Source organism: Drosophila kikkawai, chromosome 3R (genome assembly GCF_030179895.1).
Source record: "Drosophila kikkawai strain 14028-0561.14 chromosome 3R, DkikHiC1v2, whole genome shotgun sequence".
NCBI lineage: Eukaryota > Metazoa > Arthropoda > Insecta > Diptera > Drosophilidae > Drosophila > Drosophila kikkawai.
The window spans coordinates 26,245,413-26,519,475 of record NC_091731.1 but is presented as its reverse complement, the minus strand read 5'-3'; the positions used below and the strand labels follow the sequence as shown (position 1 = coordinate 26,519,475).

Below are 274,063 nucleotides of genomic sequence, written 5' to 3'. Positions count from 1 at the left end.
TATAAAAATAATATTTTTCTTGTTTAATTTTTCAACAACTCGAATTTTTCATTCGTTTTTCCTTCGTCTCAACAACTCATCACACCAACTGTTGTCCTTCGTCCGCTCCTTTTTCGGGATCCTTTCAAACACATGTTGTCCATTTAATTTCAGTTTTGTTTTCTCCTCTACTGATGACAATTTCTGTTCTAGTTCTCGTTTCCATTACTCTGTCGTTCAGATTGTTATCTTAATGACTATATACCTTTTGGCCGAGGGAGCCACCAACTGTTTAGAGGGAAATATTTCATTTAATTTCGAAGCATTTTCGTATTTTATTTCAACAACTGTTCCCGTCCGAAATCCTTTTGTTTGGCACACATTTTCCACTTGGCCAGCCAGCCAGCCAGCCAGCCAGGGTTCTTGAAAAGGAAAATTCTCAAGTGCCTTGGTTTTTGCTGGGGTTTTTCTTATCCGCTCCATGGGATTTTTTGTCGGGATTGGATTATCAATAGGTTTAATGTAATAATTTGTTTCTAATTTGTGGTTTCTAACAGAAGGCAGGTAGTGCGAGTCAGGGATTTTTCGAGTGCTTCTGGCTACCACATGGAAGAGATCAGAAAACGTATAGGTTCTCCAGTTCATGGCTTAATCTGGGACTCATAGATTAACTCTGAGCAGAAATATTCATGGGTATTTTTGTTCTGGTGACCTGTCTGAGTTTTCCAGGCGCCTTATATCCTGGTGTCGACAATTAAACCCGACACTGAGCCACATTTATATGGAGCAAAAGTTCCATTGTTTGGCCCTTGGGGCCACACACATGCAGGAACCCATTCCGCTCCAAGGTGTCGGGGCAGTGGCGTCATCCATTGACACACACGTATACCCAACCCCTCCTGGTGGGTCCCCTTCCCTAGTTTACCCAAAGGGGAAGCGCTTCTTCTGAAAGTTCCGAAGGGGGAGAAAGCTGTTGGAGTCGCAGTCCCCCTTCATTTCTCGTCCTCTATCACTCACTGGGTTCCTCACTCACGCATTCATTCATTGCTTTTCGCTTAGGTTTTTATGCACGGTACTCACGGAAGGAAGGGTATATTGTATGGACATTGATTTACGTTTAGAAATATTATTAAGCAACCAGCTTCGACTTTCGTATTTCAATATATACTTAACCAACAAAAAATCTTCTTAGAATAAAGGAAATTGGAACAATATGAACAATAATAGTCACAAAACTTTCGCTCCCTAGTATCTGAAAAAAAGTTACAAAAATTAATGGGTATCTTATAGTCAAAATGTTTTTTTTTTATGCATTCTCACTTGTTGTTACTGTTTTAATTTTTCCTCCCGTATTCCCCTTGGAGCGGCAACAACTCGACGCACTTTTCCAGTGCGTTTTGACAAACGACTGACATTCATCAGTGTCAGGGCAGCCATCCCCTCGTTCCCCTGGAGCAGCGCCATCCCCGGCCGCCCCGCCCAGCTCCGTCGCATTGCGGAGCCCCAAACAAATCAAAGGCGCATTCCAGCCGCACTCCTCATTCGCTCTCTCTCTCTCTCTGACGAGTGCGAGTGTCTGTCAGAGCATCTGGAGCGCATTAATCGACACATTTTGTACGAGTTGATCAGGCTAAAGGGGCGGTGTGGGGGAGTGGAGGGGAGCCGCTCGGGGGAGACACTAAAAAAACCAACGCACATCCTGTACAAATGCTTTGAAGCCGCCTCAGAAAAAAAAAAGAAACCAAAACCGAAACAAAAAATTATAAAACATTGCCGCATGAGCCGCACAAGCAACTTTTATTATAAACAAACGGGGGCAGTCCCTCCAGTCTCTCGCCGCCCCTCTGGCCAGCCCCAACACCGACTTGGAGCGGCAGTAAATTTTTGCATGACAAATTGCCGATAAGATCAGCGGCAAGCAGCCAGCGACAACGGCATCACTTCCACCAACCCAAAAAGCACAAAAAGTTACTCGAGATGAGGCTGAGGCTGCCTCAAGAGTTCTTTGATACTCTTTCAGGTCTTAGATATCCTATGTGCTCTATCATTAATTTGATTAAATAATGTAAGCCGTTCCCTAATCATTTTATAATATTTTTAACAAGATTTTATGGATGCTTACTTTTGGTGAAATATTGTTTTAAGACCCTTACTTATACTCTGAACTAAGTTTTTAAGTTATCAGATCTTAAATAAGATTGATTTCACTTCGATCAGTTTTTATAAGATGAATAGGATAGGAATAGGATTTCCCTATATGTAATATGCTGCTGTTGTTGAGCTTATTTTCTAAGTAAATATTTATGGCTAGTATGGATAGTTATTTATACCAATTTAGATACCCTTTGCAAGGGTAATAAAATTATTGAAGAGCCAGAAAAACTCTCGGCGAGTGTGACGAACGATGAGTGCAAGTCGCCGCTGCCTTCACTTCTTCACTTCGCTGTCTATCTTATTCCCCCAAAAACCCCATCCTTTTATTTTGTTTTCCCTGCGAGGGCTTTGTCGTGACGTCGTGTGCTGTGTGGGGGCTTTTGAAGCCGGTGTTTCCCCTGACGTTGTTGTTATTATTGTTGATTTTGTTGCTCAATGCAAGCAATTTTGCAGCAGCTTGTTGAAGCACAGTGGTATGGAATCAATAAGTTTGTGATCCTATTGAATATGGGAAAGAATTTCATATGAAAAGTGCAGCAAATACATTATTTATTGTAAAATGCAGTATGACTTCAAAATTAATATCTTAGTTACTTGTATAATCTATATCTTTACCTTAAGTCTATCTAGTAAACTCATTCTTTTATTAAGATAAACCACTGTGCTGCAAGTACCGCCTATCAGAAAGCTGAGGAGCTACGTAACCATTTTATGCCCTGGGCAGGCGATGCAAAAGAAGGGAGCCCGACTCCGAAGACAAGACGCAACCCAAGCGAGTCGCGATTCGCAATTCCTTTTAACGATCGCTCATTTAACGCGTTTTGCTGTGCATCGTGGTTTTTGATGAAGACATTGAGACCCCTCCGCTGGGCCCCCTCTCAACGTATGCAGTCAGGCAGGCAGGCAAATTGAGACATTAAAAACGCCAGTTTCGCTCGTTTCTTCGGGCTTCGTGATGATCTTCGTGTGGCCAGGAAATTTCACGGCACCGGGAGGGCAGAGAGAGAGAGGGATCTTTGGGGAACGGAAGAAGGATGGCATAAACGAAGGGAAATTTAATTAAGGGCGTTTGCATTTCATTTGTTTTCATCGAAGCGAGATCTGCCAGGAGGAGATCCAACCAGTACCAGCTGCATCTTATCAGTGGACAGAGGCAGTTGCATCATCCAGGGCCACCGCGGCATCATACTCATCAGTGTGGTCATCAATATGCTATCAATGTTTACGCATACACTTAAAATGCATATTGAGTTACGCCACCCTCCATTACACAGGAAGAAAAAAAGGGGAGAATGGAAGTTAAACTAAAAGAGATTTTAGAAATACGCAGTATCTTTTAACCCAAGAAGAATGACTTTAAGAATATTCTTCAAAGAAGGATCTTAACTGAATATTTATTAATTTTAAACAGATATCTAAGTTAAAGGATGCTGTATTTTTTCGGGTGTATTCCTGATGAACTTCCCTGCTTGTTAGCCGCCCGCAGATCTCGCCTTGGTCCTCCCTTTTCACAGGGCTAGACATTAACAAATGATATTTGATTATGAGACAAATTGTATGATGCGCCGCCAATGTCTCTCTTTCTCCTTCTCTTTCTCCCTTGATATGTACCTTTCTCTCTCTTCTAATATCTCCCCCTCCCTGCCGCTCCCTTATCAGTCGAGTAGCTGCTCATCCTCGAGACGATTCCCAGCCTCCTGGGGATCATCAGACGCTGGATGTTTGCTTTTAATTAGGCAGCGTGAAATGCGGCGTTCGCGGGGATAGAGGGTCGCTGCCGCCGCGTTAACGAGAATTTATGGGAAATTATTTTTTGTTGTTAATTTTTAATATTTCCCTGATACGAGCCAGCGCTTTTCCATCTTTTGTTTGTCGAAGTTTTCGGGTTTCGGCTTTCGACTTTCAGTTCCCTCTTGGGTTGTTTGTTATCGCATTAGGGCGTCGACGGGGGCGTGCTGCTCGGCATTGTTTGGCTTTGCAATTAAATCAATTAACGGTGGCCCGGGTCAAATGATTGCAACTTGCAACTTGTTCTCGTTGCGGTTAAGTGTGGGTTTGTGCAATTGAATTGATATTAATGCTGGATTAATATCGCAATAAATCACAAATTAAGTGTAATGCGCACGCAGAGACAATAAAGTACTATCATTTCACAGACGATATGATAGAGCGCGAATTTATGGTTTAAATTGAAGAGTTTGAGGTCTTAAATATTTATTGAAGAAATGCAAGAAGCAAAGGGATGGACTTTTGGGCTACCTATAATATATTATTAAGATTTCTCAAGATCTCCCTTAAATTGTAACTGGCAATGTAAACAAACATTAGCATCTGTAAAACTATCTAGAAAATGAACAATTTCCTGGAACTTATTTACGCTTTAATAGATCCTGCAAACTGCCAATTCCCTTTAGTCAACCTTTAAAATCAAACCCCAGAACAGCGCGACTAACTCGAATTTGGCTAACCGTAGAAGCATATGGCACCCGGGTTCTTTTTGACCAGAGACTTGACCTTGTCACCTATGGAGAGGCCGGTGGAAAACCGTAACCAAATCCGCAACCAACTACCCAGCTGACAGGCACACCATATGATATCATACTGCCGAAACCGTCGATAATTTGTTTATGCTCGGTCATCCCAGCAACCAGCGACCATAGATGTGAGTTCCAGAGCCCAGCAGGTCGAGATTGAGATATATCTATGCCCAATTCAAGGCTGCAGTTTAGCAGCCGTGGCCCAAGGTCGTAAATGTGCAAGGGCAATACAAATTGGCAACTAACTGGGCTCGGGGAAACCATGGGGACTGGCTCATACTGTGCTAAGGTCGGATGGATTTACGATCTTTGCTACGTCATAAACCATTTTGCTTCTTTCGACAAGGCCAAGCGGCTACAATAACACCGAGCATAAAAATCAATTACGACACGTTTGTCTCTCAACTTTGACATGACCATTGAGGCCATAGAGAGATGTCTTCTTGTTGCTTGCCCTTTCTTTTCCCTGCAGTCCCTTCGTCTTCAACAGAAAATGTTCATCTCCGACGCTGACTCCGACTCTGACACTGAGGATTTTATGACAACTCATCATAGCGTGACATGCCTCGGTATATAGCCATGGCCCTGGCATAAAGTCCGTCTATAATTAGTCATTAAAGCGTGCATTGTGATCGGTTTCGGGGAGAAAGATCTCTTGCTTTCCGTTCCATCGAAGGAGATCTTGTGTGATTAGAGCGGATTGTAGATCCAGAAATCGAGTTGTGACAGCCAAGAATTTTAAAGTCATTTTGAAACACCGAAAGAAATAAAATAAACAAGGCATTTAGAATTAACTAAATTATTTGTGGGCTCAATTGTTTCCCTAAGATTTCCCCAAAAGTTAAACCTTTTAAATATTTTAAAATAATATAAAATGTATTAAGATATTTTAGAAATATTTTCACTCTGTGTGAGCATGCTTTTCTCGTGTCATGTGCTGCAATGAGGGCCAAGTTGGGGTTGGGCTCATGTTGAGGTTGTGTTGCGTGCTGAAGATTGCCTTGAAAATTCTTCACGCTACCATTATCTCGGCATCGACAAGTTCACAACTCAATTGGCGTTAGTTCTCTTCTCGGACGGTTTAGCCATGCTTGATTAAGTTACCAAACTCCGCTTGAGCTCTGTTTCGCCACGGTTCCTGTTTTATTCCTCTTGGCCAATATCCTGGCGAGCGGGGTCAGAGACTCAAATTTGCTGCTAATGACGTCGGTCGACCGTCGATAATTGAGTGTGAACATTTTCCCAGGTACCCGCGCGGTCAAGGACACCTAAAGGAGCCGAGTATTTCCGAATTCCCAAAAATTTCCCGCTGTTAGTCCGGCCTCAAACTCTCAGGAAAGTTGTTAAAAATCATTCTCTGGGTTTCTCACTCGCTAATTCGTTGCGGTAACAAGGTCAAAACGGAACCGACCCGCCCGCAACTGCTGTTGGCTGCACTCGAGAACTTAATTTCATAAATCCTGCGTCATAAAGTTATATTTAAACATTTTCGAACATCAAACTAAATCCCTGGGATCCCCTGGTCCCAGTGGGAGCCAAATGTTTATAGCTAATGCCACTTCCATCGGTGCCACAGCAGCAGCCCCCAAAGGGGTGTAATTACGAGCCATAAAAAGCAACCTAGCCGACCGTTGACTGAAGCATGCTTTTGGCATTTTGCGCCTCGACTGCGTCAAAATTTTCCAAATATTCTGACACGGACATGGAGCGAACATGAAGACTAAGTGGGATACACTGAAGAATAACAACTTACCTGGCAAGGAACTTTAAGAAACGTTTTTTATTTGTTACTCCTGGAAAATGTACACTTATAAATGTTTAAAAATCGCTTTCTTCAAAATACAAAATGCTTTCTAGCTTGAAATTTTCCTCAAAAAGCAATTCTCTTTATGGGTTAAATCTAATACTTTTGGTCAAGTGTACAATGGCCTCTCTAGCTCACCTTGCAACTGGTTGCCCCCTTAGCTTCTGGGTTGCTTTAATCAAATTATGCTACTGTAGTGAACAGCGGTGGCCTTGCAAGCGGCATTTTCCGCTTTTCGAGGACCCAACACATTCTCGCTGGCGCGGACATCAATTTTAATTATTTGCAGGCCCAGGTTTTGCATTTCACACGGAGCAGGTTAAGGCTGTGGTTAGCGAGCTTTTCCGCGGTTTTCCTTTCCAGGTTACGCAACATCAGCGAAATTTGTCGCAGGAGATTCCATAGAAAGGCCAAGATTTCCCAGGGAACCGAGCTGCCTTCTAAGGGTGCCGCCGCCTTATAAATAGTTTTGAGGTAACACAATTGTTTGTTTGTTTCGCAGTCAAGCATAAACATTTTGTGACAAACAATCAAACAATCGGACCGAGAATCGGCAACAATTTCTCCTTTGATGTTGGATCGGGTCTTCTGCTGATTTCTGGCGAAAAACTTCAACCTCAGAGAAGCCGCCACCGCCGTCGCCTTCGCCTTTGCCTCCGCTATCGATGTGACTTGGTTTCATGTTTAATTGTGCCAATTGCACAATGAAGTTTTAGCCGTCTTCTGTCCCTTTGTGCACTGGCCTGTGAAAATGTCCTTTGAGGTTTAGTTTGCTCGGTCGCCGTACCTGTTTGGCCTCAGATAAACGCCGCCCTTGGCCGAGATAGTGGGACGATGACAATGTCTCAATCGGAGCTGTGTCGGTGCTGTCTTTGACCCCTGAGCTCTGTATTGAGTCTAGTTGAGTTGTCTGGCGGCAGGTTAAAGGATTACCTGCTTATGTGTGGACCGGGACACCGGCTGGCTCCCAAGTCAGCATTTTTCCCGACCATCATTTGTCAGGGGCCCAAGCAGGCGAGCTGCCAAGTCGCCTATCACCTCCGCTGTGGTGACACCATAATTTCTCGGCTAACTCTGAATTGTGGCCTTAATTGTTTGACTGACTTGTGGAAATGGGAAACAGAATCAATGCAAGTTGCCCGGCGATTGTTTATTGGCCTTTGAGCCGGCCGACAAAGCCGATCGGGTCGATGAAAACTGCCGTTTAATGGGCTACTTTAGGGTCCACAAAGGATTACGGATGGAGCGAAGGAGCTGGAGAGGAGCACAAGGTTTCGATAAGGTCCCCTAATGAGAAGCGGCACCACCTTCTTCAGGTGACGGGACAAAATTCAGGTGATAAGCAGGCTCGAGCCGAGACACAATTAGGCGACGATTTCAGGTGGAAAATCAGTCGCATATAATTCATGGATTATTTTGTCTTTCATTTAGTCAAGGAAATGAGGGGAAAAGTGATTGGATTAATGGCTCTTTGCCAAGATTGGAGAGAATTAGTGGAATTGGAAAATTACGATGGCTTTGTGTGATTGTATTTATTACAAAAACTCTATAATTTAGTCAGGTTAAAGATGCAACAGAAGACAATTTGAAAAATACAATAAAGGGAGAAGGACTCTTCTTAAGTACTAGTACTAAGTGAATAAAGAATACTAATTTTAATGTCAATTAAGAGCTACAGTTCCATTTCACTTAACGCAATTAACCCAGCAGGAAAATGGAATGACACTTCCCCTGCAGACTTTCCCTTTCATATTTCGCACCCTGCCCTCTTTTCGAGAGAAACACTTTGTGCGATACTGTCTCAATTTGACACTTTGCAACTTTATTTCCCCCCTTTAGATCCACATCCACCTTGCACCCCTTTTTGGCAGTGCACACGCCATTTGCTAGTACAATGTAAAGTGCCGTTGGAAAAATGTTCGAAATTTAATTAAACTACGCTACTTGAAGAGTGTGTTTGCCTTGGCACTCGGAAAAGCCCGTTTTCTGTTGCCCCACTCCCGTCCCCTTGTCCGCCTTTCCAGCTGTCAGTTAAACCGCCCCCGTGCCTGCCCCCTTGGCCCCACCTCGGCAGCTGTTAAGTGAGCGTTGCCAATTTCTGCATGCGTCACTCAAAAAGGCAGCAACACCAGCGGAACCAGCCAACTCTTTCATTTTTTTCGAGCTCCCCCTCTGCCAGCCAATTTGCCGCGCTTTTGTTGTCCAATGCGACAGAAGTGGCAATTTCTAATTAAATTATTCAGTTTTTTCTGGCCCCGCCAGCAGCGAGAAAGAGAGACGTTTGTCGGGGCGGGTCTTCGCCGCGGGTGGTCCAACTTGCATCCGAGAGATACAGTCCAGCTGTTTGCCAAGTTTCCTTATTTTAATTTGGCGCTGTTCAAATTTTTATGAAATTGCTTCGTGAATATTTATCCCGATTGCCTTCTTTTTTTTTTGTTTGAATTTCTCAAGTTTTTCGTGTGGACATGCATTGTTCAAGCTTTTCTTTGGAGAAAATATTTTAAAGTAAACTTTTTGCTAATATTAAAGTTTTTACTAGTAAAAGAGTAATTAAACAATTTTAAAAGATATATTTTAAATGCTTTAAAGGAAGAAAGATACTAAAGATGGTCTCCATATTTTCTTACATCAAAAAAAGGCAGTAAGTTGGAAAGGAAACTATCATTATATCCTAATTAGATTGAAATATTTAACGATTTCCACCGCAAGCCGTTTACGGTGAAAATAAACTAAAGAAACTTTTCTTATCGCATTGCCAAAAGGGGGAAAAATCCGAGGAAAAGAAAGGAAAATTAAATTGGAAGAGGGGGAAAACGGAGATCGGATGGAGGCTAAGGGTAGAAATGGCAAAATAAAATTGCAGACGCAGTTGGAAATTGAACAACAAAAATGCATTTAGAAAATATGAAAAGAAGAGAAAGGGAAAAGGAGGCGGCAGCTCCGAAGGGGAGGCAGAATCCCAGCCGAGAAATGGCAGATAGACAGGCGAACACTGGGTGGAAAAGTGTGAGGGAAACTGCTGCCAGTTGTCAGATGTTGAAGGCCCAAAAAGTGTTTTCCACTTCTACTGGCTGCCGCTGTTGCTGCTGTTGTCTCGCCTTGGTGCGAATATTTCCGTTTCCGCATTTGCCAAATATGTTTGCCTTGGTCCTGCCACGCCCGTGCTCTCCCCGCCCCTCCGATGGGACACAACAAACACTCGCACTTTCAAACTTCCTTCTCTGGATTCGAGCCGCAAACTTTTATGGCCATGCATTGCACATAAATGAAATTTTTTTTTTTTTTGCCCTGGGTCCTTGTAAAATGTTGCCAAAGTGTCTTGCAAATGGTCATGTCGAAGTCCTAGAGCTGAGACGAGGGGCGGTGTTCGAGAGCGGTCTCTAATGTTAGTTGCAGTTGAGCCGAAGGGTCAGCGGTCAATGGGAGTGAGTGAAATCAAAGCTTTTGTCAGGCGAAAACAAGGAGACGGGGCTGGAAAAGGTTCGGAGTGTTGTAGAGTTTATAAAAGTAAGGAAGCAGGGATGTGTTGGTAGTAAGGGCTCTTAATTTTTATTAAGAGGTGAAGGACTTTAATATATTGTCTTTCTTAAACTATCTCTAATAGAAGAAGTTTAGCTAGCGCAAATTGCCCCTTAGATCAAACGTCAACTTCAATAAAACTGGCAAACTTCAAATGATTGCTTTTATGGCAAAGTGCACTCCAAGGTGCGCGCTAATCCATCCGATTGATTGGAAAACTTGGCTGATGTCATCACATATATCTCCCATGGCCATCGAGGTTCGCCCAGTCAATTACACCTATAGCTGGCACCTTAACTTCCTCTTTCTCTGCTTATATCCTCCTCTTTTCCCTCGACGAGTGCACTTCAATTACACGCCTACTCGACCTTATAAATCTTTAACACTTCCTTTTCCCGGCCAGGCTAAGAAAAGGTGGTGGGCTCCACCTCCGGCCACTTTCCCCACCAACTCGACTTGCTGCTCCATTGAGGCTTAATCGTTTAATTGCCTGGCATAATTACGAAATGCAGCTCATCATCAGATTTCAGCTTGATTCCTTTCCACTCCCTTTTTTTCCTGCTTCTCCATTTCTCAGGCTTCTCCTTCTCCTTTTCCTGGTCATTTCTCCACTTTTTCCTCCATTTCGAGGCAAAGTTGCTCGGATTGCAAATTGACCCCACAACTCCCACTTAAACTCCCCCTTTCGACCGTCTATTGCCACACCCCCCGAAAAAGTCATTGAGCTAAATTGTCCTGCCGCCTGTGGGCTTCACTTTGTGATAGAAAAGCAGGAGCTGCGGGAAAGGGGACTCCGAGGTTCATAACTCACGTCGATCGGGGAAAAGGGGAGTAGAGGCAGAGCTTATCTAACTGCAGCAACTATAATTTGCTTTCAATTGATTTTGTTGGCACTTTTTTCTCTCCAGCACATTTCTCTTCATTGATTTTCTTCGTTTTTCCCTCGGACATTTTCATAAATCGTTGTCATCCCCCGAAGTTTCCTGTATTTTTTTTTTCTCAGGGTGGGGCCCTGACACTTGTTACAGTGTGGCTCTTGGCCTGTGGCCATTCCACACCAGATTTCCCGGTCCGGACAAATGTGCATTAACGCCTTTGACCTGCATTTCCCAGCGCTCCTCTTGGGGGTTGGTTTTTCCTTCGCTGGCGGGGGAGTGATTGAATTTTGGTTGTTTTCGCCAATATCCTTTTGCCTTGTAATGCACAGCTGACAGCTGCTTTTTCTTCATTAGCCAAGTCAACCCCTCGGCCTAGCCCATCTCCATCCTCCATCCCCATACCCTACCCTTGGAACCCCATTTTCTTTTGCCCGCCCAACGTCTTTTGTTATTCTGGTCGGTGGTGATTTTGAGGCGACCTTTTAAATTAGTTTACATGGCTGCTTGTAATGGGTTTTTCTTTTTTTTTCGGTACTGCTTCACTTGCTTGGAAGGCAAACTCTGCTCGCCTTGCTGTAATTTCATATGTTGCAGCCACAGGCGGTCCGCTCCGTTCGCGGGTGGAAAAGGGGGTTGGGACCCAGGCCGATGAACTGTGAATAGTTTTGTGGGCCAAATGGCCAGTTGGTGTCGAATTTCCTTACGGGTAAAGGTGAGGGCTGTTGTCTCCTGGATGCTGAATAATTTTGTTATGATTCGTACTCATTACATGCCCCGCAGTCATAAGGCTGCTAATGAGGGATCAACATCCGTAGTTTTGGTTCTCTCACATTTCAATCGATACCTGTGATTATTGTCTCTAATTAGCGGTTACTAAGGTCAAGAAGTTTTGGTAACCATGGCTTAATATTTAAGTTTTACCTTGTGCTGAAGTCAAAGGTAGTATTAACCCTTTTCTGCTTGCCTTTAAGCAAATATTTAAAGTGATGAGAATTTTCGAAATTAATCCCTCCATAGGGAACTGAACAATTCCCAATAGATTACGCATTCAGCCAACTCTGGCTGTAAGCTGGCACTTTCTGGATTTCTTTCCAACCAAGTTCGCCATAAATACCAACTACTTACAGGACATAAAACACACCTTTGTGTGTGTGCCAGGCTGCCTGACCCCGAACAATTTATGGCCGCCACGATAGCTGGGAAAACACAAAAGGAGAGCTGCACGGGGGCCGAGTGGCGAGTGTAATTATCAACGGCATTAACACCTTTAATTACGGCCAACTGCAGCATGGAATGTGGGCCAAAAAGGACTGGGGCCTAACAATGGCTCGGGGAAATGGAAGAAGGAAAAGTGGGAGTTGGTTGGCGCTTGGAAGCTGGCTGAAAGTGGAACAGCCCAGTATGCAAATACCTCCCACACACACATATTTTCGCCCGCCTCCCACTCGCATTAAGGTCGCAGATCAAACAAAACAATAAGGAAGCCCAACACCGCAACCCATAGGGATATTAGAATAATGCAACACAACCTTATCAAGGATATGCATGCAAATGCAGAGTTGGCACAAGAAAGGCAGCGCCAAAGAAAAACCATTGGCAAATATGCTGAAAACTGGACACAGTTGGAGAGAGATTTCTGGCCTGGTCGAAGAATCCCCTCGACTGCCCCACAAAGGTGACACAGTTGGGCGCTGATTTATGAGCCACATATATCTGCAATATATAGGGAACACACAACTATATAATATAGGTAAGTGTGTGCGTCTATACCTAAGGAAATGCAGAGAGAAAATATGACTAAAACTGCGTATTTCCCATGAAATTCAATAAGTTTATGTAAAAAAAATATATTTTTAAATAATTACATCAAAGTTTTAGTATAATTTAGTATATTTAGGTTTTAAAATCAAGGAATATACAAATGGAGGCTAAAATTAACAATGAACCCAAGGCAACCTATCAAAAATAAATGTATAAAATTCAATCGAAAATATATGAAAACCCTTTTTCTGTAATAAATAAACTTGTTTACAATGTAAATGTATCCTTTTTTCTGCCAGTGTGCTTATGCTGCGTGTGTTTTTCGCTTTTTGGTGACTTTGCATATTCCACTTGGGCGGAAATTTATTAGAAGAGGTCGAAAAACTGTAAAGTCATGTGCCGAAGGACGTGCAGGACACACTTGCACACCTCCAGTAGGCAACCTGCCCCCACATCCTGCCCCGTCGTGCCGCGTATATCCTCCCACTCTTTGTATCTTCCTGCCACTCATGCATATGCAAATTGCACTGGCTGGCCATGTGACCCAGTTTGATTGTGGGCGTGTGGCCTCCGCCCCCGGAAAGGCCCCCACTGCCACCCCCAATTCGTGCCTCGTTTTGTTTGCGTATTTTCCCCATTTTCCGCATTTTTTTTTTTTCCTTGTCGCAGGAGCCTGCCGTTTCCCATTGTCGATTGTTTTTGCCTGTTGATGTTTTTGCATGACAAACAAAAATTATAATTGCACTTGAAATTGGCACAGGGGCTTTGTTATCTCCCACGGGGAATTGTGCGAAATCATTGGAGTTATTATTTCAGAGTTTCATTTTCATATATGGCTTAAACATGTAGAACATGCAGAACCTTGAACTATATAGATAGGGAAAACACTTCGTCAAGGTCAAAAAGTTAACGATAAGATTGAGAGGCTTTCGTTTGCTTTAGTTGCTGATATGCTGGAGTTGTAATCTTAAGGTGACAATTTTGATGACGAACTTCACTTTGGCAGTGAAGATACTGTTATGACTATGGATAATGTTCCTCACAATTCTTAGCAATTTAAAATAATAATAACAAGATTTAACGCAAAATATAAATATTTTGTTTAGGCCTAATGAAGAGGTTGCCATAAATGTCAAATAAATTCCTGCATTGCCCTCGCACAACAGCTGTAAAATAAGAAACAAAATTTTAATTATGAAGGGGATGCTGGATCCTCATTTTCAGCTCAATTCAATAGAACCATCAGCCGGACCTCAGGTTCTGTGCCCGAAAAATGAACCCAAGTCCAGTCTGCGAATATTTATGCAGATGGTTTTCGCTTACTTCATTTTTTCAGCACAGTTTTTCATCTATACACACGTGTGCGTGTACATATATGTGTTTTGTGTTGTGTTTCTTTTTCCATTTTTAGGCCGTATCACTTTGACAAACATGCAGATTATCCCCGAATTATTAATTATTGTATCTGCAAACACGAGCTGCGTCAGCTGTCCCTTGCTTCTCTACATGGTTTTCGGGGAGCGGCCATAAAAGAGCATTTTGAGTTTCGAATTTTTGGCAAAAGGCAAGCAGGTTGACTAATTGGTAAGCCACAAGAGATTTGTTTACGCTCGCAAAATATATATATTGCATATGGTATTAACGAGTTGAATTTTTTATAAAATAAAATGTTTTAGGAAGTATCTATAGATGAAATTTCGTCTCTGAAATAAATTTAATCCTGCGATTATGCTCTTAAAATATTTTTAAAGCAAAAAAATAGTAATCCTTTTCAGCTTGTTACGCATTTCTTAAGTTTTCAGGCATAAAGGATACTTTTGGTTACCATTGTACTCACGAAATGCTTTTCAGCACTCGCACTTTCATCCGAATGATAAATCTTAGCTTATGAGATTTTGGGAATCTTTTGGCAAAATGTTTGTTTTGCTTTATGAATTTTGTATCTGTGAGATAGAAAGATACTTTTAAGCTGCTCCACTTTTGTATCTTCGGTCTTGGCAATTTCTCAAGAATGTTGAGCGGCCATAAGATACTTTTTGTGGCTTCTGACTGAGGAAACTTCTTCGAGTTTTGCAGAATGTGCGTGTGGTCGTCATTTTTCCTAGAGTCCCCTCCACCCCCTCGTCCAATTTTCCCTCCCATCGGCCAATCACTTAATGCTCCTTTAATTTGCGTTGCCTTTGGCCGCTTTTGGCCCCAATGAGCCGCTAATGTGTTTCGGTTTGGTCCCCGGCACAAAAAGGCAAACATATCACTTGACGCGCCTAATGAGTTGTGGAAGGGCGGGGGGGCTTCTCCACCACAAGACTGGAGACGGAGAGAGGTACTGTGGCAGATATTACCGTTAGCGACTTTGACTAAGTTGCGGCTACAAACACTCGCTGCGGCTGCCGTCGACAACTAACAATTTATAAAGAATTTCCCTCCTTTTTTGTGTACAACTTGCGGGTGCACTGTTAATAATTAATAAACAAATTATATTAAGAATAAGTATGATTAAATAAATAATTTATGAAACGGCAATAGATAATAAAAAATGGAATTGGTTTTGAATTATTTTGGTAAATAAGCAAAATCAATTAAATCAGAGGAAATATCTATTTTAACCATAAATTGTGTGGGTAAAATATGCATTTAAAGCATAATTTATATTGCATATACGTTTTTTATGGGACTTCGATTAAAAATAAATTATAAATACCAAAAAACACTTTAAATTAAGTTTTCTTAAACAATGTTTAACTAAATTATTGTCAATATTTTCAGTGTAGACAAGCAGAGAGATGTGCCCCCTTTTGCACCACCCCCAGCTGCTCTCCTCCCCCCATCCTTTTTGTTCTTTCTTCCCATCTTTCTTTCAGCATCTCCGTTTTCAACAACTGGCACAATGGAATTGCATTGAAAACAAACAGGCAAGAATGTTTATAAACAAAACATACAAGGAATGCAGTGGGCGGTGGGCGGGGCTGGGGCCAAAGTAGCGCAGAAGGTGAAAGTACAGCGTAAACAGTAAGCAGAGGTGCGAAAAAAATTCGTAAACAAAAATTGCATCCCAACAGATAAATGTAAAAAAAAAATGAACACACACAAAGCCAGCAACATTTAAATAAAGAGCTAGCAACATGTTGCCAAGTGCCCCTGCAACATCAACAAACAACAAGAGAGCCAGAGAGAGCAATTACACACAAAGAGAGTGTACTTGCGGGAGAGAGAGCCAGTGTTCATTTTCGAAATTCGAATTTCGAAGTGAGAGCAGTGTTTTTATTGTGTGTGTCTGTGTGATATGAAAAATAACATTGAATTTTCATGCCGGCTGCTGTTGTTGTTGCTGTAACTTTACATGCAGCAGGAAAAACAGCAGCAAAAGAAGGAAAATACTGAAAAGCACCGCCTGCCGACCCCCGCTTTTTTTGCCCACCCCCGCCCGCCAGACATTGACCTTGATCATATTGCGGCTTGCGCTAGTTGTTGTTGTTCTTGGTTTTTGGTTGATTGAATGGCAAAAAAGTTGTTCTTTTTTTGCATCTGTTAGATAGCAATACCAATATCTTCTAGGTACATCTATTGTTTACCTTAGTATGCTTAATATTAGGCTGTTGCATTTAATATGCCGGTGAAGGTAATATGATATCTCTTAATAAAAATTAAATTAGTCTGTTCTTTTCCGGGAAAGACACTTGCGATATCTGTTTTGTAAGGCAATTAATTAGTCATCGTTTTTAGCAATTATACTGCATCTGCAGTTTTAATTTTTATGTGTAGGTGAATGACTCTTTTCCGACAAAAATGCAAAAGAAATAAATAACAAATGTGTATACATATGAAAAATATATTTATGTTTTATTATAATATTTATTGTATTGCACGATTAAAAGCCCAAATTTTATATAGCCAGCTGGTAAAAAAACAAGACGGGCTTAACCAAAATACTCCTAATTAAGATTATATCATCTTAAAAAGAAATTTGGGCATTCCCCATAATCTTAAGAAAATATTCTTTTCCTACTTATTGAACTTCAAAAATAATTCCTGTATTATATTTAATTTTTACTTGTGTCAAAAGTAGGCTATCAGAATCTTTGTGAGTTAGGAAAAAAAAGGATTGCGAGCGCACAAAAAAATTGTATTCGGCTAAATCCAAGTGCCTTTGATCTCTCAAAAACTTCCAACAAAATGATCGATTACTTTTAAATAAATAAACAAGTATTTTATATCACAACAAAACCCCATAAAAAATTTAAAAATAAATTGTCGTAAACTGGAGAAAATTGAGAGCACAAAACTCTATATGTTAAGAATGTGTAGACATGAATAATTTCGCATAAACATGAGTTCAACGACAGCAATTAACTGCTATGTTGACAATAATTGAACATTCTTTGAGCCAAAGAATTATATTGCCTAGCAACATACATAAAATACTTAAAAATTCGGGTAAAATTTTAGTCAGCTATAATTTTATTATATTTTTGAATGCTTTTTTTTAGGTAAATTTAGCAGCGACATCAACAAACTCCAGTGCCAAAGAATTATTAGCGACTGCAACGGCTAGAATACCGATTAGAGGACGTGCCAGAACAAGTTCATTCCATTTATTCGCTCTCGTGCGTTTGAATACTCTCTCGGAAAACCCCGGGTGGGAGTTCTTTTTCTCCGGAAACAGTGCCGAACGCTCTCTCGTGTATCTTCGGGAACCGGCAGCCGAAGTTGCTGCTGCAGATACAGATAGTGCCTGTTTCCGCCGTCAACTACAGCTCGAAACGTTTTGAAATTCAGTTTCTGACTCGCAGTCGCCGATATCGGACGTGAGCGTCTCGCGTGTTTGTCTGTGGAATCGAACAAAAAATTCTGAACGGAATACGAGACTTTTTCAAGACTGAGCATGTGAATCGCCAAGATATATGAGCAAATTATATTCGAAAATACAACAAAAATCATAATCACTTCGCGCGCCGTGCAAAGCCCCCACAAATGTTTTGAAAAACAAAACCATATAAATTCAGTGTTCAGTGTCAACAAAAAATAATAAAAGTTATCAGCAAGCAAAAAAGGAAATTAATAAGCAATAATTTCTTGCAAATAATTGGCCCGATTAGTTAGCAAAACAGACAGAAATAAATCACATTTTATTCACGAACCTCCATTGGACTACGCATAAAAAAAGAAAAGCGGGTAAGGAAAAGCTGAGAACGAAAATCAAGTGTGGATTATGCCGCAAAGAAATTGAAAAGTTTTACGCAGCGGATTACTCAGAGATTCGAGCTGAGTTGAGCTTCCGTAGGCGAGTGAAAATCTGCTTAGCGGAGATCAACGGAATTCCCTTTGATTGGGGAATTATCAATGAAACTTTAAAAAATATATGCCTTAAAATGCGTTTTCTAATCTTCAAAGTGCGGTGACTAATTGAAACCAACCGAAAAGAAAAACTTCCAGAGGAAGTTGGGCAATAAAAAGCAAAGATTTATGGGGGGAAGTTGGGCAGACGCGCCGGAGAATTATTCAAATAAGCAAGTGAAGGATTGTATCTGATTCCAAACAAAATTCCCAGAAAGTGTGCGATGTATCTCTCTATCTATCGGGCAGATCCATTGTTTATCCAGATAGAGTTACGCCCAAGTGATGAGTGATTCCTGTGGAAATTATCTGTCTTCGGAACTCTCGTGGCGACCCGGGCAGCTCCAAGAGAGTGTGTAAACAAATCATCTCCAGGGGCTTCGGGGCTTCGCTGGGGCTGCGGCTTCTACTCCGCTTCAAAGCGAAGAAACCGACAAAAAGAGCCCCAAGAATTGTTCGGAGAGAAGAACAGAGAGACCCCTAATTATAACCAAATACTAGTTGAGGCGACACCTTTGTTTACCTGCATTTTTCCGCGCTGTGTTGTGTTTTTTCATTTCGTAAATTTGTTTAAATTATTAGCAACGGGCGACGACGAGCAACAAGTGCACCGCAGCGAAGTTCATTATTTTTCCCCGATTCCCTTTCGAGTAAATCCTTTGGTAAATAAGAGAATCCCCCGCCTGTCCGCGGCGCAGCTCATAAATTCACGCAAAATAAAATTTATGCTTCGGCCGGAGTTGCCCCCGACTCCCCGAGACTCCAAGAAGTTGGTCGAAGATCTCGTGGCAGATCGCAATCGCGATAAGATCGGGTCTTAAATGAGTTGTTAAACGGGAATCGTGGCCGCCATGGATATAAATAATAATAACAACTCAATCTGGAGTGGCGTGGGTAGCTCGAAAAGTCCCCGGACAAGTGAACTCGTTGCGGTCACAGAAGCAGAGGTTCTTGAATCGAAATCGGTTTGGTCGTGTGAACCTTTTTACCTGTTTGGCAAATTGAATTTTAATTCGGAATTGAGTTGTACACATGTCGGCCCTTTTCCACAGGATTTCCGCTGGCTGTTAGCCTTTTTTCGAATGAAATCCCTTGGCTAATTAGTATGCCAAGCGTGTGCCCATGAAATTTATAAGCCAGCTCGGTTTTAGCCATAGTTGAAACATAAATTTCAGGAATAAGTGTCGTCTGTGCACAGAAAGAAAATAAATGATCTATCAGTATATAATTTTATTAGGTAAAGAAGCTAGTGTATTGAAGAAAAACCCAGATTAAGTATAGGCAGGACGTTCATTTGAAGACTTTTCACCTTCAAATAAAATTAATCTTTGAGTACATCAATATTTTCCTCTGTGCCTTGGGTCTCCATCAAAGAACTCGCCTCATTGAAACGACCAACTTATGGCATACGCCTAAGCTACTTACAAGGTAAACTCCGCGCAAGCCTCCAACAGAAAGTATCTTATGCAAATAGGTCTATATGGCGAAAAAAATTGGACGAAGAATATTAAGCAGTAAGAAATTGTAAACACAAAGCAAAATATTTGTTATACGCTTGTAAATTTATCGCCGGCCTGGGCAAAGGAAAGCGTGGGACAAGCGAAAGCAAAAGGAAAAGCTGCAGGAGCTCGGGGAAATTCGGGAGGCTGTTTTTCACGCTCAGCTGCCCGGCGGCCCAAGAGGAGCTGGCAAAGAGGAGAACAAAAAAAAAAAAACTTATCGCAGCACTCGCAGGACATGAATTTCCCCCTCTTCCTGCCTCTTTGAGCCTTAATGCTGAGTGACATTGATGTGACATGCCGTCATCTTGCCCTCTCCCTCTGGCGCGTTCTTTGCTTTATTTAAAAGTTTTTTCTTTGGTTTTTTTCTTATGCTTAACGCCTCGGGGGCGTGGCAAGTTTTGTTTGGTTAGTGGAGCACACACACCTTGTACAAAACAACGGGCCTCAGGACTCTTGGCCCTGGCAAATAATAAATGATATGTAAACTAAGTCAAAAGTTGCCGTAGGTTTGGGTAAATCACAACTTAGGGGCTTATGGGGAAAAGTGGGGGCTAGCCGAGCCCAGATTCGAGTAATTTGTGCGTGCGGAGCAATGCTCGAAGGCATTTGCTAAAGATTAAAGATGAAAAACTAGGGAAAGTGGGCTTTAATGTAATCTAAAATATTTCCCAGAAGAAATTTTTTGAGATAAATAACAGTTTAAAGGCCAACATAGTAAGAATGTGACTTCCTAAAATCAGTTCCCACAAAAGGTAATTAAAATTGGGTTAAAATATACCATTCTTAAATTAAGGAAGACACATTTGGATTCAGTTCCCAAAAGTAATTATTACCTCGTTTTAGTTTTACGAACCAGATAGCCGGTAGTTATCTTAGAGACATAAACCCTTGAAATAAGATTTTGCAACCATTATTTCCAAGGATAATTCCAACTGTCTGCCACATTTGTTCCACTTACGAGTCCGACAATCCCCCGTCGTGATATCAATACCCAAGCTATAATGTCTCAATATGCGAGCACTGAAAGTAGAAAGAAGAACATAAAACCAAGAGACTGTAGAAAAGAGAGACTGAAATTCCTACCTGAGCTGAGTTTTTCCAAACTACGACGCACCCATATCAATTTCCTCTATGCGACCCAAAACGAATTAAAATTACACATTGACTGGCGGTCAGAGGTATTCAGGAGGGATTTCGGAGATCCTTTGCTTAGAATCCGAAGGTCTGTCGCCAATGCCGGGAGAACATTTATCATTGTAGCTAATAAATGTGTTTCCCTTACCTGACCGACACGAACCCAGTTCCAATTGAGTCATTTCCATGGCCTGACCATGCAACGCGTAGCAACCCCCGACCGGAGGCCTGACTTTTGGGCTGTGTCCACCTAATTTTACTTTCTTTCCTTTTTTTTTTTACAATTTCCCAATCAAACAATTCAATTATGGAAGTGTATAAATTTCAGCCAGCTGTTCTTGTACTTGAACCGCAATTGTCTTTTGTCAAGTACTGCAAGAAGTTCTCCCGAAATAAATCAGCGTCGAGTTGAAAGTGCGGAAAGTGAAAGGAAGATAGGGAAAAATTTCACTTTTGTATGTCTTTGGGGGGGGGGGGGAGAATGGAAAACCCTTTAATTGGCTTGAAGTGTTTGAGTTATGGCTGGGCTGGCCTAAAGTTAGGATTATGCGAGGGGCTGAGGCTGTGGATTCTAAAACCAATTCAAGGCCAGGCAGCTGTCCCCGGAGTGTGCCCAGCTTTAAGGCAATTATCCAAGTGTGCCCAGCTTTAAGACAATTATCTAAGTGCTTTTGGGCCTGCCTTTGATTGCGGATCCATCCGTTCTTATCGAAACGAGTTGCCCACGCTAATTGCCCCCGAACTGCTCCACCTGATTCGGTTAGGACTTTGATTTCCATTACGCTTCCTTTCGGCCCTGTCCATAACATTTCCGTTTTACGCTTCAGTTAAGTCTGCTCCTTGGATGAAAGCGAGACGGAGGCCAGAGAAGGGATAAGGAGGGCGGCAGCAGCCGACTTAATCTCAAAACAAATCGATTTCGTTGACTGTCTGTCTTGGGTTTGGGTTTCCTCGGCCCTTCTTGGGTCTTTTTCAACACGATTTATTTCATTATTCTCGACCGTTTCTTTTTTTTTTTTAAGTTTTTGTCTGCTCAAGTTAATCACCCAGGCCAGACAATTCAATCGATTTTCAAGAGACCGAGGTCGAAATAAAGACAAGTCCAAAACTAAAGCTTTAAGTTCGGTGCGCGCATTTTCTGGAAACCCAATCGTGGCTTTGGAGATTTCTTTCCGCCTTTATTTTGGCTTTACTTTTATTTCCCTCCGATTTCTTTGTTATTTATTAGTTTGGTCTGCGCTGGACTTCAATTCAATTCAATTTTCTTTACAACATTTCATCTTTGACATGTTTTGTGTGTCCCTCCGACTGTCTGTCTGTGTGTCATTGTGTCCACATCCGAGAGTCCCCACTCGCTCTCGTCTCTCGTCGCTCGCCTCTGTCCTCCGGCTTCCTCCTCCGAGCCGGCCCAGGCCGTTGTCGTCTTCGTTTTTAATATCTTTTAATCTCCAATGTCAACAGCGGCTTACATTTGATTGCAAGACAACACACACAGATACTGCACATTGTGTATATATTTTATGTGAGATCTTATCAGGCTGCCGGGCGAGTCTCAAGTCTCGAGACTCGGCTCTCCGCCGCTCCTCTCCAGAACTGTCAGCTAATTAAACGAAGCCAACTGGCAACATATGTTGAGAATGGGAATCCAGCCTCGAAATCAGAATCAGAATCACAATCCCGATCCCGATTCCAACCTTGGACTTGGACTACCCCACACAGCAGCAGATGGGGAATTCTTGAGCTGTCAGAGTGGCTGAGAGACAAGTCCCACAAGCGGCAGCCAAATGTTTAAGTTTCGATTAAACTCTCCGGATTCATTCCTACCTACGGCGGCTCGTAATATATCGGGTTGCCTCGCAGGACCATCAATCATCCTTCCTAACTCAATTGAACCCCGAAACCCTATCGCCCGAAAAGGTTTCACCAAGTCAACTGTTTTTTCTCAATTATTTTGTCAGCATATGTGTGAAGAAAAAACACAACCGCAGTCAGAAAAAAAAGGATAATAATAATAAAAGTATTGAAAATAGAAAATAAGGAGCACACACACACACACTCCACGCGCGGAAAAAAAACTCGGGGTAAAACAATTGCCAGTGAGTCGACAGAAATCAGGGTGCGCAGGGATAAAAATAGGAATAGGAAAAAACGGAACGAAGCCGTGGCGAGCAAAGTAAATAAAAATAAATAGCAAAAAATGGAAACGCATTAAGCAAAATCAATAAAAATTAACATTGGGTCTAGGGGGTGGTTAGGTGACGCCCAGGGGGAGAGACATATATATATTTTTTTCATTTTTTGGTTGGGCGACAGGCGTGCCATGCAGGGCAATGGCCAGGATCAAGCTAATTACGTATAGGGAACCCAGTGTATGTTACGTGCCAGGACATCCATGTGGGAGATAATTAGCACACAAAAGGAACCCAAGGACACATGCTGGGCACAGAGAGTATAGTACTTTTAAACTCAACTAACCAGAGAACCTTTCCTTTCTTTTTGCAGCTCAAAGGCCGCCGATGAAGGCTGTCCAGATGACAGCGATCGGGCAGCGAATTTGACACGCACCCAAAACTTCAAAGCGACTCGAAACCGTAGCGGGGAAACCCCATAGATAATCCCACGAAATTCGAAGAGCGAGGATCCCCCGACAAGCCCAAGTCACGCGAATTCAATGTGGAAAATGCTGGATATGATGGACCTCTCCGAAGCCGAGCTCTTCATGTTCGACTGCGACGATTGCTCGGGCATGCCCCTGGCCCCGCCGCCCCAGTTCCTCATCCCGCCGCCACCCAGACCGCCAGCCCTGGCGGAATATACGGTGGTGCCCCAGGACTGTAATGAGGAGGCACTGGCCCAGCAGCAGTGGGACAGCGATGTCTGCCAGGCAATGCCGGTAAGTTGAAATCTCAGTTTAAGTGTTGAAAAGAAATTGGAAAATCTGGTGGAGTTCTGAACAAATCTGGCCTTACCTTGGAATTTTCTGTAGAGTATTCCGTCCAATTCTAGGTGACACCTTCTTCCCCTTCCCCTTAGGGCTGCTGAGCTTAGGCTGATTATAATTTTGAGGGCGTTGCAAATGGGATTTTCCAACCCAACCCCATGATGACGGGTGGATGATTATACAACCCTCTCCGCAATGCCATAATGAGGCCTGCATTTTGGCACAGCTGTTGGGATTTTCCCTCTGTGTGTTCCCGAAACGAGTTGCAAGTGATTTGGCTTTTTGTGAGAGGTGTCAGAAATTTCTGTTGCCTTATTGAATTATGTGCTATATGCATATTACAATAACAACAGCCTCCTTGTTGTAGTTCAAGTGGTGGGTAGTGGCGGAGGGCGTGGCGTTATGTTAACAAATGTTAACAGTTGAGTAGGCACTCGGAAAATCAACTGCAGGATCCGATTTGATTTATTGACAAGTCAAAATTGCGGCATTTGATTGAAAATCTGTTCGATTTGCGAACCAGAAGGATAATTGAAGGACTATCAAGCCTGTGCAGAAATGGGAACTTTAAAAACACTTGAGTTTACAGCTCAGTTTAGGCAAAAATCAAGCTATAACCCAACCACTTTAGGGTCCTTTAAATTCAAGTTTGCCACCCAAGCAAAGAGGAGACTCGATGAAAAATTACCAACAGGCCACGCCCACTCGCACACACATCGCCCACAATTCGGGTGCTGGAAGGAACCGCAAGGAATCACTTTAAAGCAAAGTGAAACAAATTTCTTTTCGTTTCAAGTCCTTTTGGCCTCCAGTTGCCCGAGCAACAGCTGTTGCTCCTTGGAGCTGGACCTCATCGTTATGATGATGATGATGATCATCACGATGGCGATGACCATCCCCTCTTTGGGCAGAGAGGAAACACAGTCACAGAAATTACAATAACAATGAAAAGTTAAGCGGCAGCAACACGAAAAGGACAACAACTGTAGTGGCAACAAAAAGCATTTTTCGGCCGACAGTCCTTCGGCAACATATGGCCCCGGAATCAACCCTCAACTTTAAAAGGTTGTCAGCGGTTACAAAAAGAAACAAAAAAAAAAAAAGAGAAACAGAAACAGAAAATGACAGAAGAAAAAATAGATATTTATATATATAATTTGTTGTGTGGCACGAACGAAGGACAGATAATTTTTCATGCGGAAAAACTGTAACTCGGCACTCGTCTAATCTGGGGCAAGTGTTTGTTTAGGCGCTGAGGCGATGTCCGGGGTTCTGGTAAAACAAAGATCAAATTCCACATATCAACACCGCAGCAGCGGTCATTGGTTAAATTTCACGTGCCCCACAACAACCCCAACTCTGTCTGCAGCTCCAACTCCAACTCCGAGACGAGTCGAGTCGAGTGTTTTCCACTTAATTTTCAACATGAAAAATTTAAATAAATATAACCCAAAACGAAACGCAACGAAATGGGAGAAAAAAATAAAAGACGAAGTGTATCTATATAAACCGGATCTGTGTGTGGTCCCCTCATATCATCTAGTCTCAGCGCAGACCCGTGTGTGGGCACTTGAGGCTGTCTCCGTTGATTTATGCTGACAAATCAAATGTTAATGTTAACATGCAGTTTATGTCGGAAACTGTATCTCACGGCCCTCGTCCAGAGATTATTTTGGATATTAGATTGAAAGGGAATTTACCAAAGACCTCTACGCAGAAATGCAATTCCATATAAATCGCAGGTAAACGCATTAAAATCTCGACGAAATCAGCTTAAAATCAATTTGAGCATCCGAATCAATTTAATGGATTAGCGTTCAAGGAATAAAATTCAATGGCAGAAAGCTCTCTCGCCCATCAAATTGATAAGTTTAACGGGAATTGTGCCAATTTGGGGAGTGCGGCGCGTGTGCCTTTGCGTTCGCGCTGGCGTGTGGGTGTAATTGTCAACTGCCAGAAGGAAAAGGAAAAACGGAAAAAGCCAAAACGAGAGGCAGGCAGACGACGAGAGGAAAAACCTTTAAAAGGCGAGCGGAAGTGGCATCCTCGCCAGACAAGCGAAATTAAATTTCATGTGAGCGAAGGAGCAAAAATACTTGACAAGCAGCTCCTGATTCGCTCCAATGGGCGTGGCAGCAAATAATCCTTTTTCCAGCTTTCGCTTCCTACTCCCTAGAAATGTCTCAACTTTTCCTTTAAGCAGACGACGAGAAACTGTTGAAGATGATGATATATGTATGTGGGGGGATCCGAGAGGGATGCCGGCGGGGCAAAGGACATCCAGACTTGGGTGTGTAGCAAATAGCATGACATTGATATCAAATGTCGTGAGAATGCGAAATTCCTTAGCCACTTCCTCTTTCCCTGTCTCTCTCTCTCTATATATAAATGTATGTGTATATATAGCGAATTGTTGTTGCCTTTGGCTTTTGTTGTAGTCTGCTTTTGGGCGCTTTGGCTTTTGGTTTTCCCGACATGGGTGGGCCGGGAGGTCCAGTGGGTGGTGTTGGCATAGAATGACAAGGCTGTTGTTGCTGTTGCTGTTTAGTGTTGATGTTGTTTACAGTTGACATAGCCAGACACAGCTGCAGACAGTCGCAGAAATCAGAAGGCAAGAGGGAGAGTGAGCGGGAGGACAATGAAAAATGTTTGGGTATGCGGACCCAACAAAAAAATTCAATTTTCATGCGAGGAAATGTATTTAAAAAGTATCTAGAAATATTCTTTTGCTTAAATAAATGTAAGCCAGAAAAATGCATTCTCTTTCACTTCATCTTAATCTCGGCTTGAAAATTCTTTACTCACAAATATTTAGCTTACATTTTAAGCTCGCACAATTTTCATTTAGTTGTTTCAGTTGCATTCCCCACTCTCTGTTGCACTTTTCCATTCCCCCATTATCGGCGCCATCTTAGCCACATCGGCCCAACAAGTTTCGCAACTCATTACGCCCTCCCGAGCATCTTATGGGAATGGGGCTCAATCACGAGCTGTTTCCAAACAATTGCACCGCCAAGTGGTTACAAAAACAGGGCGCAAAAATCGACGAGAAGGGGAGGCCGAAGGATATATCCAGCAGGTCGATTGCAGATATGCACGTGCAAGGCAATCGAAGTTCTGCGGCGGCGGGGGCTTTGGGGTGTTAAAAAAAAGGCGCCAGCCACACATGCATCGCATGTTCGGAAAAACTTTTGCCATGTTATCAAAGCAGCCAAGTTCTGGTCATTGTTGTTGCTGCTGCTGCTCTGTTGCAAAATAGTTTTCCTCCTGCAAGTGGCACGTGCTTGTTGCTAGCTTTTCCTTTTGTCGTGTTTTGATGGCGGGTAAACTTTTGTGTTTTTCTCATCAGGCACGAAAATGAAAACGCGCTCGTCGTCGTTGACTTTCCGAGAGAGAGAGGAAAAGAGAGAAAAGTTGTTAACTTTAAAGTTTCTGCAGCGGTGAGTAGAACTTTTCCCCCCCTTTCTCTCCCTCTCTTGGAACACATTTTGACGACTGATTTTGATGACTTGCCAAACGGTCCAACTCCCATTTCCCGCTCTACAATGTTGTTAGAGTTTTTTATGCACTTTGGCAACACTTAAAAATTGGGTCAAAGGCAAACGGCAAACATTTCACTTTATGGCCTACTCAAGCCGCATGCTGCCGCCCTTGAGCCTGGCGATTTTTCATGATTAAAAAGTTGCCACAAAAGCCGGAAAAACACTCGCCAGCACACACGCATAAAAGTAAACAACATTTTGCAGCTCCGGCTGCGTTAATCTCACTTTGCCTTATTCCAGCTTTTTATTATTATTATTCTTTTTTGGGGGGTGTAAACTTTATGCCATTATTTAGCATTCCCCTCGAAGCCCCCGCCGACTAATGGCTTTTGTTGTCTGCGACTTGAAGGAGGGCTTAATTATTTTATCGACCAAGTTGCTCTCTAGATGCACAAGAAAAAGTATTTGAGATCTCCTGGAAGTGCACTGGCACTCACAAGTATAGATTCGCCCGGGGATGTGATACAAAAATAACAAAGGCAAACATGAATTCAAAATTTATCTCATTTTCTCCCTGCGCCCACTGTGTGCATTTCCCTGTACCTATGCCTAGACATAAATCGTTCAAAGTGTTATCGTTATCTCTTGTTTGCATTGCCTACTCCTTTTTTTTTCCTACTTTCCTTTATTTAATTTAATTTATGGAATGCCCGGGGGCAAAGGGAGTGTGTATGTTGTTAAATACTTGGAAAGAGAGGGTTTGCTTGACGAGAAGCCTTCAATCATACCGGTGGCACTGCTTATCTGGGCAAACAGGGGGCAGCTCTACTTCTGTGGCTATCGATAATGCCGACCCTGTTTGCTTTCAACTTGGACTTTTTGTGTAGTTTTGTGTTTTATCTTCGGCTTAATCCGTGAGGCAGCTGGAAGCGTTTCGGTGGCAATCGACAACTGTCGCAATGCGTACAGTTATTGGCCCCAACCACTCCCCACTCGTTTATATTTGCCTGGCCCCAAAATGAGCATTACAAATAGGTAAACGCTCACCGAGTCCACACAGTAACACATGTATTTTAGATTTATCGATTATCAACGCACATACACGCCGTCGCACACAATGCAGTTCAAAGTTGACTGGGAAATGTGTGAAGCGTACGAAATGAAAGAGGGAAATGTTGCCAGGGCGAGACAAAAGGAAATTGTTTCGTTTTTCTTTTCACGAAGAAAAAAAACTTGAATGACGCAAGTGTGATTTCTATAAATTCAATTGGGAATATGTGCGGGAAAAGAGGGGGGAAACTTGTGTTATTTGTAGGGGGAAATATCTCTTTTTTTTAAATAGAAATGGAATGTTTAGAGTTATCATAAAAGTAAGAATTTATTTTATATATTTATATAATACTTAAAACCTGTTACAAAGAAACCTTTGGTGACATATAAGCTTTGTTATTTCTTTCCACATTTTTCCCCTGAGCTTGTAGGGGCCCTTGGCCATTCCCCCAAGTCATGCCACTGCTCTACATTCAGACGAAATCGAATGATCAGAGCTCCGAGAAGAAAAGACAGAGGGAAAACTCGCGTCAGGTCTCATTAATCAAATTGATTACGAGCATTGGAGCAGCATTATTGTTTTTGTTTGCCCGGGATTCCCCGCCTCCAGATTTTCAGCTTTTGGCGTTGCACTGAGCACACACGCCTGCCGCACATAATTGTTTAATTTATTATTATTTGTATTTGACTGCGTCGATTTGTCTTCGAATGGGTTTCCAAATACAAATTTCTTAATTTTCGGTGTGTTGTCGGGGTGCCGTGATAAGCGATCCAAATGGGAGCATTTCCCCCCCCCCGATTCGATAATTTAAACAATTTCGCCATTTGGAGGAGAGGGATGTCAATATTTTTATGGCTTATCTATGAAAATGTGCGCTCTTCGGGGACTGTTTGTTTGCACTCTCAATCTGCTGCTGCTCTCAATGAAATATTAATAATATTTATACTCGCTGCAAGCGCATGATTAATTACCCGGGGTAGATAAGCATTTGGATGGCTTTGTGAGGGCACTCGGCTTCCGCATTTTGGCGCAAACTGTGCCACTCGTATTTGTGTTTGAGCTGCGCAAATAAATCGAAATCGAAATTGAAAAGTTGGAAAAATGCTTTTAATAAATTAGTAAATGCACAAAATGCATTACGAATTAAAGTGTAACCTACATACAAACAATGACTGCCAGTTAAATACACACGCACACCAGCACCAGCACAGTTGCTGGCGAAATTATTTGCACAGCTGTCAAAGTTTGACCCCAATTTCTGTGTTTGGCGAAGCTGCCTGTGCTTCTCCGAGTCTCTCACTCTCCGAAAAATATTTTCCATGTTTTTGAGTGATTTATGCTGCGGCGTGTGTGTGTGTGTCAAGCGACAGGTGCATTTGTGGAGTAGTTTTCCCCGACTTCTTCTGCTGGTTGTTTTGGATTTTCAAGTTCGACTTGCGAGTCAAACGTTCCATAAAAATGAAATAAAAATAAGTAATAAATAAAAAGACTTTATTAAAAATATTCGAGATTTAGGCAAGCTTATCTAGTTTTTGACAGTGACAGGTGAGAGGCGGAAGTGCGATAGGAAAAGTTGTCAGTCAAAACCGAATGGTAGAGTCTTTCCCAATGAAACATTTAAAACAATATTTTTTTTAACATTTCAAAGGCTTTAAGTGAGTTCATTTTGCAGTTATGAATACTAGAAAACAGTCTTTATTAGGGATAAAGCAGTTACCAAGGATTTCCTTCCCCCTTTGCTCACTTTTCTTATCAACTGATTTTTTCCTATTTATCCCCGACTTCATCATTTATTTCGTAACTTTTTTTGCATGCCCAAGCATAAATTCAAAGGCAATTTGCCGGGCCTTATCCCCACTCAGCTGACCTTAATTTCCTGGCCCAGGTCGAAGGAAAAATTCAACAAAAAAAAAAAGTAAAAAAAGGTGAAACGCCTACACTTCCAACTTCCTCGAGATGGAGGGAAACCAAGTAACCGAAAGGTTAACAGCCCAAGTCGCGTGCTCTGCGCTTTTGTTTGCATTTCGTTAGGCATATTTACCAAAATATTTTCCTCCTTCGGCTTGGTTTTCCGCTTTGTTTATATGCAAAATGGCTTTGTGTTTGAGTTGAGCGTTGATTTACTCACATTTAACTTTTACTTTTCCCCGACTAAATCCCATCTCTCTCTCTATATCTTTGCAGATCTTGGATGCCAGCCTGTACAGCAGTCAGTCGCTGGCCACATCGGCCATGATAGCCGTGTTCGCGCTGCTCTTGGTCTTGATTGTTCTCATCTCGTCGCTGTTCGTTTGGAAGTAAGTACACTGAAAGGAATTACTTAAAAAGGGGGTATAACTTATGACAACTATAAAAATCAATCTTAAAAGCTAGGAGAAGTTCAAATTGAAGGAAGCTAAGAATATTTACAACTAGAAGGTACACTTTAAATTCTGAAAAAAGTTAGCTGATGTTTTTTTCAGTGCTCAGTGCAAAGATCCCCGCAATGACTCAATTACTTGGCTTGGCCCACACACACAGACGATATTCCCTCTGGAAATCGCCCCCTTTAATCGCCTTGTGTGGCTTTGTCTTGACTATTATCGCGGCTTGTCCCCTTCTGGCAACTATATTTTCTTTTTGTTTTTCTTTTCCTTTTGCCGCAGTGGAAGCTGCAGTCTTTTGAGGCTTTAAAGGAGGCGTCAACCACGGCCTGCAACATGTTGCATGCGGCGTGTTGTTGCTCTTTTGCCCCTATGATTTATGTGGCTCCAAACCGCTGGAAAAGAAGTTTCCAGTGGTAGATGGCTGAGATGCGATAAAGAGGCGGAGTTGCTGCATTTCATAGAAATTTTTTAGCGGCAGCAGGGCAAAGTTTTGGTAACATTTTCCACTGTTGATGGCTTAAAGAAAAGCTTAACTCTAGCATATAAAAATGATTATAGCATAGATTTAAAATTCAGCTAAATAATTCAACTGCCAAGCACCAGCTAAAAAAAACGTAATAAACTTGGTCAGCTCAGAGGATAATAAATTCACAGAATCCAGGTGAACAGGTAAAAAAAAGCGGAGGGCAAAAGTGTTGGGCCGCAAAAATGTTCGCGCCATATAAAAAATGCAAGCGATGCATAAACATTATAAAACTATATCAAAAATGTATGTAAACACGCGAGAAAAAATTCCACACACAAAAAAAGAGAAGAAAAGCAACCCAAAGAAGTAAAAACCCATTTGCCAAAGCTGTCGAAGGGGGACAGAGCGACAGGAAAGACAGAGAGGGAGGAGGAAAAACGCATTGCTAGCCAAACGAAAATTAATGTAGTCTACTTTTGAGCGGAGCCACACTGACCTATATGGCAATGCGAGTGTGTTAGTGGGTTTGGTTGCACTTAAAACCGAAACTAAATTAAATTGAAATTTTAAATAAATGTTGCTGCAGCGGCGGCTACAAGGAAAAAAGCACGTGAGAAATGGCTGAAGCACACACACCCTCACACAAATCAACTTTTAGTTGGTGAAAAAAAAAAACAGTAAAGATATAAAACAATTTACTTTTACGGTCCCCGCAAAATAAAGCAAGAACACACAACCGCACACGAACACTCGGAAAAAAAACTCAGTCAGATTGCGAAACGAAATGAAATCTGCTACAGAAATAAACCACAAAGGCGGAGCAGCAAAAAACGAGGGCGAATGAAACAAGCCCTGGACATTGTTTGCATGTAATGCAGTGTGGATACCAAGCCAGGAAAAGCTGGAAAAGCTGGCAAAGATTTTTGCACGCACAGCAGAGTGAAAGCAGGGGGGGCAGGGGGATGAAATCCAAGCTAGATAATGGTTATAGGCAAGGCCAAAGCTTTACACTCAGCCCGACACTGTTTTTTCTTTCTTCCCTCATGCCTGCCCGCAGCTTTAATGGGTTAAAGCTGCACCAAGGACGAGAGGCTTTTTCTGGGCTAGGATTTTTAGAGGCCGGAAAACTTCACCCATTCCCCTGCGCTCATTAACATCAACAAGTGTTGAAGTAACATGCTCTCCCCAACACACAGGCACAGGCACAGTCCCTTCCCGAAATCGATTTTCCTTTCAACAACAACAGAAAACTTGGACCGAACGGAAATATTCATGGGTCTTTGGGAAAAAGGGACGGAGATGCTACAAGCGATTTTCATACATATTCATTAAAGTTTGCTGACCGCACGCACGCACAGTGGGTGGAAGGCGAGTGGGAAATGGGAAATGGGGGCGGGAGTTGGGGCAAAAGAACAACACTGAACACCGAATGCTGTTGTTGTGCTTCATCATTTTTGAGGTTATGGCAAGCCAAACAAAGCCAACAAAAAACACAGGGACAAACGGGCATCTTTATTACATAGTTATCTATGCATATGTGTGTGCGTCAGTATGCTTTAAGTGTCTGACCTCCCCCCAGAGCCGTAGCTGTGTATATGTGTGCGTGCCATTTTTGTGGCATTTATGATGTGGCACATTATTTTTGCTTTTATGTGCTGCGTGTCCTGGACCCCAGAGTGAGAAAGCAAAGTGAAGGACGAGGCCCACACACAAACGCAACACACAACTATGAAAACACATAAATAAAATAGCAACTAATTTTATTTATATTTCTGTTCGAGCCTCGAACAAATCAAATAATCATAATGCCACCTCAAGGGCATCGGGCACAAGCACTGCGAGAAAAAGTCAGTGTTCATGTACATCCGTTTTGGGGGCTTTTAAATTCTTTATAAATAATTAATTAAATAGCTCCGGCGACTGCATGCCTCGAACCGATTATCGTATAAAATTCAAACCATAAATTGCATTTATTATGATGCATTCTGTCTTTTTTCGTTTCTCTTTTTTTTGTTTTTGCATTTTGTTTCGGTTTCTCCCCCATTTCCGCTCGTAATTACCTTAATTATTTTAATAAACCGCCAGAGTGTTTTCAACACACACTCACTTTGGCGCAAATGTTTGCATATTGGAACTTTATTAATTACACGAATGGCGAGTGTCGTCCCCAAAACCATATGCAACATGTGTGCGTGTGGCAGAGTAAAAAATCTGAAGCGCTTGTTATTAAAATTGTTAACATTGTCGCCAGTTAATAATATTTCAATAAATGTTCATGCTTAATTTGTGTGCAATTATAACGAGTCCTGGGATATTTTACAAAATTTACAAATTTAAGGCTGCTGCGGAGTCAAGGCCTTGTCGGCCCGGGCTCATTCATATTAAATGAGGAGGGGAAACCCCGGCAACCGGGGAAAGTAAAAGTTACAGCAGCATTAGCATTGTTGACTGCTAAATAAATAAAATCAATTTTATCTGACTGAGGCCGTGCGCCTCCCCCGCCGTCTGTTTGACTTCCTCTGGAGTTCCGGGATGTGTGCCATAACAATCACAATTTCAGCTTATTAAAGCCCAGAAGCGAGCGCTGCTGCTCATCATCATCATTACGTTCTGTCGTCTTGGCAATTTGGCTTTCCTTTTTTTAATCAAATGCAACCCCGTACCAGGAATCCCCCCAGTTGCCATGTGACTCACGCTGTCAACAGCTGTGTGTCCCGTCCTCCGCCCCAGCTCTTGGTAACTTGATGCCCAGTCGGTTCTTGGTCTGTGGCTTTGTCTCTGCGGTTTGTTTGCTTGTTGCCGCCGGCTGGTCAACTGCAGCGAAATTATGCAATGGTCATTCGTGAAGGGGTTTAGGGGGCTAGCCGGCTGACCACCAAAGTGGCGGTGTCGGTTTTGTGGCCTAAGTAAGCAGTCAAATAGCATTTACTTTGACTGCACTTCAAACGAAATTATTGGCTGGCAAAATGTGTTTATTAATAAGAGAGTAGGCAAGGGAAAAGGCAAGAAATTAGTAGAGTTTAAAATAAAAATAAAATACAGCAAGCTTTAAAAATGGTTTTCTTCTGATCACTTCTTTCCTTTGCTTGTTTAGTTACCTTGTTACAATATCTTCTCAAGATATTTCCATATCAAAGTCTTAACACGCCTGCCCTCTTTCCCTTTTCCCATTTTGCTATACCTGGGGAATATCCATAGTACTTTTCATTCTTTTCGTATGGTTTCATTTCTTTTGTAGTTTTGCTTTTTTACGTGCCGGGCTTTACTCCTTGCAACCCCCAAAAGTGTGAGTCTGAGTGTGTGTGTAGCTGGAACTTTAGTTCAGAGTTCATAAATAAAAGATTCACTTCTTGCCAGCCCCCCAACAACTACTCGTCTAACATTGTTGCCCCTTTGGTTGCCAGCTACTTTTTATTGTAAATTGCTTATGCCAAAGGAAAAGCCCCGTGTCTTCGTCTGTTTCTGCCCCCAAAGGTATTTCGCATTTGGCTTAAGCTCCCTGCCTCTCGGCCTCTTCAACCCCTTTTTGCATACGTATATCCAGCATACAAATGGTTTACTTTCTTGCCAAATTGTACGACACTCTGGGGGCCCAGCCTTTATGGCCGTCCGGCCATAACGCTTAGAAATCAAACAAGGCTCTCAAAGGGTTAAGCATACATACAGCACACATGCCGCCCCCAGCTCCCTGCCCATTCTTGATTTCGTTTTTACGCCTCGTAAGTGAAATGAAATGAAATGAAGCACACGCTCGCTTCCATGCCATTCCATTTCATTCCGAGGCGGAGTCAAGGGCCAAAGACACAAGTCGAGTGCGGAGAGCGGAGTGCACAGTGCTCTGGCTTGTGGCATGCCACATTATTTAATTTACTTTTAAGAATATTTTACCAGGCAGGCGCCAGGCCGCCCTCTTGGCCAACTCCTCCTGGCCTTGCTCTCGCCAGAAAGTCAACAAGCTGCTCTTCAGCAGGCTAACATGAAATGCGAGAGGCCTGATTGTGTGTGTGTGTGTGTTTGCTGTCTATTATATCCTGCAGGGAATCAAAGATGTTACACAGTATGAGGTACAGTTTGTGGCTTTAAGAATGCCAGGATTATTAGGATTTTAGAATTTAAGTTTCCTTCTCAGTATAGACTTTCTTAAGTCATCTTCTTAATCCCTTAGAAACTTAAAACATAACGTATTTTTTAGATTGAAATATAGGTCACACCATATTCGTATATTGTCAGCAATTCTCGTTTGGCCTCCGGGCAAATACTCCTTAAAGTAGGCAAGCATTTTTAATGTCCTCCCACAATCGGATTCCGCAAGCGGCAGTTAGCTCTCTTCCACGTGTGCTCTTCGGTATGCTTGTGTGTGTTTTGTGTGCCGAGAGTTTTTACGAGCGACTTCCGCCGGTCTGACATCGCAACATGTTTACCTACAAGACATTACAAGGATGTCGGGCTCATCCTTGCCCTGTTACGTGGCGTCAATTTAATTTCACATTTTTCATTATGCTTATGGTGGGTGGCAATGGCATACCCAAGGCTGTCTGTCGGTTTGTCTGTTTTCTTTGCCAGGGGCAACACTTAATTATGTTCATTATTTTCATGGCACGCGGTTGTCGCTTCTTGGGAATCCCGCCTGTTCTCCCGCTCGTCATCATTCTGACATGCTTGACGCTTTGTGCTCATTTAAATTGAATTTTGGGGGAGTCCTGGCTGTGTGTGTTGCCTGTTTCTGGCCTGGCTGCTTTGGCATTCTTTATTAATCAAATTGTTTTTGTGGGGCCACTTTCCGGGGGGGAGGTGGGGAAATGGGATGGAGCTCTTGGTCCTTGGCTTGTTTACCTGACATTTATCAAGGTTGCCGCTGGTCTGCCTGCGCTGCTACTCCCGCACTCTTGGTCATTACAAATCGATTTATCTTTGGCGTGGCCAAGAACTTATGGCTCTATTAGCCGGAAGGCGGTAGGCGGTAGGCGGGGCTGGGATGCTAAATGTCTGCCAAAGCCGTGCAACATCACCATCATCATCATTCTTCTTTAGCTATCCCTGAAACAATTACTAATCGCCTTCTTCTCTTTTCTTGCAGAAACAAACGGAAGGTGCAGAACCTGCTGCCCTGCAAGACGCCCACCCGCGGCCCCCTGAATGGAGCCATGCCTCTGGGCGGCGGCACTCTGGGATCGACGCATCATCATCACCATCACGGGATGTACGAGGATCCCGATGCGCATCTGGGTCACCACAGGCCGCTGGTAATGCACCGGCATCATCATCACCAGCAGCTGCCGCATCATCATCACCACTATCAGCAGCATCACTCCGAGGTTAGTATCTCCGCAGACATATATCCTTCCTGGCTAGAGAACAATACCTGGCACAATATTCCCACCCTCACTCAACTGCCAAACATTACGACAATCGCTGTCAAAACATTGCCCAGTCATTGTCTCGCGCTCGGGTTTCTGCGCACTGTTTTTGATCCTGTCACATGCAATTCAATTGTAAGACGAGACCACATTTCCTTCTCCGCGAGGATATCCCCTTCTGCATATTATTCATTTATGTCTACTGCTCTTTATGCCCATTGTACGCCTCAATTTACACTTGAACTTGACGTGGCAGATATACACTCGTTCGACGTACATATTCATAAGATATGGGCGTGTGTTGGTGCGGAATATCCTGTGTGTCGCCTACCCCCAGTCAGCTTAATTTCAGGTCCTTTTGTGTGCCTAAATATTTTACGACTCTGACGCCTCGAAGGCTTTTTCTGACCCAAAACGTGTTTTCTTTATGACGCGCTCCCCTCGGTTTTATTTCATTTTTTCATATTTTATGTTCAAGTCTTGCGCTTTTGTCGGCGCAAGTCTCCCTATCCCATTATTTTCGGGGAGTGTGTGTTTATTTTATTGTCTGATAAACAGCTCCTTTAGGGAAGCCTTTTCTGAGGTTAAATATGAACTGGCGGCTCAAAATAAATCCCTGTTCCAATCGCTATTTAGCCTACTTTTAAATATTCTCGTTACATTTCCAATTATTCGAATATTTCGTTCCGTTTTAAATGGAAATAAGAAACAACCCCTTTGACTTTTACTTTTAAAACTTTAACTGGGGCATTTCAACTTCCTTGTTTTTTTTCTTTGCATTTATTATTCATTTCTTGTGGCATTTTTAGCGTTTTTTTATTTATTTTTTTTGCCTTTGTCAGCTTTGTTCTGTTTCAACAACTGCTTACTGCTGCTTGGCTGCCTTCTGCTCCTTGCCCCTTTTTCTGCTGCCTCCTTGTCCTGTCACATTTCAAAGTCCTGCCCGAGGCTACGAGGCGGCTGTAAAGCGGCTTACTTAGGAAAACCTTTTCCTTTCCCGCAGGAGGGTTGCAATTGCACACAGAGCGCAAAACTGTCTTGTACTTTTTCTTTTTAACTTAATGCCCAACTTTATTGCTTTAAAGGAATTTGAAATTTGAGACAATAATAGAAATCCTTTTTAAAAATAGACTCAGAAGCTTAAAATTATTCTTAGAATATAATATTTGCCTCATATTTTTTTCTCTGTGCATTCAAGAAAGCGAAAGTAACATCAACCCTTTTATCCTCCCGCTTCCATAAATTTTTATGTTCCTTTAATCATAACTAACTGAATGTTTCTCTCCTTTTTTTCCTTACAGCTGCTCCAAGGCAAAAGCATTCACTACCCCAGCGGCTATCCCATGACGCGGTCGCCACCGTTCTTGGTCAGCTCTTCACCTGGACCCGATCCCTATCGCTCGAACGACAATGTCTACGAGGAGCTGGGCCCTGGACGCGTTGACTCCGATGGCGAATCAGAGCCCCCACTCCACTCCGACGATGACTTCGCCGAGGACGAGCTCTCCCTGCCGGGCGAGTGCAGTTTCCAGAAAGAGAATACTCTTCCAGCTGGCCCAGGTGCCACGCCCTATCACGAGAGGGCGGCGGGTAGTAGCGTCAACGGAACAGGTGCATCAGGCGGTGCAGTGCCAGCGAGTAGCGTTGCAGGCGCCACGTCATTAGTAACTCAGGAGCGGCACAGTGTCCTGAGCAGTGGCTCCTCGACGGGCCAGGATGCCTCTACGGCCACGGCTTCGTCGGCCAGCAACAATAATCACGAAATGGCTTCGGGCTCCGTTGCCGCCTCAGCTAGACGCACTCCCCGTACGCGACAGCCTAGGTGTTCGCAGGATCAGGATCTCAACAACAGCACCTCCACGGCGGAGATCGCTGACCTGGCTCCCCTGTACGATAATCGCAGTAATCTAATGGCTCTCGGCTACATGGCTCGGTCGACGGCCCCGCAGTTCTACAACACCCTGGAGCACGAGGTGGAGCGTCGCAACCGGATTAATGCCCAACTCAGCAAGGCGCCCACCCAGCCGCTCTCCACGATCTACAGGGAACGTATCCGGTATCCCAATGCCACCCAGCAGTACCCGTCGAGTGCGGCCAGTGGTCTGATGGCGGCTACGATGCGAGCGCGAACCCAACCGCGGATGCTTGACCGGCGACTGGCACCTCATCAGCACCAGCACCACCGCATCCATGCCGCTCCCCTGACTCAGGAGCCGGCCTATGGCTATGCGGAGCCGATGTACAATGCCAACTACTACTACGAGAGTGCCGGAGCGGCCAGGCCCTATGCCTCCACCCTGCTGCCCGCGACGGGAGAGTACAGACATCCGTATGGGGACTCCAGCTTCGGCTCCGATTCCGGATACAGCCACCACACGCCTGCCAGTTCGATTGGACGCCAGGACTACGACCTCGCTGAGCCCCAAATGCAAGCACCATCGCAGCCCAGCAAGCCCAGCAAACTGAGTTCAGCCCTGAATTTCAGTTGGAACCGCAACTCGTCGAGGGCCAAGGCCCTGCCGGGTGGAGCTGTGTCCAAGGCATCGGGAAACAGCAGCAACAGCAGCGCCGAGGCCACCAGTCCCAACAACAACAGCAGCGCCTGCTCCACCGTCACGTCGCAGTTGGAGAACAACAATGCGGCGGCCAGTCTCTCACCAGCGTAGATAGAGTAGTAGATTATGTCCTCCCAGCAGATCCTTGTAAATAGGGAAGCCCCTGTACAGTTAGTCATAGCGCGTAAGCTAAGCATACTGAATATTAAAACTGTCCTGCGTGTACATCGTCAAAGCAATAGCTATTTAACCGACTATAGATATGCTTAACTCGAAGCAGAGAGCCCAAAGTTACTGGATAGGTTTACGACTATCGAAGAGGGTTGCCGTTGCCATACCACCAAGTTTTCGCTCTGTTTCAAAAGCAAAAACTTGACGCAAAGCAAAGAACTTATAGCTCCTAAGTGTTTTTCCAATGTGATTGCCAAATTCTACAATATAATGCTAAACATAAATTAGGTCTACGAACATTATTTATAATGTATCATTAAGTTTACGCCTGTAATGTATTCCTAAGTTAAACATTAGTTTTGTTTGTTATTTTAGTTTTTAAGTGAAGCATTGAAAGAGGAAAACTGCTAAAGAACATGAAAAATGGTTTGGCAGGAAGGTCAACCGAAAATATACCAAAATATCATAAAAAGAATCAAGAAAACAATGAATTGGATTTTTATTTTTTGCTGAATTTAAATTTTTTTTATTTTGGGGCTTCTTTAAATGGGAAATTATTTTTATTTCCTTAAATTAGTGTTTATTTAAATAATGAAATTTGTTGTGTGTACATTTTTGATTGCATACTCTTAGGAGTGACCATTAATTTTTGTATTTGGTGTTTCAAAAATGTTGCATTCTTTTTGGAGTCACTCCAAATGTTAACTAACAGAGCCTGTTTAAAAACCAGTATTTTAACGTTACATTGCTCTCAAGAATTTTTATTTTAAATGGTTTATATTAACTTATTTGTTAACTTAAATCATTTCTAAATATAAATTGCCGTATGTATTGCATTTAAGCCTTTGAACAAACGACTACCAAAGGCTCTAACAAGACTGTTTACATATAAAAGAAGAAAAACATATTTTACTTAATACCGAAACAATAATACACTGTAAAGAATTAAATACTAGTCGATAGAGCGTTGTAAACTATATCTTGATGATAAATCCAAGCAAGAAGCGGAAACGAAAATCAGAGAAACACCCATTAGGTATATCGAGTGAACCAGTCTAGCAGGGCGCCCTTGTCAATGAACCCCCGTGCTATAGAAAACACTTCCTAGGTTGTATGAGATTTGTAAATAGCGGAAGGGGAGCGCTATCTGCTCCCCCTGCAGTAAAAATATATCCAATGATAGCCCCCTCTCCACCCCTTTTCCCCCCGGCGATGTGTGTGAGGAAGCGAAATGTTAAATTTTCTTATATGAGCACAATGCAATGTATCCTATAAACCGTAGTCTATACATACATACATATTCATACATAGAGTACATATAGCTTAGACGTGAGCCCCAGGACGATATGCTTGTATTGATAAGATCCCTAGCCACCTAGAGGATTATCCTTTATAACGTAGATTAACTTCTTCAGCCGTCGTCATATGATATGAGATATAATTGCTTTAGATCAAGTTCAAGTCGTTGTGATTTTCGGAAAACCCCCCTTAAAAAGCGAGGTCTATATCAGCAATGCAAGGCCCATATAGATATTGGTGTGGCAAGAGACCCAGTTAAATTAATGCAGTAGCACAATCATCGAGCGAGTGAAAACAGAAAGAAAATCAGCAGCTTACAAGGACTAATCCTAAACATTAACTAGATATATATCAACCTATTCTTTCTAAAGCCAAATACAGTTAGGAGATAGTACTTCATCCCGAATCTATACTTTCTCGAAATAGTTAGCTTAATTTCTTTGCCATTCTTTATTTGAATCTTACATATCAACGATCGTATTTATGTAATATAGCACACCTGGTTTCTAATACTATCAATATCAGTACAAAAACTATATTAAAGACAACAACATTTTATCCTAAACTAAACCCTTCAACGCAAACCAAACTCGATAAGAACTTTTTCTCCATCGCAAGTTGTACATACGGACAAGTCAATAAGAAACTTTTGCTGTAGTTCTTCCACGAAATAACATTAAACAATTAATGTAAAATGTTAAAAGAAAAACAATCTAGAACCTTGTGTTAGGCATCAAAATGAATTCAATTGAATTGTGTGTAAATAAACTGTTTTCCTGTTAATTTATTGATAACTTTTGGACCGCATATCAAGCCAATGACTCTATGTAAGGATCTTTCGTATACCGACTAAATAATTTTCTACAACTGCTTAGACTTTGTACGGAATACGTGAGGGATGTTTTCATTTATACATACATATATGCCTAGACGGAAAACGAAAACAAAAATGGAGCGATTTAATCGAATTTATAATGTTTAATGGCAGTTAATCGAAGTAAACAGACAAACAGTCGCCCCAGAGGGAAAACCCCAAGCATCAATATGAATATCAATTAAATTAACAAAACGATTAGCAATTAATTATGCCCCAAGAACTAGTTAGTTTATACATTTTTTGTAAAACCAATTTAACAATTAGTTTCACCTTTTTCTATAAGCAGATATGGATAATAATTAAAAGAATGAGAACGAAAAAAAGCAACTCAACATTATGAAATATGAAAGAAAAGTGTGTGCTTTATTTAATGTAACTATGTGGAGTATTTTATTTATAAGGATTGTTTGATTGCACCTGCAGCAGTAAAAGGTAGAGCAGCTCCATCAGGTCCATTATCTCGCTGCCACCTCTCTAGGGCAGGCCAGTTAAACGTTGCTGCCTCGCCCGATGATCCACCACCTCTTCGAGATACTAAAGCCGGATCCCAAGAAGCCACCGGCCTAGAGAAAGCAACCACCCAAAAACAAAAATGAAAGACCTATTTTAAAGACGAGACACAGAGGCACACTTACCACTTACTCACAGGAAGGCGAGGAAAGAGTAGAGCAGTTACAACCAACGACTGGCAAAATTTAGATTTTCATAAAAATGTTCATAATTTCTTTTGGGATATTTTTACGTCAGAGCTGATTAACTAAAATACCCAATAGAATCTCGAAAATTCCACTTGTTATCTTTTGTTGGAAAACACACGCAAATCAAGCCAAGGCTTAAATCTGCTGCAAATTAAATATGCGCGCGTGTTGGCCACAATGAAAGGGAGTGTAAGTGTGTGAGCCGAGTTTGCTTTAGCGCTTGTGCATGCAGTTAATGTGCTTATTTTAAAATTTAAATTGGCTTGCGCAGTGCGCACTTGCGTAAGGACTCCTCGTTCTGCCGCCCACAAGGACTACGTACGAGGCAAGGACGAAAGATTCTGGGGGGAAAAAGAAGGCGCTTACAGCATGTGTGTGCACTCTGCCACAGTCTTCGCTTTAATAGAAAGTTTGCGCTGCTCTTTCCTTTGCTTTTCTTGGGGTTTTGCATAGGGCTCATGGTGTAATTAACAGTCACTTGCAGTGGCAGATGTGTGAGTGAGTAAAGGATATGCCTGCATTAAGATAAACAACTTAATTATTTTACCAGTTTGAATGGGTTGCACTTCTGCTGCGGTTCCTGGCTGCAGCTGAAAAGGGAAAGGGAGAAAGGAGCCGCCGCTTGACAAGCATGTTTGCTGTTAATTGAAGGCTTCAAGGCTTCACCGGGGTAATTAAATACATTGGAGAAAGTGCGCGTTGAGTGCCAGCAGAGATTTATAATAAGCTCTAACGCAGGAATCACTAAAAGCAAAGCGACGCAAGTTATTAAGTTAAAAGCAGACTTGAAGGTTGAATTCTATTGTAAGGCTCCACCACGTGTCCCATTTAAGCAAAGCCCACACAATGGACATAAATAGATACATTTTTATAAGCTTAGCTTGAAAAAATTAATTGAAACCGGAATCAAGTGCCAAATATGAACCAGACAAATCAGGTTCAAGTTCATCTTCAACTGTCTGATAGTACTGACCTAGACAATGTGTACTAAATATAGAAGTGGCCCTAATATAGAATATTAAAATTATTAAAAATTTAAACAAAAGTCAAGCCTCTTTCCAGAATATCTTTTGTTTTCAAAGAGTCATGAAAGTTGTATTATTTTCTATTCTAAAAAACATTTAACTAACATTTCACTATTGAATGCAAACGCAATTAGTGTGTTCGCCTACAAACCTCAGCCTCAACTCTATCTTGTGTTAATCAAAAGTTTCAGAGCTACCAAGCAAACTCCAAAAGTTCTACTGCCAGTTGGGCCGGAGAGCGTTTTGTCATTCATTACAAAATTTCACACATGGCCCAATTAAATTATTTAGCCTCACACACACACACACTCTTATACAGAATAGTTTTAATTAAATAATAGATACAAGCTACCTTCGCTGGCAGGTTTTAGATGTGGGTGTGCCACCTCTTCACCAGCTGCTCTTGCATTTTTCTCCCCATTTTGGTAGTCAACTTTTGGCACTTTGAAAAGTTTGCCAGGCGGAACGGCTCCCGAGACAAAAGCCTATGGCCGAATAACGTTAAATGTGTGTCAACTATACCGGAAAATGTCTTCATTTCTCGCTCCTCTCTCCCTCGCTTACCTACTATATCCAACTCTTTCCCGGGGAGCTTGTGAGACATTTAAAATTAATGTGCTATGGAGGCGTTTGAGAGCTTACAAGACACGTCGAAGACAAGTCGAGGACACGGAGCCGTTAACATAATCGCTGGAGCTTAGCGCACACATATCCCCACCCAGGACATGGCGCTACTCAACACTGTTCGAAGTGGCTTGGAGCCTAGTATCTTATCTCTGGGCATGTTTCATTCAAATGCTGAAAGTTTTCTTGTGAAAACTTAAAGTAGGCCAGCTTGTGCATATTTGTTTTTCTGCGCTGTGTTTTCGATATTGTGGGTCAGTGTTGAACAGTGACCGGAAACTCGGGCGAGTACCGTTGATCTGGACAGTGTTTGCCAAGCACTTGAGAGGCGATAGAAATGTAGCGAAGGTCTTATCGGTTATCTATCAGTCGCAGACACATGATATACAATATGCATTTGCGTTGCGTTTTTCCCCAATGCTTTTTGCAATTGCAGTGGGCAAGGAGAGCCCTTAAGTCAGTTTACTAAAAAAGCCACAAATCATGGGACTTCATTGGAACAGGAAGGCCCTACAGATACTGAGAGGATATTTTGTGGATTTTGAAATTATTATTTAATTTAATTATTATTAAATATTTAACAAATTTTAATTTTTAATCTTAAATAATTTGTTTAACTAATACAAATTATAACAGAAAAATCCAAAAGGCTATGCTTAACTATAATCGATTTAAAATTCAGTCTCCTTCTAAAGCATAAAAACTTCGGCTTTTCAAGGTTCAGTCTCTGTCTTGTTATATAATTATTACGAATTATTTTAACATAATTTGTTTCTTCATTTCAGATAAGCTAAAGTGAAATATATGAAATTCTCAGGGGCACTTCATAGATAAAGTCATACGGTTCGGATAAAAAGAAAAGAGTATTCTTATCATTTCCAACCTGTGCATATTGACCAACCCTGGACAGCAATATTTATCATCATGTGAACACCGCACTCCCTCATTAGATATAATTTGATCGATTATTGCCTTATGTCGCATAATTATACACTTGATGAGCAACCGTGGCCTGTTGGCCACCTCAGTTCTTGATCTGAGGCCGTGTCACAAGCAACCCGTTTGGAATAATGGCACCAAAAATCCCGACACTAGGCCTGCTCTGCCTGTTGGCTTGTCTTTTAGGAAGTCAGACCGCCCAGGCCCAAGATGACGTTTTCCAGGCTTGCAATGAGACCAACAGCATCCCAGTGGATATAGATCTGGTGAGTATAAATCCACTGTTATGCTCAAGGATTAACTGAACAATTTTCCTCTCAGTTCTCTGGCATCTGGTGGGAGGTGGCCAGACAGCCTGCCGGAATTGATTTCTGCACCGAGGTGAATGTTACGGTGGTTGATCCCGACAATGATGTAGTCCGGATCGATACCACCTACGGAGTGTCGCCCGATTATCCGTGGGTGAATCAAACCATGAATGCCACCATCACCGTTAATAACTCTACGGATGGCTACAACTTCACCTACTGGAATCCACCCAGCTACACTCCCTACACAGTGTTTAAGATCCTTTACACCGACTACACCGATGTGACCTTCATTTGTGGCTACACAAATCAGACTGATAACTCGACATCGTTTGGCATTATCCTCACCAGGGATCGTACACCCACCACCGATACTCTCAATAAGCTGGAAAGTAATGCCAGTAGCCAATTTGTGAACTTCTTAAACGGCACCATGGCAGTGATAACTCAGGGTGAAACGTGAGTAATGCTTAGATAAGTATAGGAAAAGAGAGTCTGATGAATATTTTGAAATTCCCATAGATACTATAAGTTTATTACAATTATAAAAAAATAATTATGCACCCATAAAGTACATTTCTATATTTCTCCAGTTATCAGCAAATAGGAAAACAAATAAAAATATATATATGGAAAGATTATTATCTTATTTAGCGTTATGTTTTTCTTATGACTATAGTTTCCTTCATTTCAGTTGCTATGCCGCCGGAGCCAATCCATCCACAATCATCTCTTTGCTATTGATTGCCGTGGCCTTCGTTCTTGGACTCTGTGCTGATCGTCTGATAATTTAATTCATTCTTCGAAAGGAACAACACACAACCTTTTTCAGGAATACTAATAACAAAAAATCTTGTAAAATTAAAATAAATTTCCTATTGATTTTTGTAATTTTTGCAGTAATAAATAAATGCTTACATTTATATTTTCTCTCTCTCTCTCTCTATCCCCACACTATCAAGGTCTGATAAATAAAATTAAAAAATATATATATAAATATTCTTTACTTTGTTTTTCTCTTCAGCAAATGTATCTTAATCTTTTCTTGGGCTTACGTTTCCCTTTGTTTAAAACATTGATTGCAATTAATACTAAAAATAATGTTTCTTTATCATTTATCGAGCTTGTTTCGAATATTGTGCTGCCTTTTCTTACTTTCAGTGTGGCTTTCAATAGTGACTCAGTGTCTGGCAGTGATAAAGCAATTTAATCCAGAATTGTAGAACGTTTTGTTTTGTTCCTATATGTATATTCTTCTATAGGAAGATAGATCACCAAGAGCCTTAGATAAAACGTAATGTGGAAGATTTCAATTAATTTTATATTTTCCCCTTGTATCTAGAAAACTAGTGATAACAAAATTTACCCTGTTTATTACTTTGCTGAGGGCAAAGAATGAGTAATGGGAAAAGGTACAAGTACAGGTGAGAGGAAAACATTCGTACTTGTTTTATAAAAGAACAAAAGCCATAATGACATATTACGCCCGTAATTGAATTATAATTATCTCATGAAAATCGGTTTAAAAGTCTGGTGCATTATATATATTTTGAAATAATTATATTGTTACAAAATTAAGTACAACTTCTAAAATTTCGGACTGGTTTTATCAAAACCCTGACCTATCTTTCTAAGAATCTTTGCCAAGTTTAATTTAATTGCAGAGATAGTGGTAAAAATTAAATGTCAAAATCGAAGCACAGATAAGAAGTCGCCAAATCCTTGCCAAATTATTTTTGGCCAAAATAGTCATTTCCTGGAAAAGGCCTCTGCAGGTAAGACAATGTTTGTGTGTGACCGGGGGGGAGTTTTCAATTGCAAAAGAACAAGAGGCGAGTCCACCAACAGAGTGAACTGATTGCTAAAGCCAGAGAGATTAGTCATGCTGGACGATAACAGACGTCAGATATACGTAAATCACTGACAGAACCCAGCGCCTCCACATGTGCAGGCATCGATAATGGCTGCGAAAATACAGAGAAAAAGATACGCGCCTATAAAAGGCAGTGGCGGATGGGGATCGAGTTCAGTTGAACGACGCATTCGCAGCGAACCAAACTCGTAGACCCAGAACCGTGCAGCGGGAAGAAATCAAATTAAAAAATCTCCGAAAAAAAAAAAAAATCAGTGACATCATGTGCAAAAGTGTGATGATTTGTTTGGCCATCTTGGCTTCAGCTTCAGCTGTTCTGGCCCAAACCGGCAATCAGCCAAAGTCCTGTGTTGATGCCACCGGACTAGATTTCAATAATACACAAGTGAGTGAATGTAAATTTGTATAAAAAATACTAAACCTAAAAGGAATACAGTTACAACTTTTGCAGTTAAATGCAATTACCATTTTTTGGATGAGTGTTTATTTTAAATAGTTATTGTTTTAAATGTTTTCTTGAAAATGTTTAGCAATATATTTGGTTTATTATTTCTTTCACTTCTTCAACCCGGAATAATAACTCTTCTCCGCTCTTTAGTTCGCTGGCTATTGGCAAGAGGTGGCCCGCAATCCAGCCTCGAATGTGTCCTGCATTGATGTGAATATTGGCTTCTGGAACAACACCAACATGCTAGTGAATGTCAGCCACTCGGCCAACACTCAGTCCCTGTACCAGAATGTCTACGAGAAGGCCAACATCAGTCTGTCCGGAAAAACTTCCTACAACGTCAGCTTCACAGACGGCCAGAGGGAGAGCTTTGTGACCATCAAGCTGCTGGAACTGGTCTCCGACACTTACCTGTTGGGTTGCAGCTACACGGATGCCAGCAACGTCTCGACCAGCGCTGGCTTCATTTTGGCCAGGGCCAACTACTCGTCCTCCCTCATTCCGCAGGTCAATGCCAATGCCTCCGTGAACTACAGCAACTTTGTGAACGGAACCGTCCACAATGTCACGCATATTGGGTACGTCTTAGCCAGGAATGCCATTCTAGTCCCTTACTAACTGTGATTTTGAACTCTTACAGTTGCTATGCCAGCTCTGCGGCACAGAACCTGCCACTGATCACTGGCTTCCTGGCCCTTGCTCTGCTGCTGATCAAGGCCTAGAAAACGAACACGAAGAAGAGAAGATGCCAATTCCTGTGTGTCTTAGCCCACCCGACAGGAAATAGCCGAAACCAAAACACTTGCCTAAGTTATTGCGTCAGTATCTTTATTTAGTTTTTAGTTGGCTTTGCATTCCCCGCCCTGAAAAACGAGCCAAGGCAATGGCGATGATGTCAAATAAAAATAAACCAAAGTGGGTGAGGACCCATAAAAAAGCCCCCAATTTTCGATAAAGGCTTACTCAGACAGAATCATGTGTCTCAATGCGCTGGTGCAATCAGTGCTTTAATTTGTCGGCAACTTGTACAAGGTATGCGTGATAAGATAGGGGTAAACGATAAAAAAATATACTACTCCGCCACCAGTTAACACACACACACACTGCTCTTGTCTATTTCCATCAGTGCTAATATCCAACAAGCGACTCATAAATCAATCAATGGCCGCGTGTTCACAGGCAAAAAAAAAAAGAAATATTTGATACGTTCTGCCACTGATTAATTAATTGATTGACAAATCACTTCAGTTCGCCAATCGACGTAGGTATTATAAATGTTAATTACTCTGCTTGGAGCTAAGGTGCACTCCCTGATTGCCCCGATTTCAATGGGTTTATCTCTCTCGTTTATAAGTTCTAATGATGGTCATTATGCGATAAGGAATAGCACGAATGGGTTATAAGAAAATGATTTAAAAGCGGTGGCACCACCATTATTGGTAATATAAAGCTGTAAAAACATTAAATTTTATTAGAGGAAATTCAAGATAAAAGGTGTTTTCTATTCCATAAAAGCAACTCAAATACTCCATTGAGTTTAGTACAAACTTGTGTAGCTCTTATGTAGAAACGTTCTGATAACAAACCTTCCATTGTCAAAGGCAGAACAGATAGGGATAGAAACGAACCAACTGATGCCCTTAAAATAATCATATCTTATTTATAAAGGAAAACTTTTTGAGTTTTATTAATATGGCATGACACTAGTAAACAATTATAAATGATTCCCAGACAAATTTGATAAGATAGGAAATTAAGGGGGAAAATATACAAAAGTACTTCCTGATCGCGGACATTTTATTGATAATGATGTCGGCGCCAAATAGATAAAACAACCTTACCACTAAGTTGAAGTTAGACCATGATTATATTACAACATTTATGCTTATCAATTTTTATTGAGGAAGTTTTACAGAAAGATTAATTTAAGACCGTTTTTGTTATCAACAAATACTCTTACAAGTTTGGGAAATATATCTATGAATGAATTAAAAACTTTTTAGGTTTAATTTTCTTATAAACAAAAATTCCCAACCATCATTCTGGATATAAAGAGTTTATTTGAATGCACTGTATTCCGAAAATAGAGATACTCACTCAAAGGGAATTCAATCTATTCATGGCAAAACAATTTTATCTTGCACTTGCCCCTCTCATATCGCTTTTAGTCAGATGTCAGAAGAGTTGTCACCTTCAAGGAGAACAGAAAACAGAAAAAACTACAGGCAGACACTTAATTGTCAGAGCAGGGAAAAGCAAGTCACGAAGCCGGGGGAAGGCAACTCAGTTAACGCACACACTCGATGCTGTGATTTGTTTACCACCCCGCTTCCGAAAAGAAAACACTCGGAGTGCTGGCCAAGTCTCTCGAATCAGATACAAAATCCTCGGGAGCTTCGTCCTCTTACACACTTATCGGGCTTCGGGCTTCTGGCTGGCTGCTGCTGCTGATTTCTTGTTTATTTATTCGGCTTCAACCCAATCAACCCACCCTCACACATCCAGATACCGATGCAAACAAACCCACACGAATGTAAACACAGGGCCACTAAATCACTGAACACTCTCGGCTTTGGCATTTACACCACCAGCCCACCCACCAAGCCTGTCGCCCACTTGAAGGACGCCTGCTCCTGCGATTTCTTTTGTTGCGCTGCTTGACCCGCGGCTCCTGTCCCCTGACCTCCTCTTTCAGGGGTTTGTTTATGTTTATTTGTTGGCACAATTTGGTTACATTGTTTGCTTACAATCTACTCATTGTTTGCAGGGTTCGTTGTTGTTCTTCAAATCAAGTTTACATCGATTAAGTAGCTGTAAAATCTGTTGCCAGGACAACATAAAGGAAGCTCAACCAAAAAGTTGCGGGCTAAAGGGATCTACGAAATTTGCGTAAAACTTTATCTACCTATGAAGCTGAAAAATATTCAGACGTGTGAAATACACCATCAGTTCTGTATTTTAGATTCTGACTATATTCTGGCCTTAATCAAAATCATTTAAACTGCGATTTCCTTATCAAACCAGGGGTCTTTTTATGTATTACCCATTACAGCATTTCCCTAGTTAACCAAATACATTTCAAGCCAAAACATAATAATCTTTCACCTCAGTGGGCAAAGGATTTCATGAATATCTTTGCATGAATATTCGCCCACAAACACAGCCAGACAATAATTATACGCTCTCAACTAGCTAATCATCTAACGTTCCTTATCCAGGACCAAGCTCAGACCAAAGCCGACCGCAACAAAGTCCAGGACTGAGGGCTTTTGGTCAAATGCCAGACAAACAAAGGACGCCTCCAATCAATGCTAATAGCAATCGTCCTGCAATATACTCAAAGTGCTTAGGAAACCGAAAGCCAAGAACCACACGCCCAAGCTCAGAGCGGGAACATGGACGGCCTTTGGGCGAGATGCCATGGAGCTGAGCAGACAAAACTATTAATTAATTTCCCAGTCACTGCAGGCCATCGACTTCAGGACCCTGCCGCATGCCGTTGACATTTCAGTCAAAAGCAAAGCCAATACAATTTGGCCAACGGATTCCAATCTCCTCGGAGGTGCGACGGGCTAATGATTTTACCAAATGGTGTGAGACAAGTTTTTACCCATGTATAGGTACAGACATATCTTTATTCGGTGTCGAGAGGGAAATGAACATTTTCTAAGCCCAAGTCTGGGTCCTTCAAGCTGTAGATGTGTAATTGTTTAGGGGTGGCGGCACTGAAGACCGATGTTATCATATAAATTGAAGTCTTAGCCAAGTTTGCGGCACTCGAGTCTCAAGCACTTCTCAGTGGCAATCGTCACTCAAGTGTTGCTACTCTTAAGCTACTCAGGCACACTGGAAGTTAGTATTAACTATTATTAAAATTTAAGTATATGTATACCTGATGCTATAAAATAAGAGTTTAACTATTGATACAGTAAAAAATGATGAACTAATAAATTTTAAAATTATAGAAACACATACATACATTTCTCTCAGTGCCTCATCTTCCTGAAAACCTAAATTTATGCTGATCTCTGGCCCTTCGCCTAAGCGTTTTCGCATTTGCATAGATTTCCCAAAACTTGGCAACAAAAACATGATTTGATTTCCAGCCGGCATCGGATAATACTTCTCAATATGCGTATATATGTACATGCATGTGTTTATGCGGTGCCACAGGTGGGGGTAATTGAATGGAGGTCCTCAGTCATTTACATTCAATTAACAGTTGTAGGCCAAAGCGAATTGCCATCTATGAGATACTTGTACGGCTTGTCTGGACATTATTACTCGACCGCCCATAAATATTCATGGACAACAGCAGTGGCTTAGTCGGGAGGGATTCAAGAAATTCCACCAGTTGGTTTGTTATCTACGTATTTCTTCAAAATAGAAATGATCGTATCTTAAGTCATAATGATTATACTAATAATTCATAAAGATAAACAGTCTGCGACTGATATTATTACTGTCATAGTACGAAAAAGATAACAAAAACTTTTCCAAATAATAAACAATATTTGTAAACAGACGTAAATTAATTAAAAAAGTTGATTCATTCATAACGTGAGCTATCATAAAGATATATACATAAGAACTTTGATGATTTTTGCCCCCTTTGAACGCTGCTCCCTTGCTCTTCACATTTCTGCATAATTTATGCCGCATTAACTTCGCCCTTTGTGTAATGGAACTATGTCTTGTCTTTAGTTGACTTTAGGCTAATGCATAAGATAATTACACTTCCAGGGAAAGTGTCTTGCGGATTAGAATTTCATTAGGTTATAGTAGAACCTTAATATAGGAAATATGAAAGGGAACGAGCTTAGTGCCGGCTGCCAGGTAAGATAAAGCTTTAAATTTAAACCAATTAAAGTTCTCTTAATTCCCATTATTTTACATTAATTCAAAAAGGCTTTTCCCGATGCCACTAAAACTCACCTACCCTCTTAATGGATAATGATTCCCTCGTCTTGAGTGTACTTTCGGCAGACATTAACCTTTCCCTACATACATTACACAACTTTTCCATAAACTGCAAACGTGTGAATCCCCTTTTGACAGCTCGTCACATCTGCAATTAAAGCAATTAATTAAGGCCCAACTCTGGCCCCCAAAGCCGCAAAACTCGAACTGTAAAAGAAAACGAACTGGAGAAGAGCGCACACCTTCCTTCCATCCATCCTAGAGCCATTATTTTAAATGCCAATTACAGGTGGAGCAGGAGCAATGCGGGGGAGTGGGTATAGGAAGAGTGTTGGCGCAAATTGCTGCAAATCCATTGCGGATGGCTAACCTTCGCTGTCGATTTCCCCATCCATTCCATCTCTATGTGAGTGGGTTTCCTGTTGTTGGCACAGGCATTATTCGTAACGAGCGACATGATCATAAAAATAAACGCAAAATATAACACAAAATGCAAACACAATAATGGCCTGGGAGTGCCTTAGTTTTTATTTTTACACCTGTTTACAAACAAAGCAACAGCGAAAGCGAACGAACACAGGACGACCGAATTTGACTGCGCCAGCACGCACACAATTAAATTTCCGGTACAACACCTACACGGGAATCCCCTGAAAAACCCTCGAAGCCCCCCCTTAAAATACACTTTGATTTCCGTGCGAGTTTGCGCCAGTGTGTGTTTGTGCAGCGTGTTTGAGCCATTAAAATTACGCCTAACGGAGTTGCAAACACACCCAAACAAGCACAACCAAACACACATTACAGTGAAACTAAAATGTGAAGAAAGTATTTTATATATTTATTATATTAAAGAGGTAAAAAGGACTTGACTAGATCGACTCAGCTTTGACGCTGATTCAGATCAACTTCTGACAACCCTGAAAGAGTTTAATACAGAAGCTTTTGGCTAAGATATTTTCAATATTTCAGTTTACACCATCTAACTTATACCTTTTTAAACTAATAGACTAGATTTCTCAGTGCACAAATAGCAGAAGTAAAAATGTGCAAGGCTCACGCGGCGTATGAGTATTTTTCTGACTCACTCTAACTTCTCTGACACGTTTCATTTGAAATCCATGGCACGTTTGCTCCAACAGCAGGACCAGAACCCGCACCCGGAGACACGGAGCAATTTTCAATATTCCCGACGCCCGCCCATGCTACCACCAGCCGCTCGGCTGGTGGGCGTGGCAGGTGGCGGAAATAATGCGGCGGCAGCGTCGGTGACGACAATGCCTGAGTTGCTGTCAAAATTGGCAAAAATCGGCAATGCTGCCGCTGACGCCGCTAACTAAAAATCAAAGGCGCCTTTGCCTACTTCGATTCCTTGGAGGGCAGCTACGTGTGGGAGCCATAATATTTTCTGTTCCTGCACAAACACAGGCACGCACTCTGGCAGCAAACTTAGACATACAGTCGCACACGTTGCGTATACGTAATATTTGCTCGGGATTATTACAGCCAGGCACTTGAGACGCGCACACGTCGCGCCTCCAATAAAAATTTATATATGTTTATGTATGTGCCTGCATTTAATAATAAAATTTCGTTTAATTTCGAGTTTTGAATTTCATTTTTATGATTCCTTTCGCTTTTTTCATCTCCTCGGCTGCTTATTTATTTTTTTCCGCCAGGTGTTGGCCGTAACGTGATAAAATTTTAATTATATTTGCTGAGGAGGAGAGATTTGATATATATTTGGTTTTCCTTTTTGCATTGTTGCCGAGTAGCTACTCATTGTAATTTGAGTTTTAATGGATTTTGTTTCTGAATTGGGAAATAAGAAGAAGAATCGAGTGTTTAGCGTGATTACCAGTGTGGAATAAAGAATAAGAAATATTAATCATAGAGATAGAAAAGTGAATTTCAAAGGTTTATGGTTAGTGTCTCAGCAACTAGATCAGTTGGCACTTTCTTAAAGTAAAATGTTGACACAATAGGTATTCAAAAGTGTTAATTAGAAAAGGCTTGGGTTAACATTCGTCATTTCCGTATCTTACGATAACTACAGCTTCGGGGGAATTTCTACTTTTTTTAAGCGCTGACATCCGGCAACATATCATATCAAATGTTAGAGAGGTCTCAGATAACTCTATAAGCAATCGGCAAAATTCCCCGAAATGGGTTAGATGAATCACCACAGAGTAGAAGAAATATGTATACATACATATATAATAATTCTCTTCAAGTACTTTTAAATTAGATCCACTTCATGGCCAGCGTCAGCTGACCTTTCTGTGTATGCACTTGAGGGCTTATAAATTTCATTAGGGAAAAGCGAAAACATTCTGACATTGATGTCGGCTTAGTCCGTCTAAGAACTCCACCGGACAGTCGACTGTCTGCCTTCCTCTGTGTATTTGCTTGTCTTCCCTTGGCTTTTGCCTAATGGACGCCTGCCAACAGCTGGCAGGACACTTCGGGCAACTCAAAATCATCCAACTCCTGCTGCCGCCAGTGGTAACATTGTATTCGAGTCAGGTGCGTGGTGAATTTTGCTGCAACAGTCATTATAATAATGCCACAACGAAGTGTGCTCGGAAATAATAATCAACTTGGCCGGGAGTGTGAGGGGAAAGAGAGCGGAATAATGGCTGGATGGAGAGGCAGGGAGCACAGCTGCTGGCACTTGATGGTTTCATGTAGGTTGTAGACCAGCCAAGGCACTTAAAATTTCATTTAAATATGGACTCCTCGTTGAATGTGCAATCGTGCATTGTTGCACTTCTGCTGGTCGTGTTGCAGTCGCAATAATCGCCTCAAATAATAACTTTAAGTGCATAATTTTATAAAGTTCTAGCCAAAGCTAGTTATAGTTATTCTTGGTTCAGAAACTACGTGAGAACGTTTAGCACTTGGCTTAGTGAAAGCAATTTAGAAATTGTGCCAAGGAAATGCACCTTTGAAACTCTTTTTCTTATTCTGCTGAAATTTTAAAGAAAGACTAAAAAGAGTATCTCTAAAGCAGTTTAAATAGCTTTTCAGATCTATGACCGATCCCTTCATCAAGCACACCTTAAAGCCTTTAAATAAATGTATACGGATAAGGGACTTGGCAACCCATTCTCATATCCAAAAAACGTGAAACCTAAATCAACTTTGGATAGATTCAGTGTCTGAAATCCGCTTGTATTCTGTCTGTTGCCATAACATTCGATTAGTCCTGCCGCCTGTTTCGAGTTACTGATTTGGGGCTTTCCTAGCATGTTTCCCATTTGCGTTTAATTGATTTTGTGCAAATGGTGCAATACGACTAGCAAAAGTCGCCCCCTCTCTTCAGAGCTTTTCACGCAGTCGTTATGCAAACGCATTTAGCGCTAATTGTTCGCATATATAAAGTATCCTTTTTCTATCGTTTGCATAACAAATCGGTAACGGAAAAGGCAAATGAGTAAGTGGTAAATACTGGATGCCAGACAGTTTATCTGTACATTCTGACACGCATGGCACAAATGGCCGGCTCTGATTAAAAACAGATTTGTTCAGATTGGTTTTGTAACAACCTTTCCATGCAGACAATTCAAATTGTCAGAGTTACAAGCGTCAGACTTTGCAATTCAAATTTTTGCGATTAGTGAATATGTTTTGAAAAGGGGTTTTTCGATTTTCTATAAACATTTTAGCTCAGTAATTATGAAATCAGAATGCATTATATCATAGGTAATTCATTTGCTATTTTTCAGTTTAAAAATATTCTTGCCTCGAAGAGGCCTAAGTCAATCAAACTTTTTAATTTTCATTTACATTAAAATTATGCTGGCATTTATTTGCCTTGCCTTGCCATTTGTTGATGTCGCTTGGCTCTTTCCATAAAAAAGAAAACATTTGCATATAACAATTTTTCTCACTTCACTTTCCGAAAAAGTTTACTTCCCTTTCATTTGCATAACTCAACATCTAGACAAATATACAACTGGGGACTCTGGAAACTGGAAACTGGGAGCAGAGTGATAACATTAAAAGGAAAAGTCACGGAGAGCAAATATGAATCATCCGCCATGTGTGGCAAATGCGTTGAAACAAGCATTTCAAGTGTGAAAGTAAAAAATAATCTGCAAATATTTACATACAAAAATTAAAAGAAAAGTTTGGAAGATAAAAATTAATGGGGCTCTGAAATAAAGTGCCAAGAGTTCAACCCAATGAGAAATAGAATGTGATTCCAGCGTTCTTAGAATGTAATTTATATATGTATATTATTATTTATTTTTGGTGTACAATTTAATTTAAATAACAGAAGATAATGAATTAAAAATTAAGAAATTATTAATTTAAGATATAATAAACCGCAAGTAAGTAAAATGTATATACTAACATTTTTACCCTTTATTATAAACTTTATTTAATGATTTCATTTAACCGGTTGGATCAATACCAAATACACGGATCAATACCAAATACACGTGTTAAAATCTTGGCGATATCGTCAATTGTTAGCCCATTTAGCACTTTTTTTGTGAGATTAAATATTAGCTTATTCCCATTAGATTGTAAAAAATAAAAATATTTGCTATAAAGTCTAGGCTAAGGAAAAAGAAAAATAATTACAAACTCTATTATGAGTAATTGTTATTCATTCACAGATTTCCCTCCTTCTTTGTTCTTTAAAGAATCTTTTGTTATACGTATGAGTGTTCCTTTGAGCCACTTGGCTAATAAATAATTCAAGTGCTAACAAACCTGGCGATATCGTCAATTGTTACACCTCAGATGAACAGACTTTTTGGCACATTTTTCCAGCGTCTAATCAAGATATTATCCAATTAACAGGTCCGAGATAATTGAGGTGGCGTCAAATGTGATACGAGCAGGGAATTGAACAATCAAACAAGGGGGTTTGAACTAGATATGTTTTATTACAGCCCAAAACACACACCCAGCGGCCGGAGAGCGAGTAAGTCGAGCGAGGCGCGAGATCCCGGGCGGCAGCCACCAGTCACAATGTCAATTGAGGCTCTGATGTGTAAGGCAAACAAGAGACGAGCAATCTACAGTCCGCGATCTGCGATCTCCGGATCGTTATCAGTGGGATGAGCTCAGCCGGTGCTATCATTCGACAGTTGCGATTTGTGGCGCACAGACGTGCGATTAACTAAATCATCTAACCAGACCCTTCAACCTAACACCAACTCCTTATCCATGTACCCGCAACTGGAGACGGAGGCTGAGGCCCTGGAGAAAGCCACGGCGCGGGCCCTTCTGCCGGGGGCCATCAGCAAGCCGGCGAGTGAAGCTGGCAAGGCTCCGACCGCCAGCAAGTGGAAACGCCGCCTGCACCGCCATGTCCCGGTCTTCCAATGGCTGCCACTGTACTCCACCGAATGGGGAATCGATGACTTCATCGCCGGCATCACCCTTGGCCTCACCATCATTCCGGAGAGCATGGCCTGCGCCCTGCTGGCCGGTCTGCCGGCTCGCTATGGTCTCTGTTCGGCATTCATTGGACCCCTGATTTACCTGGTGTTCGGGTCCATCGACAAGGTCATCATCGGTCCCACCAGCCTGGTGGCCCTAGTCAGTGTACAATTCACGGTGGGGCGACCCATAGAATTCGCCTTCCTGCTCACCTTTCTCAGTGGAATTGTGCAGATCATCATGGGAACGCTGCGAATGGGTAAGTCAAGATACACTGCAGGAAATAAGCGTGACTAAGATCGGCTTCGGTGTAATTTACTTACATCAGGAAAAGATAAGTAGAAGTGGCATGGAATAATTATTAATCATTACAATATAAATTATATAAATTCAAGATAATCAATATTTATATTCCATTAACAGTTTTATCAGGAGAACTAGCTGTTTTTTTTCTGAAGAACTCGATTGCTTCATAAAAAGAATTACTAGGAAGTAATAAGATAAATTATATGATACAACAGTCTTCAACATTAACCACAAAGTGTTATAATATTGAATATAAATAGAAATTTCCACAAAGAAGATTTGCGGCAAATTCTCTTAGTGTCCAGCTTTCACATATCAGCTGGGCTTCGTGTGATCTCATTGCTAAATTGACTCAAGTGCGACATGTGTTACTTCCCCCATGAACTTGGACTCGGGCGGTGCCAATTGGATTGAAATAGATCCGCTTTAGAGCTCGCTTTAAGCACCTAATTGAGTGTGCTGCGTGATAACTGTTATGCGGTTTGACCGCGATTAGCACCATTTGCCTCAATTAGCACTTCTTCGGAGGAGATTCGGTGTTGTGGTTTTGTATGCGGAACTGGACTAGATCTCAGATAACATTGATTGTGGGGGAGGTTTGGGAGTGCAAAGGCAGGTGTCATTGAAGTGACTGGAATATTGGCACCTATGTTTATGTTTACCTTGGGGCAGTAATTGATAAGTAAATGGACGTATGGATGGAGTTTGAAGCTATTATTATTATTATGAATCGCTTTTGAACAGCTCATATTTAAAACTAATACATTTTCTTCCAGGTTTCATCTTTGAGTTTATATCCATGCCAGTAATCAAGGCCTTCTCCTCGGCCACAGCCATTTTGGTAATTGAATCTCAGTTAAAAGTACTCTTGGGCATCAAGTACTTAGTGGCTGGTCTCATGAACTCCGTTGGAATGCTGAGTTCTCGAATTGATGAATCAAATATGGCGGATCTTACGGTTGGCGTTTGTGCCATTGTTTTCCTGCTGTTACTGGAGGTAAGCTTTCAATTAATCCCTCAAATTATTATTATTTAATCTCACATCTTTTGTAGTTGTTGGAACGCGTGGCTCACAATGAAAACAGAAACAAAGTTCTGAGAATCTGCTGTCGCTACTTGTCCACCTCCAGAAACACCCTGATAGTGCTTATTGCCGGCATTGTCTCCTATATTTGGATACACAACAGTGGTCAGGTTCCTTATGCCCTCAGCAAAAATGCCTTGGCCACTCTGCCGAATTTCACAGTGCCCAGCCTGGATATTGTTACTTCGGAGCGGAGCTATAGTTTCTGGGAGGTATTGAAGGAACTGAATATGGGCATTATTGTAATTCCCATAGTTGGAATACTCACGAATATATCCATTGGAAAACTGAGTGAGTATGGTGGTGAAACAGAAATTAAAACACCAACTTTAATAACTCTCTATCATTTTTTAGCCCCCAAGGGTTTGGTGGACACAAATCAGGAACTGCTTACCGTGGGGCTCTGCAACATGTTCGGCTCCTGTGTCCAGGCAATGCCATCCTCGGGAGCCTTTACTCGGTATGCCATCAGCACTGCCTGTGGCCTCAAGACGCCCATGGCCAATCTGTATTTGGGTGAGTTTCAATGGAAAAACTCAATAAGCCTTAAAAAAGAAATTCATAATTAAAAAAGGGTTTCATTGACATACATTTAATCCTGAATCCTCGAAATTAAATATTTAATTTTCTTTCCTTGCAGGCATCATCGTGCTGCTGGCCCTGAGCTACCTGAGTCCGTACTTCAACTACATCCCGGAGGCCACGCTGGCAGCCATCCTGATATGCTCCATATTCACGCTGCTGGACTTCAAGCTGCCACTGCGGCTGTGGCGCGACTCGAAGCGCGATTTTGCCACCTGGTTGCTGTGCTTCTGCGTGTCCGTGCTGTTCGGCGTGGAGGTGGGCCTGTTTGTGAGCATCGTGGTGACCGCCCTACACCTGCTGTTCCTGTGGGCCCGACCCGAGATCCGGGTTAAGATCGAGCAGCTGGAGGAGATGCAGTATATCCGGGTGACGCCAGGCAACGGAATCTACTTCCCAGCCATCAACTACCTGAGGGAGCGAGTCCTCAAGGCCTGCACGCAGGCGGACTTCAAGATCACGGTGGTGATCGATGGACAGCGCATCAGCGGGATGGACTACACCGCTGCCCAGGGCATTTCCAAGCTGTCCAGCGATCTGTGCCGCCAGGCAGACGCCTCCAGCTCGACCCTGCTAATCCTGTTCAGATTCCCGGAGCACCTGCAGCGGTTGATCGACCACACAGACAACCTGGTGTTTTGCGAGAGCGAGGGCAAGGTGAAGGAGTTCCTCACCCAGGAGTCGCTGCGCAATGGCTACATCAACCTGAAGGAGCACATAAGGGCCTCCATCGATCTGGGCTATAAAATCGACATCGATTAGGGACAGCCTCGCCCCCTAGTTAGCTGTTTGTGTTATTTATTTAAGTTTAGTTCGAGAAATTGTCGTCGATGGATGGAAATGGAAGTGGAAGTGGAAGTGAAGGAAAAGTGGAACAAATGCCTTGATGGCAGCAATTTATAAAATCACCCTGCACCCGCGCACCCAATCCCCAAGCCCAACTGACCTCTCGGAGCAAGGGCGAGGGCGCGGGAGACAGCAGGATGCGGTGCCTCTGGCGACGCCGTCAATGATTGCCAAGCTAATGGATTTCTGTTTACTTTTTCACTTAGAACGGGGCGCCAAGGAGGAGAAGCGGCAGCAGCAGCAGCAGCTGGAGCATAAGAAAAAAACAACGTTTTGAAAAATAGCGCAAAAGAAATTAGAGGAAAAGCGAAAGCGCACAGCTAACTTCTCTAACCAAAAAGAAGGAAAAAAGAACAAGGTGCGCTATAGAAAAAGGACGAAAACACAGCTAAAAAGAAACTGCAAGAAATTAAACTAAAATCCAAGCGTAAAGTGGATCAAACGCAGTAAAAACAAGCCCAGGCAAAATTAAGTTAGTTCAGGTCGAAAATGGGATACTCTTTTATTGAGAAAATTTTAAATATTTGAAAGCACAACCTCAACCAGAGTGAAATAAGTTAAGTACAAATTAAAGCGAATAAAATGAATACATTGAATAAAATAATTATATTAAAATGTTTTATAAATATTTCTTAAAAATTAATTGTGTGGTGAAATATTGTACAGTGACGCAATTTCACGTTTCAGTTTATAACAAATTTATTTATCTAATTAAATGTCTGTAATTTCGTAGGCTCTAATTTGAAAGGCTCTAATGAACTAAATGTTAAAATTCTCCCTTGACGTAGTTTCTGTATTAATTATCACTTGTAGAGCATTAAAACAAATGCAATAAGATCCAGAGTTGAGGCGAGTTAATTACAGAAGGTTAAGAGAAAGAGAACGGGAACGAAGGAGAGAGAGATGGAAGAAAGCTAGTTAGACAGAGCAACTAGAAGCAGAGCAAGTCAGGCCCTTAAGTAGATTTCAAGCACTCGAGGCGGTGTAAATGAAATGCGGTGCTTCCCCCTCCAGAGTCTTAGCTGTTGTTGATTGCATTGGCAAACGAAGTGAGCAGATTTAATGAAATTTAAAACGCTGTCCGGAACTTGTCCGAGGGCTCAGGGCCAGAGCGGCTGGCGAGTGCGGTTGGCCGAATGCAGATTTGCAAGGTGGCCGAGTCCGGGAGCAGGTGCAAATACAAATCCAGGCCAATGCAAATTTCCCGGCAAACGGCTCGGACTGTTAATTATTTCAATGGACTTTATTTGCCAAGCTTTTCAGCTTGGCTTCCGATTTTCTGCATTCTTGGGCTAATGAGAATTTCGGCCTTCGGCATAAGAATTCCAGGGGAGTTATAATTAATACGGTAATCAACCAACCGATGGTTAAATCACTTAATGGCCCAAACCAATGACCGCAAGAACGTTAATATCCCGACCACGTTCGTTCGTTCATGTGCAATAACCGCAAAAGCCGAATATCATTCAAATTGCGGTTCATGCAATCAAATTTTCACCCACAAAAAAAAATATATGCACAAATTGTCAAAAACGCAAACATGTTCAGTATCATCCACTCGCGGCCATGGTAGTCAAAGGAATACTGTTGACACAACCAGGCCGATATCATCACTACTCCCCATGACAAACAAATACAAAGCCAAAACAAGCTAAACCACATTTGTTCTGCTTCCCTGTTTTTCTGCCTGTTTATTGCTAAATGTGCAATAATTTCTATTTTTTTTTTCTCCCATATTTTTCAATGCAAAATGGCAAACCAGATACAAATTTGGTGGTGGAGAGGGATAATGGTAGAGCAGTCTAATAATATTTATTTTCACATGCGGTTGGCAGCACGAAAATCATTTGCTTTGTGCCTACTTTAGCCAGTCAGGTTTTGTTAAATAAAAATAATTATCTTTGTCCAATTAAAGAGCAGAAACGTTAAAGAAAAAATGTATTCTTTGTATGGACGTTTATGTTTGCTTTAATAAACAAAACAATTGTTTACAAATGAAGAAATATCAAAGTTTTTGTAAGTTCAGAAATTGCATTTAGAAATGCATACATAACAGAACAAGTAGGAAAGTGTGATCGACTGCAAGATACCCGGTATCCAAAGCTATGTGATCCTTATTAATATAAAGCAAAGATTATATTTTTAGGACAGACTGAAAGTATGCACTTTTTAAAATAAAAAAAGCGTGATTATTGTGCATTTCAGGCCTGACTTGCCACCAATTACAAGTATATACTTTGTGTTTAGTAAAATCTTTAAAATCCAAAAATAATCATAATAACTTATCGATTTTCCTAATCAATATAAATGGGATATATAATAACTGCCTTGCTATGCAAGCATCTTTTTCTTGAATGCCAGTGTAATCAATATTTTGTGTACATATTTTTTTTTAGATGCCAATTCCAAAGCATTCACATCCAAAGAGGAAACAGACACCCAGCAAAAAATACAAATTAAATTTTCATATGAATTATTTTGCTGGTCACGTAACAACAGGAGTTGGGGCAGTTAGGATAGGATATGAGAACTGGCAGAAGGAAGAGGGTGTCAGGCGGGAATTGCCCATTGATACGTATTATGTGACTGACCAAAGTACAGGCCGAATTTCATTTCCTCAGCCTCCTGCCAACACTCCTGCCCTTTTTGGCCATCTCTCCTCCCCCGCTTTACCACCAGCAGCAACTTAATTGCTCCGCCTACGTCAATGCGACAAAACGGCAAAAGACATAATTAATAGCAGCGGAGGGCAGGGGGCCCCCCCAAGTCTCCCGCTTATCGATTTTCGGCCCAAAAAGGAGCACTGCCAACGGCAAAGGACTCGACTGCGACTCACTCAACTCGCTGGCAATTGGCCTTTGGCCATAAAGCGTTTTAATATGCGCTAAAGTAGTCAAAGCTGAAGCGGGGTAGCGGGCCAGCGGGGAAATGCGAAGTAAACAGCCTCGTGTTTGCTCGCTTAAATTGTTTAAAATGTCAACTTGATTGCGCCTAATTAAATGCCCCAAATCCTTAAGGACAACACAGAGACTCACAGCGCAAATTCCGTGGGCACAACGAGGCAGGGCAAACAAAAACTTTCATAACAAGTACAATGAAAATAATTAACAATCGAGAACGATGTCAATGAGACGGGGGATTAGGGGAAATAGCTCAGGGGTAATTGTCCGTCTGGCATTGGTTTCACTGATTCTTCATTTGTTAAAAGGAAAAGCATGGCTAGAAGGGTTTGTTCGCTTAAGTGCCTTGCCACAGGATCCAATCAGACATTTAATTTCAATTACATGTCGATTTCTTTCGCAGGCAACCAAGGAGTTTACCTATTTGATTGATTTCAACTCAAGTTACACAAATTATTGGTTCTTTAAACGTAGTTGAGAGTTTTCTTCAATTGTCTTGGCTTTGTATGTATTAATTTAGGATGCAAAAAAGTATTTTAATAAATTTACATCATCTAAAATAACTTAATTAAAAGGCGTTACTTTTATATTTTATTTTTTTATTAGCTTCCAGGCAAAGCTCAACACCAAACTAAAACCAAATACACATACAAAAACACACACGCATTCATCAATCAGAGTGGCAATCAAAATGTTTGCCAAATGTGAACAAGCTGAAAGCACTTGAGTTGGGCTGAACAGCTGCCACATTATGAGTCAAGACCTTTCAGATACGAATTGCAACAGCTTGAAGCGATTGCACTTGACTCGAAGGCTCAGTTTCAAGTTGGAGTCATTAAAATCATTCAAAACAAAAGTGGGGCAATCAAAATGTGGCCTAAGATAAAAGTTAATACCAGTAACAGTTGCACTAACACTTACAGTTACTCACTCGGCTGTTTGAACGTTAAGTATGTACACATGTGTATCTCAAAGATACTCAGAGGCTTGAAAGGCTTTATGACTGCAGCCACCCGCCGCCATCTGCCATAAATTCATGCTCCTTTATTCGGCCTTCTTTATAGGCCACCTCTGCCACCATTATTTTCTTTGTGGTTCGGCTTAAAGCAGCCAAAGTTAAGCGAACATCAAAAGCCAACTAATTTGGCTGTAAAAATAACATTAAATCACATTCAAGAGCAACGAATAAAGACGGAATCCGTATATATATGAGTATATACAGATAGTGGAAAATCGAATTGGGCGAGCACATGCCCACATGTCGGGGTTGCGCCGAGGTAACCGCCAAGGTAAGGGCACTCCCCTTTTCGCTTTCGCCCCATCACGATTTGGTCTTTAAGCTTATGTTGCACTTGACTGAGTTTTATGCTTTGATGCTCAATGATTTTATTATTAAAAGCAACTTGCCCTGGGCCAAGGATTCCCCTCACATTGCTTGTCTCCCTTTCGGTTATTCCCCCTTATGACTATTCTTTAAATACTCTGTAATCTTTTAAGAGTATATTATATTTAGGGAAAAGTATTTGAAAACATAAGAGGTTTTGAAAGATTTTAGGAACTAAAAACCCTAAAGAAAGTTTGTATAATAATAGAGCAAGTTTTTAATTATAAATAATAATATTATGGTTAAAAAGAATGGTGATAATATATTTTTAAGATTTTATTAAAGCCAAATTATCCTCTAGACACCAACCTGGGGTATTTCACAGTCGTTACTCTATCCCAAGACATCCTTTCTCATTTTGGGGTTGTATCAGCCACCCTTGGTCTAGACACTGGAAATTGCCAACGGCTTTTCCGGCTGCTGCTGCTGCTGCAGCTTCACCTTGGGAGTCGCTTAGCTGTCTAAATATGTCACTTGAATTTGATGACGGCCACTTGCGTAGCAAAAAAAGAAGGAAAGAAAAGAAGCTGGAAAACTGTTGCCTGTTTTCCACCCGCCCATTACACCCCCCTTCACACATGCGATTAAGTTTCTCCCCTTGCCGGCGTACGTTGTGTTTTCTTAAAATATTAGTTGCCTTTTCTTTTCCCCAGCGTTTTTTTCTTTTTTTTTTTTTTTTTTGGTTCTCTCGGCTATGGGGAAATTGTTTTGCTGCTTTTTATTGTCATCTTTGTTATTTGTTATGGCTACCCCCCGTTGCCGCAGCTCCCCAGTTTCCGTATCTGTATCTGTTATTTGCTCAGACTCAGTTACAGCAACCTCGGGCTATAGTCGCACATACTCGCATTCGAGGGGACCAACAGCCAGTTGTCATGAATAATGAAAAAGCAACGTGAATATATTTCCTTCGGTAGTTTGGCAGTGCCAAGGGAGAGCAAGGGAAGAGTGGGAAATGAGTGCACTATGGAGTGTACTTCACCCTGAGGAAACTCGATAGGAAAGAAGTAGCTGCAGAAGTTTCCCCATTCCCCAAGCATAATTAAATAATAACTTTGGAGAAGGAAGAGTGCAAAAAATAAGGCTGGATATTTGTGGGATTTGCCTTTAAACAATAATATAATAATAATAAAATCTTACCATAACCAGATATTCTTTAAGTAACTATTATGTCCGGTTTCTCTCACTGTTCTACTCTGCAGGTTACCAATTGCTAATTCACTCAAAAGAGATAAGAGTAGCTAAAGTTCTTTGTCTACTGCCAACTCATCTCCATCCACAAACAAACACATCCTTCAATGGAATTCCCAAAAGCTTCCCAATCCACTTGTTTCGATTTTTTATCTGCTTTTTTCTAGAGACTCAAGACATGTTCCGTTTGTCCTTTCGATGGGTTCGATGCTGTTTGCATTCGAAATTCCTTTGGCCAGTCGTTGGGAAAATAGAAATCAGCAAAGCAAATAAACCCTCAATAAAGCAGCAGCCAAAAGTGTCAATCGATTGGGATTCTATAACCAAGAGGGGAGGACTGGGCAACTAGATAAATCTCGATGCTAATTAAAAGAGAGCTGCGTAAACTTTAAATGAACTGCCAGCCGGAAATGGCAAATGACAGTCAATGTCAGATGAATGCAAAAATAAACAAAAAGCACGGAATATTTTCCGCTTAATGAAAAACTTGGCCCAACGCAACGAAAAGTTCAATTCGGGCAAATGTCAGCACAGACAGCAAAGGCAACAGCAGCAGGAGCAGCAGTTGGAGGCCCCCCAAACCCTCAAATGAAAAGTTTTTCCCCACCCAAAGGCAAGGCGATGAGAGGAGAGCGAAGGACTGCAATTTTAGCCTCAAACCGAAGACAACCAAAATGAGTCCCGGATGTGGTGCAAACAAGGAAAACAAAAATGCTAAACCAACAGAATATTACAACAAAACCGAGCGAAAGATGTTGCTTGTTTGGCCCCCTGTTCAAACCGCAATACAGATAAAGGCCAAATTACTTTCTGGCCAAGAAGCTGCTGCCGCCACGGACCGCAACTTGAAAGCCATCGGACAAACAAGAAGCCCCAAAAACCAAGGGTCGCCTGCTTGTACTTTTTCACGAACGCCTCCTCCTGAGTTTATGGGCGGCGATCCTTTGGGGAAAACTTCTTTGCCAGCTGAAAAGCCGACCCTGGGGATCGGAAAAGCGGAAAAGTCTGACGCCGATGGCTCTAGTGTGTGTGATTCATAAAGATCCTCGTTGAAGTTGACTATATGCCATGGGGGAATCAGAGTGACTGGCACACACGAGACAGAAAAGTTTACCTAAAGTTAAAGCGTAGACAAGGAGTATTAGCTGAGCATAAAAATGGGGTTCTAACCTTTCTGGCATCAAAATGACTTTAAAAATATATTTATCAGAATTTTTAAATTTATTTCCTACATATGGGCAGTAAAATCTGTTAAATGACTTCACTTCCAAGTCGGTTTCTGCAGCAGTTGTGAGGTTTACTTAAAATTAGTTTAAGGTTTACAAAAACCTCAAAAGTTTAAGCCACACGTAAACCACTTTTAATCACTTTAAGAATCGAAAGTTTTTTCATCCGATTCGATAAGAAAAGTTTTTCCTTGCAGCTTAACCTGAGCTAAAAACTTCACCTGCAATAATCATTTGCTGCTGGCCATATAAAGCAGACATTAAAGTCACCTTACAATCCTGGTCGACCCGCTGGTGACCACAAAAACTGGCACACAACCGACAGAACCGAATTCCAGCAGTTCTCTATTGCAAAAAGCCGTAACCAGACAATGTTCGTAGATGCGAGGACAAGAAACTTTCCCATCAGCCAACTCCGGGTGCGCCTCCCATCCGAGATTCCTGTTTCGGGCACAAATTGTAGTCGCAGAGCTCGGTGACAACCACAAAAATAAGTGTTTACAGCATTGATTACAAGGAATGGGCGGTGGCTGAGGCCGTGCCACTAACATCACCAGCAGGAAGTGCAGCGTTTGATGTTGATTAGAACCGCAGCAAGCCAGAGCCATTTTTGCATTTCTTAAGATTGGCCTCAGGGCAGTCTACACTGGGATTAATAGAAAATACCTTAAAATAAAGTTTAAAAAATAAGTTGTAGTTCCCTAACAAGTTTTGATTGATTTTTCCATTTTAAAATTGATGTTTCTTTAATTTTTGGTTCTGTTTATTCAAAAAGAGTACCCTTAAGTTTTCCCCAGTGCACTCCCACAGTTCTGCAGCTCTATGGCACTCAGTTAGCGTGTCAGTAGTGTCAGGGGGATTGACCAAGTCTGGCCAGGGAGGATGCGGGGCTCCTCTGGCTGGTTTTGCGGGAATTGGTTTAGGTGTCAACTCTGCGGCCGCACACAATTGACAAACAGTGAAACCCTTTTTGTGGCACTTCCGTTGCGTTTTGTTTGCTAGTTTACAACCCGCCCGCCCAATGCCTCCCACCAGCTCGTCCCTTGGCGATGTCCTTGTGCTCCTGCTGCTGCTGGCTGGCTGCCTGCCTGCCTGTTGTGACAAAAGTTTATACCCCAAGCATTTGAACTGCATTTCATTACGGCGACGAGCCGTGCAACGGGAACTGCTTCTGGACTTGGTAGGAGCTCCGGAGGAGAAAGGAGCCGGGCAGAGTGCAGTGAAGCTGGCAAATGCAAATGGTGTTGGCGCCATATTGAAAGCTCGGCAAAACTCTACTACAACTACTACCACTGCTACCCTCGAATTCGCATTTTGCCCCCTCAATTTCCATTGCCCGCATTTGTAGCCGCAACGTCAGTCTTTTGCGGTCGCCGGGGGGAAGAGAGGATTCCGAGGGGTTGGTGTAACCCCCAACGAAGCGTATAAGTGGCCCTTATCCCAGCTGGATGCTGGGGCAGGACACCCTCCTGGGCTGTATATTGTATTGGCAAATATTCTCATGACAATAGGAATTTTTATTGAATTTATGCAAAAAATTGCAAATTTCATTTGCCACTAACAAAGAGCGAGTTGTGCTTGTGGTTGTGTGTAGTGGATGGAGATGGAAAAAGGAAAACAATTTTCCATATTTTTGCAGTTTCCAGCATGTTGTTTTTGTGCGTGTGTGCGTGTCCAAATTTTGTGTTTATGAAAAGTGGATGCAGTTCTTATGACAAAAACATCAAATTAAATGCAGGAAGTGAATTCGTTATTTGATTGAAATCTGAAATCCGAATCTAGTTTCCCTTTGTTTATGAATGCGCTTCATTGTCTCCCCCATAAAATGTACAACATGTGATTGTGATTTTCAATATTTATGCGCCTAAAAAAACATTGATGAAGGTGAATAAAGTGCATGAAATTCCATTTAGAATTCGCTTCGTAATTTCTCCAAGAAATTTGCTATATATTTTTGATCCTTTGGGGTTCTGTTAAATTGGGAGGCAATTGATATTGCATACTGGGACTCGACTTCGTTATTGAGGCGGGCCAGAGCTCCGGCTTTATACAGCCAGGCCTTCAAGTGATGCGGGTCTAGTGTTAAGAGCACATAGTCTAGGTCCATAATTGCCAACTTGAAGTCCCTCTTCCTTTTAAGGTTCAGGCTTAGTTTGAAAATAATTAAGTTTATCACAATATCCTTACTTGATTTTGGCCAAGGCTCGGTTACAATAAAGTACTGGCGAGTCGACCACATACTGAATACCCTTTGAATAATAATATATAGCCTTTTCATAGTTGGTACGGCGAAATTCCTCATTGCCAAATCTAAAATTAAATAAGAAAACGTAAAGGAATATAAGAAAAAACGTTAAAAAATCCTTCAAGACCTGCGAAAACTTTCTGCTACACGCTCACGATCAGCTCGAGCCTCTTCGCGGTCCTGCTGAGTGACGTCAATCTGGCGCATAAAGGTTATCTGGTTCATGTTGGAGGTCTTGGTCATCTTCTTGAAGGGCCGCGAGGATTTCTTGCGTATGTCCCTGGCAGAAACCACAAAACTGGTTTCTGTAACGCCTATTGATGGGTCCACCTCGGGTTTCTTTTCCTCTTTGCCCTTGGTGCTAGAGAAAGGAAAAAGGTTCCTTTAGCCTTAAATATCTGAAAGGACCCTTAAAAAAAAGCCTACTCCATTTTATTGACATTCAGCATGTCATCCAGCTGTTTCATTACATCCATGACTACAGATCGCTGTGTCAGGAAGCCCTCGTCAGAGTTCATTTTTTATGTATATTTTATATTTTTGGTTACTGTTGCTCAATAAGTGATCTGCTTGTTGGATATTCAGTGTGAGAATGCCAAGTCAGGATTAGTACTTGTCGTTTTTTTCATAGCCAACTAACTGGGCTCATCTTTCTGAGAAGGCAATTATAATTACGTTCAGTCTAATGCCTCTTGACTTCACTTCGCCGGTTGTGTGCAACATGTGTGCTGCAGAAAAAACCCCTTTTCGGAAATTAGACAGACAAGCCAGCCAACTGACATCTGGCTCGTTAGCCCAGGACGAGCATGTGGTTTTTGGGATTAGCTCAATTAAAATTTTGTGGCATTAAAATTGTCTTGCAGACAGCAGTTGCATGACTCCGTGTAGCATATAAAATTCTATGAAAACATCATTCCCCCCGAAAACTCCTGCCGCACACATTTTCATCTTTATTTGCGCCTGAAATTATTTAATTGAGTTTGTTTGAAAATTTCTTTTAAATTAAGAAAGTTTTTGCACGTGACGTTTTTTTTTCTTTAACTTCTCGTGGTGATTCACAACTTTATTTGTCGCTGGGCAAAAGGGGTGTGGGTTAGGCAGGATGAGGGTCGGATAGGGCAGCACGTGCTACCCAGTTGGCAAAGTTTGTGAATTTTTTTTTTTATATTTCGGTTTTTGTGTCACAGCAAATGATAATAATCACATAAAATCACACATATGCAAGCGAAGAGTTGAAAAACTGGTCAAAAGTTGAAGCAATTTAATGTAGTTTTTTACACAAATAAATTACAGTTTTATTTTGCAGAGAAAATTAAAATAAACATTAATAGAAGACTTAAAGCTCTTGAATTTAACATCATGGTCTTTAAGTATTCTTTCGTTTCCATATAAAATTAACACTCGGGGTTAAAGCTTAATTTTCCTTTCATTACTTTTTATGATCTCATCGCCTGGACGCATATTATTTTCCATTTTCTATTAAATGTGGTGCACGTCTTGCTGAATTTGCTCATTAATATTGGTTAGGAGTCGCTGCAACTTTCGCACTTTCTCGCCCCTGGTGGTCAGTGGCAAAGAACCCACAGTTCGACTTGCAGCATATCTTAACCCATTAAATGTCGCACTTTAAAGAGCAAAAATATGCGGATGTGATAATTTATTTTTAATTTAACAGAGTTTATAATATTAAAATACAAAATACAAATAGAAAATTAATTTAAAACTTTTACAAGCAAATAAGAAATTTAAATAAATTAATTTTAATTTTATAATTTCAACATAAACATATATATAACCCATATCAGGTACCAGCAAATTCGTTATATAAATTCCTTTCATATTACTTTCCAAACTCCCTGTTCGATTTTCCAACCCTGATCCGCATTGGGTTAACCGGAAGAGGGACTGCGCGCGGACCAAATGTGCGAACATTGCAAAAGCTTGGCATAGTTACAGGCGTTGCCGGTGCCGTGATGCTGTCACGCCGACATTGATGACTGCGTTGACAAGTTGCTCTGACAGCTGGACAGGACCCCTGGCAACAACAACAGCCGAACGAGAGGCAGGAGGACAAGGACGTGCGAACGTCCTCCCTGGAGAAATGTGTCAAGCGCGGTGACTTGAGCTGCATAACCAAGCAGGAAATGCCAGCTCGATGACTGAGAGGAACTATCTCAGGCTTAGCACTAAACTAAACGTCATTGTTTCGAACTTTAAACTTTGCCTGCACGCTCGCCAAGATTCCTTTCACTCGCTGCCAGAACTATTTAAAGTTCTGGTCCAAGTTGGCTTGGGTTTGTATGGACCTTTCGTTGAGTTGGAAGCATCCAAGACCGCTGACTGCCTCAAGCTCTGAGACTTTTCAGCTCGCCTTTTCACCTTTTTAAGCGACCAGGAGTATACAACGAAAGATACTATGTATATATTGTTGGTGTAAAGAAGACAAATTTCAAGAAAAAGTATCCTTTTGGGGATACTCTTTGAATAAGATTTTACTACGATTTTTTAGGAGTTCAAAATGAATAGATGTTAGGTTATCTTAGCTCGGTGCATTATAAAGATATATCAATCTTTATAAAGACATAATTTTATTGTACTTGCAGTATAAAGCATCGACCATTTTGGTCCTTCGAGCCGGATACCTTAGTAAGTAATGATTAAATTATCTGCTTCCTTGAGTATTGTATCGTTATATCAGTTTCAGTTTTTAAAGATTATATATTTTAAAGGATTTAATTTTACCAAATTCAGTCACAGTATTTACAAAATATTTCCCATGTTCTGATTTTTTATTAAGCTGCTTTTTATAAGGCTCATTCAGCTCGATTCCAATCGATTTACGCAGTCGAAATGCCCTTTAACCTCTCACTTTTTCGGGGTGTTTCCCCAAAAGGGCCTGGATGCCAGTCAAGAGTTCAACTCCAGCGATGGGCGGCATGAAGCCAAAGACAAGCAAAAGATTATACATTGCCCAGCCGGCGGGCATGCTTTGTAACAGAGCTGAACCAACAAAAAAAAAAGTGAGAGAAAGAGGAGCCGCTGCCTGTGTGAGACACAGGAGCGATGGAGGAGCGGGGCGCCAGGAACGTGCAGAAATAAATTGCATAAACGTTAGCGCGAGCGCGGTAAAAAAAAAGCAAAAGGCAAACATGTTTAAAATGTTGTTATTCACACACAGCGAACAGAACAGGAAAGTGGGGAATCCTTCTGCCGCTGCCAAAGCCCGAAAGGAACTTCAACAACGTCCTTGCCCCTCCCCTTCTACCGAAACTGACACAAAGATTTGCCTGCGCCCTTTTGCAACATTGTTTGTGGGCCTTGTTTCTTGATTTTTTACTTACTCTCCTTTTGTACTCGCTATCTACCTTTTGCCGTGTTTTATTTACCTTGTTAACCTTTTCATGTTGACAAACTGCGGAAATGTCTGTATGTGTACGCGGGCAACCGAGCGATATGAAAAGTGGAAATCTGTGGAAATTTGTTACAAGTGAAAAGTGTCTTAGTGGGTCTTTGGCTGAGATATAACGAGAAATATTGAAAAATATTTATATTTTGCTTGTGGGCCAAAGCCACGAATTACTCTTTTTGTTCGCATCAAAGTTTAATATCAACTTAAATTATTTTTATTTCGTAATTTTTATTAAATTTCAAACACAATCAAAGCCGCAGAGTTTTATTAAAAAACGGAAAAGCAATTTGAATAAACATACATATTTAATATGCAACAAACAACACACAAACAACCAAATTTGTATTCATTTTTTGCCTTACATACATATATTTTTTAATAAGTTTATCAGCCAAAATTGAGCGAGTCAAAGGCAGGCGCATATTATCCTTATCAAGTATACGCCATGTGTTACCCGCAGCAGAAGAAGGCACGAGGAGAAACCAAATTAAATGCTAAATTAAAAAATAAGATCAAAAGGATTTTGGCAAGCCTGCGTAGGCAGCGAGTAAGAGAGTAATACGTCCCTTTTTTTTTTTTTTGTTCTCCCTGTTCGCCAAATTTTAATATTGCGCCGTAGAATTTGCATTTGATATTTGCATGTTGAGTGTGCGGTGCGATGGCGTCCTTTATTGTGTGTGTTCCACAGAACAGGATAAGCGTATTAACATGCAGGGCATATTAAGGAAAACTGCAGCAGCACGGCACACACCGGAGTCCGGGGACAAAACAGGACAAAACCAATAATGCGCATATTAGACTTGATGCTGATGTGACGGCCCCTTGCACGAGGCTCCCTTAAAGCCTTCTTTTTCCTGTTGATACCCTATCGAGGATTATACTTGGTGAAATCATATACTGGAGAACATATAATACATTTTAGATATTGTTTAACAGAAAAGTTTTTTAAAATTATAATTGAATATCCAAAAGAGTCCTGATATATATAGTAAAACCTTTGGTATAGTTTTAAAGGGTATTTCATCTTCCAATCCCCAAGCTTTGACTTATTTCAAGCCTCGCCTTGTCCCGTCGAAACGGAGGTTGTTGCAGCCATTGTTTCTTTCGAATTGACCGCAGTGAGCCCATGTTGGTTGCATTTTGTTTGTGTGCAGAGCTGAGCTGCATCCTGATGGGGGCAACAGCAGTCCAAAATGAGAAGGGAGATGAGGAAATCCTTTTTCCCGGACGATGGCCGGTACTTCGTCTAAGCCAAAAACGTGCACAGTCTCTGGCAATCAACTTTAATAACATCACAGAATGTCAATAAATCCACAAAATGGTTGAGCCATCCTTGCAATCCCCGCCCTTGGCTGCTTTCCGCATGCTATGGCATCCTTTCAGCAGATGATGATGATGATGATGATGATGCTCTGCTCCTGTCGGGACTTTTGCTGATGTCCAGCAAGAGTATCATTAACAAAGGAAACTGCGTGCTGCAGCTGACCGAAAAGAAAGGCCACAGCGACGGCCCAGTAGTGCCTCCCTTCATCCATCGTCCTACGGACAATCTCTCTTAACCGGATGGAAGCAACTCGAGCTGCTTATTGGATAGTCTCCCCATACGAGAACATGCTCTGGCAGCAATTGATAGGCCAAACAACCTTTTCGTTCTCACTTTCAAGTTATTGCTCACAGGAGCTTTAAATCCTGGATACACAAGCCTGTTTCTAACATCGCAGACGTTGATAATTAGAAAGAAGTGTGTAGGGTTTATTTTAAACTAAAGCTTTAGTTCCTTCTTACAGTTAGAGAGTCGAACTTGCTTTAAAAACCTTTTCATTTAGCAAAAAACATATTGCAAAATCCACTTTATCGCCAATATTCCAGACCAAATCGCAGACAACAAATCAAAAGCTTGCGCATTGATTTGACAACTTCAATTTACAATTAAATATTTAATGAATTATTTCAACTTATCGGCGCTGCAGCACTGCCTCCCAGTCCCCGTATTTTGATGGCTGTAAATGTGCGGGTATTTGCAGGAACACACGCTGACCATAATATATGGTTAAATCTGTGTTTTATTTATCCACACACACACAATTGACACTCGGCGCGACCCTAAGCACATTTATCATCCAACAATAATCCCCCGATGGGTGGGTATCAGTTCCCCATCCCCACCACACCTTCGATGCCATTTCTCCTTGCCATCAGCTTAAAGCGACAAAATTGTTTATGATTATCATTTGGCGAATATTTATGGACAACGGTGGCAGCAGTAGCAGTTATATTGGAATAAATAAATATACAAGTGCACTTTTATGTTCATATGCTATTATATAGCATACATTCATTGAGTATTTACTATATCTGGCATTTATCGATAACAAAGCCGGCAAAAAATAGACTGAATATAAATCCACTTACATTTTTTATTCACAAAACTTTAACAAAACATAATCTGAGAGCTTTTTAGAAAATTAATACCCAAATATGAATAAGTAAAATTAAGGCTTCGATCAAAATGTTACTCATATTTATTCACACCCTCAAGAAGAGTCAAATTCCTAGCTAAATATTGACCTATGCTATTTATTGATGCTGTTCAGCTACTTACAGACTCAGTGCCTCTCCCAAAACCACTTCCAATCACAGGTAAAGGCAATAAATTCCCCTCTGGCCTGAGGCTTTGTTATAATCTCCATTTCACCCTCTCATAACCCTTTGCCGAAAATGCCTGAAATGTCTGGGAAATATTTGCGCAATGCATGAATGCAACAAATTGCTGAACAGACTCTACAGCCCCTTCTTCATCTTCGGCCTCTCACCTAATTGTCCGGGTGGAAGGTGTGTAATTTATCATTCTAGCAGGGCCATTTTGCATTGCAGACTGTCATTTTGGCTAGGGAAATGGGGGAACACAGGATATTTGGCCAGATCGAAAAATGGTCAAGGCGCAAACAAGTTCAAGCTTGGCCCAATCCGAGCTATATTTATCATACGCCCCGTATGCTGTTCCAGTATTTAAACTCGAGAATATAAAATAGCAAAAACCATATACACTGTTTGTTCAATGAATGGTCAATGCATCAACCCTCTGGAAAGCGTGGCGATAATAAATTTATGGAAATGACACTAAATATTTTATTATTGCTAAATATGCAACAATGCAATATCGCTTCGTTGTGTGTGCGTGTGAGTGAGTGGGTTTGTGCCAACGCATAAAACAATCGCCTGCAACAACTGAGTGCATTGCCATGGAGATGGGCAATAATGGTGCGAGGCTGCGAGGGTGCGAGGGTTTAAGGGTGCCGGGTAAGCCAAGTACATGAGAGATGGTCACTGCCAACCTGCGCTCGCTGACAATGCATATAAATTATAAATACACAGAGATACACCTCAGATACGCAATTCGCATGCCAGAGCGAGTGCAATGGAGGGGAAGCAGGATGCTGGGAACGTGGCCAGGCAAAATTTAATTTCTGCTTACTTGTGAAATCGTGGATTAAAATACACTTTACTTAATATGAATACAAAAACAGTAGATCTCAATACGCAAGTGTACTTTAAATAAATAAATTAATAATAATCCTCAATATATTTTACAAATTTATGTTGAACAATTATAATAATTTGTGGAATATTTGGAGCTTTAAAAAGAGAGAGCAGGATATATTATTTATTAAAATTTTAAACTGATTAAGGTTACACTAATATAAACTTGTGATAAGAACACATTAGAATTTTTAAAATTTATTTCAAATAAAATCCTAATATTTATTTCTTGGTAATCAGTGTTTACAGCTTTAAACATTTATTGCTTTATTTTGAAACCAGCTGAAAAATGTTCTCTTCTTTATCTTTGGACAATAAATAGATAAATCCGTGCTATCCCCATGCCCAACCCACCAATTGCATACAATTTCAATGGCATGACTGCGGTTGCGTTTTGAGTGCGTGCACAAAAACGATTAAAATTTTAAATTTACACACAATTGTAGACTGGACATTTTTGGGACACTGGTCGCCACCACATTGACGACCACCCGGAAGTGGCGTTTATGATTTGGAACTAATTGCAGCATTGCACGACCAATAAACACAGCGCACGGAGCCAGGCGGAAAAATTGAGATCGCTGAGGGAAGGGGGCGCTGCGAAAATGGCAAGGGGTCTGGGGGTGGAGCTGGGCTGGTCTTGGGGGTGAACGACATTCAAGTGCGGAAGCCATTCGGGGTAATTACAATTGCATTGCGGTTAACGGGCAAGGCACACGCTAAATCACTCAGAGGGGAGAAACAAGGAGAGGAAAGCGATTTTCCAATTTTGAATAATGCAACTGCACAGCTCCAGGCAAAGGCAATCGAAGGGGATGGGGTATGGGTAGGCAAGGTACACACCCCTACACTAGAAAAAAATATACAACAACAGAAAATCTTTAAAATACAATTTATATTCAAATAAAAATGTATATGCAATTAGATATTTTGTTAAAATTTGATATAGATTATTGGGGAATAGTTTATAATTAATTCTGAAAATTTATATTTACTGTGTACACCCTCGCGCAGGTGCCACTGCAGGTGGGCCCCCAAGAAGCCCCCGTTAGCTGCATAAATCAACAAATACGCAAATAGCCTGGCAGCGGGCGAATTGGCGACTCGAATTGACCGCAATCCCCTGGCCTGCCACCCCCTCCAAGCTTTGGGAATCCCCCGGGCCACAGTCCAAAAGGAGCCGAGCAGCTGGTTCCAAAGCCATTCCCTTCCCACTGTTTCCCGGAGCATTATGGAAATCTCTTGTTGACTTCCACAAATGAGCAAATGCCTCAGACATATGCAATCTGTGTATAAATATTTACGCGGCTTCACCGAAATTAATGGCCTCTCTCCCCCCTTCCGCCCCAACCACTGCGATCCAGGCTCGATAAATATTGTTTTTGGCTCAATTTTCAGGCAAAATTAATTTCTTATTTAATGCACTGATAAATACCATTTGAAGCTTGTTTGGCCAAAAGAGCAAAGTTTGTCCAGTGAGATACTAATTGAAAATGAAGCAAATAGGGTGTAATCAGTGGTTGTTCTACGAACTAAAGATAGTTTCAAATTTACAGATTTAATAAGTTAATATATGAGGTAAGCAAAGCCTTTACATTATTTCTATCAAATTTCTAACAAAAACACATTTATGTGGAATTTATAACAAAATACTTTAAAGCCGATTTTCCTGCATATTACATATTTTTATTCTCATTATAAAATAATGAACTCTAAACAAATAATTCATTATAATTTGCATTGTCATCTGTTTTTTCCCCAACACATGCACAAAAAATCCGCTTTGGATACAAAATGAAATATTTACAAATCAGCACGAGGAAAATGAGAAAAACGACCTGCTCTAAAGATTTAGTATAAATAATTCAATAAACACAATGGATTTTCTATTAATTTATGCAAGCCAGAAAATAATTAATAAACGCATGTTTTCCTGCCGAACGCTTTTCCACCTAACAAATTAAATAATTAAATGTGATTAAAAGTTTGCGCCTGCTTAAACAAATTGGCAAGAGCCAGAGAAAGAGAGAGCGGGTAGATGAAAAGTGCAGATAGAATGAAAATCGAATTAACAAATTGTGCACTCAATCAAAGCGAGTGTGCCCTGCGACGGCGGAAAATTCAATCAAATATCTGCAAATTGCGTTTAATATGGAAATAACTTAATGAAGAGTCCACGTAGCTGGCCTTCATTAAATTAGTTTGAAATATGTACCTTGGTTGAGCTGGCTTTCAGTTAATGATAGCCATTCTATAGGGTTGTTTTTCAAAAGAATTAAATTAACAACATTTACTTAAAATATGTTTTAGTCCTCCATCAAAGGGTTATCCGATTATCTCTCTTCTATTTCAATACAAAAATTTGTCAGCACAAAAGTACCAACAAAACACAAAAAATGGGTAGCGATTTCAAGTTGACAGCAATTTGCTGCCGGTTAAGTTGAATTGAATTTTCTGCGGGTCTTCCGATCCGAACAATGCAAAAAGATTTCACAGATTCACAGATTTGTTTTGCTGTTGTTTCAACGGATTTGTGCCCGTCTATCTGCCCTGCCCAACTCCCCCACACCCTTTCGTTTTTATCAGGCTCATATGCATATATAGATTTTTCTTTAATTTTATTGTTGCGCTGCCCAGACGGCCAAATCCAAACACAGACAGCCACAGACGGGCCATTCGCATAGACAAATAAACAAATCTCGTCAAGTGCCTGCGACGTATACATTTTCACGTACAATCGGGTTTGAAATAATAGGACCTAAAAGTTTGATAAAATACCTGGAACTTTTAACATTACGTTTACTGATCAATACGCTTAGAAATTGTATCTATAGGCATATATATTACTCGTTAAACCCAGTAGAATATAGTTTATATCCTTGTCTTTGACCTATTATTACGACCTCACCTGTAGTACGTTCAGATACAGTGTATCTGGCGGATGTCTGATGGTGGATGGCCCCGGCAAATGTGTTTGCGTTTGTCACTTTTGGGGCTCTGCGGTTCCAGATTGGTGGGTTGGGCCGGGTATCTGGCTTAGCGAGCGTCAACATTTTGGTAACACACACTTACTCTCTCCATCTCAGCTCGCCACTCGATCCACGCAATTAATTTCTGTATCAGAGCGAGCAGTTGAAGTGGCCCACAGGGGGTTTAGAAAAGGGGTGTGTGTGGGTGGGTGTGTCCTTCACTCACGTGTGAGTTAAAAATTCCACACTCGGGTTCCTGCAAGGGTATTAAAAATGAAACCAAAACAAACAGCAAACATCAAAAGCTGGCGAGTGGCGCGACAAAAGGCAGCTGGGCAATATCCGTCCTCCTAGCTGGTCCTTTTCCCGCCACTTTTCCCCCAACGGTGAGAGCGAGCGGCCATGGCTGTCTGATTTTTAAGCTGGTCTCGGTTTCCGGTTAAGTATATGACAGTTGCAAGGTCCGTTTTGTAACCAAAGACCATGTCATGGGGAATAGGCGAGATTGGGCAATGCCACGAGTGGTCTGGCCGCATCAGAGTACTTTAAAGGGACAGCGTGAAGGGTATTTTATTTAAAGCTAAGTAGTTTAGACTTGTGAAATAAATATAGAGATGAATAAATATAAAGAATCTTAACTTATTAGATTTGCTTCGAAAACTTATAATGTAATTTTTGTTTAATAATTTAATTTTATATTATTTTTATAGCTCTATTTTAATATATTCTAATCTATTTTAAGTAATACCCTAAACCAAAGAATTCTACTTAGTCTGAGTGCCCCTTCTGCGCCTAGATTTGACCATGGTTTTAAAGCCGTATATATGCATTAGCGAGGCAGACACGCGACCGCGAAACGCAGACCGCCAACCCTATGCCCCTAGCCCCAAAATCCGCACCCCCTGGTGCCCGAGGCCTCGCTCTTTTCGCAGTAGAATTACCCCTTTTTGCCGGCAGCCTCAGACTTCTGGCCAAACAACGAAAACTGATGTTTTTCACGCGCGAGATTTACGAGCGACGTGCATTTCGGGCTACAACGTAAACGCACTTGAGGCTCCAAGTCCCATTCCCATCACCTCAAAACCACCACTTGCATACTCTCCTAAATGAGTACACAGTAAAAATAAAATCTACTTAGATTGGATAGAAATTGCCACACTTGATTGCCAAACAGCATGCTAATATATTGTGAATTATTTTCTGGTTACTGCTATATGAAAATTATATTTTTACGTATATACATTTTATATATACAAATTATTCCTTTCTCAGATATTTTTAAACTCAGTGTATGTGTGCTGTTTGTGTATGTTTATCTTGGACTGTGGCTCCTGTGCTGCGGATAGGCCTTTTACCATATGAGAGGGAACAACAAAAATGCGGGCTGCCGCTGTACAAAACTTTTGCACAAAAATAAAACATCGAAATGCGCTTTTGTTGGCTTGCTTGCCGTTCAGAGATGGGCTTTTAAAGCAGTCCGTTCAAGTATCTGGCAATGGAAAAGCATTTAATTTTGAGCGAAAACAATGCCGGCAAACGTTTGAGAGCGATCCACGCGAACTTACGGCCAATGGGCAACATTAAAAACTTCCGTTTCCGCTGGAAAACGAGCACAAAAGAAATGCAGCGGAAATGCCACAAAGTTCAAACAAGAAGACCAGAGCGCACTGGCAAACAAACAAACAGGAAAACCGCCGGGCAAACACTAACAGCATTAAGGAACCAGCTAAGGTCCTGGCCCGGATTCTCCTTTTTCACCATTTTCTTGCTTTTCCTTGAGCTGCACACTCATTACCAAAATTGCAATAAATTTTTGTGCACTGAAATTATTTGAAGTGCCCGGCTGCCATACACACATAAAAACGTCCATTCCGAAATTTACGAGAGTGTCCAAGAAGAATGTGCCAAACTTTTATACGCGACCAGGAGACAGGAGAACGTAACTTGTACTCGTACTTGTAGTGTCAAGTGTTTTTGCGGGCAGAACGGAGCGGAGGGTGAATCCCCCCCGAAACAAGCCACGGAAAGGAAAACGTTTTAATTGCTTTTTGTTCGCAGGGGCGAGAAACTAAACTGCTTTCGAGGGTTTAGTCTATACGGAGCCAGAGCCAAATGTCGTGATCGATGAGTTATTGGTTTTCAGGGGAAAATTGAAATTTCGGCAATTGAAAAACTACAAAACTAAGGTCTGATTATGTCTTTTAAGGGAAAAACAACATTAAAAGTGCATTGTTTTATGACGTCGAACTTAAAGATCAGTTCATCGCATGATCTATTATTTTCTTAGTGTGAAAAGCTCAGTATTCAATGATTTAAGCACCTTTTTTTGTTCTCGAAATTTTAATTGCACTTTTCTGTGGCGGATTACAAAGAGAGGGACTCACACATGACTACACCGCCAACTGTCAATGGGTTTCAATGAGCAACACCGATTCTCCCGCTTCTTGAAATACTGAAACACTCTTTTGTGGGCGGCTCATGGCCTTTTATTTATTCATATATTTCACTTTTTTGTTGCACACGCAATGATTTATTAATGATGCTTATTATTATTGCTTAATTGCGGATATTTGCATTTCCACACGCAGACCACCGTAGGGGGCTGCTCCCTTTGCGTTTGTGTTTTACATTCGAGGATTTAATTGGCGCCAAGTGAAAACATTCAACCAGTTTTCTGGTTGCGATTACCGAAACGATTTCAGAGCTCTGCTCTGATTATATTCAATAATGGAATTTAAATAAATTTGCATTTAATGACGCTCCCACACATACGGCAGGCCCACCTAGACGCATATTTGATATGCGGTTGGCTTTTGTGCGCTCAACTTGAAATTGTTTTGGTCTTTTTGTAGACTTTTCACGAGCTGGGCTTTTAGCGAGCCATGAATTTTTAATTAATTCGATTAAGTACCGGATTTTCAACTAGCGAATTGCATACGAAATGTGGATTAATCAGAGTAAAAAACGAAAACAGAAAGTAAACACATTGATTATTTAATCGAATGATTGTAGATGATGAATTCTCATATATACATTTAATTAAAGTTAGGATTTAACGGATTTGAAGTGATGTCAAAAACCAAAAAAACACGGCTTAAAGAATATTTTAGAAAAAGGAAAAACATTCTTTAAATATAATACTTTATGAAACCATTTTAAATTTATGAAATTCTGAACCCCATCATCTTATCATAGGGCTGTCGTTTGCTGTCATCATAAATATCACATCCCGTTAAATTTTTCAGAAATTTTATGTTAAATAACATTTAATTAGTGCATTTAAATGAGGCAGACTTAAACCCTGATGCACCGCACAGAAATGGCATTCCTCTTTCATTTGCATAGGCCGATAAATACCATAATCGGATGTGTGGATCAGGCCAAAAGCTACAGGACACACGCAGAAAAATATTTCCCTTCTTCCCTTTAATTATCAATAAATTCGGAAAATAACAGCCAACAAAGAATCAAGTTGATTAAAGAATATTTCCATAAAATTGTTACCACCTCTTTGTTTTTTTTTTCTGGTATATTGGCGAATAACTGGACAGTTACTCGTTAATCAACGCACTCAGACCTCCACCGAATTGAGCAGACTTTATGTGCATTGTCTCGCTTGATTATACGTCGCGCCCCCAACTCAAAAAGAGCGCTGTGAATCTGATTCTTATGCAGGTTTTTTACGCGTCCGCGACATGCAGACACATAAATTTAACGGGAAAAGCCATCCTACCAATTCCATCGAGCGCCTTCAGAGAGTGTGCACTGTGAACAATGCCTGAAAGAATGTTGCTAAAAAAGCAGACAGAAGTGGAAAGATATCTTTTGGGACCGAATATATAAATACCCTTACAAGTCGTATTAGAAATTAGTTATTTATGGTTATTTCTTCTTTAAATATATCTGGGATTGCAAACAAATTCCTGTAGATGTAAATCTGATTTGGCAACTAAACAATCTATTAATTTCTAGCATTTCTTTCGATACCTTTGTAAAAACCTTACCAAAAAGAACTTGTTCTATAAAAGACAGGGTTTTAAGCTCCAGGGGGTTTCCTAAAGTCACATAATCATCCAAATAATAGAACTATACCCCACTGTAAGTGTATAAAAATGCGTACCCTGCCACTGCCATATTTATATGGTAATTTGCGTCTCGAAATGCGACCTTAAAGGTGGCCACAGTTGGCCCCCACATGAACGGACAGACAATGGGTACTAAAGCACAAAAAACAAATGAAGAGCATAAAAGTAAATGCGAAACTGAAACCGAAAACGGAAAACAGAAAACCGAAAACGAAAACGGAGCGTGTTAACCAACCCCAATAATTTAAGCAGAATTTATGGCATTAAGATACGCATAATAGTCGAGGAGGACCTTGGTCAATGGCCAGGCAAATATTTGGTCCTCCGCCTCGGCCTGTTATTCTTTTCCTCCAGCCGGACGTCTAATCCTTACAGGACACACGCACAAGGGCGTCGGGCGGAGAAGCTCCACACATAAATCAAATGCCAGCTCTCTCTCTCTCTCGCTCTGTGTGTGTGTGGTTGGGTGTTAATTAGTATTTAATCTATGAACCATAAATAAATCCCTTCTGCAAGGACACTCAATTTCCGTTCGCTTGAGCACTGAAGTGCGGCAGTCTAAGGGAGTGAGAAAAATGCCTTTTGTGCTCCTTAATAAATTGCCAATTGTATGTCATAGAAGTTAAGTCAACTAATTGCAGAGTTTACTTTTTTTATGGTGGCGTTCATGCGTTTATAGGGTAAAGCGGGTGTGTTGGGAAAAGTGGTTGTTATAAATATAAAAGAAAAATAATATTTTCAATAAATATTTTATGTTGAAAAGGAAAGGAACAAGTAGTTATGAAAAGTTGTGTATTTATATTTAATCAGTAATGAGCTGTAGAGTGTACAAAAGTCCTTCAAACTTGAATCCATCTTTCCTTTATTGGATTTCCAGTGTGATGTGTTTGTGCATTGGTGTCAAGTGTGTGTCTGTGTCATAGGAAAAGTGTCAATAAAACAGTTTAATTGATTGTGCGCTAAGCTGTTGCCAAACACTGCCAGCTTGAAGCTTCCCCCGCTGCCGCTCCCGCTCCCAAAGCGGCTATAAAAGTATTTTCCAGAGGCGCGCGATGTCGTCGCCATCTGTTGACAGTCGACTAAAGCTAAAGCTGCCAAAGTAATGCTTGACATTTGCATTGCAAATTGAGCATTTTGGAGAGCGCGACAATTACAGCTCACCCCGGGGCCCCACATCCACACATTCCTCATTTTCGCCACAGTTTCGCTGAAAGCAATTAGCGATTAGCGAGCGAGACTTTTCAACTTTTCCGCGGAAAAATCCAGCGTGCGTATGTAGTCGTATCTACATTAGTTTGATTTGTATTCAGTTCATTTAATTTCAACGCCTGGTTTTCTTTTTTTTTTTTTACCCTCTTGTTTCGCTTTTGATTTTCCACCCTCGCCTGGATTTTTCCAATTTGCATTCGCAATTGCTCATTGATTTTCGCATTTGAATTTTCTCTTGGCTTTTAAATGCATTTGGCAATTTCCTGACTTGCCGTTTTAATTGTGTGTGCATTAAAATCAACGCAATGATGCATTTTTAATTCAAATTAAAAATCGCTCCCAGCACATTGGATTTTATACAGAAATATCCTACGGCAGTCGCACCAAGAACCGAAGAAGTTGCTGGGTGTGGGTAACCGGGTTTTTAGCTGGGTTGAATTCGGTTTTTGTGGTGGAGCGTAAAAGATTCTGGGTCGCGACAATTTAATTTGCTGATGCAAAAGTCAATTAATTTGAGAGGAATATTTAATCAGATGATGGCAGGAAGTGGGTGGGAGAAGGGCAGGAAAGGGGAGGAGAAAACGAAGACAAAAGGAAATAAGCAAATAGCAAAAATGGGAATTAAAAGATATATATATTTCAATAGTAACCTTGAGTGACACTTTCTGTAGATAAAATATTCAATTTTCTTAGGAATACTTTGTTTTATGAATAATAGATTTATTTGAGGGAAAACGTAGGAAAATATCATCAAATAAGTATGGTTTTGTTGTCAATTATTAACACTTCACATAAAAAACCAACACAAACACAACACTTGAAACATACAAAACCAGAAAAAAACTAAAAAAAAAAAACAAAATATGTCCAAGACATTGGAAAAAAAGGAAAATGTTTTTGGCTTAAACTTCGAATTACAACCCACACAAGATGTTCCAGTTTACCAATATCTCGAAGCCAATGAGTCATTCCTAAAGAAGCCCTCGATGGTCAAAGAGGTAATGGAGTACCTGGATACCATTGAAAATGCCAATAAGATGGAGTGAGTAACAGTACCTATATATCACATAGATATAAATTTCACAGAAAAATCCATTTAGTTCCACAAGGACTGCTAGGAAAACCGCTGTTGACCGCAAATCAGTGGCGCAGGACGATGACTTTCTGGTCACTCTACGAACGCCTACAAATGTCCGGTCATCGTTCAGACGAGCCAAATTTAAAAAAATCCCCATGAACACGAATCAATTTACTTTCATGCGACAAATCGAACCAGAGCCAGAGGATCGCATCTTGGCCCGGCAACAAAGGGAAATTGTGGCCGAAACATTTCGTCGATCGGGAAACTTTGAGTATCGCAAACAAAGATTCGAAGTGGCAATAGACTTTTATACGAGGGGTCTGACGTACGTGAAGGATACCCCAGTTCTATATGTGAATCGTGCCATGTGCTACATCAAGTAAGTGTTTCATCGATCAAATGTCGCCTTCTAATCTCTTATTTTAAAAGATTGAGGGCATACAAGCGCGGTATTATGGATTGCGACCATGTCCTTACCTACATAGATGAAAAATATCCGCGTGCTTGGCTTTATCGTGCGGCGGCCTATAAGCGACTGAACGATGAAGCCAATTACGAGTATAGTGTCTCCCAAGTGAAACGATTAAACAACACGGAAACTGAGTTTATAGATGACTTTTTGGAGAAAATGCGAACGCTACTTTAGGCAGCATCAAAATCTTGATATGTACAAGCGAAGATTACCTAAATAAAGTATAATTGTATAGACAGAAAGCCAATTTAATCCTTCTTTTTCAACCCCAAAACCCAATTTGGCTTCAATTAACTCAAAAATCATTTTGAATTTTCTGACTCGACTTGGCTCTTTTCCTGGATTACCTTATTTCCGGTTCAAACACCTTCGAGTTGCCTGCTTCCTGCCATCCAGTTGATTAGCGGCCTTGATTTCATTCCCTTTCGCTTCCTTGTTTCCTAATTAACTGCCGACTCATAAAAGAAAAACTCCAACAAATTGATAAAGGATGAAAAGGAGCCAAGAGAAGCCATTGTAAAAATAAATTGAAAAAGAAAAACAAAAGTTTTCTCCAGTTTTACTCCCAACTTTTGACTTCTTCAAGGTGAGCTGGAGACATTTATTTTGCGATTAATTCTTCCCCATTCATTTCGAGTCCTAGGCTTTCCATAAAATGCACTTCAAATGTCCGAAAGCAATTTTGTAAAGTCTGATAATTCCATCTGACTGGCCAGTCCTAGTCTTATGCCTTCTGCCGGCCATTAGGCCAAATGTCGACCGGCAGAAGTTGACCCAAATATTACTCAGCACATTCGTAGGCAACTGGAGCTAATGTTCAAGTGGATGCTGGTGCTCGTTTTGCTGCTGCTGCTCGACTTTTCTCTCTGTCTGAGTCAATTTGATTTTTTAATTAAATTTATTATGGCAAACAGCATAAAATTTTATGTGGTTCGTCCAGTTCTGGGTCACATTGCTAATGACTCTTTGGGCCGGAGTCGGAGTCGGATTTCGAGATGCAAGTTGCAAGCTGGAGCATAATACTTCCTAGTATCCACCATCCGACGCCGCCTGCTCCCGGGACAGTAATCTGCTGCTAATGCCTTTTGGTTTCTGCTCTCCCCGGATTCGAGCTCGTCTTCCTCTCTGTTTGTGCTGTTGTTTATTCAATTATTTTTTATGAAAATTGTATTTACCATTCGGTTGCCTTTTGGATTTATGAAATTTCTTTGCTCAAAAACTGCAATATGTTCTCGATAAATATCCTCTGATTTATGCTTTCTCTTACGGATAATGGAAAGTTATATGTCTGGCGTAAGTTAAAGTCAAAGTGTAGGTAATATTTCAATTAAAAATCTTTGTGAAATGCTATATTAAATGGTAAACGATAGCTGAAGACAAACAAAAAATATCAACCAATATATATATGGACTTAAAAACAATAGATTATATTTTTCTTTGTAGAATTTACTGATTACGTTGCATGCAATTTAAGTTCCTGCAAGAAAATTGTTCAAATTAAGCTTTGTAATAAATTCTGCTATATTTGCCACGCACCTGAGCCACGATATGTACCCACTTACTGGACATAAAATAAAGCGAAATTTAATTGGGGCCTGGGAATAGGGGCCAAGGCAGACCTAAGGCTAAATGTTTATGCTCTGACCGTATCTTTAAAAAGAAATATGTACGCTCGAATGGGCCACGCACCATTTACGAGCCTGTGGTAGCTGGCCGCCACACTGCGTATACGCAACATGCAAGCAGCAGAGCGAACACATTGCGTATACGCATCATGCAGGCACCATAAACATTCGCAAATAAAATGTGTTTAATTGCAGCAAAGGCAACGCACAAAAAAAAAAAGTGAGATGAAAAAACCTGAATATATAAAAGAAGAAGAGAGTTGCCAGGCTAAACAAAGTGGAAAGTCCTGGACTAAAAGGTAATTAAAGCGATGCGAACAGGACACCGGCAGGGAAAGTTTCCACACAGCTACATTGTTAGTTCAATCGCACGGAATAATTTATTAATTAACTACAATTCGAATGAATGAATGAACGATTACGGGCAGCAGAATGGGCCAGGGCCGGGGCAAGGGTCCCTGGGTGCTAGGAGCGACAATTTCGATTCTCCAGTGCACGTAACAGGAAAATCAATTAAAAGCGCTTTATGTGCGCGACAGTGTTCGTTTTCGACTTTGACTTAGACTCCGACTTCCACTTCGACTTGGTCCTGGACTTGGTTAGACTTGGCTGTCGCCCTCGATTCGATTCGCTTCGGTTCGGTTCGGTTGGGTTGGGTCCTGGCGCTCTGGGACAAGTTTAGCGCCTGCCAAGTGGAACTTTGTTAGTTTCTAATTAATTGTTACAGTTACAGACGAACGCTGAAATTGACTGCAGCAGCAGCTGCTGCTCCGTATCCCTATGCCCCATCTCCAGGTCGCAGCTCCTGCCAATTTTAACATCCCCGGTTATTTATGTCGAGCGCTCGGTATTATTTATGCTGCATATTGGGCGCATTGTAGTAAATTAACCAACGAACGCCCCGAACACCCCAAGGGCAGGCAGAAGGAGTCACAGCTGGCATCTTCCTTCGTCTCCTTCCCGTTTATTGGAAATGTCACAATAACTTTACAGTTATGACAATTTTATGGCAAAGATTTGTGCTCGAACGCGGATTCCATACCGATTTGGGGTAGGTAATCAAAATGCTCGACAGTAATTAAATTTTCGGTTGGGATATAAATTCCGTCTGGGTTAATGAATTTTTGGAGCATGTACAAATATCTTTGGAAATATATTTTATATGGGGATAATCAATTTTATATTCTAGCAGACTTTCATAATCTAAGATTGTTTGTAAATGGATATCGTAATATTTTTTTATCCCCACTAATTCATTTGCGAATAATCCTCCAAAGAATGACAGAAATTCACTTTGCACAATCTTATTTTCGCATCTTTTTTCTAACCCAAGCGACGGCCTAACCCTCATATTTATCTTTAATCTTCCATTCACTTTTCTGGCACTCCCTTTTTTCCCAAATTGATATTCCATCATCGGCCATTCCTGCAATCCGGCAGAACATTTGCGATAATTACCCGTAAAATGTCCGCCAACGCCTTTCACATCATACTGAACACACACACTAGGACTTGGTATCCTTGAAAGCCAATTGAATGGAATCCCCCATGTTCATTTCCGTTTTGATGGCCATAACCAGGATCCGTGCTCTCAATGGTATCTCAATACTATCAATACCCCAGCTAGGCGCCAAAGTCAAGCCATCAACTAGGAAGAGAAGCTGCAAAAAAGTAAACGCTGGCGGAAACGGAAAAGGCTTAACAGCTGCGCTCACCCGGACACTGTGAGTGCTGTGGCAGGACAGGAGGCCGGAAAGAAAGAAAGAGGGAATGTGAAGGGTAGCCGGACTGGACACTCTCGAAATCCGTAAGCGCATAATCATGAAAATTGTCAGTACATAATGCCTCAAAAGAGCCGATGGCAAAGACGAAGAAGAGGCGGAAAAGGATTTTACTCGCAACTTTACTTACTTTACACGCTTGACTTTGTGGATGGCCCCGATTGGTGACTTCGATGTGGCACAGTGTCCGAATTACACGATTCTTTTAATGCATTTTTATTATTAATAATAAATACGAACAATATTATTGCAGAATATTAAAATAAAGCCAAAGGAGAACTTTAAACGTATAGAAATTACGCATAAAACTATTTGCAAATAATTATAAAAAGGCAAACATTGTTATTTATATATATTATACCATTTTAAAGCCATTATTATTATAATTCATTTTTCGCAATTACCGATTATATATAACTAGCTACTAAAGCACTGTGCCTGGGCAGCCCTCTTCCCTTGCGGGAATTTGTAGAGCGGAAAGTAATTTTCTTGCGCTTTTTATTCGCCCTCGTTTTTTATGGGTCGATTTGGCCATCTCTGGCCCCGTGCAGCCCCCAGCCTCTACCCCTCGTTCGCCCTGGCCAGGACTCTTATGTCCTGTGCTGTCCTCGTATTAGCTTCCCATCTTCGGCCCAAAAGCAGGAGCGACAACAACAGCAAAACGAAGGAGAAAAGGAAAAAGAAAGTTTACTTTCACATGCTGGCCGCACTTTGATTTTGTTGTCTGCCTTTTTTTATTCTCTGAATGGAACGAGAGGCCACTCTTCAGCTTTGGCTGCTGGCGTTGGCAAAAATCAACTTTTGCACGTTTCGATTGTGTAAAGTTTTTATGGCTTTTTGATTTTTTTCACTTATTGCCTGCGCAGCTCCAGGGCGGATTGAGTGTGGGGATGGGGTAGTGGGCTGGAGGTCCGGGAAACCCCTGTCATCATCAATAAGGTGCCTCATTGAAGGCACTTAAATAATTACAAAATAATGGATGCCAATGGCAGAGTGTCGCAGACACTTTTTAGCCACTTCGATGGCAGGGGTGAGGAGGCTTGTGGAGCCGGCGGGTTTAATGCAAATCGTGCCCAAGTGCCGACGACTCGGTTTGCCAACTCTTTCACGTCAAGTCAAAGGGAAATAGTCGTTCTCTGGAGGAAAAGCCAGCGAGGTATGCAAATATTTGGTGAAGCGAAAATCAGTAAAAGCGCCGAGGGTGGGAGGCCTGCTCTGTTTGTTGTCACTTTGATTTGTTTGCCTCATTGTAAATATTTAATGGAGCTGAAATAAGAGCAAAGGAGTTGAGATCTCGCAGCATGCGAGATAAGGTTTATATTATTAAATTTCAAATTCTTTCCAAGCACTTTCAATTTCTTTGAATTCAAATCGAAGAGTATTCCTTCGGCCTAACTAGTTTACATCCTTCTATCTGGCATTGTTAGTCAAAATATTGTCAGCATTTAAACTTTAATATATTTATTTGTTAATAACCAATGTTCATTTATTTTCCCTCAACTTCTAGCATATAATATTTTCTTTAAATATTTGCTGAAATATTTTAATTAACTGGCTTTCAAAAATATTTGTAAAGTTGTTACTAAATTCGCTCGTTATTAGTTGATAATATTTTATTTGCATTCTGCCATTTGTTCATTTCAGTTTCCAAATATTTGTTGTGACAAAAAAAAAATAGTATAAACTTAATTTCTCCCTCCTGTTGTTGCAAGAGCAACAATACCATTTCAATTTCCCTGAGGTGGGCAACGCACACTCAAACAAGTTTAAATGAACACAAATAAAATTTATCGATAACGAATTTACAGAAGTGCAACCCTCCTCCACATACCAAAAATGGAAATTGTTTAAAATATTAAAAATTTATTGCAGCCTCAACTCCTCTTTGCTGTTTGTTTTGTTTACTTTTTTTTTAGCATGGCATTTTTTTTTAAAGGCGCAATAAATACAATTAAATTATATGCAAAATGCATAAAAAACATTGAGCAATTAAAAAAATAAACACGAAAGTAAGCATTTTACACATATGCAAACAAAAAGAATGCCATAAAAAACTGTAAAACAGAAGATAAATAAATAAAGTTTTGTGCATCGAAATGCGATTGAATTGTTTTTTTTTTTTTTTTTTGATTGTTTTTCATCGATGTTTTACAGTTTCCACAATGCTGGGCAGTAAATATTTTAAATGTTGTCATTTTTTACTCACATCCTTTTTGCTCTATTTTATTCGCAGTGTTTTTCATTTGTAGCGTATCATTTATATTTCAATTTTAATTTATATTCATTTGAATATTTTCCCGGGGCTGGCCAACCCTTTTTGTTGCCTACTTTTTCGGGCGCTTTATCGGGAAAAGCTCATAAGTTAATAGTGGTCGAGGCAAAGATGCAAGGGAACAGAGCGAATTCAGCAATGGAAACTCAATTGCCCTCGACCACAAACATCACTTGAAACTATATGTTGTTTGGTTTCAGCTTTTTAATGGAAATCCGATTGCTGAAACAACATTTTCCCCTCGAATATCAGAAAGAACTTTAAAACTGTTGAACTATTGAATTGGGTCATTGTTTTTGTATTCCAAATAACAGGTGAGTTGGTAATAGTGCCCGTGCAACAGTTAGTTCTTTTTTGTATTTAACTACAAATACATAATTGCAAATGTATAATTGATTTGATAGATGGTAAATTATAGGTTAAGGTCAAAGCAAAGTTGATTTGTTGTGAGCTTGTAAGCAGTAACTAAATTTATGAAATAAATTCAATTAAAAATTTGATTATGATGGCTACCATTTATACAATTTTATTATTTAATATACCTACCATTTATATTGAATTTTTAAACTAATTTGCTTGTTTTCTATAAAATAAATGCTGTTATATCCTTACCTCGAGAGTATGAGCCACAACCCCCAATTAGGCCACAACAAGTTCCATCCTTACTACTCGCCTTATTTACTTATGATTATCATGTTGAATCGCCCATCCCAAAACGGAGAGAACCAATTCGGCTTTCCCTTTGAGCTCTCCTGCGGTTTCCCGGCAAAAGTTCTGCGGTCGCGTTGAGCTTTGATTTGCAAACTGAGAATGCGGGTGGGTCTTCCTCTATATATATATATATATTTTAGCATATTAAATTAAAGCAAATGGCTGGAACAAACCAGACGGCACGGCCTGGCCGCCAGCTGCTGGCTGAGTGATAAATTTAAGTGCTGCCGTCTAAATAAGTGATGTCTCCACTACCGGGTTGGCGGAGGCTTAGCTTTTGGCGGAGTCGGGGCAATGTACAGAATGCTGAGCGGCGGCTGAGCTGCTGAATAAACAACTTTTGCATTTGCTTTCATGAACTCCAACTGGAAATCGGCTTAGAGGACATCTGGCAAACGTCATTGCCATTGTCATTTATGCTCTTTCCAATGAGCGTATTAGCATTGCGGCGTGGCCAAGCAAATTTGATTACATTTTAAGAAACTGTATTACAGGAAAAGCAGCTTCAACTATGATTTAAATAGCTCATGTAAGTTTTTAATTGTTACGCAGCTGTTTTTCATTAAGTACATTTCATGAAAAACATTTGAAGATCGAGCTGATGATACTACTTATAAAAGGTAATGCTCTCTGCATTGGGCACTTCAGTAGTGAAATTACCTTCACCAGAATGAGGCCAACAATTATTTTCCTGGCCTGCTTAGTAGGCCAACTTTTAGCCTTGGATCGATCATTGGACAGACGCTACTGCACATCGACAATTTGTGGATCTAGTAATACTGCCTGCATGAATAACGGGGTAGGTTTTTCCAAGCTACCTTGAAACAAATTACCTTTAAGAACATTCTGATTCCAGACCCTCATATACTGCACTCTCAAGGGGCCCCGACTATTGGATATGACCAGGTTTATAGTGCCCCTCTCCAATATGTTCAACAGCCTGCGCAACGACGTGGCCGGTGGCAAATATCGGTCCCTTCCCCAGGCTGCTCGAATGGCCAAGATATCCTGGTCGAACGAGTTGGCCTGGTTCGCTCATCTCGATGTGGTTCTGTGCCGCAAGACCACCCACCTGTGTCACACTTCGCCGTACTTCTACTATATTGGCGTACTAACTGAAGAGGTCTTTAAGAGCTTTGATGAAGACCCCGAATCAGACTTCAACATCATGAGCCAGGTGGTCCGATACTGGACAAACGGTATCCACCATATCGAAAGAAAACACCTCCTCCACCTCCCAGACAGATTTGAAACAGAGTACGTAATCAAATTAATTGATTTCTACTTATGGGAGCACACCTTTTATATTTACCAATGTACTTTCATTGCAGAGCCCAGTTCAGGGCTGCCCTGTTGCTTAATGAACGCAACACGCATTTCGGCTGCGCTGTGATCTACTTCAAGAACAACGAGCACTTCATATTTACCTGTGCCTTTGCCACGGCCAATATAGTTGGAAGGCCGGTTTACAAATGGGGCCTAAAGCCAGGTAACAAGTGCCATAAGCGAGATAGAAAGTTTAAGAACTTGTGCGCTTCCGGAGAGAAATACAGCAATCATAGGAGACAAGATTCTGCGGAAGTAATGGATGAGGACTTTTAAAAATAATTGAATAATCCTACTTCGGCTTAAGACTTGATGCTGCCTAATAAAAGTTCTAAAAAGGCTTGAATAAATTAAAAAATGAATTAAGAAAATTGTGTTTTAAGTAGTTAAAGGATTTCGAATTATAGCTCTCATAGCTCGTGTTTCCTTTGAATTTAATAAAGAAATTATTCACTTCGGGGTTCACTGATTTGTCGCCTGAGGTTATCGCATCTATAATTCCATTCGGTGAGTCAGCTGCCCAACCGAAAACCCAAAACAACCATGAGGACAGTCACACGCGAGTCTCCGCTCCATACATCATCATCATCATCATCCGCATCTTCGTCGCTGCGACCATTATCCTTTAAAAGCTGGCTTGGACTCAGTGCTTAAATATTTCATGGCCTGCCGGAGACGGAGAGCAAGGAGCGAGGAGCGGAGCGGCAATGAAGATGGCAAAGGACAGACGAAGGGAATAAAAACCAAAAGGCAGAAGACGATGGCATATAAATAATGTAAAAAGTGTGAAATGCGCCTAATGGTGTGCCAAGCCCGAGAAGTAACAGGCGGGACGAAAAGGAGCCCATGAAATGGCGCATAAAATGACAATTGACAGCTGATGATATTTTTGCTTGAATGCGCGTTGTCTGTAATGTAACCGTCCTCAACCATCCGTGTATATCATAAATATTTGATCGAACAGCCAGCCAGCTATCCGGTCTATGTAACATTTTCGTTTCTCGTTGCCAGGTGAAGGCTGAGTGAAATATAAATAAAAACACAATTCCAGTTACAGTTCGAATTTGCCCACAACCCTAGACTGTTTTACTTGGAGAAGCCAAGGATCGGGACTGCACTCTCCTTATTGGACGACCCCACACCATCATCGATATGTCGTCATGCAAGAGCTGTCCCCCCAACAGGTCCTCAGAGATGGGCATCTTTTTCCCCGAATGTCTCGAGCGAATTGGCGGTCATTGCAACAAGAAGAATCCCGGCAATGTCCAGAGCCTGCACCTGCTGGCCCATTCGGTGATGCCCAAGTTCTACGACGGCATCGAGCTGGACTATCTGCACCGATTGGCGCCCAATAAGTACATCACGGCAGCCTGGGTTCTTAGCCATATAAGGCCATCAGGTTTTCGATTCGGTGGTCAATACACATTTCGCGTTGTTGGCGACACAATGGTGAGTCGTAATTTCGAGTAATAAATGCAGGTTATTAAGCCTGAACTCTATTTATCATTCTTGTTTTTCAGTATACACCAACTATAACGGGTGACATACATCCCTCGTCGCTGGCTTCCAATCTAAACATCCTTTACTATCCCTTCCAAGCACTGCGCATGGAGGCCGTGATGCAGAAGGCCAACAAGAACACACCGGTGGAAAGCCAGTACACGATCGAATGGACGCGACAGTGCGACACTTGGACGGCAAACTTCTACAATGTTCGCAGCGACACAGGGCGCTGCACGTTGTCCATGATGCGATCGGTGTCCGCTCACTGGGCCCTCGGCGGGGAGGTGCTCCTTGAGTGGAATGATCCCAGCAAACTGGACACGGGCCTGGCCATTGCAGCTCGGTAAAAATCTTCAAATTAATCAGCTTCAAACTAATTTACCTGTCCATTTCAGCTACGCGCACTACAACTATTGTTTGGCTGCTTCCGCATCGCGACAGGGCCTGGACATCAGCTATTGGCAACGCATCCATCCACAAATCGAGATGGCCAACCTCCTGGCCTGGAATCGTAGTACTCGCAAGACTATAGCCACCATTTGTTATCGGTGGAACTTCTGGAATTCCACAGTTCACGGAATGTTCGATTCGGATGCCTCTGTGGGCTTTATGTGGACCAAATATCTCACAAATCTGCCCCTGCAGATGGGTTTCAGTGTGGTCATGAGCCTGCCCACTGATCGATTTGCCTTCGGCATGCGTTTTCTGCTCGACCCGAGCGGCTTAAGGCGCGGAGAATAGCCTTCATTTTAATTAAGATTCATTGTATAATATTTCCAAATTATCCATTGCATCCCCAGTCTTAGTCCAGAGTTGTACTAATTACAAATCTACTGTTTGGAAAGCATTTATTTCATCGAAGATGTAATCAAGCCTTCTAATGATTTTTGGCTTGACTTTTAAATACAGCTGAACTTGGCTCACTATATAGTTTTGTACAAAAAAAAAAGGAAAGATAAATATTGCAGTTCTGCTTCGCCACACGTTGCACATTAAGAGCCAACACAAAGTCACAGTCTCAGAGAATTTTCCTTTTTGCAGCGAAAGAAGAAAACTCGCATGCATTTGATTTATGCGCTGGCAAGTCTAGACACTGTAAATATTTTTTAATGCCAGCACGAAAGACCAGAAATCTCGGCTCAAGAGGGAGCTAAGAAATTTATATGTACTTATACATGGGACATGTGTATCTATAAATCTAGAATAAATACAATTTACACAATAAATTTCCACCGCACACTCGAGCTGAGTTGGGCATAATTTAGCCTCCAAAAAGATAATGGCTCTTAATCCGATATAGAGCTCAGAAATATCCCCAGATGGTTCACTGCCTGACCCATAAACCAAAGAAAAAATTGAAACAGCATAAATAAGAGGGGGGAAAAGAGTTCGCCAAGCCTGGGGCAAAACTTCGAATTGATTTTTGGTTTGGGGCCGGACCGAACAAAACTTTTCAGCCAACTGAATTTTCTTGGGCAAACATTGGTTGGCTTTAATTTCCATGGTCGTGTGGGCGTAATGCCATGAAAAGTTTTCAGCCGACCCACCCAAACATTCACTCATATGAGCAAATATTAATATTTCAATAAATGCTGAAAATCCTTTTCCCTGCCCACTCTGCCGACCCATCATCAAGGGGGTAAGAAGGCAGTGTAAACTTTTTCCCAACAGACCCAGCGGCGGCGGGCCGCCTATCCCTTTACACATTTTCCGCTTATCGACGCCTTTACAAATCATTAGATTTTCATATCCGATGAATTTTACAACAATTTAAGCAACAAAAAATAAGCGAGACCGAAACACAAATTTTCTGTCTCCAGCTTTTGCAATTTTTCGGCCTCGATATGTCAATTTGTTGTTTTCCCTCAGATATACATACGTGGGCAGGAATAATATGGTGGGCGAGTGTGGGAGGTAGGAAAAGACACGTCCACGGGAGTGTCGCCCATTTTATGTTTATTTAAACTTCTCTCGTAGGCGGCGAAATGGAGAAATGTGTAAAAAGAAATTCAGAAATCACACATGCACAACAATGGCTGCAGGAAAAGAACAAGGGAAGCGGAGAGAAAATAAAATCAAGAAATTCATTACAAATACATTTTCAGTGAATGCGCTGAGAGGCGTATTTCATTCGTTCTTTAATAAAGTAAAATATTAACTCCATAATGAAATCAATAAATAAAGATTACACGACTGCGATATGTTGTCTGATTGGAAGGAGACATCGATTTTTGTATGGAAAATGAATTGCAAACACCTACTTGAGATGCTTTTCCGTGAATTTAAGCCATGAAAAATAATTTATAAAAATTAAAATTTCACTTTATATCAATAATCATGAATATAATCCAAGAAAATAATGCCTTTACTTGGAGGTTCACAATATTTATTATCCTTTGTGTGACTGCTGTTATTTTTAAGTTATTCAAGAATTTAAGTAATTCAAAACCCCCTAGAAGCGAAATGAATGCCAAAGGCAGAAACTAAGTACAACAAAATTAGAACCCACTAACATAAAATACCAAAGTAAACAGAGGAAAAAAATTACACAAATTTTTCTCGTTCCAAAAGTTTTTTTCGCTTAAATAGGAAAACAACAAAAGTCTACAAAAAGAGGAAAAAGAGAGAAAACAGGCAAAGAAAAGTGAAGGGAAAAACTTGTTTGCTTGCCACACCGACCAACATTTATGTTTATGTTTCAAGTGAAGAAAAAAAATAACACCAAAAACAAATACACACACATACCCAAAAACACATAATGTTTTGCTTGTTTTTGTTTTCCTTTGCGTTTTGGGTTCGCCGAGTGGAAAACATATTTAATTAAAGCTATCCGCATATTAAAAACTTTTTCTTTGCTGCCCCCCGGTCCGTGCTTATATATTTTACACTCGGCTTGAGTTTTTTCTTTTTGACTAGAAAACTTAAGCTGCCACATTACGAAGCATAAACAAGGAAATTTGGGAACGGGCAAGGCTTTAAAAACAAAAGTGCCCCAAGGCGCCAACGGGGGTCACTCAAGTTTTATAAATATGCAAAATTTTAATGAATTTTTGTTTGCTGCCCACCCGCAAATTGCCCTCCATTTGGTTCCGAAAACAGCACAAACCCTGCAGCACAACGATGGGGGTCGCTTCGCCAAGCATTTAAGCAGCTTTAAAATGCGGGTCAGCCCGCTGAAGCCGAAGCTTTTCCTTCTCGATAAGAAGGCCAAAAGTGGAAATTAAAGCAAACAAAGGGAAAGGTAAGGCGGAAACCAAGAAATGGCCGAAAAGCGAGAGAGAGGCAGATGTAATAATATTTAAGCCGAACTGTTAATACTCTTGTTATTCAGAACTTAAGTTAAGTTAAGTTTAAAAAAATATATATATAGTAAAACATCTCTAAGATTATAAATTAATAATGTTATTTTTATAGACTTTATATATGTAATGCAAATAAATATGGCTTTAAAAAAATGTATATACTTGAAATGAAAATTGTATTTAAAAATGCTCTTGAATATATTCTCATATTAAGAGCCTACCAGTAAATCCAAAGACAAGAGAATCTTTTCATTCTGCTCCATCAACGGTTTTAAGCTCCACTGGAAAAGCCTTCAATGAAAATCCCCTGTAATGAGCTCACACAGCCAAATAACATACATACATATATACTCGACCATTTCCCGCTTGACCTGTTGGTAATTTCACCTCTTGAGTGAAAGTCATAAAATCGTAATAAAATCGGCCAACTTTTAATTTAATTGCGCACTTTTAACACAGAACTTTTGTATTTCATGGACTTTCCATTTGCTGTAGTTCAAAACTTTTTTGTATTTTTTGTACTTTTAATTTAATTTCCAGGCACCGCAAATGCTGTTTGACTTGGCAACGCATTAAACGGGCCCGCGCATTAACATAATCAGCTCACATGTGGGCGAAGGGCCCAAGGCAACAAGTGGGTGGCCACTGACATCTGGCTGAAAATTTCGCTCAACCGAATGCCAAGTAAGCAGCCATCGCACAGGGTAAGCCAAAGTAAGTGCGCTTAAACGCATTAAAAGCCAGCAAAGCGTTTGACCAGCCCAAGAAAGTGGCCAAGGACGGACGGCACCTGAGCAGGCTAATGCCCTTGCTAAGTGGCCAGGCTAATGTGATGCTTAGCCTCGGCTTTGCTCCATGATATGTGCGCCAGTCAGGAGATATTGAAGTAGAGACGGATACAATTCCAATCAGGTGAGTACTTGGGGTACAGAGAAGATACTTTTACTTCATTCTTTTCTGGTTTTGAAGTAGTCAACTAATCATTCCATTGCTTAAATACCTATAAGGCCCTGACCAGAAACATCTCAAAGGACCTTTAGCTCCGCACTTTCACCGCAATTGGCGGCCATTTTTATTGGCTTTATTTTCCCAACGCCTTCGAAACAACAAAAGCGACAGAAGGCAGCAGCTGTTCATCTTGCAACAGGAAACGGAAATTGTCCATGGGTTCCGCCAGCCTTAGGTTCTTGCCTACGAGTGAATGAATGTATGTTTAGGTTGGCTATGGGCTCGCCAAAGTTGAGCTTTCTTCTTTTTGTTTTGTTTTCCAATATTGATGCTGCCCCCGGAACGGAGCAACACTTGAGGGAAATAGAACGGCGGAACTGCGCTTCACAGTTGGACAGTTTAAGTGACGTCTGTATAGGTTGTTACCACTTGTTATTGGTTAAGTCTGAAGGGAAAACAAATAGGAGAGTTTACTTAAAAGGACATCCCTTTCCCAATGGCTTCCTGCTGTAAATATTTTCCGAGACAGAAAAGTAATTCTTTAAGAAGGATGAGTAAAAGTCGTTTTTGCTTTAAAAATAATGCTGTCATTCTGACTATTGGAGTAACATTTTGTCATTAAAAAATGTCTAGTGTGTAACAGAAAAAACTTAACAAATGTTAATTTCATAATTGGTAAAAAAAATCCATTTCAATTAAATTTTTGAGTAACCGCAGAACAGAAATAGGCGGTAGGAAAAATAATTAAACTGTCAGGGGTCCTGGTGCTGTCAATTACAAGCAGTTTTTCCTCTGCGATTTCCAGCCGAAAGGCGCAGTGCCATACAGAAAAAAAAGGAAAATAGTTCGAATACATTTGGTGAGGCAAATGCCAATTGCAGTTGGAATACAAATTTTTTCCATATTTAAATTGAAAATCAAACAGCGCTTCAGCTGTCGAAAATGCGGATGAGGGTCTGCTCTGCAGTTGAAGTGCAAGCTGCATAGAATTCTGCAGGGTAAAGTTGAATTTAAATTAAATTAAATCAATTTTGCAGTTCATAGAAAAGAACGTTATGCACCCGAAAGTGTCATATTTCTTTCATAAAATGTATTTCATTAGCTAACTTTGTATAATATAAAAAGGTTTACAAAATTTAAAAATTGTATTCTATATTTTGTCAGGATTTAATTTAGACTTTGTAGGGATTTTGTCTTTATTTAGTCGGGATTTAGTTTGGATTTGATCGTGATTTGATCGGGATTTATATGGAATTTGGATGGTATTTTGGAGGATTGGGAGGCTTCTTTGGTGCTATTTAGGGGATAGTTGGAGTATTATAGCTTAATTGCAGAAGAGTTGCGAACTTTTCAATTGCCAAAAGAAAATGCTGATGAACGGTATCGGTTTGGGAGTGAGTTTTGAATACCGAGAGGGACCAAACTAACACGCCCAGTCGACTTTTTGCGCACTTTGCCAGTTGTTTATTTACCGCTCCGCCTCGTTGCTGCCCAGCAGCAACTCCCCGCGGCAGGCAGCTCTCATCAGCTGTGGTTGCAGCTCATAAACGTTTCGCACTACATTAAATTTTATTTAGCACTCTCGCAGACGATCTCCCCATCCTGCGCACGGTACCTCTTCTGCCCGCATTCATATTCATTTGTGTTAAACGCAGCGTGGCACAGGCACACAGACATATACATACAAAGAGAAGGATGCTCCCGGGAACCACTCCTGCCACTCCCTGTTGCCTCTACTTTTTTAAGAGCATTTCAAAGTTTGTTTGGGATTTAGAAAGCAAAGAACTTTAAGTTGAAACTTCTTTTCAAGTTGCTTACTCATCAAATTCGACTTTGATTACAGTTCCATACGCAAACTGCATTAATATAAAGAGTTTTACGAGATCATCAAAATGTCTTAGAGCTAAAGACAAATATTTAAATACACAAAAGGCTTTAATTAAATTGCAAAATATTTTTTTGGGTCGGTATTTCAGCTACAAAAATCATTATTTTGGAATCGTGAGGCTCAGCTGTACCTTCAAAAATCCAAATAAAATTAAGTTTGTGGTTAGCTAGCATAAAATATTCATTCGCTTCACTCTGAATGGCCAATGGACAATGGTCTGTGTGGATCCAATAAACGCCTCATCAGTTTGCCTTTACCTCCGAGCACGCACATCAAATGAACATTACGCATACGCCGTGCTGTCATGCTCGTGGACCATACAGGCGGCACACAACAAAGGCCTGTCATTTAAGTCAATTGCCAGGAGTCAACAAACCCGAACGCAGACAGCGACACATGTCCATGTGCGCACACTGACACGCAGGAAGGTATATATGGTATGAACGTATATTTGGGCAGGTCCCACTCCACTCATTCTATAGATATGGTCAACAACTCATGCAATTGCGTGCAAATTACCGAATTAGCCGGCGTTCACCTCAACGCTTTTCCCTCTGATGTTTTCCTTTCAATTAAAGCGGGCCCGGTGGATCGGAGGGGCGGTGCAAAAGAGCAGTTCAAAAGGAGTCGAATGTCCAATAAAAGCGCTGAATGACAACAACGTGCCATAGAAAATTAACTTGACCAGAGAACGGAGCAGACCGACCGGAACCTGCTGCAGCATCAGGCTTAATTTTCTTCTTTTTTTTTGGCACGTACTTCAATGCAAACAGTTTTATAGCAAATAAAGTTATATACGGGATGTTCCAGGATAAAGAATCTTAAACTGAAATGAAAGCAGTGAGTACTTACTTAAAGAAAGCAATAAAAATAATGAAACTTAAATTTCTGAATTTAATTTTTCATGAATTGAAATTCTTAAAAGTGATTTGTTTTCCGAGAACTTTTGAAACATCTCCAAATAAAATCGTCAGCTTTCTAACCTTTCACTAGCCATCATTATCATCATCATCCAGCGGGTGCAACACGCGTGCGTGGCACTCACGTAAGCAAGAACTGCGAACAAGAAAAATGAGTAGCAAACGCTGATGCTTCTATTAAAATGGTCTGGCACGTTTCGAGTCAAAATGTCATTAAAAGGAGTTTTTCAACGTGTCCAACGGTGGCATTAAGTTGTCCGGTTTCGGTTTCGGTTTGGCCTTTTAGGAGAAAATCAATTTTCATAAATTTTACAGCCGTGCGGCAGTTGCATATGACTGCCACACCCAGAAGCACGCTGAGCGCTGCTCCTTTCACCTTTGTCACGAATTTCTCTGCCGGCTTTCGACTTTCCACCATTTTTGGTGGCAAAGTTCGAGGCATTGCCAAAGTTTTCCAGCTCCACTGTTTTTCTTTTTTTTTTTTCCTTTTTTGGTTTGGCAAACGTGGCGCATTTTTAAATGGTCACGTTTTGCAGTTTAAGCGCCACGCCAGGGCACCGAAATACATCAAAGCGGCGCGAAAAGTGTAAACAGGCGCGTGTAGCCCCGCCCTGCACCGACTTTACGGTGGCCACAAAGTTGCAGGCGGCGGGGAAAAAAATGTATTTGCAGCAGTCTAGCGAAGCAGCGAAGCCGAGAAAAAGTACGGAGAGAACTTGGCAAAAGTTTGTAAACTTTTTAAACGCGCATTACACGGGCTGAGCGTGTTCAAGTCCTGCGATTTAGCTGAAGCAAAGGCGAAGGAATGCGGTCGGATTGGAGACGTTAAGAAATTGTAACTGAAATTTGGTAGAATAAGTAACGAAATACGACGCCTCGGTATGTTTGATGTATTGGACTGCCGAGGCGAATCGAACCCTTTTCGATTAAACCAACAATAAACATTCGATTTTGATTGGATCTCAAGCCAGCAAACGAGTTTCTGGTAATTGAAGTTGTAGAAAAATGCTAGAAATTCCGAGACACAGTTGCTGGGACTTTAATGTCTGTAAAAAATGTAATCTCCCTGACGAATATACGTTTAGGTATTACTTGCAAGCGTTTAAGATGGTAGATTTTATTACTACAACATATCAATCCAAACAAACAAAACCGTAGCTCAACGATTTTCTGCTGATATAACAAGGTGTCATACCATTTTAATCCAACCCAAACACCCAGTTAACTCAGCAGCCACAAAAGTTGGCCAGTCTTTAACCTTTCCAGCAATTTCCGCACCACCTGAACCACCAGCACGTCAGCCACCTTCAAAGGAAAACAAAAAAAAAAAATAATATGCCGTCATTTTGGTGCAACCACTTAAATGGCAACTGTAATTAGCATCATGGCCGCATGGCAGCTGCTATTAAATAGTCCACACTCAAAGCGCCAGGACGAGGGACGATGGCTGAGGCCGACGCGGCGTATACGCAACGTTGGGCGACAAGAGCGAAGAGCAGCGACGGCCCCTGTTGTCGTAAACTCTGCTAAACTGTTTGCCACTTTGTCGCGCAAAATGCTAAACTTTGTCGACGATGGCGATGAACTCCCCACCAGCGAATGAGGAGGGAGATATTAACCCTCTAGTGGCAAAATAATTATTTACAATATGGAATAAAAAGTAATTGAAAAAATTACAAAAAATAACACAACGGAACCTCAGTTTCTTACTCTTAGACCATATTTTTAGTTAATTTTTAATATTTACAAATATATTTTAATTTATTTAATAATAAATTAAAGACCCTAAAGGGTTAACAGATTCGGGAAATGGAACCCAGCGAAAGGGGTTGAGGAGCCTTCATCAAAAGGCTTAAGCAGCATCAGTCGCAGTCGCAGTTTGGCATCAAAAAATGGGCGATGGCGCAACGCAAACTTTACGAAATAATTTTGCATAAATTTTCGGGGCAAAATTTGCTTTTGGCTTTCCTGGTTTTTCCAGCCATCCAGTCCGTGGCCTGACCTGCTCGTTGCTTGTTCCTCGTTTCTGGTTCCTCGTCGCCAGCTGCGGCTTATTTACAAGTTGCCGTAATATTTTGCGTGCCGAGACGAAGTCCGTTACCCTCCCGTTCAGAATTTTCCCCCATTTTCCACCGCGCACTGTCTGTTGTCGACAGCCATTTTCACGCTTGAACAAATCACAAGCTGCTTAGTTTCATAATTAGAAGCGTCACATTTTCGGGGCGCGCGCACTCTCGCACTCTTGTGCCGAAACTCGTTGTGCATTATGGCCCCAAAATGGCAGCAGCCGGGCCCAGATGAACCTGGCCAAGTTGCCTCAAGCCGCACCAGCCTCCAGGAGCAGCAACAGTGGTGTTTGGCCAACAGCATCAGTTAAAGTTGGGTCGTCATGGTGCCCATCATATAGAATGCATCGGGCTGAAGCTGTTGAAGAGCTGTGGGAAACTTTTACCAGAGGCGTTGTGTAAGTCAAATAGGGGGTCATTTTTTAAAGAAATTGTGTAAATATATAAACATTTAATAATTAAATATTAATTTAAAAGCATTACAGTACTACTACCAAGTATAATTGGTATACGACCTAAAAATATGTATTAAAAAAACATATTTAAATAAAATTACTAATTCAAAACCATTAAATTAATTAAAGGTATGTTAAGATACTTTGAAAACTCTTACCAAAGTTTTAAAAGGGTCCGATGTTATTTTATTATATAAAATATAAAAAATATATTGTTATAATACTATTCTAAATATATTTTTAGTCAATAAATTAATCATATCCCCCTGAACACCGCCTATGTCCTTTTGAAAATAATGTCAGGCCAGATCACCTAACCGAACGCCAACCGGAACAAAAGCAAGCCAGGATAAACCCAGGACAAACCGAGCCAAAACCAAGGAACCCTTCAAAAACCAACCGAGCATCCTTCCTACAACTTCGTAAAAGTGTGTGTGTGTGTGTGTGTGTGTGTATGTGCAGGCTGGCAGCCTTCGCTGGCTTGTCATTATTTTAATAAAGTTATTTACCTGAAAGTATGCAACAACATTTGTTTGCCAGCCAAAGTAAGGCATGAAATTAGGCGCAATTGTAACAGAGTTGCCAACTTGCCATAAACATAACGGCAATGACTCACAAGCACACACACACACACACACACAGAGGACAAAATACAGTGACAAAAAAGGAAACTTGGTCCTTGGAGTGGGTAAGGAGGCTGGAGCGGCTGGAGCTTGGCTTGGCGGGGCCTGAACAACTTTTGCTTATTTATGTTGATTTTGCAGCCAGACTTGGACCTGGACTTGGGTCGGAAATGGCGAGCATAAATTAAAAGAGTTTTTTGACAACCCTTGGAAAATTATGATACTTATTATTTTGAGCAAAAGTTTTCATTACAACTTCGTCTCGACTCAACTCGACTCTAGAGCTTGAGAGCAGGTGCGATGGCGCGGCGGCGTAAGGCCAGCTACAAAGTTGCCCAAACATTTTTGGCAATTGAGTAAAGCACAAAATGTTCAGTGCATAAATTGCGAAACTCCCTTGGCCCAGTTTGGATTTTATGCGCCACTGATAGCCCCTGTAAACTTCCCTCTTGCAACTCAATTCCAACATACATTTGCATGTCAGGACACCTAATCACAAACGGATAATGTCCCATCCGCTTTGAAATGCATTCTCTTCGCCGGGCCAAGGACTTTGACTACGTCTTGGCCCTGCCCTCGTTGTGGACCAGAAATCTTAAAGGAAAATTAGCTTTTGGCTTTAAGGCTTAAGCTTTTTGGCAGCGCCAAGCGAAAATCCTTTTTGGCTGTCAGCACGCCACTTGGCAAACAAGGAGCGCAGCCAGAGGAGCCAGGAGGATCCTTGCGGAGGACAGTGGTAAGTAAAAGTGGTTCTCTGCCGGGCTGCCTGACTGGCTGGTGTGAATCCCAGCATCCTAAGTCAGCATAATGCGCTAACAAACACTTTACTTGCCAGTCTCTCCCAGTGAGTTTGAGACACGACACTGGGCGAAAAATGCCTGGGCGGCAAAGATGTGCAGGGTGGGTAGGAGAAGGCGACGTCTTAGAGACGAATCCCTTACCAAGATGGGGACTTAACGGATTCGGTTGTTTTCTATTTCACCCCAGTCCTCCTTCCATCCTTCTCGCTGAGGAATATCAAGTTAAATGACCATAAAAGACACGCCAAAGAGAATATATTTGGAAATAATTCCTGAAAGGAGAAGGAGCTTAAAGTTAATAAACGTTTTGTTATTAGTTTATTGTTAGTTCAGGTTAAAAGATAATATTTATTATAAAATGTCATCTATAATTGTTAACTAACTTGTTATTATCAAGTAAATTTTCGTCTCTCTCCAAATAAAATAAAGTTTTTGTTTAATTCTTTAAAGAATAGTAGCCAAATTAGATAAATTTACTTGCTTATCATATGTTAATTTATTTTCTTTAAAAAACCTAAATTTAAAACTATTTTCCCTTTAAACTTTTTTGTCTCCGTGCAGCTGGGGAAATGTAGAAATTTCCTATTCGTTGTTGGCCTCCAGCCAAAGGTGTCGCGAATTTTGTGTGCCAGCCGAATTGCGAAATTGCCATCAGTTAAGCCCAAATTGTAATTGGGTCAATTCTATTTTCCCCACGTTTATTTAAATATTTGCCAAAAATGTATGTTTTTGTCTGAAGACTACCGCAAGGCGTACGCAATTATTTTGCCAACATTCTGGCGAGATGGGAATTTGCCAAACGCCACACACAACATGCGAGGCCGACAACAAAATTCTACGTTTTGCATCAGTTTGCATTTCGAAGTTTTGCGGAAAGGACTTTCGCCAGATGAGTCCTGCACACACACACATGCTCGCTTCGATATGGCATTAGAGATCTATAGAAAGTTTATTTTGCCCAGCGAATAGTGAGAGGCAAGGGTGTTGGGAAGCTAGAAAGCAAAACAAACCAGGCTCAATCTACTGCCAAACTTGGTATGTACTCTTCCGCTAGTGATGCTTTGGAGAAGTACAAAGAAATAAAATAAAATATACTTTTAACAATTTATTATCTGCTTTACGTGTTAAGCCGCAGATTTAGCTAAATTAAAATTATATTCATTTTTATATAACAAGTATAGCCTGAAAGTTACCTATATTGGCATCTCTAACTCCCAAATATCCCCCTTTAGAGCCTCGGAGAAACTTCGTATGGCGTTGACACTGACGGAAAGACACAGACCGAAGTTGGGACGGAGTTCCCTCAAGTTGCAAGTGCTTGTTGCTTGCCGAGAGCCTGGTTTCCTTGCTGCTGTTTGCTGATTAGTTTCGGGCTTATGGCTATTTGAGTTTGGCATTTATTGATAGTTGCCGACTGCTGGCAGCCCCATAATGAAATAATTGATTGGCATCGGGCATTGGTTTATCAATAAATTAGGTGCTAAGTGATGACTAGACCATTCTTCTTTCGAACTTTGGAGTCCGATAGAATTTTCCACAGTGGGTTGTTGTTCACTGACCAGCGATGCGATTAGATTAGTAAAACAATTTTTAGCCAACAAACAAATCTCACACATGACTACTTCCCAGCAGAAATCCGTTTTTAAATTCCATAAAATGGAATGCTAGTTGTTGCGGTTCAAAATGCACAATACAAAAGGCCCAAAAATCCGAAATGAATGCTTAAAAATGTATAACTCAATGAACATGAAACACAAAACAAGAATATGCTAAAAAAAAAATACAAATGCAACGACAAAATGCTTTCACGCAGTCAAATATCGTTTGTTAGTTTTTTTCGTTTTTTATACTTTTTATTTGAATCTCTTCGGCTGTTAAGTCGCTGGCAAAAAACAACAAACGGAAACGAAAATGTGTTCAAGTGAAATAAATTACTTTATGTGCTGCCAACACAACAGCGCAGAAAAAAAAGCAAAAGCAGCGGCAAAAGCAGAAGCAGAAGCAGAAAAATAAAATGGGAATCCCACAAAGCGAAATCACAAACAAAATGAAACAAGAAACAATGAGAAAGAAAATAAGACAGCGCAGGGAATGGCAAATGAAAAGCGCGAAAAATAAATAAATAAAAATTCAAACTGATTATGCATGGCGGAAAAATCCGATTTTTTTTTTTTTAAGGTTGCAGCAGTCGGCAGTCGGCCTCCCCTTTTTCCACCGCACACCACCACCCAATATCCCGGCCACGCCCACAACTAAACTGTGAAAACGGCAGACAGCAATCCACACAAATCACAACAGAAAGCAGAAAGCAACAACAAACAAAAAAAGGCAAAAATTTGCATTTTAATGCGCTTCACTTGTTTTGGCAACGCCAACAAGCAACAGCAAAACGAAAAGCGGGCTTTTCTTTTGCGGAACGGGTTGGCGAAGGAGTTTTCCCCGATAGAGACAATTGCAGAGGCAATGCAGAGATTTTTCTCCATTCTATGCATAAGATATTACTTTGCCTGTTTCTGCCATTCAAAAGTTGAAGAAAAGCTGATGAAAGCAAGAGCAAAGTACACAAAATTGTGGAGAGTACAGAATAATTAATAAAAATATAAAAGTGGGCTAAAATTCGGGATTAATTTTAATTAAGTGAAGATTAAACATATTTTGAGTGCACAGTTTATTAAATGTAATTTTTTTTAATTGCAACATAAATTTGTTTAATTTTTTGTAATAATTTACTGGTCTTTTAAGGCATTAAATCTCCTTAAATTGCCTCACAAGAACACCCATTCAATTAGCTTACGACCAAAAGTTTCAATCTTCTTTTTCGAATAAAAGTAATACTCTTTCCTTTACAAATTTAAATTACTATCAATTTCGGTAATATTATGTTCAAAGTTGGTACTCGAATATAAAAACTTTTCCTATAGTACCAAAAAATAAGAGGGAAGAGATGTAAAAGTTTTTTATACAATTTTCGCCCCTTACTATATCTTCCCGTTGGATGTAAGTGTCCTTTGCTTATTTTTCCTAGGTTATTTTCGCACTTCTCGTTGCTGCTCGACCACAAGTAAAGTCTATCCTGATATAAATACAAACACAATAATCAAAAATCATGGCTACAGACATCGAAATGACACCTGTCTGTCAGTTGAATAGTGCTACTCGGTCCCTTTGCTCGCTTGATTTGGCCTAAAAACTTTTGAATTTGCATATTTCAGTAGCCGGAAAAGTTCCTTTCATATTTTTAAACCCCTCCCCACCGATGGTTAATATCTGACAGTTGCCACTGTCGTTTTGCATTTCCAATTGTTTGAGAAGAATGTACAACCGAAGAGAGACTGACTTTTCCGATGCCATATTGTTGTGGTGTGGCTGGTAGCTAAAGGTGTTGTTGCATCCACCTCAGTCATGCATCTAAATGTATTTTACAATATTTTTTTCCTACTCCTTCTTCATTCTAACAGCCACTGAGTGACGGAGTGTCTATAGAATTATTTTGCAGTATTTCTATGAATTTATTGATTGAGGTTGGCAAAGTGAAAATACGGAAAAGAGCACAGCATAGACTATGGTAACTGAAAACAAGACAGAATCATAAATATTGAATGCAGATTACACTGGAAAAAAGTTAAATAGAACTTGATTAAACAGAAACTGTCAGTAGCTAGATTTATCCTTGTATCAAAGAAGCAATTTAAAATAAAATAATAAATAAAATTAATTTCAAGACATAGAGTTAAGTTAGTTATTCAATAAATGTAAAGTTTTCTTGCTCTGTACTTAAACAAGAGAAGCCACTATTGTTTGCCGTGTTCCACATGCCAGTAGATAAAACTCATTGAATAATTTGCTGGCAAAATTCAGCAACAGCTACAGAAAAGACAATAATAATCAGCATATGCTGCTACGAACAGCAATTGACGTTTGACAGAAGGGCGAAAGGACATCCCGTGTAGCAGGGAGGGAGGTATGGACTGAAACAAAGCCATGCGAATGCATTGCTGGAAAAGTTTAACATCTATCTTTTACTTCCGAGTTTTTCCCCTGTCCTCGCCTCACTTCTTATCGGTGGCTGTCATAAAAGTGTGGAGCATTTTCAGCTACGTCATCATCAGGAGCAACAATGATGCGGAAGAAGGGGAAGTTGGGATGGAAAATCTTCCCTTTTTTAAGCCCTGCCACCTCACTCTGGCCATGCTCACCCTCATACCTTGTCAAGTTTTTTTGGGAGGGGGACGAATGTTTAGAGTCTATAATCTTCAAATAATGGAAAAACTTTTGCTGTTAAGCACGAGGAATGCCAAAGCTTAGATTTGTCTTTTATTTTCTGTTCTTCATTTTTTCTTTGTTTCTTGTTTTCCCACACCCAGCAACCACATAGCCAAGAGTTTGGATATTTTTGTTATTTTGTTTTTTATTTGTTTTTTTTTCGTTTTTTTTATCCATGCAGTTGACAATCCTGGCAAGTGTGTTTGTTGCCGCTACTCACTCGATTTTCAATTTATTTCGTTTGGCGAGTGTGAGTGTGTGGGGTGGTAGTTTTCATTTTTTCTTCTGGATTTTCTTTCGTTCATTTCTATTTTTTGCTACTGCTTCTTTGAACGAAAACTTCATCAACTGTTTTGCTTCTACCTGTGGCTTAAAGTCTTCCAGCCAACACAGCCACAATCGGTAGGTACCCTCAACCCTGCCCCATCTCCCTTGAGCAATCAACCAGCATTTTTTTCTGCTAGAATTTTTTCCTCTTTCAATTTTATTTTTCACCTTTTTCTTGCCTTTTTTTTTTGTATTTTTGCTGCAAATTAAGTTTGTGTCAAAGGGGGAGAGTGGGGAGAATGAGGCATGGGGGGGTGGTAACAGGAGCAGAAGCATTTATGCCTTTGTGGCAAGTTAATTTCAATTTTATTGCCAATTGATTGGGATTTGAATGGAATGGAAACCTCGGCTGCATTGGCAATGTGTCGCCAATAAGCTATTGGCAAGTGGCATTGGCCCTAAGCCATGGCTGATTAATTTCTCGCATTTCAATTGAAAACTCGACCATACAAATGTCAGCACGAAAAATACAAATTACAAATGTTCCCGCTCTTTGTATTTCCACTTTCCCGATTGCGAATAAAAGTCGATCTGTCGATTGCGTTGCAATGGAAGCTTGAAATGAAAAGCAACTTTAAATTCTGTTCAGTTTAAAATTCTTTGAATACTTTCGTTTTTTAAATCATAGGATTACGAAATGAATAACCATATTTATCCTTATTTATGAGGTAATGATACTTCATCTTCAGAGCTTAAATTTAGAATCTAATCAATATATCTTCATCTTCTATTAGAATACATGTAGTTATGGCTTCGGAAATGAATACTTTACTCATCTTTGTCAGATTCATTGTCGTTGTAGATACATTCAGACATCTGCCAAACTTGCAGAATATTATCCTCGGCCACCGAAGAGATAATCCAAGGTTCACTGTTATTCCAAGCAAAGTCACTTATCTTGGCCGTATGACCGGCGTGAATAAAGAGCAGTTCGGGCGGCCCGTCTTCGGCATCCTGTGCATCCTGCTGCTCACCAATTTTGGACAGATCCCAGACATGCAGACGTCGGTCACTGCCAGAGGAGGCGAATATAGTCTCATTGTGCGGTGACCACTGCACCTGGTATATTTCGCCTTTATGGGACTCAAAGGAATGCAGTCGTTGCTTTAGATTGCGCAAGTCCCAAAGTGCAACTGTCTTGTCGGCGGAACCGGACACCAGTGTGAACTGCGAATAGGGATTGAAGCTCAAGCAGTTCACCTCAGCCGTGTGGGCATCCACGGTGAAACATGGTTTTGAAGTGTCTCCTTTGCGGGTATCCCAAATCACAAGTTTGCGATCGCTGCTCACCGAGCCAAAGAGCGACTCGTGAAACTCATGCCAGGCCACATCCTCGACGGCAGCTGTGTGCCCGGTGAAGATGTTCATGGCATCAATGACCTGGTTTTCTTTGGACGTGGCATTGATGTCCCATAAACATATGGTTTGGTCTTCGGAAGCGGAAAGCAAGTGACCTGCAAATAAAGCAATAATTGTGTATTGCATTGCAAACCGCATATAAAAAACACTTACCACTGCATTGGGGATTCCAGGAGAGACCGAAGCCTTCCTTCTTGTGGCCGCGCAGTCGCAACTCTGGCTTGCATTCTTTAGATGGCTCCGGCTTGCTGGGATGCTTCGAATAGTCAAACACCAAGACATCGCTGAGCGGCGACTTGGTGGCAATCACACAAGTATTCTGAGGCATGTAGCGTGCGCGGTTCACCTCCCCTTCTTGGTAAATCGCGATTTCGACTTCCATCTTGGCAAACATAGATCCAAAACCGCCGATCTGGCCGTTCTTGTCGTCGTAGTTCAATTCAGCGAATGAGGCCTCCTCATTGGGCAGCTGCAAGCTGACGATAAGCAGATGATTTTGTTCTTCGAATGCATGTGTGCCCAGGATAAGGCGATGCACTGAGTATTTCGAATTATCCTGCTTGACCACATCCGGCAGCCACTGAGCGGTCAGCGAGGGCCAGTCCAGGACGTGCGTCATGATCAGGTCGTAGAGATAGGGCGTGTTCTTCTTCCAAATCTTGTATTCCTCGTTGATCACACGTTCCTCGATGGTTTCGGCAGGTTCTGGATGGACGCAGACAATTAGACCTTAAAGTTCGTTGTATGAAGTTCTATTACTTGCCATTATTGCCTTGATACTCCATGGCGTCAATGTGGAGTTCAGCCACCAAAACAACAAAAGCAAAAAGAGTGTAGCTTTTCCGTTGCTTAAAAGGTCGAAGTTTCTGTTTTTTTTCTGCAAATTGTTACTATGCAAGCGAGGGCTGAAATTCGATACCGATAACGATCGCAAAGATCGATTGTTACGTCCCATTTCCACTTTCTAGGTTTTTTGAATGTCGTTAATACACACTAACGTAAATGTGAAAGAGAAACATTTAACTCATTTAATGAATAAATATTTGAATTTAATTATTATATTAAACAATTAATAAATTGTATACAAATACGATAATGATAATGTTCCATATTGATTTATTCCATTTTCGTCCTTGTAAAATAACTTTTGTATCTTTTATCCACAAAATGCTGAAAATGAAAAGCAGGCACCGCTTAATATTGAGCCGCCCAATAAAAATGCCCCGAAGCTTATTTTCTTTTTCTGCAAAAATCAACCTTCATCCGTTGCAAAATACAAATTTGTATATAAAATATATATACTACAGAATTCGAAATAAAAAACAAATTAAAAAAATATACATACAACAAGGTAATGCCCTTTCGCACTAAGGATAATTGCATCCTTGGAAACTGTTTGTAAAGAGAATCGGTGAAGCCGCCAGGTTGAAGGTCAACCAGGAAAACCATTTAACGCTTGAGCTTACTCTTAAAGGTAAACACACAAAATATTAAGCAAATTGAAAGGAAATCTAATTTTCAAAAGGATTATTGGCCTCGTTAAGTGTAGTTATAATTTAATTTACTCGAAATCCGGCAAACAAAAGCCACAAAAATCCGGTAAAAGCAATTTCCAGCTTGGCTTATCCACTCAGTCAGAGTTCACTTGCCGCCGCCACCAAACATTTCCAGGAGGCAGCCGCAAAAATGTCAAAGGGCAAAACAACAATTTGGCATATTTTCACATTTGCGCTGGCATTAATTTTCCATTGCCAGTGCCAATAAACCAACAAATAAAAGCTCTGGATGGCTGATGGTTGGCCAGGAAAAGGGACGAGGAAAAATCAAATTAAATTTCCCTGAAAGGTCTCAGCTGAGATAAAAAACTGAAAATGCAATTTGTGTTTCGTGGGTGTGGTGCTCCTCACCAAATCGTCGTTTTGCATCAGCTGCACTTGGCTGCAGTTTTATAGGCCTGGCCTTGGCCATCCGTTTTCTGGTTACGTTGACATGTCTTCCCCGCCCCATCCGTTTCCTGTTTTTGCGGTAAGTTCTGTTTGAGATTGCACCTGCATGCATATCCGTTGCAGGCCTCTTTTTCCCGGTTCCCGGTTCCCCGATCCCGAATCCATTTGGACATTTTCCCGGGCTGATGTTCTGCCCCCCATCACTGTGGTCATCATCGGCGGCTTCGTTGCATATTCATACGCCACCGCCACCGCCGCCGCCGCCACCCTCAGATGGCCCATTGTTGCCATCGCCGTGCAGTTGATGCGGGCGAGCTGATTTTTATGTGGCAGCAGGCCTGCTCCGTTTGGCCATTTTCTGTTTGGTTTTTATGGTCTCCATGAGCGATGCGAAAAAAGCGAAATCAAGCCGGTCAATTATGGCCAAGAGAGGACGACAGATGGATGCCCTTTTGGATATATACCCTTGCTGAACGAAGCGAAGTAATTGCCAAGGTTTTATTATTTAGAATTTAGATAATAAAGTAAAGTAATAAATTTATGTTTACTGTTAGTCTTAAGTACTTTGTGAAATTTATTAAATTTTAAAATGTGTTTCTTAATATCATACAAATAATATTAATCTTAGTTTCAAATCATCTTCTGATTACAAATATAAATACCTTTTTAATGAATCTTGGCTCACACCAAACATGCCGGATCCGCATAGAGAGCATCAAAATAACTCTCGCTCCGTTAGCGAGGATATCAGGAGAAGGTCCTGGCCCTGTGTGTGTCACATTTAAAATATGCGCATTTTTGCAAATGACATTTCAGTCGCACCGCACTATCACTAATTGATATCATATGATGGAATTTATGCACAGACACCGACCGTGCTGGAATGGCTTCTGCTCCGCCCTGTCTACTGTTGGTGCTTCTCCTGTTTTTCCTCCTGGAACTTCTCCTCCCGTATTGGTAAACGGTGCTTTCCCTGATTGTTGCAATGGCGGTTTTGCTGGTGGCAGAGAAATTGTCGGGTTCATTTTTGCCCTTTGTTGGAGCTGTTGTCGGTCGATTGCCGTTTCGCTTTTTGCGGTTTGTCGACGCGTCAGCTCTGTCCTGTTCTCCGGTATCATCCAGTGTCCCCCAGTCCGCAGCCCAATGTCTGCTGCCTGAGGTTGGCCGCTCTGCGGTGCGGAGACTGCGGCCCGATCATTCATTTGTCAAGTTGTCAGGACACGGTTCGGCAGCCAAAAATGCTGCCGTTGACATCAAGAGCGCCATTTAGATTTCACAGCTACCCATTTGTAGCTTTAAGTTTGTTGTTTTTCTTTGACAGCACTGAGGGAAATAATTAAGCTCAATAATAAATATTTGAAGACGGGTAGAAGCTTTTTAATAAGCTAAAATTCTAGAATTAAAAATGTAATTAATGTAGAAGTTTAGACTGTCAAAACATTTCCAAAAAACTGTCAGTTCTCTTCTAAATTGTAAATATTGAAAAGGAAACAGAAAGCTAAAATTCACAGTAAAAATAATGGACGATGCCCTTTCACTTCTTGAAAGCCTGGACGAGTGGAGCAAGGCGACTGAAGTCAAACCCGGTGAAACTGGACGGATTATCGCCACTATTTTAGTCATAATTGTCATAAGCTATGTCCTTCTCTTTATGGCTCGCATTGTAAAGGCTCTCACCCTGCCCGCCCTGGTCATCATGGGTCTCCTCGTGATCTATCGCTGTGTCAGCATCACCGAAGTTGTTGAAGCCCTCATGCAGTTGCCCGATGTACTGTGTTCTTTAAAGAATTTCATAGCAGGCTTCATACGAAAGGCAAATTTTATAAAGAATGCTTACGCATGGTGGTGTTATTTTAATAAGATATTGGATGAACTTCTATATGAGTGTTAATAAATTTTATGGAATTTATTTTTTATATTTAAAACTCTAGATCTATTTCCCCAAGACGATTGCTTTAAATGTTCCATCATTTCTTTCCTCAACACTCAACCATTATTCATTTATAGCCCAGACGTTGTTCACATATCGATAGCCCAGTTTGCCATCAACAATCCTGTCAGGACATTTAAAGGCCTAAACAAGCAGACAATGAGTGGGGCAGGAACAGATGTAGACACAGATACGGCACCGGAGTTGCATCACAGACAGAATCCCTGTTTATGTCCTCGCCGGGACACACAAAAATGGCAAAATACAGCCCGACACTCGACACTTCGCCGGAATAGTTTGCTTTCCATGCTTCCATTGGAATGGTGTGTGGGATAGACTGTGTGGGCCAAGTTTTGTCTCGTTGTATCCACCATTGACCGTGACGCTCGTTTCGCCGGCGCGGATGCGAACTTTGTTGCCATTTTTACCGACAGTCCCCCATGCACCCCCTTAGCTCCATCCAGCTCCTAGCTCCATCTATGGAAACGTGCGTGTTGTCTGCTACCTGACGGTTGACTTTCTTCCTCTAATGAAATGCGGTTACAAATGCAATTTTACATTTTTCACAAAAAGCATTTTATCTGTCGACGCCAGGCCCGGGCTCAAAACGCAGACTCCAAACTCCGGGACTGCAACTCCAAAGTTTGATACACTCTGAAAAATATGTGAGGAATATTAGAAACTCATTTTTTTTGTAAAATTTGCATTGCAAGTTGAAGAAGAAACATTTAATATTCTTATTTTTTTCTACTACTACTTCAATTCTACATATTTTCTAATATAAATGAAAAGATTAACTTACCATACCATTTCCTAAAATTCTCCTAAACTGCAAAAAAAAACTATAAATTTACACTTTTATTTATAAAACTATTGAAATTATATATTTCTCCTAATGTATTCCTGCCAAAGGTAGACCGGAGCGTGGCAGTAGTCACTGCACGTGACATCCATGTGTCTGCTCCCTATTCCCTGGACAGAATTTCCTCCATTGTGTTTGTGTTTCAGGCTTGTTCCTATTCGGGCCAAACCCAGCCCTTAGGTGCTACCGTTCCCTGGTCCGCCGTCTCTCGTCGCCAGCTTGTTTGCACCTTGTCGAAATTAGTGTTTGTACCGAAATGAACACGATTTGTTTGACCAGCAGGTGTTGAAAATACACTGCGCTCCATGGTCGAGTTGGTTTTTAGGTTTCTCAACCGCCAGCCCAACCCCACCGCCTCCCTTTTTGGTTGCCCATCTGCCTCGCATTTCCGTGTCATACGCGGCGTATGGGTAATGTTTTTCAAATTGTTGCGGTCATTTTGAGAGACATTTGGTCGAAATTGCTTTGTTTTGCCTCGCATTGTATGCTGGCAGCGGTTTTAGGTGATTGTTGTTCCATTTTATGAACATTATGGTCACTTTGTTATTTGGGTTGTAGAGTTTGTATATTTGCATGAATACCCATGTACGACCACCGAGTTGCTGGTTGCCCCTGTCCCTAATTTATGCCTCGGGACATACTTAAACAGAGCGTTTTTCGCTTCACTGAGGCCAAATTGATTGCAAATTTGAATTTATACTTAAACGAATTTATTATAATATTGTGATGTTGCGATTGCAAATTCCTAGCAGCAACTGAAACAAACAAAGTCACTTTCAGCGGATAAAATATTAATGTGCAACATCATTTTCCCATTGCAATTTTTCATTGCCAACGAAGGCCGTCAAAATGCTGAAGTGCGGCCAAAATATGTCAGACTGCAAATCAAAATGGCAGACAGCTCTGACAAATAAACAGTTACTCAGGCAGTCAGACAAACGAGTGCAGCAGATGGAGATACATTCCAGACTGAGGGACAGACAGATTCCGGTGATTGCAGTATTTTTGCTTTTCATTGCCAAATTCCAGAAGGTAAGTAAGTAAGTGCAGCATATAGGCCGCTCCTTGACGGATCAGATTGAATGCTGGTGGGGGAATCAAGGAGTCCTCATCGCATCCCGGCAAACTCATTAACAAGTTGGCACATAAAAGCCCAACAACTACTCGGCGGCAACCGAGAGAAGTCAATGCCTCGGCGACAAGCTGCCGCATCAGCAGCCGCAACTAATGGCTGCCAGACTTGTGTCGGTTTAGGAGTTTGGTCCTCCTCCGACTTCCCACCAGCACCCAGATCTCAGTTCCTTCAAGTTCTTTTTCGGCAAGGCCAAGGCAAATACTTACTTGGCGGCTGTGTGCAAGTTTTATTAAAAGCCAACAGTCGGCGACATCCTGCTAGCGGTTGGCCAAAAGTCGAAGGCCTGGGACCGGGGGGACATGGCTTGATAAATACAGCCAAAATTATTTTTGCTGCAGGTACAGAGGAGATTCGAAAGCAAGAACTTTTCCAGAAAATATCATTTAGTTATCATATTTACACTTTATTCATTTAAAATTTTATTTCATTTATCAATATATTTTTAGGTTAGCTTCTCTGTCAAATAAATTTACGTAAAATGCCCTTAAATATTACAAGTTAAGAGAAATAATTTCCCACTTGGCGAATAACCACTTTACTAGCAATCCAAGAGCCAACTAGCGCGAAAATTATGGCTCACATGTGTTGCCAGTCGCAAACTACTCATTGGAACTGCGGATTTCTGGGACGACGCAGACAGTCGAAGAATTTCCCGCCGACAGAGCAGCAGACGGAGGAAGTCGAGTTTTCCTGTGCCAAGACGGAGTTACGACTCGAACTTTTCAGAGAAAGAGAGGATGCTCCAGCGCTTAAGCGTTCATATGGTCCTCACAGCAGGCTGCATGGGTGGCATAGCAGCGACAATGGCCGGTGGGGCAGCAGCATTGCCGCAGGATGGCCGAACTGTAGGGAAAAACTATGATCTTCCACTGGTGACCCATCTCGAGCGTCTCGTAATGATAGCCCCGCTTATAGATCGCCATGGGATTGTGCTCCATGTAGTGAGGCATAATCTCCACCAGGCAGGCATCCATGCAGTTTACAAAGAACTGCACGCACTTGATGAGCGGCGCCAGGGTATAGACATCCGTAACGCCCTCGTCGAAAAAGTACACCGCCTCGAAGGGCGGTGTCTCCTTAGAAAATATCAGGGCAACTTCGGTCATGGTTTCGAATGTATGCAGAGTGGTGGTCCCACTGGCGCCGCTGGGAAATATCAAGTGGGTATCGTTGCCTGTGACCAAAATGGGACTGGCACAGGGTGGAGCATCGGCCACGTCGGCCACAACATATTGGTACGGTCTCAAACCGTGTTGCAGCTCATTCAGCGATCGCTCAAAGTTCGGATGGTTGGCCACATGCGGCTTCACCTGCCGAAAGCGACTGCGTAACCTCGCAATAAAGTCATCTCGGATCGACTTGTGTACTACCACCGTGGCCATAGGAAAGGGCTGGAAGGGCTCGTGCATTAGCTCCGCCAAACAGTAGGCTGCCGTGTTCAGATCCCCGTTTTGGCCAACGCACATGAAACGGGCTCCGGGCCAGGTCTTGGTCGCCTGCATACTGTGCCTCTAAATAGGGGAGCAGGTAATCCAAAGGATATATTTATAGTGGCCAGGGAATGTGGATATAGTGCTTACAACTTTTGGGGCACGTGCAGCGCACTTCAGATTGTGCACCAGATCGTGCGACACGAAATTCTTCTTTATCTCGCACATATTTACTTTAATTCAGTACTAAATCTCACAATAAATTTGATTTCTTATGCTCAACTAACAAGATTGACAGGTAGAGAAAGGGATATAATTCATTTAATATAATATGAAGATAAAGTGTAAAGTTTTAATCCATCATATAAGATCTCTCTCTTTGGCATAACCAAAATCACTGAAAAATCCCAATCCGATTTGTGTTCAAGTCCCCACTTTAATATGTAAAATCTTTGGAGCCTCCCAAATTGAGCAATCAAAAGTTCTGGGAAATTAACTCCCCAGCCTGGGAGCTTCCACACTTTACGCCGCCTGCGCTTTTGGCCAAGTCAAGTCTCTTTCCACATATCGCATACTCACTTATGCCGAAAGGCTAATGGAACCAAGGAAAGGCGAAATTTCCATAGAATAAAGCAGAATTTTCGCAAAGCGCACACACAAACACAAACTAACGAAAACAAATCAAGCGCAAAGTAAACCCAACCGAGAAAAAATAACATTTTGCCGCGATAAGAAACTTGTTCAGACTTTCAAGAAGACGAGAGGGATGAAGGAAGGCGGAGTCGGCAGGGAACGATGGCAGCAAGGACAATGCTAATGCCATTTGCTCAAGTGCCTTCAACAGAGGCAACGTCGTGTCATATAAAGTCTAAACAAAGGTAATAAATAAGTTTGTCGTCATTTTGTGTACGCTTACAAAGGGCATTTAATTTTCATAAACATTGTGGTAAATGTCAAACGGGTTTATCTATTCAAGAAAATATATTTAAAATGGCAATATAAATATTTAAGATTAATATATTTAAAGTACTATCCAAAAAGTTGAAGGAAGTTGATCTTAAGATAAATAAATTAGCTCTAATAATATTTTAAAATAAGATATTTCATATTTCCTTTTCATTTATTTTCCTTTAATTTTATTTGGTTAATACGAAACCTACAATTGGCAAAGGGAATCTTAACGTCTTCGAAACTACAATCATATCTTAATTTGTTTTATTTCTGGACTTTCTTGTGGGCGTGATAATGCTGATCTCTAAAGTACATAAAATAAAAATAAAAAAATAACATCTCTGGGACATTTGCGCCCAGCCATAAAAGAGATTTATAAAAAAAAACAAAACAAAACAAAAATATTACCAACAACACAAGAAATATTCACATGGTAGAGTAAATTTATTTTATCCGATTTTATATTGTGCTATACAAAACAAGAAGGGAAACAAGTAAAGCTTTAATATTCGTTTGAATGCAATGAAAATTAAATTAGTAATTTGTTTTGCGGTTGATTTGTTTACTGACTAGAAAATAAACAGTAACAGGAAACAGTTACAGATACAGTGGCTGCGAAATGAATTTTTCATGAATTTTATAAAGAAATATATATTTTTTTGTGTTATTTAAACACTTATTAAAAATATTTTATATAATAAACAATTTAATTTAGTCAATTGTAATTTCATTCTAAGTTTTTAAGTCACAATTGATGACCCAAAAAGTGTATAATATTTTCCAATTTGAAATTTTAGTATAAAGTCTATACAAGAATTAATTTATTTAGATATATAGTATATGTATTTTTCCAATTTGTATGCTAACCACTGTTATCAAACCAATTGAGGCGTGTCAGTCTGAACGCGAGACCGCGCGCTGACAAAAATTAACTAAAAACATCAGTCGCAGCAGCTAGTCAACTGCCATGGTCCATTCAATTATTCATTTTGCTTGCAATTTCGAATTTGAATTTCATTTATGCAACGTTTTAATTAAATTTTTTGCTTCTTTTCCCAACCTAACCACACTCACGCTTCCAAAAATTCATGCACACAGCACAGCACAGCACTCAGAGGCACAGCAGCGGCAGCAGCTGCCGCTTAAAGCCACAAAAATTACGCATACGCACTGTATATATTAAATTAAAAAAGTTGACACAGCGAGTGGAGCGGCAAACGAAAAAGTTGTACGACTTTTTGGATTTTGGTTTCAGCATTTCGAAATTGAATTTCGGTTTTATGTAGTTGCTCTTGTTGTTGTTGAGCAAGCGCGAGATGAGGTGTAATTGAAAAATGTTTGACAAAATGACAGCGACAGTGATTTCGAAAAGCTATCTAACTCCCACAAATGCGATTCACATTTGCCATCGAAGGTCAAATAAAATCAGATTCTTAAACACTTGAAATGCACTGGGTAAATATAAAACAATATTTAAATTCTTTGAAAGTTTAAAAGAAAATGGTACTACATCGTTTCTATTCTTGATTTTAGCACAAATATGATTTAATTGTCAATTTTTTTTAATTAAACTAAGTTAAAATAAGTCACGTTTCTTTTTTACATTTTATAAACAGAAATTTTCCCAGTGTAGGGCCACTTATCGAAAGCCACTAGATCTCTGGCATCGACTAGTGCCAAATAAAATATGAAAATGCTTGTGCCGGGCATTAAGCGCTATGAAAATCCTATGGTCTAGCCTTCCGATCCCCTTCCTCCCTCCTGAAAATGGGCGTGGCTGGCTGGATGCCGGGAATCGGGAAGTGCAAATAACTGTTGCCAAACATTTTCAACGAAAACTGTTCACATTGCATGCATTCGGCGGCGGCGGGGGATATGCCAGCGAGGAGCAATGGTGCAATCTGCCCGCTTGTAGCAATGCATGCAAACAAGATTTAACGATAAAATTTTAATTAGTGCATAAATGGGCGCCTGATTGTGTGGGCGTGGCCGCATAGAGTGGAGAGGCACAAGACATGTTGGCCATATATGCATGCATCCATGTATGTTCGAGGATGCCAGGAACATGGGCCAGGAACCCGGAGCCAGACACATTGCGGCTTTGGCACTTTCCTGCTTTTATTTGCCAACGCACAGGCATCGGGTGCGGGCATGGAAAAGCGGAGGATGAGGTGGCAGTGGGTATTCCCTGGCTGAAATTAAGAAATTTTGTCCCTCTGCCATGTGCCGTGTTTGCATTGGCATCGATGCGTAACTTGGCGCTGCAAGACTATCGTTCCGATAAGCGTTAATTTGAAAGTTGCAGTGGAAACTACGGACTACGTTACTCCAAGGGAGATAGAGAGATGTTCAAGGAAAAACTATGGAAAGTTTATGCGTGTAACTAAGAGAAACCGTAATAATGCCCTTAAACTCGAAAAACCACCAAAATATTTTGAACTTTTTTAAAGATTACAATCACTAACCTAAACCTTGTCAGTTCCAGTAAAGTAGATCCGACAAAGTTGAACAGAAAAGATTTTCATTCATTAAAGATTCATGTACATATCCCTATCAGTGTGGCTAAAACGTGTTGGAGTTAAAAATTGAGCATAGTACAAACACTATATGCGATATGAGCCGCAACATACCCCCAGGTACTAACTTTATTCAATATTGTAGCATTTCGCCATGGCTCCTTGCCCTGTCTGCTTTTATTTATTTGAACTTTTACCCTTTTCTAACGGCTGTATACCTCTTACTTGTAGATAACAAGGGTATATTGGGCGTGTGATGTAGCAGAAAGAAATCCTACTCCTTGAAGAGAAAATACAGGTTTGTGTTTTCATCATCAGCCGAACCGATCTAGCATACAAATATGTAAAAAGTAAAAGGTTCCTGTTCTAATAATAAATTGAATAGATTATTTTTCTGTGATTTGAATCCTTGTAAATATTTTTTTATAATTATTACTAGTCTTTTGTAATTCACTGAAAAGTATGAAATTTCTTTAAGACCCGGTATTCAGTAGTTGTGTCCATTCGACTTCATACTTCTTTCATGTTTGCCTTTATACTTGCCGTTACTCGCCTCGGTTTTTTTACAACTCACCTCGATTGCTGCTCGACATGCACTTTGCATACATTTTGCTTTTACGATCTGACGCTGCGCTTAAATATTTAGTAGATAGTAAACTATGCGCTATCCATGTGCCGCTCCGCTCCCTGTGCTAGTGTGGGAGGCTGTGCAGTGATGTGCGTGCGGCTGTTGAAATATTTATAAAAAATAACCAAAGGCATGCAAAAACATCGAACGACTCAAAGAGATGAGCCACCAGAATAACCAGTAATAGAGGTTCCAAAGAGAAGGGAATCTGTAAATGTCCTGTGGGAAAGAGTGACTTTGAGAAGGGTTTTAAGAAATAAAATAAAAAAACATAATTGTAAAATTTCATATACTTATTATTCAAACTAAAATTAACAATTAAAAATGTAAATATATAATATATATATTTTTATATATCAATAAATATTTAAAAAGATTTTATTAGCAACTTCTTCAAGATCCCAAAAATTAAATTTATAAATCTACTTAAAATCGCTTGAAAACTAAACACTAAACAATTCCAAATCAAATCACGGCTGCCACTCTGCGGCATCACTACTAATCATTTGGGGCCACAGCTCTCGAAAATCCTCTCTGGCTTTTTGCACGCCACCGATATTCAGCCGGCTGGCTAAAACGCAAAATTTATGTTTTAATTAAAATATGTAAATTCGCCAAATCGCGTTGAATTTCCCGTCAAGAGAATAAGAGCGAGAGAAAATCAGCCAAAAACATTTCACACATTTACCAATAATGCAATTGCCACAACAGCGAAGAGCGAACGATGTTCGATGTGCGCGAAAACCAAAAATTTGAAAATGTGTGGCGTTTGGCCAAAAACTGCCGACCGCGAAACAATTTAGTTTATTTGCTTCTAATTGCAAACAACAGTTTCCTGATTTCTTTGCATATATATGTGTGCTGAATTCGGTGTTTTGCGATGCTTTCTGTTTGCGTTTTCCCTCTCAGTCGGACTAACGAATTTATTTTGGTCAGCGAAAGTGGATCTCTGTTTTGATATTTTGGCCTGTGCATTCAAGGCTAAAAATCAGGCACAAACCACTGATGGGAAAATCCATATATGTATGTAGTTCCCCCCACTCGAAAACAATCCGGTGCAAGTTCCGTCAATTTGGAAAAGTTGAAGTTCATTTCACTCCGTCGTTCACCCTTGACCAGAACCCAATTTGGAATCGCAAAAGTTCAGTGGCCCATTATTATGCACGCTCCAGTGATATTCAACATTTGTGCTTAGCCCAAGCTTTCTAGGAGCAGCCATCATCATGACCAATAAATTCGCCAAGATGTCGATTTTTATTTATTTTCACATTTCAAGTGTTTAGTTTACGCTTGAGGAAATCGCCATTTTCCCCAACTTTATTTTGAGGATATATTTATATATGCAACTGCAGGCAACATGTGCCCAAGGAGCCAGGGATAAAGCCCAATGTCCAGGCCTTCCACAAAAACAAAATACCAAAAAAAAAATAACACCCAGTAAAAAAGAAAGGAAGCGAAGAGGAGAAACAAACTCAACTCAAGTCGACTCTGTCATTGCCATTTCAATTTCCGTTTGAATTTTGCACTTCATTTCGCAAGTTCGCAATTTTCTTCAGAAAAAATACAGTGTGAAGAAAACGAAGAAAGTGTGGGTAAGTCGACTATAAGATACCCAGTACTATTTGTGGAAGAAATTCAAGCAAAAAGTCGTAAAATTTCTACATAAATGTGTATACCATATGAGTGTATTTGTTTATATCTGAATGCTATACTTCTTCTGAAAGATTTTTATTTGGATATCTTAAATATCAGAGACAAATAAAAATAACAATTTAGTAGACAATAAATATCATTTCAGTTCAAAAAAATGTTTACAATCCTTGCATGTTGCACATTATGTATGTGAAACCCATATACCCTTGGAACTGCTAAAAGATAGTATAAAGCAGAAAACAGAAGGCAATGCAAATTCGAAAGTGTATAAACAAAACAAAAAAAAAAGGGAGCGTGAGAAGAGTGGGCGACACTCAGCGTCAAGAAGAAGATGACAATAAATTGTCACGATGGGAAAAAAAGAGCGAGGGAAAAATTGTAAACACGAACACAGCTCTCCCATGATAATGATGGAAAATCATGGGCCCAAGCCAGAGACAATTGCACGTAACAGTGACTGGCATCCCGGCCGTCCAAAGATCCCAAGCAGCCATTGCCTGCTGTTTATTTGTTTGACAAATAACGAGGCAAGCCCATAATGAAGGAGGTGCAAATGATGTTGGCATTGTTTATTCAACTGCGAAATGTAATAGGCGCCTTCAAGGAGCAGGACCAGGACCAAGACCAGAACCAGTAGCATCCAGCTGGGCGGGGTCGTGACTCCCAGATTTGCTGTGCTTTCGTTACGTTTTTTATGGCTGATTTGACGGGAAACGGAAACGCGAAATTGCAAAAGCGCAATAAAGTGTAGCATAAACAAAGGCGCGCGCACCGAATGAGACTAGCAGGCAGAGATGGCAATAGAAATAGAGGGGAAAAGAGGGGTATGTTTCAACTTGAAAGTAAATTTGTTTGCCATGTTGTTGGCGTTTGGCATTATGCTTTATCTGGTTTTATTGTAGGCACCGCACAGATTGTTGTTCGTCTCTTATCTCCATTTTTATATTCAATTGGTTTCGGTGTCCCTTTTTTGTTTATGCTCTCTTCTTGCGGTTGCAATGTACATTTCTTTGGTGATTTTAATTCAAGTGTATCACGATATATCATAAGAACTTTACCATAGACTTGAGCAAACCATTTTCAGGCACTATTTAAATTTTCGAAAGATTTAACTTCGATTCTTGTTGTTTTTCCACTTATTTTTCCACTTGATGGCATACGAATTTTCTCTGGAATAACAAAATTCCTTAGCCACGTCTATCACTCGTGTGTGATGTATGCGTGTGAGCTATTATGCAGTGTCGAGAACCGAGAGAAGAAAAATAAGAGAATTCCTAAAGTATTGCACACACCTAGAGGCGTCCGGATTGACGCATGCATTTTCTACCCGGAGGCTGGCTGCCTGCATATTTATGATTTGTGTGCGTCTTATAAATAAAGAAAATGGTAAAATGCAAATGCAAGAGCAGCATCATTTCCAGCAACAGGATGGCGAAACTGTGTCAACAATGCGTTCCATAAGGCGACAGCTATCTGTGAATACCTCGTCCCCATAGATGTGAGCCACAAGCTGACCTACGCAAGACACGCGGAAAAGGTGGATGGATTGGATAGTTTTACCAAACAAAAAACGGCCAGCGAATACTCTTTCTGCTTTAACGCTTTTCATATTCATTTAACTTGTGACCAAAGCAATACTATAACGTTTTATATTGTAAATAAAAAAGAGTTTAAATTTATTTTTTGTAGTTTTTTTGTAAACTTACCAAGCCAAATATTAAAATCAACATAACCCCACCGAAGTACAAAATAGGAAGGGTCTAAACTTTAGACTCTAAAGCCACATACACACAAAGACATTCGCTGACATCAGCAAGACAAGCGCCAAGAATATGCCAAGAATTAAGGGTGACCCCATTTCAAGGATCAACAGTTGGTTTCCGTTAAGGATAAAGTTACAGTTACAGCTACAGCTGGAGCTACAGATCCTTAAGGGCGCTTATTGTGCGCAGTGAGGCATGATTGAACTGCTTTATCGACGCTATATAGTAGGTTGCCAAGCGACCGTAACCAAGCGTCCTACTTTGAAAACAGAAAAAATGCAAAACACAAGGCCCAAACCGTGCACAACCAGCAAGGCGTAAGGAGCAAAAATCCTTAGGAAAGGAAAGCCGGTGGTAAAATGGTAAGAAAAATTCCGAGAAATGTTGTCATATACACCGGAGATACCTTGGACGCTTTCACAGATACTTTCACGTGGAAAAACCGACTCGGCGAGCTCAAGAACCGCGGCCAGCGGTGGTACTGGCAGTGGACTGGGCATTGGACGGCAGGCAAGGAAGGCTCCAGCACCGACCTCCCTAGAGGATTTCATCATCAAGCGGGACTACACGGGTGCCAGGGCTTTTCTAGAGGTAAATAGAGATTAGTTTAGCTTGAAAACGTGGAAGAAAATTTAAAGATATAAAGCTTTAATGAAAATTTAAAAGGGAATTTAATAATAATTTAAATTCACAGCACACTTTCCCCTGATTATATATTAAAATGTAATAAAATAGTAAAAAGCTTTCTTTAAATATAAAATCTAACATATATAACAATTTTTAGTACACCAATGACGACGAGGATGAGGAGGAAACTGCTCGCGGAGTCAAGCAGCGTCAGGTGGACCAATGGATTGCTTTCTGCAATTTCCACCTGGGTGATTATCAACAGGCACTCGGCCAATACAAGACCTTGCAGCAGAGTTCCACGGGCGCTGATGGCAAATTGGATCTCAACCTGGCCGTTTGCATGTTCTACCTGGGCTTATACGAGGAGGCCCAACTGCTGATGGCCAATGCAGCAGATAATCCGCTGAAGCAGCGTCTGATGTTCCATTTGGCCCATAAATTGGGTAACGACGAGGACTGGGGCCAGCTGCAAGAGGAGCTCCAAAACTCCTCCAGCTTGGAGCAACAGCTCAGCCTGGCCTCAATGCACTATATGCGTGCCCATTATCAGGAGGCCATTGATGTCTACAAGCGGGTCCTGGTGGATAATAAGGACTACCAGGCCATCAATGTCTACTTGGCATTGTGTTTTTACAAACTGGATTACTATGACATGTCCCAGGAGGTGTTGGACGTGTATCTCGGTCAACATGGCGACAGCACCATTGCCCTAAACCTCAAGGCCTGCAATAGGTTTCGTTTGTTCAACGGTCGAGTTGCCGAGCAGGAGATCAAGAACATAGCCGATAATGGGACATTTGGAGCAGATCTTTTGCGTCACAATCTGGTGGTGTTTCGGAACGGCGAGGGTGCCCTTCGCGTCCTGCCAGGATTATTGAATATTATACCCGAGGCCCGCCTGAACCTGGCCATATACTACCTAAAGCAGGGTGATGTCCAGGAGGCACATGCTCTCATGAAAGAACTGCAGCCCACATCGCCGCACGAGTACATCCTAAAGGGTGTGGTGCATGCTGCTCTTGGACAACAATTGGGATCGGTAAGGAACTAAATATATAATATTGAATAGATGTTCTTATAGAGAAATATTCATTTTATCCTGGCAGAAAGAGCACATCAAGACAGCTCAGCAGAATCTCCACTTGGTGGGCAGCTCGGCCACAGAATGTGACACCATTCCGGGTCGCCAGAGCATGGCCTCGGCCTTCTTCCTCTACGAACAGTTCGAGGAGGTTCTGGTCTACATGAACTCCATACGCAGTTACTTTGTAAACGACGATGTGTTTAATTATAACTTTGCCCAGGCCAAGTGCGCCACAGGATATTACAAGGAGGCTGAGGAGTTGCTTATGCAGATCACCGACATGGATATAAAGAATCAGCATGCCTACTGCATGATCCTGGCCAAGTGCCACATACACTGCGGTCATCCGGAGTTGGCCTGGAATGTGTTCATCACCAGGGACACAAACGCAGAGGCATTCATCCTGCTGCAGCTGATTGCCAATGAGTGCTACAGGTGCACAGAGTTCTGGGTGGCAGCCAAGGCGTTTGATATGCTGGAAAAGTGAGTTAAGGATTAATATATACATATTTATTTGACATATATTTTTATGATTAAATCGACAGACTCGATCCCAGTCCGGAGAATTGGGAGGGCAAAAGAGGTGCCTGTGCCGGAGTTCTTTTTGCGTTGTCCACCAAGGCTCAACGAGGTCGTCCCGGCGGCGGCATCTCTGAGGTTATAGGGCTCCTGCGAGACTCATCCAACTCACAAGCAGAGACCATGATCAAGACTATCAGAAAGCACATAAATAGCTTTAAATAAATGTAATATTTATTATTTATTTATTTATCATATTGAATTTGATTAAATAAATCATATTTTCTCTCCTCAACAACCAAATCAGTTTAAATCTAAAAGCCAATTTGAATAATTAATGGTGACTTGGCCATCCGCAACTCAAGTTAAGCTAAATTGATTTTGAGAAAACATTTCTTAATTATTGAGAGCCTTGAGAGCTGAAAAATAATACTAATTTATTTACAATTTGCCTGCCAGCACTTTTCGCTTCATTACTGATTAATTTGCGGCACACACGCCCATCAATTTGTATCCACAAAACACTTCGGCTAATTAATTTGATAGAAATTTCGCCGGGAAAAGTTATGCCAGGCACTTGTCCATGGTCCACTTAATAAATCTGCGCGCTACAACTTTCAAAAACTAATTGATAATTAATGAAATAAAATCCCATCTTCATCTTTTGTTGTCGCGGACGCTGCTGCTGCTGCTGCTGCCACAAAATTCTTTGCTCAATTTAATTCCCTTGAGAGGCAATTATGCCTGAAATGAAGCCCCTATCCCTTGGAGTCGCTCTCTTTTGCCTGCAGTTTGCTTTTGTTCAATTTGCTGGCCATTTTGCCTGCAGGCGGCCAGAGGATCCCAGGGCCAGAATCAGATTCATACTCTGAAACGGAAACGGAGGCCCAGCAGCAAATGAGAATCGCATAATTAATGCGATTAGCGAAATGCGAAAGTGTGACACAAATAACAACAATAAGGACAATGATAATAGCAGCAAGGAAGCAACGTTAAAGGATTTTGAAAACTTTGAATACTCTTTAATTGTAATTTTTTTGAAAAAGTTTATGAAATTTGTTAAAAGAAATTGTTAGCATATTTATATAATTATCAATAAACTGTAGATAAAACTAAATTAAACTTTAAATTACAAATAAATTAATTAATGAATTGAAAATTATGGAGTAATTTGTTTACTTCATTTATTCTGAAGCTTTTCTAAAATATTTGTAAATAAAAAAATAGCTGAAAGGCAAGTAGATTCTATATTTGCACCTTTAATAAAATATATTTTTAAATTAGTCTTTAATACATATTACAATTTATTATATATATATTCATGTAAACCCAACCTTTCTCTATATTCTCTTCAGTACAACGTACGATTCTCTTTTGGGGTCAGGTCAGGGCAGGTCAGGTCTTAGCCCCGGCATCACTTAACAGCCTGGATATGGCTCAGCAAACCAGCGGAAATGTGTCGCAGCCATTTTGCCTAATTGGCTTTGCCTTGCTAGACCAACAAAAATTATTTGGAAGATAAACCGGAAATGGCGCAGCATTGAGCTAAATATATAGATATGTATATCTAAAGATTTCGCAGCTTTTCCCATTGTTTTGGCAACACTTTTCCTAATTAGTTGAACGAATATTTAAACAAGAGCCCAGTGGAAAACTTTAAAGTGAATGCGACCGATGTATATTTTTTCTCTTTTACAAAAAACTTTCAACTGGCTATAAATCAGCGAGACCCCGCTCTTTCTCTCTGCCCGCTCTTAACAATTCCATTACAAAAATTAAAAGCAAATGCAAAGAGAACTTTTTCATCCAGAAAGGCCGAAAAAAATGCCAAGAAAATAGTTATTAAATATTTCTTTGGCTCAATTGCTGAACAAACTTTTTCCAGCACCTACGGACTAAACGAAAGGCAAGGAAATCCACCGGCCAAAAAAAAAGACACCCAGAAGTTGATCCTGATAAAGTTTTTGTATATACATACATATATATATTTTTTTGTATATTTTTTACTCTTTTTTTCTGTTCCTTTTTCAACTATTAATTTGCCTGATTATCGTTTGAGTATTTAAATTTATTATATCAACCCGACCCTAGCAAGTTCACCCTCAGAGACACACAAACACACACAGAGAGCTTCTTGAGGCGACTCCGCCATTTTCCATTCGCGCTAGTTGCTCAGGCAAACAAACTTTTAAATTCCATTAAGTGCAATAAATTTTGTAGCTGATATAGCCGGGCATAGCGGCGCCCTCTTCCGACCGACTTAAAGATATAGCCATATAGCTTCAGGTGTGTTTGCCTGGGCGCGAGGGTGAGTTTAATTAGGCGCTGCAGCTAATTAAGCGGGTCTTGGCGGAAATAAGAAGGAAGCTTTAAGTTGTAGTTATGAGAAAGATCTACAGATATGTAGTTTGGAAATTATAGAAGTCAGAAAAGGTAAAGAACTTGGCCTAATTACACCTCAGACATTCCAGGAATGTGGCCAGATTGAGAGTTAGTTGGCTTTAAATATATTATTTAATAATATATTTCCATAAACATTGATGTTTTAGCTTGAATTAAATAAATAAATATAAATACAGAAATAAAACAATAAATTCCACAGCGAATTCAACAAGTTACAAAAAAATCATAATTCCAAAGTCAAAATCCTCACTCACTAACCTCAACTAATGGCTAATATATGCACAGACCTCAAGTTTATCTGCATGATTAACGAGTAAAGGTGGTTTTCCAAGGGAAAAAAGTGAAATAAACTTTCCAGACATTTCAAGAAAACCTGGCCACAAGCCAATGACTTCTCAAATATATAAGGAAGGCTATGCATAGACAGCCAAATACACTTTTCTAGCAAGTCTAGCCACAACTGTATCGAAAGTCAAATTCAACGCACACAATTCGCTCACGAGAAAAACTTTGAATTAAAATTTATGAAGTAAATTATTTGATTTCCTAAAATTTCCATCGAAAGAGGTAAGCAGGATGAACTCTGATGAACTAAATCGAGAGACTGCCCACGAGCAGATGATGGAGGAGACCATCAAGAAAGAGTTGGAGAAAAATGGAACCATGGCGGCTATTCGTAGTGAAATGCACTTGAAGATCCTTCAACTGCTAAGGGGTGAGCAGGACATGCTCAAGCCTAATCTCCTCACCGGCGAAGCCACTAAATCAAACAAAACTCCCAGAGATCAGAGCCTGATCAAACTAATTAACCAACTAATTATGGAATTCTTTAATTGGTTTGGCTACCGACACACCCTGGAAACGTTTCGCATGGAGACCGGGGATGATGTTGCCATTCGCAGTGAACTGGAGGAGAGGCTGTTTATCATACCCGACTCGAAGGACCTTCCTCTTCTGGCTCAGCTGGTGATGCGCGATTGGAAATCGAGTCTGCCTCAGAAGGTTCAACGTCCAGTTTCACAAAACTCCAAACCCAAGGAGAAGGTTAAGGTTCTGCCAAGCCCAATGGATGTCAAAGTCAAGAAATTGATTCAAAACAACCAAAAGCTTATTGCTAGTGATCCCATGCGAAAAGTCATCACAATCAAACATTCGGAGTCAAAGCCATCTCAACCTCGGCCGATAACCAAGAAAGCGAATCGAAAAGTAAGCATGGAAAGCTCGGAGTCTGATATTCTCGAGACTGACTATAGCGAGGAGTCTGAGGACAGCGATGCCTATGCGGATATCCCTGATAGACATGTCTTTGAGGATGACTTACTGCCGGAGGGAAAGTACATTTCTGGTCAGGGCGAGGAGGGGGAACTCTACGATCCAAAAGGTTTTTTTCAGCAATATCAGGAGGGACTCCCCACCGTTAATATACCAAATTCGTCCAAGAAACCAGTGACACCGAAGAAAAAGAAATGTGAAAAAATAGAAACAAATGGTTTCAAGGGTTTCGAACTCGGGAACAAATCCTCAGGCAGTGTCAAGCTGAAGAAGGCGAGCAAAACTAGACCTCCCACTTTGGCTGACGAACCCGAAACCCACATTAGGGGCATCGAATTTGACTCTGAAGAAAGCTGCGACGATGATGCCAGCCTCTGATATCCTTCTTACTTCATTTAAGCGAAGATTTTAAGTAAATTTGTAGTCCATGTACAAACAATTGGCTTTCAAAGCGATCCTCCCAAGGGCAGCCATTATGATGCCAGGCTTTCTTCCTCTTCCAAATAAAGAACACAACTTCCTAACACACAACTGGCCTTCGTAAAACCTCATTAAATTAATATATTTCCAGTCGATACTTATCACTCGTAAGGATCTACTTCCTGGCCGTTCAATTAATTTAATGCTGCAATTTCCTCTGTTGGAAGTTCGTTGTTCTCCTATTTAATATGCGAAACACAAACCAGAAGGTTAACAATTAGTTAACATGCCCTCGGGGCAATGAGAGGTTCCCCTCGAACCAGAAATCGAGGTCGTTGGGTCCAGGGTGTGCTACATCGTTATAATTGAAATCAATATCCCCCAGATGGTTCAGTGCGGGTGGCTATATGTGCAGCGGATGCCGCCTGTCAATTGGATTGCATTAAAACGGCGTGCGAGTCTTAACACCATTAATTACAACGGCAATGAGTCAATATTATGACAGTTGCAACTGCGACCCCAACTCAACAAAGGAGCTGGAGAGCATGACCACACCAAGGACATGGACAACAACAGCGCCCACGACATCTTCAATCAATTAATTAGACCTATTTGGGGGTCTGATGAGAGGGTCTCTGACCCTTTCAAGCATTTCCGTAAATTTGATTGATTTTATGCAGATGGTGAAAGGATGTGCGCACAGCCTAGGGACAATCAATAAGATAGCTGGGCTTAACTGAATGCTGAAAACTGATATTGCGTTCAGGTGTGGGTAGGCATTGTGCTTGACATGTCAAACGAGTGGAAACTCATGTGATTTCTGTGGGGTATTGATGGCCCAACTTAAATCAGGCTTTCAGTAAATGCAAAGGGAATAAAATGAGGCAGTTTTGCAAGGTGGTGATTTAAATATAATAATAATAAGTAAAATGTATGTATAATATTAAATATTTTTTTGTAAAGATTTAAAGTAAACTTAGTTGAAATTTCTTTAATAAATAAACTTATATTAAGATACCTTATATTAAAGATCTTTTCTTAATTAAAAACCGAAAATACCATAATAAAAATGTTTTTATATGAGCTCACGTTAATTCGTTCTTCAGAATATTAATGAATGAAGAATATATTTCGAAGCAGTATATTTATTTCTGTTATTTTCCTACATTATAAGTCGACGCTTCCTACCTTTATAGCCCTACAATACCTCCTCGACTTCATCAAACCCCCAGAAGGCACTCAAATATGGTATATAGCCAGTATAAACGACCTCCAACTGGTGCCACGATAAACCAATGTTCGCATTTGTGCAATATATACACGATTGTTCTCCTATATATATACACATATCCATGGCATATCAATAACCTGTGTGGGCTGCGTACGAAAAATGCAATTTTAATTAGCCAGACGTGCGACAAACGCACGTAGCGCACATAACCACAAGATGGTGCTGCAATTAGGCGGAGCCATCCAGAGTCCCCGTCCCCGTGGCGTTTCCTGGTCCCTGGCCCAGTCACTCAGTCATCGGCTACGTGCCGCTCTGCCAAACAAAATTATGTGGCCAAAATGTTCGCGGAGGGAGGTCGGAGGGCTTTGGCCAAATTACTTTATCGATTTGCCTGGTACATTTGTACAGTGCGGCTTGTTGCATACATTGCCCGCCGCCGAATGAGCCGACAGGGCTGATAGGGATGGAGGGACGGGTTGGATCGGATTCCGCTGGATGACCACGCTAACGAGCCTCATTAGTGGCATGCGTGGCGTTGGCGGCATCATTCGGTGCCCCGCGTTGACATGTGGATGCTGCCGGGAACGTGATTTCTTCTTGGATTCAGCGCAGTAATGATTGCCAAGCGGCGAAAGATTGCAGAGCAATTGAAAGCAGGAAACTGCGGGAACATATGGAACGTCTACTGGAATTATTTTGGTATTCTTAACTTAAATATGGCTAAAATTAATGCTTTATTCGTTATTTTCAAGTGTTTAAGCTTAAAAAATATGATAAATTCCAAGCAAACCATTTTGTATAATTAAATTAAAATCCTTCTCACTTGCTACTCAGTCACTCAGCTCAAAAAAGAATTAAATTTTCTTTGTCAAACTAATCTCATTTGATGCCAAATTAAGTTAAAACACCATCAGAGTTAACTTAATTTCTGAAATTATGAACTTCCAATGGGTTTTGAGCAATACAAACAATAAACAAATAAATTGCCTTAGTCTTTTCCGGCTCACATGGCGTATGTGTAATATTTTTGGTCAGTTTTCTGGCCTCAGCTCCAGCAGATTCGTCCAATGATTTGCGGTTTTATTCGAGAGAGCCGAGTAGGACTGCATGGGGGAAAAGCTTATGAAAATTTGTTCGGTTTGGCCCACATTGTTTACAGCAATTTTATTGTGGCCAAGTTTCGTCTATCATTTTGTGGCTTCTGGCCTTAGACCACATGTAAGCACATATAAATGTTTAATCCAATCATGGCCATAACCTCCCAAGGGACTGCGTCGGACAGGCAGTTCAACTTTTGTGCGAGACCAAACTTTGATGAGTTGACGAAAAGTGAAAGAAACGAGACATCGTGGCTGATCACCACAAACTTAATGACACTTGAAATAAGCCAATCATGGCTTGACTCCAAGTCACACAAATATGTATACTTGTTTATGCTCATACTATAAGTATGCGACATAACGACCAGGCTGCAGTGTAGCGGAAAAACGCATTTTAGTGATTCTTAATGCGAAAGCAATTTGAAAAGTTGTCCCAGCATCAAAAAAAAGTTATAACGATACAGAGGACATTGTTAGTTCAGGAAGCAGGAGTTTCCTCTTCTTTTTTTGCAATAAAACAATAATAATTAGCAATATTTTCATATGTTTTGCAAACTTTATTATAACTACAATTTTAATAAAAATAAATTGTATACAATTACTTCATTTCTTATTTTCAATAAAAATAAATATGAATAAAAAAGCAATAATGGACTGGAATAATGACAATTAAAGTTGGAAACTATTTCACAACCAACTTCTTTAGGGATAAAAACTGTAACCTAGTTGTTGGCGTAAAGTAATCAGCTTACCAACCCCTCAGTAAATATGAATGCCCAATTTAAGCAGATCACATATCGCAGTATTGGCAATAATATCTGATTTTGTGGGGATTATCTAGAAGGGCGAGGAAGGACAATCAAACGATTGCAATTGCTGCTATTAATGTATTGGAGACACAACACTCTACCAGTTTATTTCTACCGGCTTGTCTATTAAGTTTTCCATTACGTCAGATAGCGATCAGGACACGCCTGCTCGGCAAACATTTCCCCACACACACACACCCAGACCCCCTCCCTGGGTGTGTGAACATATGGGGTAACTTCAAACGTAAATCGAATAAAAGGCCCAAAGTAAAAGCAGTTACCAATAGCTAAAGACGTCAAGCCTTCCATTCCCAGATTCGCCAATGTGTGAGCGAAGGAATGAGACAAGGTCCTCCTGGCAAGTGCAGTGTGAGTGAGTGTTAGTGTGTGTGGGAGTTCCATGACAACAATGGCATTTTGATACTTTTGTATGAGATTTAATGAAATTTGAATCCTTTTGTTGAGTGGAATGACAACAGCAAGGAAGCTGTTGTAGACGCCGAAGGAGAAGATGCGAAAAGTGGCAGGAAGCAGGACGCAGGAAGGAGAAGAACAAGAAGCATTCGCCTTTGGGCAAGTTTCGTGTGGCCACACTGAGAGAAATATTTTATTGATTTTAAATCCCTCGCCCTAGAAATCCCAACTTGTGGGTACTACGCTTATAAAAATATTTTCCTTTACTAAAAGAAAATTGCTCCTTAAAAAAATTGATGCGAAAAATCCAATACGTTTACAAAGTCGCCCTATTTATTTCTCCCAGTACCTTCAATATTCATGTAGTTAAGGGATATGTATGTCGGTATTTATACGTATAGATAAATGTGTACATTTTGGGTGTCCTACAACAATAGTAAAACAATCTTCTTAATGCACACTTTGGCCTAAAGGAATTTTTCCACTTGTAAAGCGATACTTATAGGACATAGAAATGCGTTCCGGGTTCGGGATCCAGGCCAGCCGTCCCATTTACCCACCCGACCTTCCCAGTCATGCGTGTATTTATAGATAGGAGAATATATATATATGTATATATATTGACAGAGAAACATGTTAATAAACAGCTGGAAGTTTGGTTTATTGTCATCAGCAAAACTCTTCAGAAAGAAACATCAAGTCGATGGGAATAAGATTTATACAGACACCCGCACACGCACCGAAATATTTGAGACAATATGCTCGGGGGAGCTTGCCGAAAGGGTTCTCTTGTTTGTCGGGGGTATGGCTGAGGTATCAATAACATTGTTGTCCTGGGACAAAGATTGGGTGTGGGAGTGGAAGAGCCAGTGGGTGGGAGGTGGCGCCCAGAACAACGCAGCTCCTCTTGAGTTATATTAGTTGCTTGACAAAGATGCCGGTTGGCAGCCACGAAGGATGTGTGTGCTTGTGTGCGAATTTGTGACGATGATGTCCCATCATTGATGGGCACAATCCTCGGGACTTCCGCTTGCCTGTCCCACTTTTCTTGTTTTTCCATAGGTAAAACCAATTTTTAAGTTTTATTTCATATTTGTCAATGTGCAAAGTTTGGTTCTTGGTAATATAAATCGGAGATTAAATATACATATATAGTAATATTATCAGTGTCTAAATTTGCTTACTATTACTATTAAAAATCGATTTATTGCATCTTAAGACTATATCTGTTACTTATACACACTCTAATTCTCTTCCTTAAACTTCCCAAGACAAGAGCCAATATTTATGTACTCCTTCCTATATTTTGGCAAATTTACATTTAATTTTTGGCCCTGACAAGACACTGAACATGCAATTACTGGCTCCAAGGATGGTGATGCCTTGAGAGTGTCACTTTGAGGCCATTTTGTCGTATCAGGATACACTCTCAATGGAGAATACAAAGGACTTCAGCTTATTTAAAGGTATTTCATTGCTCAACTGGCATTTTAGCGGTTTTGTTGGTCGGCGGCAATAGCGTCTTTTTCTCCAAGTTTTTAATTAAAAAATTACTCATATCGCTTGCGGGTTGAATATAGTGGTATATAGTGGTACTCCCTCTCCTTGGGGAAGATAAATTTCCTGGCTTGACGAAATATTCATGTGGTTCCCGGCTGAAAGAGGAAAACTGTGCAGCAAGTTTATGAAAATTCTTTGTTTATGTCAAGGTGTGCGTCGAGCTGTGTGTGTGTGTTGTCTGCGTGTGCGTGAGTGTGTGGAAATTGTGTTGGTTTGTTAATTTTGCGCTGCCTCACCGTTGCTGTCAAATTTATATGCTGGTTAGCTCAGCTAGCAAAACTTTTCGGTTTTCGACTGATGAACGCACATTTGTCTGCACACGTGTCAGTGTGATTTTCTAATTTATGAGCCCAGTTAAATGTGGGACACTGTTCGCCAAAAAACAGAAAATTCAACTAGAAATGTACAGTATATATATTTTTAGAGAGTGGATTTATATGTTCCGGTATTCACATTCAGAAGTTTTTTTTTTCAATTATATATTCATACATACGCAAAAAACAATTAAAACTAAAAGTATCCAATTATTCCAAAAAATAATAAAAACAACTGACTGAAACCTGAAGCGGAGGGATTGGAGTGACCGGTGTAAGTTACAATATTCATTGTGCAAGCAAATAAACACAAGCATGTAACAGAACAAAGCTCAAATGATCCAGAAAAGCACAAAACAAAACCTGGCAAAACAATAATGTTTGCGTTTTATTCCAAATTAGAAAACATTCTTGGTCTCTCTCATCTCAATAAGAAACCATGAAAAGGTAGAAATTACATGGAAAATAGAAAAAGCTTTGCACACGCACATGCCAGAACATTTATTTCGTATTTTGGCAGCTTAAATATTTCACAAACTAATATCAATTCAATTTGTATGCATTGACAACACTGCGGGTGTGTGCTTGTGAACGAGTGTGTGCCTATGTGGAGGAGAAGGAGGTGTCCTCTGCCAGGAGGTGAGTGTATGCGCACAGGTGAAGGAATTTAGGCAATACGAATTATTTATGGTTTCCTGATAAGAGCAAAAGGTAAGGCGATGTTTTAGTACACAGGAGTGTACACAATCAACATTTAAAAATGTTTTTATTAGGAACAAGTGTTTGTGCTTATTTCTAGTTTCCAAAGATATTTGGGAATTTTTTTATTACTAAAAGCAACCTGAATCTCGTAGGTTTAGAGAATCTTTAAATTATTTAAAGTAGTAGTAGTAAATTAGTAAACGTGAATATTTAAATATACATTTATTTGTTACGGTTTAAGAATAGTTAATACCTTGTGTTTTCTAATTAATAAAATTTAGTTAAATACATAGATACAGCCCTGCGCTTTCTGAAATATATATTTATTATAATATATTTTTATTCACAAATATTTTATTCGTAACTCCCACGTTTTGAATTAATATTTTTACTTCAAAAATCGATACATTCTCAACTTTATGGCGGCAAAATTATCGCTTGAATACACCAATCGAGTTCCTTTCCTAACAAGTTGGCAGCAACGTGTTGTGGAAAATACAGCTGTTCCATTTTTACAGTTGGCAGCCCTGGTGGTGCAGAAATCTACGTGGAGGCAGAAAGTCCAACGCAAATAATGGCAAACAAACCGAAAAAAGAGGAAGAAAGCGGCAACGATTGGAACCAGAGCGACGAGGATGACAACTGGGACGACTGGGGCGACGACGAGGACAAGTTTGTCCACGTGGAAAAGGAGACGCAGTCGCAGCAGGAGAAAGATGGCAGCAAAAACAACGCAAAAGCTAGAGAGGATGTGGTGGTAACACCCAAACAGGAACCCCCTGTTGCTGCTCCGCCCACAGTGACCTCCAACACATCATCCTCGTGGGGCCTGTGGGGCGGGAAGCTAAGCTCCGTGCTAAGCACAGCTACCGAGGGATTGGGCACCATAACCACTCAAGTGAACCAGGGCTTGAATCAGATCATAGGCGTGCCCGACCCCGAGGAACTGGCTCGCATCAATGCAGCCGAACAACAGGCGGCAGCCAAGGAGATGCCAGTTGAGGGCACACACCGGGAGAAAACACCAGCAGGAACGCCAGAAGAAACCACAGAAGCGGAAGGCGAGGCGTCACCCGCCTTTGGTCTTGGTTTCGTCACTAATTTGGGCACAAAGGTACTGAACACGGGGCTGGACACCCTGGAGGGCATTGGCAAGAAGACCATGACCATACTGCAGGACAACGATCCTAAGCTGATGAACAAGCGGAAGCTCCTGGGACTGGAGGCCAACAAACCGAATCTCAGTGCTCTGTTGCTGGAGGCGAAGAAGGATGCAGACCAAATGGAGGAGTCGCTGCAGCAGTTGCGGCTGGAGAAGCAAAAGGCGCAGCTCCGCTTTGAGATTCTCTTCGAGAACTACTGCGGCCTGGTGCACTACGAGGCCCTTGAGATCCTGTCGAAGGAGTCCTGCCTCAAGCTGGACACTCTCCGAGATGCGGTTAGTGGCAACGCTCTGTCCGAGCTGCAGGAGACAATCAATGAAGTGAAAGAACTGCTTGAACTGGAGGATCTGGAGTGCGAAAGCGAGGGCGACTACGACTCTCAGGAGCTGAGCGAACGATTGGCGGGTACCATTGCCGATACCGAGGTGGAGATTCAGTTTGAGGATGTGGCCAAGTGAGTAGTTTGTAACTTAACCCAAAGTCCTTTATTAAGTGGCTATCATTAAACCCATAACAGACACTGGTCGCTGTGCCTGGAGTGGCTGACATCCGATGAGGCCACCTCTGCCGATCTGGAGCAGGCCTATGCCAAGAGCATCCACGCTCTAAGCGAAGCCTGTGCCCTGGAGATGTGCAAGCTTCACAAGATCGCCGAGCTGCTGCTGGTGAAACCACATCACAGCACTGCCAACGAGGTGGACGGCGTGGTCAATCTCTGCAAGCAGTTTAATGGACACCTTCAGGGTCTTACTCATAGGTACGCCGCTATTTTAAGCAGCAAGCAGGAACCTGAGGAGGCCAAGGCCCGGGTCAGCACATTCTTTTCCGAAATGCTATCGGGCGTGGAGTTCATAGAGAAGGCCTACAAGCTCTTTACGCCCATCCTGCAAATGGGTGCTGTCTAAGCAGATCAAAATCTATTTGTTGTCCTTGCTATTTTTACGATTAATGTCCTCTACTCCCCTTGTTTTCCATATATAAATGTATACAAAATATTATTGAATACCATGCAAATTATTGTGATAACATTCCAGTAAAAAAAGGGTTATTTTATTGGATTTAAGTTGATCTTAAAGGACAATTCAAAGGTTACGGATTTCTTTTTATTTCGAAAAAGCAACCTGTAGCATTTGTTTTTATATATTACCGATAAGTAAGGCGCGGGGATAGTTTTCAAACTGGCTCAGTATAGTTTCTTAACGACTTCAACGCACGTCCAGCCCAATAGCTTCAAAAACTAAGATCAAATTCAACATATTAAGTTTTATTTCGAATAAATTCCTTTTCTATCATGTCTGCTCATGGTAAACGGCCGGTAATCCTGCTAAAGGTTCCATCGTCTGAAGATTTATATGGATCCGCCATGCGTCGGCATAACCTGGAACCGATTTACATTGCTCCCGCGCAATTAGTGTTTAAGAATCTAAAGACACTGCAAATGAAGCTCCAGGAACCGCACAGATACGCTGGGATTATCTTTGCGTCCCCCCGATGTGTCCAGGCTGTGAACGAGGCTCTGGAGAACGCTCCACTACCCAGTTGCTGGCGCTCTCTAAACAATTACTCCTTAGGAAAAAGCACCCACAGCTTGGTTTGGAATACCTTGCAGAGACTGTCCACTATGGGCGATTACACAGTGAATGCCAATAATTTGTGTGACCTGATCGTAGAAACGTTTGGACCCAAGCGGGAGCTTCCGCTGCTAATGCCCTGCGGCAATGGAGTCGGACATACGCTTCGACTCCGGCTGGTGGCCCAGGGATTCCGGGTGGACGTCTGCGAAGTCTACGAGAGTCAGTCCCATCCGAAGTTTATCGACCAGATGCGTCAAGCTCTCAAGCTTAAGCGAATGGAGACGATCGTTTTCTTTGGGCCCTCCAGCGTCCGCAGTTCCCAGGAGTTTTTCGACAGCTTCAACGTTTCCACCAAGGATCGCAAGCTGATCGCTGTCGGAGATGCTACCAGAAAAGCCATGGAGGACGCGGGCCTGCAGGTGAACGCCGTGGTGGAGGCTACGAATGTGGATAAGCTGATTAAGACCATTCAAACTTGATGATTTTTTGTTATTAGTTGTTTGTACCTTGGTATGTTTTTCCAAATCTGTTTAGTGCTGTAGCAGAGAGTAATTCCAAGAATAGTTTTATCCGGAACTCGATCAAATCTGTTAAATAAATGTTCATTAATAATAAATGTAGTTAAAGTTAATCAATGATTTGTAAACCCCCGTAGTATTATTTGGCGCCCTGAAGTACGGTCACATCGCTGTCGGTCACTATGGCACATCGATGTAATTCTATTTTGGTTGTCCGAGCATTTGTTTTGTTTTCTCTATTACGGTATCCAGGCGGGTATAGTTGCCAGGATCTTCGAACATCCAATTTCGGTGGCATTATGGCAGCATCTAAATCCGCGCAGCTCTTCGCGTGCAACTTCGAGGTGTTTGGCCGTGTGCAAGGTACTTTAATTAGCCATCTACCTGTTCTGACCTAACTAATCTGTCCTTTTCATTGCAGGTGTGTTCTTCCGCAAGGTAAGTGTCCATTTTCTTGACTGATTAGCAGGATCTATGTAAATCCTTTGATTTAGTTCACGGCACAGACGGCCAATACGCTGGGCATCAAGGGCTGGTGCATGAACACCAAGGACGGAACGGTCAAGGGCCAACTGGAGGGACCTCTTCCGCAGCTCAACGAAATGTAAATGTCTGGGAATCAGTGCTAGTCAGAAGATTTAACACCTTCCCCACAATTTGCAGGAAACATTGGCTCCAGACCAAGGGCAGTCCCCAGTCGAGCATCACGAAGGCGGAGTTCTCGCCGGCAAAGGAGATCGATGCCTACACGTTCAGTAGCTTCGAAATAAGGCGCTAAAGTTAATCCTTGAAGGAACACCACTCGAGGCTCAACATATTCAATTATAGCTTAGTGTATTTAGCTCTGTTATGTGAGACTTGATCTTGTCGGCTTATGCCCAGAAACTCTTATTCTGTAAATCACATAAAACATATTAACAATAATTTATAATTTAGCCATAAAATCCCAAAACAATAACAAATATATCGAAACACCTATCGCACGGTTGCATTCCATGGTAGCAGCCCGCGCCCAGTGTTGCCATATGCCGAAAAGTAACGCAACCCTCGGCTCGTCCCGCTCGCACACGCAACCCTGCGCCGCGCCACCGCCATAGGTGACGCACAAGTGCAAGCGAGACAACCGGCTGCGCGGCATGCGTACTTTGGTCTGGCAGCCAGGGCACAGAAACGAGTACAGCTTCGATACGATTCGATACACGTCGTTTTGCCAAAAGCGTAGCAGGGCAGCATGAAAAAAATAAATGAGGAAAAAAATTCGTGAAGAGAACCGTACAATTCCCCCAGCGCGAGTCACGCCATTGTGTAAGCAAATAGTTGGCAATTGTGCGAGCATTGTGCGAAACGGCCGAATTGTGCGTATAACAAATATACTACTTAATTTTTAAGCAATTTACAAATTCTTGCGTGCTGCCTGCCTGTGCTTGCCTGTCGGTGTGAATGTGGGCATGTGCATGTGCCTTTGTGTTAGTGAGTACTGGACAATACTTTCGCGCTGAAAACGTTTTTCTGTTCCCTTTTCGTTTGAATCGGGCAAATACAGTAGAAAAACTCACACAACTGAATTAACTATACTCAGAATTTAATACCGACATGCGGAATACAAAAAATGGGATTGTGTAAATAACTGAAAATAGTGGATCACACAATTGCACGCTGGTTCAGTTCGAATGTGTGTGTGTGTGGTGTGCCAGAGTATGTGTATTATTGCTGTAAAGGCGCGAGGAGCTGTTTGCTGCTGCTAATTGTAGTCGAAAAATTCAATAAATGCAATTACATAAAAACATGGAAATTACCACGAATAATAATAGGCCTGCGCGCCAATTTTCCGCCAGCAGATGATGCAAAATCTCGGAAAATTGTGTTTTTCCCATCGAGAGCAGCAGCGATGATTTCGTCAGTATGTAAGAAGTCTGTCCCATCTCTGCCTGCCCGAGCCCAAGTAAATACGCTCTAATGTGTGTGTGTGTGCGTGTGTTCTATACAGTTTTTTTTATTGCGCATCATTGTGTGCAATAGCGCGCGTTCTGACCTCTCTCTCGCTCCCGCTCAGCTAGAGCGCGGCTGTGACTGTTTTAGTGCGTGTTTTGTACATAACACGCCGGAAAAGACACAACGAGATTTCTTTGGGAGGCGGGCGGCAGAGCGAGATAAAAAAAATACACAAATATTAGCGGCTTTTTTTGTTCGATTTGGGGAAAGAGTTAAGCTGAGATAACGAAGTAACCCGACACATATATGTGTGTGAGTGAGAGTGTAAGAGCAGTTTATAAAACAAAAAGTTTGCCTGTCGTTTTCATTCCAATCGTCGCGCTTATCGTTTTACTAAAATAAATTATTGTTTTGGTTTTGTTTACGTCTAAAGTGACCTGACCAGAATTAGCCCGAGCTTCGCGACCCAAATGCGAGCTACCCAACTATGGCACCAGCGCTCACAGCCGAGCCATTAAGCCCCAAGGAGAAGCTCACCAGTACCGCCTCGCCTTCGGCCCGCAGCTCCTCTTCGGACAGCGGCGCAGTTGCCGGCGGCGGCACAGGAGGAGCAGGTCCAGGCTCAGTGGCCAAGAAGCCATCGACGCCCACGCCGGCCACGGCCACAACGCGCGTCACCCGCTCTCGGGAAGCTGCAGCCGTAGCTGCCGCAGCAGCAGCAGCGGCGGCAGGCGGTTTGGCATCATCGCCGGCAGCCACTATTCCGCAACTGCGATCCTCGCAACCGAACAATAAGCGAAAGTCCGGCGGCAATAAGCCAAGCAATGAACCAGCAATGGGGCTGAGCACAGCCCCGACTCCACACAGTTCTAGCAGTAGTGCCAGCGCTGGTCCTTCCACGCCGGATGCCGGTGTGGCCTCCACCAGCGCCTCACCAGCGGTGGTGGAGAAGAACAACAATAGCAGCAGCAACACCACAAACACACACAGCAGCTCGCCTAAGGACAACTCCACGGCCCAGCTGCTGGCGGATCTGACGATCAACTTCGAGGAGGCTATCTCCGCGGAGATTTGTCTGAGGAAAACGCTGCCGGAAGTAAGCCTTGGTAAGGAGCCGGCCACAACGCCGGCAGCCGCCACGAGCTCCAGCTCGACCACCGAATCCCCAGGTGTCAGCGGAGAGGCAGCAGCTGAGGATCAGTCAATTCCAGCCGAGGAGGAGCTGTCCAAGATCGAAACAGATAATATAGAGGGTAAGTGTAAATTTTTAACTGAAAACCAAAAGCTTACCTGTTTTGGCATACTTTTTTAGAGCGCCTCAGTCAGCTGGATGGCAATGTTATTGCCATGTCAGAGGAGCTGTTGCCTCCTCCGCCTGAGCCAGAGCCACCAACAACACCTAGCAGGCAACAGCAGACGCCAGTCAATCCGGCGCAGGATTCCCCGCGTTTGCAAGCGACGCCACAACAGCAACAGCTGACGCCACAGAGTACCGCAGGATCGATTAATTTCCTCAAAGATGGGGCCGCTGGCGCTGTGCTAGAGGATCAGGATATCGAGGAGGTGCTCAAGGCGCTGAAAACATTCGACGGCGCCCATGTCAATCCAGATGCTATCTGTGATTTCTTCAACGAGGTGTGGGAGGAGGCGCCACCCGCTGCGTCCATGTCCGCCACGGCGGCACCTGCAAGCAGTGCCCCCGAGCTGCCAGATATAAAGCCCAACTTCAGCGGCACTAGCATCCTTCCCAGCACCAGCAGCCTTTCCACCGCGAACGTAAGTGTTAAGCAGGAGCGTCCGTGGGAGGAGAGCCATGCAGAGCTAGAGCAGCAGCAACATGTGATCACGCGCCGGATCGATTTTCTGCTGCGCCGGATGCGTAAGTTCCAGGCCCGTCAAATGTGCCGCCACGCCAGCGGAGAGGTGGCCGGTATTCTGGAATGGTCCGCCCGCAGTTCCCACAAGACTCCCAATCCGGCCAGGAGTGCCACACTCTCCGAGCGGGAGGCAACTGTTCTGTCGATTGTCTCTGGACGACCAGACTGTGCATTCTGGGAGGAGCAGAAGAAGCATCCACTGCCGGCCAGCCAGATGAGCAGTGTAATTCGGCATATTGGCACAGCGGCCCGGCATCAGCAGATCTGTCACACGGCCACCGGTACCTCGGCCACCTTGGCTCCATCTTCCAGCTGGTTTAACAGCTCAAACTCCACAACGCTGCCGGGTAAGCGTCCGCGGAAGAATCAGTTGGATACGACGCCCGGAGCAGGAACAGCAGCAGCAGCGGGTCTTTCAGCAACTGGTGCAGCAGCAGTCATGACGGGGTCAAGTACGGATCCGAATACGCCGCGGGCGGACGACATTGTGCCCGGCTACGACACTTATGTGACCAGCGAACTCACCCACGTTGCCGGTTTGCTGCACACAGAGCTGCGAGAGGTTCAGAACGCCATTGATTCTGATGCCACAGAATCCAGTTCAGGCGGCGAGTCCGCCGATGAGATGGTCACATATAACAATACCCAGCAGCAATCGCTACCCATGTAAGTGCATCCGGCCTTTTAGACTTGATTTTATTTGTAGATGCTCTGGGTGAATTTCCAACTAATCTGCTAGGCTTCCAAATGTTTTTTGGGTCTCCAGCTTTTTTAGCCACCCTTTTCTGTCAGATTTTTTGATCGATTTGTGGTCTCATGTCCGATAACATGGAGGTATTTGGGTATTTTACTGAAATGAATGTTTGTCGATTTATATGGTTGTTTTTAGTCTTTGTTGGAGTTACTTTTTTGACAGCCCTTTAAAGTAGGTTCTTTATACTAGATATTTAAGGTATCCCTGAGCAGATGCCACATCATTTTCTTTGCTTTTTGTAGATTTATGTCTGGCGGATCAGATTTAAATTAAATCAAGTTGCTTTTTTTCAATTCCTATGAGGGCAACCTTAACTACGCAATTAATCGATTTTAATTGCTGCTATGACACTTTTTTTTCCGGGGATCTTATCAACACATTTTTTGTTGCTAGCAATTTGTGCTCTAGGAAGTTAAAGTACTCCCATAATATACTTGAACAGCAATATATAAATGTATTTACCATTCATATCATTCCCAAAATTAAAATAATTAATTATTTAATTTTTATTCCATTCAATTCGTTTCAGAGCACGACGCGCTGTTTGGCGTTACTCAAAAGATCGGGCCGCCATAGCCCTGCGATGGTCGTGGGTCTGCTCACAGTTGGCCGATCTGGAGATGAAAATCCGCCAGTACAATGACCTCCATGTGGAGCTTTCCCACTCCAAGGGGGAAGTCCGACTTGAGGCGACTGTTAGCCAGTCAGCGTCGCCTGCGAATGGCCTAAAGGAGGAGCCGCCATCCGATATGCTCTGCAGTCGGGCTAGGCCACTGGTGCTGTCAGAGTTTCGAAAGCGCAAGCTCTTCCAGACCACTAACATGCACACAATATCGAAGAAGGCGGCGCGACCCAGCAACATCAAGTGCGGCTGCCAGTGGCCCCAGGTGCCCTGCACCCTGTGTACAGGTCGAACGGACCCCACGGCGCCCCGTGAGCTGGTTGAGACGATGATGCCCGCCAACCGGGTGGCCCTGATCGATGCTGGCTACCATCCAGTGCTCAGTTTTGCCAGCGGTGAGTGGGAAATTGCATTGAATTTCCATTTCTGGATTTGATACTTATAGATTAACTAATAATCAGCTAGAAAACTAGACTTGAAAAAAAACCTACGACCAATAAATAAGCATTTTCCAAAGGAAAAGGTGGACAGTTTTGTGAATTTGTGTAACCATTACAGAAAACACTAAAGTCTAGAACAGTTTTAGGCATAGCAAAATCCAATTGAAGGCTAACTTTTAAATATTTTTTTCATTTTTTCCTATTCAGACAAATGAACCAGTAGACTAGAATAATTCATAAATCTCGAAATACTTAAAATTCCTGATTAAAACCCTAAAATAATTATAATGAAGTAGGAACCGGATTGGTTGCATTTTAAATTAAAGAATGCCATTAAGTCGTTTTCAGTGAAAACAGGAAATAGCGCCCTGAAAGTGATTTAAATTTGGGAATGCTTGCCGAAAACCTTTTAACAAAAAAAAAACACCACTTCAATTGCTTCTTTTTAGATGTCAGCCAGTCTGTTCACTTGGAGGCCGTTGCCCGCCAGCCGGACTGGCAGTATCGCGTCATGCGCTCTCAGGCCAAGGCCATTGTAAAGGCCATGTGGAAGGCGGAGCGCGAGACGCTAGCCTCCGGCGGTAGCGGCGGACATGCAGGCAGCCGCCGGCCGGGTGATGCGGTCAAGCGGCGATATATACGCCGCAAGGAGCGCAACAATAACTCAAATAAGGAAGCGGGCAGTGGAGCATTAGCAGCCGGAGGAGGCGGTGGCAGTGGCGTCGGGGGAGGGGATAGCGGAAACGGTACTGGTACTGCTACTACTACTTCTTCTACTACGCCTACTACAACGCCACTTGTGGCCAACAGTAAATTATTGTAAACATGACAAAATTCGATAATTTATTAACATAAAACAACAACAATCTTTTGCATCTCTTCTTTCTTTTTCTTTGCATCGAAAATCAACCAAAAACACGAATATTCCAACCAATTCCACCAACCACCACCAACAACTACAACCACAACAACAACAACTACCAATTGCTTTATTTTGCCATTCCGTTTCTTGTCTCCGTCTCGTCCCGTTTCCGCATTCAATTTACGGATTTAATGCAGCAGCGGCGGCAACGGGCAGGAAGCAGCAACAACAACAACACCCAACTGGAGTGAACAATTCCAGATCGCAGTGGCCAGACTCTCGCCAACGCCAACGACAACGCCACCAAAGTCCCTCCTCAACCTCGATCTCGGCACACAGCGGCGCTAAGAAGTCACGTAAATCCACCAACAATAACAGTAGCTGCAATTCCATTCAGCAGCAGCAATCATCCGGCAGCAACATCAACAACCATCACCTCAACGGCTACGGGGACCAGTGGGGGTCAGAGCAGAGCAGTAGCAGGAGTCGTCGCAACTCCTCGCCCACCCACAGTCATCGAAACGAGAGGTAAGCTTGAATATACGAATCGCTGGTTTCAACATAAATATATCGACTTCTTTCGCTTAGATCCTCGGAACGCCGTATTCGTCCCATCTACGACATCGACAACATCGTTATACCCTACAGCATGGCCGCCCAAACGAAGGTAGAGATTCTCCCCTACAAGGAGATTCCAACGCCCAAGTGAGTACTTTTACACTGCCATCTTGGGGGGCGTACAACTCTGATATCAAATTGGGGAATTATTGCTGCTTTCGGCTCCCATTAATTACTATTCTAATCATTAACGATGTGTGTTCCCTCACATCTGCAGGTGGCGCATTGTTGACAGCGACAGTGATAAGGCGAAGCAGTCGGCGGATGAGTCAGCGGAGTGCAAACTCAGCAACGGCAGTGTCCCAGCAACAGCGACGTCAGACGAGCTCTCCAACACACGAACCAATGCCCTACACCCCCCTCAAGAACAAAAGCTGCTGGATGAGCAGCCTCCAAAGGTCAACGGGATTAGCCAGAAGGAGACAGTCGTTAAGCACAATAACAATAATATTGTTAACAATAATAACAACAATAATAAGAATGGACTGGTAAATGGCAATGCCAAGACGGCTGAACCCAAGGCAGCGGCAGCGAAGCAGCACAAAGTGGAAAAGAAGGAGGAGAAGGGGAAGAAGCCTAAGCTTAATGGCAACATTTCAAAAAATCTAAATGCTAAAACTGCCGAACATCTGGCCGAGTCAACTGCAGAGATAGAGCCACCACTGCCCAAGCGGCTCAAGTTGGATAAGTCCGCGGACGAGGTCACCAAGCCCAAGGCCAATGGTCAGGCTAAAGCGCCCCTCATAGAAATGGAGGAGGAGGAGTACAATGAGGAAGATCTCTCAGATGAGGCTTTCATTGCAAGACATCAACGCGCCCTGCTCGAGGAGCGTCGCCGTTTCGAGACGTTCCTCAAGTTTCCATGGAGCACCAGATCCCGAGCGAATCGCCGTGCAGATAGTCGCGCTGAATCGAGCGGGGCCAACACTCCGGATCCTGCCTCCCCTGCTCCACACCACGGCGGAACTGGGGCAGACAACGAAAGCATTCCCTCGCCGCTGGCACATCCACTGGAGGGGTTCAACGAGAGCGGCGAGCTGCTAATGGGCGGCCAGTCGCGTAAAGCCCGCCGTCGCACAACGTCTAGCAAGCTTAAAGATCAGACGGAGCGGCGCAGCACCACGCCCGATCTGCGGGAGGTAAGTCAAGGGATTTTCTCCTTTTAACCGAATCTCCAAAATATTGTCTGTTACTTTTCTAACAATCGCCTTTATTTTTTTTTTTTTTTTTTGTGACAGAGCCATGCGCTGATGCAACAACCGTCACTCTTTGAGCCTTTGGTCTTTCCACTCTCCGAGGAGGTCTATCAGCACTTGTTGGCCGAGACCTACGCAACGCCCGCGTCAATACCCAGCACAAAGCGGGCGAAAACCAAGTCCGTGTCGTCGAACTGCGACGGAAGCAGCTTCACAGGAGCCGGCGGTAGCAGTGGCAGTCGACGAAGCAGCAAGTCCAAGACAAAGCTGAATAATGGGCAGATCAATGGTCACCCAATGGCGGCGAAGATAGACGTTATCGAGGATGAAATAGAAAGGGTAGCTTTAGAAGGAGATGGTGGACTTTCAGAGCCGGAAGAGGAGGATGTGCTGCTAGAGGTCGAGGACGATGACTATCCGAAGCATCATCTTGCACCGCTCGACGATGAACAGGAATCGACGCCAGATGCTGAGCTGAATCTGTACGATTCGGCGATCGATGCGTATCTGGGCGATCAGGAAGCTCTCGAGGAGGACATGGCCGAGGATCCCTTCGAGGACGACGACCCCAACGATCCGGAGTGGAAAAACCGGACCGACGGTTCACGCAGCAGACGCATCTAACAAAAAACAAAAACAACAGCCCAAAGGATATAACTCGTTTTCGTTCTTTAAGTCTTTTTAAATGATTCGTCAATTTTTAAAAACACCAACACAATCGAAATCAGCCCGCGCAGAGCAACAATTTTAACTTGTTTTAAACGGATTTGTTTGCACTCATAACAACAGCATTGCCTACTCCAAACAATCTTCTAAGTTATTTAGTTATACGATCCCGCAGAGAACAGCAAACATATATATAACACAAAGGAAAAAAGAAACAGAAACCAACTAAGAAAAACAAGAACACAAACAAAAAACTCTTGAAATAATCAATGTAAATACAAGCCTAACACTTAGAGGTAAGAAAGTTATCGATAAATGTAAACTAATTAATCTGGAAGCGCTCTGACCATTATTGAGATCATCGAACGCCCTCACCACTATACCACGTTGGTGTGTTGTGTTGTGGTGTGGTGGGGGTGTTCGGTTCAAGGGATGGTCATGTGTGGCGGTTAAGCAGAAACAGAAGAAACAAACCAACCCACTTGGGCTTCAAGCCAAAGTGTGCTAAGAATAAAAATAGTAAGCTATCTTTATATAAATATAAAAACACCCATTTAAATATATATTATATATGCATACAGACATACAAATACATACGTGAGAATGCCAAGAGAGCAGAGTTAGCTGAAGATTTGAAATGTATTCGCACCTGCACGCAAAAAAGATATAGGAACTAAAAACAAAACACGATAAATGTAAATTGATCAGCTTAACCCTTACTCTAACATGTAACGAAGATGGCTGTAGGCCCCTAATTCTTATGTTTTGAAAACTTTATCAACTGTATAGAGAGAAAAAGAGAGAAATTTTGAGGAAGAAAAGCTCGGAATGTGAAAGAAACGATCGATATGTATGTAAATGTACTTTAGTTGCTTATGCGTTATCATTTATACCTTAAAAGTTAGTGGCTAATTATAGAGATTAAAAGCATAAAAAAAGAAGCAAAACCTAGTGCGGCTATGTCCGTAGAAATGTTTTTTCTGATTTACGTTTTTTACTATATACTTCGTATGTATGTTTCACCGCAAAGCTAGAAGCAAGATTCTGTCGTTAATACTTAAACAAAAAAAAAGAAGAAATACAACCGAAATGTGAAGATTAACTAAGGACCGTGAAAATACAGAACTTTATATTCGTACAAACTACACATGCCAGACCCATGATCAAGTAGCCTGGCTCTCTTGGAGGGGAATCGTCAACAGATGGCGGACATTTAGCGACATGTGTGCTGTGGGTAGCCCAGTCTGTGGTGACTTCATTCAGTCGGCCACTGAACTGAGAGGAAAGATGATGGTAAGATGGAAACCATCCCAAAAAACTTGGCTTTTCAGAATCTGAGTTTGTTCTGCAAATTGTGGTTTTCTATTGCAACAGCTTTCTTTGATTTTCCTGCTGGCCTGGAGCATGCAGCTTGGAGTTTTCATTGTCCAAGCAGATACTGTGGCTCCTCGCACACCTGAGTTGTCCTCAGAATCCATAAAGGAACTTGTTCTAATCAGAAAGACATTGGCCAAACAGGCGCAAAGGCTGAGGGGCCTGGAGATCAATCTGCACCATGTCCTGAGCAAGGTGGTTTTTCTAGCCGATTCGGACATCCATGCTCCTCGCAGTTTCTCATCAAAAGCTGATCCTTTGCTAGAGCTATCGGAGCGACTGAATACATTAATGCAGCGACTGGAACAGGAGGCTAATACTAAGGCAATTCTAGAAACACAAATGGACTCTACGAGGCAGCACAATAAGTGCAATCAAATTCCAGAAGTTTCCCCAAATGACACTGTTCACTTGAATGTTGCTCAAGTTAAGGAACCCTCAAAAGTTGGTGAGTCCTACTTACAAAGATATTAGCCATAAGCTCACCTGCAAATCCTGCCCAGAGTTCTACCAGCCTGAAAAATCCGATTGCTTCGAATTAGACGAGCGAGTGGATGGCGTCTATAGGTTTCTGGTTCCGGAAAGGAATGAACTCCAGCGAGACTTTTATGAGCGGTACTGTGCATTCGCCACGGACGGACCCGCCTGGACGGTGATCCAGAACAGAGGAGTCTTCGATCCCGCGGAGAACTTCAATCGCAGCTGGGACGAGTACCGTGCGGGCTTTGGCCATCTGTCCAGGGATTTCTGGTTCGGCAATGAGTTCACGCACAAGATTCTCTATCGCGACGATCACGAGTTGCGCGTGGAGCTGGGCTATAATCAGGGGGAAGAGTTCCCGGATTGGGCGGAGTACTCTCTGTTCCGGCTGGACAGCGAGGGCTACAACTATCAGCTAGCGGTGGACGGTGTCTTCCGGGGTTCGCTGCCCGACGCCCTGGAGCCGCACATTCACCTGGACTTTAGCACATACGATCGCCGGAACGATGGCCAATCCGCCGGAAATTCCTCCTGCGCCGAGCACTACGGCGGCGGATGGTGGCTCGATCGCTGCACCAGGTCCAATCTAAATGGCGAGCACGGTAACCAGAGAGCTGGTCCGGCCATCCTCTGGTCGTATTGGGGGACTGGAACGGACACTCCGAAAACCTCGCGCATGATGATACGGCCCGTAAATTTCGACTCTAGTGGCGATCCGGCGAATAGTTACGAGAATTAAGCGGCGACGAACTTCGAAATTTAAATAGCAATCAGCAAATGTTGCTTGAACGTTACCGATAGGTGGCCCTGCAAGTGGAAGGTGGCGATAGGTATCGCATGAAATTAAAGCTCCACCGAGGGGTTTCCTTCAATTTTGATACCCTTATTCAAATAATATTTTATTAAATGTTTTATAATTTGCACTTTAAATTTGACGACTATTTAATTACACATCACTAGTTCCTTACGATAGATCGAATGGGTATCGAAAGGAAATTACATGTCCTGTAGAATCAGAATTCGACACCGTATTTACATTAGTTGACGTGTAAAAAAATATATTAAAATAATTATGGTAAAAATATCGTTGTTTTTAACATTGATTTTAAAGCCAATTTCATTAAAAATAAGATAAGTTCTACAATAATATTCCAAAAAATGTATTAAATATATATACTATTTGTTAATCCATTTCTTTCAATCCGCAGAAGCGATGTTTCGAATATATCGATGATATCGGTGCTTGCCATCGATGTTTACCCACCTATAGCATCGCGTTTTAAAAAATCAAAACAAATCAAAACGCGCAAGAAGACGGTTTCGGTTGGTTCCCATAAAAAATAAAAAATTAAAAATAAAAACATATTAATTTGTTTAACTACCGTTAGAACATTTTGGCCGTTCATTATAATATTTCAAAGGGTAGTTGCGTTACAACGGGATGAGCTGGAGACTGCCGCTCGTGTAAGGGCATCGCGTTTGTTTTATTGATTCGCAAACAGTGGGAATCCTCGTCACAATTCAAACCGAAAACACTTGATCTGAAGCAAATAAAGAAACTAGCTAATATTTAGTTAATACAAGTGCAGTTCTGCTTCCGAAGCTGTAAGTGCGCGTGGGTGTTCGGCTGTGTGTGCAAGTAAAGGATTACGGAAAAGACGCGACCTGGCATTGTAACTGTGTCCTGTGCGACCATGCGTGTGTGTGGGTGAGCGGCGAAAGTGACAAAAAAGTTATTGATAAAATTCGCAGACTGCAAAAGGTGAGTTTAAGATTAGCATTAAGCTTAACATCATTTGAGAGAGAGTGAACTTGTAGCAATCAATAGAGAAGCAACCCCCTACAAGCGTCTCTGTCTGAAACCGGATTCCTCAACCCCCGCTTAGTTGAGTTACAGAACAAAGAATAGTCTTTTTTCTTGGGGTTTTTATATGTATGTACATACACAGATATCTAATCGAATTAGGTCCCCCACCACCTGCCGATATGTATTATCTGTCTAGACGGATTTTGCACTCGATTTCGAGCGATTGCCAAAAAATGCAACAACAAAATTTGGAGCAGACAAATTGTTACAAAATTGCAACCACCAGAAGAAGCAGACGTGAAGGAGAAGCAGAAGAGAGGGAGAGAGAGACGAGAGAGAAGGGAAAGAAAACCTCACAGGTGGCGGAAGGGGAGCCGCGTCTTTAATTTATGCAGCTCATCTTTATTTAGCCTTATTTTTTTATTGTACGTTTTGTATGGATGATGCCCATTCATTGAGAATCCAAGAATCGTTTCATCTCTCCTTTCCGAGGAGCGTGTGAAACCCGTTTGGTCTCATCTGCTCATCGCAGCTCGTTTTGGCTTTGTTTTTATGCTTTTATTCGTATTTCTTTCTGTTTGTGCCATGCTATTCGCCTTTATTCGAGTTCTCTTCGTCTTGTTGTTGGCGTTGTATAATTCAATTTAAATTGATTTTCTCATTGTGTGCTGTGCATCTCTCTTGTTGTTGTTTGTTGTGGTGTTTGTTTCACTTTTCTCTCGCGTCCTCTTTTTCCTTTTTTAACGAACCCCAACGAGCATTTTTTAATCCAACTATGTGTGTTATAGATTTAGGTATTGTCGTTTTTTGTTTCCCCTGCTGGATTTTTGCACATCGGTTTTTTTTACAACAGAGCCGAGCGCTAATAGAAAGCCAGGGGTTTTGAGTGTGTCCATCCGAACCAGAAGACCCCACTTGGCACCTTTTTAATTAAATATTCAGATTGGGATGTTTGAACAACATTGAGGTAATTGGAAAAGCAAATAAATCCAACTTAAATAAATACGTGCATATGTTGTTATATGTTACGGCACACTTTTTGGCACAAAATAAGCATGAAATTGTTATATTTACGTTACTATTTTAAAATATTTGAGTGCATTTTTAAAAAATTTAAATAAATTTAAAAAAATGTCATACTGTTTTTAACTATTTAAATAGACAGGACTACAGTATATATCAAAATAAACATATAAATTAGATAATATTAATATGAAATAAATGGTATCCTTTACAAAATTTTATTTATTCCATATAATAATCGAAAAGTATTGCCTATATTAATAAGATTATAATTTATAATAATCTATCAAAAGATATCCAAAAAACTTAGCATATTTAAGTGATTTAAATTTGTGATTATTCTTCAAGATTACATTTTATTGAATCATCGATTTCTTAAATCCCCTAAATTATCCCAGTTCTGTTCTACTTAATATTTTTGTTCAATGTACCGACTAAGATTTCGTCTCTTTTGAACTTGAATTGAAACTGACAGCGCTGGTTTTTCGCTATGTTTACTTTCTGCCTCTCAACCCAAAGAGAACAGGTACTAAATCTATGTCCATTAAGTGAGTTTTTATTTCTTCGCGTGTCGGGCTATTCGCACTAGTCGGATAAAGATCAGAGTTAGCACGAACAGAGACAATAAGCACGGGATTCCTCAACCCCGGGCAGTAGGTTCACATGCTGGTGACTCCTCTATTCGGTTCTGTTTGCTTTGGCCTTTTCGCTAATTTGCAATTTATAAACATTAGGTATGTTAATCCAAAAACATACAAGCTTCGAATTTCGAATCACTCGGCTCATTTGCATGGGCATCCCATTTGGATGACAGGGAAAAGCTATAGCTGCAGCGGCCAGAAATACTCGAATAATCATAACAATCGATCGATCATCAAATGTAATGGGCTCAAATCGCTCCTCCCTCCTGTCGGTGGTCAAGTGGGCAATGGAGCTGAAAAACTTTTCGTCGTCTGGCATAAGGAGGGACTTGGCCGGTTCATTGACTTTTTCCGGGTGGCAGGCGTCCGGGGATGTTGGCGATGACGATGACGTTGACGGAACCGCAACAGTTACGGGTTCCAACAAAAGCCCCATCCACAGCAACAAAAGCACAGCCACTTGCAGTCAACAGCTAGCAAAAACGAAAAAAAAAACAACAAACAAAAACAAACCACAAAAAATTAAACCAACAAAAAAGAGGAAGAAGAAAGGACTAGAAGGTGTTCATCAGCTTTAAAATACCCTTACAGGTGTACGAAATGGTAGGATTTATCTTAAAAAGGAAGCCTAGCTTTGTGATTTGAGACACTGAGACAGGGGAATTCTTATTTAAGGATTCTTAATATATAGTTTAGGTTTTTAAAATAAAAGTCGAAAAGTTTCAATGGGATTTATTATAAAGAACTACTATATTTGAAAATGTAAATACATACGTGTTCATTTAGAGAACTATCCTATGAGAAAACATTTTAGACTTGTTATTAAATTGTATCATTATTAAAGCTACATTGCACTGACATGTTATTATATAATCCAACTCAACAAACCTGTTTTTCGCTCTGAAACTTGTTCCCATACGTTGCGTTTTTCTCTGCCATCGGTACTGTTAATGCTGATTAAAAATGAATACACGATTTTAAAAGTTTTTTATAACATGGAAAAACATTGTACCTTTGGGGAGGGTAGAAGCCAAAACAATACCGAAACGGCAGCTAAACGAAACGAAACAAGATTTCAATGCAGGAATTTCCATTACAAATGTTGCGGTTGTTAGCCTGGTTGGCTGATGGCTTTTGTCAACTGCCGTTGGGGCAATGCGATGGTGGGATGGGCTGTGCCCCGAGATTGCGGCCAAATCGGCACCAGAAAGGGGGAGGAGACTCCAAATGGAGCGCTCTCAACTGGCAATTTGACAAACGCTGCACGCACTTGGCCCCGGCAGAGACTGACTTTTCCACCGTTGCAACGGTTGCACGTTTAGGCCGAGTGCAAAACTCAAATGTCGCTTTGGCTTCAAGTGCTGCCAACAAACTGGGATGCAATTGACCTGAAAACAAAGTGCGGGAAAGGCATCGGCATCGGCACAAGCACAAGCACGGGCACTGGAAACTGCAGGCCGCAGAAACTCGTTCGAGTTGATTTGGCATCTTTGTATTCATCTTGTGGTTCAATGAGTCACAGTCCGCAGTCCCCTGTCCGCAGTTCGGTCCGGATTTTCGATGCCTGACATCGTTCTGCTTTTCTCTCGGCGCACTGCCCCTTCTTTTATTTCCGAATCTCTGCCCTCAATCGGTTGGCCAGCAGATGCCATTTGGCAGGCCGTAAATGCAAAAAGGGAAAGACCAGGAGATGGGTGATAATATTCCCCGAGCTACCGGAGTATCAAGGAACCAAGGGGAAAGATAAGCAGATGTTCAGATCCATTCAAAATTAAACTTTTATAAGAGGGGTTTAAAAAAAGTTATCAAAAAATAACGAATTAAAACTTTACAGACATCTGTCTAAAGTTGAATTCTCTACAAACAAGAATGGAAGCTTACGTTGTTAAGCTGAAGTTTGTATATCCTTTCAGTTTTAAATTGGATCAGGAAACCAAAATTTAAAATCGATCATAACTAAGTAAAAATGTCTTAATTTCAATTGGGAAAGCTTTTTTGTATTGCTTTTTATTAGGTAAATAAATAAGCATATTGAATCTAAAATAACAAATAAAATTTGTTTTAATTTTCGACCATTTTAATGATGTACCCATTTTGAAGAAATAACTTTTTTCCAGCTGACATGACTAATAAGACTCGGCTTTTGATGCTGATCAGGATTGTATGTGGTATGATGTATAAGATCGGTATAAAGTATTAATAGAAAATTTGAAAATGATCTTAATAGGCTTAAAATATAGCTGTTTAATAAAGGCGAATTCTTTGTAAAAATTGGTATGGATGAATACAAAATCAGATAGCTATAATTTTAAAAAGCTAGTTTAAAGTATGTATATCTCAATATTTTGCTCGATCAGCTTGCAGATCAGAACTTGAGATTGCAGTGTCTGCCGAGTCCGCGAAAATCGTGCCTGCCTGCTAATTCCTTCACTTGCACTTGCTCTGCTCATCTTGGCCATAATCATAATTATCATCATCGTCTTTGTTGGCCTCTTCGTCGTCGTTTGTCGGTCGTCGCCGTCGTCTCATTTGCGTGGGCTTAGGAACAAAAAGAAAAGGAAAACCAGATTTTTTCAAGGGCCTGTGCCAATTCTCGACTGCTCTCTTTCCGTCTCTGTTTTGTTCCCTGGTCGCTTTGCAGCTTTTGCCGTCTTTTATGGCTGCTTTTACTTCGCAATCAATAAACAACGACCTTCTTCTTCCTCTTCTCGCGAGCGAATGGGCTAAAAGTTACTTGGATTACTTGGAGGAGGACCAGCAAGCATGCTTCAGTGCTCCGTGCCCGGATTCCTTTGTCTCGTCCCGTTTAGGAGAGCTTATTCGCCACTTGAAGCCGCCAGCCATCCACCCATCCAGTCAGCCACTTGAGATGCACTCACCGCCCCACCTGCCCACCAACGCTTCTCCTGCCACTTGATTTCCAGGCATTTTTCAAAGTTAATTGCTCGCTGGCAATCGGTTGGGGAAAAATGCAGAATGTCAGTAGAGGGTTAGTTCATGTTGTAGGCAGAGTTCAAGACATTCTTTTAGATTTATTTTTCAAAAGAATTGTTACTACGTTTATGGTTATTTTCCTTAAATTACACCTTTAAAATACACCTTTAAATACTTGTCGTTATATCAAAAGATCTTTCCTTTCCCCATAAAATAATCCTTTAAGTTCTCTGCAACAATACATTCTCCATTTAGTTTTAAACATTTTATTTCTTAAGAAATTGGCGAACATGGCGCTAATTTCTGTCATTAATCCTAGATGGAAGTTAACGCCTGAAACAAGTTCGCAGATTAACGCTGATGTAAAGATTTCCACGTTGCGGCTGAAAAGAAACCAAAAATGGTTTACCAATGGCCAGCGATGTTCAAGAACTTTACAACAACCAAGAAAAAGTACGTTAAAAGGCTATAAAAAATAGTGTAAAAACTAAATTGCTTCAAAGAGAAAAGAAATACAGCAAAAAAGTATGAAAGGAATAGCTTATAAAAAGAAAGAATTAAAAATTCAAAAAGAAGTGAAAAAGATATGCAAAAAACTTTTTCAAACTTGTATAATTACAATTGGAAAGTTAGTATTCAAAGGGAATTGGAAATTTTGCAAGAGATGCAATAAAGTTTTAAGAGTCAATTGGCATTAAGAAATGTTGGTGTTTAAGTTGGAAACTTTATAAAGTCCTATATATTAAAAAAAAAGGCAGTTCTTAAAGTGTTCAGTTATAAATATTATTTAAAGTAGTTTCAAGAAGCAAACTAAAAAGCTTAAAGGAACATTTATAAAAATCGAAAATAATCACATTCCGGCTGCTGCAGTAAGAAACACAAATAATTAATAAGTCCAGCTGTCAACACTTGACAAAAAATACAACAACCTTAACCAATTTCGCTCTTGACAAACAAGAAACCATCAGGAATCCCAGTTGATGCTTCCCACCTCAGCAGCCTCAGTTGTAAAACAAAAGTAATTCCAGCTGCTTCCAACCCGAGTGGAGACTGAAGGGAGAGAATTCTCGAACACCTCCGCATTCCGAGGCGTCCCATGGAGAGCGGTGGCCAGGGGGAATTCGACGGGGGCAGATGAGAGGCTGCGATGGCTGGGTCTCTGATGTTGACGGCGCCGACAAAGCAAATACAAAGCCAAACCTGGCCAACAGAATGAAAACACAGCCAGGAACAACGTAGCCAAGGAGATCTCAGTAGACGCGCGAAACTGGGGATGCTTTGGAGTACCTGAAAGACCGTAGGAGCTACATAATATACTAAATAGCTGAGCCACAATGTTTCTTTTTTTATTATATGTATTTTTTTAATTAAAATTAAGTTTTTTTTTTCGCAAATTAAATTGAATTAGTTGTAACATTAAAAGAGTCAGTCAAGGAAAACATATCCAAAGCGTTTGTCAATAGTTATTTAGCTTAGAGTTCTGTTCTGGCTTCTGTTTATTTAATAGTTAATCTTCCATTAGGAAAACCATTTGGAACTAAGGATAATCTATCTGGAGCGTCTTGAAAATTTAATAAGTTTTAAAGCAAATTTAAAACATAATTTTGGACAACCTTTTAATGGATTTCAAAGCCCCATGATTTTCATGATTTTTAATTATTTTACTAATGACTTTAAATGCTATAAAAATGGCACCACTGGTCGTGTGACCCCCGCTGTTGGGTGGGAGATGTGTGGAGGTGGCTGAGGTGGCCCCTTATCATGCTGCGCTGCTGCAATTGCCGGCTGCTAACGAGCCGAGGCAACCCGATTGCCAGCCGAGCGAAGCCGAGGTCCCGTCGACTTCCTCCGGGCGGCTCAGTTGCGTTTCGTCGCTGGCAGAGGGCGCTTCGCGGGCTCCTCCAGGCTACTACTGCCTTTCCATTATATCCTTTTTATTCGCCGGCAAGGACAACGCGAGTGGAAAAATACAACAAAATCAAGAACGTGGAGAGCACTGAGCAAAGGGAGGACAACTAGCTAAAGCAAATCGGAGTGAAAGGTCAACAATTGCTTTGTCTCTAATTACGAGTATCCCATTCATGGCCAATAAAGGATTCAATGCGCTGTGCATTCATTTAAATTAAAGCAAAAAAGGTGGAAACTTTTCATTTTCCAGTTCTTTTACATTGTGTAAAACAAGGAAAAACTTTTAGCTCACCGTTTGGCGAGTGTTTCTGTGTGTGTGCGGCGGGCGCTGATTTATGTGTTTTGTCCTTGTTCCGCGCCAGGACGAAAGGACTTTTTGCCATCCCGTTTTGTGTGTAAGTTGGTAATGTAAGTTTATGTAATAGACATGTAAATTGCAGTTTATTTTTAGGGAGAACAATGAGTAATGGAAGGACATAGTTTTAAGTTGGGTTCCCTCAGGGTTTCTGCCTTTATATAGCTACATTCTCTTTTGATTTCGGTCTTGTCTTTTGATGGTAAAATCTAGAGAATGGCTACTACCCACATAAGTTCTTAAAAATGGAAATCCTAAGAGGAATTTAGCCCAAAAACATACAAAAGTCAGGAAATCGGTTTAAATAAAAGATTCTATAGGGAATTCTTAAATTATGAAGGATCGAATTGCTTCATATGTTCATTATTACCAACTAAATAAACAGTTAATCTTTTAGGAGGGATTTTAAAATGGAGATAAAAATTAAAACTATGAAATCTATTCGGGAAAAGTTTCCATTTTACTATTAGCTCGTTTACATAAAGATTTGGTTTCCCAAAATTACCTATTTTGATCGTATTTCATCAGACATTTCCATATTATATTTAATTCAGGAACTATATATTGCCTTTGGGTCTCGAGTTTTCTTATATTTAATGCCACACGCCTTGGATCATTCCCCCCTTTCTGATTTCCGCTTGTCACTTAAGTCAGCCCCGTGTATCGATTACCTCGATAAGTGTCTTTCCCCCGTTTTCGTGCCGGGCCACTGAAATTAGCCTGTTCGAACGACGCGACCCCCAGCCAAGACAGCTGTCGGGTAATGCTCCCGAGCTCGACTCGACTCCGAATTCGAATCGGACTCCAACTCCATGCGGTTATTATTTATTTTCATTAGTTCATACTCAAATTTCCCCTTCGCTCGCGGATGGCGTGCTGTCAATTTTCCGGTGGCAGGTTTTGGGAAACAGCGATGTCATGTCATCATGCAATCATATCGCTTTACCGCATAAATCGCCTCGCACAAAGTAATCATTCGATCCTCGTTTCCCAGCCGGTTGCCCAGTCCCCCCTCTGCATAGAGATCTCAATGGCACACACCGCATTATCCGACGGCTGCTAATGATGCGTGACAAAAGCTACCAAGTGGGAATGGAGAGAACGCGCCATGAATTGGCCAAAAACCGTATGGGACACGTATGGGTTGGATGTTCCGGCTGGCTCCATTATTATTGAAGTTAGTCACACATTCTGTCATTTGACTTTGGTTTCGGCCACAGTCACACTTGGTTAGAAGCTCTCATTTGGGTTTATTGCTAAATAGTGCAGAACCCACCTCGGGGCTCAACGGTCATCATTGGTCATAGAATTCGGTGTTGGTTTAGCCAGTGATTTGTGACCCAATTGCTAATGAGCTGACATGGAGTTTGTTTGGAAAACTGTAAATAAAAGGCAACAATTAATTCGTGAGTCATTATATTAGGAAACCTTTTAAGTAAATATAAGAATGGGCTTAAAAAGTAAATCTTTATAAAAATTGAGATACAGAAATGTGTGAGGAGTTGTACCGTTTTCTCTTCAATATTTTCTCTAATTACTGTTGCCTGAAAGTATAGAACCCTCTTCAAGGGATTACCAAAATGATTACGTCGTCAGGTAGACACAGCGATACACATCTTGAATTCCTCTAGTAACTTGAAGGAAATCCGCTTTGTTGGCCTCATTAACCAAGCCAAGCTCTCAATTAGTTTACACTTTAAAACCAACAGTGAGTCGGAATTTTTATTTCTTTGGATAAACAAATAGAGACAATATGAGGGACCCGGGACCTACTTCACACCACCTCCGTATCTGTATCTGTATCTGGATCTCGGGGAGTGAACGGTGTCAAACTGTTTGAGGCTCCAGTACGCTCAACGTTCCCACAATGCCACGCGTATTATAAGGCGGGTTCTACACCATATTTACTTACGTTCATATATGGCAGCGATTGGTAACTGTAAACCTGTTACATATACCGCAAGCAAGTGAGTGAGTGAGTGTTTTCCCACCACTTAACTCCATGAAATTGAAACGGAAAATTTCATAATCAAAGCCATAAACGTTGCTATTGTTTCCAACGCTCCTAAAGACCCCCACCCGGGCCATCATTTCTTTGTCTAAGCCCAGTGTGTAATAATGAAAAACAAAAACAAGAATTAATTTTCATTTCATTTTCCTCTGCGTACAAACAAAGCAAGAAGAAAAAAAAAAGGTCGAACACAAACAGCAAACTCTGCGGCGAAAAACCTTCCATACAATGCAAAAAATAAAGTCTCACGTTCCGGGAGAAAAAAAAGAACGCACATTTTATGAGGCGACTTGTGCCCAGTGCTTTGTCAGCATTTATGGCATTTTATAGCTTTCGGCGTTAAGGTCTTAGCCCAAGCCATATCAATAAGTTAATATGTTGCCTTGTACGTGTAGAATCTTAAATTGCTGGAAATGGGAGCTTGAAGAAAGGAACAAGAGGATATGGACATTACGTATTATGAAGTGTAATTAAATTATAAACAGTTTTACCGTAGCAATAACAGCGAAGATAATTAGAAAACTTCCTAAGATTTCGAATTGGAGAATCCTAAGGTGGCAGATATTATGATACTATATTTTATTTTGCCAAATATTTGGTTTTAAAATCATTCACCCATATGAAATTCTCTTTAAAATTTTCATATATTATTGTAAATAAATGCCAGAAAAGGTTAAACATTTAATATGACAAAATAATAATAATATTTGCTGTTGTAAAAAAAAGAACCACTACAATTTGCACAGCGTGGCTGTGAATTCCATTAATTAGCGGCAAATCAATTGGAATCACCTAATTTAAAATATATACGGACCCATATACCATAGATAATTCGATTGGTGTTCAAGTGCGTGGAACGGAAGTACTCTTGGTGCGCCACTTTTCCGCAATCAATTTGCAGATATTGGAAAATGAGTTATGATTGCTTGATAACCGCAACCGCTATAGTGAAAACCGATCCAATCGATATTGTTAGAGGAGGAAACCAGCTACTTTCTCTAGGCGATCGGTATGTCCCAGTTCCTGAGGGAATTATGGAAAATCCAGATATGGTAGTCTGTACCGTACCGTACGTTGCTCCGCTTGCCAATTGTTTTTGGTTTTTGTTTTTTCTTTTTTTTTTTTTCAATGACATTTAATCAACGTTGGCGCTACTCCCGCCACCACCTTCTCCTCCTTCTCAATCCCTTTATGGTCTGACTGGCCCGTGCATTTGGCCAAGTTTATGGGCCCAGACTTTAATGTTGAGCTCGCTGTTGCCGTTGCTGTTATTATACCCTTTTGTGGGGTGTTATAGTAATGAGGAAAGGCTTGTAAAGTTGATGGGTATATTTTTATAAAAATTTTTTAAATATTTTAATAATTTAACATGTTGCAACTAAAAGGCTTTGGAATGTATGTAGAGTTTTCTAAACTAAATTACTTAACTTGTCTAGTAAAATTGTTTCCATTTTTAAAAATACTTTTTTATTAAAGATCCTTAAGAAAGGGTATTCTTCAAAGCTTCGATTCCTGAACCCTCTTTATTTATCTTATTTTTTTTTGTTTTGCTTGTCCATATGTCACGTTTGGCGTCGCTGCATAAGTGAGTAACTGTGAATTCGCCGGGCTAGCTGGAAAGTTCCTCTTGTCTAACGGCTCTCGGTTTCAGGGGTATTCCCCCCCCCCGACAGTTCGCTTCGTTGGTCTGCCATTGACATGGGGCTTAGTGCAGCCCCGGAGCAGTTCTTTTTTCCGAGGTTTTGTTTTGGCTCCATTTACTCAATTGCGGCTGTGTGGAGTGGGTGGGTGGGTGAGTGAGTCGCAGGAAAGGTGTGATGGGAGGGGTTACTTTGTTCTAGACATTGTAAAAACACTCAGTAAAAAAGGCATAAATCTTGGGAGGAAAGCAAAGATTTATTTTTAATGAGGTACTATTTCAGGTGCTAATGCCTTGGGACGGAAATTGAGATGTAATATCTGTCTGTACAATAGACATAAAATAAATTATTACACTGGAATAAAGTAATAATTACATTTTAAACTAGTTTGAGTAAATAATGTATGCATTATTGTTATTATTCTTATTATAAGTAGCTTTTGTAATTGGTTATTTTCATTTAAATAGAAACTTGGTAATGTTGAAAATAATTATATGCAAAGTTGAATTCTAATTTATAGCTACTTGTGCTGCTTTAAAAGAAATTATAAAAAATGTAGGGGAAGAAAAAGTGGAGCAATCTTGATTATTATAATCAGTATTCTGGCACATCTTTGGCCAGATCTTGACAACTTCCTCTGGTAATTGCCATACGCCCCCGCCCCGATGATTGCCATAATTCCTAGGCCTCTTCTTGGTTGTTGGTTGTTGTTGCTCCGCTGACTATGCTAATGGCCCACTAGCATAGCTCTTGGATGGCCCGGATGGGCCCAAGCTATTTGGTTTTTTGTGTCTGCTGCGATTATACATGGTGGGCACATGCCAAACCCACACGCTCCACTGGCGGCTTAACCGCCGCATTACTCATGCTCATCTGCCCCGGAAAATTGCCATAACTGGTTCTTCCCTGGCCCTTTTACCAGCTCTTTCCGCGATCTCCCCCTCTTTCAGGGGGCTTTGGTGCAACGCTAGTTTCTTTAATTAAAAAGGCATGAACTCTTTGTCGAGTTCCGGGACCTTGCTAAACTCTCTGCCCCCGACAGAGTTCCCTTTTTCGGATTGGCCAGTGGAGGCACTCTAAACTCCAGCTGCCAGACCACTCCCAAAGTCCAAAGTCAGAGTTGAAATTTCTGTGTGTTTTTTGTCGGCAATTTTGTTGTTTAAGGAGGGAGAACAACTTTCTGCGTTTGCCGCTAAGAAAACAGTTTTTTAACCGTTTTTAGTTTTAAGTTTGGCGTGGGGCCGAGAAGTTGAGTAAAGGGTTTTCGTTTCGCCTTCAGCTGCAGCTGCAATTTCCGTGCCATTTATGCAAACCATTGTTCTGGCTCTTGTTGGTTTTGCCCTTCCAGCGCTCACCAGTTTTGAACTGAATTTACGTTCACACTTTTGCCTTCTGCTTTTAGTTTCTTTCGTTTCGGCCGCCTTTTCAGCCTCCTTAGGTGACTGGAATGACTTTCAATTAACTTTTTGCTAAAAACTTTTAATTAAGGGAAATTACATTCGTTTTGTTACAATTTAAAGGTGTCGCAATGGCAACGGTTGTAATTCTCCTGTAAATACAATGGCGAACAATAAAGTGCCAAATTTGTTTCCCTTTGGCTTTAGTTTGAAAGTTTCTAAACTAAAATTGCATTGGAAAAGTATTATGAAATTGAATAACAGCCATACAAAACTTCTGAGTGCACCCACCACCCACCCAAAAGGGGGAACAGCAAACAACAAAGTATACAATTGATTCACCGGGAGTGCTTTCCAAAAAGTTGTTCATATACAAAACTAAAAAATTGGTCTGTACCACAAAGAAAGGCAACCAAACCAATCAATACATCAGAGCAACCAATTTTAAGACAGTTTAAAAAGAGTTGGGACTTTTAAATACCTATTAGTTTGAGGTTTATTTTTTATTATAGTAAATATATACAATTTATATTATTTAAATTGTAAATCGTAGTTAAGATGTGTGGCATCTGAAAATGAATACAAAATAAATGCTAAAAAATTCTAACTTAAAACATCATAAATTTTGAGGTTGGTCAGTGAATATAAAAATGTCAGAAATTACTGTCCTTCCTAGTAGAGAACGAGTCTACAAACTTGTTCTAGCCAAATGTTCTCTTACTACGTTCCTACTCTTATAGTTTAAAATTATTTAGTTGCAAAACTACCTATTATTCCAATTGAAATACCCAAGAATCCTTACACAAAACGGTAGCAAAGATATCCATTTGCATTGAGCATACTCACATGGCTCTTCGTGTTGCAACTCTGAACAAAATTAAGCTCCATCACAGGAGGCGTCAAGGGGTTAAGGACCGTGTGGGGGCTAAGAGGCACAAAGGAGCAAGGAAATCGGCAGTGCGAAAGGCAAAGTCGGTGATGAAGGACCCAGGGCGGAGTAGTTGGCACAGGGTGGCGGAAAAACTGACTTTTTGAGTTGGGTTTCCTCTCCCTCTGGATGTGTAGCGACTCACAAAAAAAAAGCAGACAAACACGCACACTCACAATCAGCACAGGAAGCTAGGAGCTAACTGAGAGGGAAACAACAACAAGAACAATAAAAAAAAAAACAATTTCCAACCCAAAGTTATATTGTGTAGAAGGAGGAAAGTGAATGCAAAAGGATAACATGTCAAAAGGAACCGAAGGATGCTACGTGTTGACTCCCAGATGAAGGTTGTCATCTATTCAGGGCATACAAAAAGGTTGACAGAGTGCAATTTGCAATGGAATCAAATTTGCCAGAAAACTCTTGACAACATTCGTGATGACAGCAGCACGAATCGCTTGGGCTATCTCAATCTATCTCTCAACTAACTACACAGGGGAAAACTGAATCATTTTCTTAAAATCAGCAGATAAAGTCATAACAAGTTAAAATATTTGAGTCATGCTTTTGAGAGTTGTTCTTCAGGAAAATAAACCTTATTTTGCTCCCAATTAATAGTAATATATTTTATGTTTTACTTAGTGAAAGACTTTGAAACATCCTTCTTTTTTCCTCTTTCTTTTCTCTTTGTTCATATTCAAGATATTTATGGGCTAGCAAAATGCTTGAAAGGAGTCATGGACAAGACGCCCATAGCAGTTGACGTTTGACTTTCTCAGTTTTCCTTTTGCAGGAAGTTATCAGGTCCCGCTGGTGGTCGGAAGGAAGTGAAAATATTGGGCTAATTGAAATAATTGAAGGAAACTTTGCTCTTGAGGGGGAGAGAAAGAACTTCCTGAGAATCAGAGATCTCTAAATGCCTTGTGGTGTCTCCCCTTCATATTTTTTTCATTTGCTGTCCCACTTTGAGCATTTGTATGGAGCTTTAAGACCTGGTGGTTTCTCAGCTCTCAGTTTTTCCGCACGCTCTGCACATTTCTCTGTGGAGCAAAGAAAAAAAGGAGAAATAAATGGGTCTCTTGGGACAGAGGGAAACGTTTAAATTACCATAGGAGCATGGGAATGGGATAGCGCCAAGTGTTTTGCATTTTCCAGCTTGTTCTCTTCCGTCCGGTGACAGGTGGTGGCGGTGGCTTGTGGCAACATCACTTAATGTCCGCTGATTAGCATACGAGCTAAGCTGTGGAGCAGCTCCCTCCGCCCGGTGCTACCCCTTTGGCTAATTGAAACATTTGAATCGAGCTGAACGATGCTGCTGCTGGTGCTGGCTGCTCGTCGGACCTTAAATGCCTTTTAAATCTTAATTAAATTTAATGTAGCCTTATATAGCCATAGCCGGTGATATGATGGTGTTTTCTCTGCGTGTCGAACAGAAATAAAAACCTAAATTATGGCAGAGGCAAACCGAGGTGAATAAATCATGTGCAGCAATGGAAATTGTTCATTTGTTTTTACCGGGCTCTTAACTTGGCTCGCTGTAGTTTTTCTCTTTTGTTTTTGTGTGTTTGCCTGCGCATATTCCACACATTTTTTTGTTGTTTGTAGACTATTAATTTATTTGTCCGCAGAGCTCTGCCGCAGAAGGAGGAAGGGGGGATAAAACACCAGCATTGGGGTAAAAGTTTATGCCAAACTATGCAATAATTTCATCATTGCAAAAAGTTCTGTGAACATGTGAAGAGTTTTTGATTGAGTTTTCAGTTGGCAGAGCTCGGTTGGTTAGTTTGACTTGCCGGCTTCACATGCTCGTGCGGGTATTTCTGATGTGCTGACGTAGTTAGAGATCTGAACTTTGGACTTTAGGGAAACTACGTTCAATTTCCTGATTGTTTAATCTCTCCAAAGCTCTCGTTTAAAGAGACTTTACAAAATTTCTTATCGAAAGACAAGTCGCAGCACCTAGACACTGCCTTGTTCTCAACAACACACAAATGTTTCGCCAGCATTTATGCATTCCTTACACCAGGCCCCAGGCTTATGGCTCTCCCCCGGTCCCTGTTATGGTTTAATTAAATTCTTCACAAAACTGCCTGTCCTCTCGTCCACATGAAATATTCAAACACTCTTGTGGTAAGGACAGCCCAGACAGGATTAGTGCTGAATCAGAGGGAGGATTAAGCTAGGAATTGGGGAAGGGGAGGCAGATCCGCTTTGTTAACTATGATTTTTTTTGGCTGCTTCTTGGTAACTGAAGTTTAAACTATATTTTTAAAGCATATTAACTGGTTTTAAGCAATATATATAAATTTCTAACGTTTATTTATTCTATTTTACAGATGTAGAACAAACTCCGAGCCAGACCGCGGAAGCTCAGCAGCGAGATCTTCCCTTGGAATCCCAGCCGGGGACAAAGAATTGCAGTCAACTCTACAGGATGTCGTTTAAGCTCTTTCGCCGCGGATCAGCGCGCTGTATTGGCCTGCTGTCTGCGTTTGTGACTATCCTGCTCTGCCTCTACTACATCTCCATTGGCCAGCCCAATCCGGCGCCTGTTTCCGAGACGGGAGTTCCCACGGCAGCGTTGCGGGGATCGCCTCTCAATGGCCTTACCGGGTTTAGCGTGGGCGGAGGCTCCTCCTCGATCATCCACCAACAGCAGCTACAGAAGCTGCATGCGGCCGTCATCTCAAACCAAAAGAAATTCCAGGAGCAGGCAGAAGTAACTGCAGAACCGCCGTCCGAGGAGCAGCAGTACGCCAACAGCCAGTGGGGTGACAAGTGCTACGAGCTGATCGAAAGTAACACAAACATAACGGCCAACCAGGAGCACAGCAAGTTCGATTTCCAGCCAGAGTGGATGCGCTCAAAGGAGTACTGGGATCGTGGCTTTGAGGAGCGTTTTGACGCGCAGAAGAAGGACAAACAGCGGCCCCCGCTGAAGATAATCGTGGTGCCGCACTCCCACAATGATCCTGGCTGGCTGAAGACTTTTACCAACTACTTCCAGTCGGACTCGCGCCAGATCCTCAACCTGCTGGTGACCAAAATGCAGGAGTACACGGACATGACGTTCATCTGGTCGGAGATAAGTTTCCTGCAGCTGTGGTGGGACCAGGCACATCCCACCAAGCAGCGAGCTCTGAAGCGACTTATCGACTCGGGTCGCATCGAAATTACCACCGGCGGCTGGGTAATGACAGATGAGGCAAATGTCCACGTTTATCCCATGTTGGATCAGTTAATCGAGGGCCATCAGTGGCTAAAGAACAACCTGAACGTTACTCCGAAAGTGGGCTGGTCCATTGACCCCTTTGGCCATGGTAGCACGGTGCCGTACCTGCTTTCTGGAGCGAACTTCGAAGGCGCCATCATCCAGCGGATACATTACGCTTGGAAGCAGTGGTTCGCCCGCCAGCAGTCAGGGGACTTCATCTGGAAGCCCTATTGGCGGAGCAAAAGCGGAAAGTCCAGTGAAACCGGCAGCCTGCTCACTCACAACATGCCCTTCGATATATACTCGATCAAGGGATCGTGCGGACCGCATCCATTCATCTGCCTGAACTTTGACTTCCGCAAGATCCCCGGCGAGTACACGGAGTACTCCGTAAAGGCACAATTCATAACAGACGACAATCTGGAAGCAAAGGCACAGCTCCTGCTGGAGCAGTACGCACGGACTGCGTCGCTCTTCCCGCACAACGTGGCCCTTATTCCGGTGGGCGATGATTTCCGGTACAACAAGGAGCGCGAAGTGGACCAGCAGTATCAGAACTACAAGAAGCTGATAGATCACATCATGGCCAATCGGAGGCTGTACAACGCTGATATCCGCTTCGGCACGCCGAGTGATTACTTCGAGGCCATCAAGGAGCGCATGAAGGAGCAGAGTCCCGGTTTCCCGAGCTTCAAGGGCGACTTCTTCGTTTATTCGGACATTTTCTCGGAGGGCAGGCCGGCATATTGGTCGGGATACTTCACTACACGTCCCTTTTACAAGTTATTGAGCTCCGAGTTGGAGCACCACCTGCGTTCCGCTGAGATTCTCTTTACGCTGGCCTACAACACCGCTCGCCAGGCGAAGCGGGAGAATGCCATTAAGATCTACGAGAAGAACTACGAGCTTATCATCAATGCCAGGCGTAATCTGGGGCTCTTCCAGCACCACGATGCCATCACTGGAACCTCCAAGGCTGCGGTGATGCGGGACTACGCCATGCGTCTGTTCGAGAGCACCCAGAACATGGTAAAGATGCAGGAATCCTGCCTGGAGCTGCTACTGCAGAAGGGCCAGCCGCACCACCATGGCTTCGTGCTGAGTGAATTTGAGCGTGATAACTTCAATAAGCTGCCACGAAAGATGCCCATCCAGATGGTCAGCGGAGATGAGTCCACGCCTACAGCTTCGGCGGGAGGAGGAACTGGAGCGGGTGGTGCAGCTTCTACCGGATCTGTGGGAAGCTTTGTGCTCTACAACTCCTTAGCACAGAAGCGCGTCGAGATCGTGACCCTGCGAGTGCAGCATCCCAATGTTAAAATTCTCAACGAGAAGGGCGTGGAGCTAAGTCACATCCAGATCAATCCGGTGTGGAACATCACCGAGTCCTACGAGCAGGAAATAGGCACATCCGTCACCGGAACGATGGGGCGAATTCGCACCTCGACCCGCCAATTCGAGGTGATGTTTGTGGCCGAGCTGGAGCCGCTGTCCCTCAGCACGTATCGCGTTCTGGTCGATGAGGTCAACTACAAGCGGAACATTGCGACCATCTACTGTGATGAGTGCACGGAGCGAGCGGCAGCGGCATCGCCAGGCTCTAGTCCACCGGAGGAAGTTGAAGCCTCTCCAGCTGCAGTTTTTGAGGCGCGTGCCAAGCCAGCGGGTAAGTTGAGCTTAACTTTTAACTTGAATTAAAAAACTACTGAAGTATTTCCCCATTTCCAGGAGACATCCAACTGGAGAATCCGCACATGCGCCTGCTGTTCGACGAGAAGAGCGGCTTTCTTAAGACCATTACGCGCAAGAACCAGAAAAAGGAGCTTCTCAAGCCGATGCAGTGCAACATCAAGTTCGCCGCCTACCGCAGTGCCCAGTTCCACTCGGGTGCGTATCTGTTTAAGACAGATCCCGAGCAGAGCGAGGCCGAAAAGGATGTGCTCGAGGGCTATACAGACGTGCGCATTATCATCACCTCGGGACCGATTGCCAGCGACGTCACCGTCATCTATGGCCCCTTCCTGGCCCACACAGTGCGCATCTTCAACACAAGGACCCATCTCGATGCTGCTATATATGTGGAGAACGACATTGACTTTGAACCACCGCCAAAGAACCGGGAGACGGAGCTTTTCATGCGACTGATCACCAACATAGACAATATTGCTCAAGCGCCCATGCAGCGTGATCCCCTCAAGGAGCCGGCGGAGACGGGACCCATGCCCGAGCTGCCGATCTTCTACAGCGATCAGAACGGTTTCCAGTATCATGAGTAAGTCAAGCAATCCGCGGAAGGAAATTGAATCCAAGGTTATCCATTATTTCCCCCTTTTTGTAGACGCATCAAAGTGCCCGCCATTGGCATCGAGGGCAACTACTTCCCCATAACCTCGGGCGCCTTCATTCAGGATTCTCGTCTCCGGCTTACCTTGTTAACCACTCATGCCCAGGGTGCGGCCAGCTATGAGCCCGGCCAGCTGGAGGTTATGCTGGACCGGCGGACGCTGTACGACGACTATCGTGGCATGGGAGAGGGCGTCGTGGATAGCCGTCTGACGCGACATAAGTTCTGGCTCCTGGTGGAGGACTTGCCAGGCGGTCAGCAACCTATCCAGCCGCCCAGCTACAAGGTGCTCAGCCAACAGGCCCAGCATCTGGCCAACACTTTGCGCTACCCGCCAAATCTTTACTTTTTGAGTAACCTGGAACAGCCGGAACTGGCCGCGGCGCTGCTGCCTTTGGTCAGGCTTCTGCCGAAGGGAGCGCTGCCCTGCGACGTGCACCTGACCACCCTGCGTACCCTCTCCGATCCCGAGCTGCAGCTGTTTCCGTCCGCCTCAGCGTTGCTGGTGCTGCACCGTCAGGGCTTCGATTGCGGCGTGAGCGCTGGCAGGGAGTTGGGTATGCAGGCCGTATGCCCGCTTTCCAGTCAGGGATTGGGCAATGTGCAGCTGGGTCGGCTGAGTCTGCACAACATCGAGGCCACCAGTCTGACGGGGATGGAGAAGAAACCGCCCAAGGATGCCCTGCGCATACGCTCCTTGGCCGAGGTCACTCTGGAGCCGATGGAGCTGCGCACCTTCAACCTCACATTCAGGGCGGAGGTGTGAGGCGGCAATCACGAAGGCATATTTAGCTGAAATATTTATTGTATTTATTTGTGGCTTAGCTCTAATTTATTAGTTGTAAGTTGGAAAGTTCTTAGCTTTATTTAGTTCTCGTCACGTCTACTACGGTCTGTCTGCAACAGTTTTAAAAGTACAAAGCACACGACATATACATAGAATAGGGTGGGTATTTGTTGTATTTGTTTGTTTAATTAATCTGAAAAGATAAGGATAGAGAAAGAGATGAATTCCTTGCACATCCTTTGATTTATAATTTGAATTCTAACATCATTATTACCCACCCACCCAAGCATACAGAAAGACAAGCCATCTTGGCAGCCTGACTTTATGCATTCAATGCCCAAAGACACCTTGACACACTTGACGACTGCCCAGGGCACACATCTCACCCAGTTTCATATTATATTTACCTAAACCTGTGCAATAATGATCTTGAACTCGACACGATGGAAGCGATGATGCAGCGCCTAGCCTAAGGATTAGCTTGATTATTTTAGATTGAAATATTTAGACAGCAAGTTAGACAAATTTTCGTTCTCGTTTGCGCGTTATGCGTTCGCATCGATTTTTTTAGACTGATTAGCCTAAAAGCTATTGCAAAATTGGCTCATACATCTTATATATCTCATTCGCTCTAACACCGATCCTAACCCTTAAATAGGCTTAAGTTTTAAATGAGCAAACGTAGTAGTGGGGTAGGAAAAGTATAAGCCAAATATTACATTACATTCACTAGCAATATTGTACATAGTCGAATAGGATTTCCAGGCACGGTATATATAGAAATATATTAAATAGCCCCACTTAGACCTAAGCCCCCCCATCTCAACTCTCTGGAATATAAATCTTCGTATACGAGGGTCAAATAGTTACTACTACTGCTGACTACGGAAACAGACAGAAACATTCAAGGCAACAAAGACAAAACTTTAGAAATCCCGAAAGGTAGGAAATGAAAGCAGCGATGGTTAGAAAGGATTTGTGTATTTATTTATAAAGAATTGTATTACTTTTAAAAATTTATGAATACAAGAAAATAAAGTATTAAATGGAAACCAATCAAGGCTGATGTTCTTTTCATATTGGTGATTTTACACAACATTATTTATAAAGGTTTAAATTTAGTATATAGGAAATATATATCGAGAGGAAAGTTACGATTTCGACAACATTTTTAGGAACTTATATGGTAAATATGTATGCTTTTGTAGCTTAGTGTAATGACACACTTTATATTTAGTAAGCTCCCAAAAGTATGCTTTATTCTATAAAAATACTAATAAAACGGAAATGGAAATGAATAAGGGATTTTCAACTTAACAATAATGAATCCCTGTAACAGTATTTCTTAGATTAGGTCTGGACATATTGCCTCATTAGAGCAATGTACTTGATGAGCCACTTAACTAATAGTTAACAACAAAAAAACAAAAACAATCGCAGACGCGTCAAATATTGACTCTGGCATTTGTATAGTTTTTCGCTCAGTCCGGAACCACTTCGTACATGTTTGCGCCCTTCATGAGCAAATAGCCGCCCATGTTGGCCGTCTCCACCAACTGACTGATGCCCGTCAAGATGCCAGCCCGCGCTCCGATCTCCTTGAGCTCCTCGAACTCAAAGATTCGCCGACCCAACGCCGCCGAACGTCGTTGCAACATTTGCAAAAAATTGCGCAGTTGAGCGCCTTTCCCACCTCCTCCTCCTCCGCCGCCGATGACGCCTCCTCTAGCTCCAGATCCGCTAGGTCCGAGCCTTAGGTCGCCACCTACCTTGAGGCTGGTCTGGGTGATACTCTCCGTGAGCAGGGCGATCACATCACGCACATGCTGTGAATTTACCACGTGCGACAAATCCAGGCGGGCACGTGCCTGGGAAAGGTGAATCAGGCCAAGAAGTTGTCTGCAAGATGAAGGAAATATAAAGTAAAGTTCAAAGAGTTATTAGAATATTAAATAGAGAAACTAACTATACCCGATAAAGGTATAATCTCACATCATAAACCTTTCATGCGATACATCATAATCTTAAATCCCTATCTAAAGCTAATAAAATTGCAATGTAACAATGACTTGGCTTTGTTTACTTTTTCGAAAAGGTAAATTACTATGCACTTAACTATGTTTATAAATGTTTATATTATAATCCGATTAAAAATAAACAAGAGTGTCTTATCTGCTTTTAATTTAAAGTGAAAATTGCAATAAATCTAATTCGTAGAGCGAAAATTTATTACAGATTAGTGTTTGTAATATTTTTTTCTTTTTTGTTAAGTCACCGTTTAGTTGCAAGAATTTCTACTACTATTTTTGCAATTAAGCAGCGACTTGAGAAAAGAGGTAAATTTATGTGCATAAACTTGTGGAAATGTTTAAAATAAACTTAAATCTGTCTGTAATAGTTGTCTCTGGTTATAGTTTAGAGAGAAGCAAGGACTTCGACTTGTAGAAAACTTGTGTTTCTAGAGTTTTTGTCGTTTAATTGTGACTTTGCTTTATTTTTATATCCTTGCAGGGTATTATAAATTTAGTCTTATGACTTGCAATGCATTAAAGGAGTCGTTTCTGACGCAGCATCTAAAGCCAAAAGTAAAATTATAACAAATTTACATTTACAAATATTTAAGACTATAATTCAGCTTCCTGAACTTAAGAAACTTAACATTTCCCCTAAATAGTTTTTGTTTTCAATGAGTTAAATATTGGACGCATTTTATAATAAATTCTGGTGTGACAAATATTGCTACTTCTGCTTTTTATTATTGCACTTAATAGTGACTAGGCAATAAACTTATTAATGTGAATAATCTTATAAAAATGCTTTAATTAATATACAGCTCTCGGAAGTCAGAGCCCTTTGTGTTATTTGTTTACCTATTGTAAATGTCACTTATTATAGTAGCAAACAAGGTAATTAAATAACAAGAATATTGTACCTGGTCAGTTTTGTTTAAATTATTGCGTCAATCCCACATAGTTTTATGCAAATTTCAAAAATACTTTATAATAAATCATATTCAGTACTAAATCTTATTACCGAGATACTCGTAGACTAACTAATTCCATTCAAAAGCATTTTCTCTTTCATTTCAACTAAGCACTTACAACGCAAATCTTTTATAATAAATCGCATTCTGGCTTGCTACCGTAAGTGGAAACCTGGTTTGTTGCCAGAGTCTTTTGATATATTCCCTTTTATAAAAGAACTTTACCATGTCTTACCTAAATTCGTTTGTGTTTTCGTTTAGATATACCATTATTAAGGGCCCGAGGGTTCAACATGGTGTGGTCTACGTGACCTCCAATTAATTTCGCATTTTGTTTTAGTCATATTTTAGGCTGTTCAGTTAGAACTCGATGTCCAAAAATGAAAATATACATCCATATTGGCCAGGTGGATTAGAAACACGTTTTGCCAGTAAAGAGAGAACATCGTAGGGCCCAGATGGCCCTAGGTTCATGCCCAATAACTGATAAACTGGCCATAAGCCAACATGAAAACATAAATCAGTTGCATGTGGGCGACTACTAACCACCAGCATCGAACATGTTCCAACGCATTGGGGCTTTTGTGTCGTTTTGCTTTATTTTTCGGAAACCAACGCATCTCCGGTAAAGTTTTGAAACCATCTGCCGCTGCCCGAACAACTGCATCGACGGCATCGACGGCAGCGACGGCAGCAGCAGCGGAAATCCAGAGCTCCAGAGGCTTTAACCACACACATCTGCTCCGGTCGGGCTTCATTCTCGGCTCGCACGTTGTAGCAAGCGGATCGGTTCGGATTGGTGTTCAGCCATCGAAAGCTATCTATCTACCGGGAGTCAAGTGCATTTCCTAACGTCGTTGGCATTGGCCGGAGAGCAGCCCCTGGGTCTGGTCACCGGAGCATCCAGCGTGCATCGTGCATCTGCTTTGTTTTACTTCATTTATTTCGTGTCGCGTCGGTTGATGTTGTGTTGATGAAACTCCGGCTTCTTCTTATTGTTAGTGTTGCATTTGATTGGTATTGAGCCCACGGCAATTTCTGCTGTTGTCGGGTGACGAAAGTGCCAAGAGTCTTTCAAAGTCAATCAATTAGAGAGTGCATTACGGTTGCCGATTGGATCCATCATTATCATCAACATCCCACGATGGTGCTACACATGGTGCTTTTGGCGTCGATTTTAACGGCTGCGCAATGTTTCCAATTGAACAGTAAGTATCGATAATAGCCAATAGTAAACAGGATTAATGTTTCGTGCAAAATGCATTTTTAGGGCCCATAAAAATATTCTATGAATTGTTGGATAATATTGATATTTTTATGGTAAAATGATCTAACAATGAGTAAGTTTCGTGTTGGAGATACCAAGAGAATGGAGAAGATAAATACTTCTGGGAAAAGTCAGTTTACACAGTTCTTTAGTTTCAGATATTTAGTTTTTGGAAAACATTTATTTATTTATTTGTTTTCTAAGAAAACAAAAAGAACAATGTAGAAAGAATGATTTATTTATTTGTAATTCTCTCGCTTGTTTATTTGGGAATGTAGGCTATGGATTTTGAATTAAAAACCACTCAATTACCGTTTTTAATCGCTGGAGGTTATATTACGTATTGCCTAATGCAAATGCGGAAATTGAACACTTTTAAAAAGCAACAAATCCTACGTTATGCAAATATAACGTGCTTAGATTACATGCTATGCTTGTCAATCGATATAACTAAAGATCAGTTGGGCTAGGCATCAGCTTTACCCGTTCATCTGTCTGCACCTGCTCCTCCCATTCGCGTGATCCACGCTAAAAGTTCCCCTCCGAAATTGGAGGCACACAAAACATCTCGAGACACCATCAGTGACGGAGCATTTATTTTGACAATAAAATTAAATAAGCCAAAGTGTCTGGAGTTTGACAAGAGATTGAGGCTGCCTGCCATCCACTTGACCAGTGAAAAAATGGCAGAACAATTACATTGTTTACATTAGCTCGTTTGGTTTTTTCCCCTCGACTTAGAATTGAGGAAGATGCTGCCCGCAAATAAATGCAAAACAAGTTCGAGTTCGGGCCGAGGAAACGTGTTTCCTTTCACTTGAATTAACTGCCATTGAACCCTGGGATTGTGGTTATTCTGTAGAAAAAGGATCTGCCCACTGGAAACTAGTTTTCCCACTTAATGAGCTGATTCATCTGATGTTTCTCGAACTGTCTTTTACCTCTCCCCTTGCAGTGACGCAGTTCTACGAGATGCCTCCGCTATATGACTTGGATGACTATGATCGCTGCCTCCAGGAGTATGAAGGACAGGCCTCCACTTACTGCTTCGTCCGGGCGGAAGTGCAGCCGGATGAGTCAGTGGCCGCCTGGCGAGCCATTGCCGAGATTTCGCAGTACAATCGTCATCACCTTGATCACAGCCAGCTCTACTTTGGCCTCTGCCTGAGAGAGTGTGAGGCATCGCTGGCCGATTTGGATAAAAGTGACTTGGCGGCCCTAGAGGCCGGTCTGCTGACGGGAAATGCGAAGGTAAGGCCATCTAGAGGTGTCACCTCATTGGAATCGATTCAGCCCAAGCTAACGATCGATTTAATTCAATCGGCAAACACTCTGATGGGCAAAGATATATATTTCAAAACCAAGGCGTCGCTGGTAATGGCACAGAAGCTGTGATAACAACGCCAAAGTTTATTCAACTTGAACTCAACGTGAGCTAAAGATTAAGGGACCAGGGGCTTAGCTTAAAAGGGGTTCCTAAAGTGTCTATTAAGTTTAGAGTTAAGTCAAGCTAAGAGTTAGTCCTAATTAATATTATACCTATTTGTTTCCCTTTGAATTCAATTTACAATTTCAAGGGCAACATTGAATTCCAAAATGTAATAAATACACTCAGCCCCCATTGTCGACGCCTATGGCCGAACGCTTGATCTTCATCTTCATTACCTATAAATATTGCATAAATTACAGCCGGAAAATCCGCTGATTAAACATGGGATAGCTGGGGTAATGGCAGCTAGCTGGAGATGAGAGATTGGGCATCGTGTGGCCGCTGCCATTGATGCAGTCGCCATCAAAATGCATTTACGATGGCTGATTACACAAAGCGCTTGTGGCGCTGAGTTGACTTAGGCGTTGGCCCCCAGATGAAAATATGCAGCGAAATCCGATCCAATTCGATCAAATCACACGCATTTCTTTCAAGGCCAAGGGCTTTGGTATTTTTTTGTTTAATTTTATGATCCCCTCACGGCTAAATCTCTTTGGACAGGTGAACGTGTATCTGGACTTGTTCTCGATGGAAGCGGAAAGCCGAAAGCGGCATCAGCGTCTAACGAATGCCTGCCTTAATTGGAGGCTGCAGCGTCAGGGATTTGGAGTGATGGCCAAGAGCGTGGTGGAGTATTGCAACGAGGCGGGACGCCAAGTCGAAGATGGTAAGTTTTACAGATTTATATCAACACGAATATTATCAATTAAATTAACTTAGATATCAATGTGCAAGTCAGCAAAGATTTAATTTAATTCCAAACAACAATAACATCATTATGACAAGAATACCTTGATTCCAATAGCCTTCCTGGGTGCAGTGAAAGGTCGTTTAACTAATTGACTTAAGAATTGAGCAGCGTTAACAATTACTTAAGAATGAATTAATTCTCTTGAAGTTTCATTCATTCTGGTCTGATTCTATTTCAGAGCTAAGTAGCGTTGAAAATTACTAGGTTCTATTATCTAAGGCAGGTTTTTTAATTATCATTCTCTTATCATTAATCAATTTTTTATCATTAAAGTAAAATGAAATCATTTAAATGCGTGAATAAATGCGTAGCAAAGTTAACGAATAGAGTTTGACCATCCGCAGATGCCTGGAACCTGACCTTCTATGGAATTCTGGGCGCCCTGGTGGTTCTGACCTGCCTGAGCAGCTTGGTTGATCTCCACCTAAAGCGGGGGCGCCACGACAAGATGCTCAAGGAGCGGGATCACTACAAGACGCCGCCAAAGAGCACCGCCCAGCAGGTGCTGCTCACCTTCTCGGTGGCCCGCAACTGGTATCGCCTTAACCAGGAGCCATGTGGCAAGATCGGGCGCGAGTTGCGCTTCCTAGACTGCTTCAAGTTCTTTGCCATGTTCCTGGTGATCTTTGCGCACACCAACTGGGTGATTTACGAGAGTGCGATTAGCAATCCACAGGATCCCGAACGGATGCTTCACTCGGCCGCGGGCACGCTGCTCGTCTCAGGGTCCCTAATCACTGTCACGTTCTTTGTTATCAGCGGTCTGCTGTTGACCATTAACTGGTTGGCCGCCACTCGAACGATGCAAACTAAGAAGGATACTTGGAGCTTTGTCCAGTACTCCTTGCTCTTCGTTAAGTTCAACGTCTTCCGGTACATCCGACTGACCGTTCCCTATGCCTTTGTCCTGCTGATGAGCGGCGTTTACTTTGATAACGCTGGTGGTCCATTGTGGCGGCACATCTTTGAGCGGGAGCAACTCTCCTGCCGGCGCAACTGGTGGACGAATCTCCTGTACATCAACAACTTTGTGCGAACGGACGAGCGGGTAAGGATAGCTTTGTTCAAGGCTTTAAGAGGTGTAAAGTAATGAATCCTTTCCTGCAGTGCCTGCTCCAGGGTTGGTATCTGGCAGCGGACACTCACTCTTTTATCCTGAGTTTGGTGGTGCTGATGCTGGGCCACCGGTTTGCCAAGTGGAGCAAGCAACTCTATGCCGGGGTGCTGGCCTTCTTTGTGGTTCTTCCGGCGGTTCTCACCTATGTTATGGACTATTATCCCATATTTATACCCACGCCGCAGTAAGTAATCGATATATATCATTCATTTTCCGCCTTACTCAACGGTTTTTTAAACAAAAACAGAACCCAAAAGGACTCTTTTATCGGTGATCGTCAGTTCACAGAGTTCTACACTTCGTCTTTGATGAATTTCGGTTGTTATTTCTGTGGAGTCCTGGCCGCCTTGGTTTATGATCAGTTGACCCTAAGGCAGTATAAGCTGCGGGAGCTAAAATGCTTCCAGCTACTCTGGTTCACCCTCATTCCCGTGGGCATCCTGTGGATGTTCAGTGCCCACCCCATCTTCCAGCATTATTACGTGGCTCCGTCCGCCATTTGGGGAGCCTTGTATGCCGGGCTCCAGCGGAATATCTGGGGCTTTGGCCTGGCCGTCTTTATTGTAGGCATGGCCGGCAAGGTGGGCTGTGAGTATTGATTTCAGGTTTTTGTTTTTTAATTCCTTTTATAATCTATATTTATTACTTCTGCAGGGATCTTCCGCAAGTTTTCCTGTCTGCCTATATTCCGCATCTTGGGTCGACTAACGTATGGAGCGTTTATTATCCACCTTTTGGTGGCACGAATCGTCTTGGCCACAGTGCGGGAGCCAATTTACTTTGGCACTGGCATGATGGTGAGTAAAACTTAGTAACTTAGGTAAAAAACAGTGAATAATTTCTCACTTTCGTCTTACTTTTGCCCCACAGTTCACCTTTATCTTGTTCACGGTTACCGTGTCCTATCTGTGCTCCTTCCTGCTGGCCATCTTCCTGGAGCTACCCGTCTCCTCCTTCCTTAAGCTAATGCGATAACACCCAAATCCTAACTTATAGATTACTTTTAGTTAGAATAAGATAACATAACTTAAATAAATTTACTACCGTCCAAAAGCTGGCAGCTGGCACTCACCCCGCTCCAATTTGGCTAGATTCGCCATTCTCCTGGGCACCGCCTTGTTGAATCTCCAAAAAGAATCGCATGATGTCATGGCAAGCCTCCTCGTTCAGGAGCGGACTCACTTGCTGGCGGGCATAAGCCACGAACTTCTTGATCAGAATGGGTGGCAGCAAGTCCACATCCCCGTCCTCGGGCAACAGCTCCAGGCGCCTGTCCAGATCGTAGTCCTGCTGCATTATGCTATCGTTGTCGTCCTCAGCTTTAATCGAATTTTCATCCGCTCCCGCTGCCGTCACATGGAAGGTTGCCTGACACATGGACTCACTCATCTTAGGTTTCAGTGCGTAACGAGCTGCGATCCTGGCGCGCTTTTTGGCCCCAGCATGGAGTGCCCTCACGTGGGCAGTCAGAGACATGTCCCTGTCGGTAGAAGGCTTGTCCAGCAGTACGTAGACAAGGTGAAATTCCCGCAGCAATGCCGGCGCTATGTGTATATTCTGCAGCAAGTAGCGCCCCTCGTCGTACTGTCCTCGTTGTGGATTCGCGCAGGCGATAATCGAGGATTTTGCCGGAAAGGAGGCAAAGGCTCCGGCCAGCGGCAGATTAAGTTCACCCGATTGCATACACTGGAGCAGCACCGCCTGCTTGGAGGCCAGCTTGTCCACGTCGTCGAGGGTACAGTGGCCGCCACCACTGGACACCATCAAGGCACCCGCCTGCAGAACGCGCTTGTTTCGCCCAGCAAAGGTCACACCCAAACGCTGGGCGGAATGGGCCCCTCGTTTTCCGCTCACGTGGGCACCTCGCTCCGTAATTTGTGCGCAGCTCTGCAGGATCTTGGTCTTGCCGATGCCGGGATCACCCACCAAAAGAACGTTGATTGGCTCTGCCTGGGGTCTACCACTGCCTCCAAGGAGAGAGAGCAGACAGGCGGCCTTGGGCAGCTCATGCCCGTAGACTTCCGGGGCAATCGATTGAACCAGAAGCTTGAAGCTATTGGGCTCCGCATTTATTACGGCAATGGCCTCTAGATCGCTCTCACTGAACTCCTGCTGTATGCTCGCCGAATCCATGACGCTAACCGCTTTCAGATACGCCCGCATCTGGTTAGAAGCGTCTGCCGACGACGCATCCTCGCCCAACTCCTGGAGCTTCAGCACTCCGGTTACGACGACCTCCTGGCCCACGCGAACTGCATCCACTAGATCGTGTCGCAGCTCCACGTCCATCTCCCCCGGTAGGCTGCTCTCGTAGTCGTGGACTTGCGCCAGGCTGGACTCCTCCAGGCGAATGATTTGTCTGATGACTAGTCGAGTGTACGGAGAGCTGCGCAGCGCCAGGAATCCTTCGCGAGCCACGCACTCTTGACGCTTGCACAGATAGGGACGGGGCTGAAAGGTGCCGCGCTGCCGCATCGCCATCACCATCTGGCAGCGAGTGCAGCGAAAGGCCTGCCATGCGAGGCTGTAGCCTGGCTCGCCCACGTTGGTGATGATGCCGCGCACGGCGAAGAGAGTGTCCACACGGTCGTGGCTGATCTCGCTCATCGCCTCCACGGCCACAAACTTCTCTGGTCGCACGTAGATCTTGCGCACATGCGTCTGTAGCGGCGGAATGTACTGCTCTGCCGTGGAGACAACACTCACCGTGGTTTCATTGGCGTCCAGAAGATGGTTCGTCACCACAGTGTGCATGGCCAGCGACAGAGTGGATAGGGTGCGAAGCGGATGCTCTCGAAGATCATCGGCCAGCCCAGGCCACATATCCATCAGCTGCGCATCCTTGAGGATGCCGTCGGCAGGCAGGCTGAAGAAGCCCCGGTCACGGGCCCGCACTAAATCGTAGTCGTGGGGATTGCGTTGGAAATGGGCTTCCACGGCCATGATCCTCCGGGCAAGCTCGTTGCCCTCCTCGTAATTGTCACGCAGGAAGTACAACCGCCAGCCGGGATACGCCCGCGGATTGTCCACGGCGATGCTCTGCACCTGGAGTCCGTCCTCCGGAGCGGCATAGTTCTCGGGCCGCAGGAAACTACAGTCCAGATTGGCATCGCGACCCCGCTTGCTGGATGCACGGTTCCAGCCTCTCGGTTGCCGGTTAGCCGGCGGATCAGCCGTTGCCGCGGCTCCAGTGTCAGGTTGCTCCCGGTTTGGTTGCCGGTTTCCGCGCGCAGGGATGACGCGTCCGTTCCGCCGAAAGTAGAAGTATGGGCGGTAGGCGCCGCCTCCACGGCCACGTCCACGCACAAAACGCGAGGGAGCCCGGCCACGGGTAGGCGGAGGATTCATTTTAACTTAACAAAAGTTTTCCAAATTTACGCGCTACTGCGAAGAGATGGTCGGTTGACGATAGGCAAATAAAGCTATCGAAAAATAAGAAATTATCGGTTTTCAAATATAAAAGACGTAAATTAAGTTTGCCAAGGAAATTAAGATTTGTGGCGTCTTCCTTTATTCAAGCTTTGAATACTAATTTACTTGGGCTTTATATCATTGGGTTTTCCCAACACCTGCTTTAAAATATCCAACTGAGCGGGCAGAAAGTGCCCAAACACATCTGATAGCTTGTCCTTGATCTCAACAAACGTGTCCAAGACCAACTTCACCTCCAAATCATTGCGCGGCTTAATGGCATTTAGTTCCTGAAGGAGATTGGTGCACTCGTCGAGTATTATCACCTGCTGCTGGTGAAGCGCCAAGAGCTGCTTCTGGATGGCCTTGATGCCCTGGATATGCTGGTCCAAGCGCAGCGGCATAATGGCAATGGCCGCTACTTGCTCCAAGTGCTTGTCGGCCTCCTTTGTATCGACCATATTAGGATTATCCTTTGGGACAATGCACTTTGAATCGACAACTTTCGATTCCTTGGCCTTCGCCGTCTCAGGTTCCTTCGATGCAATCTCAGGACCCCCCTTCGGGACAGCCTAGCATGGAAATGGAGAGCTTTTAATAAACGTTTTGGTAATTTTGGTAAAGTGCCTCCGAGGATTCAATGACTTTCGCTCAATATATCTTATTTGCTAACACTCACCTTCTTTTGGTTTGCCACCGACTTCATTTTATATTTTTTACCCATTTTTATATTGGCTTTGCTATTGTTAACGCTAAGAACTGTATTCAACAACTGAAAGATCTGAATGAATCGACGACTGTAAAGTCAGCGTCGTCTGTGATCAGTTAACTTTAAAAATTTTATAAATTGACCTCTGAGCTCGGGCATCTAGGATGTTGGATTTTGTGGGCCTCTGCTTCGGAATAACGTGTTCAGATTGAAGGGACAGTGGTCTAGGCGGGCCAGCTGTTTGACCATGTCGTCCAGCATCATACTGCTCCGCTCGTTGGGACCCCGGATGAGGCCGTAGGCATCGGCATTGGCTATGCGGTGCTGGAGGAGCGGCATGTAGGGACCCTTGAAGTGCGGCTGTCCGCTGGCCAGCTCGTTGGGAGGCTTTGCTGAGGGCAAAAATGTAGTTTCGACCTTGGGAACACGACCGGTTGATCCCAGATTCGGTCGGAATTTGGGTGTCCGATAGCTGAACCTTCTCCTCTTCTCTGCCTCAACTGAGTGGCTGTCGCTCCCGTTCTCGGGCTCGTAATGGCTATTATAGAAGCGAAGTCCATAGCTTGCGGGCTTGGGCTAACAAGGCGGATATAAGGGCATTCATTATTAATAATTTATTAATATTAGATACATTAAATTCAAATTATTCAAATTATTATAGAGTAAAAAAGCCAATATTGAAATGAAAAATCACAGACTCACAGCACTCAAAGTAGTGCGCTCCACATTGTATCTATCCTCTTCCGAATAATCTTCCTGTTCATCTTCAGATTCAGTTGGAACTCGGTCGCTGGCTTGTGGCACCTGTGGCACAAACTCCGTGGCACTGGCCCGCAGAGTGGCGACAGAAGTCGGTGGAGGAAGAGCCACAGATGGAGTCTCCGGACTGCTTGGCGTCTCCAATTCCAGACACAAGCTCTTGTAGGCCATGTCCGTTCGTTTTTCTTAGCTGAAACTAAGTTGACCGGCGATGTTGGGCCACGTTCTGGAGTGTGAGGGATCCCAAAGCTAATTATTTGGGTGCGAGGCATACATAAAAAATTTTTGTTTTGAGTTCGAGATATTTAGTAAATTTTTTGACATTTAAGACAGGATTTTGGATGTCATTCTAGTGTTATTTTTGGGCCCTTTGCATTAAGCCTAAAAGGTAATTACTGGAAAACAAGTTTTCGAAAACTATTTAAAATCGTCTGTCCGTTAAAATAGGTATGACCAGCGGCTTTGGTAAAAAATCCCAAGTTCGGGCAATTTTTGTGGGTTTTGGTAAATAAAAGAAGGCAGCCACACTGAAAAGCAGGTGGGACGCCTACAAATCTGTTTTTCTCTAAAAATTAAAACAAAAACCAAAAACACTTTAATAACATAAATTTAAAGGAACATTTTTACAAGTCTGAGCATGCCGGTGAGTAGGTCGCGCTTGTTGAGCCACCAGAATGGCAGAAGTGTGTTTACTTGGCCTCCCAATGCTGTTTTGCCCCCTGCCAGGCCAGCACTTTTCCGGAAAAGGCATTTCCCTTACTATTTGCAATGTTTACAGGCTTACCACTCGAAGATCACAGAGTCCCGCCATCAGGTGGGCAACATGGCCATCCTGCCGCTGCGGACGCAGGTGCGAGGACCAGCGCCCAGTGCCAATGTGGAGAGCGACATCATCGATGAGTCACTGTACTTTTTCAAAGCCAATGTATTCTTTCGCACATACGAGATCAAGGTGAAGCTGGGCTTCAAAACAAACTGGAATTCAAGCAACTAATAAAACGTGCCTTTTCAGTCCGATGTGGATCGTGTGCTTATCTACGTGACGCTCTACATAACCGAGTGCCTGAAGAGGCTCAATCGCTGCACCAACAAGGCTCAGGGTCAGCAGGACATGTACAGCCTGGCCATTTCCAAGTTCGACATACCTGGCGACGCCGGTTTCCCGCTGAACGCCGTCTATGCCAAGCCGCAATCCGCCCAGGATGCGGATCTAATGCGGCAGTACCTCCTGCAGTTGCGCCATGAAACCGGCAACCGGGTGGTGGAAAAGGTCTTTAGCACGGAGGATGGCAAGCCAAACAAATGGTGGACTTGCTTTGCTAAGAAGAAGTTTATGGAGAAGAGCCTGGCGGGACCGGGCCAGTAAATTATTCAATGAGTTCATTCTAAATTTTAGATTTCGTTTGTAGCCTCAGAAGGCGTTTAACATAAATAAATTATTTAAATTCATAATAATCGTTCGTATTGATTAAATTATGAATTTTTACCTAGTAAAATCGGTTAAAGCTTGAGTTGGAATCCAATTCAATGATAATTATTAAAGTAATTTAACCCATTTAAGTGCAAATGATTCAACTGTTAATATAAATAATTTCATTGTATTATGCTAGGATGTTTTGCATATCACTGTACAACAACACAATCGCTTAAGACGCAGCCAGGGCAACGATCTTTAATTGGAAAATCGTTCTAAACAAGGAATTCTAAATGGTACAATCAACTTTAACGGTAGAGATGATCGGCCTGCAGGTTGGAGGCTATCTCAGACTCCCACTTGTCGCCGTTGCAGAGCAGCTTCTCCTTGTTGTAGAGCAACTCCTCGTGCGTCTCCGTGGAGAATTCGAAGTTGGGACCCTCGACAATGGCGTCCACGGGGCAGGCCTCCTGCAGGCGATAAATAATGACACTTTGAATTCAGTTCTTTATCAGAAACGAGACTAAATCACCACTCACCTGACAGAATCCGCAGTAGATACACTTGGTCATGTCGATGTCATAGCGAGTGGTACGCCTGCTGCCATCGGCACGCTCCTCTGCCTCAATGGTGATTGCCTGGGCGGGGCAAATGGCTTCGCACAGCTTGCAGGCGATGCAGCGCTCCTCGCCGCTGGGATAGCGACGCAGAGCGTGTTCGCCACGGAAGCGCGGGCTCAGAGGTCCCTTCTCGAAGGGGTAGTTGATGGTGGCCGGCTCCTTGAAGATGTGTGCCAGGGTGACGGCGAAGCCGCGGAAGAGCTCACCAAAGAACATGGTGGTCGCCGCACGGTCCGTGATGTCCGCGAACTCCATGCTCAGTTCCTTGTTGTTTACATACACATATCCCTTGGGCACCTCGACGATGTCTTTCGGCTCCGTCCGTGCGGCCATCAGCCGGGCCCCTTGGCTGCCAAACATGCGCTGACCTGCGGGCGAGTCATTTTGCCATTAAATCGCGCCTTTATACATCGCCGGGAAGCTTTATATGACCGATTTGGTCCTTTGTTTTGCTATGACATAAGCTTACATAACCTCACTCGACGCGATTTCTACGGAATTTTGAACGGTTCCACGAATCGCGCTGAGAGCGGGGGGAAACCTTTAGGAAACTCACTAACCATTGCGCGATGCGTTGAAAATTCGCATAGTTAGCGACATGTTTGCGGCCCAATTAAACTAAAATTGCCAAAAAATTGTTTTGCTATTGAATTTCCCAGAAATCGAAATAAGAACTGCCAACTTGCGAAAATTCGGTATTGATTAGGGTATTCTTGTCCTATCGCGATAGTATAGGAAAATCAATTGGTGAGGGTATTCCCTTAATCACTGAATTACCGAAAATGTCGTCTGATTAACTAAAAAGCTTGTATGAATCAAGCAGAAAATATAAGCGATGATTTAATAATAATATATAATATTTTAATATATTCTTTAATAGACATATGTCGGAGAAGGAGTATTTTCGGGTTCTGCCATATCGATAGCACAGTCAGTCCCGATCGCGCCAAGAGCCAAATTCAAATTCACAATACCAGTACTATTCGATTATCTGTCCCTTTCTCTCTTGGGCGACCGGGCCTCACTCAACGGTTATGCCACTCTTTTAGAGAGCTGGCAATGCCGTCGCGCTACGAGTGTAGCAACAAGGAATTCCCAGAATCCCTGTCTTACCAGGAACTAATGTCGCAGCTGCGTATGTTCAGCGACAACAAAAAGTGAGCGCCAAATATATTTAGCGTTCATGGAATTTAAATTATTCTGAGATCTGCGACACATATATATTTGAATTGCTATAAAAAATATAATTTTGGGCTGTAGAATATTTTCAAAAATATAGTATCGCTTATTTATAATATAATCTTTAACATAAAATTGCAATTGGTTTAAATAAATATATGTTAAATCGTATCATTTAGAAAAACTATCGATACATCGATATATTCGAATAAATGATCGATAACTTCTTGAAATCGACGCTGCTTTTTACCGCTGCTTTTTACCGTTTTAAGTTTTTTTCGCGGCGACAAAACTCCTCTTTCAGACAACTGCGCAGAAATAAGAAAATCATCATGGATGAAGAGGTAATGGATTTCTTCGACTTTTCGAAGGAGTGCAAGCGAGAAGTGGCACCCCCGAGTGGGTGTATAAGTTCCGATGTGAACAGTATGACCACGGAAACCAACGAATCCAAGCCTCCAAAACGCGAGGTCTTTGGCGTCGAGTACGCGGGGGAAATCGTGGCCAAGGAGAAGCAGCGCTTGGATGGGGTAAGGAATTCTCATGACGAAATCGCCGAGTCTGCAATTATAAACATTATATTCGACACTTTATTAGCTGCTGGGCAACGAACGCTCTCGCAACCGCACTCTAGACGACATTGACACCGATGACGACGACGACGAGGATATCAAGATCCGCACGGATGAGGAGTACTACAAAAAGTACAGGTTTAATCTCAACCGCGACAAAAACTTGCCGATCTACGCCAAGCGCGAGGAGATCATAACGGCAATCAATGCAAATCCGGTCGTCATTCTGAAGGGCGAGACAGGTTGCGGCAAGACGACGCAGGTAAGTCTTGCTCATGTTATTAAATCTCTATTTAAATGTGAATTTTAAATCAATGTGAAAACACCCATTTATGTTTGTACTTGACAACTCTGGCATTGCTGCAAGCCTTGACCCAATGTCCTAATTCCTATAAATCGGAAAAAAGCAGATGTACTATTTATTTGTTTTGTCAAAGGTTGAGAGTATTCGGCTAGTCGGTATTGGCAAATTTTGATTTTATTTAACTTCTAGAGATCAAAACTGATTGAAAAATAGAGAGACGACGACCGCATGTCGGAGCTATTGTTAGTTTTTTATGTCTCTTTCGCATAAATGTAATTTAAACAATTAAATGGTGTGGCGCAATGTCTTCCGATTTTTCTTGACAGTATCTAGGTAATAAAGCTAGTTTATATCAAGATATCTGTTTGGTAGTTGCATATTGCATTAATTATTAATGATTAATAGAATCATTCAATTCTGTTTGCCAAAGCAAGTCTTCTATCTTGTTTTTTAAATTTATTCATCACTTTTATTTCATTACATCAAAAATGAGAATTATTTTACATTTAAGAGATTGTGTACATTTAGGAGCCGAGCAGCTGCTGAACCTCTTCCTCTGTGACTTCATTTTCCTCGCCCACCATTTCATTCACCGCCTCGTCGTCGTCATTGTCACTGAATTCATAGAGTTCGTACTCCCGCTGCACATCCTCGGGCAGTGCCCGCTGGAAAACGGTGGCCGACGACATTCTCCGCTGGTGTGCTTCGTTTACCTCCAGCGCACAATCCAGTTCCACCGCCTGTTGCGGTTGCTCCTCGCCGTACATGGCCTTTAATCGAACCTGCTGTCGCACCTCCAGCTGGTTTTTGTTTGAGCTCGTAGGACTCTGGTCCTGGTCCGTCTCAGCCTGAGCTGCAGGCTGATTTTTGTTGCCACCCAACAGCTTTTGAATATCTCCAAAGACCTCTTGCAGCTGACCAAATATGTTCGTGGAAGGCAGAGCCAGCTGTTGGCCGGGCAGGTTCTGCTTCTGGTTATTGTAGGCTGACTCGAGATCGCAGAATGACTGACTTGTCATGTCCAGTTCATGAGCGGCTTCCAGCTCGTATGCTAGGCTCACGTTTTTGGGTCGCTGTTGCTTCACCATCTGCTTTCCCCTTTTGGCCCCCACTATACTCTCCAGCCTGTCGTAGTCCGCCAGGTTATCCAAGCCCTGGCAGTAGTCCAAAGCCGTGTACCGGAAGGCCTGCTCTTGCACGAGACGCCAGAACATGTGGGCCACCTGCTGTGTGTCCTTACGCTCCGGACTCTCCTCTCGCAGGAGCAGTACATAGTCGGTCATCTCCTGCCAAGTGCGTGGTGAAACATCGATCTTGACGAACTTATGGGTTGGCTGCTTGTGGTAGATCACGTAGAGCAAATAGAACCCAGCAATCCGCTGGGAGCGCGAGGCTGAGAAGGTATCTCCGCAGCTGCGCCGAGAGCAGGCCAGCCGCTTGGCCACATGCAGGGCCGCCAGAGTGGTGGCTATCACCTCCGTGTGGTTCGACTGGCAGGTAAAGAGGTGCTGCAGCTGCAGTTCCCGCCAGCAGCGGCAGAATACCTCGAACTCCAGATTGTCTCCATCGTTTACCAATCGCTGGAAGCGCTGTACTAGCTCCCAGCAGTCGTCGTAGATGTTCAACTCCATTTATTCAATCTGCTTTAGATTTCTAAGGGCATTTTTAATGATTTCTGAAAATGTAAACAATTTGGACAACCGGCAAAACACGTTTTACAGCACTAAATACCGATAAACCGATTACCGATAACGCTTAAGTGTTGAAACAATACTTTTTTGGCGCTTATTTTAAACTCAATTCTTACTTTAGGTCCCTCAATACATTCTTGACGAGGGCTTCAGGACCGGCCAGTACTGCAACATTGTGGTAACCCAGCCGCGTCGCATAGCCGCCATCTCCATTGCAAACAGGGTTTGCGAGGAGCGCCAATGGCAACCGCGCACGGTGTGCAGCTACCAGGTGGGCCTGCACCGGGAGACTGGAGAGGACACCCGTTTGCTCTACTGCACCACGGGAGTGCTCTTGAACATACTGATACATAATAAGACCTTGACTCACTATACCCATATCGTGCTCGATGAGGTGCACGAGCGCGATCAGGATATGGATTTCCTGCTCATTGTGGTGCGTCGCCTGCTGGCAACCAACTCGCGCCACGTAAAGGTCATCCTGATGTCGGCTACGATCGATCCTCGCGGCTTTGCCGATTACTTTGCCACCAGGAACTCGATGCCACCAGTGATCAGCACCAGTCATGGACGTAAACACTCGATCGAGAAGTTTTACCGCGATCAGTTGACCAGTATCAAGTGGAAAGACGATGTGGAGGAACAGTACGAACCGCGAATCCTGGAGGACGGCTACAAGGCGGCGGTGAAGATTATTCTGGTCATTGACAACATGGAACGTCAGGCGGAGAGGCATTCGGGCGTGAGCTACCACGAGGCCATGCGCCAAGGGGCCGTGCTCATCTTTTTGCCCGGTATCTATGAGATTGACTGCATGGCGGACAGTATTACCCATTTGGTGATGCAAGAGTAAGCGAAGTTGGCACATTTTTGTCTCATTTTCTTTTTTTTATATACTTTTTTTTTTCCCACAGTAACTCCATGAAAATTAATATTGTGCGATGCTACTCCCTTATGTCCACCGAAGATCAGCGGGGTGTGTTTGAATCCTCGCCGTCCGGATACCGGAAGGTTATTCTCACAACCAACATTGCTGAGAGCTCGATAACGGTACCGGATGTGTCGTACGTCATCGACTTCTGCCTTACCAAGGTGCTGGTCACCGATACGGCCACCAACTTCAGCTCTCTCCGTCTGACCTGGGCCTCCAGGGCCAATTGTCGCCAGCGCGCCGGTCGCGTGGGTCGTCTCCGAAGTGGTCGTGTCTACCGAATGGTCACCAAGGCATTCTATCAACAGCAAATGTTGGAGTTCGGTATACCGGAGATGCTGCGGCAACCCCTCCAGAACTCTGTGCTGAAGGCCAAGGAGCTTGGCATGGGTTCCCCGGTTGAGATATTGGCTCTGGCCCTGTCTCCACCAAATCTCTCCGATATTCAAAACACAATACTGCTGCTCAAGGAAGTTGGCGCTTTGTTTCCGACTGTAGATGGTATTTATAACGAGATGGACGGCGACATTACCTTCTGGGGTACTATCATGTCGCGCCTGCCGGTGGACACTCGCCTGAGCCGGCTGATCATATTAGGTTTTGCGTTTAATTTACTCGACGAAGCAATCATCATTGGTGAGTGTGAACTTTAAGCACTTAGGAATCTAATTAATTAGCGAAGTTAGGCTTAGTTGAGCGCAAGTCGTTTTCTCTTGAAAAATTTAATTTTAAAAGATGGCCAACATTAACCTAACCCCCTTAAAAATGTCCCTATTTTTTACAGCCGCTGGACTTTCGTTGCGAGCCTTGTATACAGACCCAGGGCGCAGTCGTCAATTCGAGGCATTTTGGATGCATTACATCTTTTCCGATGACTCTGGCTCCGACTTGGTGGGCATCTGGCGCATATACAATGTAAGATTTGGGGTTAGGATAAATCATAAATTTAAATTAAAATTCTTATTATTATTTGTAGACTTATTTAAACATGTGCGAAAATAGCCTCCAGCAGGACTCAGCTGGAACATGGGCGAAGCGATTCCATGTCTCCCTGCGATCTTTGAAGGAGATGCACCTGCTGGTACAGGAACTACGGTCTCGGTGCTACAAGTTGGGCTTGCACCCAATTCCCTCCGAAGCTAACCATAACATAAGCGACATGGAAAAGATGATTATTCTCCAAGTTATTATTGCCGGCGCCTTCTATCCAAACTATTTTATACGCTCCAAGAACGCAACTGTGGAACCGGATCGCGATATGTATCAAATTATCTCAGGCCTAGATCCGTGCCGTACCGTTTACTTCACCAACTTCAAGCCCGGCTACATGGGCGAGCTGTATACCAGGCGAATTAAGGAACTCTTTCAGGAGGCGAAAATACCGCCCGAGAACATGGATGTGACCTTCCAGCACGGCTCCCAGAAGGTGTTTGTCACATTCAAGCAGGACGATTGCAGTGATAACACCTCCAAGCTGGTCCGTGTGCCTGGCCGAGTCAAAACCGAAGTCTATAAGGCGGTTAGGATGAGGCTTAACAAGCTGTGTCGTCCACTGCGCATAATGGAGTAAAGTTTCATTTACTTTTCGATAGTTTTTCCTTATTTGTTACATTTTACATTTCCCATTTTAGACACAACATCGCCATGAACTATGTTCAGCAGCGCAAGATTGGAGATGTGATCGAGGGTCGTTGGATTCCACCTTCCAAGGCCGTAAACGTGGAGCTTCTGGCCCTGCCCTCCGTGTACGACAAGAAAGTTACTGGCCAGATTACCCACGTAAGTCGGACGGCAATCCTCATGAGTTTCACAATTAACCAGGATTAACCAATTGACCAGATCTACAACTGCGGCAAGTTCTACTTTCAACCGCTGTCCTTGGGCGAGTGCATTCGCAACATGACTGAGATTTTCAACAGCCCGCAACAGCTAAGTATTCATGTGGCCAATGCGGGTGCCATCACCAAGGGCCTGATGGTGCTGGCCAAGCGCTGTTCTCACTTCCAACGTGCCTTGGTGATCCGACCGGAGAACCAAACAAATCGCCAGCCCAAGTTTTATGTTCGCTTCATCGACTATGGCGACGTTGTGTTGCTTCCCATGGAGATGCTTCGGCTGATGCCGGACGAGCTGCAGCGCCAGTACGGGGACCTGCCACCCCGGATGTTCGAGTGCCGACTGGCGCTGGTGCAGCCATCATCGGTGATTAGCAGCAGCAATCAGTGGTCCCAAAAGGCCAACGAAATGCTCGAGTCGCTTGGGAAATGCGGCCGGTTCGAGGTGGAGGTATACTCCCTGGTTGATGATGTGGCCGCCGTTATCATTCACATGCGCGACGGTATTCTCAACGAGAAGATCGTTGAGCTGAAGCTGGCCCGTCGCGCCGACGAAGATTACATGTCCCGAATGGATCATGATTTTCGCACACGCAAGCAGGAGACCGTCAGGCATTTGACTTCGGCGGAGCGGCAGCAGTTAAACGAAGAGTATCTGCGCTCCTGTCAGATGCCAAAGGATCTTGATCTGCCACCGCCACCGCTGGACAGATGCCACTCGGTGGCGCTGCTGAAGGGACCCTACAGCCCCCTGGAGACCTCGATGCAGTCCACCATTCGTGTGGGCATGTGGAAAACCGTGAAAATCGACAGAAATTCGGTGAACGCCGTGCTTCTACACGACAATCCTCAGGATCAGCACGATCAGCTGATTGTTTCCCATGCCACGGTGGAGAGTACCGATGGCCAAATTCTGACTGCCCGCGGCACCACACTGATGCCGAATGTGCACGGATTTGGAGCACTGATGGTCATGCTATTTTGCCCCACAATGCAGATCAAGTGCAATCGTTATGGCACCAAGTATGTGTCCATATTGGCGGGGCTGGGCTACAATCCTGAGACCATGGAGCCCTACTTTGAGGAGCACGACACGGTGATCAATTTGGATGTGAAGATACTCGAGGACGATGTGAGACTGGTAAGGGATATGGCTGCGATTATCAAGACCATTTATTTCACCTTTTAATGTACACCGTAGATCAACCAAATGCGCTACAACATTGATAGCGTCTTCTTTAACTTTGAGGGCGAGGAATTTCCCACCTTGGGCGTACATGATCGCGCCAAAGTATGCAACCAGCTGCGGTCGCTGGTCTTCCGGTAAGAGAGATCGCGGTGCAAGTCATGCATATACTAATCCTTCTGAACTCTACCCTAAAGTCTCATCAGCAAAGATCGCAGCTACATTGAGGTGCACTCAAGCAACGCAGACTACTTGTGGGAGAAGTTGGAGGACTTGGAACCGCAGGCGGAGCCGTTTGGCAAGCGTTCCATATTCCCCATGCACGCCATTCCGGAGCTGCAGGAGGAGCCCACAGACAGCGTTACGATGCTGGTGTCAAACTGCGAAGAGTTGCACAATTGGCGCACCTAGTAAGACAGTCTCAACATCACTTGTTACATAAGCTTGCTAATGGTAATAATAATTATTCCAGCCAAGGTGTCCTGAAGCCAGTGACCTGCAAGCTGTGCAACCAACAGTTGGAATCGGTTCCGCAGCTGCGAATGCACTTGCTCACCCAGCTGCATCGCGATCGCGAGAGGCAAATTGGATATCGTGACGAGGACCGTTAATTCACCCATCGAAGAAGGAAGCTATTTTTTATTTATTGCAACTACTGACTATATCCTTAATTTTTCTTTAGTTTTTCTTCTATATCATAACTGAGAAAGTTAACATTTAATTTTAAAACCAAAGAGAAGCAATTGAAGAATGCTATAATTTTTGTTATTTTCTCGCTAGAGATTTCCTTTTCGTATTCAAGCCCTACATATATATTTCAAATATGCATTTTGACTATTAACAAACAATAAACATTATATGGCAAACATTCGTTATTGAAGTTACATAAATAATAGTCCAAGCCCTGGCTGGGATTTGCATGTTCTCCCCTTCTGCTGGGCCTCTTCTTCCTTTTTATTTTAGATTAAACACACACATTATGCTTAGGATGCGACTACAACTACGTCGGAGGAGGACTTTGGCAGCTGGACGGGCGTTGGGGTGCTACTCGACTCCAGCTCGCAGATCGTGTAGTTCTGCATGCGGTTCACCGGCTTGCTACAGAGGCCGCACATCTGGTGCTTGTACAAGCCGTATATCTCGAAGTTGAGGATATTGTACAGGTCGAACTGAATGGTGGAACTCAGCTGCGTGCACTCCACGATCAGGATATTTTGTTCGTTCAGCTCCACGCTGCGAAGAGGGTGGAAAAAGAAAAATAATACTTAGTATTATATTCGAAAATTATAATGATGATGTATTTCCCACCGAAAATCGTAGTCGCTAGCCTCGAGGGGCCACTGGTAGGGCTTCTGGCGCACATCGTGCGGTGTTTGGTCCTGGTTGAGATAGATGAAGACTGGCTCAGTCGTGGTGGGCTGGCTGCTGTTGCTTCTAGAGTGCAAATCGAAGAAATTCTGACCTATATGAATGCGCAATCCAAAGTTGCCGGCCAATCCATTTTCAGCCGATGGCGTCACAAATACGGCCATTCGCGGCTGCGGCGAGCAATCGGCCACCAGAAGAGTTAGGCACTGTGGGCGCGTCTCAATCTCCTTCAGATTAATTAGGTAATCATCAAAGGAGCTGACCATCCCGCTGATCACTGAGCAGGAGCGCTTCAGACCCGAGTCGTAGGTGAGTTCGTGGGAGGCATCAAACTTGGAGTCCAGTTTGTACAAGAAGGGAATCTGGTGGAAGCGCCACTTGGCCCCGTTGACCTCTACCGCTAGCCTGAAGTAGTCGTGGGGTGTGTGCATGGAGATATTGATCTCCTCGCCCATGTGCAAGCTGTCCACTTTATCGGCGGATAAGGCGGAAACCAGATGGTCCAGTCGGTTAGACCACAATTCGAACCAGGCGGGCATCTATTAGGAATGAATTAGGGTGATTTATTTATTTTATGTTCTATCTATAACCCTTACATTATTGAACTTCAGGTCCATGTCGTACTGCGTGATCGATGTAAAGTTCTCGAAATTGCTACGCTTGCAGTACTTGGACGTGGGAATTGGCGAGAACTTCAGCACCTCCTTGGGACAGAAGTCGGAAAGCGAACTCGTCTCGGAGCTCAGGAAGGCACGGGCATGCTCTGATGGCTGGAATGATGCATGTTATTAACTCCCATTCGGTCGTCCCTTGCTGGAAGTTCTTACTCCAGCCCTTGTACTTACCCCAGCTCGAGCTGCAAACTGCACTGCAGACCCCTTCTCCGGGCACTCACCCTCCACTGTGGCCACGCCGAACACCACATTGCCGTTGAGTGTGTGAGGTCGTTTGGTGAATACCAGAGGCTCGTAAGTCAACTTGGTGCAGGCCTAAAAATGGTCAAGTGAAACAAGATATTTAAATACATAATTTGTATATATATATACTTATGCATTTCCTAAACATATTCTACATTAGCCTTCTAGGCTGCTATCCCTGTTCCCCCAACTGTGGGTTGTTTTCATGCATTAGAAGCTACATGGTAGTAAGTCAACAATGGACTTGAGTCCCGGCACGAGTCAAGTGCTCTCATTAGGCGGCGGCTTTGACACCCTGTACTGCTCTTGCCTTAGGTACAATGCCGGCCAACAGCGTAGAGACAAGACAGCCAGGGCTTAATGCTGGGGAGTCCATCAGGGAGGCCCCCATTACCATGACGAAACGGTAGACAATGGGGCCACAACAACTGTGGCAACGATTAGCGGGCCCACACACACATCCTGACTGCCTGCCGCCCACCTTTCGTTCTGCGTGCCAGTTTATTACACAAGGCAAGGACCCATCCAGCCATAGACCCACCCATCGACTCGAGCAGTTGCCGCAATTGGTGGCCCACATTCCGGGGGAAGTATGCGTCCCGAGCCGAGTCTGGCAACCGGGCTGACTGGAGCAAGCTGGCAGGTAGGCCTGGCGTCGTACCTCGCCTCGTTTGATCAATACGGCACCGAGGCAGGGCTCAGTCGTAGAAGGCAGTCAGTAACGATACCGTTCGGACGAATTTCTCTCGTCGTAAACTTTTGGGAAAAATTTTCAATATATTTTTGTTTTTGTAAGAACGCGCCAAAAATCGGAAAAAACTCAAGTGCTGTCGAAAGACTTTCGGACCCGCCATATCGACTGAGAGCATCCCATTTTCGTTGTGTTTTATAAATTTTTGTTTACTTGTCTTTCCCCTCGGACTCAACAGACGTGTTTTAAAATGACTTCGGTAAGGGTCGAGATAAACCCAGCTAATGCTATTGAATCTATATAGGTATTATTTAACCGTTGATCAGATTGAATCGAAACGGGTGCAATACCGCAAGTATCTGGAGCGTGCTGGGGTCATCGATGCCCTGAGCAAGGCGCTGATCAAACTCTACGAGGAGCAGAACAAGCCCGAGGATGCCATCCGCTTTGTGCGCAAGTTTATGTGCGAAAGCTGTCCGGATGATGCCCAGTACGACGTCATGAAGAACGACCTCGAAGAGGCCAAGGTGCACATAACCAAGCTGGAGCAAGAGCTGGAACGGTTGCGCGGACAAATGTAAGTACTTGAGATTGGTTTAATTTTATATAAATTCAACTCATTTTTATTGTACAGCAAAAAGTCACCGGAGGAGTACCAGGAGCTCACTATTGCCGGATACAAGTCCCTCATGGATGATGAGGAGAACGTCAATTCGTTGCTGCGTAAATACCTCACCCCTGAGCTCCTGGAGGAGTACATGCTGGTCACCACCTCGGCCCCTGTGGACGCCTACCTATACGATTGCGCAGTGGCTGGATTTGATCACCACGAAGCTCCCGTGGGCATATACGCCGCGGATGCAGAGAGCTATGACGTATTCAATAAACTCTTTGACCCCATCATCAAGGATTACCACGGCCAGACGGAGAACGATAACGATGTGCTGCAGAAGGATGCCGACTTTGGCAATGTGGATGAGATTGAAAACTTGGATCCAGAGCGCAAGTACATCTTGTCTGCGCGCATTCGGCTGGCGCGTAACATTGAAGGCTTCCCCTTCTTCCCAAAACTCACGGAGAAACAGTTCATCGAAGTAGAAGACAGGGTGCGCGCCGCTACTGAAACGATGGACGGGGAACTGATCGGTTCCTACTTGACAATTGGGGACATTGATGCCGAGACACAGGCAGAGATGGTCAAACGACACATACTCTTCCAGCGAGGCGATGAGCAGCTGACCACCGCCGGTTGCTATCGTTTCTGGCCGACTGGTCGCGGTGTCTACCATAATCCAGCCGAGACCTTCGTCATCTGGGTGAATCGTGAGGACCATGTGCGCATCATGTCAATGGCGCCATGCGGTGACTTTGGTGACGTCTACAACCGCCTGGTCAACGGGCTCCAAGAGCTTGAGAAAAGCCTGACGTTTGTGCGCCACCCGCGTTACGGAAACCTAACGGCATGTCCCACCAATGTGGGGACCACACTGCGCGCTTCGGTCCATATCCGCTTGCCGCTGCTTTCCAAGGACCAGGATCGCCTGATCGCCCTCGCCGAGGAGCTGCAGCTGCAGATACGCGGAAATGATGGTGAAGCCAACGAAGATGGCATCATGGACATCTCAAACAAGCGACGTCTTGGCTTTACGGAGTTCGAACTGGTTAAAACGCTCCAGGATGGCATTGTCGCTCTAATCAATGCCGAGGAGGAGCTCGAAATAGCCGGACAGGAGGGTTAGATACCCAGATACCCGCCCGCTTCGCAGCCCAAAAAAGTATCGATTCCACCACCACTAAACTATTCACAAACACTGACAGAACGAAAGACACCGAAACGACAGGAGAAGCATCTCATCTTTGGTTAAATAAATTTGTCCCGTAGTAAATCGAACGAATTGCACTCACCTTCCAGTCTTCCTCGTCATCCTTTGAGTTGCGTTGTATCTGGCCAATCACCTTAAACCAGTTGGATTTCGTCGAGCCCTGGACGTCCAGGGTGATGTTCCATCTGTGCAGAGCATTCACATGAGCCGACTCCTCGGCGGGATGCGCCTCCAGTTGGTTATCTGTGTGCTCAAGGGTTAGGCCAATTAACTTCCCCTTGAGCTCGGACGTCTTTAACACATCCTCCGTACAAAAGTTGCCCTCGATCTGAAAAGTATTTTAATTCATTCATAATTATTGTAAAGTTAAGCAGGCTGTGGATCTCACTCTGGTGGCCTTTTCGTTGTACAGTAGCATGGTAAAGTTCCGATCGTGTCCCAGGTGAATGGAGCTCAGCTGGGTGAAGCCAAAAACGTACATCAGGACATTGACCACCATGTTGCCGGAGAAGCCACTGCAAGTAAATGGAAAGGGACATTCGTTAGGTGAAATATTGTTTTTGTAGACGCACAGCGTACTTTTCCGTGAACTCGGACTTGAGTAGCATCCCTCGGTACTTGATCAGCTCGTTGAGGTTCGTGTGGATGCCCATCTGTACCCCAAAATCGGGCATGGAGTAATTGAAAAGCTGGACCTTAAATAGAATTTTAAGCAGAAGAAGTAAGCTTCACTTCGGTTTCACTTTTTAGTTTTAAAAACTCACCACATCATTCCGACTCTCGGGCAACATGATCTCCTCGAAGGGCGCCGCCGCTGTCTTGGTTATCAAACCCCTGGTCTTGGTCACAGCTCGCGATTTAAAGGACAGGCCGCTGGTCAGGTTCTGGGGCCGTGAGAAGGAGTAGCGCCGGCACTTACTGCCGCTCTCATTGAGGTTTAGCTCGCTGCTAAAGGGGATGTAGATAAGGAAGCCCTGCTCCCGGTTGATCTCGTGGTCCAGGTTCAGGAACGGATTATAGCTGCGACTGCGCACTGAGGCGTACGACGAGTATCGGGCATCGATCTCTAATGTATGCTTCGATATCGGCGGAGTGCGCTGCTCGGTTATATTGCCGCGCAGTGAAGTCAGGACCGTGGTCTGCAGCAGGACGTCCGAGGAGGTGCCCAGCACAGTGGGTACTGAGTAGCGGTTCATGAAAGGCCATCGCACCGTCTGCATATTGATGTGACTGTCCGTCCGTATAATCTGCTGCATCCGCTCCAGAACTAAGGGTGTATCCAAGTGATTATTCAATTGGGGGCCAAGGTCCCTGATCACTATACTTACTGTTGTCGTAGGTCAGTTGGCGGAACATGCGCTGGTTGAGGTAGTAAGAGAGAACCGTCTTGCCCTCCATCTGCAGGATGAACTCCAGGTGCAGGTCCTTGGAGTTGACGATCGGTGCCTGCAGCATGGCCAGAAGAGTCTTGATGCTCTTGAAGGTGAACGGTTCGGTGTCATTCCTCGACTGCATCTTGCTCAGGATGGTATCCGGCAGACCGCGCGCTTTGATGTACAGCTAAAAGAGGGTTGCAATTAATTGCTTAGCTTTGCTGATTTTACTTCCAGGAGGTTCACTCACCGCCAGTTGACCCGTGAACTTGCCGAGTGCCTCGGTGTCGAACTTGAAGAAGGCCACCACGGGCATATCAGACTTGGGATCGCCTACGAGGAAGACCTGCAGCATCGCTCCGATTCCGAACTTGGAGTCGCGGTAGTCGAAGATGTAGTTGCCGGTGACCCAATAGCGTGGTTCCGGCTTTTTGGGCAGATGGCGGTGCATGTAGGACAGAAGGCGGCGTCTGATAAAATCAATGTCAGACTAAAGTGTTCGTTGGTTAAGTGGAAGGGAGGATAACTTACAGCTTTTGGTAGCAGGGATAGGTCGTCTCCGATATGCTGGTCACCGTTGTCCTGTAGTAGTTGATCATGTGCGGGTCCGTCTCGCTCTGGATGATGCGATGGATGCTGATCAGACGAGCAGCAGTGGGATTGGAGATTAGTAGTAGGGTGACTGCCGCCACTCTGAGCTCCAGGCTGGCGTTGCGAGACTCGAAGATTGGCCAGTATATCTCGTAAATGCGCTCCGCCCGACTGTCTGCCAGCGCCAAAGTCGTCCAGGCTGCCTGGAACTTGAGATCCTCGTGCTCGTTGGGATCCTGGACGATGGGCTCCAGGTAGTCGGCCACGCTGCCCAACTGAAGGTTGTTCAGACCCTGCAGGTACAGCATCTTCTGGTCGAAGTCGCGATCGCCTGTGAATAGGTGGAATCATCAATATTAAATATTAAAATTTAAAGTGCACAATTAATTAGTAAATTATTCACTTACTCAGATAGGCATTGAAATACTTCTGGACATACTCCTCAAACTCTTCCTTGTCGATGCCCTTGGCCACGTACACGTTGTGGATGAGGGTGGCATAGCTGAGGATGGCTGCCTGTCGCACATCCGAGCGATCCGGCCCAATCTTGAGGAAATCTTCGCACTTGTGCACCAGCTCCGCGGAGAGTTCGAAAATGTGAAAGGGCATTGGAATAAGCAGCTGCACTGCTATCTGCGGCTTGGTCATTTTATTCACCACCAGGTGATGGGTGAGAAAGACCGAGGCCTTGGTTCCGATGCGTGGTATAATTTCGTGAAAGATATTTCGGATTGTCTCCTGGCGGTACGACGTGCCGATGTCCACCTCGCGGTAGAGCTTGGTCAGCGAATCGAAGTCCATCTCGCTGAGTAACTTGATCACGTCCGAGAGCGTTGAATCGTACGGCTCGGAGAACTTAAATTCCGTGCTCTCGAGACCCTCCGCCAAGATGTCCAGCAGAGAGCCCGCCTGGGCAACCAGCGTTTCCTGCTGCTGAGGATTCCTTCCGCCTGTCGGATCGTTGGGGTCCAGCGGTTGTAATTCCAGATTGGAGGGCTCTGGCCCCATTGACGTTTCAATATCGATGGGATTGTCTATGGGCGTCTCGTTCTGGAAGTTGAGCAGCAGCTCCGAGTTGATGAACTGCGCCTCCCCGGTGGACTCGAATGTGTGGATCAGGGTGGTACCCTTGGCGTGGGCCGTGCTCAAGAAATAGCCCGTCTCGTTGTGCGGCAGCATTCCGTAGACGGCCTCGTTGCCGATGATCACGCTCTTCTGGTGGTCATATTCGCAAGTATTCGGCGGCACGTTGCTCCGAGTGGTGTGCACCGCCTCCGAGTAGGGCTGGCAGGTCTTCAGCTCCGGCGTCTTGCGGATGGAGATATAGCTGGTCTTGTTGGACACAAAATACTCTGTGCGGCAGGTGCCATGGATACCAAGCTATTGGTGAAAATTAAAGGGAGAGGATTTTTAATTCATTAAATTATAAACGTAGGAAGAAGATTCATTAAGGTAATAACTCCAAGCTCACCTCATCCACAACAAATGCCCCGCTGGACTTCATCTGGAACTGCAGCACGGAGGCAATGGCCCGCTTAAAGTTCATGCTCCAAATGGGATCCGCTTCCTTGAAGACCACATGCGAGATGGCGCCCTCCGGCGTGAGGACTATCTTGAAGGGCTTGTAGGGCGGGTACATCTCCTTGTTCTGCAGGAATTTCTCACCGGAGTTGTTCAACGTTACATCGTCAATGACCAGCTGGAAAAAGAGAGAGCGAATGCTTCGATTAGCCGGGAAAGCCCCCGATGCTGTAATCTTCGATCGACTAGAGAGGGTCCGGCCCAACTGAGCCCGCTGATAAGTCATTTATCTGGCAAACAGAAATTAGTCAGATCGGCGATCGACGATCGGCTCTCATATGGCGTACACATGCCGCCATCTCCTCCAGGTCCCGGAGATGCCTGATAAGCGAGGGCTACTCCTAGAGTCGCGCTGCTCAGTCAAAACAATCAGAGCCGATTACCCACACACAGAGGCCGCCGCACTCAAAGGAGGGAAGGGGATATACGATGATGCGGCTGTGTGTATTGGCATTATCTGTGGGGGCTCAATGGAAGAAGTTCACAGCCGAGTTCAGTTCATTGTGAGCTCGGCTGCGCTCCTCCTCCTGACTCTCTCTGTGAAAGGTTAAATTGTCTTTAATTCATCTGCGAATTCTTCTTCTGCGTCTGCGGAGCCCGAGAAGAGTCGCTGGGAGAAGGGGCTGGGGAGCGGGCTCCAGAATGCGCTGATTGAATCGTACAAATTGATAATGAAATCAATAAATTGATTCGATTTTTCACTGATTTTCAATTGATTTACATATGAGTGTATACACATACATATGTACATACCGAGGCGTATATAAATAATTGTAGAAAAGTGATCACATGGCAGTATTTTTATTTTTGTATAAACAAAAATATTTTTATTCCAAGTGGAATTTAAATAATCATCGACCGGGTCGTTGGAGATCAGCCGAAACATTTCTTATATGCTTCCTAATAATTCCAAGAACAGATGCGCTCTCCTAAAAAAATCAAAGAACTTACCGCCGCTGCCAGGACCAGCTCGCTCTGCCGCTGTAACGTGAGCTTTCCGCGCACTATCCAGCCGGAGGTGGGTGGCGAGGGATGACCCTCGTCCTGGGGCTTCGCACCCACCAGGACATTGCCCTCATAATCGTACAGCATCTGCTTGTTGAGGCCGATGATGCTGAAGGCATGGCCACCGGTGTCCAAGATCAGGAAAAGATCTGCCAGATAGATAGATAGATAGATGTAGATGAGAAATTGAAGTTCAATTCGACGGATGCTTCTCCCCTGCCTCGCTATGTCGCATTCTGGCGCGGATGGGCAATAAACTCTTCAATTATCAATTGAATTTCGTTCTTATATATGTATGTATATACTCGATGTGCATGTGTGTATATAGGGTATATATACAATATATGAATATATGATCGCAAAACGCTTTAATCAATGCTGCTCCTCGGCTTCTTTTTTGATGCGCGCTCGTCAATGAATCATTACGTCATGTTCCTGAATTAATTTCTGATATAGTTGGGATTATCAACTAGGTTACTCTGGCTCTCTTCTCACGTACACAAGAACACGGAACACTTGAATCGCCTCATGGCCGCCAGCACACAGCTTCCTTCCGAGGTCGCGACACTCGCGGGTTTTCTCACAGTTTTCCCGACTCCACACACACAGTTGCTAATGTAATAACCGGGAATATGTGTATATATATACGTCTGTGTACTATCAGATATGTTTCAAAGAGGCCGCCGCTTTTCCTCCTTTATCGCTAGCGCTCTAGCGTCTCTAATTCCCAAAACACAACTCGACGTCTGCTCCGTTCGCGATCCAAACTCGGACTGAGGCTGTCAGCGATCGGATTTAACAGCCGGAGTGCTGGCCTTGCTGGAGGTTCTGCTGATAAGCATCATCGTTCCAAAGAGCGGCTTGGCTCTCTCTTACAACCTGAGGAACCTGCTCTTAAGGAACGTCCTAAAAAATGGATTCGTTTCTGAGCATAAATAATACTGTATACTTTGTATAAATATATTTCCTGGTCCTAATTATTTTATATTCCTTCCCAAAAAGTACTTATCTTTCAAATGCTTTTGGTGTAAATAAGCCAACCTTAGGCCGATAAAGAATATACAGCTAAAAATAGACAATGTTGTGACACCGAAATGATTAAAAACGCATTCAAAAGCTCCAAAAGATTGTCTATAAAAATCTATGTTATTTATTTGTATAAGAGTAGCGTGTATACGATTACTTATTGACGAACTTGGACTTGCACGAACGTCTTATACGTAACAAAACAATTTACCACAAATCACATGGAGACAGGAATAACAGAAAGTATTTTGTGTATGTTCTTAGCTCTAGCGCGCTCCCCCATGAGCATGTCCTGCCCTGAAGTGGGCACCACCCGTTCCAGCACCGCTTGGTCCAGCCCCACTTGGTCTGGCTCCTCCTCCAGCCCCACTGGCACCTCGTTTCTCAGTGCTCGATTCAGCACTGGCATCTCCGTTTTCGGAGCCGCTCTGCTCCGCATCTAGATTCTTTAGCTGCTGCTGCCACATATCCGCATAGATGCCATCCTCACGGAGGACGAGCTCTTCGTGCCTACCGCGCTCCACAATGCTTCCCTCCTTCAGCACAAGGATCTCGTCGGCATGGATGACGGTGGAGAGCCGGTGGGCCACAATGATGGTGGTACGATTGGCGCAGACACGGGCCAAGGCAGCCTGAATATTGCGCTCCGTGTGAGTATCCAGAGCCGAGGTGGCTTCATCAAGCAACACAATGATGGGCGCCTTCAGGAGGGTTCTGGCAATCGCCACACGTTGCTTTTCGCCTCCACTGAGACGGAGACCCCGCTCGCCTACTTTCGTTTCGTAGCTGTCTGGGAAACCGAGGATCCTCTCGTGAATGTCGGCGGCTCGAGCAGCTTCGTAGACGGCGTCGGCGGAAGCACCCAACTTCGCATACTCGATGTTGTAGAAAATGGTATTGTTGAACAGAACCGTATCCTGAGGCACAACGCCAATGGCCTTTCGCAGGCTCTGCTGCTGCACCAGCTTAATATTCTGGCCATCTATCAGGATAGCTCCCGTCTGCACATCATAGAAGCGGAAGAGCAGCCGCATAATAGTACTCTTGCCCGCTCCAGAGGGTCCCACAATCGCCACCGTCTTCCCGGCGGGCACTGAAAAATTCACGTTGCGCAGCACCACCTTTTCCGGTGAATAGCCAAAGGTTACGTTAGAGAACTCGATGCCACCGCCGGCGGTAAGAAGTGGCGAGCAGCCCGGCGCATCCACGATCTCCTCCTCCTCGCGCAGCAGATCGAACATGTTCTCCATGTCCACAAAGTTCTTCTGGATGGCTCGGTAGTAGGTGCCGAACCAGTTCAGCGGCATGTACAGCTCCATGAGGTACGTAGAGAATAAAACGAAGTCACCCACGGTCAGGGTTTGGTGGTGGACCACCAGATAGACGCAAAGCAGCGATCCGGCAAGCAGGCCCAGGCACAGGATAATGTTCTGGGCGGTGTTCAGCATATTCAGGGTCAGCATGGACAAGAACTCCTCCTTTTGATACTTAAGGATGGCCTCCCTATAGCAGTCCACCTCGTATCCCTCGGCTCCATAGTATTTGACAGTTTCAAAGTTCAGCAAAGAGTCCACGCTGCGAGCACGCTGCTCGTTGTCCGCCAGGTTCATTCTCCTCTGGTATTTGGTACGCCACTCCGTAATGGCAATGGTAGAGGCTGCAAAGCAGAACCAAAATTATAGTAATGGAGAAAAACAACTCGGGCTGTAATAGATCCTTACCTATATACAGGAACATGGTGAGGAAGACGATAAGTCCGAACCACCAATTAAAGGCGTATATGAAGAAGGCGACGGCCACAATGAGATCCAGAATGGTGGGCGTAATCGAGAAGACAATGTAGTTGAGCAGGTTGTTGATCGAGTCCGTGCCACGGTCCATGACTCGCAGCACCTCGCCCGTCTTTCGCTGCAAGTGCCACCTCAGCGAAAGTTGATGCAGATGCTGGAATAGCTCGATCTCAATCTCGCGGGTCGTGTACTGCTGCACTCGGATCCACAGGAAAGTGCGCAGATTATTAAACAATCCCATGCCCCCGGTGCCGCCGCCTTGCAGGAAGGATAGAGCCACATAGATCAGCACAAAGTCCCAGCGGAAGATGATCGGCTCAATGGTCAGACTGTCCACTATAAAGGCAAGAGATTAGCATTGCATGATTGTACGTAATATGCTTCCGCACAAAACCTGACCTACCCAACAACTTGCGATAAATCGGCAAAAACAGCTTTATGACGCGACCGGCAATCAGCAGTATAATACAGACGATGACGGCCAATTGCAGCGCCAGATCCTTCTTGGGCCACAGGTAGGGGAAGAGCGTGCGCAGCTTGCGCCAACCGTTCCTGAAAGCCGATCCCGTGGGAACGTTTCCTTGCGATTCACTCGAGGTGTCATTGTCCAGCCGTTGGTGAGGGTTGTAGGGCGCCATGATGCCAGGGGCCTTCAGGCCCAAGACAAAGATCAGCAGCGAGCAGAGGAAGCGGGTGACAAACAGACCCATTTCAATTTGATCCTTGTTGCTGCAGGAAACAGAGATGAACTGTAGTTAAACATCTACACCAAAGATATCTGGCCAGAGCTTACGTTTTCAGATGGAACCACCAGTCCTCGTGTCGCAGATTGATGAATGCCAGCGACTCGTTGATGAAGGCCAGCGTCCAGAAGAGCAGCAGAATAAGCCCGTGTCCACGTGTGGGCGTCGAGGGTAGCTGGTAGAAGCGCTCCTTGTATATCAGGCAAATGCTGAACGGGTAGCAGAAGCACACAACGCCGGTGGAGAATAGCTGTAAGGGAAGCAGGTTAGCAGCGCTTTCTTTTTCGGTTCCTCTCCCCCACTCACCATGTATCCGTACACCGTACTGTCTGTATAGATGCGTGCATTGAGCAGGAACCGTATCGCTGCCAGCACCGGGAGCAGAAGCAGCAGGAAGAGCTGCAGCGCGTACAGGCGCGACCTGGAGATTTGTGTGGGATCTGTGATTCGGGTGGCATACTTCCGGTACATCAGCAGCTGGATGCAGCCGAAGAGCAACAGGAACCCGCCGTAAACGGCCGGGCCCACGGTGTCCATGAAGCAGTGCGAGATGCCATGCTGTGTCCACACCTCACTGAGGGTCACGTTGGGCGGGCAGTAGCGCATTGTGATGACTGTGTACAACTGTGCGCCGATAAGCTCTGATAGCTCTGATGGAAACGTGCCCGATAAAGTGGAGCTGTGACTGGAACAGCCCGGATAACAATTGCTTTGTTATATGGGGGCGGCTATTTCGCAACAAATCACCGAAATTATCAGTTCGCACCGAGAGGGAAACCACTTTTCCACCCGGTACGCGGTGTGCACTCGTTAATGTGTTAATTTAATTTAGTGGATAACTTTTACGGCACGGCACCAACAGAAAGTTGCAACTCATCCAACACATTAGCTATGTAAAATTATGCAACGCTCTCTCCGCTGGTTGGCTTGGCTGGTTAGTGAGCCCCTCCCCCCGCTTTCTCGCCACCAAGGAGACGCTTTTAATATATCAACACAATTATTGTTTGCGTTGATAAAGTTATAAGTAAAATTAACGGATAAACTGCGTTCAACTCCGGCCCGACTCAAACTCAGTAATGCCAACTGCGATATAAAAATAGCTAAAATAGCTCTTCAAAAAAGCTAAAAAGCGAGAGAATTGTTATGGTAGCTAAAGAAATCCGAAGTAGTAAAGAATAAAAGAATACACCGTACAAAACTTAAATAATTATAAATTATAAGCAATTTTTAAATTAAATTATTATTTTTATATATATTATGACAACTTTCCACAAAAATTATCTATAAATTACCCCTTGATAAACGCTACATCTAGCGGGGTAATAGCTAAAATGACAACACTGACGAAAACATATGACGTAGTGACTGCAAAACTATCGATTCAAAAGTACTGTTTTATTATCGACTAAAAAACCCAAACGGAAATATTAAAAAACAAATTAAATTTAGTTTTGAAGGAAAAATTCAATTTTAAGATAATTAGATATTACTTCCCAAGCTCTAACAATACTTATTTTTATTACGAACATTTAGTTTCGAATAGAAGATAAGTTCATGCTGATGATAATCGTTTTTGATTAACTCCAGGACTCCTGCAGATATCCAGCCATAATCCTCTAGGAATTAATAAACAATTTTTCCAGGAATCTCTGAGGAATTCCTTCAGGATTCCTGGAGGAACCTAGCGAGTTCAGTCCACCTACCAGTATATTCTATATCTATTTATATTTTCTTGAAGAATAAATCTATTTATCTATTAAATTACCTTTAGTTTTTAGTTTAAGGCTTGCTTTAGGCAAACAAGGTAATTTAATAAGGTTCCCCTAAAGATAGGCAACGAAATGCTTTATTTTGGAATATGCTTTATTTGTAATTTATACAGGTTTCTTTATTCGTCAATTTTGTTAAAATAAATATTCATGTTCGTCTAATACTTTACATATAAGAAATTTGCTGAAATTTTCTACGCTTAGCCCTAGGTAATAATATCCTACTTTAAGCTAATTGTCTGAGTGTTCGGAGAAACTGAATATTCAAAGCACAAGGAACAAATCGGTTGGGCGTAAAGTATTTACACCGAGTGTTTTTAGTTTGTTGTTGATCGGTAACATATAAAATTCGCTACTTATAAGTAAAAGGAAAGGGCGTTACTAGAAACTACGAAGACTACTAAAACATTTTAAATTTTTAGAGGATTTCCCGTATACGAATTTCGAATTTGATTCGGTCTAACTCGACTAACTTGTTCAACTTGGGTTTAACTTATTATCACAAACAAGTACACTTAATATGCATGATTACACGTGAGTGGGGAGTGGGAGGCGACGCCCCCCGCTTACAGCTACGAGTTGATCTTGGCCAGCAGCGGCTGCGTGACGGCACTGCCCGCCACTGGAGGGCACTGTTGCCTGTAGCTCTTCACCAGGTAGCCGAAGTGGTTGCTGTCCCCCGGAATGTTCTGGCCACTGGCACTCCGCTGCGGGCTGTTGGCCACCAGTGGCATGGCTGTTTGAGTCGCAGCTGGAACGGGAACAGGGGCAGCAGGTGGCGCCGACGTGGGCAGCAGCGGTGCCTCATCGCCCTCGGCAAACTTGATTCTCAGCTGGCCACTGTCCATGCTGCACGTGTCCACACCCGGAGCGCCCGTCAGCAGCGTTGAGATCGTGGGCGAGGGCTTTAGCCGGCTCCTGGGACACCCCATCGCCGGTGGCTGCAGGATGCCGCTCAAATTGGAGCTGGAATTCGAATGGACATAGCCGTGGCTATTGTTGTTGTTCTGGTTGCTGAGGTTGAGGTGATGGTGGTTCTTGAGCGCTCCGCTCAGCGGCAGCCGGAAGTGTGCCAGTTCCCAGCTGTCGGAGCTCTCCTCCATGTCGCGTAGGCTGCGGCTGCTGTAGATGTCGCAGGGCCTCTGGGCAGCCGCCGCATCCAAGTAGAGGTTCTCAGTCTTGTGGTAGTCGAAGCTCCCGCCATTCAGCTTGGGCGAGCTGGAGCTGATCTTGCGCTTAACGCGCAGATTGGGTGACTCCTTCGCCGGCGGAGGCGGTGGCAGGGCGATCGTAGGCGGCGGCACCTGGGTTGCTTGGGGCGTGGCCACGACCAGCTCGGAGTGTTGCTTGTGCAGATGATGCGACTGGCTGCGCTGAGGCTGCTTTAGCGAAGAGCGTCTCGAGAGCAGGAGCTTGTTGGGCGACATCAAAGCGTCGGGGCGCGGCACCTCGCCCTCCAGCCAGTAGGTAAGCATCTCGCCCTTGCCCTTCATGGGCACGAAGCCCCGCCGGGTGGTCACGAAGGTGCCGAACTCATCTAGAGCTACCTTGGTGGTCTCGCTGATGTGTATCTTTAGCGCCTCGCCATTGGACTCCATGCGGGAGGCGGTGTTGACGGTGTCACCAAAGAGGCAGTAGCGTGGCATCTTTAGTCCCACTACGCCCGCCACACAGGCACCGGTGTGTAGGCCAATCCTCAGCTTCAGGCGGTCTTCCGGCCGGTGGTGGATGCAGAAGTTGTGCACTGCCTCCAGAAGGGCGAGGGCTAGGCGGGCTATCTCCCGGGCATGCTGGTTTCCATTGCGAATGGGCAGCCCCGAGACCACCATGTAGGCATCACCGATCGTCTCCACCTTGTACACATCGAAGTTCTCCACGATGGAGTCGAAGCAGGTGTACAGGTCGTTGAGGAACTGGACCACCTGCATGGGCGTGCTCTCCGCCGAGATGGCCGTGAAGCCGACGATGTCGCTGAAGTATATTGTCACCTGGTCGAAGGTCTCTGCCACCACGGGCTGGCCACTGATTAGCTGGGCAGCAACGCTCTGCGGCAGCAGCTGGTAGAGCAGCTTCTCGCATTTCTTCTTCTCCTCATGGTAGTCCTGGGTGCGCTCCTCCACCAGTTCCTCGAGGTTGTTGGCGTACAGTTCCATGCGCTTCAGCAGGTTGTCCACAATGTTGCCCGTCTCGTTGTCTCTGTCAAGGAGTACATTAAGGGAGGGAGTTAACATATATTACAAAACCAATCCTTTATTGAATAACTAACAAGGACATTATTGGACACTTACTTATTGAACCTGCGAATCATGGACTTGAGTGTATTAAAGTCCGGACGTTCGGCTGGATCCTCCGCCCAGCAGCGTCGGATGATGCCGTTAATGTCCGCCTTGGTATCGCCATTTGGTTCGAGATCCGGCCGGAATGGTCTCTGCATTCTCTGCGGGTGATATCCCTTGACCAGTTCTATGATTTCTGTAGGCAGTTAGAGAGAGGCTTTGGTTTAGATTTCAATTGAGTTTGGTTTTGTTGGCTATTTTGTGATGTAAATTTTTTCGTTTTATGTATAATTTTTTGTAGACATCAGACGGGTCGTGTTGCCTGGCCAAGACATCCGCACTCGCACACAAAGCCACTGCTGCCAAGATGTGGTCAGAGAAACAATATCTGGACATGCTCAGCCTATTTCTCCAGGCAAAGCCACCGAAACCGCACGAGCTGAGGCCGTGCTACGAACACGAGCTACTGCTGCACGCCATCTGTCGCCCCAAGGAGCCGCTGACGAAGGATGAGATAACGGATCTCGTGTGGAACATGGCCAATGGGCCCAAGAAGAAGACGTCCAAGTCCCGGAAACGGCAGAGTGGCGGTATGGATGTGAAACGCGAACCCACCGATGCAGAGATCATATTCGGAGGCTGTGTGAAGTCGCCTCATTGCCGCTGCACCTGGGGGAGATCACGCATCGATTGGCTAAACAAGCTGGAGCGGCAGCATATAGGGCAGTACTACTATACGTGGCAGGAGCCGCCAGGAGTAATCGCCGCTTTCAAGGAACCCCCGCCCAACATAAGCAGGGAAAAGCTTAAAAAGACAGTTCGGGAATGTAGCAGGGCCAGGATGAAAAGACCTGGCTGCGGGGCCATGCTGCTCTTCGCTTACGGCCGGTGCTTCGGGCACAAATCCAGGAACTTCTCGGACGTGCCCGACCGCAACAACACTTCGTGATTTGCCCTTGTGGGTGGTCTACAAGCAGGGGGGGATCAACTTTTCATTTTTCGACCTGCCTTTCTACAATTTGATTTCGATTTCCAGTGCGCTGAGACCGCAATTAAATTCGCCTGCAGACACAACTCTCGACAAGCGCCGGCAGCTGGCAAAGTTGCCAGTTAGTATTCTGCGGCAAGGCACGAGTGGCGGTAAAGGGAGAGACTGAATCCTGATTCCCACAGCCGCCAAGTCAGTGCATAATTTGATGAATTCGCCAAGTGGCAACTTGAAGACCAAGTTTCGGGCGCCAATTGAAATCGGCGAGAGTCCCTTCGCAGTTGGCCTTTAGTTTCAGGAGGCGTTGAGTGCATCAACTACAAGCAGCAATAAAAAAAAACAGAACAAGCTCAGCGCAACGAAAAAAATATTACACTTTTCAGTTTTTTTTGTTATTTTTTAGGTTTAACTTGATTTTGTTTCAACTGAAGTGACCTTATAAAGCAGTAGAAGGATGAGAATTGGGAAATATTGGGACCAAGCTCTTGGCTCTGATGTTTACATATTAATATTAATTTTCTCAATTTTAAAAACTAAGTATTTTCTTCTTTAAACCTTCAAAATCAAAGCTACCACTAAGTAATTTTTTGTAGACTAATTATTAGAGAGCATTTAATCCGTTTACACAAAAACTGTGTGCTCCTGCCTGTGCCGTTCTCTCATTGCTCAGGAATTAAGTGATTCTTGGTTGTAGATTGTCGAGCACGTCTCCTGCTAATTTGCGCAGTCCCACACATACCCAGGGCCACAACGATCCGGAGAGGCCAACTTGTCTGGACGGACGGAGTAACCGCAACATGTGCAAAAATCTAGCATTAAAATTCCGCTCAGACGAAATCGGCTGCAACACGAAAATGTGCGCTCTGCGGAGGAGCTGGAGGGGCAGGGGATCTGAAGAGCAGAAACAATTTCATGGCATACCTTGCGGCGATTTCTCGTACGCACACCTGCCCAGGTAAAAGGGGCCCTGTCGAGTGGTTATCTCGTGCACAATGATTCCAAAGGCGTAGACGTCCCCCTTCTGTGTGCCCTCGGGGGCCCTCTGGTGCTCCAGTCTCAGCAGTTCGGGGGAAGTCCACAAAAGCTCTGAATAAATACAAAAATAAATTGGAAATATTGTTATCATTGAATTCTTCTTAGATTTTTTTTTGTATTTCTTATTTCTTATTATACATTTAAGTTACTTACTGCTCCAATAAGCATGACTATTGCAATTGCCCCCATCGCTCTCCATGTCGAATTGCGACTTCCTTAGACTGTGTAGCCCGAAATCGGTGATCTTGAGCACGAAACGGGAATCGACGACGCAGTTGGAGGACTTGAGGTTGCCGTGGGAACGAATGTCGGAGCTGTGCAGGAACTGCATGCCGCGCACGATGTCGTGCATGAGCGACAGGCGGAACATCCAGTCCAGCTGGAACTGCTCGTTCTCGAGGATGTCCTGCAGCGAGCCCTTGGGACAGTACTCGGTGAGCAGGAAGCTGCGCCGCTGGTCCAAGCAGGCGCCGTAGAACTTAACCAAGTGGTCATGTTGCAGATCCTTCATGCGCTTTAGCTCCAGCATCAGGCTGCGGGTAAGCATGTTGTGCACGTTGGACACCTCCACCGGCTTGATGGCCACCTTGCTTTTGCGAAACATGCCTACGGGTATGAAGATCTGGCGGTCGCCATTGATGGACACCATATCCTCTGACATCAGTGTCAGTTGCGAACTTTGCTTTACCAAAGAGTGGAAGGAGCCGCGCAGTCCGCGCTCTGCTGCATCGCGGAACATCACATCCTCCAGCGACACCTTCCAGCTCATGGAATTGATCTCCGCCTCGGCGATGTAGTGGCGATACCCGAAGAAGAAGCACACTGCCATCACGATCACCATGGTTCCCAGCACGATCGAGAGGATTGCATAGCCGGGCAAAGCTGAAAGAAGAAGGGTCAAAAGATGGGGTTATGCTTCCTATTATTTGGTTTTGACACCTACAATTATCGGGACACAGGGCACCATCGTAGCCGCAGCTGGGTCGATCCGGCGGTGCCTCCTCGCGGTCGCCCGCCCAGTGGATATCCTTGTTGGCCTCGAACTCCAGCCGGTTGTGTAGAAAGTGAGCCACGATCTCGAAGCGCCCGGTGGTGGGATTCATATCCAACAGCGAGTAGGCGGACAGCCGGTCGCCATTGGCATCAATGGTCACATTGCCCGTGATGCCGGTAAAGCTGCGGTTCCACATGCGTCGCACCATGTCTGTGCCGTTAATGGGGCGTGTCAGCATTGTGGGATCCTCCCGAATGCTCTCATTCAGGGCATTGGCATAGAGCAGGACCCCGTCGAAGAAGGAGGTGACGAAAGCAGAAATCGGCTCGTTGTCGCTGAATGTGTAATTGTATTTCTCGGCGGCAATGGCTTTGATCTGTGGATGGACAAGAGAACGGATGCGAAATCCCAACGCATTAATCTCTCTTCTGCTGGCCCGTCCCTCGGTCCCTAAACCTAAACCCATTCAATTTTCGTTGCCGTGGGGCATCAATTGCTATCCCCCGTTCTTGGCGTCTGGCGCCATTCCTCTTTAATTGCTTTGGCCCCCGTGAAAATTCAATTACGCGCTCGCTCGCCCGGAACGGAGAAAGGAGAACGGAAGACGAAGGTCCTCCTGGTCCGCGACGTTTTGTCACAATCCATGTGGAAATTATTGCACACCGCACTCCAATGTGCCACCGGCGGATTTCGTTCGCCATTCTCCTTTGACAGGCGACTCTGGCGGGATTTGGCCGGAGTTGCGGTTGCAAATGTCCATTGAGCGTAAGTTTTCTGCCAAAGAAGGGGCAGAGTTAAGCTGCAATCTTTAAAGGCTGCAGATGAAAGGTGTGGCTGAATGTAAGCCTGGTATCTACCGCAGTACTGTAATTATTGGCATACACTCAGAAAATGTGGAGTGGAATGATAAAGTAAAACTAAAGAAATACGAGCTTTAAATAATTGACTTTTAACAATAAACTAATAGTATTATATACTCGATTAATTTACTTATTAAACAGATATTTTGAGATTCTAATAGTAAATTTTAATAATTTTCCAGCGTTCCGCAGAGTGTAGGCCAACCTAGGAAAGCAGAAAACCATCATCAGCTTGTCGTTCGCATTTTGCCTCCTTCTGTGCATGGCCTAAGTATCTAACAGATACGTGGCGAGCCAAAGTGTCATTAGCCAGCCGAACGGACTATAGTCTAAAGGGGCTACCCCGTTTCACATGCTCCCCGGCTGCTTATCAGCAATTGCAACTGCAAATTCATTCACTTTTCAGGTGGCTGCTTCGGCTTTTCGAGGGCCTTTCCACTGAAGTTGGTCAGCAAATGCTACCAGGTGTTGTCGGCTTTGTTTGTTGTAAATTTACCATGTATCAACAGAAAAATGTTTACAATTCCCAGCCCCACCTGACCAGCCCCATGCTCATGCTAAATAGGCTATGGCTATGGGGGGGGGCAGCGTGCCCGGGAATTGAGTATGCATGAGGCTGGCCAAAAAAGAATCGGATGAGCGCAGCACAGAGCCCACACACAGAGGGGAAAAACAAAAGAAATCTGCAAAAATTTTCAAATTGGCTTCCGCATATCCATTTCCATGCAAATGCATGGACCCACCGAGTCCCGGCTTAGCCGCTCCCCTAGTAGTGCTCACCTCATTGGAGACCCGGGTGTACTCGTTGTCATTCGGCTGCTTTGGGGTTACGGTCAGCATGGCGGTGTAGGCCTTTTGGGCCCGCTCATTATTCAAATCCGTGTCGTTCTTCTCATACCAGGGCTGCGATGTCAGATAGGGAACCCTGTAAGGCGGAGAAAATAGTAAACAAAATTATCAGCACATACAGTAGCCTGTTGCTATAAGGAATTTATTATCGGTTTTATGACACTGAACGACAGACGCTTTACCGGTTTCAAGATTACTTTTGAAGCTTAAAATGGCATATTCATCAGCAAGCCCAATTATTTCTTTGTCAAATAAAAGAAAACTTGAATAATTTTTATTACCAAACGTAAAATCATTTACTTCCATAATTAAAAGGTATTAAGATCTTTGACCATTGAATAGTGACAGGAGCAAATCCCTTAAGAATTTCAAAGGGATTCCAGTGATTGGCATGCTAATCTTAACGTTTGACTCTTAATAAAGAAAACCAATTCGATGGTGGACACTGTATGTGATTTTTGCAGTTGCCCTTTTATTTTTAATCACATTCCGGGTTACTTTGATTTTTCGTTTTGTTTTTAAATGTAGTTTTTGCTTATCAATACGGTTTTAATTTGCCTTTGTGCCGCCTTCAGTTTGGGTCTATTACCAGCCATTGATATGCGTCATAAATTGTTTATAAATAGACTGTTAAAGTGTGCGGATCCACTGAACACACCTACATATACCTAGTTCGATTCTATGTAACTGCATTCGGAATTTACTAGCCCCTCCTTATCATCTGGAACTTGCATGTGTTTCTACCTGCTCGTGTTTTGCTTGCTTTTATATTAACTATTTAATTTAATCAAATATATTTATAGGTTCTTAAAAGATATCTTTAATTTGATAGATACATTGCAGATAGCAATCTATAATATCAAAATTATGTTCAAAGGCAAACATATTGACTTAATAATTCAAATTGGATTCTTAACTTCAGGTCAAAAAGTAATTAAATTTGTTTTTTAACACATAATACGACTCGGATATCAATGATCATTTCTCTACTAATTCCCAGGGGATTCTAATGATAGAATTTATCACTATATAGTCTGTTTACTCCGAGCTTTTGCAAGCAGGAAATTGATTAGCTAATCCGATGCATATACCGGCACTTACACACGCTCTTGCCCACTAGTATATAGATTAGTAAGTATATGTACGCAACATTTTTCCATTGATTGCGAGTGTCATGAAGGTCGGGCGATTAGAATGCATTTAATGCACATGCAAATCGAAGCCGATTGCAATTATATTTTCTTTGCACTATCAGAAAGAAAACGAGTGGGAGAGGAGCGTGCATCTCTCACCCTGTCACCTTGCCACTTCACCGAATTTTCCCCAGCTTTTCCAGCTCTGCTCGAGCTCGGCCTGGAGGCGGGTCAGACAAAGAGCTTTTGAGCTATTGAGGGGCAGACAAAGAAGCTGCTTGACCATTACTCAGCACTAATGTTTGGATAATCACATCGAATATGGCTTGAGGTCTGAGTCTGGGTACTTTGCCTCTCGGCCATTGTTCGAGTCGGAGCCGGGGTTCGGGGGTTTAATCGATCTGCCAACGCCATGTGCCGAAATATGGAATTTCCTCAATTTAAAAATAGTTAGGCTCTTGTGAGCAAATGCAGAAGCTATTTATAGACAGCGCTTGGTACATTTCATAACATTAACAACCTTGACTAATGCTGCTCATGCGCAGTTTGTAAAGAATATTTGTTCGAGAGTGCGCGTGGATTTTTTCCCATTTTTTTTATTTGATCAAAGTGAAAGGCAACAAATTGTTTGGCAATTGCCATAAATGATCACCTTTTGTGTCTGACCCCCCAAGCCCCGTCCCGCCGACGCTGTTAAGTAATTCATACGTTTGGCTAGCGCCGAGATACTCACCGCGAAAATAACTCGATATTGATGAAAACATATTCGCCGCTATCGATCATATTTAGCTCCTCGGCTGTCAGCATAATTTGACGTATCGACTGCGGATCGGCGCACATTATGACAACTGCAAAGAAATAAAATGAAAAAATGAAGAAGTCAAAACGAGATAGAAAAAGTATCTGTATTGAATTTATTGTTTCTTCTTTTTCTGCGGGAGCTATCGCAGCTGCTGCTCTTGTCATTAAAAATGTATTAATTTATTTAGAAGCTGTTGAGCTTCTCTCGCCCGAACTTGTCAGCTCCTTTGACGTCAGCGAGTGCAAAACGTAGTTTCAAAAGGGAAGCACAAAAAAAAAACACATTGTTTCTTAAATTAAAACCCAAAGATCTTAATGGTGCTTCATACTCAAGTTGATACGTATTTGACAGTACTCGAAAGAGCTTTCCATACGTTGTGGAGCAGGAAAGAATTGGGGAAATATATGTAACAATATGCTGATAATATTTCAGTAATTTTCCATTTAATTTTGATATTATTTAATTTTAATATTCAAAGAATTGTAATATTTGTAATCACTTATCAACTCTCAGTATTCAAAAGTAAAACTTTATTTAGATTTATCCTGCCTTCCCTTTCAAGTTTATGCATTTCACAAATATTTACAATTACTCTGCTGAAATGTAACCCAAATCTAAAACTTGATTCCACCCACAAGGTATATGTTAATTCCATCAATTACAAATTGAATGTCAGAGCTAGTTATGAATAAACGTTCGTGTAGAATTCCGTAAGCCAGCATAAGCTGGCAAATGTAATTGCGCATACGACACGTGGTGCACCGAGCATGATATGCAAATAAGCATTCGTGTTTGGCTGTCAAATATGTTGCAAACAAATGCAACTTTAATTGTGAAGCCTTTACCTTTTATTGGATATCTAGCTACCAGCATATTTTGTGCACACAAAATAGACAATCGTAAAACGACAATCGAGTGCAATTTTGTCTTGCTTTTCCCTGTACGTCATGTTTTGCTCAAACTATTTCTCGCTCAAATCTAATTACTTGGAAAATGGATGGCAGAAGCTGCATGGTCGTAGACCAGGCAATTTCAAGTTCAGTGCAAAAACGTGCAATTGACTTGATTTAATTATACAATTTTTATTTTCCCATTTGTCTTATGCTTTTAAATATTACATAGTCGCTCTTGCTCCCGTTGGCTTCCTGAGAGCTGTCAGTTGTTGACTCATTCCATTCGGCGATGAAGATATTTATGCCTTGGCCCCGATGTGAATAAGTAATAAATGTGCAGCTGTTGCAGGCGTGCAAAATGTCGTTAAACATAATTGCAGGTTTAAAGCAGTTCACTCGACTCGTAAAAATATTACATTTACAGTTTATAAATCAATTTGCATGGCATTGTAAAAAGCAATACAAAAGGCATCAGGAAGATATCAAGTTACCAATCAAGTTTGAAGTCAAGAAATAAACGTTTTAATTGAATTTCCTGTGCTGTAATTTAATTTTGTTTTGAGCAATCCGATTGACAATAAATCATTTATTTCATAAAAACACCGGGCACGTACAGATTTATTTCGAAAGCGAGTTTGATTCTTTTTGGGCACTTCACAAGGAAATTGTGTGCCCTTGAACTCAGTTCTATTGTTAGATATTGTGTGTCATAAAGATGACTTTCTTTGTCGGCAATCCGAAAATAATATTTAACAGACGGTAATTCATTAAGTATTCCAGCCGCTAGCAAAACCTATTAAATTTTGAATAAATTATTTGTTATTGAATTTAATAAATCTATTAAATAAGTTCATTATTATTGTTTCTGAACAGATTGCTACTTTTCCATGAAGCGTATAATATGGTTTTATCCTAGCTAAATAATTTACACATCTATGTAATCATAAAATGGCCCTTTGATTGATTTCTTTATCGAGCATATTCCCTAGTCGATTCAAAGTGCTTGCCCCCATCTTCTTTTTTTCGCTCGCATCGTATTCCCATTAAAGTTCAATTAGCATAGAACTGCGAATCGCATTGCCGCGACTGCCTCACAAAATATGCATAACGATTGTAATTGTTTACCGTGTTAATTGCCAATAAATGAAATTAAATGAGCTGTAATTAAACAATAGCGTTCGATCGGAGCAACGGAAGCGGACGGGGCAGGTAGAACCCCAAGCATACGCTGCGTATGCTTGATATGTGACTATTTGGTGTCTGTCATTAAACCGTGACAGTTGACAGCTTCATAACTGTATCGCTTGCCAATGCAATCTCTTAATTAACTGCAATATTAAGTGCATCAAATATTACATTTCACTTAGCAAATAGCCTGTAGTTGCGGCTGTAAACATTGCGTATACGCCCAGTGTTACGAAGAGCACCACAGTCTGGGCATAAATAAATTGTGGTAATTATATATTCCCCAGTCGGTCAGAAATAGACTGCAAGAGCTATTTCCTTTCGGTTTGGTTTCTTGAACTTGTCGTCGTCACATTTGCCAAATATAATTAGATCGATTTCGCTTTCAATGTCGAACGCAATGGGGTTGCTGCGGGTTCAGGGCAGATGGCTGCTCAAATGCATTGGCAAGTGCAAGTGCATGCAATGAGCTAGTGAAGCGGACAAGGCTTTTCTATCCGATCTGTATATTTTGCGAAAAATGTATAAATGTAAGGCAATGCCAAATTAAAAGTTCCTACAGCTATTTCAATTAAGAATTATTATCTTCTTTATTTAATTAAATTTCTTTGTTCTCTATTAAATTCTTTGGCTTTTGCTATCAGAAAATCTTATTTTTATGGGTTACTTTATATTTAAATTGAAATCTTGAATATAGGAGTATATGGCTAAAAGAGTTCCTCAATTTGGCACCTCCACTTACTTCTCGTTTGCATGGCCACGTTTTTCAGCATCCGCGTTATGTCCGCCTTGGTCCAGGTGGAAGTATCGAATCCCAGCTGATAGACCGAGTGCTCCTCGATGGTGTCATGAATGGCGGCCAGGCAAAGGAAACACACCGAGTTGCCCTTGACCTTGGCGTTCTCGTTCTGATAGATGAGGGCGGTGCGCGTCCAGTTGAAGCTGTTGAGGATCGCCCGCACCACATTGCCCAAATTGTTCACCTGGGCTCCCTTGAGGCGGGTGAGCGTGGAGTAGCTTTCAGACTTCTTGTTGAACTCCTTGGCATTGCCGCCGGTGGTGAGGACCGGTACCTGCCAGACGTCAGCATAACGAGAGATGGGGGCCAGCACGTACTCGCAGGGCAGGCCGAACACGGCGTTCACCTCGGGCCATTGGGTGTAGATCTCGAAGAAACCAATGGGACCGTACTTGGAGGAGCAGAAGGTGTCGCGCGATATCAGCTGGATGTCGAACTGGGTGCCGCCAACAAAGCCCATCCGTTGGACATGCCTAATGCCCAGCTCCAGCACGGGCAGCACCTTCGGCATGATGCAGTCGTTCTTGTTGTCCGACTCCACGGAGGGCAGCAGTGCCACAAAGACCAGCTGCCGGCGGGCCACGTGGCCATGGTGACCGGGCGTCATCGGCGGGCTGGGGAAGGGCTGGACCAGCTCGGTGCTCTGCGACTTGTGCGAGTTCTTCGTCTCCGGCGTCTTGAAGCTATGCTCGTCGGAGCCGATGGCCACCCCGCCCACGGGCTCGGCATCGTAGAACCAGGCGGCCGTCAGGATGCGACCCGGAAAGAGGAGGCCCAAGAGCAGGCTGAGGCTCAGGAGGAGGCAGCTAAGTCCGCAGGTCCTCGGACTGCCAGCCGGGGGCATCGCGGACGGAGAGGCTCCTCGCTGGTGGACACGGGTGGAGTTTATTCGGAATTTGGGTTCGTGTTTGTCAAGCGTTGCTCTTTGTCACTGATTTTGATCGCATTATTTATGCGTGTGTTTAACAACCTTTCTTGCTTTTTTTATTTATTTTTTATCACAGCTCTCCTTTAATTCATTTTGCAGCGAAACCTGCAGCAAATTGGAATTTTTGTTTATTAATTGCACTGTTTTGTTTGGTTCAATTTTTATTAATCACCGACGATTGTTCAAATTTAATTATCCGTCTCGGGCTTTTCATTAGCAATCCGGTTCTCACTGCTGTATGCACACATTGTGCACATTTTCGCCCTTTTTTTTAAAATTCGAAATCGGTTTTAATTAGCACTTTTGCGGCACAGCATTTTTGGTATTTATTTCTTTATTGTCCCCCCAATTTATTGAAGCATTCAAAGATGCTTTATGCTTGGTTTTCGTATGTGAACAGCCGCAGATGGCCATTGAAGGGGAAGCCGAAAACTCAAAACAATATTTGCTATTCGTATTTTTAAATGCAGTTCATGAACAGCAGCAGGCCAAGCCACATTGCAATTTTTCCTGTAAAACACTTGTGTGTGCATGCAAATTGTTTGAGGAGCAATAATATTCAAAACAAGGGGGAATTTTATGAAAGTCGTTGCTGGGACACACTTTCTATGAAAGTAAAATATGAATTTTGATTAAATAAAACATGGAGCTGACTTAGCTAGCTCTTTAAGCGTTGGTTAAAGTGTGTTTTTGCACTTTAACCTTTCACTAAAAAGCCTTTTGTTACAGTTTCCCAAAAAGAATATTATAATAATTCTATTGAACTATTTTTAGCTTAAGAATTGTTTATAGATTTGAATTATTCAAATGCCGTCTAGGCCTAGAAAGTCCATTCAAATGATTGTCACATGCTATCCTCACACCCATAAATTATAATTCAAACAAAGTGGAACCATTGGAGTTTCTAATTTGACTAACAACGAAATTTAATGCAAATTAAGATGATAAATAAAAAAAAACGTATTTCAGCAAACTCGCCAGACATCATTTTTGGGCTTGAACTTTGTGTGCACAAAATACAAAAAAAAAAATAATTGATTGAGAGTCGTAAAAAAAAAGAAAATATATATGTATGTATTTTTTTTAAACTCATTTGAAGCTGACAACGCATTTAAAAACAAAAGGGCTAAAAATAAACTGAAATGCGGTATTAAAAATTCTTTTGACCTTCACCTGTGCGGGGTAAAATTCAATTGTTGTTGACACGTATTCGAGTGGCTCATGAATTCAGGTAGTACAAACGAAATTTGAACTGGGAAATTACAAAATCTTAAAGCATATGTGTTCCCCGAGATTTCGAAGTCGCTGCAAATTTAACGGCAATTAGAAGTATAAGTAAAGAACGTGAAAAATCGCTTTGTGAGCGGCCAAAGAGTGATTCGACATATAATCGCTCAATCGCTTTATTGGGGACAGTTCCTGGTCGGAGCTCAGGTTCGGTTAACTCTTGACCAATTTTCCCATTCGCCGATTACCATCGCGGCTATCCGTTCATTAAACTTCTTTCCAATGTGTCTATAGCCGGCAAGATATACTTTTGTGGCTAAAAATAGATGCAAACAAAAAAGACCCCTTCGAGGCATTCAAATGTGGCAAAAAAAGCATCTAAGACAAACAAACAATGGTAATAAATACAATGCGAAGAAGAAAGAGTGGACACAAAGCCGTTTGGCATCGAGAAATAAAAAAAAAATATATATCTCCGTAATAATGCCCTATGGCATTTTCTATAAATTTTTTTTTGGGATTAAAAACAGTTTTAAAATACCTTTAAGTCCGCCAATAGTTAATAACATAATTTGTGCACAGCTCAATTGTGTTTTGTTCTTATTAAAAATGGTTTAAATCAAATAAGACTTATCAGTTAAGTTAATAAGTTTTACTGAGGCACATAATAACAAGTGGTCTTGTGGAGATCATGGTCACACTGGACTGTTCAAACTCCTTTCAGTGTCATAACCCCATAACCAAAATTTTAACTAAGTGGAAATGGTGTTGATTGTTTAATTTAATTTTCCCAATCGGCCACTTCCGTAACCTTTCAATCAATTCAATTTTGATTGAGAACTGGCAGATGCAAGGCTTATTGCTGGGCAACTTCGATTCCCAAGGTTGTCTTATTTGACGGCCTGCAAACAATTCGTCAAATGCCAAAAAGCCAATGAAATATGGGTCAATTCGAGACTTGAACAGCAATGGAGAAAGGGGCATCTACAGACAGAGATGGAGAGTGTTTTGTTCCATGCATTTTTTCTTTATTTTTTAGATATACAAAAAAGGCTTTGTTTTTTTTTTGTATTATTATTTTGTTTTTGCCCCGTATGTATTTCATTATTTTTATTTTGGCTTTACGATTTTGTACGCCTTGGATTGGAGTATTTTTGTGATATTTTTGGGTCTTAAGAGTCTACACGTGCCTTGGATTAACAGCGCTCGGCCCCTCGGAGCCCCGGCCCTGTTCAATCACCGTTCAATCAGGTAGCAATCGTTAGAGGTGTCTTGAGGTTAGACCGTTAGACCTCTGGCCCCCGCTGTGATTGGCCGGGATGATTTATGGGCTTTTAATCTACAATTCGCACATTTCGCTGGCACAAAGCCGAGGAGATGGGAACCATCGCCAGCTCCAACTGGCCAGCTGTTCGCCGGCTTATGCTAATTCGCTTATTTGTTTCTCTCGCCTCTGACTAATGAAGTTCACGCTTTATTAATAGGTTGTTTAACTGGTCAACGGGACAGCAAGTCAAACGTCACCTGTCGCTGCGACTGTGGCTATTTTTAGAGCGTAGACCCCGTGAACCCCCCCAGATTCTCCCTGTCATCGACTCGGTCCGGTCATGTTGCTTAATTACTTTTCGGCGTTCAAACTATGCAAATAAAGTGGCGCTGATTCGCTTTCCATTTTGAACGAGCTGCCAACCTGGCACCGATAACTGTCGTTAAGTCGATCATTTGGCTAATTACGAAATTAGTTCTGATTGAGATTTATGGACAATCCATTGAGCGATTCACTCAAATCCCCATTCATGCTACTGCCCAGCTTCGCTCGAATCTGGTCGAAACTGGTTTCAAATTTATTAATTGGCCTGCATTAATCATAATTTATTTCGGTCGGGGCGTTAGGGTATTAATAAGTCGATTTTGATCTCCTCATTAATAGCCTTCTTTTCGGTCATTACTACTCTCTTTATTTGTTGGCTAATATTTTTGTTTTGGTTTCTTTCGGTCTTCGATGGGATTTTGTGCTGGCCAGGCAGACTTCGGTGTACTTGTTTTTTTGTAGCGAGAAATATGAGCTGCATATTTTGTGGCTATTTTTTATTTTTAGCCATACGCTGTTGAAAATGAAAACACAATTGAACGCCGCGTAATACTCAGAGTTAGGTAATCGGCCGTGGAACGTAATTGCTGTGGAATTGTTCTCAAGAATTAGGCAAAGCCATATCTAATTATAAGCTAATGCTCTCTCCTCCATAAAAGTTCAGCTCATTAGTGGGATGAAAGCGATACTCAGGTTAAAATCAACCCATTTACATCACCGATGTGCGATTATCAATCAAGTGAATTAGCCATTAACATGTTTTGATTCACTCCGAGACACCTGACTCAGGTGACAGAATGCGACAGCTCAGTGACTGGGGGCCCATAAATTAAATGCACTTCTCGGGGGCGTTTTAATTGCGGGGAGTGCAACCCAGTTGAAAGTGTGTCGTTTACAAGGAAACTTTTTTGCAAAGATTTTTACAGGAACATTCATTCATTCGCACATTTGCACGCTTTATGCTGTGAAAATTGAACGAACGAAAAAAGCAAAACAAAACTGAACAAATGAAAACAAAATGTGAGCTTTGTAGAATATTGAATGGCAAAAAACTAAACACAACTTGTGGCAGTCCCAGTTGAGATAGACTTTATTAAGAGCAAAAAAGCTCTAAGAGCAAATTTCTTTTAAAAAAATTTAAATATAGTGTCAAAGAAAAGATGAAGCTGATTTAAAAGGAGTCTTTAGAATCCATATTCAATGGTAATGGTTCTATGCCTCCTTTTGCTCCATTTTAAAACTCTAATTTTACTGCTTGATTATAAAAAATATTCTTTATAATTTAGTTTAATAAATTTCTGAAGATTTTATAGTTTTTTCCAAGCTAGATTTTTAATTTTACGTCTTAACTTAAAACTTTGAACTTCATTAAAACCTTAGTTTTAGCTTTTGGGTTGCAGTTATTTCACTTTAAAAACCACCTATACCCTCAAAAATTGTTGAGGAAATTAAAATGACTGAACAGCAACAGCGGCAACACAACATTTTACAAATTGTATTTCAAGTTCAACACGTCGGCCGTCAGCACTGCACTGCCGGGTGACCCCCCTGCCCAATTGCAACTCCCAGAGCCGTCCCCTCGGGATGTGTCCACTGGCAACGATAGTTGAAACAATTTGTGCACTGTCGCTTTACTGTCTGGCGCGGGAAGTGTGTCTTTAAATCAAATATCCCGGCTCCCTGTCAGTGCTAAAAATATTTCTCTGGCAAAAGCAATTAAATGAAACCTGAAAATATAACATGCAGGTTGAACCCCAGTTTCATGTGTGTTTTTTAGTAGCAAACAAGTTTGTATACTCCGACTGGACTCTGAATTCTGGCTACTGGCTACCGACTCGGTATTTTGTTTGCCCCGGAGACAATTGTAAATATCAAGAAAAAGGAGCAAACAAATCAGCGGAGAATTAAATTAGCACAAACCTAAACCCGCAATTAAATTTATTTCCCTGCCAAAACCGTAACAAGTGTCAGTTAAATATGATTGAGATACTGAAACTCCATTCATTTAGTCGTTTAATAATCGATTTAGACGTGGATAAATCATTTCAATATTTAGTGTTTCGCATTCGGCCTAACATTGGCGAGCTTGTGCCATAAATCAAATTATTTGCTTGCACAGTAAACTGAAATTGTAAACAATCGGCAATGACAAACAAATGTATGCAAATTCCATAAATATTGGGAAAACAAATCAAGGGACTGAGCTAGTGCGGTTCGCTGGCCCGGAAGGTTTTCTGAATATTTTTCTTCCAGTGATTAACACTAATATCGAGAGCTGGAGTGTTAATTGCGGACATGGGTTAAGCACTTCAGTTGAGTTCACTTGGCTTGCCGGCGGCTGTTTTATCAGTCCGTCGCCCACAATTTTCAATTTCAGTTTCACTTTTTCTCAACGGTTTATTTATAGTTTGCTTTTGCTTCTCTCGCTGCACATTTCTCGAGATCCCATTTATTTACATTTAATTATGCGCTTTTTATCTTATCGCGTCGGGGTTGTTGCCTACTGCTTTGGCCGCCGCCCTTGATAAGCCGATATCACTGAGCGGGCGTACCAATGTAGGATATATTTATGCACTCGAAAAAATCAGCAGCCGTTGTCGCATCTCAGGCACTCGAATCTGCGAATTTGGAAAACGCGCGTTCTCGAGTCAGAAGTTGCCGTTTCCGTCGTCTTTCGTGCGCAGTTTTCTGAGCGCTTCGCACACGCTCGCCTCGCAAACCGAACTGAAAATCCGAAACCGAACGGAGGCGGTCGAGACCCGAACTGATTCCGAAGCGGCGGAGGCAGCAGCGTTGGGCAGCGGCAGCGACGCTGGCACGCAGTAGTGGTTGCTGCGGCAGAGATGCGGCAGAGCCAAAATATGGAAGAAACTTGGAAATCGGCAGGAAAATTACTACTCAACGGTGTAGAAACTCTACAGATCTCTTGGCATTCTTTAAGATATTTAATAAAAATATTAAATTTATTTTAAAATTTTCATATTCCTACATGATATAAATATCTCACAGTGGGAAGGTTTCTCAGTGTAGAGTAAAAGTGTGAAATAGCGAACTGCATTTAAATTGGAAACAGAAAAGAAATAAAGGAAAGTGTGTTTCAATTTATCGCTATTGTTAAGAAAGTAGGAATTTAATGTGTGAAATTTTTATGTAAAGTTTCTTCTGTATAAATTTAAATGCTCTTAAATTTAAACTTTATAAATACTTAAAAAACAAGTGAATAAATCAAGTAGGTAACATTTAATCTCCTATATTTTTATATCCTTGCAGGGTACTAAAATTTTAGTTAGAAGCTTGCAACGTAGTAAAGAAGTCATTTCCGACCCTATAAACCATATGTTTTCCTAATCAGAATTAACAGGCGAGTCTTTTTAGACATGTGCGGAGGGATTTTTTTTTTTGTAATTTTTTCAAAAATTGATAAGGGGTTACATCGTCAGAATTGTCACAAATTTGAAAAATTTTAATTTTCCCAAAATATTAAATTCAGTATGCAGATTTGTTAACCTAATTAAAACTAACACAAAACTGTTTTCCAATTTAAAATCAATGTATTTTTAGAATAGTTATGTTATTTAAAAAAAAAATCGGTCTTTTAATCCTATTGCAAACCGCAAGGGTATTCAAACTTTGACTTCCTTTTTTTTTATATATATAGTGTTTATTATTGTCTTTATAATTCCTTATAGTCAAACTGTCATAGTAATTCCTGTAAACATACTATTAGCAGTATCTCTTACAATGCTATAGGATATATCCTTTAGTTATCATAGCATTCTATAAATGTTTTTACTGAATGATTTTTTGTTGTCCTAGAACATTTTCTTCGCTGTTTTATACTTCTATTACTATGACTTTATCTTCCCTGTTTTAAAATTCTACTACTATGACTTTTATCTCTGTTGCCATTACCTTCTTCTGCCTATCTCATTGTCGCATTGAAAAAATTCGAAAAACCTCCTTAGACACATGTAAATAATAATTCATAATCAACATTGGGGTGTCATAGAGTACGTTGTCCTGTCTGGGGAACCGGGATGTGTTTGAGCTAAAAGCTCCAGCCTCTCGTTTTCTGTACTCTCACCGGACTGCATATATTTGTTCGTTGTCCATTACATTCGCAAATCCAATTTGAATTTCAACTATGGCGAGATGCAGTCGTCCGCTGCCCTATACTCCATTCCTGTAGCCCATCCTGTAATGCCTCCTGTCCTGCCTTAGCTTAGATTGCAAACGCATACATGAAGCGGCCGGATAATACGCATACGCAGCGTGGTGCGCATAAAATGCTCGTCGTAGTAGTGCTACGGGGGTCGCCTGCCTTCATATTTCAGTTTTATCTCCCTTCCCATCTGTGTCCATTCTTTTTTTGTCGCTTCGCCCTTTTTCCCATCGTCCATCTACGACTTGAACTTCATAAATCACTGGGATGAGACCGAATTTTCGGTAGATGGGTGAGAATGAAATGCACTTGTTGCCCATCACTTTATCCCCGCTCTGTGCATATCCTTTGTGTGCGGGCCATGGTTTACTTTTTCATAATTGTTTGCCATACATCCGAGTGTGTTGTGCCAGCAATTTTTGTGTTAAACCAACTGGGAATGAATGGGAGAGTGGAACTAGGACCCATAACAGGATCGCTTTGTGCATAACCAATTGTGGCACTCTGTCGGTCTGTGCGGTGGCCATAAATTAGATTCTTCCTGCCACGCATCGAGCTCAATGCCAGTCGCTCCTGCAATTTCCTGTTTAGGCTGTCTGTCGAATTGATGGTTTGATAGATGGCTGACAAGATAAGCAGCTAACGGGCAACGCAATCAAACGGAAATCTATTAGTTTGACTCCCGCCTGATTCCGTTGAAGTCGTGGTGGCTTATTGATACTGCCATAGGCTAGGCATTGAAAGGGCGACTTAAGTCGGCTTTGACTCCCTCGTTGCTATCGATTTACCCGTGCAAGAGTCTGCATTCGTCGTCCCTTTGAAATTGAAATTAAATTCCTATTCATTTCTGCCAGCCACTTTGCCCATCTTTTAATTCAGCGAGGACTTTTACATCAACATTTTACTGACGTTGCAGGCTTTCAGCGCAGCTCGGCAATCCATATAAATTGTCAATAAAGCGCAAATGAGTCAAATGAAGTTGCATGGTTAAAATGTTAAGCATGCTTCTCCCGTCCTGCCGATCTCTCTCCGGCTGTCCAGCTCCGCTCTGGCACTTTCCGGCAAATGGAAATGGCTGCCTGGCTACTGGTGACAAAGAAAGGAAGGAAGGAAAAAGAGTGCTGCGGGAATGCCATCGAGCAAGCCGAAGAATGCCAATGTTGATTGCTCTGGACAAGGACACGACCGGAAAAAGTACAATGACTGGCTTAAGGGACAAAGCCGCACGCTATTGCGTCTCTGGTCCTGGCCGCCCAGTTGGTCTCAACAGGAGGCAGAAGGCAAACAGTAAATGCAATGGAATAAAATCAATTCTTTAAGCATTGCTCTTATTGAAATTAATAAATAAAAACAGATAATTCTCGGCTATTTCCCCCTCGCAGGCGCCCCATCTGTTGTTGCCTGTTTATTACATTGCTCATACGCCGGGTGGGACGCACTCAATATGCGACATGCCTGCGGCTCCTTCTGGTATGTTTGTTCCTCCAATGTGCGTAAGCGTGTCATGGTGCCTGCGTGTGTGTGTGGGAGGAGAGCTTCGGGCAATGACTATAAATGAAAACAACAAACAGGAACTGGAATGTCTAAGTAAGAGCATTACGGTCTGAATGCAGCACACTCTTCTGCAGACCCTTTCAAGCTCTCAAAAATATGCAAATGAAATATAAAACCATACAAATCTTGAATTAAATTATTTAAACTAATGAAAAATCACTTGAAAAATGTTATTTGTAATTGAATTTCTAAAAGTTTCCATAATAAAATTAAATTAAGCTTACAACTTATTTAGTTTTCCTCTTGAAATGGGGTTTTCAAGGATTAAGATACATGTCCCAAAGTTGTTTTGCAATCAAATGTGCCTTTGCCATGAGTATTCCACATCTTGAGCCCGCAAGGAGGGTTAACAGGAAGTAAAAATCTCACAAACAACTCTCTTGGAAGGCAATGTCTAACACACATTTTTATCGCAGCACCAATGTGGGTATGTGGGTGAACAATTGTTCTACGACACCGAGCTCGTGTGTGAAATGCTGCATATGACAGACCAGACAGCCAGCTGATGTGTCTGTGTGTTTCCTGATTTAATTGTTCGTGCAATTAAGTGGAGCTCAAACTGGCACTCGAAAGTGCCAGATCCCAGGTTGGCTTAGCTCCTGGCTTCCTTTTGTTCAATTAGTGCTATATGGGTTCGCTAGCTCCCCTAAATATCCGGTAACTGCCACGTAATTACACCCAACATAGTTGGCGACTTGAAGGACTTAAAAAGGAGAAAATATATTGGATAAAAAGCGAAACAAAGGCAGAAATTTGTAATTAATTCTATTTGCAGGCTAGGGCCAAGAGGGGCTCTTTATGTAAACTTTGGCGAAACTTTTCCGGGCACTAACCCACTGTTCTGCAGGATGGTTACTGGAACGGGGATAATACCAAGTTTTTCTCTGACAGAGCCAGTATTTGAAAGAAAAATTTGGTGCATCCTTAGGCGCAATCAACTGGCAAAGTTTACACAAAGTGCATTTTCTAGCGCTCCCACAACCTCTCCCTTTTCTGCCGTGTACTTCTGGGTGTGACTGTTCCCAGCTTAGCGGCTTGTGTGTCAGTTGTGTCAGCTCGTCCGTGCGGTTGCTGGCAGTTCCCACTGTGCCAACCGCATATCAGCATGGCAAACTATAACCAAAGCGCCCAAACTGGCTTTCAAATATGACTTTTTAGTACCCTGCAAGGGCATGAAAGGAAAGTATGATTTTTCTTGCCCCAAAAGCCAACAAATTTCAATTTAAATGAAATTCTAAACTGCTATTAATTACATGCTCATCAGAGCAAGATTTTTGGGACAAGGATATCGTAAAGTTTAAGTGTTCGATTCCACAATAGAGAGTGCATTTTATTGAAAGTATTTTGCAGACTTGCCAGCATTTGCCAAAAGTAATTTCACTTCATCACCGTATTCTCCCGGTGAACTGCGACTAAAGTTCCCTCTGTGAAGTGAATTTACAGTTCGTTAGTTTCGCCAAATTTGATTGCCGCTCCAGAGTCCTGCTCGGGTCTCAGATGGAGGTACTGAGCGATGGCCACATCTGTTGTCGGCATTATTACCCAGCTCAGGGCTGTTAATGATGCACTGCGGCTGGCTGACAGGCAGTTTGGCCATGACACCGACCACACTGTCACCTCGCCTTCTCCCCACTCGTCCCGGGGATTTATAGTTTTGCCACTTTGACGATTTAAACCATTCCGCAGAGCCCGATGGAGCAAGAGAATATTAAAAAGTCATATGCTGTGTGGCAAGTTTTTCCCTTTACGGCCTAAAACACTCTTGGCCTCCAATTAATTAGTCCGTCCAATCGAAACTTTATAGTTTCCAAAGCCTGTGGTCGGGTCGAAAGCTGAAAATATACATATTTGTTGGCAAAATTGAAGGAAATTTGGAAGATTAAAACGTGATTTTATTTCAAAAATGTGTGGATCCACAGGAAAAACAATTATCCTCTTTAGATTTACACAAGCCGAGTGGAGCTGAACTCTAAGTATTTTTGGCAACTTTTCTCAATTTGGATTACATTTTTGTGGCTGCGAAAAAAAAATGCAGAAAAAATTTGTAGCAAAAGTGGGGAAATTACTTTTTGAACGCCAATTACATGCGGAAAACAAGGCGAATAACCGAAATGTATGTTAAACCTTTTTATGGTTGCCTCTGCATTTGCATTTCGCGTCTGCCGTTGACTGGTGAAACATGCGAAACATCCAATTATATAATTTATGTGCAATTTGTGCTCGATTTAATTTGCTAATTGGCAGGCTGAAACGAAAATAAACGAACAATTTGGGCATATCCCTTTTTCATTTTTGCCACTTGCATGGATGAGCTTCTGATAAATGTTATGAACGGTTTATGGAAGTTTCTGTGAAACATTTTAAATAAGTTGTTTCGTTAGATAAACACTGGAGGAAAAATTACTCAAAATATTCTTCAAAGCATATCGTATTCTAAACATGTTTAATATTCAGGTAAACATCCCGCAGGGAGGTAGGTGGGAAGGATAGTGTGTGTTTTTCCCCGTTTTGAATAATTTATTAAAGCCCCGGTTCAACTCGGTCATGCGGCGGCTTTTGTTTGTCATATTGATAGCCTTGTTTTCGGGTAATTTTGTATTTATCCATAATTAAACGACCCGCACACAATCGAGTGGAGAAATCGCTTTGTAGGTAACAAAGTGAAATAGGACGCATTTAATTGCATTTATACCCAATATGTCTTTGTATTTTCTAGTTCAAAGAATCAATTTTAAGTGAAATAGGGTCAAAGTTTGAGGCTTGCTTGCCATTTTCACTTTTCGTCAGACAAACTTTAGCTTTACGCAAGCTATTAAAATTCGATATAATTATTTTAGTATGCACATTTAATAACCATATAAAAACTAACAAAGAAAATATTTTCAAACTTAAATTAAATTTTAAATTGGCCCTTGGTCAAATGCAAACTGCTTGGATATACAACTTCGGCTTCCTGAAGTCAGCTTATTTTCCTAATTTAGATTAAGGACTGTGCACTGGTTTGGTGTATTATAATTTCCTTGTACAATATAATTAAAAACCGCCAAGGTTATTTTCAAAAAGGACTCATGATGGCAAAACAAAACGTTACTTGGACTTTAATTAAAACTATGTAAAGCTAAAGCCACCCCAGAGTGCCGACATTATTCAGGTGTTATCTACGCTCAAGGGTCGTATAATAAACATATCCGGTGTGTACGGGTATATCTGTTATTATTCGGAAGCACAATGGCACTATTTGAATTTAATTCTGTCTCATAAAAAATTATTAGAACAGTGGCGTGTGGCTGGCAAACTAATTTGCATACATACATATATGGCGGTCTGTTTGGCCAGAGCTGGCAGAGTTGGCAGAGAGGTGGTAGGGAGTGGGTGCTACATTGTGGTCTATTGTGTTGCCAGTTAATGAGGTTTGCAGGGCGCTCCGCCACGTAGGAGCTGGAGCTCTTGTTGCCACAACATGCCAGGAGGCGACACAATGTAATTCATAACCGAGTCTGAGTCTGGGCTTGAGGCAAATAATTGTTAAAAGTGTGTAGGTTTTTATTGGAACTGCAAGAAGCTTCCTTTGAGGCTTGCTTCTGGCATTGGCACAATGCAAAATAAATTGGCTGGCAGCAGGCTAAAATTAAGTGAAAATGCGAAACTTTTCGCTGGCTTTAAACGGATAATCAGCTGCGAACATGGCTTTTCACTCAGCGTTTCTAATTGCATTATGCATTAAAGAGAAACTTTTTTCCAATTTGGAAACCCCACCACCCGAGCTTTATCTGACAGTGGCCACCTTTTCGTTCAATTTAATCCAGAGCGACAGATCACCCGGAACGCATTTGCCATTTCAGGCAGTTGTCAGGGGAAAAAGGAAAAATTACAAAGGTAACAAAAATGGAAAATAAATTAAGTATGAAAATGAAACTGTCAATAAACTTCAGTTTAACTTGCAAATTTGCAGCAAATATTTGAAGGACTTAATCCCATTTTCTAGACAGCAAAGTGCCTGCAAACACAATTAGTTGAGTGCTCAGCATTCCTTAAAGATTCTTTTCCTGTTTTTTTTTTTATTTGTGCCACCCCATTGCCTAAAAGTTTTAGCCAAGAGCCGGAAAAGTTTCAGCACATAATTTCACAGATAGGAGCTTCATTAAATGGTTTGATTGTTTCAAATTTTCACAGAAATTCATTTGATGTTCTTTGTCTTTTTGTTGGTTTGCTGTTTCCAGTCACGATTTTTACCATTTTACTGCACAAATTTCCCTCGCCTGAATTTACGCAGATGAAAATACAATTTTCCGCTAGCTGACAGGCGACAGCTTAGCATATGCTGACAACTGCAAGTCCTGGTTCCCTGGAAAAAGTGATATATATAAAATTGACGCGCAAAATGGTGCGAAAATCTGTCGGAAAGTTATCAGCGAAACTGTCCCATTGTTCTTGCAAATGCCATAAAAAATAAAATAGGGGGGCGGCGAAAAGGGCAGCTCGAGGTGCAAATGAAAGGTGCCAAGTGGGGGGAGGGAGCCCTCCAGCGGTAGAGAATTTAAGTTGAGTTTAACCAGACAGCGACGGCAACGGTAAGGACTGAGTAATGCCCGAACAAAGCAACGATTCGAGCAAGTGGCCCCCGAAATAATAAATTACGTTGAGCGCAATTTTATTGCATACTTGCAGGGGCACTCCAGGATTTTCGTTTTTTGCGTCTACAGAAGTCTTCAAATAGGTGGAATTTAGGTAAGAAATAAGTAGAGAACTTGATAAAATAAACTTAAAATAAGACAATAACTTTTAAATTATATTATTTTCAAATTAAAATGTTATACAGTGAAGGGAATGCTCCTATCACCTTACCATAAGTCCTTGAAACAGATAATTCCTTGTAAAAACTTTAATATTGTGCATTTCCATTTACAAATGAATATAAAATCCCTTTAAAAAATGTTAACCACTTATTAAAAGTCAGATATTTAGCTGCTATTAACCTGAACACCATTGTATGTGTGAGTCTTCTCCGTGTGTTTGTGGCGTGCCAGTTGTCTGGGGACTGAGCAAGCTGACGCCAAAGCTACGAAGAATGGAGCCGGAAATGCAACGCATTTCATGGCTCTCCGGGCAGAAAAATGCATTTAAGTGGCATATAAATTTCGCACGCTCGCAGCTAACCGCAGACGCTCAGAGCCCGGCTCAGACAGTGGATATAGTCGACTACTGTCTCTGAGTGGTGATAAGGCCCAGCCGCCGTTATTTATAAACAATACGATTGTACAAATACGTTGGCCAATAAGTGAGAGATTTAAAACCTCAAGAAAATGTAAAGCCTTAAGAACACAGCGAATATGGAAAGGAAACACAGCGGCATGGCTGGCAGTTTAATTGAATTTTAGCCCGGGACCCGCCAAAAGTAATGAAGTGTTCATGAAATGATTTTCTATGGTTTCAAAAGAAAATGAAAAAAGAGCGAAAATACAGCCAGAAAGCGGGAGAAAAGTGGTAAGACATCTTGGGGCCGACAAGGGCAATTAAAAAATAATTTGCATTCAAGTTGGCCAAGAAATATAAGAGGTTTCAGCAAATAGGAAACTAAGGCGACGGGAATGAGATCATGGTGAACATTCAGGAAAAGGGTATTTAATTACTTGAGTTTTACAAAGAAGTGTTTTAAAGTATTTCGATTTAAGACATTTTTTATAGGCAAATGCAATTAGAAAGTTAATAAGCTATGAAAGCTTGGTAACTCATACGTATGGCCACCTTAATTACGAATTAAAGTATTTTTTTCACTTGAAAAAAAAAATGTATATTTAATCCTTAAAGCTCTATTTTCTTTTCTGCCAAACCATTTGCAAACTCCACTAATTTTTTACCCAACCCAAGCAAACACAATCCCAGCGAAAAACCTTTTACGGTCAACGTCAAGTTGTGGCCACGTTTTTTCATGCATGACCGCCCATGGCACTCCCATTCTCTCTCTTTTTTCTACGCCCATCGCTAACTAGATGTCTCGGCTTCCGGTGGGCGGCGTGCTCTGGAAAAACTTGTAACGCCGCCGCGTTCGGTGCACGACAGGCGGGGGCGGGTAGCAGGAGCAGGAAGAACTGGTGGGCAGGAGCGTGGCGAGTGCATAAAGCACCGACAGATACTTTCGATGGGACACCAACACGACGTCAGCCCCTCGCAAACACAAACATAGGCGGATAGACAATGGATTGCACTGAAGATACATCTTTATTTGAGCTTAAAGTTATATCAATTTAAACTTTAAATTAAAAATATTTAAAATTTACTTTGCTCTATATATTTTAAAGAAAATATTACAACACATTTGCACATAAATGTTTATGGGAGACTGAAAGACTGAAAAATAACTAGAACTATTTCAGACGATCTTTTCATTTAAGTTCTGGTCTCCTTGCCAGTTCAACCTAATTTATTTTCACTTTAAAAGATATTTATATAAAATTATAAAATTTAAATATGCTTTTACTTAGAGTCCCCATATTTTTTAAGTGCATAGGGAAAGCGCAAGGCTGGTAAACAAAAAATAAAAGAGCAAACGGAACGGAAACTAAATAGGGTTAACAAACGCTACAGGAGGTAGGGCCGTGAGTGCAGACCTAAAATCGAAAGCTTGTTATTTTACTTAATTGCATGGCCAGGAGGGCAATTTTCATATTTGTCTAGTGACGGAGAAACAAAAAAGAAATCGAGCATTTGGCTAATGCAAATGTGTTTGTGTTGGTCCTTTAGCTAATGAATTAATTAAGACTTGACCTATAGGTCAAAGGGGATTTTGTTAAGCATACATAAGCCAATATCTAGGTGGTTGGGTCTGGAACTTTTGAGTATAGGTATAATTAAGCAAAAATCTTTAAGGAATACAACAATTGCTATTTTTATACTTAAAATACTAATTAAATACTAATATTTAAGCGAATGATTATAATATTTTCGGAAATTCTTGTGCATTTTTATAATAATAAAGAAATTAGGTTAATGCATCTTCATAGCAAGACAATCAAGTTACTCAAAGGTCAGATGTTGAAATAAATCTATGAACTGCCCCTTTTATAACATTAGTCACGTTTCATTTAGGGTCTTTTTGTATTTTTTGATTCGATAACCTTGCCCTGCAGCGCAACCAACACGGCGTATGCGCAATCTGGGAAAGCAACAATCAACAAATAGCAGAGCAGGCAAACAGAAAATTCGCGCTACGTGACACGCAACTCCTGTTGTTTGTTTACAGCTCTATGCAATTTTCATTTGTCACAAGAGCACACACACTCCAAGGATAATAGGGAGTGTGTAGCGGAAATGTGAAATGTGTTTACCCATTAGTAGACAGCATTGAAGGCTCTCTCTATTGTTTTTCCCTTGGCACTTTCAGCTGTCACAGCTCGTGCTGAATTAATTGCATTCTACGCACCATTTACTGATGTTTTCGTTCTCCCTTTGATTTATTCATGCCGACCCGGAGTTGTTTTTTATATTATTAAATGTATATTTAAAAAAGGTAATTTATTACTTTTTGCATTACATTAATGTTTAATGTGAATATTAAATATATATCTAAATAGAAAAAATTCAGCAGAAATTAATACCATAATCTACAATTTGGCTTCCTGCGGTTTGTTCACTGCGGCATTCGTTTTTGGGGCACCACCACGAGATAGAGTGGTGAACATAAAGTTGCGGGGCAAGAATGTCAACAACAAACAACAAATGGCCGTCGCAGTCATAACACTAAAGTTTTTCGGTGCTCTCTGGCTTGTGCTATCTGGCTGGGGCAGCAGTAAATGAAATTTATTTAAAACATTACAACCATAGTTAAGAGCCAAGAGAACAAGTTTAATTTTACGTTGCGTTTCTGCGGCAGATTCACTATTTTCAGAATGGTTTTCTTGGATTTAAGGCCAGTCATTAAATCGATAAAATGCTGAACTTGTGCCAATATACCAAAAGTTCTAAAAAATGGTTTCAAATGGCTTAAATTGTCTTGGCTTTCCTTTGTGCCTCTGGCTCGGACTGCAATTTATTGCAGCCAGAAAAAAAAATAGTACGTTTCAACAAAAATTGCAGCCGGAGGCAGCATCAGTAACAGCAGTATTTATTTATTTTTTTCTAATGTCCTCAAAGCGTATTCTGAACGACTTTGGTCCTTCTTTGTGCTAATCGCCTACAACCAATTCGAGCGCAGCTGGAGTTTTGCATGTATTTTATCGAACTCAAAAGTTTTCTTCCAGACAGGAATGTTATTTGAAAAGGCAATTTGTTTCTACAAAGGAAAAGGATATTATTGGATTTAATTCATACTAATATAAACTGGACATTCTAATTTTACCTATCTTCGACTTTTAGGAATTTATAATATATAATTTATCGTACTATCTATAACCATTCTTAGAACCTTATGTTTGAAACTCTCTCCTCAATTTAATTTTAAAATTCAACAATTGCCAAGCGTTAAACACATTTAAATGCTTTTTTTAAATAAAAACTGCTTACACAACCAACTTGTTCACTAGGCGTAAAATTATGCAACAGTTTTGGTTACATCTCCTCTTTCCGGAGTGGGTGTTATGCTCTTAACTATTTTAGCTCTGAGTAAAGCATTCTTGCAAATGACAAACATGCCGGCTTACGTGGGTTCTGGTACTCTTTACAATCTGCCTAGGAAGTCTTTGGGATTTTGCATGCCACATTACACATATCCCTTTCAGTATAGGTATGTGCGCCAAATGCAGTGACACAGCCTCCCACTGGCTGCCCTCCAATTTCCTACCCTGTGCCCTAGATGCAAACATTTGTTTTACGCTTTGTCGAACGTTTCCTTGCTTTGACTTTTCTTTCGTTTCGCTTTATTTTTTAAGCTGCTCACTTTGCCTTGCCGACAGTTTGAGCATCTCAGTTGCCTGTAAGCGCCTTATGATGTTTTCTATAGTATATAGCGTGGTCTTGGGTTACAAGACCTCGACTCTGGGGAACAATTAAGGCATTGGAGGCTACTTTGGGGGCTCTTTTAACGCTAGCTGTGTGCCTGATGAATTTTGGGGGTCAGTGTCTTGTAACTAGTGTGGAAACAATAAACAAAAACTTAGTAAACTTAAGAACTATGTTCAAAATCTGTGTTCCTTGAGGATAATTAAGTTCCCTTTAATAAATCCTGCTGCATTATAATTATAATAAAATGCATCCAGTCACAAATTTCCCAAATTTACATAACTTTCAGACGCGCAGTTGGCAAACGTCCTGTGGCTTATTTTCTGGCAATTTGCTGGCAGTCGCCAGCTGCGATTCATACCGCAGACCCACGCCACCATCATCTCCTTTCTTGGACTCATTTAAGCGGAGTTACTTGAGTAATTGCTTTTCCAGGACTCCATGCCGACAGCTTGGCTAAAAGTTCCTGTCATAAGTCGGCAAAAGTTGGCCCAGCAACAATCAGAAAAGTTGGTAATAAGAATACGGAAGTCCTAGAAGTCCTAAACAAATCCCTGTTAGTCGGAACAGCTCTTTTCGTTTGCCATAAATAAATATTTTGCCATTCAGATGCTCTCAGTTGTTAACTGTTAACTGCTAACAGGTTTTGGCTTTTAGCCGACACCTCAGTCTGGCTGTGTGTGGGTTAGCCGCACATGTACTCTACTTTTTGCGGCTGCACGTGTGCGTGTGTGAAGCCAAAAATGTTGAACATGCTGCAACAGCAGCGAAAAGTTTTTAATCCAGCTACAAGTCACACGTGAAACTGCAGGAAAAACATGGAAAATTTTCGGCGTTTAAGCAATGGAAATTCTAATTAATTCGGATTCTGGAGAGTGAGTAATTTGATTGTTTTCCTAATGGAAAATGCGTGCGTCCTGATTGAGTTAAGGGGTCTTTATTTTGGGTAGTCCCACGCATCGGAGCAGAATTCCATTTCGAATCGATTATATTCTAATTCGATTCGGTTCGGTTCGGTGTGGCCTGCCATTTGAGCCCACTCGCTTGTGTCCTGGCTAATTGCAAATGCACTTAGCAGCCAGCCAGCCAGCCAGTCTCCCACACTCAGTGACCCTCATTTGCATGTGGAGCCCTGGCTCATCGGACTCGAACGGGGCGGGCGGTCGGCACCTTGAGATGGCCCCGGGAATGGCAATCAAAATTCTCCGACTGCACGCCAATCCGGGCTATGACCCATCAAGGTTACACTGCCAGGATGTTTTCATTTCCTGCTTGCGATTAAATAAACGAAATTTTCCGAAAGCTCTCAAAAATTCTTATGCTATTTTTTGTTGCTGATGAAAAACAAATCTTCTTTATTTAGTTTGGATTTCGAGTACATTGGGGGATTTTTCCCTTTATTGAAGGATAATAAAAACTGTGCAGTCCTTGGAAAGTTTCTTTCAAACTTAAGGTGCAGGAGCTTGTTCCCGAAATAAATGACCCGAAAGTACCACATTAATTGTGTTACCGTTGAGAATAACTGCCAACATATGCAAATTTACAGCTTGTTTTTTGCTTTACTCCTAAGTTAGTTAGCCAAATGGATATTGTTGTGATGGAGTAGTCCTCTTCGCCGGCAGGATTAACAATAAAAATGGCGGCTAGCAGTGCTTGCAGCAGCGAAGTTGAAAAGGGGAGCTGCTCCTTTGAGAGCTCAAATTTGTTGTGAGTTCCATACAAAGAGGTTTTTTGGAATATGATTTATGACTGGTTTAATGTTGGATGATTTAGGTCTTTAGAGAATTTCCCGTTGCAGTTGCAGTTGCTGGATGCAGCAAAAAGCCACAAATTCTGTTCAAATTTTTCTTTCGCAGCCACGAGAAACATTTTAATTGTAGTTGCCTCTACCCGCTGTCGTATATATACATACGTATATATCTTGGCCGCAGCTGGATGTGGAATGTCGGCAGACATGTGCCAAGTGCCAAGGAGCAGGCAGCAGGAAATGGCAGCTAAGAGCCGCCAAAAGTGGCGACATTCACTGCATGACAATGAGCGGCGAAGAAGCCAACGTTTTCCTTTGTTAAAAACGAAGAAAGTTATGCATAACGGTTGGAACCATTCCACGGAAAGCAATAAATTTATGATATTTGATAAATATTTTCCTCTAAACAGTTGTTTTTAAAAATTTTTAGATATTCTTTAAACTGATTTATTTGATATTATTAGTTCATATGATGTTTAAGTACAAACTGGTAATATTTTAGAGCTACCTTAAATGAGCTTTTATATGTGAGGCAAACTAAATTAAATAATAATAATAATGATAAATGAGCCTTTTATAACAGCAAATTAAATTGAGAAAGCAATCCCCACAAAAGCCACGGCTCACCATTAATTAAAAAATGCCTATTAAATGCCAGATATGCAAATTGCAAGTCTTATTTTATATTAAAGCTCGAGAGATAGACATATAGATTTCCCATATGACTGATTATAATCAGCACGCGTTTTCAACCATTAATTTATAAATGCCAAACAGCATATTCCCCTTTAAAAGGAAGAATAACAGAATATGAAAAACTTTTCTCAAAGGAAAATTCCCATCTGCAGGCTTTATCCCCTATTGTCCACAGAGCTGACCGATCATTTATCAAATAACACAGCTTTGGCTTGTCAAGAGGACGAAAGGAAACGATTTCCGTGCCACATGCATAGAATTATGCATAAAATGAGTTTTCTTTTTTTTCTTCTCATTTTCACCCGTTTCGTTTTGATTTGTATTGTTCTATAAGTCCATCAATCATTACTTTCACTTTGCACTTTAATTTCCATGAGTTTCGCGTCAATTTCCTTTCACTTTCACTTTATTTCCCGTATTTCCGCTTCCGGTTTCGTCCGACTTCGATGTTGTTCACTTGACGGTTTATCACCGGCTTCTGACGCCTTTTCGCCACATCCCGACTCGGCTGGAGGTTTCGTCCTCGTTTCGATATCGAAGCCTTCGGATCTGTGTGCAACCGGCATTTTTGGCCAGCCAGCAGCTGATGTGGCAAGCTGCACGTGGCACGGCCATAAAGCTTTTGCAGGGCTCTCGGAGTGTGGCGAGGAGTTGTTTATGTTTTGCACATAGCGAGGTGTGAAAGGAGAGTTTTTTGGAGATTTTTTTTAAATTTATGTAATGTAATTATGTAATTTAACTATGTTTATACTGTTATTAAACAAATAAACTTATAGACTTAATCCTGGCATAGTTTGTAAAAAATATATTTTTATAAAAACATAGGAAGTGTAATCAGTTCTGAAGAAAACGTCAGTGGCCTTATTTCTAGTTTTCTTTTTCTCTGGGAAATATTTTTAAAAAATCCTCTTTTTTGCTTTAGAAATATATTTTTCAGATTTTAGATCAAATTATTCCCATTTCATTAAAATTAAGTATACGCCTTGGTGACCCCACCAAGAAAGCTACCTTAGCAAAGTTTCACACGCGTATTGCACTCGCTGCATGGTTGTTGTCTCAACTAGGGCGTTGGTGAACTGCTCTGTTAACAGAACCCGTATGCTTCTTAACAGAGCTAGCCACTGTTATTGCACTCACTTGCATGTTTATTGCCAATTTCTCGGCGCATTTCCTCCGTGCGATTTGTCAAGTTGGGCTCAAGTGGAAACTGTGAAAATGTCATGTTCTCGTTGCGCATTTGTTTTCCCAAGGATTTCATCATCAGGAAGCAGGTGTGCATACCCGCCACGCTCCGCTGCCCGTCCCGTTCGTAATAGAAGATGGAATGCGACCAATTGTGCCTGAGAATCGGAAACTGTATAAGCTGACATGGCTTCAAGTGTCACTCCAATGGCACTTACCGCTTCATCACGTTTATGGTCAGCTCGGAAATGGTCTCGAAGCTGAGCATTCCCGTGCGGAGCAGCATGTAGAACTCGTCGTTGCAGTCCGTTTTCTTTTGCTCAAAGTCATAGGTTGACCCACCCACCGAGATCAGTGGAGTGCCCTGGCTGTTGAAGTACTTGGTTATCCGGCTAACAGCAGCTTTATGTAGAAAAATAATTGATTAAATTTATAAAATAAAAACTCTTATTACCTGTACTCACCCAAAGAGTAATCGCAGACTGGGCCGAAGATCACCTGGGCACACTGCTTGATAATACCGTCCATGGCCTTGATGACACCCAGCGAGGCGTCGCACTTGGTGTCATGGGCCAGCCACTCGAAGTCAATGTGTGGCGGGATGAGGGCCTTGGCGCGGATCTGTTGCTCGGCCACCTTCAGGATGGGCAGGACTCGCGGCAGTGATGCTTGGTACATGTTGTCATCGGGCAGCAGGACCAGAGCTCGGATAGAGCAATTCCTGCCACTTGCATCGCAGATAGCCTCACAGTCGCGGGCCGGCTCCTCACGGCAGTTAGCCAGGCAGCCCCCGGGGCCGAGGATAAGGCCAACTGCGACTAGAAGGAGCACGGCTCTGCTCATTTGAATATTGTTTACACCTGCCCGGTGAATGCTTGATACTTCAATCAAATCGCGCGAATCGCAATTCTCGGTTGCTGGTGTGTCATTGTGTAAACCGAATCTGCTTTGCGCTTTGGTTTGGCTCATTTGCATAGTCTCAGATCTCAATTAGACTTCTCAGCGATGCGGTTTCTCTTCCTCCCTCTCTCTGTATTTCTCTATGATTTCCTATCCTTCACTGTGTCTTGTGTTTGCTGGAGGACTCTCGGGTAATTAAGTTGCTTTGATTGCTTTCATAATTAAACCAGAGTTTGGCCGCTGCATGCTTGCTGCTCTGTTCCCGCCGTCTGGAGCTCCGGCTCCTTCTGCAAATCAAGTGATTCAAGTCATTAGCAGCTTCCAGGCAATTTGTGAACATATAAATCATTAAAGTTTTAATGGGTGAAATGGGTGGAAAGGGAGATACTGACATGAACTACTGCTTAAATAAGGAATGTGTGACAATGATTTGCTCTTGTGGCAACCAACATTCCCTTTAGCTTCTTATACAAAATTACCAAAAATATATATCAATCGATTTTACCATAATTTCTATTAAATTTTAACTTTTTAACTGAATCATCGTGAATACCAATTTTGTTGTGAATGGAATATTCCCCCCACAGGTGATTTATAATTTTTTCAAAGGCGTCACTCTATTTTTAATCAATGTCTTAATTTATATTATAAGCTAGTCCGTCCTTATTGTATCTTATTTATATTTATTTCAAGGTGTCATAAATACAGTTAAGAGCTCTTCCTTCTAAAAAGTCAATTATTTAACAATTTCCACTTTTATCAATTGTGAAGATCCCAAGTCATAAATATCACAGGCCTGTTTATAAATATCTTTATTTTCCGTTCCGGCTATCACATTCTCAGGCAGATACGCAGTTTATTGATAGGGGGAAAGAATAACAAACTTTATCTCTCATTGAACTGCAATTGTGACTTCACAGTGTCTCCAAAGTAAACAATGCAGAACCTCCCCGGTGTATTAATCAAATATATTTATATTTATGATCCCCGCTTTAATAACATTATTTCGACAAGCAATGCTGGTTGAATGGTTTGTGGCTTTTATGATCCCTACTGCTGCTGACTCATTGCCTCTACTGCCCAATAATTTGTCCAATTTCTATTGAACTTGATGCAGCAGATAATGAACATGGGACCTGTTGTTTATGGCGAATTCCCTGGAATCGCTGGAACGCTGCATGTGGCCATTGATAAGGTTGGAATAGGCACCCTTGCGGAATATTTATGGAAAATCTCGCACAAAACTAACTACTCGAACGTCTTGAACTTCTGGCGTCACAACAGTTCCGGCGGCAATCTACTAAAGCGTCATTAAGGTGGCAAACCAACCGAAAAACAAGCCAACACATCGACGCTGCAACAATAAAAACAAAAACGTGTCAAATGGTAGTCAACATGCTGCCATGTCTAGTTAGTCGTTCGGCGATTAATAATCTAATCGTGACAAGCGGCAAACGTGTGTGATGGTTGTGTATTGCCGAGAGTTCTTTCAGTTAGTCATGGGGCTTGCTTTCTGAGCTACTCTCTATGGTGTGAACTTTGAACTTGAAGAAATGGAGCTTGAGGGAAGAAGGTTAAGGTATTATAAAATCGTTAAATATATTCTTGAAAGGGGTATTTAATATTGTAAAATGTTGTTAAATAAACAGTTTAAAATTCAACCTAAAAATCGCAATGTATAATAACCATCAATGTTTTCCTTATGACAATCTCAAAACATTTCAAGTAATGGTTATTTGCCAGATTTTTCATTTGTAAACATATGTTTGTACAACTAATTTTATAAAGAGATCCTATGATCTGTATATACCCACCCAATTTCCAAGAGTATACCCCCATATATAATAAACCCATTCCGGATATAGTCAAAAGACCACCGGGCAGTAAACTATTTTCGTATTTCATTCGGGGCCGGACAAGAGCATAAGCATTTTATCTGGTTTCCGATAAAGCGCCCTGTGTAGGCTGAACTTGAGATTGCGTATACGCAGATTGGCCGACTTCGATTGCGGGCGGAAAGTCCCGAATGGAACCCCGGCCAGATGATATGATGATGATGATGATGGAACGGGGAAGCCGCCGGGCCAATCGCTAGGCAAACACCAAGCAGCTGCAATCGAACATTCGCTGGCAATCGGACCTGTCGCCAATTAATAAGAATTCATCACTTGGCCCGCGGCACTCGACATGGCCGGTGACAATTCAGAAAATACAGAAAGTAGAAAACGGAAAACAGAAAACAGAATGCCAAATGCCGGGGAGATATCAACACTCTGTGGGTCATGTGCCTGCCAGCGATAGTAGCGATTGGTGGATCGGTGGATCGTTGGATCGTTGGATCGTTGGATGGGTGGTTCCGGGGATCCGGGGATCGGAGGGGCTACTAATTTCATTGGCCAAACGAGCGGCAGGGCCAAAAAGTGGCAACATCAATCATATATGAAGCACACTATTTGCATTGATATGGAAGTCCAGAAATAGAAGCGAAGCCAATATTTTCAGCGCTCGCCACTCAAGGCGAATCAAATAAATGTATTAACAAATTGGCATGGACATCATCGGCGACTCTTATCAGGTTCTGGGCCAGCCTTCAGTCCAACGTCAGTTTATTTTTAGCCGCCTGATTAAGATCGCGCCGCCAGAAAGCCGTAGGACCGGAGAGGGCCCGGCGAATCAATCATGTTCGCCACCACCGGCACCACTGGTTTTTTTCCCGGAGCCTGTCCGTAAGCCCGTCGACGGTCGACGGTGCTAAGCCCCGCACTCAGGAGCCCAGACGACACACATGGACGCGGGCCGTGCTCGTATTTGCCGAACCTTTATTCATGCTCCTCAGTCTCTGCCCTGCCCCTGCCTGCCTCCGTTTTATCAAAGCACTCGATGTGTAAAGCAAACAAATCTAAATCGAGGGTTTTGGGGTTTTGCATGCGTGCTGTAACCGAGAACCGCCAAAACAAACTTGTTGACCAAGAAAATGCCTCCGGGTTGAAATTTTAAGCAAAGTAAACAGTGGGGAAATATATTTCAAATGGAGCAATTACTTATTAATGCAAATATGTACTCTTTGGGAAATTAACTCCATTTATTAAATAAGCTAATTCTTAATCAAGTGTTCTAGGAGATGAAGTAAGATATATTTTTGCTTCACCAAAAAACGTGGCTTAAAAGATTTCAGTAGTGTAAAGATTTTCCATAATTCCTCTTTTAATTGTACAAATTTTCCGATTTATGTGTATTTTATTCCACTACTTAAACAAAACCTTCCAGTTAGCCAGTCCATTTAACGCAATTTCTATTTTTACCCAGAGTTACTCAATGCCAATAATAACAAGTACAAATAGAATGAAATGTAAACTTGTACATGGAGTAGAACACTCAATTAATTGTCACACTTGAATCCAGGCTGCTACTTCACAGTTTTTATGTTCAATATCAATCGGTGTGTCGACTATTTTTATAGCGACTATATAACCTTTGGCAAACAGACACGGCGATCGAATGGAAATGAACCGAAGCCGCCAGGTCGGAAGACAAACCGTCTACGATTGGGCCGTCTTTTCTTTGTCTATTTATAGGGATTTGTTTATTTTTAATGTGCAATCAAGCTGCCTTTTCTGCCTTTCTGCCATCTGCCTGTCCTGCTCGATAAGATTACGGAAAAGCCCATAATAAACACACACATACGATATTCGGCCCCTGCAACGCGTGCGAATCCATACGGACATCAGTCCAGACAGTTGCCAACCCCAATTTCAATATCTTACTGCAATATCGCCTCATAGCCTCCTCGAAAATATATAAATCGGTTTTAGATCTCCTCCATTTGCATGGTAACTTAAAATTCCATTTGTCACCGGTTATAATTCGAAGGGCTTTGACAATGCTAAATATATATTATTTATGAATTTTTAATGCGGGCATAGATTGAATTAAATTTAAACAAGCACAATAAACCTTTTTGGCTGGGAATTGTGTGATTCCCTTGATGCTTTTGGCCCCGTTTTTTATTTATTGTCTAGACACCGCAGATAAGCGGCAGAAGGACCTGAACTCTGACCCCAAAGCTCTGGCCAGAAACTCTTGCAAGTGGCCCCTTTTGGGGCAAGCGTGCAGCGTGTGCAGCTCCGACTGCTGTTTAACGAACCGTAATTAAATCTCTGCTTAAATGGATTTAATTAATTTTGGCCGTGTTTAAGAGCCTGGAGTGAAATGGCACCACACGGCAGGGCCATTCATGCAGCATTTTGTGGAGGGTATAACCCTGTGTAAAGTGTGTGGAATTAGCGCCACAAAATGTGTAATTTGCAGTGACACTTCGTGTGGTGTTTTTCCACTCTCTGATTAATATCAAAACTTTACTCCTTTCCACTGCACATCAAAACAATTTGGGCGCCAAGACAAACTTGCTTCGAACTTGGCAGGAAAACAAACTTTTTGCGGTTTCGCTATTTTAAGCTGATTCGGCGAGGAAAGTTTTGCCTAACCCTTTTGTTGAAAACATGCTCATGTTTACTCGGGTATTGGCTTACCAATTGATTAGTGAATATTTACGTTATCGTGTGGCTATAGCTGTGCATATGCCAGACGGGGGTGTGTTCGCGGGTTTCGCCCCTTTTTCTGCGTATTACGTATACGCAGCATGGTGTTTGCCTTACTAAGTGCTGCCTACTTAACAGCATCGTCCTCGAACATGTCACTTTCCATTCGAGTTGACCCCCAAAATGGTGCTATAAATTTATGCTAAGCATGGCGTGTTGCTGGCAGGAGCCAAAAGAGAACTGGATAAGTGATACTGCAGCCACAAGAATGAAAAATATTCGCTTATTTAATGAGAATTTTTTCTGGCAAGTTTTCGCTAGAGCGTGACCGTAGGAGAAACGATTTAATATTGCCGCACCTCGAGGCTGCTAATCCCATTGGAGATTTATAAGTTGGGTCCTAGTTGCCCAGGGCAGCAAGTCCCTTTTTTGTGTGGCCACAGAAATCTCGAGCCGGCGAAGCAGCAAAAGAAACCGCCTCAATGATTTATGCAAATTCAATAATAACAGAATGCGACGTGTGTATGAAATGTGCGCTACAAAGTCAACTGGGCGGGTCCTCTCACCCCTTTCCCAGTGCCCGCCTACTTTGTCGACACACATACTCAACCCATCCCGATGGGAATTTTGCGTCTAGGTATTTTATTTTAATTTCGTAACTAGATGGAGGGAACTTTGCGATATTTGCCCCGGGGACAAGTGCTGTTTTGCAATCATTTGCTTTTATCAAGAAGAAGAATCGGTCTCCGCCTTCTCCTCTTGGGTGCGAGAAAGTGGGAAATTTGCATGAAATATTCCTGGTGGGTGGGGGTCTAATCCGGAGCAGCAGCCTCTGGCCCGGAACATGTTGTCTAAGAGCTTATAAAGACTTGTCAGTGCCCGGAATGCCTTGTACAAGCTGCTTTTCCAGGGGAGTAGATATCCATGGAACTGGCTCACCTTTGCCTGTGTCCGGGCCTAAAATCTCAAACGTTTATGGATTTCTTTTCACAAAATTTCACTCTCTTTGTGAGGATTTTAAACTATTTATGGTTTTCAGATATCAAGCACTAGATTTTTCCAATGTATGCACTTTTGTTTCCACCAGGCAAGTTTGTGGGAAACGAAAATCCCCAGATATATATATTTCAAACACTCAGCCGTGCGGGAAAATACAATTTTTGGCAGTCGACAGCTTTAGAATCAAAAAAATATATCACCAAATATATATCGCGCGAAATTTATTGCCATTAAAGTGAATTTCACGACGCGCGCGTCACCGGGATTGAACTGAAATTGGCGGTCGCTTTGGTAAACTGCTCACTTTGTTATTTTTTGCTTTTCATTATTGGCCAAACTATGGAAAAGCTCGGCGACGGCGTTTCTGCGGAGCGTTTCACCAATGCAGCACGCACACAGCACCGCCGAAACTCACCAATACCCGATGTTGTCTGATAAGAACCTCTGGCGATAACAGCCGGACCGTAACAGAGCTGTTAGGTCAGCGCGGCCTGTTATCCGGCAATGGTGTCAATTGGGCAACGGCCTGCAAGTATCCGCCAAGAAACGCCCACAATTAGCGTGTTTACAGAGCCTCCAAGACGGGAAATTGAGATAAGGCTGTAGAAATTGCTTTAAAAGCCTTGAATATATTATTTTAATTTACTTAAGAAGACATTTCATGTGAGAATCTTTTCGAATGCAATTCCAATCGAATCTTTTTGAGCTTATCAGCAAGTCCAAGTTCAAGTATTTCGTAATAAATATATATTTATTTATATTTTTTATTTATAATAAAAAATGAAGCTTATCTGAATCACTATTAACTCCTTAGTCACTGAGAAATTAAAAATAAAAAACTGCCTTATCCAATTCATGAAATTCCCGTCTCTCATTTACCAGGATAACTAAAAATATTATTATTCTTATCGCACTTTGCTTTACATTGTTCCTGGAATATGTGATTAATTAATAAAGTTCTCAAGCCGCAATGTTCATGTGTCAGTTAAGGGGAAAAAATATTGAGAATAAAATCATATAAAAAGCGTAATGTCTGCCCAGGGAGCTACAGTAGGAGTTCAAGAGCTCAACAAGATGCAGTTCCCTTTGATTGTTGCTTTGACTTTAACTTTGCTGGTAAGCATAAATTAACTATAGGTTTTCAAACACAGTTTAACTTAATTTCTTTTTTAGGGCTTCGCCTGGGGAAACCCCACTGAAGGCGACAAGCAGAAGTTCTGTGAATTTCTAAAGGATGTTGAAGAAGATCGAGAAATTTTGGTGGAGTCCCTAACGAAAAAGACTTTGGATGTGGAAAAAAATGTGATAAAAAAACTGGGACGAAATTCTGACTTTGAGACATTCTTAAAAGAGAACTCTACTCTCCAGTTACTTACTACTCAGCAGAAATTGGACTTTCTTTTAAAGTTCCGCTGCGCCTACAAGAATAAGATTCTCGCCAATCCGCTCTTTAAGGACACCAACGAGTTTCGGCAAACCTACCTCACTTACAGGTCTGAAACCAACAAGGAAATCAAGACGTTCGATAACTTTCTCTCCCGGGATGCGACCAGAATGGTGAAAAAAATGAAGAGTACATCAGATGCCACCAAGCAGGAATTTAATAACGCTCTTAAAACTTATTTGGATCGCAAGGGACAAAGTGCCCATTGCATGATGAATACTTTCCTGACTCTAAAGACCAAGTACGGATGTAACTAAAGTAATCTACAATTTCACTAAATAAATTAATTTTGTTAGGCAATCAAATCAATTTGTAGCTGTGCTTATTTCTTACCTTCTTAGCATTTTGATTTTGAAATTTTGTAATTTCCAGTTGAAGCAATTTTTAGACCAAGCAGTTCAACCATTTTTCCCCCTCTTTTCATAATTTTCCAACACTTTGAGACCTCCTTAATGCGCTTTTTCATTTTGGACATTCATGGACACATCGTGGCGTATACGCAATGTCATCATGCGCGCATTGCTCATACGCCCCACATTGTTTGCCAGGACACGCATCTCGGCTAAAAACAGCACCAGCTGCTTTTCCAGCATTTTCCGCCGTTTTACCCCTTTTGTGCTCTTAAGTGTGGAAAAATTAATAGCATTTTCAGGGTGGCAGTAAACCGCTGAGCGATGTTTGCATTGTTTTGCTCAGCTTTCAGTGCGAGTTGCGGCTGGTAAAAATCAGGCAAAGCGGAAATGGTTTTCAAGTGAGCTTAAATGCTGTTCCCGTTGTCCTATTTATGAACGAGAGAGCAATTATTGTAATTATGATTTTATGTGGATTTGCAAAATACAAAAAAAAAGTGGAGAGCCACAACAACTGCAAACAATTTGAATCAGAAAACTTAAGTGATGTATAGGGATTAAAAGGGGTAGTTAGGTAAGCAATACAAGGATTATAATGAACATATACATATGTAGATAAAAAACTTAATTTTATATTAAAATTCAGAAGAATAAAAATATCGAGATATCAAGAAAACATATATAAATAAATAATTAAATGACGCATGATTTATAAATGATTTGTATTTATTAGTTGGTTTTATATTTCTCTTGCTGATTTCATTTATTCCTTTTGTTATCAAGTGCTTAAGGCTGACAATGGGTTAAAGCTTTACAGAGCAATGCAAGTGCGGGTGTGGGCGTGTGTGTTGTGTTGTGTTTTGTTGTGTGTGAGAGAAATAGCTCTACGTAGACATACGTTTCGGGTGTTTGTTGTTTTCTAGGCTTTTGGTTTTTGGACATTCGCATTCATTATTACAAAACGAGAATAGCTAACATTTATCAATTACTTAGAACTACATAAGCTGTGCATGTGTTGCATGTGCCACCGCCGGCATCAGTAGCATCTGCTGTAGGTGCCTGCTCTACTTAGCATTGCCGTCGTCGTCGATCGCCTTGAAGATGATGCCGTAGACATGGTCCACCAGCTTGGCCCACGTGGCCGCTTGGCTCTCGTCCAGACTGCAGGCCGCGGTCAAGACATCCAGGATCACGCCTTTCAGTTGCTGTTAAATTTGGAAATAATAATGTTATTGATAAATAACCTTGTATTCTTATGCTAGCGCCTACATTGTACGACTCCTTGGAAATGGTCCGGGGTATGTGACTGACGGCAATCTTGGTCCAGATCTCGTCCAGTTTCTCCAGATCGCCATCCTGCCCAAGAACCTGGATGGACTCATCAAACACTCGGATGATCCTGCCAGCATGCGCCCTAAAGCGTGCATTTCCCTGGGAAAAAATTAATATATTAATTTAAATTTAAATAAAATTTATGTTTTAGTCAACTCACGGGCAGCTCCTCCATGGGCACATCTCGGAAGGAGAACTTCTCCAAGTTGGACGGATAGAGGTTGAAGAACTGCGTCAGTATCGCCGCTCCAGAATCTGTGGGTGTTGCCACGGGAATCTCCCAGGTCTTTTTGATCAATTGCACCTCATCGCTGTTCATGGTTGAGCTCCGTTTTCCCTCAGTTTTCACTCTTTAACTCTCTCTTAAAGTTTGCCGCGGCTTTCAAGCTGAAAATGTGGAGGGAAAAAAATTGAAAATAAAATTAAGTCAATTTCGGTTGTCCTCTCTTTTGCTCTCCGATTTTAATTGAAATTGACAGTTTTACAATTTTGCTGAGCGGGCAGAAACGAAATCAAAACAACAGACTCTAACAGTGGCTTATATAAATGTGCGCACAGCACGTGCTAAAAGTCAATGCCTTCGACATCGACCGGCAAACAGCAAAAATAACATCTTCATCATCGTTATCATCATCATCATCATCATCATCGTTATATCCAAACACAAATTAACGTCTGTCAGTTAAGCCGAAGCAAAGCCCAATACACCGCAAGCCCCAAACCCCAATTACTCATACAATTTTAAACATCAATCATGTTCTGGTGATGGCAACGTGATTGCCGCTTCAAATTAAAGGATTGAATAATTTTTAAGGAATTTTAAAAAGGTGTTTGTTTTACTAAGCTTTTATAAGAAGTGAATTATTTATTGATAAAGAACCAGAAGCAAGTTACTATAAAAAACTTATTATAAGAAATAAGCTTATTACAAGAAATAAACATATTATTCCCCCTGAAGTCCTTTTAAAGTATTCACTTTCTTGACTTATAAATAAAATACAATTATTATTATTATTACATTATATTAAATCATTATATCGGCTTATACAATGACCATCTCTAGTCACCTCTCGGACAGAGCATGGTCTGCTCTCGAGTTCATTAGCTGACCCCATCCTCCCCGGGCCACAGCCTGCCCATTCCCCGATTCCCTGCGGCTGATATTTGCTGGCAAAAATTATTATGCCCCCGTCTGTGCTCACCGGAGAAGTGCAGAGACGACTGGGAAAGGCATTGAGGATGACAGGGTGCGGGAGAATTCTCTGCACGAAAAGCGGAAATGTAAACAGAGCGCACAGAAATGAGCCAAAAAGCAAGATAATATAGCAAATTCAAAGACAAAATAACAAAATAACAAAATTTATGTGTGAAAAACACAAAAACAAATTAAACGCACATCAATCGGAAAGTGAAAAATAAATATTTATGACAGCACAAAAAGAATGCCACAACAAATATAAAGTCAAATTGCCAAACCAAAAGTGGAAAATAAATATTTATGAGACCACAGTGAAATGCCCATTTAGCCAACGGAATTTGATGAATAATAAATAAAGTGGAATTTTTGCATTTAGCTTTTCTGTCTTAAGTTTTCCTCGTCCGCCGAGGGAAGGGGAAAACAAACCCAGCAAAGCCAGGCCAGGCCAAAGAAAAGTATTCTCTGCAAATAAAACAAAAAGAAGCAAACTCAAAAGCTTATTAAAAATTTACAAACTGACAAACAGACAGACAGTCGGTCGCTACACAAACAAAGTGGCAGAGGGAGGCGGCAGGAGGCGGATAATAAACAGGCAAATATGCCAGGAAAATGGACTCAAGTGCAGCCGCAGCAGGTGGCCGCCATGTTATTGTTGCCTTTCGCTGCGGTAAAAACGAGCATGCGAGGTGGGCGGTGCAGGCGGAGATCCCACTATGAGCACTATAAAAAATGTGCCATCTCTCCAGTAACCTTGTCTACAAGACCCCCTTCTCTCGGGGAGCACCATGTGAACTTGTTCCGTGGCCGGGACGGGCTTGCCTGTGTGTGTGTGTGCGTCCTGTAATATCCTTCGTGCCCAAATGGCCTGTGGCTTTTGCGGTTTGAAGTCTCGGCCTGTAAGTGTATAAGTGCTCTGTGTGTGTGTGTGAGCCTGCTGCAGTCAAGAGTGAAAAAAGGCAGCCACAAATCAAGCGTTGCCTTGTATCTATGCACTGACAGAAAACTAGGACTTATAAAAACAAAGTAGGAATTGTTTGGAAGCTTTAAAAAGGGATTAAAAATTCCGTATATTTAAAAAATGAAATATTTAAAAAGTAAACAATAAACCTTTCTCATTTAAACCAACTATAAAATATTTTATTTATCAACCATTTTTCCCTCTGCCTGAATTGTAAGTGTGTGCGGCAGAGTGTTGCCAGTAAGGACATTGAGCGCTTAATTAAATTAAGGCAAACTTGATGGACAGCTACTAGACAGCCAGCCGAAAGGGGCGTGAGGCGGTGGGTGGCTTGGTAGGCAGTTGGCTGGAGGGACAGGTGTGAACGGTGGTGCAGATGGGACAGGTGGAAGGCAGTCAGGCAGGCAGGTCAGGTGTTGCCAAAGTGCCTTGTACAGGACTGTTTCTGTGTCGGTGCGGAGGAGAGTGTACCTGTATATATTTGTTTTGTGATGCTGCCACTCAAGTGTCGCTATGGATTCGGTTGCAATTTCCGCCGCCCTCACGCCTTTACCCCGCGATCTGTGTATTTATTTTATGAAACTCAAAAACAACATTCTGTCGGTTGCCAAGTGCCAGGATGAGAAGTGCTGTGAACTCTCGAAATATGAGCGGGGCTAAAGCCACTTAAAAAACAGTATTCGATGGCTGGAAAAAGTTTATGGCGGCGTAGAAAATTCAATATACAGAAATTTAAAGCTTTGAAATCGGATTTGGATTAGGTTTACCAGAAAATTTAGAAAAAATATATAAAAAGAAATGTAAAGGAATTTTTCAGAGATTTAAATCAAGCCAACTAAAGAACTAAATTTAGTAAACTACTTTAAAATCTTCTAAAAAACTTGCAAAGATGCAAAAGCAAAAGGATTTTATGATATTACAAATTTATTTAAAGTTTTCAAATGTCTTTGAATCAGAGAAAGCCAACTGACCAATCATAAGTTATTTAAGGAAATCTATACACAAATTATACACTTTTGAGACCTTTAAATTGCCTTTAAAGCCGCAAGCTTGAATGCCTGGATTCCCACAGTCACACACTCTGAACATACACACGGATGCACCACATTCATGGTGCTCATCACAGGACATTAAGGATAATGACTGCCACAACAACAACAAATGGTAATCACAAAAAACAACAATAACAATCTGCTGCTGCTGCTCGCCCAGAGGCGACACTTGTTTGCAAGGACACCACAGAAATCCATAAATTCAAAGTCCGCCACTGTGCGCCTTTTTTAATGGTTTACACAGCGGATATAGCCTGTGGATCGTTGAAAAATTAAATATATAAACATATATATGTACGAATGGTTGAGTGGGGGAGAGGGGAACGCACGGAAAGAGCGTTAATCAGCTGTTGCCTGTTGAGCGCGGCAGATGCGGAAGATAGATAAACGCAACGCGTATTTACAGTTCGTTTGCGTTTGCGTTTGCCTTTGCCGTGTGCTTTTATTCACCCAATTCGTTCATAATTCCGCTAGCGTTCCACTATCGTTCAATTGTTGCTCGCACTTTCGTTATTCTTTATATTTATGTTTTATTTCCTGGTCCCGTATTTTCTGGATTTTGTTTACTATTTCTATTTATTTTGCCAAACGTCGAATAATAAAAAAATTGGGGGACTGAAGATCAACACGTTTGAAAATATGTAATATTTAATTATTAAATTAATTTGAACCGCTGCTGTTTTTGTTTACTATTTTATTCTTTTTTTATATTTTTTCTGGCGAACTTGATTTTTACGCCCGGAGACCGACGACCAAAAAACGGGACTGAAAGCACACGTTGGGTTTACACTCGGTCGGTCTCAGAATTAGAGTTGCGCGCTCTTGTAATAAGAAAGCTTAAATTTATACTCGGTTTTTCATTCTCAGAGCGCATTCGGTTAACATTATTTACTACAGAAATTCTGAATAATAGGGGCGCTGTACTGCTAGTAACATTGAAAGCTGTTTTTTAAAGCTACATAGCTTGATTTATTCGTAAAAACATTTATATTGCTATTAAAAGTCGACTAAAATAAATAGATTAAATATAAAATTGCAAATTAAATTGCCTGTTTTTTTTTTTCCAAATCCATCACTCGATCTTGTTTTGAGTACCGCCATCTGTGGCTTATATTTTGTTAATGTGCAATAATTTTAAATACTTTCTGTTGACTAGCAGCTGCGAGCAAAATTCTGTTGGATTGAGCACTTTCTAGTTGAAAATTGAGCGCTATCTCAGAAATGCTTTAATGTGTGAGTCAAAGAGCGAATAGTGCTCTCATTGCCGGCAAAGATACGCTGAGAACCAGAGCGCTTTTGAGTGCCCGCCAAAACCACATTGAGCAAAAGCTTACAGCAAACGAGAGATAGAGTGAGACCCTACAGAGGCGTAGTGTAGGGGGTACACCACCTGTCCTCTTAATTGACATTCCGTTCAGGCAAAGCACACACCTGTGGGTGCTTTACCTATAAGGTACTCCCATGTAATAATAAGTCCCAAATCGGATGGCACCTGGAAGCCAAGCAGGCCCAAAGTCGAACGGGCCCAAATGCCACCTGTAGACCTTCTAAAGTCATAAAAAAAGAGCAGTCTAACGCTGGCTTTAATAAAGTTCTCTCTCAGAAGCTGAAGCTTAAAGTGGCGGAGAGCTTACGTAACTGTTTTGGCAGGTGCTTTATTTAAAATAAAATAAAACTAACAAAAAACGCTACAAAATAAGGTAAAGTGGTAATTTAATTAAGAAACATTTTTTAGAAATCCAGCGATTTCAAATTCTTTGCAAAAAAATAATCATCATTTCATCATTGTTCTAGAAGTAGGCTTCTCGACTTTTACAAACAAAACACAAGCTTAGTTTAGAGAATATTAACTGGGCCTCAAGTAAATTGTAAAAAGTAAGGAAAACAATTGGTGAAGAATATTAGAAACTTTTAGTTTAGGCAAGTCTGCTCTTGGCCTTTTACAGGTAATTGTATTTTCTTCAAGTAGTTTGATTTCTAGATTATATTTTTCAACAATCCCGAGTTGGATTTAACTTTCAAATAAATAAAGTAAAATTAATATTCTATAGGATAAAATAAATATTGGAAATGTCAAAAAACTAAAAACGAATACCTATTTTATGTAATTATTTAAAAGAACCTATGATTTATTTTGTTGTACAGTAAAGTTTTCGAGCGTAACTATTTTTATGTCACCAATTGTTTCTTCTATATCTTCTAATGTTTTTACGAAATATATATCACTTCAAATATAAATGACTGATTTCGAGGCGGAGATCTTTTCAAACTTAAGTAATTAATTTTTTTTTTACTTATTTTGAATTAAATCTAAGAATGCCCAGGAATATACTATTATCAAATAAAGCGATTGCATTTACTCTTACAATTCCAGACAAACAAGTACGCATTACCTTATCAATTGTATAATCGATGTGCTCTACTATTTTTATAACTTTTGCTATTCACTATCACTAACTGAACAGACCCCACCATTTGATACCCAATAACGCCCAAAAAGCAAAGCAAACAAACAAATAAAGCCTATTCAAATATCACACCACACAATACCACAGTAATTGTTTATTGTACACTCATTGGGACTGACAATTGGGGAGTGTAATCAGCCCAATTAAAAATATTTGCATCTAGGGATACGATAGAACACTAGATTTCAATTGACACTCACGGGTTCGTGCTGATTAAAAGGCCGAGCAACTGCACACGCCGCCGTTAAAATTCAAACTGAACAGAATGCCTGACCCGCGGGGGCCTTATAAAAGATTCCCGAACGGCGGCGACACAACACAGCCACCAAGCGACGCCTTTGTGTACAAAATGTTCCCGAACTGGTTATCTTCGGTTACTATCTATGAAGACGAAACCGAGGCACTTGGACAGATGCGGGGATTTGGGGTCGGCTTGGGTGAAAGTATACATAGACATGGTCTGCCTATTTCCCCTGATGTGGGGTATATTGCGTGAGAATGTTTGGGAAATATTTAAAAACATAATTAATGCACTAATCAATGGAACCAACACGCGCTCCAAGCCCTGGGGCTGATCGAAGCTCCAGCCATTGGTGCGACGAAAGAGGAACAGGTTTGAGTTGTATTTCGAGATGGATCTGTCATATTATTTTTTGAAATACTAAACAATGTTTTAAATTATAACAAAATCTAATTTATATGCTTATCTGTATAACTTTTATGATTGCAGCTTGACTTATGTTTTCATATCTCTTAACTAATTAGTGATTACTTCTAGAAATTCTAGAAGATTCATAGATTCTAGATTATTTTCATATTATTTAATGACGATGACACTCTAAAGGCTGTAGAAATGCTATATGTACACAATATATTCAAGTGAAAATCAAACGATCAGCGAATAAAAACAAACAATAATCACAGCCTAGGAAAATCAAACATATCCGAAGTGTAAATTTGCAGTTTAACACAAGTTGATGTTTATTATAGCCCAAAGATAATTATTTGTTTGTAAATATTGAAAATTACCCTTACAGGGTGCTTCGAATGCTAATCAAAATGTGGCAAAAACTATTAAATAATAATCTAACAAGCGACAATTTGTTACCTGTGCCAATTATTATATTCTCGTGCCATTTGTTTGCCATTTTCTTTGAGACTACTTTAACGATAATTAAAGTTTTGCATGTTTCAGTCACAAAAATAAACGTCATGCCATTAAGTGATAAATGTATGTTTCTTACATCTACAATAATTAAATAATATTAAATATATAGTTCAGTAAACTTTAGAAAATTCAATTAAAATATAAGAAGCCTGTAACTTTGCATGAAACTGATATAAAAGTAACAAGGCCTTAAAAACGAATCAATTGACAAATCTAGCTTTCACACTTATTCTTTAATTGTTCAATTATGCAACATTTTGTATAAAAAAGTATTTGTTCATAGTGTTTCTTGTCACGTCACAGCTTCCTGTTGGTTGCTTTTTCTATGACGGACCATTGTTTAGACCCCATTTGGGCGTAATTATATTGCTGTCGAGACGGCAATACAAATGACGCGATATCTGGTCAAACAAATAAATTGTTAAATGCGTAATTAAATTATTTGCTTCAGTGTTCCCAACTGACATATTCTAGTCACGTTGCAGCGAATTATAAATAAGTATAAATGGAATTATTTGAAGGGCTAATATTATAGCTTGCCACCTGCCTTATGACATTGTATCAATCTTGCATCTCCTCAAGAAGATCTCAAATATGTACCTACTTTAAATCGATATTAATAGATATTTTATAGGATACTTTGTGGACAATTCATAGATCACTTAATCTGACTAAAAATACAATACACCGCAAGGGTATAATTAAAAATTAAGGTGCGTTTTATTTTTTGGGTAAAATATAATAGAAACCAAGTTCCTTTAAATGTTAGTTCGTTAAAGTCTCAACTACATTACACTTTCACACAAATTCGCAAAATATAATAAAAAAGTATGAAGTCATAGAATATTAGAGGCATACACAAATAATAAGTTCAAGCTCCCCCAGTTTCTCTTTAGCTCTTCAACTCTCTTTAACGTGAAAATGTGCTATATACCGAGTGCCATATGTTATAATATTGAATTGTATTTGTTGAAACTCCGGCTATAGTAAATATACACACAAAACACTCTGAGGGGGGCAACGAGTCCGCTCCTGGACAGCCAGCGTAGCAGCAAAAACGACAAACTGTTGGCGAAGCAAACGGTGAAAACAAACAGCAGATGATCCCCAAGAGAGCGGGAATGCCCGAGTTTTATCCACTTTTTGGGGGCCCTGCTCTTAGGCTCACAAGCTCATATACTCACGTATTCAGCGCCTGCTGATCCAAGTTGGAGCAGTCATTCAGTGGGCTCTTGACTGCGGACGCGTTCGGAATAAGCGGGTTTATCGCGATCGTTTGTGGAGAGGAGAGCGTGCTGAGGTTCGGGCCAAGATAAACAGCCTAAACAAATGTTTGCCCAATTGCCATTAGATAATTAGATTATTCCGCCATGGACGCAGTGCAGCAGCAAACAGCAAACAACAACAGCAGCAACATCGACAGCGACAAATGCCAGAAGCTGAAGAGATTCGTGATCGTCGGCCTGCTGATCACCATCGGCATCTTGAGTTGGCACTTTTACGGTGAGCAGTTGCTCTGTTACTAAAGAGAACATTTGGCCATGTGTCTTTCGGTTTTTCTCTTAGAGTACTTCCACAGCAAGCCGCTGCCTAGAACGCCCGACGATGTCTTGACCCTCTCCAAGAATCTCTACGCGGAAGAGACTGAGGTCAGTCCGTACCTCTACAAGGTGAATCTCCAGGGGAAGACCACATCCGGCGCCCACGATGATCGGGCTCCAAGGAAGTGAGTGTACATATGATTAAGGGTATTAAAACATAGTTTTATAATTAAATTTATTTCAGTCTCTTTGAATTACACCAAGATCTACTGGCCAGAGATGCCAACTCCACGACAGCCCTTCTCATGCGCCTCTTCGACAACTACGAGCTGGATGTGGCTGTGGCTGATGTTGCTACGCCGGAACACGTGCAGGAGCAACAGGACTTCCTCAGGACGGTAATGAACACTCGAGTGATGAAGTTGACCATGCGGTTTCTGGTAAACAAGGGTAAGCGAGCTCCAATTGGTAATGAACCCTGAGCTCATGATCCTGTTTGTCTTCCTTTTTAGACATTGTGAGCACTGACTACGATGATCAGCTGCGTCTGCTGCAGGACCTTTGGTTCACACCCTACTCCCGAGGTCGCGGTATCGTGGGCAGCTCCAGCTTTGAGCATGTCTTTATGGCGGAGCTTCGAGATCAGACGGTTCTCGGGCTGCACAACTGGCTCTACTTTGCCGACCAGGAGCAGCGAGGCAATGTGGACTACAAGGGCTGGTTGAGTCACCAAGAAATGGGAAAGGTTAGTTTTGGGTGGTTTATGAAAACCCATACTAATTTCTCTTTTGAAATCTCTTTCAGAAAAACCAAATGCTGCTCAGTCTGCGGCATACGTTCCACAACTTCCGGAAGCCAGTCAATAGCTTCTTTGTGGGTACTTCGCCGGAGCTGGAATTAAGCCTGTACACCGCCTGCTTCCTGACCACGGGGGAGGAGGAACCCTGCCACATTCAGCTGGGCCGAGCCCACGCCACCATAGTCTCACACGGATGGAACTGGAATGGGATGCGCCTGATAGCCACCGCTTATCCCGACGGCTCCTAAATCATCCCACCCATTCCCCAAACTCAATAAAACTAGTTACTTTCATAGGAAACGCAAGGCCCAAAACGCAAAGCTCCAAAGTCAAAGTCAAGTTCATTTTATTTCGGCACTTTATGAGTACGCCTGCCCTGGTTGTCGCTGGCAATTGACGAGCCTGTCAGTCAGGACATGAAGAATGTCCGCCAGGATGTCCTTGCCTTGCCTATCGTTCGACTTGTTTTGACAGCGTTGCGTGGCCCTACATCATGGAGTTGTTTATTAGTTCCAACATTAATAGTTATTACTGGCGGAAATTAAGCAAGTGGAAAAGTCAATTATTGCGAAAGTGTTTGCCAAGTCAAAGTGACTGCGAAGTTCGAGTATTACACAATCACAAGGGATACAGTCCTTTAATTATTCATTCTTTACTCAGTTTGATTAGTGAATTCTAATCTATCCTCATATCCTAGGTACTTATGAATATAAATCATCAAACTAAAACAAATCTAACTTAATTTTCTTAATTGTAATAATATATAAATAAATATATAAATACCATCCTTACGCCCTCATTAGGGATTCTTTTATATAAAAAAAACTAGATTCTTATTTAATTTTGATTTCGAATTTATTTATTAGTTAAAAAACATGAATGTCCTTTATTGTTTTATCCTGGAACACATGAGTAGAAGTACGTATGTTGACTGAAGAAACTGATTGCTGGAGAACTCGGTGCTAACCCCTATCCGTGGGCATCTAAGTGGCGCTCGATGATGACCGTTTCGTTGACCGCTTCCTCCTGCTGGACCACGGCCGGAGCACTTGACCTCCGCGCCGTTATGATGGTGGTGTGGGCCGGTGATAGGCTCTGCTCGGAGCCTTCTTCGGGCAGAATCAGATAGGTCTCGCTGAGATCGGCCAGCTCGGAGCAAGTCTCATCGTTGGAGGAGCGCATTAGGCTGGGACTGCTGATCGAGCACTCCAGCGGCAGAAGGTCCTCGCAATCGGGACTCCAGCTACTTCTTGCCGGCGGCTGTCGGGGCAGACTGTTGTGGCAGAGCGGATTTTCCGCCGGCGACTGCTCCAGCAGCAGCTGCTGACCCCAAAGCTCCACTGCCCGGGCGCGGTTGTGGTCGGCTCGCTCCGGCAGATGATGGTGGGGCTCCCGACCCAGCTCCTGATCCTGATGCTGCTGCTCCTCCTCCTGCTGATCCTGCGGCTGTGCCTGGCGGGGACGTGATGCCCGCTGTCGCCGCTGCCAGCGGCGGTGGCGATCTGTTGTAGTCCGTGGCCACTCGCTGGGGAGCAACTGGCGCCTGGTACTGCTGCGGCTGGGACTGAGGCTGAACGGCAGCGGTGGTTGCCGGCGAGGCATCATACTGGTATCCAGACTGCCCGTAGTCAGCTGCTCCGTAATCGTAGCCTCCGCCGGCATCGCCGTAGTCATATTGCTGGCCCTCGTACTGCTGCTGGGCATAGGCATTGGGATCGTAGGCCCCGGCCTCGTACTGCTGCTGGTCGTAGGCACTGTAGTCGGTGTTGTAGGCGGCCAGGTTGGCGCTGCCGGCGTTGGCGATGCTGCTCTCGGCCAATGATGGTGCTGGCTGCTGCTCCGCTTGCTGCTGCTCGGCCTGCTCGGCCCGTTCCCGCTCCCGTTCGCGCTCCCTTTCGCGCTTCTCCCGCTGCTCACGTAGTTGCTGCAGCTCCCGGTCTCGCTCCTCCCGTTCCCGTTGCCGTTCCTGCTCTTGCTGTTGCTGCTGTTGCTGTTGCTGCTTCTCGCCCAGGCCAAGGTTGTCCTTGAGATTCTCGTCATCGTTATCGTGGAGTCCATAGTCGGAGAGCAGGCCCTTGCCGTTGCTGAGGCTGCTCTTGCGGCCTGTTGCCGCTGCAGCTGATGCAGCTGCTCCCGCAGCAATGCTGGCTGCAGCTGTTGCAGCTGCTGAGGCACTGGCTCCGGCGCCAACACCTGTTCCCGCTCCGGATCCTGCTCCGCCGCCTGATCCTGCTCCTGATCCAGATCCAACCGTGTAGTCGTCGTCGGCGCTGTTGTGTGGTTGTGGGGTGCTTTGTATGGGTTCGATTGTGGTGCCATATGTCGCTGCCTGGTAGTCGTAAGCGGCTGTGTGAGTACAAGAATTTTGGTTAGAGTGGCGCCAATCACATGCTAAAAGTGTGGGATAGTGGATAGTGTCTCTGAATCTAGATCTGACTCGGTATAGGGTCTGCGCTCTTGTCTTTTCCGGGCTCATCCGCCGCCTCCTCGGCTTGGGCTTCGGGCTCTGATGGAGTGATGAAATCGGGTTAGCTCTCGTACCATTGCGGGTGTCTGTGTGGGCAGTGCTCAACTTGGCATATGGACACGGAAAAAAAGATGAAGAAACTACCCCGAAAAGGATTTAAATCAGGATTACCCAGGATTTCAATCAATTCCTAGTATAACCTAGATTTAAATCCCCCTCCGAAGGGAATTTTGATCTCATTTTCTTCGGTGTCGCGACTCAAGACTCTAACTTTACCTTTTCCGGGAACTAAGCTATTATAATCATGTGGTGAGGTATCTAATTTACTCATATGCTCCTCATTACTCAACATGCGATTGGACAGATACTCTAGATTCGACTGTAAAGCGGATATTTCCTCTCTTTATAGTGACAAAGTTTGGGGAATTGGAGACAGAGTAGGAGAAAAAGAGAGAAAGACAGGGAGAAAAATAGAGGGAAGAGAAAAAGAGGGAAACACACGTATTAGTCAATTTCTGGATCTTATCCTTACCGTCGGAGTATCTAGTGGGTGCCCATCCTGCATCTCCTCAGAGCTAGGCTCTGGGGATCCCTGGTGCACTGGCAATTGTGACTTGTACTTGGCCCAGATCTGTCTGAGACGCGACATCAGCTGCTCGTTTGTGGCACGCAGCTGCTGCTTCTCCTGGCTGGGAGTTTAACAAAAGCAAAGTAAATAAATAAATAAATATTATTTAAGCTAAATAAAGTATAAACTGAGCTAATTTAAATTAGATAACAAGAGAATAACGGTTTTTTAATTTTATAAACCCTAAGAAAAACAGAACCTTGGTAAATATTTTTATCTGATAATAATTATAAATATAAGTGAACAACATAAAAACACAAACACACATAAAACCTTTTAAAATCAAAAGTAAGCGAGTTTTATATAGCCCTTTTCTTGGGCATCAGCTAGATTTTCCCCGAAAAAGAAAATCTTATCCTATGTGCTGGTGAAATCTTGTAGAAAGTATTCATAAATAATTGTAAGTAATTGCAAGTTCTAAGAATTGGTATACCTTAAACTTAATACTATTTAGTGAACTAGAAAAAACACTATCAAAGCTTCGTGGCCTGCTCCTGCTCCTCTGCATCCTCCTCGTCCTCCTGTTGCTCTCGCTCCCGATCGTTTTCCAGCTCCGCCAGCTGCTCATCGATGTGAGCCAACAACTCCGGCGAGGTCGTCTCCTTGACAAAAGTCTCGTTCAGGGCCTGAGCCACTGCGTCCACTTCCTTTACGAACGTCTCGTTCAGTGAGTGCGTGGCCTTTGGCTTGGGCTGCTTGGGCACCAGCCGCACATTGACATCCACTTTAACCGGAGGTCGTGGCTTCTTATGGCAACCGTATCCATCCCGCTGCAGCAGCTGCTCGAAGTACAGCTTGGGCTTAATGCTGGCGCTCAGGGCATTGCTGCCGGGACCTTTACAGCCCGATGGTGCTTCGGAGGAGGTGGCTCCCGCCATGCTGCCAGCGTCCACCGTCAAGTGCTGCGCTTGACACGTGGCCTGGCAGGCGGTGGCACTGCTTAGGGTCTGATTCAAAACTAGATGCTGTTGCAGCCAAGGCAACGGCTCCGTTTTGCAGGGATGGCAGCAACTTCCCGGATGCAGCTGCTCCTGCTGCTGCTGGGGCTCGGTTTCGGAGGTGCGCTGGTGGTGTTTCTGTGGCGAGTGCTGCTGCGTGTGGTGCGTGTCTAGGGTGAACTCGTGCCCGTGACAATGCATGCTCTGGCTGTGAGTGGTTTGTGTTCGCGATTTGCTGGCTGCTGCTGATGTTGCTGCTGCGGATTGCCTGCTGCTGCTGTTGCGACTGCGGCAACATGTAGCGCTCGCTTCGCTGTTGCTGCCGCTGCTGCGTCTGCGTGGCTCATGCTCGTGTCTGTGCCGCATAAAACTGGGGCAAAAGCATTTGGGTTTCGATGTTGCTGCTGTCGCTGATGTTGCTGATGATGCTGCCAGTGTCTCCGCTCTGCCCTTGGGCTTCTTGTAGCTGGAGAGCTTCGGCAGCGGCGGCATCTTGGCCAGCTCCTTGGCCAGGCGCTCGTTGCTCCTGATTATGTTTTGCAGGATCTCGTCGCCATCGACGGCGGCAGCAGTAGCAACATCGCCGGCAGCTGGCCTAATGAATTCAGGAATTTCCAAGTCAGGCAGCAAAGTGAACTCGTTTGCGCTTTCTTTTATTGCTGTTGTAGTGGCTGATATTGCTGCTGTTGTGGCTGTCAAAGGCCCGCTTGCTGTTGTTGCTGCTGCTGGCATCGCAAGATCGCAAATTGGTTCTAATTACCACGAAAAATTGCAATTGCATTGCAGGCGGGCAGCAAAAGAAAGGTTTGAAGAAGTACAAGTACAGCGTGTTAATCCAGTCTCAAGCTAGGTCTTGTTTTTTTTGCTTTTTGCATTTTGCATTTTGCTTTGGTGTGGAACGAATCTCGGAAAAGGAAAAATTGGTGTCGGAAAACTGGTGGGAAAAACTTTGGTTTTGGCCTTGAATTTCATATTGCGCAGTGCGGTGGGCTTTCCATATCTCAACAACACAACACAGACTTTCAATTAAACATTTCACATACCATTCTAAGGGGGTGTTTATTATAAAATTGGAGGTGTTGCAAATTAAACTAAATGAAACTGCAATTATTTTTGCTAGGGGCAGCTGGCTAGCCCAGCCATAATTGCAGTTCCTCAGTGGTAATTAGCTAATGGTACTTATTATGTTCATAATTACTTGTGCTTGTAGGTCGTATCCTCTAATTTGCCCGTTAGGGTCTTACACTCGCTCGTCAGTTTATCCATGAGTTGCTTCTGAGATGTTATCATTTCCTCAAGCTCATTTACCGTTCCCGCTACAAACAGACATTGGAACGGTTTAGTTATATGATGGATATATATTTGATTATTTAATTAAATGCAACGCGCTACAGAACAAAACTCATGGATAAACTATTGAACACTTTTCTGTAGGTGATTTTCAGTTCGAATTGTTTGGAATTATCTTGTGAATTTATGATTTATAATTGAACGCACGCAGAGACACAATATGAGCATCAATAGCTTAGCCAGAGTTTATAGATAGGACAGAGATAGTGAGAGGTGAGGAAGATAGAAAGATCAACAGAATTTTTCTTATGCATACCATGCTTTTCCTGCATTTCGGAGATCCGCTTGTCCAGGTCCTTCTTGGTGGGTCGTATCTCGTTCTTTAGCTCTCCATAAGCCAGCTGGGGAAGAAAGAAATCATAGCAAGTGATCAGACTATAGAATCCTGGAACTCCTGATCTCAAAGTCCAAGTTTAAAATAAGATATCAAGTATCTGTAGACTCACCTCCTTTTCCAAGTTGGCTATTTCATCGTTGAGCCGCAGAACCTCCCTCTTGGAGTGCAGCAAGTCGGCATCCCCGCGATCAAGACGCTGCCTAAGGGAGTTTATCTCAGCAGTAAGGCGGGCCGCCTCTGTCTTAGTCTCCCTGGCAGCCCGATCCAGCTGAAGACGCAGCGAGGTGATGTCCTGCTCCAGGGACTGCTTCTCCGCATTCACTTGCGCCATGTCCGCCAGGAAGGTCGTCCTGTTAGCCCTCAGTTCCATCTTGAGCTCCTCGATTTGCGAATTGCGACTGGCTATATCCCGCTTGAGATCGGTCTCGTAGCGCTTCTGACGCTCCAGGTCCAACTGCAGCTTGGCCACCTGTTCCCACTGGCAGCTGAGGTCACCGCCCAGCTGATCCACCTGGCTGTTGTAGCGTCGCTCGGCGCTGGCCCGCTCCTCGGCCAACCGACGGGCCATCTCATGCTGCAGCTCCCGAACGCGCTCGTGCTGGCGGTCTAACTCGTCGCGGAGGTGTCGCACCTCCAACTCCGCCTGGGAACGCTCCATTTGAACCAGATCGTTGATGTAGCGCTTGGAGGAGGCGCTGCCCTGGCTATGGGATTTGGCCTCATCCAAGAGCCGTTGCAACTGGCGCACGCTCTCCTCGAGGTTGAGCTTGTCCTGCTGCAGAGTCTCCAGCTGCTTGCGGTGCAGATCGCAGTTGGATCCCCCACTAGAACCCAAAGTGGCCACCGCGGAGAGGGGATCGGTGTGCGCCAGTTTCCGCTTGAGCTCCTCGTTTTCGGTGCGCAGACGTCTTAAATCGATGCTGGCTTGCATCAACTCAGCCTCCAGTTCGCTGATTCTGGCCTCGTAAACAATGTTGGGGGCACTCGCGTAGCGGGGACTCTGCACCTGTCCCTTGGAAGCGCCTTTTCTGGGAGTTGTCGGGGTCTTTCGGCCACTGGCGTAGACCAAATGCTCGTCGCTGTCCGAGGAAGGACTGGTGGTGGCCATCGGCTGTTGAGTCTTGCCTGAGCCAAGAGCCACCAGCTCGGATCGTGCATTCTCCGTTAGTTGCTCGTTCTCGTTAATCACGTCCTTGACTTTGCCTAGCAAATTGGTCAGCTCGCTGCGGCAGTACTTGGACTCCTTCTCCAGCTGCTCAATGTAGTCCTCCTGCTTTTCAATAAAACTAAAAATCTCCACGGGAGCCGAGACACTGTCCGATGGAAGAGGGGCAGTCGGAATGGAGGTACTCGGATAGTGGACCGATGGTGAGGCCAGGTTCTCCTTGGAAGCCGAGAGATACCCCGAAGTGTAGCTCTTCTTGGGGCGATACGAGGTCATCCGTGTCTTCTGGCTAGGCGACAAATACTTGGAAATGTCCGAGAAGACGGGACGCTCAATGGCCTGAGAGAGGATTAGTTATTATAAATTATATTCCCCATTTTCTTAAGATCTTACACCCACCGATAAATTATCAGAGAAGTTGTCCCCGGAATCCTCATTGAAGTTGCGCAAATAGGAGGACACCCCGCCACCCAGTTTGGGAGCCACGTAGGAGTTGTCCGCCAGCATCACCTTGAGACGGCCCACGGCCTCGTTGTAGGCGTAGTTGGTGTAATCCATGGTCTTGCTCTTCTTGCTGATGCCGCCCTTCGAGGACTTCATCGGGAAGTTTCTAAAGTTTACAGGGAAGGACGACACAGGATTCTTGAAAGTTTTTCATCTGGGATCACATTTTAACTGGAAATTTGACTAGGAAACCGAGTTGCTGAGCAACTGAAGGAAAATACTGAACTGAGCCGGTAAGAAAAAAGCGAAACTGAGGCTGTCCTTTGGGGTGACAATTGGACTTGGTGTTGCAGTCGTTGCCAGGACAACAGGTTGGCCAAAATACAAAATTAACCCTGCTTATTAGGACCGAATGCATACGTCATGGTTGAGCTAACACCTCTGCGGGGGTTGTTAAATCCTGGCTACCCTTCAGCAAGTGTTTTACTATCAGAAAAAAACTATCTACATATGTTGGCATTAGTTGGGAGCGAAAACTAAATTTGGGGAGGAATTCGTTACACAAAAACCCCAACCAGGCTGTCACGGAAATCGCTGTGGTTTTGAAATCAATTGTTTAGGTCTCCAAAAGTATGTTATAAAATGTTACGCCATCTTCTTTTTCTTACCAACTTTTTGCGTTTAATTTAACATTTTGCAGTCTAACATACACTTTAAGGCTTTTTTTTTAATATGAAACTTAAAATATTAAACTATTTTTAAATAATTATTAGCATTTAAAAAAAAAAATTTTCTTTTATTAAAGACCTTTCTTCTTTTTGAGAGTTTTTTTTTAAAGTTGTATCTCTAACCAATCACTACCTTTTAGGCCAATCTTCAATATATGCTGATTTCTGATTCTGATTTCTTTCCATTTCTTCTGTTTTCGTAAACATAATAGCACTTTTATTAAATGTTGAGCACTTTTATTCAAGTGGCTTCTAACTTTTACTGAACTCTTTGCAAATGTTGCAACTTGACTTTGTTATGCAATTGCCTTGTTTTTCACCCCGAGAACTTGAGATAAACTGTTTTTGTCAGTTGGCAGTTGAAAAAGTTCAGGCCACAAGTCAAGGCAGTTTGACAGTTGGAAGAGGAGGGAGTAAGGGATTACCTCGATCGACGCTTAATGCGGCCGCCCGCACTGCTCACGCTGGCGATGCTCTCCCGGTCGGAGTATCCTGTGGAGCGCTGCTGGGCGAGATGACGCAGGTCGTCGCTCGTCAGCAGCGAGGACGTTGTCAGATGGCCGATGTTGCCGATGTGGGCCTGCGGTTGGTTCTGCGAGTGGCTCCTGGAACTGGAACTCTTCGGTTGGTACAAAGGGGCGCCGTACTTGAGGTTGAAGTTGTCCGCTTTCATTTTACTTTGCACGGGCCAACATGTGCGCCTAACTGGGGTCTTGGGGAGGGGACTTGGCTAAAAGTTTGTGCCACAATCCGACATGCAACTCGGCCCGTTGGTGACGGGGCTGGGGTAGGGGAAACACTTGTGGTATGCACTTCCTTCCGCCTTGCGGTTTGCACTTTAATTGTTTCTTTGCTTCTGCAAAAGAGTGAGCGACAGGACGACAGAACGACGACGCGATGAAGTTGAACTGAAACCTCCTCCGGTGCAGGCCCAAGCTTTTATAGACTCGCTGGGCCCCATATATATCCCCTATATGTATATGGTTTAGTGTGCCTCCATAATGTGTTTGGTGCCATGTCGTGCCCTGTCAGCGAGATTCCAAAACACAGACATTATTAGCATTTCCCCTGCTGCAGTGCAAGTGTGTCGCCATGGCAGCTCGGCGGCTCCAAGGGGGGAACGCTAAGGAATCTCTCCTGTAACCGTACGTTTCCTGTTTGGTCGATACGGAACTCGGGGAAGTCGAAATCGTCAATGCACCGAAGACACGCTCATTTGTGCCAATATTTGGTCATATAACCTCCTGTTCCTCCTCCTTTTGCTCCTCCTCCTTCAGCTCTGGCTCTGGGTTGTTCAACTCGGCGGGCCCGCCTTGCCGAATCGAGGCCAAAAACGTTTTCATTGCATATTTTAGGGCCTGCTATCTGGGTTTATGCCTGCAGCTATATTTGGTTCCAAGTAATGCTTACCCTTAACTGGAGTAATTTAATTATAATCAATTAAAACACACAAACGGCTTTAACAAGGTCAAAGTGTCAAGAGAGTCGCAACGTATTTTTTTAGTAGAGGAAATGAAAATTCCACAAGAAATAGCTTTTGGATTTTGGGCCGACAAGAACTGAAAGAATTTATTTAAAAGAAAACAAAAATCTGAGATCCACATTATTTTGATATGCAAACAAACTTAAAGTTTTCCACCACCTTAAACGGTTTTTCTTTTCTCCAATAAAATTTAAACGAATCCCACCCAGAAGCTCTGGGAAAGCAGTCTTTAAGCTAATCTCCTAGAGAGTCTCCTGTTTATAAAGGCAATAAAATATGATTTCGGTAGAATTATTGACCATATTCCTCCTTTGACTACGCTTCCCGAATTCCACTCAAAGACTATTAAGTTTCAGAATTCAGTTGCCAGGGGCCAGCTACTGCCACATGTGGTAACCGCCTAGACCCGCCAACAATTGATTGTCGATGTTCCTATAACTTATGGCCAAATCACAGACATTTAATGGCCCAAATAACTCAGGCTCGGCAGCCGTCGAAGCCATGGTCTCCCCTCTGGAGATCCCCGATCCCGTAGCCTGCCCGGGCGATCCGCGGCGAACCCATCCCGAGTGCAGCCACACAATCAATCAATGCAATCTCTGTTATCATGAATAA

The 274,063-nt window shown here is 42.5% G+C and overlaps 36 protein-coding genes and 2 long non-coding RNA genes across 61 annotated transcripts; 23 read left to right on the top strand and 15 right to left on the bottom strand.

The window, feature by feature from the left end:
- The first annotated feature begins 17,396 nt into the window (after positions 1–17,396).
- On the top strand, positions 17,397–39,472 carry pxb. The gene is made up of 5 exons (XM_017176124.3): positions 17,397–17,804; positions 23,105–23,495; positions 30,261–30,373; positions 35,986–36,223; positions 37,567–39,472. Exons 2-5 carry the CDS (start codon positions 23,274–23,276, stop codon positions 38,929–38,931), a joined length of 1,938 nt encoding a protein of 645 aa, XP_017031613.1. The 5' UTR covers positions 17,397–17,804; positions 23,105–23,273; the 3' UTR covers positions 38,932–39,472.
- A 5,064-nt stretch (positions 39,473–44,536) lies between these two features.
- Positions 44,537–45,686, top strand: LOC108080978 (uncharacterized). Its single transcript, XM_017175904.3, has 3 exons — positions 44,537–44,719; positions 44,775–45,220; positions 45,456–45,686. The coding sequence occupies exons 1-3, from the start codon at positions 44,585–44,587 to the stop codon at positions 45,553–45,555; spliced, it is 681 nt and encodes a 226-aa protein (XP_017031393.1). The 5' UTR covers positions 44,537–44,584; the 3' UTR covers positions 45,556–45,686.
- A 1,115-nt stretch (positions 45,687–46,801) lies between these two features.
- LOC108080928 (uncharacterized) lies at positions 46,802–48,179 on the top strand. Its single transcript, XM_017175831.3, has 3 exons — positions 46,802–47,019; positions 47,233–47,660; positions 47,723–48,179. The coding sequence occupies exons 1-3, from the start codon at positions 46,897–46,899 to the stop codon at positions 47,802–47,804; spliced, it is 633 nt and encodes a 210-aa protein (XP_017031320.1). The 5' UTR covers positions 46,802–46,896; the 3' UTR covers positions 47,805–48,179.
- A 6,165-nt stretch (positions 48,180–54,344) lies between these two features.
- Positions 54,345–60,821, top strand: LOC108080912 (sodium-independent sulfate anion transporter). Its single transcript, XM_017175816.3, has 6 exons — positions 54,345–54,525; positions 56,907–57,658; positions 58,482–58,702; positions 58,759–59,080; positions 59,144–59,305; positions 59,430–60,821. Exons 2-6 carry the CDS (start codon positions 57,184–57,186, stop codon positions 60,131–60,133), a joined length of 1,884 nt encoding a protein of 627 aa, XP_017031305.1. The 5' UTR covers positions 54,345–54,525; positions 56,907–57,183; the 3' UTR covers positions 60,134–60,821.
- Positions 60,822–68,755: 7,934 nt separating this feature from the next.
- On the bottom strand, positions 68,756–69,758 carry LOC108080986 (tetratricopeptide repeat protein 12). The gene is made up of 4 exons (XM_017175913.3): positions 69,587–69,758; positions 69,288–69,521; positions 69,103–69,225; positions 68,756–69,047 (listed from the first exon to the last, which is right to left on the bottom strand). The coding sequence occupies exons 1-4, from the start codon at positions 69,676–69,678 to the stop codon at positions 68,825–68,827; spliced, it is 672 nt and encodes a 223-aa protein (XP_017031402.1). The 5' UTR covers positions 69,679–69,758; the 3' UTR covers positions 68,756–68,824.
- Positions 69,759–85,149: 15,391 nt separating this feature from the next.
- On the top strand, positions 85,150–86,167 carry LOC108080979 (tetratricopeptide repeat protein 12). The gene is made up of 3 exons (XM_017175905.3): positions 85,150–85,414; positions 85,473–85,832; positions 85,883–86,167. Exons 1-3 carry the CDS (start codon positions 85,236–85,238, stop codon positions 86,097–86,099), a joined length of 756 nt encoding a protein of 251 aa, XP_017031394.1. The 5' UTR covers positions 85,150–85,235; the 3' UTR covers positions 86,100–86,167.
- Positions 86,168–90,017: 3,850 nt separating this feature from the next.
- Positions 90,018–92,808, bottom strand: LOC138928860 (uncharacterized). 2 transcript variants are annotated; one of them, XR_011445259.1, is made up of 3 exons: positions 92,488–92,808; positions 92,216–92,431; positions 90,018–90,597 (listed from the first exon to the last, which is right to left on the bottom strand). It is a non-coding gene; the product is annotated as an uncharacterized lncRNA (long non-coding RNA). The 2 variants fall into 2 exon arrangements; XR_011445258.1 differs by having other exon boundaries at positions 92,277–92,431.
- A 158-nt stretch (positions 92,809–92,966) lies between these two features.
- Positions 92,967–94,002, top strand: LOC108080987 (tabinhibitin 6-like). Its single transcript, XM_017175914.3, has 3 exons — positions 92,967–93,113; positions 93,171–93,571; positions 93,646–94,002. Exons 1-3 carry the CDS (start codon positions 92,985–92,987, stop codon positions 93,914–93,916), a joined length of 801 nt encoding a protein of 266 aa, XP_017031403.1. The 5' UTR covers positions 92,967–92,984; the 3' UTR covers positions 93,917–94,002.
- A 641-nt stretch (positions 94,003–94,643) lies between these two features.
- LOC108080960 (mitochondrial import receptor subunit TOM40 homolog 1) lies at positions 94,644–96,069 on the top strand. Its single transcript, XM_017175874.3, has 3 exons — positions 94,644–95,089; positions 95,161–95,486; positions 95,539–96,069. Exons 1-3 carry the CDS (start codon positions 94,793–94,795, stop codon positions 95,882–95,884), a joined length of 969 nt encoding a protein of 322 aa, XP_017031363.1. The 5' UTR covers positions 94,644–94,792; the 3' UTR covers positions 95,885–96,069.
- A 15,083-nt stretch (positions 96,070–111,152) lies between these two features.
- On the bottom strand, positions 111,153–114,023 carry LOC108080877 (chromatin assembly factor 1 p55 subunit-like). The gene is made up of 4 exons (XM_070287201.1): positions 114,002–114,023; positions 112,858–113,087; positions 112,248–112,799; positions 111,153–112,189 (listed from the first exon to the last, which is right to left on the bottom strand). Exons 2-4 carry the CDS (start codon positions 112,877–112,879, stop codon positions 111,504–111,506), a joined length of 1,260 nt encoding a protein of 419 aa, XP_070143302.1. The 5' UTR covers positions 112,880–113,087; positions 114,002–114,023; the 3' UTR covers positions 111,153–111,503.
- Positions 114,024–115,455: 1,432 nt separating this feature from the next.
- Positions 115,456–115,956, top strand: LOC108080876 (uncharacterized). Its single transcript, XM_017175779.3, has one exon. The coding sequence runs from the start codon at positions 115,560–115,562 to the stop codon at positions 115,929–115,931; it is 372 nt and encodes a 123-aa protein (XP_017031268.1). The 5' UTR covers positions 115,456–115,559; the 3' UTR covers positions 115,932–115,956.
- Positions 115,957–118,394: 2,438 nt separating this feature from the next.
- Positions 118,395–119,708, bottom strand: LOC108080961 (uncharacterized). The gene is made up of 2 exons (XM_017175875.3): positions 119,548–119,708; positions 118,395–119,478 (listed from the first exon to the last, which is right to left on the bottom strand). Exons 1-2 carry the CDS (start codon positions 119,623–119,625, stop codon positions 118,717–118,719), a joined length of 840 nt encoding a protein of 279 aa, XP_017031364.1. The 5' UTR covers positions 119,626–119,708; the 3' UTR covers positions 118,395–118,716.
- A 7,470-nt stretch (positions 119,709–127,178) lies between these two features.
- Positions 127,179–129,366, top strand: Ttc26 (tetratricopeptide repeat domain 26). Its single transcript, XM_017175907.2, has 5 exons — positions 127,179–127,270; positions 127,332–127,499; positions 127,693–128,577; positions 128,645–129,105; positions 129,168–129,366. Exons 1-5 carry the CDS (start codon positions 127,268–127,270, stop codon positions 129,364–129,366), a joined length of 1,716 nt encoding a protein of 571 aa, XP_017031396.1. The 5' UTR covers positions 127,179–127,267.
- A 2,619-nt stretch (positions 129,367–131,985) lies between these two features.
- Positions 131,986–133,347, top strand: LOC108080951 (uncharacterized). Its single transcript, XM_017175863.3, has one exon. It carries the CDS (start codon positions 132,121–132,123, stop codon positions 133,192–133,194), a length of 1,074 nt encoding a protein of 357 aa, XP_017031352.1. The 5' UTR covers positions 131,986–132,120; the 3' UTR covers positions 133,195–133,347.
- A 6,419-nt stretch (positions 133,348–139,766) lies between these two features.
- On the top strand, positions 139,767–141,527 carry LOC108081044 (protein FAM114A2). The gene is made up of 2 exons (XM_017176014.3): positions 139,767–140,983; positions 141,047–141,527. The coding sequence occupies exons 1-2, from the start codon at positions 139,941–139,943 to the stop codon at positions 141,432–141,434; spliced, it is 1,431 nt and encodes a 476-aa protein (XP_017031503.1). The 5' UTR covers positions 139,767–139,940; the 3' UTR covers positions 141,435–141,527.
- Positions 141,528–141,703: 176 nt separating this feature from the next.
- Uros2 (Uroporphyrinogen III synthase 2) lies at positions 141,704–142,723 on the top strand. The gene has a single exon (XM_017176015.3). It carries the CDS (start codon positions 141,821–141,823, stop codon positions 142,580–142,582), a length of 762 nt encoding a protein of 253 aa, XP_017031504.1. The 5' UTR covers positions 141,704–141,820; the 3' UTR covers positions 142,583–142,723.
- A 65-nt stretch (positions 142,724–142,788) lies between these two features.
- Positions 142,789–143,599, top strand: Acyp2 (Acylphosphatase 2). The gene is made up of 4 exons (XM_017176016.3): positions 142,789–142,984; positions 143,043–143,059; positions 143,116–143,225; positions 143,285–143,599. Exons 1-4 carry the CDS (start codon positions 142,804–142,806, stop codon positions 143,397–143,399), a joined length of 423 nt encoding a protein of 140 aa, XP_017031505.1. The 5' UTR covers positions 142,789–142,803; the 3' UTR covers positions 143,400–143,599.
- Positions 143,600–143,795: 196 nt separating this feature from the next.
- On the top strand, positions 143,796–152,733 carry nsl1 (non-specific lethal 1). 10 transcript variants are annotated; one of them, XM_017176010.3, is made up of 9 exons: positions 143,797–143,976; positions 144,987–145,806; positions 145,866–147,096; positions 147,714–148,201; positions 148,696–148,992; positions 149,309–149,636; positions 149,697–149,813; positions 149,944–150,865; positions 150,965–152,733. In XM_017176010.3, exons 2-9 carry the CDS (start codon positions 145,041–145,043, stop codon positions 151,544–151,546), a joined length of 4,731 nt encoding a protein of 1,576 aa, XP_017031499.1. In that variant the 5' UTR covers positions 143,797–143,976; positions 144,987–145,040; the 3' UTR covers positions 151,547–152,733. The 10 variants fall into 10 exon arrangements, with proteins under 10 accessions (XP_017031501.1, XP_017031500.1, XP_017031499.1 ...); XM_017176009.3 differs by having other exon boundaries at positions 149,306–149,636; XM_070287094.1 differs by having other exon boundaries at positions 148,696–148,998.
- Positions 145,643–153,588, bottom strand: LOC138928872 (uncharacterized). Its single transcript, XR_011445276.1, has 3 exons — positions 153,449–153,588; positions 145,844–147,280; positions 145,643–145,775 (listed from the first exon to the last, which is right to left on the bottom strand). It is a non-coding gene; the product is annotated as an uncharacterized lncRNA (long non-coding RNA).
- LOC108081047 (fibrinogen-like protein A) lies at positions 152,752–154,181 on the top strand. Its single transcript, XM_070287095.1, has 3 exons — positions 152,752–152,881; positions 152,963–153,410; positions 153,466–154,181. The coding sequence occupies exons 1-3, from the start codon at positions 152,810–152,812 to the stop codon at positions 154,179–154,181; spliced, it is 1,236 nt and encodes a 411-aa protein (XP_070143196.1). The 5' UTR covers positions 152,752–152,809.
- An 828-nt stretch (positions 154,182–155,009) lies between these two features.
- alpha-Man-IIb (alpha-Mannosidase class II b) lies at positions 155,010–175,491 on the top strand. Of its 3 annotated transcripts, none has more exons than XM_017176082.3 (4): positions 155,010–155,204; positions 170,423–172,966; positions 173,029–173,572; positions 173,639–175,491. In XM_017176082.3, exons 2-4 carry the CDS (start codon positions 170,521–170,523, stop codon positions 174,408–174,410), a joined length of 3,762 nt encoding a protein of 1,253 aa, XP_017031571.1. In that variant the 5' UTR covers positions 155,010–155,204; positions 170,423–170,520; the 3' UTR covers positions 174,411–175,491. The 3 variants fall into 3 exon arrangements, with proteins under 3 accessions (XP_017031571.1, XP_017031570.1, XP_070143140.1); XM_017176081.3 differs by lacking the exon at positions 155,010–155,204 and adding an exon at positions 163,361–163,516; XM_070287039.1 differs by lacking the exon at positions 155,010–155,204 and adding an exon at positions 163,395–163,491.
- Positions 175,492–175,509: 18 nt separating this feature from the next.
- rec (recombination-defective) lies at positions 175,510–185,424 on the bottom strand. Its single transcript, XM_017176083.2, has 2 exons — positions 183,111–185,424; positions 175,510–176,330 (listed from the first exon to the last, which is right to left on the bottom strand). The coding sequence occupies exons 1-2, from the start codon at positions 185,384–185,386 to the stop codon at positions 175,913–175,915; spliced, it is 2,694 nt and encodes an 897-aa protein (XP_017031572.1). The 5' UTR covers positions 185,387–185,424; the 3' UTR covers positions 175,510–175,912.
- Positions 177,360–183,115, top strand: LOC108081095 (nose resistant to fluoxetine protein 6). Of its 2 annotated transcripts, none has more exons than XM_017176085.3 (8): positions 177,360–177,574; positions 179,637–179,932; positions 180,672–180,837; positions 181,266–181,969; positions 182,029–182,222; positions 182,286–182,626; positions 182,693–182,835; positions 182,909–183,115. In XM_017176085.3, the coding sequence occupies exons 2-8, from the start codon at positions 179,654–179,656 to the stop codon at positions 183,011–183,013; spliced, it is 1,932 nt and encodes a 643-aa protein (XP_017031574.1). In that variant the 5' UTR covers positions 177,360–177,574; positions 179,637–179,653; the 3' UTR covers positions 183,014–183,115. The 2 variants fall into 2 exon arrangements, with proteins under 2 accessions (XP_017031574.1, XP_017031573.1); XM_017176084.2 differs by lacking the exon at positions 177,360–177,574 and adding an exon at positions 178,192–178,622.
- Positions 185,425–185,508: 84 nt separating the features above from the next.
- LOC108080875 (uncharacterized) lies at positions 185,509–186,224 on the bottom strand. The gene is made up of 2 exons (XM_017175778.3): positions 186,129–186,224; positions 185,509–186,021 (listed from the first exon to the last, which is right to left on the bottom strand). The coding sequence occupies exons 1-2, from the start codon at positions 186,171–186,173 to the stop codon at positions 185,572–185,574; spliced, it is 495 nt and encodes a 164-aa protein (XP_017031267.2). The 5' UTR covers positions 186,174–186,224; the 3' UTR covers positions 185,509–185,571.
- Positions 186,225–186,317: 93 nt separating this feature from the next.
- LOC108081230 (uncharacterized) lies at positions 186,318–187,282 on the bottom strand. Its single transcript, XM_017176308.3, has 2 exons — positions 186,861–187,282; positions 186,318–186,734 (listed from the first exon to the last, which is right to left on the bottom strand). Exons 1-2 carry the CDS (start codon positions 187,086–187,088, stop codon positions 186,318–186,320), a joined length of 645 nt encoding a protein of 214 aa, XP_017031797.1. The 5' UTR covers positions 187,089–187,282.
- Positions 187,283–187,404: 122 nt separating this feature from the next.
- Positions 187,405–188,372, top strand: Arpc3A (Actin-related protein 2/3 complex, subunit 3A). The gene is made up of 3 exons (XM_017176305.3): positions 187,405–187,560; positions 187,696–187,869; positions 187,930–188,372. Exons 1-3 carry the CDS (start codon positions 187,555–187,557, stop codon positions 188,281–188,283), a joined length of 534 nt encoding a protein of 177 aa, XP_017031794.1. The 5' UTR covers positions 187,405–187,554; the 3' UTR covers positions 188,284–188,372.
- Positions 188,373–188,495: 123 nt separating this feature from the next.
- On the bottom strand, positions 188,496–189,666 carry ND-23 (NADH dehydrogenase (ubiquinone) 23 kDa subunit). The gene is made up of 3 exons (XM_017176304.3): positions 189,512–189,666; positions 188,871–189,319; positions 188,496–188,801 (listed from the first exon to the last, which is right to left on the bottom strand). The coding sequence occupies exons 1-3, from the start codon at positions 189,549–189,551 to the stop codon at positions 188,640–188,642; spliced, it is 651 nt and encodes a 216-aa protein (XP_017031793.1). The 5' UTR covers positions 189,552–189,666; the 3' UTR covers positions 188,496–188,639.
- A 796-nt stretch (positions 189,667–190,462) lies between these two features.
- Positions 190,463–197,517, top strand: spn-E (spindle E). Its single transcript, XM_017176052.2, has 11 exons — positions 190,463–190,660; positions 190,728–190,964; positions 192,819–193,546; positions 193,612–194,264; positions 194,413–194,543; positions 194,605–195,194; positions 195,260–195,407; positions 195,468–196,604; positions 196,665–196,786; positions 196,847–197,059; positions 197,122–197,517. The coding sequence occupies exons 1-11, from the start codon at positions 190,463–190,465 to the stop codon at positions 197,258–197,260; spliced, it is 4,296 nt and encodes a 1,431-aa protein (XP_017031541.1). The 3' UTR covers positions 197,261–197,517.
- Positions 191,422–192,722, bottom strand: Pbp45 (proximal sequence element A Pbp45). The gene has a single exon (XM_017176054.3). The coding sequence runs from the start codon at positions 192,635–192,637 to the stop codon at positions 191,531–191,533; it is 1,107 nt and encodes a 368-aa protein (XP_017031543.1). The 5' UTR covers positions 192,638–192,722; the 3' UTR covers positions 191,422–191,530.
- A 46-nt stretch (positions 197,518–197,563) lies between the features above and the next one.
- Positions 197,564–206,754, bottom strand: cv-d (crossveinless d). The gene is made up of 15 exons (XM_017176051.3): positions 206,498–206,754; positions 205,945–206,147; positions 204,884–205,111; positions 203,820–204,792; positions 203,353–203,743; positions 203,072–203,291; positions 202,777–203,008; positions 202,213–202,715; positions 202,028–202,143; positions 201,837–201,963; positions 201,531–201,776; positions 198,863–199,006; positions 198,614–198,787; positions 197,958–198,556; positions 197,564–197,882 (listed from the first exon to the last, which is right to left on the bottom strand). The coding sequence occupies exons 1-15, from the start codon at positions 206,526–206,528 to the stop codon at positions 197,633–197,635; spliced, it is 4,437 nt and encodes a 1,478-aa protein (XP_017031540.1). The 5' UTR covers positions 206,529–206,754; the 3' UTR covers positions 197,564–197,632.
- On the top strand, positions 199,625–201,516 carry LOC108081072 (arginine kinase). The gene is made up of 3 exons (XM_017176053.3): positions 199,625–199,884; positions 199,952–200,202; positions 200,260–201,516. Exons 1-3 carry the CDS (start codon positions 199,876–199,878, stop codon positions 201,362–201,364), a joined length of 1,365 nt encoding a protein of 454 aa, XP_017031542.1. The 5' UTR covers positions 199,625–199,875; the 3' UTR covers positions 201,365–201,516.
- A 371-nt stretch (positions 206,755–207,125) lies between the features above and the next one.
- On the bottom strand, positions 207,126–210,635 carry Hmt-1 (ABC transporter ATP-binding protein/permease Hmt-1). The gene is made up of 5 exons (XM_017176272.2): positions 209,864–210,635; positions 209,608–209,807; positions 209,218–209,543; positions 208,746–209,150; positions 207,126–208,681 (listed from the first exon to the last, which is right to left on the bottom strand). The coding sequence occupies exons 1-5, from the start codon at positions 210,161–210,163 to the stop codon at positions 207,291–207,293; spliced, it is 2,622 nt and encodes an 873-aa protein (XP_017031761.1). The 5' UTR covers positions 210,164–210,635; the 3' UTR covers positions 207,126–207,290.
- Positions 210,636–211,434: 799 nt separating this feature from the next.
- LOC108081225 (atrial natriuretic peptide receptor 1) lies at positions 211,435–245,755 on the bottom strand. Of its 3 annotated transcripts, XM_070286753.1 has the most exons (10): positions 245,626–245,755; positions 245,380–245,563; positions 245,117–245,319; positions 220,195–220,309; positions 218,260–218,404; positions 216,569–216,995; positions 215,779–216,507; positions 215,512–215,676; positions 213,615–213,798; positions 211,435–213,522 (listed from the first exon to the last, which is right to left on the bottom strand). In XM_070286753.1, exons 1-10 carry the CDS (start codon positions 245,687–245,689, stop codon positions 211,899–211,901), a joined length of 3,840 nt encoding a protein of 1,279 aa, XP_070142854.1. In that variant the 5' UTR covers positions 245,690–245,755; the 3' UTR covers positions 211,435–211,898. The 3 variants fall into 3 exon arrangements, with proteins under 3 accessions (XP_070142854.1, XP_017031791.1, XP_070142853.1); XM_017176302.2 differs by lacking the exons at positions 245,117–245,319; positions 245,380–245,563; positions 245,626–245,755 and adding exons at positions 223,084–224,173; positions 229,344–229,592; XM_070286752.1 differs by lacking the exons at positions 245,117–245,319; positions 245,380–245,563; positions 245,626–245,755 and adding exons at positions 223,084–224,173; positions 229,439–229,592.
- Positions 213,821–214,960, top strand: LOC108081227 (uncharacterized). Its single transcript, XM_017176303.3, has one exon. The coding sequence runs from the start codon at positions 213,970–213,972 to the stop codon at positions 214,549–214,551; it is 582 nt and encodes a 193-aa protein (XP_017031792.1). The 5' UTR covers positions 213,821–213,969; the 3' UTR covers positions 214,552–214,960.
- Positions 245,756–252,627: 6,872 nt separating the features above from the next.
- On the top strand, positions 252,628–253,299 carry LOC108080997 (uncharacterized). The gene is made up of 2 exons (XM_017175923.2): positions 252,628–252,714; positions 252,772–253,299. The coding sequence occupies exons 1-2, from the start codon at positions 252,628–252,630 to the stop codon at positions 253,297–253,299; spliced, it is 615 nt and encodes a 204-aa protein (XP_017031412.2).
- Positions 253,300–254,097: 798 nt separating this feature from the next.
- glob1 (globin 1) lies at positions 254,098–260,716 on the bottom strand. 3 transcript variants are annotated; one of them, XM_017176351.3, is made up of 4 exons: positions 260,601–260,716; positions 254,885–255,111; positions 254,662–254,823; positions 254,098–254,597 (listed from the first exon to the last, which is right to left on the bottom strand). In XM_017176351.3, the coding sequence occupies exons 2-4, from the start codon at positions 255,041–255,043 to the stop codon at positions 254,457–254,459; spliced, it is 462 nt and encodes a 153-aa protein (XP_017031840.1). In that variant the 5' UTR covers positions 255,044–255,111; positions 260,601–260,716; the 3' UTR covers positions 254,098–254,456. The 3 variants fall into 3 exon arrangements, with proteins under 3 accessions (XP_017031840.1, XP_041630298.1, XP_070142905.1); XM_041774364.2 differs by lacking the exon at positions 260,601–260,716 and adding an exon at positions 258,383–258,535; XM_070286804.1 differs by lacking the exon at positions 260,601–260,716 and adding an exon at positions 258,262–258,278.
- Positions 260,717–262,790: 2,074 nt separating this feature from the next.
- EndoU (Endoribonuclease U-specific) lies at positions 262,791–264,699 on the top strand. The gene is made up of 5 exons (XM_017175812.3): positions 262,791–263,071; positions 263,135–263,294; positions 263,354–263,559; positions 263,622–263,854; positions 263,914–264,699. Exons 1-5 carry the CDS (start codon positions 262,939–262,941, stop codon positions 264,154–264,156), a joined length of 975 nt encoding a protein of 324 aa, XP_017031301.1. The 5' UTR covers positions 262,791–262,938; the 3' UTR covers positions 264,157–264,699.
- A 96-nt stretch (positions 264,700–264,795) lies between these two features.
- On the bottom strand, positions 264,796–272,856 carry LOC108081274 (serologically defined colon cancer antigen 8 homolog). 7 transcript variants are annotated; one of them, XM_017176373.3, is made up of 8 exons: positions 272,391–272,856; positions 271,193–271,403; positions 269,738–271,132; positions 269,548–269,632; positions 269,140–269,257; positions 266,652–266,776; positions 265,446–266,254; positions 264,796–265,336 (listed from the first exon to the last, which is right to left on the bottom strand). In XM_017176373.3, exons 1-8 carry the CDS (start codon positions 272,636–272,638, stop codon positions 264,878–264,880), a joined length of 3,450 nt encoding a protein of 1,149 aa, XP_017031862.1. In that variant the 5' UTR covers positions 272,639–272,856; the 3' UTR covers positions 264,796–264,877. The 7 variants fall into 7 exon arrangements, 5 of the variants coding, with proteins under 5 accessions (XP_017031862.1, XP_017031860.1, XP_070142376.1 ...); XM_017176371.3 differs by lacking the exon at positions 266,652–266,776 and adding an exon at positions 266,908–267,064 and having other exon boundaries at positions 264,796–266,254; XM_017176372.2 differs by having other exon boundaries at positions 265,018–266,254.
- Between the last annotated feature and the right edge of the window lie 1,207 nt (positions 272,857–274,063).

What these genes read in the sequence shown, in the direction of transcription:
- LOC108080961 (XM_017175875.3), bottom strand. Translation starts at nt 119,625, where the DNA reads ATGTGCGAGATAAAGAAGAATTTCGTGTCGCACGATCTGGTGCACAAT. An exon ending in CTGCACGTGCCCCAAAAGTT is followed by an intron (nt 119,479 to 119,547) that starts GTAAGCACTATA and finishes TCCCCTATTTAG; the next exon opens with AGGCACAGTATGCAGGCGAC.
- LOC108080997 (XM_017175923.2), top strand. Translation starts at nt 252,628, where the DNA reads ATGTCTGCCCAGGGAGCTACAGTAGGAGTTCAAGAGCTCAACAAGATG. An exon ending in CTTTGACTTTAACTTTGCTG is followed by an intron (nt 252,715 to 252,771) that starts GTAAGCATAAAT and finishes TTTCTTTTTTAG; the next exon opens with GGCTTCGCCTGGGGAAACCC.
- LOC108080928 (XM_017175831.3), top strand. Translation starts at nt 46,897, where the DNA reads ATGTGCAAAAGTGTGATGATTTGTTTGGCCATCTTGGCTTCAGCTTCA. An exon ending in TAGATTTCAATAATACACAA is followed by an intron (nt 47,020 to 47,232) that starts GTGAGTGAATGT and finishes TCCGCTCTTTAG; the next exon opens with TTCGCTGGCTATTGGCAAGA. An exon ending in CACAATGTCACGCATATTGG is followed by an intron (nt 47,661 to 47,722) that starts GTACGTCTTAGC and finishes GAACTCTTACAG; the next exon opens with TTGCTATGCCAGCTCTGCGG.
- LOC108080912 (XM_017175816.3), top strand. Translation starts at nt 57,184, where the DNA reads ATGTACCCGCAACTGGAGACGGAGGCTGAGGCCCTGGAGAAAGCCACG. An exon ending in CATGGGAACGCTGCGAATGG is followed by an intron (nt 57,659 to 58,481) that starts GTAAGTCAAGAT and finishes ATTTTCTTCCAG; the next exon opens with GTTTCATCTTTGAGTTTATA. An exon ending in TTTTCCTGCTGTTACTGGAG is followed by an intron (nt 58,703 to 58,758) that starts GTAAGCTTTCAA and finishes CATCTTTTGTAG; the next exon opens with TTGTTGGAACGCGTGGCTCA.
- LOC108081225 (XM_017176302.2), bottom strand. Translation starts at nt 223,984, where the DNA reads ATGCCCCCGGCTGGCAGTCCGAGGACCTGCGGACTTAGCTGCCTCCTC. An exon ending in TAGTCATGCTTATTGGAGCA is followed by an intron (nt 215,677 to 215,778) that starts GTAAGTAACTTA and finishes GTATTTATTCAG; the next exon opens with AGCTTTTGTGGACTTCCCCC. An exon ending in ATGATTCGCAGGTTCAATAA is followed by an intron (nt 213,523 to 213,614) that starts GTAAGTGTCCAA and finishes ACTCCTTGACAG; the next exon opens with AGACAACGAGACGGGCAACA.
- Pbp45 (XM_017176054.3), bottom strand. Translation starts at nt 192,637, where the DNA reads ATGGAGTTGAACATCTACGACGACTGCTGGGAGCTAGTACAGCGCTTC.
- rec (XM_017176083.2), bottom strand. Translation starts at nt 185,386, where the DNA reads ATGAATCCTCCGCCTACCCGTGGCCGGGCTCCCTCGCGTTTTGTGCGT. An exon ending in TCTAGCCAAATTGGAGCGGG is followed by an intron (nt 176,331 to 183,110) that starts GTGAGTGCCAGC and finishes TTCATCTTGCAG; the next exon opens with ACAACTTCTTGGCCTGATTC.
- Ttc26 (XM_017175907.2), top strand. An exon ending in GTGCCAGGGCTTTTCTAGAG is followed by an intron (nt 127,500 to 127,692) that starts GTAAATAGAGAT and finishes AACAATTTTTAG; the next exon opens with TACACCAATGACGACGAGGA. An exon ending in GCGTTTGATATGCTGGAAAA is followed by an intron (nt 129,106 to 129,167) that starts GTGAGTTAAGGA and finishes TTAAATCGACAG; the next exon opens with ACTCGATCCCAGTCCGGAGA.
- LOC108080876 (XM_017175779.3), top strand. Translation starts at nt 115,560, where the DNA reads ATGGACGATGCCCTTTCACTTCTTGAAAGCCTGGACGAGTGGAGCAAG.
- LOC108080979 (XM_017175905.3), top strand. Translation starts at nt 85,236, where the DNA reads ATGTCCAAGACATTGGAAAAAAAGGAAAATGTTTTTGGCTTAAACTTC. An exon ending in GAAAATGCCAATAAGATGGA is followed by an intron (nt 85,415 to 85,472) that starts GTGAGTAACAGT and finishes AAATCCATTTAG; the next exon opens with TTCCACAAGGACTGCTAGGA. An exon ending in CGTGCCATGTGCTACATCAA is followed by an intron (nt 85,833 to 85,882) that starts GTAAGTGTTTCA and finishes TTATTTTAAAAG; the next exon opens with ATTGAGGGCATACAAGCGCG.
- EndoU (XM_017175812.3), top strand. Translation starts at nt 262,939, where the DNA reads ATGGACGCAGTGCAGCAGCAAACAGCAAACAACAACAGCAGCAACATC. An exon ending in CTTGAGTTGGCACTTTTACG is followed by an intron (nt 263,072 to 263,134) that starts GTGAGCAGTTGC and finishes TTTTTCTCTTAG; the next exon opens with AGTACTTCCACAGCAAGCCG. An exon ending in GCGGTTTCTGGTAAACAAGG is followed by an intron (nt 263,560 to 263,621) that starts GTAAGCGAGCTC and finishes CTTCCTTTTTAG; the next exon opens with ACATTGTGAGCACTGACTAC.
- LOC108081227 (XM_017176303.3), top strand. Translation starts at nt 213,970, where the DNA reads ATGTGGTCAGAGAAACAATATCTGGACATGCTCAGCCTATTTCTCCAG.
- LOC108080986 (XM_017175913.3), bottom strand. Translation starts at nt 69,678, where the DNA reads ATGAACTCTGACGAGGGCTTCCTGACACAGCGATCTGTAGTCATGGAT. An exon ending in GTAGCAGAAAGTTTTCGCAG is followed by an intron (nt 69,226 to 69,287) that starts GTCTTGAAGGAT and finishes ATTTAATTTTAG; the next exon opens with ATTTGGCAATGAGGAATTTC. An exon ending in CGAGCCTTGGCCAAAATCAA is followed by an intron (nt 69,048 to 69,102) that starts GTAAGGATATTG and finishes GAACCTTAAAAG; the next exon opens with GAAGAGGGACTTCAAGTTGG.
- Uros2 (XM_017176015.3), top strand. Translation starts at nt 141,821, where the DNA reads ATGTCTGCTCATGGTAAACGGCCGGTAATCCTGCTAAAGGTTCCATCG.
- LOC108080951 (XM_017175863.3), top strand. Translation starts at nt 132,121, where the DNA reads ATGAACTCTGATGAACTAAATCGAGAGACTGCCCACGAGCAGATGATG.
- LOC108081095 (XM_017176084.2), top strand. Translation starts at nt 178,559, where the DNA reads ATGGTGCTACACATGGTGCTTTTGGCGTCGATTTTAACGGCTGCGCAA. An exon ending in ATATTTATACCCACGCCGCA is followed by an intron (nt 182,223 to 182,285) that starts GTAAGTAATCGA and finishes AAACAAAAACAG; the next exon opens with AACCCAAAAGGACTCTTTTA. An exon ending in CATGGCCGGCAAGGTGGGCT is followed by an intron (nt 182,627 to 182,692) that starts GTGAGTATTGAT and finishes TTACTTCTGCAG; the next exon opens with GGATCTTCCGCAAGTTTTCC.
- LOC108081274 (XM_017176371.3), bottom strand. Translation starts at nt 272,638, where the DNA reads ATGAAAGCGGACAACTTCAACCTCAAGTACGGCGCCCCTTTGTACCAA. An exon ending in ACTTCTCTGATAATTTATCG is followed by an intron (nt 271,133 to 271,192) that starts GTGGGTGTAAGA and finishes ATCCTCTCTCAG; the next exon opens with GCCATTGAGCGTCCCGTCTT. An exon ending in CGAAATGCAGGAAAAGCATG is followed by an intron (nt 269,258 to 269,547) that starts GTATGCATAAGA and finishes GTCTGTTTGTAG; the next exon opens with CGGGAACGGTAAATGAGCTT.
- LOC108080978 (XM_017175904.3), top strand. Translation starts at nt 44,585, where the DNA reads ATGGCACCAAAAATCCCGACACTAGGCCTGCTCTGCCTGTTGGCTTGT. An exon ending in TCCCAGTGGATATAGATCTG is followed by an intron (nt 44,720 to 44,774) that starts GTGAGTATAAAT and finishes TTTTCCTCTCAG; the next exon opens with TTCTCTGGCATCTGGTGGGA. An exon ending in GTGATAACTCAGGGTGAAAC is followed by an intron (nt 45,221 to 45,455) that starts GTGAGTAATGCT and finishes CCTTCATTTCAG; the next exon opens with TTGCTATGCCGCCGGAGCCA.
- alpha-Man-IIb (XM_017176081.3), top strand. Translation starts at nt 163,471, where the DNA reads ATGGAGTTTGTTTGGAAAACTGTAAATAAAAGGCAACAATTAATTC. An exon ending in TAAAAGGCAACAATTAATTC is followed by an intron (nt 163,517 to 170,422) that starts GTGAGTCATTAT and finishes TCTATTTTACAG; the next exon opens with ATGTAGAACAAACTCCGAGC. An exon ending in GGCGCGTGCCAAGCCAGCGG is followed by an intron (nt 172,967 to 173,028) that starts GTAAGTTGAGCT and finishes CCCCATTTCCAG; the next exon opens with GAGACATCCAACTGGAGAAT.
- ND-23 (XM_017176304.3), bottom strand. Translation starts at nt 189,551, where the DNA reads ATGTCGCTAACTATGCGAATTTTCAACGCATCGCGCAATG. An exon ending in TTTCAACGCATCGCGCAATG is followed by an intron (nt 189,320 to 189,511) that starts GTTAGTGAGTTT and finishes ACTCGCCCGCAG; the next exon opens with GTCAGCGCATGTTTGGCAGC. An exon ending in TCTACTGCGGATTCTGTCAG is followed by an intron (nt 188,802 to 188,870) that starts GTGAGTGGTGAT and finishes TATCGCCTGCAG; the next exon opens with GAGGCCTGCCCCGTGGACGC.
- LOC108080987 (XM_017175914.3), top strand. Translation starts at nt 92,985, where the DNA reads ATGAGGCCAACAATTATTTTCCTGGCCTGCTTAGTAGGCCAACTTTTA. An exon ending in CTGCCTGCATGAATAACGGG is followed by an intron (nt 93,114 to 93,170) that starts GTAGGTTTTTCC and finishes TTCTGATTCCAG; the next exon opens with ACCCTCATATACTGCACTCT. An exon ending in CCAGACAGATTTGAAACAGA is followed by an intron (nt 93,572 to 93,645) that starts GTACGTAATCAA and finishes CTTTCATTGCAG; the next exon opens with AGCCCAGTTCAGGGCTGCCC.
- glob1 (XM_017176351.3), bottom strand. Translation starts at nt 255,043, where the DNA reads ATGAACAGCGATGAGGTGCAATTGATCAAAAAGACCTGGGAGATTCCC. An exon ending in TGCCCATGGAGGAGCTGCCC is followed by an intron (nt 254,824 to 254,884) that starts GTGAGTTGACTA and finishes ATTTTTTCCCAG; the next exon opens with GGAAATGCACGCTTTAGGGC. An exon ending in TTTCCAAGGAGTCGTACAAT is followed by an intron (nt 254,598 to 254,661) that starts GTAGGCGCTAGC and finishes CAAATTTAACAG; the next exon opens with CAACTGAAAGGCGTGATCCT.
- LOC108080875 (XM_017175778.3), bottom strand. Translation starts at nt 186,173, where the DNA reads ATGGGTAAAAAATATAAAATGAAGTCGGTGGCAAACCAAAAGAAG. An exon ending in CGGTGGCAAACCAAAAGAAG is followed by an intron (nt 186,022 to 186,128) that starts GTGAGTGTTAGC and finishes TTTCCATGCTAG; the next exon opens with GCTGTCCCGAAGGGGGGTCC.
- LOC108081047 (XM_070287095.1), top strand. Translation starts at nt 152,810, where the DNA reads ATGTGTGCTGTGGGTAGCCCAGTCTGTGGTGACTTCATTCAGTCGGCC. An exon ending in AACTGAGAGGAAAGATGATG is followed by an intron (nt 152,882 to 152,962) that starts GTAAGATGGAAA and finishes CTATTGCAACAG; the next exon opens with CTTTCTTTGATTTTCCTGCT. An exon ending in TAAGGAACCCTCAAAAGTTG is followed by an intron (nt 153,411 to 153,465) that starts GTGAGTCCTACT and finishes AATCCTGCCCAG; the next exon opens with AGTTCTACCAGCCTGAAAAA.
- Acyp2 (XM_017176016.3), top strand. Translation starts at nt 142,804, where the DNA reads ATGGCACATCGATGTAATTCTATTTTGGTTGTCCGAGCATTTGTTTTG. An exon ending in CTTCCGCAGCTCAACGAAAT is followed by an intron (nt 143,226 to 143,284) that starts GTAAATGTCTGG and finishes CACAATTTGCAG; the next exon opens with GAAACATTGGCTCCAGACCA.
- LOC108080877 (XM_070287201.1), bottom strand. Translation starts at nt 112,879, where the DNA reads ATGGAGTATCAAGGCAATAATG. An exon ending in GGAGTATCAAGGCAATAATG is followed by an intron (nt 112,800 to 112,857) that starts GCAAGTAATAGA and finishes GCGTCCATCCAG; the next exon opens with AACCTGCCGAAACCATCGAG. An exon ending in CTGGAATCCCCAATGCAGTG is followed by an intron (nt 112,190 to 112,247) that starts GTAAGTGTTTTT and finishes CTTTATTTGCAG; the next exon opens with GTCACTTGCTTTCCGCTTCC.
- spn-E (XM_017176052.2), top strand. Translation starts at nt 190,463, where the DNA reads ATGGATGAAGAGGTAATGGATTTCTTCGACTTTTCGAAGGAGTGCAAG. An exon ending in TTACTGGCCAGATTACCCAC is followed by an intron (nt 195,408 to 195,467) that starts GTAAGTCGGACG and finishes CCAATTGACCAG; the next exon opens with ATCTACAACTGCGGCAAGTT. An exon ending in TTGCACAATTGGCGCACCTA is followed by an intron (nt 197,060 to 197,121) that starts GTAAGACAGTCT and finishes TAATTATTCCAG; the next exon opens with CCAAGGTGTCCTGAAGCCAG.
- nsl1 (XM_017176006.3), top strand. Translation starts at nt 145,041, where the DNA reads ATGGCACCAGCGCTCACAGCCGAGCCATTAAGCCCCAAGGAGAAGCTC. An exon ending in CGAAACAGATAATATAGAGG is followed by an intron (nt 145,807 to 145,865) that starts GTAAGTGTAAAT and finishes ATACTTTTTTAG; the next exon opens with AGCGCCTCAGTCAGCTGGAT. An exon ending in CACAGTCATCGAAACGAGAG is followed by an intron (nt 149,637 to 149,696) that starts GTAAGCTTGAAT and finishes TCTTTCGCTTAG; the next exon opens with ATCCTCGGAACGCCGTATTC.
- cv-d (XM_017176051.3), bottom strand. Translation starts at nt 206,528, where the DNA reads ATGAGGCGATTCAAGTGTTCCGTGTTCTTGT. An exon ending in CCGAGAGTCGGAATGATGTG is followed by an intron (nt 202,144 to 202,212) that starts GTGAGTTTTTAA and finishes ATTCTATTTAAG; the next exon opens with GTCCAGCTTTTCAATTACTC. An exon ending in AAGTCCGAGTTCACGGAAAA is followed by an intron (nt 201,964 to 202,027) that starts GTACGCTGTGCG and finishes ATTTACTTGCAG; the next exon opens with TGGCTTCTCCGGCAACATGG.
- Hmt-1 (XM_017176272.2), bottom strand. Translation starts at nt 210,163, where the DNA reads ATGCGCTACTGCCCGCCCAACGTGACCCTCAGTGAGGTGTGGACACAG. An exon ending in GTACGGTGTACGGATACATG is followed by an intron (nt 209,808 to 209,863) that starts GTGAGTGGGGGA and finishes CTTCCCTTACAG; the next exon opens with CTATTCTCCACCGGCGTTGT. An exon ending in GATTTATCGCAAGTTGTTGG is followed by an intron (nt 209,151 to 209,217) that starts GTAGGTCAGGTT and finishes TTGCCTTTATAG; the next exon opens with TGGACAGTCTGACCATTGAG.
- pxb (XM_017176124.3), top strand. Translation starts at nt 23,274, where the DNA reads ATGTGGAAAATGCTGGATATGATGGACCTCTCCGAAGCCGAGCTCTTC. An exon ending in ATGTCTGCCAGGCAATGCCG is followed by an intron (nt 23,496 to 30,260) that starts GTAAGTTGAAAT and finishes ATATCTTTGCAG; the next exon opens with ATCTTGGATGCCAGCCTGTA. An exon ending in TCGTCGCTGTTCGTTTGGAA is followed by an intron (nt 30,374 to 35,985) that starts GTAAGTACACTG and finishes CTTTTCTTGCAG; the next exon opens with AAACAAACGGAAGGTGCAGA.
- LOC108081230 (XM_017176308.3), bottom strand. Translation starts at nt 187,088, where the DNA reads ATGGCCTACAAGAGCTTGTGTCTGGAATTGGAGACGCCAAGCAGTCCG. An exon ending in AGCGCACTACTTTGAGTGCT is followed by an intron (nt 186,735 to 186,860) that starts GTGAGTCTGTGA and finishes CCGCCTTGTTAG; the next exon opens with CCCAAGCCCGCAAGCTATGG.
- Arpc3A (XM_017176305.3), top strand. An exon ending in TTCGCACATACGAGATCAAG is followed by an intron (nt 187,870 to 187,929) that starts GTGAAGCTGGGC and finishes GTGCCTTTTCAG; the next exon opens with TCCGATGTGGATCGTGTGCT.
- LOC108081044 (XM_017176014.3), top strand. Translation starts at nt 139,941, where the DNA reads ATGGCAAACAAACCGAAAAAAGAGGAAGAAAGCGGCAACGATTGGAAC. An exon ending in CAGTTTGAGGATGTGGCCAA is followed by an intron (nt 140,984 to 141,046) that starts GTGAGTAGTTTG and finishes AACCCATAACAG; the next exon opens with ACACTGGTCGCTGTGCCTGG.
- LOC108080960 (XM_017175874.3), top strand. Translation starts at nt 94,793, where the DNA reads ATGTCGTCATGCAAGAGCTGTCCCCCCAACAGGTCCTCAGAGATGGGC. An exon ending in GCGTTGTTGGCGACACAATG is followed by an intron (nt 95,090 to 95,160) that starts GTGAGTCGTAAT and finishes CTTGTTTTTCAG; the next exon opens with TATACACCAACTATAACGGG. An exon ending in GGCCTGGCCATTGCAGCTCG is followed by an intron (nt 95,487 to 95,538) that starts GTAAAAATCTTC and finishes TGTCCATTTCAG; the next exon opens with CTACGCGCACTACAACTATT.
- LOC108081072 (XM_017176053.3), top strand. An exon ending in GAACGGTTGCGCGGACAAAT is followed by an intron (nt 200,203 to 200,259) that starts GTAAGTACTTGA and finishes TTTATTGTACAG; the next exon opens with CAAAAAGTCACCGGAGGAGT.